This window comes from Sapajus apella, unplaced genomic scaffold (assembly GCF_009761245.1).
Source record: "Sapajus apella isolate SASKATOON/1434 unplaced genomic scaffold, GSC_monkey_1.0 scaffold36, whole genome shotgun sequence".
NCBI lineage: Eukaryota > Metazoa > Chordata > Mammalia > Primates > Cebidae > Sapajus > Sapajus apella.
Genome location: NW_022436976.1, coordinates 28987909 through 29208274, shown reverse-complemented (window position 1 = coordinate 29208274; position 220366 = coordinate 28987909). Strand labels below are relative to the sequence as shown.

The window sequence follows — 220366 nt, the reverse complement described above, 5'->3', positions numbered from 1 at the left end:
AGCATGAAGAACAGGTCTCACAGTCTAGACTGGATTGAGTTTTAATTAAACTTCTTCAGCCATAGCCTGATAAGAATCAGGCTGGGTCTAGAAGAGTTATCAGACTGTAGGCCTGTGTTAATTTTGCAAGCTAATGTTAATGTTTACTGCCAGTGTTGCATAGCAATGCCAGTTTCCAGTTGTGACTGTGTATGTGACTTTTGGTAAAAATGGTTTATATCTAAAGTAGTTTAGATTTTATGGAAGTAGCTCATGATTGTTTGGACAAGCAGGGTAGGTAAATTGCATTTACATTTAAAGTGTAATTAAATCCTAGAGTAGCGCACTCTCCGGAAAAATAAGAGAGTTTTGAATTTGGAGAATATCAGGCATGAAAACTTTTTTGAGTAATACATAGAATTTTGACAAGGTTCTTACAGTGCATACAGTGTAACCTTTTTTGAGGCAGGCGGGTGGGGGTGGTTGCTACTTAGTGTTGATTTAAAATTTCAAGGAGGAACAAAAATATTCTAGCCAAGGAGAATTGCATTGTTATTTTTTTTTCTAATTTAAACGTGCATTTTTCAGTTACACATTTTTTTAAATAAGTTTTGCTACCAAAAATGACCATTTTTCTAGACAGATAACATTTTCCTAAAGTGGAAAAGAAATAGATTCACTGTTCTAACAAAAACAAAACCAAACACTAAATTGTGCCTTCTCCCTTAAATTATAGGAAGAGTAAGAAAATCTTGTTCAAACTATATTTTATTTTTTTTAATCCCTCTCAGTTCTCCGTAGATCTGCTTCCTACAAATGATCATGTTTGTCTCTGTCTGATTGAGTTCCCTTGGCCAAACTTCACACTACCGCTATCGGAAGTTGTTCGCTAAATGTATTTTTCTACTTTTTTTATGTTGATTGACTTTATAAGTCACCTTGGACATTTGGCTGCCTTCTCATGCTTTAAAAATTAATGCAATGAATAGCAGTTTTTACATTTTAACCCTTTTAAAAGTTTGTCAAGGAAACAACTCAGAGCCGAGAACAAAATCTAACTTGGAACCTGTTTCTTCCTTTGGCTGTTGAAGCAGCAGCAAATCACATAACCTCATTTAGTTTTTCCATTTAAAAATATAGATAATAACCTACCTCACAGATGTGTGTGAGAAACTGAAAGCCCTTGTTTAAATACAGGGTTTATATCCCCACATTCAATGTAAATTCCTTTTTTAAAGAAAAAAGTATCTTTGATACTGATAGGATGAGTATCTTAATTTTTAGGTGAGATCACAGCTTCACAAATTGTGGTGTTCATAAGTTACATTTAATATTTCTTGAAACCTCAAATATTCAAATATCAAACTTGTCCTTTGTTGTAACAATTATTCAGAATCTCTTCAAGTGTTGGCTGAAGTTGCCTTAATGTACTAAAATATAGCTCTCAAGACTGTTCACAATTATCTGTGGTTATACAATGTTTTGAACATTTAATGTAAAGTTGTTATAGAACTGTGAACTCTAAGGATAGTATCTTTATTGTTTTAGGAAGAATGGTTGTATTCTTTGTCATATATGCTTAAATATACAGTGGATTTTGAGTGCAACAAATAAAACTGAAAGTTAACAGCCACTAGGTTGTGTCATTGACAATCATAATATAGGATGTAATATCTTCCTTTTTTCAAAAACATCCTGCATTAATTCATTCTTAGCCTACCTTTGAAAAAAAATCCATTGACCCATTGGAGTACTTCGTTACATATTTATTGAAAAAAAATTTTAATTGTTAAAATTGGGACCACTTTTTATAATTGGTTTCAGGGGAAAAAAATAGACTTTCAGTGCTAGTGTGTTCAAATAACTCAGATTCAAGTTTCAGTTTTGTTTGTTACATACTTTTTGTGAGTGTTATATGATGTGGGAAGGATTTGTCTTCTAGTAACCAAATGGAAAAGATGTCTTCCTGAATTACACAGCACTTCATAGTTACAGATTCTCCCTAATTAATGTTTGCACTGTATGAAACTCATAGGTAACACAGAAAAGCAGCCTGAGTGCTTATAAGCTTTTTTCACAAAATCGAATTAAAGTTTCTGGTTAATTTGAAAGCTACTTTTGTTTCTGCTCCGTCATTACACTGATATTCTGCACACCAACTAATAGTTACAAGAAAGTTGTTAGTGGAAAAGATTGCCTATGACTCATTGGTGATTACACACCACCTTTGTTCGTTTTTGTCATCTTAATTGTACATTATAGCTTTAATTGAGCTATTGCATAGGTTTTGTTGCTGTAACAAATTACTACAAAAACCAAAATACAAATTATCTTATTGTTCTATAAGTTAGAAATCCAGCGGGCTCAGCTGGTTTTTTTGCCTCAGGTCACGCAGGCTGAAAACCAAGGTATCAATAGGGCTGGGTTCGGGAGGAGAATCTGTTTCCAGGTGCACTGTTGCTGGCAGAATTTCATTCCATGCTGCTGTAGGATTAAGGTCCTTGTTGCCTTTTTGGTTGTTGGTTAGGAGTCATTTAAAGCCTCTAGAGGCCATCATTATTCCTTGGCCCATGCCTCCTTTCATCTTCAAAACCAGCAACAAGGGGCTTATGCTTTGGATCTCTCCTTACTTCTCTTCAACTACATGTTTCTGACATGTTGAGACTGACTTTACCGCCTTCCTTTTCAAATTTTAAGGGCTCATGTGATTAAACTGGGCCCACCTGGATTATGTGCTTTTTGAAAAACATACTCTACTCTCATGAAAAGGAAAAATGCAAGCATATTAAAATCAGGATACACAGGTAAAGATTTCAATTCGCTTTTTCTAAACTTTAAGGAAAAAAGAATGGATTTGTTTTTATTAGTGAAAATATTTTCTATTTCCTAAATTGCATAGGTAATAGATGCTTCCTATAAGAAATTTGAAAAGTGAAGGAAATGGGAAGAATATGAGAAAAATGTCACCCATAATAAGAGGTAGCCACTTCTTAGTTTCGTTATTATATGTTCATATTTTTCCTCTTCCATTTCTTCCCCCCTAGAATATACCTTTTAAAAGTTTTGAAGATTTGCAGGAGAGGGCCTGGTCAAGAAGGTTGCTATGCTATTTTGGAAGAAGAGTCAGTATATCACAGAGGAACTCAGAAGTGGGAAGGGAAGTCTTGGGACATCTTAAGGTTACTAGAGGGCCTGGCCAATATATAAATGAGTTTATGGGTAGACCAGTGTTAGCCTCTGTTACAGTATTTTATTATGCTGTCTTTTTTCTGATGATCCCATTATGTTTACTATGTTTTTATACAAAATTGAAAATAAAATATAAACTTAGTCTTTCCATTGAATCTTTACACTCAGCTAGGGTTTCTAGGAGACAGATGACATCTGCTTAGAATATCACTGAAGTCTTAGTTATGGTGTTTACATTCTTGCAAATTAATAATGTGAGAAGTATCGTTTTGATGCTTTGATTCAAAGAATGGAGGAAATGTGGCTGATATTGGTGAAATAGAAACATAATTGCAGTAAGTATGAATGAAAAGGATAGAAAAACAATCATTTTTTTCTAAAAACCTATACCATATCAAATAATAAGTACTAGTTTATATTACACCAAATAGTTTATACTTAAAAATAGTGTATACTATTTAATAGGCTTTTAACACTGAACATTTTTCTGTCTACACACACAAAAATTACATACCAGTCATTCTTTTAAGACTTATGATTTGAAGTTTAAAAATGCATTTTTGTTTTCAGCATCTTTCAACTTCAGTAAAAGCCAGGTACACAAATGACACCACTTACACGGTAGTGTGTATTAAGGATTTTAGACTACTTTTATATTATTATAGCATAACAACTACCCTGTGAAGTAGACAAGATGAGAGTTATTAGTCCTGTTTTATTTTTTATTTATTTATTTATTTTTAGGTGGAGTCTCACTCTGTCCCATAGTCTGGAGTGCAGTAGCATGATCTCAGCTCACTGCAACTTCCATTTCCCAGGTTCAAGTGATTCTCCTCTCTCAGCCTCCTGAGGAGCTGGAATTACAGGCATGCATCAGCACTCCTGGCTAATTTTTGTGTTTTTAATAGACACAGGGTTTCACCATATCAGCCAAGCTGGTCTTGAACTCCTGACCTCAAGTCATCCGCCTGCCGCAGCCTTCCAAAGTGCTGGGATTACAGGCATGAGTGTGACTGTGCCCAGCCTAGCCCTATTCTAATAATGAGGAAATTGAGATGCAAAGAGCTGAATCAAATTAGAATAAGGGGCCATGTAATGAGGTGGAAAGTGCAGGGGACAAACCTATCTGAGTTCAAATTTAGTCTCATTGTTACACCAAGATTTAAAATGCATCATGGCTTGGTGAAGTGGCAAGAGCGATATGTGGTATGTGATTCTCTATTGGACAGGATTATTGCATGGAAGATATCTGCTCAACATAGTCCTTTACTCTTCTTGCCTTGTCTTTTACAATGCCTACTCTTAACAGTTATTGTCCTGGAGAGCAGGAGAGGGCTGCAATGGTCTCTTACTGGGTGGTAAATTTAGCTCAGGGATCCAAACATCGAGTTTGGTCTCTGGTCCAAGCAGAAATATATTTCCAAAATTTGGTACCAGGCTTAATTTCGTCTCTCAGAAAAGAAGTCTCAAAGCCATTCCCTAATTCTCCTCTCTAACCGCTACATCTAATTAGTCACTAAGACATTCTGTTTTACCTATGTAATACCTCTAATGGGGGGCATCTGTACCATATATTTCTGTTGCTGCTGTCTTAAGGTGTAATGCCATTTTGCCTAAAATATGGCAAAAACAATCTCTCCTCTATTATCCATATGGCCGATTGCTTTGCATCTCCCAAATATCTGGCATTTTCTTCCCATCCTCCAAATATCTGCCATTTTCTTACTGCGTAACCCTTAAATGGCTCCTTACTCTCTACAGGAAAAAGTACAAGTGAAGTCTGTCACATTCTAGCCCCACCTTACCTTATTCCAAACAGCTCTTGCCATTTTCCACCAGCCATCTTACAATCCATTTACTTTGAATTTTTTCATAATCACCCGACAGAGCATGGGCCTTTCATCTCTGTGCCTTGTCTAATAAATAAACATGTTTGAAGACCAAGCTTCAGTTTACCTTCTCCGTAAAATATTTTTTAATCCTTTAGCTGTTCCATTCATATCTTAATTATGTTATTTGTAATAATCTCTATGTGTTTCCTTCTCTAAACTCTGAACTTTTTGAATACCTTTTATTCTTGTCTTTTAGAATAAGCCTGGCCTTTACTGGCAAATGTCATTTGGAACATGAACAAAAGAAAAAAGAACGTAGAAGCTTTAAAAAATGGCCTCGATATAAAGAACAAGGCCATGGAAACATTCCATCATGCTTGTGAAGGCCAGAATCATTCTGCTTAAAGAACTGAGTGAAATTCTTCAGTTTTTCAGTGCCGAAAAAGCCACTTAAACATTTGAAATGATTAAATGTGTATGTAGAATTTATTTCTTATTGACATGCAGTTTAGCTCTTTAAAAAAAACAAACAAACATTACAGTTCAGCTTTTAAATTTTTATTTAATTCCATATAAATGAAAGTACATAAGAATGCTATTATTTGAACAGGTATTTGGGCATAGACAAAATAATGCCAATTGTTCTTATTTTGGACACAAAGATGTTTTAAAGTAATATAGCATATATATTATTTTGTTAAGTACGTTTGGGCCCTTCTTAAAATGATGGGTAAGTTTAGGAATAAATTATTCTTCAGCAGACTATTCCCAAAAGAAACCAATGTGGAACCGTATTCATGTAAGTTAATTTTTGTGATAAAGTAAAAGGACAGGTATACCTTGATTTTTTTTTTAAAGACTGAGCCATAATTACTTTAAGATTATACCTTAAACTTGACTATTTAAAAGCACTTGGTTACGCTATTTACTGTTCAGAATTAAATTATTCCAAATTTGAATGCACAACATCTAGAAATTGCAAACGCTCATGTACTAATATTAGAAGCAAACTAACCATCTGCACAACTGACTAGGTGCCATAAGGCATGATTTCTAACTTTGGCTGTGGCTCATTAAATAAGTGCTCAAATGCTAACACATACTGTTTCACATTCTCTTGAACTGGCAGTGAAGTAGATACTGAAATAGACATTGAAAGATAACCTTTTAGGAGTGAAACCAACATCTAAATGTTGAGGATTTGTTTTTATTTTTCTCTTTTGAGTTCTGAACGAAAGTTTCCACAGATTCCACCATCTCAAAATTTAGACATGTAAACTGAAACTGATGTAAGGCAGGACTAAGATCTTAGGACTAGTTCTCCCTTGTGCAGACCATAGCATTTGATCTTGATCTTTCTAAGGTGACCAACTTTGATGCCTGAGAAAAAAGAAAAATATGCAAACATTTTAAAATATGAAACAGTGAGTGAGAGATATCTAGGGAATTTCTGATCTAGTTTAACATGTTTGTGTTCCTTTAAAATGTTTATAAAGCTGTGCAGAGAAGTTAGATAGCATACTCAGGAGACACAATAATAAAATCTCTCCCAACGTAATCCTTATAGAATAGGGTACTGCATGTCTAATTTTTTAAACTTCCTGAATTTCAACAGATTCGGTAGTCTCTTCAAACAAATGTATACAACAGTGTGTTAAGAACTCATGATGTAAAGCATAAAATCAAACCACTTACTTGAAATCTAGATGTTCAATGAGCACATATCCATCTATAGAAACAAAAATCACTGTTAATTTGAAAGTTATAGGGAAAATGCTTTAAGGTTTTTTTAAAAACAGTGATTGAAATGTTATGAAAGATAAGCAAATAAACTTACATTTGCCTTTAGAATTACGACATATCACTAGATTTTGCTCAGTGGTATCAATGACTTCCAGTTCTTCTCCAGGGGTTATTGGCAAATCGAATATTCCATTTCTTGAATTACTTGAACAGGCCACTGCTGTGTTGATGACAATAATCTCTTTGTCATACTGGAATGAGAAATTACTGATCAGACCATTCTTGCATAGTTATGTTTTATAACAAAATTAATGGAGGATATAATATAGTAACCTCAAAATAAACTCAAGATACTATTGACTAGTTAAATAACACATACAGGAATAGAAAATAGGAAGGTGTGCAGTTAAAGGAAAGTCTTTTAAGAAAATAATAGTATAATGCTGCAATCCCACATTTGTTTAGTATGATTATATTTTCAAACTGTTTTCACAACCATTATTTTTTCTCTCAAATCTTCTGTTCAAATTATTTTTAGTTCTGGAGTACATGTGCAGGATGTGCAGGTTTGTTACATGGGTAAACGTGTGCCATATTGTTTACTGCATCTATCAACCCATCACCTAGGTATTAAGCCCAACATGCATTCGCCATCCTTTCTGATATTTCCCTCTGCCCACCTTATCCCCGGACAGGCCCCAGTGTGTATAGCCATTATTTCATTGGAATGAGCCCTGGTGGATGAGGTTGTAACATAAGTATGAATTAAGCACCATGGATGGTAGCTAACTGTTCCATTTACCTACAAACTCAGAAAAGAAGTTAAAAAATTTTACCTACAAACTCAAAAAAGAAGTTAAAAAAAAACAACAAAAATAATAAAACCTCTGTGTAGTGCCTTAGAGTTTATAATATTCTTATATACTTATCATTTCTAGAGGACATTCTTTCCATCCTTTTTCTCTGTGTGAGCTTATGTAAATATAGCTACAATACATGTTATTTTAAAGTAGTGGGAATTGGCTGTATCTAACTGGGGGCAATTCCCATTCTCCTTTTGTATTCATAGGCAGGCAGGCATTTTGATAAAAACTCTCAAGAAATTCAATTCCTGACCATGGGAATCTTTTCCTGAAAAATTAGCTGGCATCTACAGTACATCACCTTCTAATGAACTGAAATCTGTTGACCACAAATAAATAGTTCCAGAATATGCAGCTTAGATTATAGATACCAACTTCTCCAAATTAGGGTGACCAAATATCTCCCTTTGCCAAGGACATTGTCTTTTTATAACTAAGGTATCTATCTATAACTTTATGATTAAGAGTGCCTCCTTCCACTCTTAGAAGTATCCTGTGTTTGGATGATAAACTACAAGATCAACTTATACCAAATGAGATCAGATCTACAAGACGGATTTTTCTTTCACCTAACAAAGTAATCGCTTCCTTACTGGCTTTCTTACCCTTTCCAGGTCATTGCTCACTGTGAATTCACAGTGATTTCTTAAAATACAAATCTGATTAGGTCACCCTTCTATTTATAAGCTCTAAAAACTCCTTATTGCTTTCAGGATGATATCCACACTGCTTAGCTTGAGATTCAGGGTCCTTTGCATACTGTCATTCCCCATCTCTCTATCTTTGTCCCCTTTATTGAAGCTACATCAAGCTACATGACAATCCTTGAATACATGCTATTTACTTGAAATACTCCTTTCTTTTTTTTTTTTAATTGTACTTTAGGTTCTGGGGTACATGTGCAGATCATGCAGCATGCATAGGTACACACATGGCAATGTGGTTTGCTGCCTCCATCCCCCCATCACCTACATCTGGCGTTTCCATGTTATCCCTTCCCGACCTCCCCGCCCCTCGCCGCTGTCCCTCCCTTGACCCCTCCCAAACAGACCCCAATGTGTGATGCTTCCCTCCCTGTGTCCATGTGTTCTTTGTTAAACACCCACCTATGAGTGAGAACATGCAGTGTGTGATTTTCTGTTCTTGTGTCAGTTTGCTGAGAATTATAGTTTCCAGATTCATACATGTCCCAACAAAGGACACAAACTCATCATTTTTTAAGGCTGCATAGTATTCCATGGTGTATATGTGCCACATTCTCCTTGTCCAGTCTAATGTCGATGGGCATTTGGGTTGGTTCCAGGTCTTTGCTATTGTAAACAGTGCCGCTATGAACATACATGTGCATGTATCTTTATAATAGAATGATTTATAATACTTTGGGTATATACCCAGTAGTGGGATTGCTGGGTCGAATGGAATTTCTATTTCTAGGTCCTTGAGGAATCGCCACATTGTCTTCCACAACGGTTGAATTAGTTTACACTCCACCAACAATGTAAAAATGTTCCTATTTCTCCACATCCTCTCCAGCATCTGTTTTCTCCAGATTTTTTAATGATTGCCATTCTAACTGGCATGAGGTGGTATCTCAATGTGGTTTTGATTTGCATTTCTCTAACAATGACTGATGGTGAGCATTTTTTTGAATGTTTGTTAGCCTCATATATCCTTTTGAAAAGTGTTTGTTTGTATACTTCCCCCACTTTTGGATGGGTTTGTTCGTTTTTTCTTGTAAATCTGTTTTAGTTCTTTGTAGATTCTGGATATTAGCCCTTTGTCAGATGGGTAGATTGCAAAAAATTTTTGCCATTCTGTTGGTTGCCGGTTCACTCTAATGATTATTCCTTTTGCTGTACAGAAGCTCTGGAGTTTAATTAGGTCCCATTTGTCTATGTTGGCTTTTGTTGCCAGTGCTTTTGGTGTTTTAGTCATGAAGTCCTTGCCTACGCCTGTGTCCTGAATGGTTTTGCCTAGGTTTTATTCTAGGGTTTTTATGGCATTAGGTCTTATGTTTAAGTCTTTAATACATCTGGAGTTAATTTTAGTGTAAGGTGTCAGGAAGGGGTCCAGTTTCTGCTTTCTGCACAATGGCTAGCCAGTTTTCCCAACACCATTTATTAAAAAGGGAATCCTTTCCCCAGTTGCTTGTTTTTGTCAGGTTTGTCAAAGATCAGATGGTTGTAGCTGTGTGGTGTTGCCTCCAGGGCCTCTCTTCTGTTCCATTGATATATATCTCTATTTTGGTACCAATACCATGCTGTTTTGATTACTGTAGCCTTGTAATATAGTTTGAAATCAGGTACTGTGATGCCTCCAGCTTTGTTCTTTTTGCTTAGGATTGTCTTGGCTATCCAGGCTCTCTTTTGGTTCCATATGAAGTTTAAGGTGGTTTTCTCCAGTTCTGTGAAGGTCATTGGTAGCTTGATGGGGATAGCATTGAATCTGTAAATTACTTTGGACAATATGGCCATTTTCACGATATTGATTCTTCCTAACCATGACCATGGAATGTTTCTCCATCTGTTTGTGTCCTCTCTTATTTGAGTAATGGTTTGTAGTCCTCCTTGAAGAGGTCCTTTACATCCTTTGTTAGTTGTATTCCTAGGTATTTTATTCTCTTTGTAGCAATTGTGAGTGGAAGTTTGCTCATGATTTTGCTCTCTGTTAATCTGCTATTGGTGTATGGGAATGCCTGTGATTTCTGCACATTGATTTTGTATCCTGAGACTGCTGAAATTGTTTACCAGTTTAAGGAGATTTTGGGCTGAGATGATGATAGGGCCTTCTAAATATACAACCATATCATCTGCAGATAGAGACAATTGACTTCCTCTTTTCCTAATTGAATACCTTTTTTTTTCTTGCCTAATTGCTCTGACTAGAACTTCCAATACTATATTGAATAGCAGTGGTGAGAGAGGGCATCCTTGTCTAGTGCCAGATTTCAAAGGGAATGCTTCCAGGTTTTGCCCATTCAGTATGATATTGGCTGTTGGTTTGTCGTAAATAGCTTTTATTGTTTTGAGTTATGTTCCTTCAATACCTAGTTTATTGGGAGTTTTTAGCATAAAGCACTGTTGAATTTTGTCAAAGGTCTTCTCTGCATGTATTGAGATAATCATGTGGTTTTTGCCTTTGGTTCTATTTATGTGGTGGATATGTTTATAGACTTATGTATGTTATACCAGGCTTGCATCCCTGGAATGAAGTCTACTTGATCGTGATGGATAAGCTTTTTGATGTGCTGTGGCAATCGGTTTACCAATATTTTATTGAAGATTTTTGCATCTATGTTCATCATGGATATTGGCCTAAAGTTTTCTTTTTTGTTGTTGTTGAGTCTCTGCTGGGTTTTGGTATCAGGATGATGTTGGTCTCATAAAATGATTTGGGAAGGATTACTTCTTTTTGTATTATTTGGAATAGTTTCAGAAGGAATGGTACCAGCTCCTCTTTATACATCTGGTAGAATTCAGCTGTGAACCCGTCTGGACCTGGACTTTTTCTGGTTGGTAGGCTATTAATTGCTGCCTCAACTTCAGCCCTTGATATTGGTCTATTCAAGATTTCAACGTCTTCCTGGTTTAGGCTTGGGAGGGTGCAAGTGTCTAGGAATTTATCCATTTCTTCCAGGTTTACTGGTTTATGTGCATAGAGTTGTTTGTAGTAATCTCTGATTGTAGTCTATATTTCTGTGGAATCAATGGCGATATCCCCTTTATCGTTTTTTACTGCATCTATTTGATTCTTCTCCCTTTACTTTTTTATTAATCTGGCTAGCAGTCTATTTTGTTGATCTTTTCAAAAAACCAACTCCTGGATTTATTGGTTCTTTGAAGGGTTTTTTGTGTTTCTATCTCCTTCAGTTCTGCTCTGATCTTAGTTATTTCTTGTCTTCTACTACCTTTTGAGTTCTTCTGATATTGCTCCTCTAGCTCTTTCAATTTTGATGATATGGTGTTGTTTTTAGATCTTTCCTCGCTTCTTATGTGGGCATTTATTGCCATAAATCTCCCCCTAGACACTGCCTTAAATGTGTCCTGGAGATTCTGGTATGTTTTGTCTTTGTTCTCATTGGTTTCAAAGAACATCTTTATTTCTGCCTTCATTTCATTGCTTATCCTGTCGACATTCAGGAACCAGTTGTTCAGTTTCCATGAAGCTGTCTGGTTCTGAGTTAGTTTCTTAATTTTGAGTTCTAATTTCATTGCCCTGTGGTCTGAGAGACTGTTTGTTATGATTTCCATTCTTTTGCATTTGTTGAGGAGTGATTTACTTCCAATTATGTGGTCAATTTTAGAGTAGGTACGATGTGGTGCTGAGAAGAATGTATATTCTGTGGATTTGGGGTGAAGATTTCTGTACATGTCTATTAGGTCTGCTTGGTCCAGATCTGAGTTCAAGTCCTGGATATCCTTGTTAATTTTCTGTCTTATTGATCTGTCTAATATTGACAGTGGAGTGTTAAAGTCTCTCATTATTATTGTGTGGGAGTCTAAGTCTCTTTGTAGATCGTTAAGAACTTGCTTTATGTACCTGGGTGCTCCTGTATTGGGTGTGTATATATTTAGGATCGTTAGCTCTTCTTGTTGCATTGATCCTTTTACCATTATGTAATGCCCTTCTATGTCTCTTTTGATCTTTGTTCGTTTAAAGTCCGTTTTATTAGAGACTAGGCTTGCAACTCCTGCTTTTTTTTTTTTTTTTTTTTTTTTGCTCTCCATTTGCTTGATAAATCTTCCCCCATCCCTTTATTTTGAGCCTATGTGTGTCCTTGCATGTGAGATGGGTTTCCTGAATACAGCACACCGATAGGTCTTGACTTTTTATCCAATTTGCCAATCTGTGTCTTTTGATTGGGGCATTTAGCCCATTTACATTTAAGGTTAATATTGTTATGTGTGAATTTGATCCTGCCATTTTGATGCTAGCTGGATGTTTTGCCTGTTGGTTGATGCATTTTTTTTCACTGTGTCGATGGTCTTTACCATTTGGTACATTTTTGGAGTGGTTGGTACTGGTTGTTCCTTTCCTTCTTTAGTGCTTTTTCCAGGAGCTCTTGTAAGGCAGGCCTGGTGGTGATGAAATCTCTGAGTAATTGCTTGTTCGTAAAGGATTTTCTTTCTCCTATGCTTATGAAGCTTAGTTTGGCAGGATATGAAATTCTAGGTTGAAAGTTCTTTTCTTTAAGGATGTTGAATATTGGCCCCCACTCTCTTCTGGCTTGTATGGTTTCTGCAGAGAGATCCACTGTGAGTCTGATGGGCTTCCCTTTGGGGTAACCCGACCTTTCTCTCTGGCTGCCCTTTACATTTTTCCTTCATTTCAACCCTGCTGAATCTGACGATTATGTGCCTTGAGGTTGCTCTTCTTGAGGAATATCTTTGTGGTATTCTCTGTATTTCCTGGACTTGAATGGTAGCCTGGCTTGCTAGGTTGGGGAAGTTCTCCTGGATAATATCCTGAAGAGTGTTTTCCAGCTTGGATTCATTCTCTCCATCACAATCAAGCACACCTATCAAATGTAGATTAGGGCTTTTCACATAATCTTGTATTTCTTGGAGGCTTTGTTCATTTCTTTTCACTTTTTTCTCTGTTCTTGCCTTCTCATTTCATTGCATTGAATTGATCTTCAATCTCTGATATTCTGTCTTCTGCTTGGTCGATTCGGCTATTGAAACTTGTGTATGCTTTGTGAAGTTCTCATGCTGTGTTTTTCAGCTCCATCAAGTCGTCTATATTCTTCTCTAAGCTGTTTATTCTAGTTAGCATCTCATCTCACCTTTTTTCTAGGTTCTTAGTTTCTTTGCAGTGGGTTAGCACATGTTCTTTTAGCTCTGAGAAGTTTGTTATTACCCACCTTCTGAAGCCTGTTTCTGTCAATTCATCAGATTCATTCTCCATCCATCTTTGATCCCTAGCTGGTGAGGAGTTGTGATCCTTTGGAGGAGGAGAGGCGTTCTGGTTTTTGGTATTGTCATCCTTTTTGCATTGGTTTCTTCCCATCTGTGTGGCTTTATCTACCTGTGGTCTTTCTGGTTAGTGACTTTTGGATGGGGTTTCTGAGTGGACATCCTTTTTGTTGATGATGAAGTTATTTCTTTCTGCTTCTTAGTTTTCCTTCTAACAGGCCCCTCTGCTGTAGGACTGCTGAGGTCCACTCCAGGCCCTGCTTGCCTGGGGATCGGCTGCAGTAGGTGCAGAACAGTAAGGGCTGCTGCCGGTTTTCTTCTGTTATCTTCATCCCAGAAGGGTACCTGCCAGATGTCGGCCTGAGCTCTCCTTTATGAGATATCTCTTTGGGTATATGGGGGTCAGGGTGATGCTTGAGGAGACAGTCTGTCCCTTATAGGAGCTCAAGTGCTGAGCTGTGGGCTCTGTTGTTCAATTCAGAGCTGCTGGGCAGGTACTTTTAAGTCTGCTGCAGTGGAACTCATAACCGCCTCTTTTCCCAGGTGCTCTGTCCTAGGAAGGTCGGCTTTATTTATGAGTTCCTGTCATGCTGCTGCCTTTTTTCATAGATGCCTTGCCCCACACAGAGTAGTCTAGTCGCAGTCTGTCAGCAGAGGTGTTGCTGAGCTGCCGCAGGCTCTGCCCAGCTGCTGTGTGAACCGCCTCGGTAGTGGTGGTCGCCCTTCCTATTTTTGTATTTTTAGTAGAGATGGGGTTTCTACAAATAATTCCTATTTGAACCCAATCAACTTTGGTTCAAATAGGAATTATTCTATTTTAATGAACTAAATCAGGAATGTACCCAAATCTCTCATAATCACTATTAATGAACTAAAAAAGGAATGTACCCATATCTCTCATAATCACTGAAATCAGTGATTATGAGAGATATTAAAAAATATTTTATGCATGTTTACAAAACACTAGTCTTATAGTGCTCTACACATGGATATAAAGATGAATAAATAACCTTTGTTGTCTAGGAGCTCATAGTTTAATATGATGAACATGTAATTTCAATTATGTTAATGTGTGATAAGCTATAGGTAAACAGAAGAAGAGTAATTTATTTAATTAGAATGTTTAGTCACGCCTGTAATCTCAGCACTTTGGGAGGCCGAGGAGGGTGGATCATGAGGTCAAGAGATCAAGAACATCCTGGCCAACATGGTGAAACCCCATCTCTACTAAAAATACAAAAATTAGGTGGGTGTGGTGGCACGCGCCTGTAGTCCCAGCTGCTCAGGAGGTGGAGGCAGCAGAATTGCTTAAACCCGGGAGGTGGGGTTGCAGTGAGCTGAGGTGGTGCCACTGCACTCCAGCCTGGTGACACAGCAAGACTCCATCTCAAAAAAAAAAAAAGAAGGAGGTTTGGGCAAGTCTTCCTGGAGAAGAGAAGATGAGAAGATGCCTTGACTGGGGCTTGATAAATGAACAAGAGCTAGTCAGATGGAGAAAAGTGCAAAGGTGTACCAGATAGTTGGAATAGACCAAGGAAGCACTTAGAGGGATGAAATAGCAAGACAAAGATAGAGGAGGTTCATTCAAGGGACAGAACTCTGAGCAGTTTGTTGCTGAAGTAGAAGGTGCAAGACAAAGAGTGGCAAGAGATAAAACTAGGAAGATGGGCAAAGGTCAGGACATAAAGAGCTTTCTATGCCATGTTAAGAACTCTATCCTTCAACCATTTTGCAAGGCGGAATGTTTGAAAAATTTTAGGCAGCATAGTGATTTAGACAAATTTTATGAGCAGAATGCACATTTTGTCTATCTCAATCCAGTGTCTAGTACATGGAAGGTGCTCAAATATTTCGTAATTAATAATCCTCACTTTGACAATCTGTGAAATCAGGGAAGTTTGAGCTTTTAAAATAATGAAAAAATGTTCCATGGACTCTTAATAACAGAATAAGAAGGCAGAAGGCTTCAGATGCTGCATCATTCATTTGCTCATTTTATTTTTCATTTGCTTGTTTATTTAGGCATTCATTTACCAAACATTATTCGTATAGTTTTATGTCAGGCCCTGGGGAACAAATTTGAATGAGACAGGGTTTCTTCTTCAAAACAGACCCAAGAGATTAATTAGTTCAAGATTCACACATGCACACATACAAATGCTTTAATACAACTAATCAGTGTTATAAAAGATTTGTAAACTAGATATACAAAATATGCTGAAGGAGTAACTTAACCTGGACGAGGTAGGGAGGAGTGGGTGACATTTGAACAGAGCCTTCAAGAACAACTTAGGAGTTTTTTCAGGAAGAAGGAATAGCATGTATAGACATGACAATGTAGATATGCATCAGGAAAAAATAGAAATGAAATCCTGGCTTTTTTTTTTTTATCAAATATTATGTCTGTATCTCAGAGAGCCAAAGGCACAGCATACTTCCAGAATTTTTTTTTTAATGAAAGCTCCTAGCTATTAATATTGCTAATTTTTACCTTCAGAAGAGAACATACCTTAAATCTTTCTCTAAAGAGTTTTTCTTCTCTTTTCATTCTGTTCTTTTCTAAGTTTTGCCCCTTGGTTTTGAAGAAATTCCTAGGAGAGAAACTAGCAAGAAATGTGCAGGTAGGTAAAATGCACAATAATAAAACTCTAAGTTTCTGAGACTACAAAGTCACTTCATTTCAGGATAAATTTCAGGTATAATTTATGTATATAATTTTATATAAAATAATACATATACAAAATCATGCATCTGTATTTATATGTACACAGACAGGTATGTATGTTCATAATACAAACACACATATTTCCGTTAGACTAAATTGTCAAACTGATCAGCATAATACCAATTGCTTTTCTCTTTAATTAAAAAATATTTTTGATGGCAAGATAACTTGGAATAAAATCACATTGGTTAAACAAATGAAGGTAAACAAGAAACTTATCTGAATGAGACCTAGAGACATAACTTTTTTTTTTTAAAGGGAACATTTAACATTTATAAATGTTCCCATTCACCTTCAGATTATTTAATGGAAACCAGTAAGAATGAGTAAGCAGCTTGCTTTGTGTGGTTTTCTAAGTTGTTAAACCTAATTGGGGATCATAGGTCTACATGGCTCAATCAAAGCACTCTCCAGTTTGCTGAATGATTTGGATGATGAATACCATTAAGAAAATAAAGATGCCACAAAGCATGTGCAAAAATTTCAGCACATAAAAGTAAATAACCCTAGAGAAGTATCTGATTATTCTCTTACTCCTCTCTCTTGCTCTTCACGTGAGATTTGGTTTTTCTTTTTAGCAGTTTAATATATTAACAGAGGTAAAAAAGCCAACCAAGTCCTGTCAGTTTTATTCCAAAGTGTCTCCGACATTTATTTCCAAGATTATGGCCACTGCCATATTTCAGATTATCACTACTTACTGCCTGAGACACCATCTTCATCTTACCTCTCCTTCCTCAAATCCATTGGCATAACCGCCTGCAGAGTCATTTTTCTAAAAGTTATGCCCTCTATTGCTTAAAACCTTTTGATTTCTTTCTACTGCCAATAGGATAAAGTCCAAATTCATTAGCAATTTATTATCTGGGCTGATCTACCTTCCTAGCTTTATCAGCTGCTCTTTTCCCTGCACATATAATGTCTACTGGGATCATCTTAGAAAGTGAGCTATCCTTTTCATGCCGTTATACCTGGGATACTGCTATGGTTTGGAATTTAACTCCTCCAAACCTCACGTTGACATTTAATCCCCAGTGTTGGAGGAGGGGCCTAATGAGAGATATTTGGGTCATGGAGTTGTCTTCCTCCTGAACGGCTTGCTGCTGTCCTCAACTCTCATAGTTCCCTTGAGCCTGGCACCTCATTTGTTAAAATGAGCCTGGCACCTGTCTTGTCTCTCTTGCTTCCTTTCAAGCCATGTGATCCCTGCACATTCACCTTCACCTTTTGCCATGAATGGAAGCAGCCTGAGGCCTTTGCCAGAAGCAGATGCCAATGCCATGCTTCGTATACAGTCTCCAGAATCATGAGCTAAATAAGCCTCTTCTTTATAAATTATCCAGCCTCAGGTATTCCTTTATAGCAACATGAACAGACTAACACAGATACCCTTGGCCAAATTCTCTTTAAACTTGCCATCATCTTTGATTGATAAAAGACTAATAAAAGGGTTGAACTAATATAGAAAGCATTTCTTATTGGTAGAATACATTATGGTATAAATCACTTTAAAACGATCAAAGAGCATATAGAAATTGATACATCAATCTACAGAAATAACTAACCTTACTGTAATGTTTACAAATTTACTTGGTTCAGAATAAAAGTATACTGTTATATCACTGTGTTGTAAAAAAATAATAATAATAAAAAGGCACTGGAAAATCGTTTCCTAAGACAACTTATTTGTAGTTAATAATATACTAAAAAGCTTTTTTGGGGGAAGATAAAAAATATTACTAATAGTTGCCCTCTTGGAATTCTGCTTTGTTATGCTGTGCAAGTATGAAGTTTAAGACTGAAAGTTTAAGATGAACTATGAAGTTTAAGATAGAAAGTTGCTTTTCTAGTCTGTTAATACATCTTGCCAACCTGGAAAAAATAAATTACATCAAGTCTAAACCTAAAGAAAATAAACTTATGAGAAGGGCTACCCAATGCCATCCTCTGAGTCTCAGACGCTAATGTCTGGTTTCCTTTGCTGCACCCCAGTAGGATTTTTCTAACAGGTTTCCCAGAGCAGACAGACTACACAATGTTCACATCTCAGTGAATATTTAGACAAAGGTTTCCTCAAGTCATTTGTCAAAGAAAGTACCTCATATCCTGCCCCATGTCCTAGCAATTGAGAAGATGGGATCAGAGTGCAGTAAGTAACCACCTGCCTCAGTAAAAACATCCTCTCACAACCACTTGGGAACTTTAATCACATGAATGCAGGTTAGAAATGGACTCAGTAAGACATTTTCTTTTAAAATTCAAACACTAATTTTAGTCATAACTAGAATTGCATTTTACGGAAGTCAGTCTTACTATATAATACCTAGTTTCCTTTTTTCTCAAAGTTACATTTCAGTTCTAATTGGTGTTTTATTTACATTATGTCTTATGGGGGAAAGTTCTTATAACCTAAAATAAGACTGGGAATTTTTCATTGTTTGAAAATAGCTAACTTGAAATCTTTTCTTACTTCCTATCCACCAAAAATAGGGAGGAGGATGATGAAGATATATGTGTATGACAGTATTTGTATATCCTTAGTCCCTTCTAATCCTCTCAATTGCACTATGATGTAGGTGTTGTTATTCTCATTTTGTAGATGAAAAATCTGAGAATTATTTAATTACTTATCTAAGGCCACATAGCTAGTAATAGGTATAAATTGCAGCAGTTAAGCTATAACGTTAAGTGCCTCTGTGTTACCACCTTTCTGATTCTTCAGCACCGTTTTTCTCTTTTTCCTTTGGTATCAGAAACTTGGGCTTCCATGTTTTCAGTTTATCTTCATGTCTGAGGAGAAATATATATTTTGAGCAAGTAAATTAAGACTGAATTATGCATTTGTGGAACCATCAACACTTCATGGGCAATTATGTTTTACAAAAAATTAAGCCATCTAGAAATATATTTTGATAATCCTTGGAAAGGCCATATAGTAAATATTTTAGGCTTTGCAGGCCATATCATCTCTATGGCAACTCTTCAGCTCTTCTGTTGCAACTTCATACACAGAAACAAGTGGCAGGCCACATTTGGTCTTCAGGCCATAGTTTGCTGACCCCTGATGTCTGGTACTCCAAATTTGAAACAAGACGCAAGAGATTGGCCCGCTTATAATCACACTTCATCTCCTTTATGAGCCTCAGGTTTTTTGTTTTTGTTTTCGTTGTTTTTTTGCCTTTAAAATGTGAATAGTGCAACTGAACTCCACTGTGAAACAAGGCTAAGCCAACTAGCATGTAACAGTGATTCTGGGCAAACAGGATGCAGGGAAGGGAGAAGGTCTTTATTATAGAAATAATTAGTACTTTTTAGCATCTATGTGTCAGGTCTTATGCTAAGAGTCTTAACGTTTGTTAACTCATTTGGTTTTCAAAGTAAATATTGCAACAATCCTTTAAACTGATCACTAAGTTTTACAAGGAAAGAAATGATGGTCATAGTATGACCATTTTGGAAAACAAGTTGGCATTTTCTTATGAATCTGCATTCCCCATAATTTGCATTTTTCCCTTTTTAAGTATATCTTCTAGAAAAATTCTTGCACACATTAACAGAAACCATGAATAAGAATATTTGTGGCAGTATTATTTGCAAGGGCCCAAAAACTTAGGAACTACCACAATACTTACCAACAACTGAATGGATAAATGAATTGTGGTATATACATACAATGGAATATTATAGAACATTAAGATGAATGAAAGGAAAAATGAAATATTCTATTTGAATAAAATGCAAGGAAAAATGATTCTATTTGAATAAAAAAGTTACAGAACTCTATATACTATCTCATTTTCCTAATGTTCAAATCCCAAATGAAACAATATTTGTATCATACGTTTGTTAAAACCATCCTTGTTTTAAAGAAGGAAATGAAAACACCAAATTTATGAGAACAGTTACCTTGAGGAAAGGGATACATGATGTGTACAAGGGAAAGAGGCCAAGGTATTGTATTGCTTATACCTTGGCCTCTTTAACTGGTTATGTTCTAGTTCTTACGTTGAATGGTGGGTTCAGGGCAATTTGTTTTACCATGCTTTACTACTTTTATTGTGTCATTATTTACAACTTTTTGTTTTCTTTTGATTTTTACAAATGATTTTTTAAGAAAAAGAATTCATCCAGATTCAGTGGTTTGCACTTGCAGCTCCAGCTACTTGGGAGGCCGAGGTGAGAGGATTGCTTGAGGCCAGGAGGTCAAAGTGCAGTGTGCTGTGATCACACCTGTGAATAGCCACTGCATTTCAACCTGGACAACATAGCAAGACTCCCTCTCAAATGAAAGATAAAACGAATTTATTCTTTGCCTTAATTTGATATTTCAGGGTTCTCTTCCATCTTATGCCAAATTACATTTCCTGCTTGTAACATCACTTCCCTGATCATATATGCCTTTTGGTCCAACAAAACTTTCCAAACACATGTGTTTTCAATTTACAGTTGTCCACTCCTCCTCTTGCTTCTCCCTTTTCTCTCATCTTCTTTCGCTCTCGGTCTCCACCTGTCAAAATTTTACCTGTCTTTCCTGTTTCAGGTGGGCACAAAGATTTTTGATCACCTAAATAACAGTAATGTCTACCTATTCTGAGCTTCCAGATTACCTTGCACATTTTTAGAGCAGGTATTTGTTAATTAATTTATCAAATTATGTTTTGGTATTAAGCACATGGTACAAATATGAAAGCCACAGTCCGAGCCTCAAAGTGTTCCCAGTCTAGTAGATAAGAAAGTCAAGAAAACAGACCATTAACCATTCTGAGAAAAATGCCTTGATAAAAAAAGGAAGTACCAAACTTAAATTGATAAAGTCAGAGAGGGCTTCTTAGAAAAAAAGTAAAATCTGAATTCAGTTTTAAAAAAACGAGGGATAAAATAGCCAGGCCAAAAAATATGACTAAGTGTGTTACAAGTAGAACTATTCTTTTGTTCTTAAAGTATCACCTCCTTGAAGAGGCTTTCCCCAGCTATCAAAACTTTAATATACCTACCAGCACACACACTGTATTCACTCTCTTTCAAAAATATCCTGTTTCAAAGCAACCAAATTCCAATGTGTAATTATACAGTTATTTTTTATTTGTTTATTTATTGGTCTCTCTAGTCCCACGGGAATAGGAATTAAATCTCTTTTGTTCACTGCTTTATACCCAAAACCTAGCACAGTGCCGTGGCACAAAGGACCTGTTTAATAGATATTTGTTGAATGAATTGATGAAGTTGGAACAAATGTGAAGGCTTGGAAATGTTGGACAGTGTATCTGGTCTAAGGAACTCCAAGTATTACAGTATGGATGGAACACAGGAATAGTGGGTAAGCAGGAAGAACAGAGGAAGCTAAAGAGGTTGCCAGCGGCTGGATTATGAATAAATTTTATGTCTCCTAAGCAGTTTTGACTTCATTCTGAAAGTGATGGTTAACCACTACACAGCTTTAGCTGTTGGGTGGCAGGTGGTCACATTGTATTTAAGAAAGTTTAGAGAATAAACTGAAATGGAGGCAAGATGACCATTGAGTTGTAGTAAACTGGTTGAGAAACAGTAAGATTCTGAATTGTGGCTGTGCAGTGGGGATGGGAAAAGTAGGAACAGTTTGATTTATTGGAAGAGAGTGATGGGAAGGGAAGGGCACAAGAGGAGGAGGTGTTCCAGCCTGAGCAACTGTGTGTTTATTGAAAAAGTCACCAACATAGAGAGCAAAATAATGAAATTTGGGGCTCCATCTTCAGTGCACCCAACACTGAAGCTCCCAGATATATAAGGCAAATATTATTAGGTCAAAAGGGAGAGATACACCTCAATACAATAATAGTTGGGAGACTTCAGCATCCCACTCTAAGCACAGGACAGATTATCTAGAAAGAGAACCAACAAAGAAACATCCTATTTAAACTGCACCATAGACCAAATGGACCTAACAGACATCTACAGAACTTAATAGACATCTACAGAACATGTCACTCATGTTCTGTATAGTATACATTCTTTTCATTATTAATGGAATATTCTCCAGAACTGTCCATATGTTAGGGCACAAAACAAGTATCAACAAGTTTTTAAAAATCAAAATCATATTAAGTATTTTATCTGACCCCAGTGGATTAAAACTAAACATCAATAGCAAGGGAGACATTTAAAACGGTACAAATATATGAAATCGAACAACAAGCTTCTTAATAACCAATGGGTGAAGGAAGAAATTAAGGATGATACTTAAAAATTCTTTGAGACAAATGAAAATAGAAACACAACATGCCAAACTTATAGGACACAGCAAAAATAATATTAAGAGGCAAGTTATATAATAACTTGCAATAAATGCCTACATCAAAAACTACAAAGATTTCAAAAAACCTAATGATTTGTCCCAAAGAATTAGAAAAGGAAGAACAAACCAAATCCAAAGTTAGTAGAAGAAAAAAACTAATGAAAATCAGAGCAGTCATAAAATTTAGATAAAGTGCAAAAGATCAATGAAACAAAAAGTTGGTGTTTTGAAAAGAAACAAAATTGACAAACTAATACCTAGACTAGAGAGAGAGACAGGGTGAGGAGGAGAGGGGATGGGAGGGAGTAGGGGAGGGGGGGACAAGAGGGGAGGGGAAAAGGGAGGGGAGAGTGTAGAGGAAACTAGATGGGAGGTCAAGTTCAAGTAAATAAAGTTCGAAGTGAAAAAAGAGACATCACTTAGAGACTACTGTGAACAACTATATGCTAACAATTAAGAAAACCTAGAGGAAATAGCTAAATTCATGGAAATACACAATTTACTAAGATTGAACCAAGAAAAAATTAGAAAACTTGAAAAGGCCAATAACAAGTAATGAGGTTGAATCAGTAATAAAGAATCTCCCAAAAAAGAAAAGTCTGGGACTGGATGGCTTCCCTGATGAATTCTACTGAACCTTTAAATAAGAACAAACCAAATCCAAAGTTAGTAGAAGAAAAGAAGTAATGATCAGAGCAGTTTTCCTTTAAAAAAGAATTAATACCAAGTCTTCTCAAACTATTCCAAAACACTGAAGCAGAATGAACTCTTCCTAATTCTATGAGGCCAGCATAACCCTGATACCAAAAGCAGACAAGAATACAAAAAAGAAAAGAAAATTACAGGTCAATATCCCTGATGAACATAGACACAAAAATCCTCAACAAAATACTAGCAAACTCAATATGACAACACATCAAAAAGATAATACACTGTAATGTAGTATGATATATCCCAGAAATGCAAAAACATATTAGTGGGATAGATCCCCGAGTCCAGGAGGTTGAGGCTGCAGTGAATCATGATCATGCCACTGCTGCACTCCACCCTTAGTGACAGAGAAAGACCCTGTTACAAAAAAACAAAAGCACCTCACCCCCAGGGCATCCTTCCTACATACAACCAGGCTGTTCTCCCTCTGTAAGCTCACACACTGATCCCTGGGCTCACTTGGTGAGCGTATCCCCAGAGAGAGGGTAGGTGGCAGGAAAGAGCACCAGCCTGGGGGCAAGCCAGCCAGATCTCAGACTTACTTCTGTACTCAATAGCGTGGACAAGTTAGTAACTCTTAGCCTCAATGTTCTCATCTGAAACAATCTAAAATAATTTTTTAAATTAAAAAAATAGAGATGGAGCTCCACTATGTTGTCCAGGCTGGTCTCCAACTTCTGACCTCAAGTGATCTTTCCACTTCTGCCTCCCAAAGAGCTGGATTTACAGGCATGACCCACTGCACCTGGCCAATTGGGAACAATTCTAATCTATCATGGAGGGTTGCTGTGACAGAGAAGTATCAGGCTGGGAAGGTTTCAGCTCAGCTCATGAATCACTGGCTTCATCTTGTGAAGCCTGAAATTCTCTAGCCAGCACCCTTTCCATGGTCACATTGATGCCCATCAATCAGACCACCAGGAACATGCCTGCAGTCAACAAAGTTGGGTCATTCAACATAGGCAAATCAATACACATGAAACATCACTGCAATAGAATGCAGAACAAAAACCATATGATAATTTCAATAGATGCAGAAAAAGCATTTGTCAAAATTTAACATCCCTTCATAATAAAAGCTCTCAATAAATTAGTTATGGAAAGAAAATACCTCAACATAATAAAGGCCATATATAACAAACCCACAGCTAACATTTTACCTATCTGAGAAAATCTGGAAGGTTTTCCTCTAAAAACTGGAATAAGACATGGATGCCCACTCTCACCATTAGTATTCAACAAAGTACTGTAAGTTCCAGCCAGATCAATTAGGCAAGCAAAAGAAATAAAGGGCATTCAAGTGGGAAAGGAGGATGTAAAATTGTCCCTGTTTGCAGGCAAAGTGATCTTATATCTAGAAAAACCTAACAACTTTACCAAGAAACTATTAGAACTGATAAATTCAATAAAATTGTAGACTACAAAATCAACATATAAAAATTAGTAGCATTACTATACATGAACAATGAACTAGCTGAAAAAGAGATCAAGACGGAAATCTAGTTTATAATAGCTACAAAAAAAATAGGAATAATTTAGCCAAGGAGGTGAAAGACCTCTACAAAGAAAATGACAAAAAACTGATGAAATCAACTGTGGATGACATAAACAAATGGAAGGACATCTCATGTTCATAGATTGGAAGAATTAATATTGTTAAAATGACCATTCTACCCAAGACAGTCAACAGATTCAATGCAATCCCCAACAAAATGCCAACGCCACTCTTCACAGAAATAGAAAACACAATCTTAAAATTTGTTGGAATCACAAAAGACCCCAAATAGCTGAAGCAATTTTGAGCAAAAGAACAAATCTGTATACAGTACAGTACCAGACTTCAAAATATTTTACAAAGCTCTAGTAACCAAAACAGTATGGTATTGGCATAAAACAGACACATAAACCAATGGAACAGGATAGAGAACCCAGAAGTTAATCCATGTATCTACAGCCACCTGCTTTATGTCCAAGACACCAAGAAGACTCAGTTGGGGAAGAACAGTCTTTTCAATACATGGTGCTGGGAAAACTGGATATCTATATACAGAAGAATAAAACTGGATTTCCCCCCCATCTCTTACCCCATAGAAAAATCAAACAAAAATAGATCAAAGACTTTAAATGTAAGACCCAAAACTGCCCAAAGTAATTTACAGATTCAATGCTATCCCCATCAAGCTACCAATGACCTTCTTTGCAGAACTGGAAAAAAACACCTTAAACTTCATATGGAACCAAAAGAGAGCCCGCATAGCCAAGTCAATTCTAAGCAAAAAGAACAAAGCGGGGGGCATCACACTACCAGACTTCAAACTATACTACATGGCTACAGTAATCAAAACAGCATGGTACTGGTACCAAAACAGAGATATAGACCAATGGAACAGAACAGAGGTCTCGGAGGCAACACAACGTATCTACAACCACCTGATCTTTGACAAAGCAGACAAAAACAAGCAATGGGGAAAGGATTCCCTGTTCAGTAAATGGTGTTGGGAAAGTTGGCTAGCCATGTGCAGAAAGCAGAAACTGGACCCCTTCCTGACACCTTACACTAAAATTAACTCCAGATGGATTAAAGACTTAAACATAAGACCTAACACCATAAAAACCCTAGAAGAAAATCTAGGCAAAACCATTCAGGACGTAGGTGTAGACAAGGACTTCATGACCAAAACACCAAAAGCTTTGACAACAAAAGCCAAAATAGACAAATGGGACCTAATCAAACTCCACAGCTTCTGCACAGCAAAAGAAACAATCATTAGAGTGAATCGGCAACCAACAGATTGGGAAAAAAATTTTGCAGTTTACCCATCTGACAAAGGGCTGATATCTAAAATTTACAAAGAACTAAAACAGATTTACAAGAAAAAAACTAACAAGCCCATTCAAAAGTGGGCAAAGGATATGAACAGACACTTTACAAAAGAAGACATACGTGAGGCCAACAAACATATGAAAAAATGCTCATCATCACTGGTCATCAGAGAAATGCAAATCAAAACTACATTGAGATACCATCTCACGCCAGTTAGAATGGCGATCATTAAAAAATCTGGAGACAACAGATGCTGGAGAGGATGTGGAGAAATAGGAACACTTTTACACTGTTGGTGGGAGTGTAAATTAGTTCAACCATTGTGGAAGACAGTGTGACGATTCCTCAAGGACCTAGAAATAGAAATTCCATTTGACCCAGCAATCCCATTACTGGGTATATATCCAAAGGATTACAAATCATTCTACTATAAGGACACGTGCACACGAATGTTCATTGCAGCACTGTTTACAATAGCAAAGACCTGGAACCAACCCAAATGCCCATCGATGATAGACTGGATAGGGAAAATGTGGCACATATACACCATGGAATATTATGCAGCCATCAAAAACGATGAGTTTGGGTCCTTTGTAGGGACATGGATGAACCTGGAAACCATCATTCTCAGCAAACTGACACAAGAGCAGAAGATCAAACACCGCATGTTCTCACTCATAGGCGGGTGTTGAACAATGAGAACACATGGACACAAGGAGGGGAGCACTACACACTGGGGTCAGTTGGGGGGAAATAGGGGAGGGATGGTGGGGGGTGGGAAGCTGGGGAGAGATAGCAAGGGGAGAAATGCCAGATGTAGGTGATGGGGAGGAAGGCAGCAAATCACACTGCCACGTGTGTTCCTATGCAACAAATTTGCATGTTCCTCACATGTACCCCAAAACCTAAAATGCAATAAAATAAATAAATGGGAAAAAAAAAAGACCCAAACCTATACAACTATTAGAAGAAAACATAGGGGAAACACTTCAGGGCATTTGGTCTAGGAAAATATTTTTTGACTAAGATCCAATAGCACAGGTAACAAAAGCAAAAATGAACAAATGGGATTATAGCAATATAAGAAGCTTCTGCACAGTAAAAGAAACAACAGAGTGCAAAAACAACTTACAGAATGGAAGAAAATATTTACAAACTATTAATCTGACAGGTGATTAATGCCCAGAATATACAAGGAACTCAAACAGCTTAACAGAAAAAAAATGCAATTAAAAATGGGCAAATGAACAGACATGTCTCAAAAGGTGGCATTAAAATGACCAATAAACATATTTTAAAATGTTCAACATCACTAATCACCAGGGAAATGCAAATCAAAACCACAATGAGGTATCATTTCATCCCTGTTAGGATGGTGGTCATCAAAAAGACAAAAAATAACACATACTAGCACAGATGTGGAGAATAGGAAACTCTTCTTCATTCTTAGTGGGAATATGAAGTAGTACCACACCTATGGATAACAGTATGGAGGTTCCTAAGAAACTGCAATCTACCCTGTGATCCAGCAGTTCCATTGCTGGGTATTAATCCAAAGGAAATGAGATCATTTTATCAAAGTGACATCTATGCTCCCATGTTTATTGCAGTACTATATGCAATAGCCAACATATGGAATCAACTTAGGTATCCCACATCAAATGAATGGTAGAGAAAATGTGACATACATATGGCAGAGCACTACTCAGCCATAAAAAATAATGAAATAATGTCATTCGCAGCAACACGGATAGAACTAGAGGACATTATGTTAAGTGAAATAAGCCAGGAATAGAAAGTAAGCATGACATGTTCTCACTCATATATGGAAGCTAAAAGTTTGCTCTCCTAGAATTAAAGAGTAGAACAGAGGATGCTAAAGGCTGGGAAAGTAGGGAATAGGGAGAGATCTGTGGGATACAATATACAGTGAAATATGAGGAATATGTTCTAGTGTTCTATACCCCTGATATGGTTAGGCTTTGTGTCCCCACCTAAATCACACCTTAAATTGTAATCCCCACATATCTATGGAGGGAGGTGACTGGATCATGGGGGCTGTTTTCTCCATGGTATTCTCATGATGGTGAATGAGTTCTCATGAGCGCTTATGGCTTCATAAAGGGTTCTTCTCCCCGTCACTCTCTTTTCTCTCTCATCCACTGCCATATAAGATGCGCCTCTTCCCTTTCTGCCATGATTGTAAGTTTCCTGAGGCCTCCCCAGACATGCAGAACTGTGAATCAATTAAACCTCTTTCCTTTATTAATTATTAGGTATTTCTTTATAGCAGTGTATAAATGGACTAATCCAACTACCCTAAGATAACTACAGTTAACAATAACATATTGTTATTAGGTATTTCTTTATAGCAGTGTATTTCTTAGATATTTCTTTATAGCAGTATATAAATGGACTAATCCAACTACCGTAAGATAACTACAGTTAACAATAATATATTATGTGGTCTCAAATAGCTAGAAGGAGGATATTGAATATTCTCAACACAAAGAAATGATAAATGTTTGATGATGGATATGCTAATTACCCTGATCTGATCACTATACATTTTATGTATGAAAACATCACTATGTACCTGAAAAATATGTACAATTATTATATGTCAACTTAAAAATAACATCAAATAACAAAGAGATAACAAAAACATGGGAACCTACAGAAGTACTTTTTTTCCTTTGGAGGATGGCATAGTTCACAGTTTAAGATACAGAGAAGACAAATAATATAAGGACTTAACAGTATTCATTAGATTTAACAAAGGAGTTATTAGTGACCTTACCAAAAATAAGTTAAATGGTATAATAGGAAACCTAACTGCAGTGAGCACGGAAAGATGAACCATACCTGAGCAGAGGAGACTTTTATTTTTAACCAGTTGGTTAAGAGAAAAGGTATAAATAACAAGTGACTGGAGAAGGGGCTTAAGGATGGCTTTTTAAAGAAAAAACAAAACAAAAAAACAGGGCCTGGCTCCATTGCGCAGGTTCCATTGCCCCGGCTGGAGTCTAGTGGTGTGAGCTCAGCTCACTACAACTTTCACCTGGAAGGCTCAAGCTATCCTCCCCCCTCAGTCTCCTGAATAGCTGGGACTATAGGCATGCACCACTATGCCTGGCTAGTTTTTTGTATTTTTAGTAGAGATGGGATTTTACCAGGTTGCCCAGCCTGGTCTTGAACTTCTAGACTCAGGTAATCCACCTGCCTCAGCCTCTCCAGGTGCTGGGATTACAGGCATGAGCCACTGCATCTGGCCATCTTTTTTGATAAATTATAGTTGTTAGTCCTTGAATACAGAGGTTCTGTCAAATAGTGCTTGCTATCCTCCATGTTGTTGTGTACACTGGAGATAATTAAATAAATGTGTTGAACAGAATTTCAAGTCTAAATTCAAAGATAAAAAAACAGAAACAGACTCAAAATCTCCAATGCCTTTTGAATCCCCTACCACTGTTGGATCATCTATGTTTCCAATTTTTCCCCTCTTAGTGAGAAGACTATCTCAAGTTGACTTATCTCCAACGATCTGAAAAGATGGTTCTGTGATCATAATTAAGAAAGCATCAGGAAATGGGTCAAATATCAGCAGGGATGACCAATAAAGTAAATTGACTTACTTTGACTCTTTTTCACTCAGGTCCACATCATCATAGTTAATAACTTCCTGAGACCTAAGTTCTAGGGTCAAGACAGGATCAAAATAGTCTATTATTAAGCATGGTTTATGTAATCACTGACTTTCCAAATTATACTCAATTACTTAATTATCTGGGTGCATCTTCAGGTCTGTTTTAGCAAAATCTGATCACAGAATATAGATAGGCTAGAAGAATACAGAAAAATATTCTCTATTTGGGAAGAAATTCAACTGAAAGATTAAAAAAAATAGTGTAATGTCTCAGTATCTCAAAACATATATTTATATTAATTTGATTTCACATAGAGTTCCAAAAAAATATGAGTTGCTCAAAGACTCATTTTTAGACTAGGTTCCCATCTTTCTTTTCTCTTTCTTTCTTCTCTCTCTCTCTTTCTCTCTTTCTTTCTGACAAAGTCTTACTCTTGTCCCCCAGGCTGGAATGCAATGGTGGGATCTTGTCGGTTCACTGCAACCTCTGCCTCTCGGGTTCAAGCGATTCTCCTGCCTCAGCCTCCTAAGTAGCCGGGATTACAGGCACCTGCCGCCATAGCTGCCTAATTTTTGCATTTTTAGTAGAGACGGTTTCACCATGTTGGCCAGGCTGGTCTTCAACTCCTGACCTCAGGTGATCCGCCCGCCTCGGCCTCTCAAAGTTCTGGGATCACAAGTGTGAGCCACCGTGCCTGGCTTAGGTTCCCATCTTTCTGGAATTGGACAAATACGCTATGCTGCTAGAAAGGTGAGAGGTCTTTTCTTAACTCCAGTGGAGGGAGGGGAACAGCTTAACAAAATAGTAATGTTGATTTTTCTTCCATGGTTTTAATTTCAAATCATTGGCAATTGCTCCTTTACAATAATCTTGCATAATGTTGCATCTGACTTAGTGCATAATAATAATTAGACATTTTCAGTTTAGGATATTCACATTCCTTGGCACTCTACATAGAATTACATGATTTTCAGGTGATTTACCACTGAACAAATTTGATACCTTCTGGTATCATTATTCACTTCCTTATTTTATTAAGTACCTTTAAATGTGGGTGGGTATAAAATGCATGTCTATCCTAGGTCAGCTTTTTTTCTTTTAAACACAGACAAAGGATATGTTGAGACATGGGATTTTAACAGGTGTATATAATCATCATTTTTTTTTAGTTTAGCAAACTCATATTTATGAAATATATATTTGAATTGTCAAGTTCGAGTGACATCCAGGTAGCCACAGGCTAGAGCCCCTAAACAAAAATTAACAAACAACAAAACACATGACCCTCTTTTACTGACAAATTCAATACCCTGAATGTGTTTTGACAGCCTACTAAGTATCAAGAACTGTGCTAATTTATGCACTATTGTTTTAATGGAAAAGCAAACAATATTCCAATGACCGATTCTCGATTCAATTAGTTTGCTGGTGGCAATGTGATCATATTCAACGTATAGTGTCTTAATTAGGATGAAGGATGTCAATTCCTTCAAAAGGCAGTATGATAGAATGCAAAATGCATGAGTTTCATAGAGAGACTGGAATACAAATTCTGGATTACTTAAATATGGATGTAGGTCCTATAGCTTCTCTGAAAAGGGATTATAATATTTATTTTTCTAGGATTTTAAGAGCAACACATCTGTCCCAGGGCATGAAATATAGTAAAATATTTTTTCTCCAAAGTATAAGAAAAATACTGCTGTGTGAAACATCTTCCTTGGTTTTGGTAGATCAATTTTTCATCAAATGTGGAAATGCAGGAAGGGTTACCATTTCTTTTTCCCTGCCTCTGAATATACAAAAGCTGAGTACTTTTGGTCAACAATAAGCAAATGGCACTTACCTAAATCAGGCAGCAAAATGGAAAATGCACTGTTGATTGACAAAAGACAAAAAAGAGTTAAGGGAAAAAAGCCATGTTCAGAAAGATGAGCTGACATATCTCAAGTAACATATTGATGACACTGGATTTCCCTTCTTGCCCTGGGATTCTCTTACTCCAAGGAAAATGGTTTCTCTGATATTAACAGATGTCACAAGGTGTGCACAGGATGTTATGGGAACACAAAACACAAAGGAAACATAGGTAATCCAGGTTTGGGAAGAGAAGTTCAGGGAAGGCATTCAAGAAGGGATAATATTTGATCAAATTTTGAGGGAAAACTAGAACTTTGAGAATAAAAGGCTGGAGGAGGACAGGTACATTTAAGACCAAGGGAATGCCATGTTCAAAGCATGGAGGAATGAGACACCAGGGCAGAGTCTAAGCTCTATAGGCTATGTGGATGGGGCGGTAGTGAGTTAATTTTAGTGAGAGACAGAACTAGAGAAGTAGAATGGGGATAGCCATGAAGTATTTACTTGCCTTGGTAAGGAACTGGATATTTGTTCTAAATGTTTTATGGAGCCAATGAATAGTTTTGAGAAAAAGGTAATCAGATTTGCATCTTAAAAACATTAGCATTCTCATCTGGATCAAATATTATGGGACTGCAGGTTATCATGCCAATAATTTTCTCTCAGAAAACATCTAATCTGCTAAGGCCAGGGTCTGCCTTTGTGCATAGGGTCTCGTTGCCCACAGGAAGTAAACTCTCTCTTCTTTCATAGTCAGGACTACAATTTATAAGCCTCATGTTCTGTTGGATCTCTTGGTAGATCTAGATCCAACCTACAATTGGACTTAAAATCACAAAACTCGGCCGAGCGCAGTGGCTCACGCCTGTAATCCCAGCACTTTGGGAGGCTGAGGTGGGCAGATCACCTGAGGTCAGGAGTTCAAGACCAGCGTGACTAACATGGAGAAGCTGTGTCTCCACTAAAAAAATACAAAAATTAGCCGGGCGTGGTGGTGCATGCCTGTAGTCCCAGCTACTTGGAAGGCTGAGGCAGGAGAATTGCTTGAACCTGGGAGGCAGAGGTTGCGGTGAGCCGAGATCATACCATTTTACTCCAGCCTGGGCAATAAGAGTGAAACTCAGTATCAAAAAAAAAAAAAAAAAAAAAAAAAAAATCACAAAACTCTGAACTTTGTATTCAAAAAGAACTTCAGGGTAGAACAACATAATTCCATCTCACTATAGGTAATGACCTTGGGCAAATTATTTTACCATCTTCTGCCCTCACAAAATACATCTCTGTATCTGTACATCTACACTGATGTTCCCTGCCTTACAATGGTCTGACGCGATTTGCTACTTTACAATGGTGTGAACGTAACATGCATTCAGCAGAAACCTACTCTGAGTACTCTTAAGACCATTCTGTTTCCACTTTCAGTACAATATTCAATAAATTACAGAGACAGTCAACACTTTATTACAGGCAGGCTTTGTGTTGGATGATTTTGCCCAACTGTAGGCTGATGTAAGTATTCTGGGCATGTTTAAGATGGGTTAGGTTAAGCTATGATGTTTGGTAGATGTATTAAATGCACTTTTAACTTAACATATTTTGGAATTGCAATGAGTTTCTTGGGACATATCTGCATCATAAATTGAGGAGCACCTGAATATCTACATCTATATCTTGTCTATTGCCCGCAAAGTGTCTCCAGAGTCCCCCTTCCATTATATGCAGGAAACAACTGGAACACTGTGGGTGTAAAAAGGAAGTGATATGCCCATGGTTGCACATGGAATAAATGGCAGAACTGGTACTAGAATCTAGAATCCAGCTCCTCTCTCACATCTCTTTCTAGTGCTAGTGAATTTGGAACCTCTCCCAAAACTGGCAGTCAGCCTAGGTTATCTCAGAGGGTCTAAGACTTTGTAATACACGAACTGTTCAGCTGAGCAGTTCATCTCCCCCTTCCACATATTGCTGCTCTCAAGGGAGATTAATTAAATATGGAACAGTAGACAGATAAAAACTACTGGGACTTGTAGGGCCCAAAAAGCATAAAAGGACATGATAAGCAACATAATGCTTAGTGGTAACAACAGGAATAGGATGGTAAGGATGCTGAGAAAAGTTTCCTTTCTGGACTTTGCTTAAGATTTTCCCTCTACCCTCATTTTCAAGCTTTTCTCCTTCACGTTTTCAAACGGGTATGCCACTTTCTCATTAATTCATTTCTGTGGGTGTAGCTCAAACAAAAATTCACAAGAAAGGGGCAAGTGATGGCCAGGCCCTTGGTTTTAGTTTCTGATATACCCTTCACTATTTCTGAGATCGGTTGGAGAACATCAGCCTGTGTTTCTACAGGTTAATCTCCCCACAGGAAGAGATTTACAGGGACTTCTTACCTTAAGTTTTCTTTTGACTTGGTTTTCTTTATTTTAAATCTATCCTTTTCTTTCTTAAAGAATTGCTGCAGTCTTTTCAGTGCTTCTTTTCCATCTAAACTAAGAGGAATCAGAGGATATAAATAACATGGCGTTTAAGAGAGTACTAGAGATAGAAGGCTGTTGTATTATAAAATCAAATGCTGCATGTTCTCACTTGTAAGTGGGAGCTAAACAATAGGTATGCATGGACATAAAGACGGAAATAACAGACACTGGGGACTCCAAAAAGGGGGAGTGTGGAAGGAAGAATGAAGGTTGGAAGGTTACCTATTGAGTACAATGTTCACTATTTGGGTAATGGGTTCACTAGAAGCCCAAACATCAGCATTAGGCAATATATCAATGTGTCAAACCTGCACATGTACCCCCGAGTCTATAAAATAAGAACCAGAGGCTTTGGTTTCATGTCCCAAACACATCCATCCCACTCAAGAAAGAGCAAGAAAATGCCTTATTGAATTCTATGCTTTTCTTCTTTGTTTCGATGTGATATGAAATTGCACACACCAGTCAACTATGAAGGGAGTAATTATATTTCAAGACAAACTACCCCAAGTAGTCTTGTAGTCTCTATTTTGCAGATTTTATGAAGCCGTCTTCCCTTGAAAGAAAAAGATAACTCAGGGAAATGTAGTTTACAAACTGTAAAACTGTAGAAAATCCTGGCTCTTGAAATTCTTATTGATTTTTAACGTACTGAATAATACAGCAATGGTGATACATTGATTACTCAGCTGATGATTACAATCCTGTCAAATATCCTTTTAGGGCTTTTAGGGGGATAGGGTGAGGGAATGATATACCCACATCATGCCAACCCACATGCCCAGTTCAGTCTCCTTTATCCACTTGAACCCTTAAACTCCTAGCTTTTGACCATTGCTCTTTTCCTTTTCACAACATGTCCTTAATAACTAAACTTGTCAAATAATACCCGTTTGAACAAATTTTATTCTTGATAACACTGAATCACTACATGTTATATGAAGCCCAAATCCCACAGTTAGCCTTCCTCACTTACAAAGAGAGAGGTAAGTCATAACCGTTGATTTGTTCCTGGAAAAGCTGCTACAGAATTCAAGCAAGTTTTATTAATATTTACTTCTCTTTTGTTATTTATTTGCTAACCCAATATCAAAATCCTTTACTCTGGGAAATGGGTATTTCTCAAAAGAGAGAACAATGTGATTTAATAGGTATAGTATATGTTGAACACAATTACACGTATTCTCTTGATCACAATGGAGTATTACAATAGGTTATCATTACTTTCAGTGTAAATCTTTCCTAAAAGATGATGATGGGAGTCAGGGGTGGCAATGGGTTGGAGGGGTTCCTTGCTTACAACTAGCTTTACTAGACTAACAGGAAGTATCATTAGCCTACAAAGGCAAGAAAGAGAGAAACTCACTCTATCTTTGGGTAGTTGTTCTTTGTTTTGTAGACATCTTCATACATTTCCTCTCTATTTTCTTCTGAAATTAAAAGAAAACCCTACTTATATTCATTATCATAGCAGTAGTTCAGATTCATATTTAACAAAGATTATTAGATACTTACTAGATGCTATGTACTTTGATCTTTCTTTTGTTAAGTAGTTTTTACTGAAACCCACTGTTTTTAAAAGCGTATAGTACAAATACTTAAACCTCTATAAAAGTATATATAAATAAAAATTAAGACTCATCTCCACCTAATTCCAAGTTTGAAATGATTTAGTCAAAGAAAGTTAGTTCTTCAATAGATTCCTTCCTCCCTCTCTCCCAACCTCCTTCCTACATTTAATACATAACAATCAGAATTTACTAAGCATCAGGCATTGCGCCGAATGCTGGGTAAACCATGCAAAACAAGATACATCTTGAACAATCTCTCCCTTCACAGCATGGCTTTGGCCTAGCCAAATGCATAAGCTACACAGATATACTTTAATTAAATCCTAAAACAGAGTCTAAAGGAAAGAACATTGAATTAAGGGTCAGGATTTTCAGATTCAAAACTCGATTTTAACACACAATGAACTTAGAGGAGTCACTTCTCTGTGTCTCAATTTTCTTTTTAAAGTGAGGGTATTGGGTTTAATGATGTTTAAGGTTGTTTTCCCCTCTAAACTTCTGGGATTCTAAGAAGATAAATCAGAGTAACCTTTGATTCTCTCTCCTCCATTGCTTTTTCTTTTTCTAAATCTATTTTTACATTTACAAATAATAATTGTATACTTATGATGTATAGCATGTTTTGATAATTGTATACATAGTGGAATGACTCAGTTAAGCTAGTTAACATATTCATTACCCCACATACTTTTGTGGTGAGAATTTTAAAATCTACTCTCAGCAAATTTCAAGTATATAATAATGTTATTAACTATAATCACTGTGTTGTACTACAAATCTCCTGAAGGTGCTTCTCCTAATTGAAATTTTGTGTCCTTTGACCAACACCTCCCCATTACTTTTTCATTCATTAATTCATTCATTCAACAGATTTTTTTGAATATCTAACATGCATCTTGCCTTATGGTAGGGGCTGGAGAAAATAGTATGCCCAAAGAAGGTAATAATCTAAGAGGGGAGACATTAATCAAAAAGTCATATAAGTATAAAATTACAGCTGTGACAAGTACTATGAAAAAGAAGTCCATGGTACTATTAGATTGTACTAAAGAGAATATTCCCTTGGGGAATAATGATGGAGCTGAGATTAGAAGATTAAGAGTCAGTGATGCAAAGGGACCCAGGGGAGGAAACAGCGTTTCAGAAAGGGAGGAGAGAAGCATATGAAAATACCCTGCTGTGGGAGCTTGGCAAATTATAGAAGCTAAAAGAAGGTCAGCATAAACTGGGTCTCATGGATGAAAATTGAGTATAGTGTGAGATGAGGCTCCAGAGGTCTGTAGGGTTAGGTTAGACAAGGACTCTAGATCATGTTAGAAGCCAATTTTAAAAGTATTGGAAAGCCAAGACAGTGTTTTAAGTAAAAGCATTCCCATAATCAGACTTACATTGCGAAAAGTTCGGGAAGGAAGGAAGTTCACTTTTACCATACAAATCTCTTACCAGCATCTTCACGTTTCTGATTCTAAATGCATTTATTAGCACGTACCTCGGTATCGCTTCTCTTAGCTTCCCATCACCCTTTTCAATTGGTATTATTAAAATATGAATAAGTAAAAGGCATCTTATCACTAATCAACCATAGAAGCATTCTGCAATTCCTACTGGGAGCATCAGAAATGTCTTCCTATACTTACCACTATTTGAGGCAAATGAGCTAGAGAAGTTCAACCTCGATCTATGGGAAAAAATAACAAAGATCATTTTTGTACTTTTAAAGTCTCATCACATTCATCTTGCTGAAAGACTGCAATGTACTTACACCTCTTTCCTGGGGTACTCGACATCATCATATATCTCCTCCGAGACGGAACTTGGCTTAGAGACCCCTAGGTCTAAAGCTTCTTTAGTTGACTCCAAAACCTCCAGATACCCACCTGAAAGGAAATAAGAAACCCCCCTGAAGAACATCTCATCAGCTGCCATCATAAGGTCATTCACACATATCACTGGCAATGGAGGCAAGCATAAGAAAAGGCAGATTAAATATGCTAAAGCTGGATTACAATGTTGCTATGTATGATCCTTGGGCAAGCCACTTAACTTTGCAGAGCCTCAGTTATGATTATCTGAAGTAGAGGATAATGATGCTAACATTGAATCATGTAGTTTTGGCAAGGATTAAATACATATTTACGAAGGGTGCTGGTTACCCAGTAAATAGTAACTCTGTTTTTTTATGGTTCTTTCTTTAATCACTGACCTCAAACTTTGAAGTCCACCAGGGTGTATCCCTGGGGCTTATCTCTCTACATCTAGATGATCTTATCCAGTCTTAAGGCATTTCTTAAAGCAAAATTTCTCAGACAAGTTGATTGAGCACATATCAATATACATTATCCATTCATTCATTCTGGAGTTAGCCAGAAGATCATCGTATACCAGGTTAACAAATGTATAGGGATTAATTTGTTAACCTGGCATACTGTCTTCTGGCTAACTCCAGTTATAGTAGGTAGCTAAATGCAGATGCTGGTTTACTTCACAGAGTTGTAAACTTGTCATAACCATAAAACTACCACCTCTTTATCTGTTGGCATAGGTTAATATTTAGGGTATGGGTAATTCATAGCCATATTCAGACATGAACTATTAATCAGACATAGAAAGTAATATACTTGAGAAATAAATAATAAGCAAATTAACTTGTGTCTATTTATTAAATGAACCAAGCAATAAGAGTTTATTCTCTGACAAGGAATCAGTTAGCATGTAGGCCTCAAACCATCTCAATGAATGTCAGCTCTCGAGGCATAAGGTCCTGCTTTTTCTCAAGGAGTTATCAGTAAATTTCTCCAACACAAAACAAAGATGCTGAACACACGGTTGCTTAATTCCTATTCTGCAGCATTTTTTTTTCCTTCCTCGATGCTTCCTTTTGGCTGAAGCAAATGCAAAAGTTTATGGCTTCATTTTAAAAACACTGACAACTCTCAAATTTACATCTCCAATTTAGATGTCTCTCATGAATTCCAGATACTTTATCAGCCTTCACACTATTTCCTTTTGGTTGTCTAAACATATTACATTCCAAACCAAACTCATAATTTCCCTCTGCAAGTTTGCTCTTCCTGAAATTTATTCAATTTCATAAAAGGGGCAATTCCATCCTTTCTGTTGCTCAGGCCCAAAACCTTGGAGACAACCTTGATTCATTTCTCTCTCATTTCTCACTTCCAATCCAAAGCCATCTGTCCACTATAGTTTCAAATTATATTCCAATTTCAAACACATCTCAACAACTCTACCACAGTATCTTCCTCCAAGCTACCACCATTTCTCACCTAAATTATTGCAATAACCTCCTAACTGGTTTCTCTGATTTATCTTACATTTTATTTTCAAGACAGAAGCCACATGATTTTTTAAAAATACAAATCAGATCATGCCTTTCCTGGACTTTCGAAAGCTTTCAGTGGTTTAAAAAATCTCATTTGTGGTCAGTGCTAAGGTTCTTGCAATGTTCTACAGGAGCCCCTTGTTATTTCTGTGACCCCATCGCCTACTATACTATTTCTAAGTCACCCTGTTCTAGTCACGCTGCCCTCCTTCCTGCTCCTCACACATATCTGGCAGACTTCTGCCTCAGGGATTTGCAATTTTTTTTCTCTTCCAAGGTCATTCTTATCCCAAATACACATACGGCTCTCTTCCTCAACTACTTAAGGTCTTTGAAGTCATCTGTGAGAACTTAAAAATGGCAGCTTCTGTCGCCTCCACTTGCTTCCTTAATTCTCTTTCTTTGCTTTATTTTTTCATAATATTTACTATTAATACCATTCCACATAGATCTTTTATTACTTATTGTCTGTCTCCTCTGATCAGAAAGTAACCTCCATGAGAATAGGAATTTTTGTCTGTTTACTGCTATACACCCACATTTCCTAGAACAGTACTGGGCATATAAAAAGCACTTAATATTTTTGAATTTCAAATGATTTGAATGTGTGTGTTTTCTAACTAGTGAATGTAGTGTATTACCTTTTAGTGTTTACTGATATTTTAAAATTTATATCTACTATCTTAGTACATATTTTAATTTTTTTCTTATCTTCATCTGACTAAAGTTTCTTCTCTTTCTGCCATTCTGTTTTCTTTTCTATTTGTTTCTTTCACTTGTTATGTTTTAATAGTTACCCACAAGAGTGACCACTATCCTGACTTCTAATCCCAGCAGTACCTATTTTTGAATGTTATAATGGAATAATTTCGTATGTGCTCTATGGTGTCACCTATTTTCATTCAATATTATGTTTGTGAGATTTATCCATATTGTTGCAAATCATTTTAATTGGCTTATTCCGACGACATTATTCTATTGTGTGATTAAGTTACCATTTATTTATCCATTCTACTTTTGATGGGCATTTGGACAGATTCCAGCTTGGGGCTGTTATAAAGTTTGGCTATGAACATTTTGTATGTGTGTTTTGGTGCATTAAAGTATGCACTTATATTGGGATATATATGTAAGTATGGAATTGATAGGTGAGAGGATATGCATATGTTCAACTTTAGTACTGCCAAACAGTTTACAAAATGAATGTCCCAGCTTACAGTCTCCACAGAGAATGAGAGTTTTAGTTGCTTCATATCCTAACACTTGATTTTTTTTAGTATTTTTTTTTTTAATGTAGCCAATTTGGTGAGCAGAAGTTGAACTTTAATAGCGTATTTACCTTTAGGACAGTCTCTTTGGGGAAGGGTCTGTTCAGCATTTTTCTAATTTCACTATATTTCTTTTTTAAAAAAATTGACTTCTACTTTATATTTTCTGAATACCAAGCATTTGTAGAAGATGTATATTCAAAATATGAGTCCTTTATCAAATATGTACATATTTGATATGTAAATGATATATGTAAATAATGCAAATATCTTCTCCTACCCAGTGACTTGCCTTCTCACTCTTTTAAAAAAATGTTTTAAAAATTTACTTTATGTTCTGAGACACATGTGCAGAATGAGCAGGTTTGTTGTGCCATAGTGGTTTGCTGCACATATCAACTCGTCTAGGTTTCAAGCACTGCATGTACTATGTGTTTGTCCTAATGCTGTCTGTCCCCTTGCCTCCTACCCCCAACAGGCCCCAGTATGTGATGTTCACTTCCCTGTGTCCATGTGTTTCTCATTGTTCAACACCCACTTATGAGTGAGAAAGTGTGGGGTTTGGTTTTCTGTTCTTGTGTTAGTTTGCTGAGAATGATGGCTTCCAGCTTCGTCTCTGTCCCTGCAAAGGACGTGAACTCACCCTTTTTTATGGCTGCATAGTATTCCATGGTGTATATGTGCCACATTTTGTTTATGCGGTCTATCATTGATGGGCTGGTTCCAAGTCTTTGCTATTGTAAATAGTGCTGCAATAAATATACATGTGCATGTGTCTTTATAGTAGACCGATTTATAATCTTTTGGGTATATACCAGTAATGGGATTGCTGAGTCAAATGGTATTTCTGATTCTAGATCCTTGAGGAATCACCACACTGTCTTCCATAATGGCTGAACTAATTTACACTCTGACCAACAGTGTGAAAGCATTCCTATTTCTCCACAGCCTCACCAGCATCTGTTTCCTGACTTTTTAATAATCGCCATTCTAACTGGCATGAGATGGTATCTCATTGTGGTTTTGATTTGCATTTCTGTAATGATCAGTGATGATGAGCTTTTTTTCATATGTTTTTTGGCCACATAAATATCTTCTTTTGAGAAGTGTCTATTCATATGCTTGGTCCACTTTTTGACGGTTTGTTTTTTTCTTGTAAATTTGTTTTAGTTCCTTGCAGATTCTGGATATTAGACCTTTGTCAGATGAATAGATTGTAAAAACTTCCTCCCATTCTGAAGGTTGCCTGTTCACTCTCATGATAGTTTCTTTTGCTGTGCAGAAGCTCTTTAGCTTAATTAGATCCCATTTGTCAATTTTGGTCTTTGTTGCCATTGCTTTTGGTGTTTTAGTCATGAAGTCTTTGCCCATGCCTATGTCCTGAATGGTATTGCCTAGGTTTTCTTCTAGGGTTTTCACTGTTTAAGGTTTTACATTTAAGTCTTTAATTCATCTTGAGTTAATTTTTGTATAAGGCGTAAGGAAGGAGTCTGGTTTCTGTTTTATGCATATGGCTAGCTAGTTTTCCCAGCACCATTTATTAAATAGGGAGTACTTTCCCCATTGCTTGTTTTTTTCAGGTTTGTCAAAGATCAGATGGTTGTAGATGTGTGATGTTGCCTTCTCACTCTTTTAATGGTATATTTTAATGAATATATCCTAGCTTCTCTAACTCTTTCAAGGCTAAAGAAAATTAATACTGTTACTCTCTTCCCAAACAATTATCAACCTTAGGACACTAATTACCTCCTCAATATAAGTACTAAGAATGCTGAATATTTTATAATATTTTAGTCCTTCTTCAATTTGAGATTATTTTGTTTAGTTAATGCTTTGGCTTTTTTTTCTTGCCTCCAAAACTTTCTATCTGTGATTATTTTCCTTCTGCCTGAAGCACATGCTTTAGAATTTCCTTCAGTGCATTTTATCTGGTCAATACAATATCCAAGTTTTTATTTGTCTGATAATATCTTACTTTTCTTTCATGTTTGAAAGACATTTTCATGAGAAATAAAATTTCAGGTAGACATTTAATCTCTTTAAGCAAAATTGTGTTCTCGTTATACACTCTTGAGAACTTAACAGTCAGAACTCAGTTGTGTTTTTTTTCTTTTTGTAGGTGATTGATTTTTTTCCCCTTGTTTTTAAGGTCTTTAAAGATATTCTCGTATTCTTTAATGTTCTTCATTTTGAATGGCTAGGTTTAGATTTCTTTTCTTTATATTTCTTGAGAACTTTAGGGTTCCTGGATTTGCAAATTTATCTCAACAATTTTGGAAAATTCTCAGGTAGTATCTGTTTTACCTATTATTTCTTCTTTCTCATTTTCCCAGTATCCTTTTATGACATTCTGATTTTATTGCTATTTTAAGACTTCTCACTTTATCTTCCATGACTTTTATCCTTTCTTACACTCTTTTTTGAAATCATTTTCCCCTGTAGAATGAATTTTAAATAGTTTCTTTAAATTTGTCTTTCAGTTCACCAATATTTTCTTCAGCTGTAAGTAATGTGATATAAAATACAATCATTGCATTTTATCAAATTATCAATTATTTTTTAAAATATTTTAAAAATATGGTTATTTCCTATTCATATTATCCTCTATTTTTAAAACATATTAAATATTTTATGTGTTGTACCTGATAATTCTAATATCTGCAATATTTTGTAGGTTTGTTATGCTATCTGTTCTGCTGGTTTTCCCTCATTGTGAGTTGTTTCCTTGTGTTTGGTTATTTTTGGCTATCAATTGTTAATATTTTAAAGAATAGTTTAAGTGTATTATTTGAAATTTAGGATAAAAGTAACTAGGGATTTGGATTTCAGCAAAAACCATCAAGGCAAAAGTTAGCTTTGGCATGCACCTCCCTGTTTTCCTGACTACTACAGGCCTGTGGGTGCTTTCTTTATAAGTCAGTACTGTGAGACTTTTATGAATGTTTTAAAAAATTTATTCTTCACTTTTAGTTAAGAGAGTCATTCATATTTTCTAGGCCACCATATTTTTAGACACTGAAGTTTGATTTATCCTTTCATTCTACAAAATTAATTTGGGTTTCTCCTGTGTGCCCAATACTGTGCCAGGTTACAGAGATACAGAAAAAAATACCAAATGGTCTGTGATTTCAAGGTACCCACAGTGTGCCATGGGGGAATAACACATAAATCATGAATTATAAAGTAAGGCATGCTATAATTTTTCAAAATATAAAATAAATGAAAAGGACTAATAGTTATTTAACATATGAACCAGAAACTTTATATGCATTGACAAACATCCCTAGGAACTTGCACATGAAAGTAAGTGCATTTCCCAAGATTACAGGGTAAGTATAGAAATGCTTTACTCCAGATCCTATTACTGTGGTCATTTCGGTGCTGTTGAAGTATCAACTGAAAGGGTAGCAAAACCAGGAGTGGAAAAAGTGATACCAAGTCACTGGGATATTGTCTGTGTCCCTGGATCCAACCATGACTAGAGTTTCTGCTAGGTGAACCTCCTTTTCTTTTTGTGTTTAACATAGTACAGTTTGATTACTGTTGCTTGCAATCAAGGATCCTGACTAACATGAAGGTAAAATGCAACCCGAATAAAGTCAACAAATGATACCATAGTATATCACCAGTACATGTCAATGATGTGAGCCTAGACAACGGAAGCTAGTATATATAAAAAGAAAAGAATAAACATTTGCTGAGTACCTGTCATATGACATACTGTCAGGTTTGGTCCTCATAAAAGCCCTGTGAGGTCCATCTTATGATGATCCCTTTTTATAAATGAAGAAACTGAGCTGCAGGTATATGAAGTCACTTACTACACAGCTTACTAACCAGTTAGATTTGAACTCAAGACTTCTGCTTTTAAATTCAGTGTTTTTTCCACTACTGCATAGCTCCCTCACTAGGGCAAGTTGCTTGGCACATAATAGATGTTCAATAAGTATTGGTAAAATAAATTAAAATTTTGGTCATGTTCAGCTTTAAAAAAAAACTGGTAATGATGAAGAGGATCAGGAAGAAATGCAACTTACAGTGGCCTTGGGAGTTCCTGGCCAACCTCGGGCCCTCAGGGAAGGGATTTGTCTGGATGACGTCAATCATGGCCTCCTGCTTTCCAGCCAACATGTTTCTTCTACCCATGTGGACATTGGTCATCTGGAGTTTTTCAGGTGTCCCTTCATAGGCATCTGCCTAAACATATGCAAAAGGAAGAGTACTGTAGGGTTCTGACTTACCTAATCAGTTCTTTGCTTAATCGTACAGTTTTCCATTCATTCCTCAGGGATAACAATTATTTATCATTTATTCAACATTAAAATAATATCTTACTAGACTGTAAGTTTCCTGAAGGTGCATACTATATTCTTCATTAACTCTGCAGTCCAATGAATGCCTGGCACAGAGGCAGCTTGCAGGAAACAGTCAGGATATAGGGTGTACTGACTATAGGGCAGGGTTTTTATATTCCATATAACTTAATCATCATGATACCCTATGAGAAAGGTATCATCGGTCCTCTCGATAAAGAGTTTGGAAAGTTTAAATAACTGGTCACTGGTTCCACTGTTAGTAATCTACTTAGGCAGGTCTTGACCCCAGAACCTTGTTCTAAGGGATGCTATGTATTCCTTTTCATTTCCTTCTTTTTGCCTACATTTTGTCTTCCCACTCACCATTTTTCTGTTCCCTGTCACTTCTTTCTTCGCTCCCTTTCTCTAGCATTTTTCAAGCACTTACTGAAGGCAAGACAGCATGCTAAGCTCTAAAAGTAGAGGCAGACTTTCTTAATACATTGGTCTTGAAGATAATGCATGCAAATGATTAATTAGGGTATAATGTGATAAGTGTTATTTACAGCAGTATTGCTCACTGTCATGGAAACAGAGACGATGAAGAAGTTGGTTCTCTTGGCTGGGAGATGGGTTAGAGAAGACCTTGAAAAGCAGATTTTATTAAACTGTATTTTCCAAATATCAGTAGGAGATTGATAGAGCGGATAAAGGAGTATCTGGCAGACACACCAGCACAAGATATAGCACAGGGGATTTGGGGAAGTGTTCATGTCCTTATAAGGGTAGCGAGGAGGCTGATGATAAGGGAAGAGTTGAAGAAAAAAGAAGGAAAGGCAGCCTGGAGATGAGGTGGAGAAAATAAACGAGAATGGAGCTGAGTTATGAAGAGTTTTGTATGCAAGGCAAAGAGTTTGGCCTTTGGGAGTCAGGCAGGGGAAAACCCGATCAGATTTACATTTCAAAATGCTCTGAATAGACTGACAGGAAGAGATCCTGAAGAGAGAAAAAATTAGAGTATTTTTGGCAATCTAAGTATTTTATAATTGTCCAGTGAAAATGAGAGAAGGGTATTGTCCTTCTGACTACAACAGAGTAGACATGAGGATGGACTACGATAATACATTTGAAAATACTTGGGAAAAGGCAATGTAATTAATAGATACAAGGAGCGAATTATCCTGAGTTTTGGGTGGGATCTTGGGCAAACTGTCAGAAGAATAAGAGGACAGGCATTCTTTTAAGTCATATTACCAAGAATTAAATGTATAAATGGGGGAAGCGACAAGAAAGTAATGAAGTCAATATTTTGTACAAATACAGTGACCATCATCCTTCAGTGTAGTCCTGTAATGAAGGCAGTCCCCTCATTCGCCTAATGTATGCTAAATAACATTGAGCAATTTCCGAAACCCAAACTCACTCCATAAAAGAAGGAAGTGACACTTTGTTAGTAGTTTAACCCCGTATCTGGCTTATGCCACATAGCCAGCATTGAAAAAGAGCAGAGCTTATGATTTTTCATGCTAATATCCTTAGTCATGTATCTCTCCTGCCCTCTCATATGCTCCTGATCAAAGTACCTTGAAAGCATGGTTTGAATGTGGTTCCTTTTCTGTGTTTTTAGGGTCCAATTCACATGGCTCTTTTTCCTTCATTTTTTTATCTTCATGTTTAGCACTGAAATGTGAAGAGATACCAGGGGAAAAAAATAAAGCTTAGAGTGTTTAAATCATAGTGTACTGCTCAATCCCAAATAAAATGAATGGAAAAATAGATTTAAACAAATATGAGTCATTTTTCTTAGATGAAGGGACTAGGATCAAATTGATTATATACATAGCTTCCCTGAGTTTCTGTCTGTTCCAGTTACTGCAGACTGTCAATTACTACTTAAAATCTTGTAACTCCCCACTGCTTATAGGATAAAACTTAGGTTTCATTGTGATCTGGCCCCTGCCTTTCTTTCCAAATTCATCTCCTGCTGATTTTTAACTCCACTTTTGCTTGAGTCTAGACTCTCATAATTCCTCAAACTCACCACTCTATTTGGGCAACTCTTTCTTTTTGTTATTATTATTTTTAGATGTGCCTTCCACATCTTGTGTTGCTGGCAAATGCAATGCCCTTCATGATGTGTCTAAATCATCTTACCTCTGAGAATGCATCCCTGATTCTCTCAAGCAGTCATACCTTCTCTACTCTCCTAACAGTTCTTCTACGATGTCTTACAATACATCTGTCTATGACTATCTCCAATTTCTCCACATTGCCTTGTCAACTACTAAAAATCACTGCTGTGTAATCCATGGTAGGAATAGTTGGTTTTCGTGCCTCACTCCTGTGTTGTGAAACTTCCATAGCAGTGATCGTATTTTGTTGTGATTTCCTATTTATTTGGTCATTTTACCCTCCAGGTACCCCTCGCCCCCAACTACTCTAGCTTCCCCTCGCATCTTGGATCGAGGGTAGAAAATATGTCCTATTTATTTTTATACCTCAGACTCTAGCAGTGTCTGAAGAGTAAAAGCTCAAAAACTGTTGAACTAAATAATTAATCATGTGACCTATGCCTACCATGTGCCCAGCACTGTGCTAGTGCTACAAGATATTTATGAGAGTCATAAATTTAGGGACAAGCAGGAACTCAGGGAGAGAGAGTAAAATAGCCCACCCAGCTAAAGCAGATTTTCTCCATGATTCAGCACTTATGTTTTTAGACTCAGCCAGGAAATTTTGATATTTGCTTCTCCAGAGCTTACCAACCATGCTTTTTCTAATGTATTAGAATAACTCCAGGGAGGAGGACTAGAAACAGACTCTGAAGAGGCAGGTAAGAGCACTGCTATGTGCCAGGACACTGCTCTGGACCCAGGAAGTGTGAGAGGTACCAGAAACACCAAGAAAAATAAAACATTGGCCCTACATACAAGGAGCTCCCAGATGAGAAGGGGTAAATTGGCATGTTAGCAAACTACATACAACGCCATTTATGCAAACATATGTGTACCTTACAGTGGCACCACAGGCAAGGGACTGGTTACTTCTGAGGGAGTAGAATGAAGGAAGGGTTCTTACATGAGTGGAGGTTGATGGATTAGTAAAAGCTTGCCAGATGTTAAACTGGGGTGAATGAATGACTTAAAAGAGCAAAGACAAAGAGACTTTAAAGAGTAGGGTGCATTTTGGGAATTGTCAGTCCTTGGGAATTCATGTTATTGTTATTTGCCTGTTTGATTATGTGACTCTCCTACTAATTTGAGCTCCTGAAAGCAGTAGCGAGGTCTCCATCACTACTAGAGACCGAGTGGTTAGCACATATCTGGCACACGTTGGGTACTCAGTAAATGTCTGCTGAGTGCAGCAGGGGCTAGAACGAAGTCAGAGGTGGAGACAAGGCAGGATCACGGATCACTTCCTCTGTACTAGGTACCTTGCTAGGTGCCAGGAAAACTGAACCAGGCTAGTTCAGTTTGGAAACATAACTGGCCCATAGAAGAAAACTAGTTCGGTCATCAGAAGGTCAGTGGTTGGACAGATGCTTTTCTTTTTGAAGATAAAACTCACCTAGGTTCTTGATAGGGGAAATTTTTGCAAGGCTGAAAGTAAAGAGGAAAATGGTTATTTTCATAAATTGACCTAAATTAGGCTCTGTTATTTGGTTACAGATCATTAGAGACTACACCAAAAGGTGAAGGGGATGAAGACTCAATATAGAGCAAAGGCAGACACTGACCACAGAAAGTTCTGGGAACTGTTGCGGTGGGGCTGAAGATCAATCAGAAATGAAAACAAGCATTTCTGAAGTTATAAGTCATGCCCAAAGGAATGTATGTTGTGACTCAGAAAAAGTAATTGCTGTATGCACACCTTCCCAGGAATGCACCTGTAGCATAAAGAATTTCTAACTCCTATGAGAAAATATGAATTTGTGGTATTTAAGCAATATTTCAGTGGGCAAATTGGTATTCAAAAGTGCACAAGTAATGCTGGAATGTCTCCCTTATTCACTAATCATGTGCTCTGTGATCACTGCTCAAATCTTGCATGATCTATATTTGGCTCCATTAAAATTATGTCCCAATGATCACAATGTAGCCCCTCATTTATTCGGTGATCATATATCTGTTGCCATTCGTTATTTGAAATCTGTCTAAGAATCCTGAAGAGAACAGAAAATATCTAAGCTTTTGAAGTGCCATCATGAAATCCAGGCTGTTGCTCATTAGACTCTCCTTTGAGGGTAGCCCTGCAGACAATTTATTCAGGGACTACTGGTTCTCATTTTACACATAATTCTAGCAAATTAGATGCAGCACTGGTCAAATGACAAGTCAAAGAGACCTTGTTTTATATCTTTATTACATGATTTACAGGTTACCAAACCTCTCTGAGCCTTAATGTTGTCATCTGTAATATGGGAGCAGTGATACCAGCTCACAGGGTAACTACGAGGATTAAGTGCTACTCTATGAACAAGTGCTGTCACATCAGAGGGATTTGGTACGTGCTTGACCACATGAAAAACTCATTGCTAGACACAAAGATACTGACAGTAGAAAAAAAAAAAAGGAGAAAAGAATACAGAAAACTGACTTGTGATCTGCAAAGGCTCAAGAGCATCTCATAAGAAGAGCATCAAAGATGGCCGATTAGGAGCAGCTCAGGATTGCAGCTCCCAGTGAAAGCGCAGAGGGTGAGTGGATGCTGCATTTCCAGACAGATTTTTATTGCCCACAGACGAGAAGATTCCCAGGTGGCGGAGCCCCACGAATCGCCAGCATAGCTGGTTTGGCCAGCACGGCGGTTCTCTGTACAAAATACATGGGTCCGGGAGCCGTTTTAGCTGGCAATTGGATCTCTGGGAAGGCAGAGTCACCCTTTCATCTGATTAAAAAGGGGACGGAAACAGGGAGCCAGGCCAGGAGATTCCCAGGCAAAAAAGTGCCATGAATCTCAGTGCTGCTGTTTCAGCCGGAGCATTGGGTCACCACAAGGAAATCACACAGATCCCGGTGCCTTTTTGACAGGCGACTGGAACACCTGGGAGACAGAGTCAGCCGTTCAACTTAAAAAAAGGCTCTGAGGCAGGGATCCAGCTGATCAGGTTCAGCTGGACCCACCCCCACAAAAAAACAGCAATTGGAAACACTCTGGATTGAGAGTTTCACAGCAAGCACAGCTGAACCCAGGAAGGTCCAGCTCTGTGGGGGAGGGGCGTCGGCCATTACCACGGCACTCCACCACTACGTAGGTAGTCCGCCATTGTTGAGGCAGCCCACTGTTGCCGAGGCAACCCGCCATTACATAGAGAGTCAGCCATTACAGAGCTGGGCCACCATTCCCAAGGCAGTTCTAACTACACCTGTATAAACAAGACTGCAGGGAAGTTCACATGGCATCTGGGCAGAGCCCACAGCAGCTCAGCAAAGCCTCTGCAGGCAGACAGTGACTAGTCTGCTCCTCACTGGGCAGGGCAGCCCTGAAAAAAAAGGCAGCAGTACAATGGAAGCTCATAAATAAAGCTCTAACTCACCAGGACAGAACAACTGGGGAAAAAAAGGGTTTATGAATTCTGCTGCAGCAGACTTAAACGTACCCGCCCAGCAGCTCTGAATGAACAATGGAGCTCACAGCTCACTCAGCACTTTAGCTCCAATAAAGGACAGACTGTCTCCTCAAGCAGTTCCCTGACCCCCATATATACAAAGAGTCACCTCATAAAGGAGAGCTCAGACTGATATTTGGCAGGTATCCTTAAGGGACAAAGATAGCAGAAGAAGCAACTGGCAGCAACCCTTACTGTTCTGCAGCTGCTGCAGGTGATCCCCAGGCAAGCAGGGCCTGGAGTGGACATCAGCAGTCCTATAGCAGAGGGACCAGACTGTTAGAAGGAAAACTAAGAAACAGAAAGAAATAGCTTCATCATCAACAAACTGGACATCCACTCAGAGACCCAATCTGAAAGTCAACAACTACAAAGATGGCAGGTGGATAAATCCACAAAGGTGGGAAGAAACCAGTGTAAAAAGGATGAAAGCACCCAAAACCAGAATGTCTCTCCTTCTCCAAGGGATCACAACTCCTCATCAGCAAGGGAACAAGGCTGGATGGAGAATGAGTCTGATGAATTGACAGAATCAGGCTTCAGAAGGTAAGTAATAAGAAACTTCTCTGAGCTAAAAGAACATATTCTAACCCAATGCAAAGAAACTAAGAACTTTGAAAAAAGATTTGAAGAAATGCTAACGAGAATAGACAACTTAGAGAGGAATATAAGTGAATTGATGGAGCTGAAAAACACAACACGAGAACTTTGCGAAGCATACACAAGTTCCAACAGCCAAATTGACCAAGCAGAAGAAAAGATATCAGAGGTTGAAGATCAACTCAATGTAATAAAATGAGAAGGCAAGATTAAAGAAAAAAGGGTAAAAAGGAATGAACATCGTCTCCAAGAAATATGGGACTATGCGCAAAGACCTAATCTACTTTTTATAGGTGTACCTGAATGTGACGGAGAGAATGAATCCAAGCTGGAAAACACTCTTCAGGATATTATCCAGGAGAACTTCACCAACCTAGCAAGGCAGGCCAATATTCAAGTCCAGAAATTACAGAGAACTCCACAAAGATATTCCTCAAGAAGAGCAACCCCAAGGCACATAATCATCAGATTCACCAGGTTTGAAATGAAGGAGAAAATGCTAAAGGCAGCCAGAGAGAAAGGTTGGGTTACCCAAGAAGGGAAGCCCATCAGACTCACAGCCGATCTCTCAGCAGAAACCCTACAAGCCAGAAGAGAGTGGGGGCCAATATTCAACATCCTTAAAGAAAAGAACTTTCAAACCAGAATTTAATATCCAGCCAAACTAAGCTTCATAAGTGAAGGAAAAATAAAATCCTTTACGACCAAGCAAGTACTCAGAGATTTCATCACCACCAGGCCTACTTTACAAGAGCTCCTGAGAGGCACTAAATATAGAAAGGAAAAACCACTCCAATAACATACCCAATGGTAAAGAGCATCAACACAATGAAGAAACTGCATCAACTAACAGGCAAAACAGCCAGCCAGCATCAAAATGGCAGGATCAAATTCACACATAACATTATTAACCCTAAATGTAAATGGGCTAAATGCCCCAATCAAAAGACACAGACTGGCAAATGGGATAAAAAGCCAAAATCCATCAGTGTGCTGTATCCAGGAAACCCATCTCACATGCAAGGTTACACAAAGGCTCAAAATAAAGGGATGGAGGAAGATTCACCAAACAAATGGAGAGCAAAAAAAAGCAAGAGTTGCAATTCTCATCTCTGATATAATAGACTTTAAACCAACAAAGATCAAAAGAGACAAAGAAGGATATTACATAATGGTAAAAGGAGCTAACGATCCTAAATATATACGCACCCAATACAGGAGCACCCAGATACATAAGGCAAGTTCTTAATGACTTAAAAAGAGACTTAGACTTCCACACAATAATAGTGGGAGACTTTTACACCCCATTGTCAATATTAGATCAACAAGACAGAAAAGTAACAAGGATATCCAGGACTTGAACTCAGACCTGGACCAAGCAAACCTAATGGACATTTACAGAACTGTCCACCCGAAATCCACAGAATATACATTCTTCTCAGCACCACATCACACCTACTCTAAAACTGACCACATAATTAGAAGTAAATTACTCCTCAGCAAATGCAAAAGAACGGAAGTCATAACAAACAGTCTCTCAGACCACAGGTCAATCAAGTTAGAACTCAGAATTCAGAAACTAACTCAGAACTGCACAGCTTCATGGAAACTGAACAACTGGCTCTTGAATGTTGACTAGATAAACAATGAAATGAAGACAGAAATAAAGATATTCTTCGAAACCAACGAGAACAAATACACAACATACCAAAATCTCTGGGACACATTTAAAGCAGCCTCTAGAGGAAAATATATAGCAATAAATGTCCACAGGAGAAGCCAGGAGAGATCGAAAATTGACACCCCATCATCAAAATTGAAAGAGCTAGAGAAGCAAGATTAAAAAAACTCAAAATCTAGTAGAAGACAAGAAATAATTAAGATCAGAGGAGAACTGAAGGAGATAAAGACACAAAAAACCCTTCAAAAAATCAATAAATCCAGGAGCTGGTTTTACAAAAAGATCAACAAAATAGACCACCAGCCAGATTAATAAAAAAGAAAAGAGAGAATAATCAAATAGATGCAATAAAAAAGTGATAAATGGGATATCACCACGGATTCCACAGAAATTCAAACCATCTTCAGAGATTATTACAAACAACTCTATGCACATAAACTAGTAAACCTGGAAGAAATGGATATATTCCTGGACACTTGCATCCTCCCAAGCCTAAACCAGGAAGAAGTCAAAAACCTGAATAAACCAATAACAAGGTCTGAAGTTGAGGCAGCTGTTAAGAGCCTACCACCCAAGAAAAGCCCAGGTCCAGATGGGTTCACAGCCAAATTCTATCAGACATACAAAGAAGAGCTGGTACCATTCCTTCTGAAACTATTTGAAATAATCCAAAAAGAGGGAATCCTTCCCAAATCATTTTATGAGACCAACATCATCCTGATACCAAAACCCGGCAGAGACTCAGCAAGAAAAGAAAACTACAGGCCAATATCCATGAGAACATAGACGCAAAAATCTTCAGTAAAATACTGGCAAGCCGATTGCAACAGCACATCAAAAAGCGTATCCACCATGATCAAGTAGGATTCATCCTGGGGATGCAAGGCTGGTTCAACATACAGAAGTCTATAAACGTAATTCACCACATAAACAGAACCAAAGACGAAAACCACATGATTGTCTCAATTGATGCAGAGAAGGCCTTTGACAAAATTCAACAGTGCTTTATGCTAAAAACACTCAATAAACTAGGTATTGACAGAACGTATCTCAAAATAATAAAAGCTATTTACGACAAACCAACAGCCAATATCATACTGAATGGGCAAAAACTGGAAGCATTCCCTTTGAAATCTGGCACTAGACAAGGATGCCCTCTCTCACCACTCCTATTCAATATAGTATTGGAAGTTCCAGCCGGAGAAATCAGGCAAGAAAAAGAAATGAAGTGTATTCAAATAGGAAGGGAGGAAGTCAAATTGTCTCTATTTGCAGACAACATGATTGTATATTTAGAAGACTCCATCATCTCAGCCCAAAATCTCCTGATACTGATAAGCAGCTTCAGCAAAGTCTCAGAATACAAAATCAATATGCAAAAATCACAAGCATTCCTATACACCAATAGCAGACTTAAAGAGAGCCAAATCAAGAATGAACTGCCATTCACAATTGCTACAAAGAGAATAAAATACCTAGGAATACGACTAACAAGGAACGTAAAGGACCTCTTCAAGGAGAACTACAAACCACTGCTCAATGAAATAAGAGAGGACACAAACAGATGGAGAAACATTCCATGTTCATGATTAGGAAGAATCAATATTGTGAAAATGGCCATACTGCCCAAAGTAATTTACAGATTCAATGCTATCCCCATCAAGCTACCAATGACCTTCTTCACAGGACTGGAAAATACCACCTTAAACTTCATATGGAACCAAAAGAGAACCCGCATAGCCAAGTTAACTCTAAGCAAAAAGAACAAAGCGGGTGGCATCACACCACCTGACTTCAGACTGTACTACAAGGCTACAGTAATCATAACAGCATGGTACTGGTACCAAAACAGAAATATAGGCCAGTGGAACAGAACAGAAGCCTCGGAGGCAACACAACATATCTACAACAATCCGATCTTTGACAAACCTGACAAAAAAAGCAATGAGGAAAGTATTCCCTGTTTAATAAATGGTGTTGGGAAAACTGGCTAGCCATGTGCAGAAAGCAGAAACTGGACCCCTTCCTGACACCTTACACTAAAATTAACTCCAGATGGATTAAAGACTTAAACATAAGACCTAACACCATAAAAACCCTAGAAGAAAATCTAGGCAAAACCATTTAGGACATAGGTGTAGGCAAGGACTTCATGACCAAAACACCAAAAGCATTGTCAACAAAAGCCAAAATAGACAAATGGTACCTAATCAAACTCCCCAGCTTCTGCAAGGCAAAAGAAACAGTCATTAGAGTGAATCGGAAACCAACAGAATGGAAAAAAATTTTTGCAGTCTATCCATCTGACAAAGGGCTGATATTCAGAATTTACAAAGAACTAAAACAGATTTACAAGAAAAAAACAAACAAGCCCATTCAAAAGTGGGTGAAGGGTATGAACAGACACTTTATAAAAGAAGACATATATGAGGCCAAGAAACATATGAAAAAATGCTCATCATCACTGGTCATTAGAGAAATGCAAATCAAAACTACATTGAGATACCATCTCATGCCAGTTAGAACGGCGATCGTTAAAAAATCTGATAGATGCTGGAGAGGATGTGGAGAAATAGGAACACTTTTACACTGTTGGTAGGAGGGTAAATTAGTTGAACCATTGTGGAAGACAGTGTGATGATTCCTCAAGGACCTAGAAATAGAAATTCCATTTGACCCAGCAATCCCATTATTGGGTATATATCCAAAGGATTATAAATCATTCTACCATAAGGACACATGCACACGAATATTCATTGCAGCACTATTTACAATAGCAAAGACCTGGAACCAACCCAAATGCCCATTGATGATAGACTGGACAGGGAAAATGTGGCACATATACACCATGGAATATTATGCAGTCATCAAAAACAATGGGTTCATGTCCTTTGTAGGGGCATGGATGAACCTGGAAACCATCATTCTCAGCAAACTGACACAAGAACAGAAAATCAAACACTGCATGTTCTCACTCATAGGTGGGTGTTGAACAACGAGAACACATAGACACAGGGAGGGAAGCATCACACACTGGGGTCTGTGTGGGGGAAATAGGGGTAGGACAGCGAGGAGTGGGGAGCTGAGGAGAGATAGCATGGGGAGAAATGCCAGATATAGGTGAATGGGAGGAAGGCAGCAAATCACACTGCCATGTGTGTACCTATGCAACAATCTTGCATGTTCTTCATGCGTATCCCAAAGCCTAAAATGCAATTAAAAAAATAAAAAAAGAAGAGCATCAAGTATGTCCACTCAGTCCCTTATATTCAAGAACATGCCAAGTTATTAAGAAAGGAAGGCATCAGATTCCACTCACTGAGCTTAAAATACAGAGATGAACACAAAACATATCTGAGAGTTAAGAGATTTAAAAATTAAAAATAATCTTATATTTTACTTAAAACATAAAATTGGGATAAAATGGGATAAAATTCAGTTACTTGGAGAGTTCAGTTTTGCAGAACAGTTTATTATTTGTTGATGTTGTCAGGTAGCTGAAGCATTTTAATAGGCGATTTCTACTCCCATTAATAGAAATAATAATCATTCATATTTTTCTAGTGACAAAGTGTATCCACAAATGAATAATTCTTACCAGCATGCATAAGAAAACTAAAACAGAGAGATGAAGGATTTAGGTTAAATGTATCTATTGAGAAAAGAGTAGAACCTTTACTGATCCCATTAAAACACTAGGTAAAGGCCTTTTCTGAGCCAGGCACGGTACTAGGTACTTAAATACTTTGTTTGCCTTACTTCTCCCAGATATTCAGTGAAACAAGTATTGGTCACTTTATTTATTGAGCATCTACTACTGCAGATGCAGTAACCACAAGACATATGCTTCCTGTTTTCATGGAAAATACATCTTTTCTTTTCTTTTCTTTTTTCCTTTTCTTTTCTATACAGGGTCTCAGTCTGTCTGCTGCCCAGGCTAACGTGCAGTGGTATGATCTCAGCTCACTGTAACCTCCACCTCCTGGGCTCAAATGGTTCTCCTGCCTCAGCCTCCCAAACAGCTGGGACTATAGGTGTGCACCACCATGGCTGGATAATTTTTGCATTTTTTTTTTTTTTTTTGTACAGAGAGTGTTTCACCATGTTGCCCAGGCTGGTCTTGAACTCCTGGGCTCAAGTGATCTGTCTGCCTTGGTCTCCCAAAGCACTGGGCTTGTTGGTATGGGCCACGGTGCCTGGTCAAGAATATACCACTTTACAGAGGACATATCTGAGTCTCAGAGAGGTAAAATGCTCTGTTTCAAGCACTTACTAATAAGCTGTTTACCTTCATTTATCTTATTTTCATTCTCACAAGGACCTCAGATGTGAGTGCTAAATGGACACTGAAGATCACATAGGCAGGAGCTGAGATTGAGGCCAGCAGTGATTCTACCTGGGCTGTAATGAGGTTGCTATGCTGCCTCCAGGTGGCACCCGGCACCACATCCAGCAGGAGCCCAGAAAGCATGCCTTAAGGGGTCTGAAAGCCAGGATATACAAATCTGGATTGTGCCACAGAATTCTTCTCTCTGAAAGTCACAGTTAATAAAAGCTAGTTGTCACTAGCCACCACAGAAAAGGGCTATGGATAAATTGGGACCATTTCCTCCCATCTATCACAGATTTTTGTCTCTGACACTAACAAGGCTCAAAGTTCAGATTCTTAGAAGCTGGAGTCTAGAAAAGCCTCAGAAATAGGAGGAAACATGAAAACAAAGACATTTCTTCTCTCATAAAACATAGTACTTTAGAATCAACCTTGCATGCTTATTTTACTTTTAGTTATAATGTTGATAATGAGAAACAATACCTTTTGGAGTTCTTCAATTCCAACTTCGTAAGTTGCTAAAATAAACATAAAAAATTATTTCAAGGCAGTTTATCCACCCATTTCTTTTTTTTTTTTGAGACGGAGTTTCACTCATGTTACCCAGGCTGGAGTGCAATGGCGCGATCTCGGCTCACCGCAACCTCCGCCTCCTGGGTTCAGGCAATTCTCCTGCCTCAGCCTCCTGAGTAGCTGGGATTACAGGCACGCACCACCATGCCCAGCTAATTTTTTGTATTTTTAGTAGAGACAGGGTTTCACCATGTTGACCAGGATGGTCTCGATCTCTTGACCTCGTGATCCACCCGCCTCGGCCTCCCAAAGTGCTGGGATTACAGGCTTGAGCCACCGCGCCTGGCCCACCCATTCTTATAGTACCCAGGATTAAAGCAGTTATAAAGATTGCAGAGTTCAGTTTTCTTACCTATTAGAACATCAGATTATGTAAGGCTCTATCTACAAAGTTTGGAAATTATGGGGTCAGTGATCATAGTTTTAATTTCTGTGGGGATTTCCAGAATGGAATTTACAGTCAATGAAGCATGTGAAACGATTTCAGTTTCCTGTTTTGACAAACAGATACATACTCCATGCTTAAAAGAAAGCACTAAAATGTAGTGGCAGCTCAGAAGGCAAACGTGAAAGAGAATGGAAAAAGCTTAAATCCCACTTCAACAAAATGAATTCTCTATCATGCCCCAAAATGCTCTGTTCCACAGCCATTTTTATTTCCTTAAATACAGCTTGAAAAGACAAGCCCACCAACTAAGGCTGACCCACCTTTCAATTTTTTCAATACTTCCGGGGATTTTATTTAATGACATCATGCCAATCTTAATTACAGTGATACATCACTTAACAATGGGGATATGTTATGAGAAATGCATCATTAGGTAATTTCATCATCATGTGAATAACACAGAACATATTTACACAAACCTAGATGGTATAGCCTACTACCTACCTAGGCTATAGGGTATGGCCTATTGTTCCTAGGCAACAAACCTGCATAGCACGTTACTGTAGTGAATACTGGAGGCAATTGTAACACAATTATAAATAGTTGTGCATCTAAACATAGAAAAGGTACAGTAAAAATACAGTGTTATCATCTTATGGAACAACTGCTGGATATGCAATTCACTGTTAGCCAAAACACTGTATAGCACATGACTATATTAACAAATACAAGTAGTGACAAGAATTTGAGTTCAGACACAGTCCTGCCACTTCCTACGTAGGGTATTTCAGACAAATTACTTCATTTCTTTGAGCCTCAGCTTGCTCATCTGTAAAAATGAACCAATTGGTACCTGCCTTACAGAGTTATTGGGGAGATTCAAGGAAACGATGTAAGAAATTTAATATACTTAGCAGAACACTGGACGTTGTATAGAAAATGGCAATTTTTTTTGATAAAGCTGCTTGTTTGGTTTTCCTTTGCTTAAAGGTTATTTATAAAACTTTTCTCCCTACTGTTAATGAACATATGTGCATAAAAGAAGGACTCCTCCCTCTGTTTTTCTCTTTCTTGCTGCTAAAGTTCTGAAGCTTTAGAAAACTGACCAAATGACATGTTGCATTTCCAAGCTTTTATTATTCGAAACATATAATATGCTGATAAAATAAATGAAATGCTAGGTTTTCTTTAGGGACTATCAACATATAACTGTTAGCACAGATCTAAAATTCTACATGGATAATTCATAATATGTTTTTCAACTTGGGTAATTGTACACTTATTAATACTTTAAAAAGAACTGTTTGTGATACAGTTTGCCCAATATTGATCCCTGACATGAATTTGCTTCCCCTTTTAAAAAATGGTAATCTCCTTCTTTCTACCCCAATTTATTTACTTGTCTATGCCTCTCAAAGAACTAGCAAATCATGATCTCATTTGCTTCTCCTAACCTCCTGGGGATGGATATTATTACTTATTCTATCTTAGAAATGATGAAACCAAGGCTTGGAGAAGTCTTACTTGCCATGGTTAGTAAACAAAGATAATACACATTCAATTAATAATGTATTCATAATGTTGTTACTGCCATTTTTTTTTTTGAGACAGAGTTTTGCTCTTGATACCCAGGCTGGAGTGCAATGGCGTGATCTCGGCTCACTGCAACCTCCGCCTCCTGGGTTCAAGCAATTCTCCTGCCTCAGCCTCCTGAGTAGCTGGGATTACAGGCACGCACCACCATGCCCAGCTAATTTTTTTTATTTTTGTATTTTTAGTAGAGACGAGGTTTCATCATGTTGACCAGGATGGTCTCGATCTCTTGACCTCGTGATCCACCCACCTCGGCCTCCCAAAGTGCTGGGATTACAGGCGTGAGCCACTGCGCCCGGCCGTTACTGCTTTTTAACAAAGTGGAGTTTCTTTCATGGTAAGCTAACCTATCAAAACTTAGGTAGGAATTCCAACATATATTTCAAGGTAGGAATATAGAGGATAAAGGGCCACCTCCCAAAGGGTCAGGAATGGACTAGGAATAATGACATGAGCGTGAGAGTCCTTGCTACTTTCTACGCAGTTATATAGCCCTCTATCCACTGACTAGTTTTATCAGGGGGGCAGAGAAAGGACAAAATCTGAAGATGGTCCTCAGCAACCTCCAACTGCTAGTGTCATAACATGGTCATGTCTTTACAGCCTTTTGTGCCCTCTCCTCATCCTGTCTGTGTAACCTTGGAAAAGTCCCGTCTCCTCTTTTACACCCTGGAGGTGAAATGATTATTGCTAATAAAAATAATAATTTAAAAGAAACTAACATTTTTTATACTTATAAATAGCAGGCACTATGCCAAGCATTTAAATGCATTATTTCATTTAATTCTCATGATGATCACTACTATTATTCCAATTTTACTGACAATTGGAATACTGACAATTGGAATACTGACAATTGGAATACTGACAATTGGAATACTGACAATTGGTGGGAAACAGCAAGTGGGATAAGTGAAGTAAACTGCCCAAGATCACTCAGGTAAGAAATGCTTTCAAATTTTCTTCCATCCGTGGCTTTATTAAATGGAATATTATGCAGAAGCATAACAGAACTCTGTTTGAAGGTATCTCTAAGAGTCTCCAAGAGTCTTCAAAAACCCTGGACCTAGAAGTACAGTCTGCAAAGCACTTGTCTATATACCTCTGAGGACAATTCTGCAGAGCTTTTAGAGCAGCCTGAATCATGTATACCCAATGCCAAGTTCTACATAAATGAAACCTCACCAAAGGCACTAGTGCTGAGCTAAGCACTAAACAGGGATGGTCTTCCCTGTTTTCTTGTCATTGTTCAAGGGACAGAGTCACCCAATGGCAACAGCAAAAGCCAACTACCTTGACCTCTTTCTCCTTCCTTCCCTCTCTCTCCCTTCCACCTCTCTCTCCCCACCCCTTTGAAAGGTATCATTTAGATGTCTCACCTTTGGTGTACAAAAAATAAAGAGGAAAGAGCCATTTTAATTAACTTTTGTATAAGGTGTGAGGCTTGGGTCAAGGTTTGTTTATTTTCATTTGCCTATGGCAATTGCTTCAACACCATTCTTTAAAAGGCGGTCTTTCCTCTGTTGAACTGCTTTTGCATCTTTGTTAAAAAAAAATAACAATAACAGTTGGGCATATCTGTGTAGGTCTATTTCCGAATTCTCAATTCTGTTTCATTGTTCTATGTGTCTCTCTTTGCCAATACCATGTAGTCTTGATTACTACACTGACAATTCTTAAAACTGGTAGACTAGTACCTCCTTTTTATTTTTCAAAACTGTTTTTAGCTATTCTAAATCCTTCGAATTTCTATATGCATTTTAGGATAATCTTGTCTGTATCTGCAAAAAATCTTACTGGGATTTTTATAGGGATTTTATTAAACCTGTATATCATTTTGAGAGAATTGACATTTTTGCTGTCAATTTTACTGTGTTGAGTCTTCCAATCCATAAACATGGTATGTCTCTCCACTTATTTAGATGTTCTTTGATTTAATCAGAATTTTATAGCTTTAAGCTTTTAGGCCTTATCATACTTTGTAGGATTTAAATATAAATACTTATCTATTTTTAAGCAATTGTAAATGATATATTTTTCAATTTCAGTATTTGTATGTTCATTCCTAATATACAGAAATATAACTAATCTTTTGTATGTTTATTTTGTATTCTACAATCTTTCTGAAATCATTTATTAGTTCTAGGAGGATTTTTGTGTGCTTTTTTGGTAAATTCCTTGGGAATTTCTATCTAGATAATCACGTCACTGTGAATAAGATAGTTTTATTTATTTCTTTTCTATCTGTATGCATTTTGTTTCTTTTGCTTGCTTTATTGTGCTAGCTAGAACATCTTGCACTATGTTGAATAGGAATGGTAAGGGCAGGCATTCTTGCCTCTCTACCTTTCAGAGTCCTCATGTCTTCTTATATTTGTTTTATATATATGATGCCCGGGGCTTTTAATTGTACTTAGCAAGATCAATAGGAAAAAAGTACATCTGTTCCATCTTCCCAGAAACAGTGGTCCACTTCACCTGAAATGCGCTACTTGCAGGGGGGTGGATTCTAAGGGTGTCACGTGGTACAAAGAGAGAAGGAGCTGGCTCTGATTGGAGCATCCCTTTGGCTCTGTGAATTCTTAGCCTTGTAGAAGGACACATAGTTGGAATTTGGCCCAAATGGTGCCCACAACCTTTCTTTTCAAAGTGTGATCTGTAGACCAGCAGCACTGGTTTCACTGAAAACTTGTTAGAAATGCAGAATTTCAGACCCCACATTGGAACTGCTGAACCAGAATCTATATTTTAACAAGATCCCTGGGTAACTTGTGTGAACACTAGAATTTGAGAAGCCCTGCTCTAAAGCAGGGGCCCACATACTCTGAATACAGGGCAGCATTACCTTTTCGGGTGCTGGGCAGGGTCAAGAGTTACTCTTCCTATGGCTAGAATTTTAAAAACCATTTAGGGTAATTTAGATTGCCCAATCTAAAAGAGAGGCAGTTTTTCTAACAGTTCTCCAACCCCTTATTTATTGAGGAAGAAGAGGGAAATTTCAATAGGTCCTGATCCTTACCTCACGAACTTCCTAAGTATGTATTCCCAGGAAAATGACTTTCTTTCCCAGAACCTTGGGGTTCTTGTTTATACAAAGAAGAAGGTGCACCAGATGATCTCTTTTTAACCCTCTTTCCAGAGAAGCCAGACTTCCTTGAATAAGACGTAGCATAAACTTGTAGAAAGAGCATGGAATTTAGAGGTAGCCTGAGCCTGTTTCTCATTATAACTCTATTCCATGGTATTTTTATGGCCTCATGAAACTCAATCTTTCTGATCTTCAGTTTCCTGTCCCAAACATTAGGGGTGATCAAACCACTCTATCAGCAGGGCTGTACACAGGGAACCTAACACAGAGCTACAGTATCCTATGTACAAGCTCACTAAATACTAGTGTTTATTCCAGCACTAAAATGTATGCCTTTAATAGAGAACTGGCTGATACTATAGGCAGAGCAAGGACATTGCAACTTGTAGAAATGCTACAAATCTCTGTTGCCTCATCTTTTTACCCAAGAGGATCTCTTTACTCACAAAACAGTCCTGAGGATTGTCAGCAATGTCAGAGACAGGAAGGCTTAGCTCTGAGCCAGTGGTCAGATCCATTAAATAAATCCCCTGCTGCTGTTCTGACTGAACACAAGGGCCTATTTCTCATGCTCTGTTATCTTACTCTCCACACACCAAGTAACCAGGGGACTTCAAGAAAGACACCAGGAGAAGAGAGATGAAGTTTCTATAGGAAGAGAAGGAAGAAAAACGAATCATCATTATCTTGATTTTCCCTCCCACATATCTATAAAGGCAAAGCAGCTGAGTCGATTGGTAAAGGGGGACAAAGAAGAGGCTGGGAAGGCAGCAATAGGAGTCATGAGACAGCATTGATGCCCAGCCGGGTTTATATTTATTTTTAAGAGACCAGTTTTCTTCTTTAAGAAAAGAAGAAAAAGAAATAAGATGGTAGTGCAGGATGGCTGTGCATTCTTAAACTTACAGTTAGCTAAAGGGAAAATACCATTTTTGACACATTTTCATTTCACACAGGGTTACAATATTAATTGGCTTAGCAGACTTACGATCAGCAATTTCTTTTGCAGTGCACAGGTTAATGGAGTTGCCAGAGTATCTCAGACATGGAATTGTTGCCTCATAATTATGTGGTTCTTCAAATTCTGCACTGAAAAGCCTGGAGAAAAAAGGTTACTTAAAATGAAACGTTTTTAAAAACACATTTTAAAAGCTTTTTGTATTTTTTCCTCATTAGAGAAATGATATAAGTATGTCTGGTCAATATGGTGACCTAAGCATATTTGGGAGGCACACACCCCTACTCTAAATGCATAGGAAATCTAGATGAAATATAGCAATGCAAATACTTTTATAAAGATGATACAATCCACATAGAAATCAATAAAGTAAAATCCCCAGGTGCCAGACACACACAGGAAACTCACAATTAAAGATGCAAGTGAGAACTGCAGTCAAGGGACACAAAGGGAAATTGAGACCAGATAAAGAGAAATCTTAATGACTGGGCAGCTGGGGATGGAATGTCTGAGTCAGAACCATAAGCCTCATCTGAAATGGGAAACTGAATAGAGCTATCAGCATAAAGTCCAGAGTTACAATATGCTGTTCCATCTGTAAAACAGGTACTAAAACATATCCGTCCACTCTCCCGGGGAACGAGCTTGGAAGTTAGCTATTAACTATGGGTATAGGAACTGAAAGAGTCACCAGTGAGAAATCAGAAACTTGAAAACCCAGCACCAAATACACAAGTAGGGTTTAACAAACAATCTGTCCATTTCAGAGACACAAAGCCAGAATTGATGCTTGAAATCCGAATCCCCTTGTAAAGACAAATCTGAAATTATTCTGTAAAGATGCTTCTGTAATCCATGGCACCTGTAGTTTCCAAAGAAAACAAATTCTCACTCAAAGCAAGCTGACAGTGAAAACTGAAAACCATACAAGGAAATGATCTGCAATAAGAGAGTCAGAAGGTATAACTAATGGGGGACCTAAATAATAGAATAACAAAAGTTAATTTAAAATATGTGTGTTGTAAGTATTCAAAGAAATAAAGTGAAGAATAAAAACCAAGGGATTGAGGATAAAGAATACCCTATAGATTTGGAGAAAGGAGAAAGGAGTTATAGAAATCATAAAATATAGTTCTTTTCTTTAAAACTTTTTTTTTTTAAATAAAGACGGGGTTTCACCATTGTTGGTCATGCTGGTCTCGAACTCCCAGCCTCAGGTGATCCCGCCTTGGCCTCCAAAGTGCTTGGATTACAGGCGTGAGCCGCTATGCCCAGCCTAAATATAGTTCTTAAGATAAAAATTTAATGTGGAGGTTGAACAGTAGACTAGATGCAGCAGCAGAAGGAATTGATGAACTATTATCATTATTTATTATTATTACTATATATTTTTTTGAGACAGGGTCTCACTCTGTCACCCAGGCTGGAGTGCAGTGGCACAATCTCAGTTCATTGCAGCCTCAACGTCCCAGGCTCAAGCAATCTGCACATCTCAGCCTCCTGAGTAGCTGGGACTACAGGAGCGTGTCACCACACCTGGCTAATTTTTTTGTGGAAGGGAAGTCTCGCCATGTTGCCCAGGCTGGTCTCGAGCTCAAGTGATCCACCTGTTTTGGCTTCCCAAAAGTACAAAGATTACAGTCATGAGCCACAGGCCTAGAATTGGTGAATTATTTAGACATGAGAACATTGCCCAGAATGTAGCATAGACAGATTAAGAGATAGAAAATATTTAAAAGAAGAGATAGGGAGCATAGAATGAGAAAGTCCAACATGCATATATTAAGGATTCTAAAAGGAAAGGAGAAAGAGAATGATGAAAAGGGATCAATATTCAAATTATAATAGCTAACCTGTTATTTTCTTTAATAATAATATGGAAGGTAGTGGAAGAGGGCTATGAAAATTATTCTCAAGTCTTTGCATTATTTAGGAGCAGGACAAAGATTTTGATTAACATTAAGACCTTGTTATAGATGTCAAAATTTAATTGTAGCTATTAAAAAGACTAGAAATAGAGTATTCAACTTCTAAACTACTAGAAGGGAAATATGCAGTGAGAAGGCTTAAATATTTTTTAAATGAAGGAAGAAAAAATACAATTATAAAAATTGCATAGTAAATTTTAATTGGGAAAAGTCCAAATAGGTCAAAGATTGCAACAAATGCAGATAGATTAAGCTATTCCAACAAAATAAAGAGTATCTGAATTGATATATTTTTTAAAAGCAGCAGACAAGCCAAAGATCCAAGATAAATGGATGGAAAAGAGATAAAAACCAAACAGTACCAAAGAACACTGAAGTAGGTATATTTATATTAGACCAACTTTAGTGTGACTGATGAAGAAAATGAGAAAGGGTACACAGGAATGCATTCACATGTAAACAAATTAGAGATAAGAAAGGAGACAAAACTAGAGATAGTTTTAGGCTTTTTGAAATCTAAGAAAATGTTATTATCTGCTCTCTACCAGTAACTTTAAAAATTTAGAGAAAATTGACAAATTCATAGGAAATAGAAAATTACTATACCGACTAAGAAACTTAAAAACTAATAGCCCAATAAATCATTAAATAACTTTTATCAGTAGTACACACCTCCACCCTAACTCGCCTCTCTTCTTGTTCTCTACCAAATAGTTTTATAGGTAAGTTTTAATGAACTATTTTAGAGGATAGAAAAAGAGGAAAAGCTACGCTACTAATTTTAAAAGGATAATACAATTTTTATATGAAGACCACTAAATGATCAAAGAATAAGAGAAAATATAGCCTAATCTCACTTAAGAGATTATAACCTCAATTTACTAAATACTGAAAAATAAATTGATCCATATTAAAAATAACTCAAGAATAACTAAAATTTATTCCAAGACTTAAAGGATGGCTTACCATCAGAAAATATATCATTATAATTAATCATATTGTTTCAATAAAAGTGAAAACATTATTTTAATATGCAAAAAAGCATTCCAGGGAGATAAACTTTCTTTACTAAATTACCCTCCAACACATATCATACTTAATGGTAAAATGTAACAGACAAAGAGTATTTAGAGTCTATCAGGAACTTTGGCAATAAGGAAAAGACAAACTCATAGAAAATTGGACAAAAGTATATGCCAGTCATCAGAGTAGAGTCCAATCGAATAGCTTACAAAGGTAAACTCCTAACTTCATAGTGAACAGAGAAACGGAAATCAAGATAATGAAAATTTAGTTCACACTCATCAGATCAGCTAGAATCCCAGTTTGAAAATAATACCTTATTTGGCAAGAAAATGGAGAAACAGGAAATCTTTATACTGCTTTGCGGTATGAATTGTCACAACCATTTTGGAGAATAATTTTTCAATATCCAGTAATACTGAAGTTATTTATTCAGTATTGTTTAGCAATTCTACTTCTAAGTAAATAGCTTTGAGAAACTTGCTTATATTTACCTACAAACATAGGAGAATGATTACTGCAGCATTATTTGAATTGGTGAAAATTTACAACAATCTGCATGTTCCTCAGTGAGAAAAATGTGTAAACAAATTGGGATGTGTTCATATGATGAAATACAATACAGTAGTTATGAACAAATGACATATACATCAACATAGATGGAGTATGAAAACACAGCTTTGTAAAAAAAAAAAAGTTGCAGAAGGATAACATTAGGTGTCATTTATACAAAAATTTAAAATACTATATCCTTAACAGACATATGAATTTATAGCTCAAGTGTAAGAATATACTAAATGAATACACTCGCGAATTCATGACTGGAGTTGCCTCTGGAGAAGGAGAAAGGGAAATGGAATTATGGAGTGAATTCATAATTTTCTCCGCTGTACTATCCATATTTAGAATGAGGTAGTTTCCATTTGCTATAGATGCAGTTGAAGAGGACTAGAGTTAGGGTTAGGGTTGGCTTGAAGTTAGGTTAGAGTTGAAGGTGACTTCAGCTGCATCTGTAGCAAATGGAAAATAACAACTACATCACAGCAAATGTGGATAGTATGGAGGAGAAAAAAATTACGCATAACCTTCACTTCTTAATACAAATGAGGTCTTAGCATTTGATAGTCTTCCTGATTTTTCATTTATATGTATATTCTGACAGTTGTTATCATAGATGGTGAAAAAATTGTAGTTCTCTCTTTTTCCCTTCATTTATTATAATCATAAGCACATTCTACCCAATTGCTTTCTCTTCTTTGTTTGGCTATTTTGCTTATTTTCTATTTTTCTTTTGTGCATATTCTCTGTAATAATTCTAAAGATGTAATAGTTCATTTTGCTGAAAAAATATTATGACCTCCAATGCAACAGTAACTTCTTTAATATTTTTGTTCCCCTCACCCTTCATCAAGTAATCAAGAGAAACTTTGTTAAATTATAGTCTATGCCATATATCTCATGCTTCAATGGCCTAACAATCTCATTTGGTCTATGGTAACTTAATTTTATTAATAAGAAACAGTTTGGGGAAAAATTGAAAGAAGTTGTCTAATCAGTTTCTCAGACTACTTCAGTCAAAAATAAATAAGTATCTCACTTCAGATAATTGCAATGAAAATTTTACCAAATGTTTACAAAAAGGCACCTTCAGGATCAATTTCCTTTACAGAGAATCCGTGCTGGGATTATTGTTAAGAGGAAATAAGAAGGTTGAAGACGCATTTTAACCTCCTTTTTTGCTACCTGAGAATGTATTTTACCTTTATTCCCGGGTCCATTAAAACTAGATCTGAGATCCACCTTAATTTTATACAATGTGGATCAATATAAAGAACTTGAATAGGAGGAAAGATATAACTCTATGATTTAAATCTATCTATGCTTCAACTTCTTTATTTCCACATTTATGAAAAATGTCTACAGGACTATAGACTGTATACTGGAGGCAGCACAGAATCTGAGGCAGACCTGGAGCATGGGGTCAGACAGATCTGAATTTGAATCCTAGCTCTCTTCTACATCCTAGTTATAAAGTACTTGGTAAATACCTTAAGCCTCCATTTCCTGCTCTATAAAACAGTTGCAATAAAATCTACTTTAAAGGTGTATTATGGATATTGAATGAAATATTTGCCCTCTGCACATAGGCATTCCACAAAAGGGTGCTAGTAATATTAGTGTATCAGAGGATAGAAATATTGTATTATAAAATGATAAGTTTTGAGCTTTACATCTTGTAAAATTGTTTATTAGTGGCATAACATCGTTTCTATCTTTTCTTACTTCCTTATGGAAAACCTCTTGTTATTTATATACTAAATTATAAAACTTTAATGTTTCTTAGTGATATCTTCAACATTATTGATGTTCAAGAGCAAAAACAGCTCCTTCAATACAAGTGTCAAAGATTATTTACAAAACCAGAAGTTTTCTAATTTTCTAAGTTTGGACTCTGGGAATCTTATCTTCAAAATAAATGTTTAAAAAAATGGGATCTCTCTAGCTAAAGCATGGACAAGTGACCTCTCATGGTTGTTTCCACTTGCCAGTCTACCTCTGGTCCACAGTCCTAAGAGGCCTCTGCAGAACCTGTTATTGTCCTTTGGAAAATAATTAATTAACTTCTGTATGAAGCTGTATGCTCCAGAGAAGTGGCTCATGCATCTCATTCAAACATCTGTACACTTGGTCAAACAGTGAGATTATTAATCACATTAATAGCTACTATTTCTTGAGGGTTTACCATGTATTAGACACTGTACACAGATTCATTATGTGCACCTCTCATTGAATGTGTGGTCTCAAGCGGTCGCCTAGGTTCTCAGAGCCTTCATTTCCTTGTAGGGTCACTGTGAGGGTTTAATGTGAGAATAACATGTGGGAAAGGCCTGACAGGTGAATTTCCTTTCTTGGCTTCTCCTATGTCACACTTATGATATGACTCAAAAAGTTTCATTGCAAGAAAGTTCTAGAAGATCTAAAGAGCTTGCATTCAGTAGAAGGATTGGGACTTGAACAGCAAAACCTCTTAGCTATACTTCTGTATTTATTTTGTTGGGTTGAAAATGTAGTTTCTTCCACTTATTATTTCAATGAGCCCTGCATTTTGGTGATAGGATGAGCAGGCGTAGCTTAGTCAGCATTTGTTCTGTGTAACATTCTACAGCTTCCTGGTGACAAGGGAGTGTGACACCATCTGATTTCTCAAGTATCCAAATCCCAAACTGAGCAAATTTCTATTTCCAATAAACACTTAAAGTAAGAACACTCTACTCATATCCCTTCACCCTAAGAAATCCTTCCCTTGAATGAAATGATTGGTGATTAGACTTTTAAAAGTGACATCCATGCTAAATACAATGGATCTCAAAATGCATTTGTGCCAGGTTCACAAAAATATATGATGGATTTCAAGGGATTTTTTTCATAAGCCACTAAAACTTGTGTCGTATACATATTAGATAATGGTTAGAGATGAACAATCAATGAATCAGTAGAGCAGAATGGTTCAGAGGCACATAGGCTTCAGAAAGACAGACATGGCAGTGAATCTCAGCTCTACCTGGGTGGGTGGTTTGACCTAAGTCTCTTCACCTTTTAATCCTATTTATATGAGAATGAAATTATATGATTTATACCATGATTAGTGTAGCGCTTGGCATAAAGTGTTTGCTACTTCTGCTTCCATTACGACTGCTTCCATTTGTGACTCAACTTCTACCACCACCTCCACCACTACTGCTCCTGCTTCTACCATTTGTATAGAACACACACATATGTGTGCGTATATATACATCTTTATATGTAATATATATTTTTATTTGTGTATATATGTGTTTACACACAACCCTACCATATGTACCATAACCTTACTGTGATGGTTAATACTGTTAACTTGATTGGATTGAAGGATGCAAAGTATTGATCCTGGGTGTGTCTGTGAGGGCGTTGCCAAAGGAGATCAATATTTAAGTCAGTGGACTGGGAGAGGCAGACCCACCCTCAATCTGGGTGGATACAACCTAATCAGCTACCAGTGCAGCTAGAATAAAAGCAGGCAGAAAAACATCAAAGGACTAGATTGCCAGAGTCTTCCAGCCTCTATCTTTCTCCCGTGCTAGATGCTTCCTGTCCTTGAACATCGAACTCCAAGTTCTTCAACTTTTGGACTCTTGGACTTAGACCAGTGGTTCAGCCACAGACTGAAAGCTGCACTGTCAGTTTCCCTGCTTTTGAGGTTTTGGAATTCATACTGGTTTCCTTGCTCCTCAGCTTGTAGGTGGCCTATTGTGGGACTTCACCCTGTGATCACGTGAGTCAATACTCCTTAATAAACTCTCTTTTATATATACATCTACCCTATTAGTCCTGTCCCTCTAGAGAACCCTGACTAATACACTTACCAGTTCTACTATGACTTCTAATATAACAACATGCAACAAATAGAACTTCTCTCAGCCCTAGGCGGTGGTATATCTTTTTTTATTTGTGTGTGTGTGTGTGTGTGTGTGTGTGTGTGTGTGTGTGTGTGTGTATCTCCTAGTAATTTCTACAAAGGATCACAAAACCATGATCACCAAGTATATGTTATTAAAGTGCTGCATAACTTTACAAAATATACCATCTGCTCTGGCCAGATATTTGAAGAAGCCAGATATTTGAATCCAGAATCTGAAGTCTTAACCATCATGCTGTATACCATCTTACACAGGGGATGTACCAGTTGAAGTCAAACATGGCACGAACAGATCACACTGTAATGGAAATCATCAAGAAAGAGGTCATCAGAGTATACAGTGAGGAGGACTCCAAAGGACTGCCCAGACTATTAGCTAGAGACATAATGGGAGAAAAGCATGTCTGCTGATTATACAAAAGTAGAGACGCTCTCGAATTTCCCATTGAGTTACATGCTATTATTCACTCTTTGAACAAACTATATTCATGTTAATGTTATATACATTATCTCATATAGTCCTCTCAGTAGCAGTATGAGGCATTTTACAGATGAGGAAACTGAGGCTTGGAGATACACAGTAACTTGCCCAAGATAGCACTGCTGTTAAGCAGCAGACGTGGGTCTGGAAACTAGAACTTCCGATTCCTAGTCCATTGGTTCTCTCAGCTCTGCAAGTCATTCTAAAAACAAGGGAAAACTGAAAAATGAAAATAATAAAGCACTGGGCGATAGTGAAGGTCAGGGAGCTTGTGAGTGGGCTCTAGATGATATTTTTCAAAACCTTGCTAGGCTGACCCAACAGTTCACAGATCAATTCTTCTGCATATTAGTTATTTATATGGAGAAAATGTTATGGGGAAGTCCTTTTCTTGTCTCTTCCTGACATTATCACCTATAAAATGAAAAATATTACCATTTATTCTGCACTTGGAGGTTACGGTGGAACCAGTGGATCAGGGTGAATTTGGGAATGACTTTCTAGAAGCACTTTGTCCACTAAATGTTTTTAGAAACTCACACAACAACTAAGGCAGATTCTCTTTTTTCCCCTTCATCCAGGAACAAGATCTGATAAAGTAGATTCTTAATAAACCAGTGGCAACTTCAGCAGCATGAAACAAAATGAACATAAGCCCTCATGTTGCTCACTGAAGTCAAATTTTAAAATATCTTTGTTTCAAATTTCAGAGTGTCTTCTATGAGGTGCACTATAATATCTAACCCCACTTGTTTTACAGAGAGGGAAGCGAGGTCACCCTCTGAACTAGTGGTGGGCTGGTCTCCCAACTGCCTGGTCTCTTCTGCCGCCTATAGCGTTCAACCTTGATACGAACAAACTCTGCTATTACAAACAAATTACAAATCTCTGCCATTTATTAAGAGCTTACAACATTGGAATTCTGCTTTGCTGAACTAGAGATATTTATCTGAATTCTTACAACATCCCTGGGGGAAGGATTTGATTTCACTGTTTCCCATATGAGAAAATAGAAGGCCTAGAGACATCAAATATCTTTCCCAGGATCACACAGTTAGTGTGTGGAGTTCAAAATATGAATCCAAATTTATCTGCTCCCCCAAATCAATGCCCTTAACTTCATGTAACATGCTCCCTGGATCTTCTAATTAATTCATTCAATTTAAACACACTTTAGTTATACAGTTGGTAAAAAAGAAATATTAGACCATCTCTCCGCTTTTGAAGAATTTGTAATTTAGACAGGGAAATGAGATAGACTCAGGGAAACAGAAAATCACAAAAATAGACTGGATATGATTGAGTCTTAAGCTGAGTTCCATCTAAGTCCATTCTATTCTTCAGCCAACATTTATTGAACAACTATTAAATGCTGTACGCCCCCTTCCCCATATATATCTTACCGCTACACACTCTAATCATGTCAAATTACTCATAGTTCTTGAACACATCAGGCTGTTTCCTGACCCTTCACTTTTGTCTATGTGATTCATCTGCTTAATTATTAGCAACCTTATCACCAACATCCTCTGTGCAAACCCATATTTTTTTCTCCTAAAATCCTGATTGTCATTCTCCGTGGCCCTTCTGCATTCTATTCTCCACTCAGTAGTCTGCATGAACTTCTCAAAATGTAATTTAGATCTTGTCACAATCCTGCTTAAGACTTTCCAGAGGCAACCTATGGTTTTTAATATTTTTTAAAAAATAACCGCTAAGCTCCCCACCTTTATGATCTCATCCCTCTGCACGTCTCCAGGTGCTGCTCTGGTATTCTCTTCCTCACTCATCACACTCCCAGCACGCCAGCCTCCTGTCTGTTTTGCAAGGATGCAGTGCTCTCTCCTACCTCGAAGACTCGGCAAAGGCTGCTCCTGCTGTATGGAATGCTTTCCGTGTGACCCACTGTTTCTCAGCCGCCAGGTCTCACCTCTGTCCCCTTTAGCAAGGCCTTTCTTCAGCCAGCTTTCACAAACAGCCCTCCTCCCCCCCTGTTTCTGTATACCACTGTACTTGTTGTATACCCTTGTCAATCATTCTCATAGTCTTGAAATTATTTTATTACTTTTTGAAGCTAGTTTAATTTTCTCTCTCTTGCTCTGGGATCTTGAATATCACTTGCTGCTCAGTAACCATTGCTTCATCCAGTGTCTGGCACATTATTGGCTCCTGGTTAGCAACCGTTTTTTTTTTTTTTTTAGATCCTTCTGCATGATAAGAAGTAGCCATGAGGTGATGATCTGGGAGAAGATGACACACACAGGAAAATACAAGTACTTCTGGTTGATTGGGGAAGCTTGTTGTGTTTGAGGAGCAGCCAAAGGCCAGTCCATGGGTGGAAGACAGCGAATAAGGGTGAGAGGGCTTAGGAGAGGAGTTTGGAGAACAAATTGTGACCACAACCTATAAGAATATATGTAGGTATAAGGAAGTATAAGGAAGGATATTCTTGGCCCTGGGAAAAGTGTGTCATTTTTGAATTTTATTCCAAATATAAGATGCATGTTAAGAGCTCAATGATTAACTTAATTAAAGAAATATTTAATTAAAAAACTAATGAGTCCAAAGGAGAAGAGAGTGCCTCTCATGTGGGCTAACGCAACCAGAACAAGCTTCTTAGTAGGATGTCACTTGGAGCTACACGCTAGGCCAAGGAGCAGAGGAAAGAGGATCTCACCTGAGTGCCTGCTCTCACATGGCAGTAGCCCTTACCTAATACGCAAGGGCAAAGGAAGTGCTCAGATTGTCCTATTTAGCTTTAATATTAGAAGGATAGAATATTGGACATGCAAACCAATGCAAAATATAAAGAGAACAGAATCTTGAAATGTTTTCTTTATTAGTATAAAGCTAATGGAAGGTGATATCATTCTGTCCATCCATCCTTCTCCCCACCATTTTGTTTACCTGTTATTCCACTGGCCTATCACTTAGTCATTCGATAATCATTGCCTGCATGTCCACTGTGTGCTAGGTCCTGTAAAAATAGAGGTGAAAAATATAGAAGCCCCTTCCCTCATGGAACTTGCAGTCTAATATCTCCAAAAACACTTTGTGGTGGAAAAATTCTAGCTGAGATAGGATAACAGCTGAAAATCCTTAATTTGGTCCTGAGTTCATATCCTGAGTAAACTCTGAAACAGGGCAAGCCATGGTTTCTCACGTATCCTATGGGAATATTAGTGTAGCCCTCCTAAGACATCATGGGTCTAGAATGAGCCCAATACATATAAAAGGGCTAAGCAATGCCCAGCACGTGGCCATACTCAAGCAGTAGTCTCTGTTCAACCTTACGGAATATACCTAGGTACAAAACTAGGCCCCAAGTCTGCGAATTGTGATTTTCTGGTTTCTTCCTCAATCATGACTTTTCTGGCTTATCATCTGAATGCCACTGGAGAGAAAAAGCAAGACTTGGTTCCAAAACCTTTCATATTTTAGCTCCACCCTGGGCCAGCCTCCCTCACACAGCTCCCTCTGCACAGCAAATGAAACCCTAAGGCAGGCATTCAAGAAGTCCTGCCCAAAGCATACCCAGGCTCAATGTGTAGAGCAGGCCATGAGTCTATCAAGCCTTGCCCTCTTTTGTTATAGGTAAAGTATTCTTTGAATCCTCAGTAAGGCAGCCTGGAGTGGTAGCTGAGAGACTGTTCTCTGGAACCAGGCTGATCAGGTCAGGCTCTGGTGCTGCTGATTCATTGGCATCATCCTGGATGAATTCACCTGACTCTCTGTGGTCAGAGACTGCACGAATCACTTACTATACCTCATGGGTGATTGTGGCTGGCAGTTTTAAAATAAGAGAGTGGACATAAGGTACAAGTCTTTATCTGTGGAAAGTCCTCAATTAAGAAGTTATAGGTGAGTTTTTTTTTAAGGAGGAATATTTGAAACAAGAAAGAAGAGAAAAACTCAGTAAATTCACTGCTGCATGTGAAAGGCAGGCCAATCAGTGGCCCTGTTGTGTCCTCTGAAGTCCAATTAAAAAGGGATAAGAAATTATTAAAGTGTCTTAAGCTGAAACTACCTGAGTGTTCTGGGTCTAAAACTCCACAGGGCACAGGCTTCAAATAATTTCTTCTCTTCATTCTTTCTTCTTCATTTCCGATCCAACTTATCCCAGCACACTGGGATTTCCTGGCCTGCTTTCACCTCTCGAATATCACTACAAGGAGGCTGTTTTGTTGTTGGTCAGTCAGGTCAGGTCTGTACCAGTCTTAATTACCTAAAGTGCAGCCATTCAGGAAAGAGCACTGTAGTTGCAAACAAATTTAAAACTAGCTGTAAGTGATTCTGCTGTACAGGTATAAAGTCACAATGACATGCTTTTTGTTGTTGCTGTTATTAAGTGGAAAAAAGGTTCAAAGACCTTTCAGGAAGGATCCTTCTTGTCTCACACTGATTGTGTGCCAAGCACTTCACCTGTGTTAATATCAACAGTGATGGGATCAGCAAATAACCTCTAAGTTGTCCCTGGATTCCTCTCTTTCCCTCACATCTCACTCCCCACGGCTGATCCAGCAATTGCTGGTTTCCTCCGAAACAGATCTTGAATCCATTAACTTATTTTATTTCACTTTGACCACCCTGTCCATTCAAGCTACTTAACTTCTCTGTGACTCAGAGTCCTCATCTATAAAATGGGATAGTACCAGCTGCTTCTTAAAATAGTCATAAATGAAATCATGTGTAAAGTACTTAGAATAAACACTGAGGGTGGGTTGCTAGTTTTACTGTGGTTGCTGTAATGGCTTCGTAGGATGTCTTTCTGTTTTCACCTATTTTCCCATGAAATTTATTATTAATACAGCATTCAGAATGATCTTTACAAAATAAGTGTCAGCTTTTGTCACTTCCTGGCTTAAAACTCTCCAATGGCTTCCCAATGCATTTAGAGCAAAATCCAAATAATTTCCATGACTCACAAGATATTCCACCTCCATTTCCTGAGCTCACTGTGCTTTAGCCAAGATTCCAACCCCTTTCTTCTTCCTTAAATGTGCTAAGGGCGGTTCTCCCTTTAAAAGCTTTAGCCTTTGTGCCAGTTATTTCTCTCCGGGGATGTTCATCTCCTAGATCTTCCTTTAACTGGACTGAGTACTTAATCAGTTCTCAACCCAATCCTACTACCTCAGAGAGGTTTTTCTTGATCGATCCATAGTAGATGTACATATTTTCCAGGTAATGTGATATTTTAATACATTCATATGATGCGTAAAATTCAAATCAGGGTGATTGGAATATTGATCACAATTTTCTTTATGCTGAGAACATTAGAATTATTCTCTTCTAGCTATTTTGAAATGTACAACAGATGACTATTGTTGTCACCCTACCGATCTATCAAACACTAGTTCTTATTTCTTCTATTTAACTGTATAATTGTACCCATTAATCAATCAGAGAGGCCTTTCTTGACCATCCTAAGCTTTATTTCACTCTCAATCCCCAGTTCTTATGCTAATACTCTTAAAATTTTTGTTTATAGTACTTATTACTATGCAAATAAGGACTGCAGATGCATTTTGTTTGGTCACAGCATTGTTGTAATTATCATTATTTTAGAGGAAGGCCTTCAGTAAGGCATCTATTCCTCACTTGCACAGGATCGGCCACTCCCTACTGCCTGACACAGGTCCTAGAGACAGTCACATGATCTGCCCAGCCCTAGAAGACATTGTGTTTCCCACTCTGCTTGGGGTAGAAAGTGCAAAAACACACATACAAATATGTTTCCAAGTACTAGGCATGAAAGAAGTCATTGGGAAGATTCAAAATAAGCTTATCGGCTTAAACATTTTAAAAGCTTATGAGTATTTAAAGATGATCTTCAAAGTGAAAATACAAAATTAAAAACTTCAAGAGAGAAAATGGTAAACTCTTGAGAATTCACCCACAGAGCCTCCCCTGAGAAGCTCTGCTGTCGTCTTCTTTCTCCCAACATCAACAGCGCCTCCTTTATGTGTCTGAGTCAGATTCCCTGAGTCAGGACTATCTGACACTTTTTAATGGGAGGAGAGCCATATTTATAGCTAATGAATAAAATATTAGCCAACTCTGCTAAGTACTGACAGAGACCAGTGCTGATTGCTGCCCTGGGACTAACCTGCTTTGCTCACACAAATAGGGGCTGCTTATTCAAGAGGGATGCCAGCCAGCTTGGTTTGCATAAAAGAGTGATGACAAAGAATAATCTCCAAAGAGCCATCTTGCTGTTGGGAACTAACGAGACATTAATATTTCAGAGGTAGCAACGGATGGAGAGGCCAAGGTTTACAGAAACTGAGACTCATTGAGTTTCTTTTGTGTGTTCCATGATTGGTACAATTTATCTCACGTGGCCTTGATGAGAATAAATCAAATAATATTACTGTGCCCACTTTACAGATGTTTCTATCAAAGATCTGAGCTGTTAAATGACTTGTCTAAGGCCTGGAAGCGGGGATTAAATCTATGCCAATATGACTTCAGAATCTGTACTTATTCCTTTACACAATGCCACCTCTCATATTTTATACACAATATAAAGAGGTCCGGAAATGAAAGATGGCTATTGTAGGTGTGCTGGGTTAAGATGATTAAAATATGTATACATAGAAATACAGCTAGAACACAAAGAAAGACTCCTGTTTTATATATTATGGTTGAAAATAATGAGAGTTTTTATTTAGAGAAGCATGTAGTCCCTAGATGTTTTAAGAATTCTCACATAAAGAAGGGGTAAAGGTGATGTCTGCTGTACCAAAAAGTAGATCTTAGACAGTTGGTTGAGAGTTTGGGTAGGGAGGCCAATGTTTTTTCCAGATCAACTTGAAGGACTTTGAAATAAATAAATAAATAAATAAATAAATGTGTGTGCGTGTACGTGTGTGTGTGCATGTTATTTTATTTTGTATACTGCTATATTTGCAATGTATGTAGGTGTTTGGCCCATAGTGGATGCTCAATAAATACATGTTGAATGAATAGAATTGGCTCTGACAAAGAAAAATATAAGGCTCTCCAGGTGTGGAGCTCCTTATCAATGAATTTTTGAAGAGACTAAAGTTCTGAGCAAAGACTCTTGCCTTGCTGGGAGGTTATATAATAGCTAAGCAAGGCTTATTGAACACTCTCTAGATGCTAGGCACAGCCCTAAACACTTTAAGGTCATTATTTTATTTACTGTCAATGCAGTGGTATGAATTAGGTAACAACATCATCATCATTTCAGAAAAGTAGAAACTGAGTAGATCTTAGGATGTAGATCTTTAAGATGATGAAACTATGTATCCGAAGAAACACAGCTAGAACACAAAGACTCCTGTTTTATATATCGTGATTGAAAATAATGAGAGTTTTAACTTAGAGAATAATGTAGTACTTAGATGTTGTAAAAATTTTGCAAAAGTTTTTTTGTTTTAAGCTTTGCAGAAGTTAAGGCATGTTCCCGAGTTTACATAGGTGTTAAGTTCTAGGGCTTGGATCAAAACCCAGGCTTTCATTAGCTTTGTGCTATGTGGCTTGGCTGCATCAGATAATCAGCACATACCCTAGTAATGAGAGCCTACATATACTATTTCTAATCTAATATCTGAATGGAAGATTAATACCATGAACATGGAAGACATTTTTCTCAAACAAGTGCCAGGTTCCATGGAAGTTATAGCTAAAGCTACTGCACATTATGGCATTTACTTGTTCAAACTAACTTACCGTTGGCAAGATAAGCTCCAAACTTTTTACCGTGGCACTTAATGCATTGTAGGATCCAACCTCATCTCTTGTTTGTATATATTAGAATATTTTTGTCTGTTTATTTCCTTCTCTTTAGAGTCTCCTTTTGTCTGTTTATTTAATTCTCAACCTCCTTGCTTTCAAACATGTTCTATTTATTTGTTATAGAATAAAAATCCATTGGTCTGTCTGTTTGTCCATCTGCCCATTCAACCATCCACCCATCAACTACATCGCAAATCAACTACATGTCAGAACAGTGGTTCTATCAGGGAACAATACCCCGCCTCACCACTTTATAGTCTCACAAAAGGGAATACATAAGTAAACCCACCTAATCCTACCTATTATGCAGGATACAGCTCCAGTTCTTTCATCTTTCACAGTTTTTCTAAGTTTTCTGGCCCTTCTTTATCTCTTTTGTCTTTCACTTTTTCAGCACTATGGCCCACATCATAATCACTGTTTAGTGAAACCTCATTTCAGAGCGAGGTTAGGTTCCAAAATCAGTGGGAAAGGACAGAACAGTCAAAATGGACCCTGTAAATCCCTTAGGAAGATGGTAGGTACCACGTGGAGACTGACCAATGGGCCATCACAGCAAGTTTGTCCTGCATGTTGAAACAGATTACTGTTTCTTTGATTTAAATGCCAGAGAAGGGGTCGGCTTAGATTAGAACCAATCCATAGGAAAAACAAGTATCTAGTTAAACACAACAGTCACCTTACACTCATAATCCTACTGAGATGCTCACAGCATGAAAGAACCAAGAGCGACTGAGAGCACAGCAGAGGTACATTTTCCCTTTAAACTATCATACCGGGACTACGTTCATTGAGTAAATGGCGCAAACCATTGCCTGAGCTATTTAGATTATTTCCTGTCTTTCACATAAATGCAGAGAGAACACTTCTCCACTGACCTTTCTTGTGATGTCATTTATTTCTTTCAAAGGAACGACTAACCCAGGACTTCCCAGAGTACATAAATTGTGTCTAACACCACACCATCAGTTCCTTGTTGAACAAGATTGTCTTATCAATTTCCTGTTGTACGAGATCCTCTGAGATATGGTTCCTGTTTACCTCTACATTCCCATGTCTATACCGTTTCTATACACACAAATTAGACGTGCTGCCTCTACCTACAGTGTCTCTTTCCATGCTCTGCTGCAAATGTGCATCTTCAATACTCATTTCAGATGTTTCCTCTTCAGGGATAGGTTGATTGGATCAATACCTCATTCTTCACTCCTTCCTGCATCCCTGCCCTTTGCCAGGAAACTTTCAGCACCCTCCCACTCTGGTTCTGGGCTTGGCCACATTACTTGCTTAGACCAATAAGATGTTAGCAACTGTGACACAGCAAGGGCTTGCAAAGTGCTTTGTGATTCGGCTTGTCTTGCTTTTAGCAGCAACTGTAAGAAGAGTGTCCCTGCACTAGCTTGCTTGATGAGGAGAGACAGATGGTGCCAAGTCAAGGTGCCCAGCCATCCCAGTCAATGCAATCCTAGATCAGCCAACTGTAAGCTTCCCCGCAATGTGTGAGCCACCTCAGCCAATATCAGCAAACTTGCCTACATAGCCTGCAGTCGACTGCAAACATATGAGCAACCCCAGCTGACCCCAGCCCAGATCAGCTGCACCCCACAGACTCATGTATGCAATGAAAGTTTTATTGTTAGCATGTAGCATTACTCTAGCAATGGAGAACTGATGCTTCTGTAAAGACTTCCCTGACCCAAGGAAACGTAACAACTTCCTCCCTTGTGCAATCTCTGAATCTTATCCTTTCCTTATTACAAAACTTACCACACTTTTCCGTCATAAACATTTGATAAAGGAATAAATCATATGATTATTTGTTGTTAAGTCTGGCTTTCCTTCTAAAATGAACCTTTTTAAGAATAGGAACATCTTTGTGAGGGAGGTGAGGTATATAATCAATGAAGCTATGGCACATCTGGGTTGGAATCATGGCTCAGCAAGTGGCAAACTTTCTGAGCCCAAGTGTCTGGAGCTATAAAATGTATGGCAGCAGCAACTGTGCACCCCTCTTGAGGCAACAAAATGAGAAATCTGTATAAAATAGCCAGCTGAGTGCCTGACACATCAAAGGTCTCAATAGATATTATTTGGTTAAGTGAGTTAATGAACTGATATTTCTATGGCAAAATTCTTAGAAGAAGTGCACCAAAAATAGAACATTCTTTATCCCATTGCTGATTCCTAACATCACTCCAGCTGCCCAGAGCATTCTTTAGCCTCTAATTCGATTTATGACCATGAAGGCTGATGTTTCCATTTACTAAACCCAACTGTATAATAAAAAAAAAGTACCTCTGAGGACTATCTTTGCAACTTAATGTCAGCACATAGTTAAATGCAATTTATTTAATCTTTCATTTACAACAAAAGTTGCAGTTTATTGCTTATAAATTCACTCTTTCTGAAACCCTTCTGAGAAATACAGATTCTTGGCTTGTGCTAATTGCCTGCTGTGGGGCAGGATAAGTACCCTCTGTGATGGGCTATGTTCCTATACAACTAACGAACATGTACTCACCTCTCTGAAGGCAGGGAGTCCTCTTCCACAGTCACTGCAAGAGAAAGAGGCAGAGTGAAAAACAGGAGTGTGCAGCAGCCTGGTTACAGTGAATGATGCTTGTGCGATGACTTGACCCTATAGATAATGTGAAGAGTGGAAGCTTGCCTGTGCCCCAAACACCCTTTCCCTCCACCCCAGCACTAGGGGATGCCTGTCCTTCCATTGCAGCACTCACCCACATTTTATGGTATAATTTCTTACTTATGGGTACAATCTCTTGCGTTAGACTTTGACCTCCTTAAAGACCAGAACCCCAGTGGGGTTTATCTCTTAATCTCTCATTTCTGTCACAGGACCTGGTACAGAGATGATAGCTGCTCAATGTTTCCTTGAAATAACACTGAACATTTACAGAGCACTTCCTGGTATGCCAAGCACTGTTTAAGCTCTTTCCAGGCATCATGTCTCATTATCCACACAATAATCCTAGCAAATCAGTGGTATCCCCATTTTACAGATAAAGAAAATTATTCCCATTTTATAGATAAGGAAAATGAGTCTCAGTGATTAGCACACCCAAACTTAAATAGCTAGTGAGTGCAGGAGCTGGGATCTACAAAGTCCATTTTATCACAAAAGACTTAGCACTTTGTTCTATGTTATCTGATTAATCTTCTCCTCATTCAGAGAGATTATTGGAGGCCTGAATTAGTTAATGTATATAGAAATCACAATTATCCTTCTTTGATTTGGACATGGCCATATCAGTAAAATATACTAAGAGCCTATCTCCCCATATAGAATTTTCTTCTCAAAAATGTGGTCCCTGGACCAGCAGCATTAGCACCCCATGGGAACTTGTTAAAAGGCAAATTATCAGGCTCCAACTCAGACCAACTGAACCAGAAACTCTGAGACTGGGGCCCAGCAATCTGTGTTTTAATAAGTCCTCTAGGTGATTTTGATATACGCTCAAGTTTGAGGATCATGAAGTTAGAGTAATTTAACCATAAAGTTGCCTGAAGCAGTTAAAATGAACAAAGACTGCATTAGCTCTCTCAGTGTACCTACCATCTGCTGGTGCTGATGGCCGCAGTAAAGCAAATGTTAGCTCAGCAGTACGTTTTGTCCCAAAGTGTATGTTCACCTTGTGTTTCATTAGAGCAAACGTAAGCTAAGGCATTGAAAATGTCAACAAGATCAGATTGTGGTAGGAGTGGTGAGGGATGAGAGGTGTTCCTTTAAATAGTAGAAGAAGACACAAAATAGCACAGAAAAATGGCTTCCAAGGATGTTTCAGTTTCTGGAAGGGATCAGAGGGTTTGGGGTTGCAGGCTTTCAATTAATTACAGATCACAGAGGCCTAAGGGGGGCCCACCTAAGGATCTCAGGTCAAGTTCACACTGACTTTCTCCCTTTTCACTCCCTCCCCACTTCTCCTGCACCAATTGTATTGACAACACAGGTTTGTGGGAAACACAAAGGTTTAATGCCTCCCTGCTCAGCAACTTTTTGTTTTCTTCCTGTTGGACAGATTCCCGGTGATCAAATGCTTTGCTCTCAGGGGAAGTGGGCTGGTCCAGGAGCAATAAGCAGCCAATTCCCACAGAGATTTCCTTTCATGGGCAAGCTGCCACAGCCTCTGCATGAGAGTAAGCAGTGATGGATGTCCAGCCTCATGGAAAAGCAGCAGCGTCATTGTCACCTGGGAGAAGATGTGGAGACAGAAGTGACTCCTGATAGGCCCTATGGAGGGCCCTGTGCGGTTCCTTACCTTCCCTTGGAGTCTTGGGAACAGCAACTGGCTGCCTCTGAAAGGCCTGGAGGTTCACGATGGGAGGCCTTGAAGGCTTTTGGGGAGGAGGACCCACAGAGTCGATGGACGGCAGTGGCTTCATTTTGGGAAGGTGGTGATGCCTGACATCTGGCTGTTTTCCTGAACACAGACAGTAAAAAAATTTAGTTCTGATTATTTCCACTTCATACCTTGTTGGGTAAAACTGGTTTCCTTGCCTCCATCTCAGTCCCCTTCAATCTATTCTCCACCAACAGCCAGGGTGCCCTGATCAATAACTAAACCTGATCAGTTGCCATGCTGCTGTTTTAAGGATTTTCTCAGCATGACATTGGTCACTCCATCTCTGCCATTTCTACATCACACGGCCCCCATCTGTGTTTCTAAATTCTTTGCTTGGCATATTATATGCCTTACTTCCCCTCACTTACAACACAAAGATTTTTCACATGCATCACTGGATTCTCCACCAGATTTAGTTTAGATAGCCTTCAAAACTCTTATATATCCAAAATTTTGTTCATGTTTTTCTTGGTTCTGGAACACCACTATTCCTTTTCTTGGCAAATTTCAATTCATTATTTTAAGGCTCTGCTCCAATGACACCCCTTCTCTAGAAAGTTTTTCTTGATTTCTCACAGGCATCAAGGCCAAAATCAACATCTGATTTGTATCTCTGTAACACATTGTTAATACCCGTACATCAATATGGCGCATTGGAGGCACTGGTCTCTGTTCCCATTAAGCTTGGGTTCCTATGGGTGGGGATGATGTCCTACAGATCCCCCAGCACCAAACATGGCCTACCTCACAGGAGAGAAACTGTGACTATTAACTGAAAGGATTCTTCAAGAATTTATGACATGCAAGTAATACCAATTCTACAAAGAGGAATAAGAACTGATCTGGGATTTCTAGGGCTCACAGCCTAGGACTGGCTTCAAGGCTGATTTTGTGATGTCTGGGCACCTCTGTCCTGGAGTTTTCCAGGAAAGTTCGAATTTTATATATATTTATTCTCTGCACTCTTAAATCCAACTCCAACAGAAAGTCCAATATTATATATGACAATCAGATTTGCCCTTTACACTGAAAATAGCACAAAATCTTACATAATTCAACTGTCTTGATTTTTGATTTACATAAGACCGTAGTTGACGACATGGGCCATTCTTGCTAAAATTTAAGAAGTGGCCTAGCATTTTGCATATACCCCTGGGAGACTTCCCGTGCTCTCCTCCATAAGCTGGAAGGGAGGGAAAGCTTCCTTATTGCTACATCCACAGGGGGTTACAGCTTCAGAAACCCAGGCCCAAAGTTCCTCTCTTCTTAGGCTTTAATTACAAGTCATGTTGTCAAAAACCAGTTGTTATCAAATTAGGAAAAAGACATAGTGAATATTATCGCTTACTAATTGGGCTCCTAGTTTTTACTAGACACTGTGCTAAGCAGTTAACATAACTTATCTCATTTAACTCTCTCAATAGCTCATTTCAGAAGGTTGGTAGATAATCCATCCTTCTTTCCTTTCTCGTATTCACCCTTCTTCCCATACGTCTTTCTTCCCATGTGTCTTTTCTTCTTCATCCCTTCATCCATAACTATTTATTTACTATATTCCAGGCATTGTTCTAGGAGGTGGAGATAGAGTTGAGAACAAGAACAGATACAGTCTTACCTTCAGAAATTTTTATTCTAATAACAAGAGACTGATGGTAAACAAGTAGAAAAACAAACAAGATCATTACAGAGATCTATTTGTTCTATGAAGGAAATAAGGTACTATGCAAGTGTGAACTCTTGCTGCTGAGGCAGTACCCTTTATATAGAGAGGATAGAGAAAGCTGAACTTGGAAACTTTTATTTGAACTTAGATCCCAATGCAGCTACGAAAGCTTAAAGTAACAAGTTTTTGAGGAAGAGGGGGTGGCAAGCGCAAAGGCCCTTTACAAAATCTGTTTAAGGAACAGCAAGAAACCTAGTGTGTTGACTATGGGCAGAGAGCTAGGGGAAGACAGGTAGGAGATAAGTCGGACACGTCACAGGGACCAGCACACAGGGCCATGAAGACCACCAGGCAAGTAGCTTGGATTCTATTCTAAGTACAAAAAGAAACCATACAAGGTTGTAAGGAGGCGATCCATCCATCCACCCTTCCATCCACTTAATCAATTGTTCAACAAATTTTTTTTGAGGACTCACTCAATCTGGTCTTCTTATTCTAGGTGCTAGGGATATGGTAGCAAAACATTAGTCCTTATCTTTTTTTTTTCTTTTCTTTTTTTTTTTTTTTTTTTAGACAGGGTCTCGCTCTGTTGCCCAGGCTGAAGTGAAGTGGTGTAATTTCAACTCACTACAACCTCTGCCACCCAGGCTCATGCAATTCTCCTGTCTCAGCCTCCCAAGTAGCTAGGATTATAGGCACAGGCCACCATGCCCCGCTAATTTTGTATTTTTAATAGAAATGGGGTTTCGCCATGTTGGCCAGGCTGGTCTTGAATTCCTGGCCTGAAGTGATCTTCCTACCTTGACCTCCCAAAATGTTGGGATTACAGGCATGAGCCACCGTGCCCAGCCAGTCCTTATCCTTTTTATAACTTACATAATACTGAGGTGAACCAAGAGCTTGGTGGCAAAACCAACAGCTTGCTGATAGATTCAATGTGAAGAATGAGGGAGGAGAAGGGAAACAGAGCATGGCTCCTAAGTTTTGGCCTGAGAAACCATGAGGATAATTGTGTTGTTTACCAAGATAGACAACTGGTGACAGATTTGAGTTATAAAGAGAACACTCAGGCTCTAATGAGTTACATTACATAGATTGCCTGAATTCATGCAGCTTGTAAGAAGCAGAGGTAGGATTCAAATCCAGGTTTTCCAAAAACTATCTCACAATGTAATTCCAGAAGATTAAGCACTTTACCCAAACCCAAGATTTCAATTTAGCAGATGGGCCTAGAATATAGGATATCACACTGAGAGTTTGGAGCAATGTTGCTCATGTCACATACATAACCACTCTGAGTCAACAGGTTTTAAAGTAGGAAAACATGACGACCCCTCCCTAGCCCCTGTCCCATGGGGATCACGTTTGTTACCTGGGGCCTGGCTGGCAAGCTCACACTCATAGATAGGCTGGCAGGTGCTGCTTGCTGGGCTCCTCTCAGGATGTGGGTTTTCCCAGCTCTTCCTGATATGTTGAGAAATTAGAAAACAGGGATCTTCAGAGATGGTAAGTAATCTTTGGGGGGTCACCAAGTGCTTCTGGTAAGGAAGAGTCTGGGCTCCTTTTGTTTCCAGCTTTTTCCTGGGTTCCTCTGGAGAAAGCTTCATGCCTTTTTGTCCTTCCAGATGGAAGGACTTATTTCCACAGTTGGCAAGGAGAAGGGCTGATGACATTTCACTTTTCTGAGCTGAAACCTTCTCCCAGTTCCAGAGTTTGTTTCTGAAGCTACTGGCCACCATTACTTTTTCCTTAGTGGTTATCTCAACATTTGATTGAGTCACATCGAACAGCAGAGAAGCTTTCTGTGAACTTACTGCAGAAGATACAATGGACTTTCCTAGAGGCCCTAGGGAGTTAGAACATTTTGAAATTTCACTCTTCTGAGCCAACTTTATTTTCTGACGTTGAAGAGGCTGGGACTCACTACTGGAACAATATGGTGGAAGCTGCTTGTGGTTGGATGAGAGGGGTTTTCCATTGGTCAAAATTTGAGATGACTGTGTGCCTCCAATGTCACCCTTTGGAGAAACACCTGCTGGGAATTTAATAGGTCCTGGAAGAGGTGGAGCATCAAGATTTTGAAATTTGGCTCGAAGTTCCTTGAAGTTTATTACCCCTTCCTAAAGCAAAACAAAAAACAAAAAACGAAACAAAAACAAAACAAAACAAAAAACAAAAACAAAAAGCAAACAAACAAAAAACAAGTGTCTTATTATTCCAAGAAAAAAAACAATGTGATTAGCTGATCTTACTGTACCTGAGATCTCACTGATCTCACTGTGTTAAAGTGCTCTAGCTGTTGATATAAAATGCAACTGCTTACCTCATGGGCAATGTTAGCCAGCAATGCTGTTGTCTATATGAGATAGAATGAAAACACTGTTTCTTTCTTAAACACTTCAGGGATGTTTAATTTTCTCATAGCATATAAAGAACACCTATAGATAGTACTAAAAACAGCAAACTTTGATACAAACTTTTGAGGGCTCTCCACTGTCTATAAAAATAAATTCCAAACTGCTTTATACGGAATTCAAGGTTCTTCACAATGTTGTCCCAACAAGCTCAAAAGTTGGTGGAATTATGATCTCCAACCACAGCTAAACACGACTAACCTTAAACCAAACAGCACTACTTGTAATTTTCTTAGACCCTCCTACTCTCTATCACCTGGAGTTTGCTTTGTGTTCTTCCTTCACCAAACGCATCCCCATCAGCTTGTCATCACCTTTCTTGCAATTCACTGCCTACTTTGCCATCAATATTTCACCTAGGGAATGTAATTCAATATGCAAAAAAATAATAATTCCATTAAAAGTTGGGCAAAGGACACGAACAGAAAACCTAATACTGCATGTTCTCACAAGTATGAGCTAACCATTGAGTACACATGGACATAAAGATGGAAAGAAAAGGCACTGGAGACTACGAGGGGGTGAAGGAACATGGTGGGGGTAAAGGTTGAAAAATTACCTATCAGGTCCTATGCTCACTACCTAGGTGATAGAATCATTCATACACCAAACCTCAGTGACACACAGTTTACCCGTGTACAAGCATGTGCATGTACTTTCTGAACCTAAAATGAAAGCCAAAAAAAAAAAAAAAAAAAGCTTTCACCTGTGGATGACAGACATATCTAACTTCTTTCCTGTCTCCTTGGTACTTCCATAGCTTTTTCTATCTTGGCTGTTGAACTTAACATTATGGAGGGGAGAAAAGAACAAACTTTGGAGCTAGACAGACTTATGTTCATATTAAGACTCCACTCTTTCTCCTCTAGGAAAATATGTTGATCTTCCCTCCAAGTGCCTCATAAAAAATGAGTCATCAAACAGTAGAAGGATTAGAGCCATTATATGTGAAATGTCCATTACGGTGCCTGACACACAGTAGGTCCATGCTAAATAAAAAGTTCTTTATCAGAGGCCAGATAACTCTCTTGCATTTTTAACTCTCCTTGGGAAATGATCATGCTCTTCCCTCTAAATTCAGCTTCTATTCACTATATGAAAATTGTGGTTGTAATGGGAGCCCAGTCTTTGGGGCAGAGGAAGGAGCATGATGGGTTTATACAGGGAGCTGACTGGTGGTTGGGACAGGTAGGTGCAGGCTTAGCTCCTGCTCCATGTTCTTCCTGTTGCTCTTTTTTCCTCCCACCTAGACTGCATTAGATTTTTTTTTTTTTTTTTTTTTTTTTTTTGAGACGGAATCTTGCTCTGTCGCCAGGCTGGACACAGTGGTGTAGTCTCAGCTCACTGCAGCCTCTGCCTCCCGGGTTCAATCGATTCTTCTGCCTCAGCCTCCCTAGTAGCTGGGACCACAGGTGCATGCCAAACGCCTGGCTAATTTTTGTATTTTTAGTAGAGAAGGGGTTTCACCATGTTGGCCAGGATGGTCTCGATCTCTTGACCTCGTGATCTACCTGCCTCGGCCCCCCAAAGTGCTGGGATTACAGGCGTGAGCCACTTCGCCCAACCCGCATTAGATTTTATAAGTGTGTTTTGTCATCTTTTGCTTTTGCAAGAGGTAGGATAATGTCTAGTGGAGCCATTGCAAAAAATAAGAGCCATGTTCCTCTCCTGATCATCTTAAAGGTTTTTAATTTCATGTACACAGACCATCTCCATGGCAGTGACTTTTGATTTCGCCAGCTTAGGAAATGTTGGGCAACCTTTTCTCACTATATTTACAGTTGACTCACACCTGCCTTCTGAAGTTTTCGGAAGGGAGGGAAATTGAACAAGAAGCATGAAGCAAGTGTCTGGGAGCTTAAGTGCATGCATTCTCTCTCCTTTTTTATCTCTTTGTTCTGTCTCTCTCTCTCTCTCTCTCTCTCTCTCACACACACACACACACACACCCAGCAGACAAGTTAATTCAACTACACTTTCTCTCCCCTGACATAGCAGAAGCCAGCACTGGGCATGAAATCAGGGGATCTGAGTGTGAGACTCTGTTCGCCATTTTCCATTTATGTGCCTTGGGCAATTCACTTCACTTCCTTGAGCCTTATTTTCCTTGCTATAAAATGAAACATATTTCTGACAGCAGTTCAAGGTTATTGTAAGAATCAAATGAGATAACTGAATATACACACCTCCATGATAAATATTTTTAAAATTGTGGTAAAATACACATAAAACATGCCATCTTAACTGTTTCTAAGTGTAGAATTTGGTGGTGTTATGTAGATTCACATTGTTGTGCAGCCAATCTCCTGAACTCTTTTCATCTTGCAAAATAAACTCCATATCCATTAAACAATTCCATATTCTGCCCTCTCATTCTACACTCTGTCTCTGAATTTGACTATTCTAGGTATTGTATAGGAGGAATCATAAGGTATTTGTCTTTTTATAACTGTCTTATTTCCTTCCTTTTTAAGGCTAAATAATATATCATAGTGTATATATAACACATTCTGTTTATTCATTCATCCATCAATGGGTAGTTGGGTTGCTTCCATCTCTTAGCGATTATGAATGATGCTTCTATAAGCATAAGTGTACAGATATTTCATTGGGACCCTATGTTCAATTCTTTTGAGTGTGTTCCCAGAAGTGGAATTGCTGGATTATATGTTAATTCTATTTTTAATTTTTGAGGAATCTCCCTTCTGTTTTCCATAGCAACTGCACTATTTTACATTCTCACCAACAGTGTACAGGTATTCCAGTTTCTCCACATCTTCACCAACACTTGTTTTTACAATAGCCATCCTAATGGGTATGATTTTGTCAGTGGTTAATATTTTTAAATTAATACAATGATTATTTTCAGTTCTTCACTATCTGAAGTCACATGGACTACTACCATACAATGTTATTGCTTAGTAGATTTTAGTCTCTGTAGGATTAATTAAGCAAAGCCCTATGAGATAGAATTATGGATTTGATAACCTCCAAACCAAGATCCTGTGCAAAGATCACTGGTTTGGGGGGAGCAAACCTGATTATACCTGGCTCTTTACTCTTTCAACACATGTTCATTAAGTATCTACATCCAGACCAAACATTGTTTTATACAGTCAAGGGCTCTGTTGTAATGTCAAGGAGAGGCAGGAAATAAGCAATTACACAAGAAAATATTAGACACAAAGTGCTATGTGGAGAATTAAATGGATTATGCAATAGTGACTCAGTGCCTACCACCAATTTTCAGAGCTACAGTAGAAAAGTAATTTCTTCTCTCTAGCTCAGTCTTACCTCAAATTAGAGGTTGATCTGGGTGGTCTCCGAAACCCCTTCTGGCTCTAATATTTAGATTTTATTTTCCTTACAACCAAAGGGAAATAGATGTGATGTATTTTGTTTTTTATTATTCATCAGCCATAGGTGGAAGTTCAGGTGTGAGGACATGAGGAAAACTACATGAAGATGGTTTGGAAGGTGGCCATGGGGTCCTTCTGGTTAAAACCGTGTTTCACTTTTCAGCTGCCACCCCTAGTCAGTCCCCAGATCCCATTGATCTGGACTCTTAAGCAGCCCATGAACCCCTCTTATTCTTCCTCACTTACTGCTTGGAATGAGTTCTTCATGGTCTCTGCTTCCACTCTTAGCCCCTCTAATCCCCCATTTACTCAGCTGTTAGACAAACTTCTTTAAAAACAAATCTGATCATACAAGTCCCTTACGTGCTTTAAAACCTTCAATTTGGCATCCCCAAAGCTTTCAAATAAGCTCAAACTCTTGATTCGCATATAAGACTCCCCCTAATCCCAACCCTCTTAATGCTCCAACATCACACTGGGGCTTCCCCCAGCACGCTTTCTTCCATATAGCCTCACCAAATTGCTGACATTCTTCCAAACCTGTTTTGCCCTTTCATGTAGCTGTAATTTTGAATGTGCTGTCTCCAATGCTCATCTTTCTAATTTCTTCAACTAGCAAATTCCTGCTTGTTCAAACTTAAACTTGTGTCATCTCAAAATATTTATTGATTTCCTACTATGTGCTAGATACTAGGGTTATGAAGATGAATGAGGAATCCGACCTTTCAGAACTCAAAAAATGAAGGAGACAGACACAAACTGGTTGTTTTAACATAATACAGGGACTTATTAAATATATAGCACAAAGTCTGTGGAGGGAACATAGAAAAGGGGCTTATGATGCAAATCTGGTTGCCAAGCAGGTTTGCTGGAGGGGATTTCCCAGCTTAAACAGTCAGCCAAGCAAAGAACAGAGGAAGGCAGTCCAGAGCGTGAACACAGAAGGCACAGCCTTGGGAACAGCATGACATATAGGGGAAGCAGCGGCAATTCCACGTAACTGAAGACCCAGTGTGCAGTTATGTGAGCCTGGGGAAGCAAGGAGAGGCCAAGTCTTAATGTCATTGGGCTTAATCTTCAGAGTCAGTGAGGCGCTACTGATGAGTTTCCTGGTGAGCAGCTAAAGGCAATTTCTAACTGATTCCTCTTTCATGATCACTCTATGTAAAGCAGCATCTCTCCTTCACTCTCTAACTACCTTACCCTAGGTATAGACTGGCTCATCCAACCCTTTCTAGTGAGCCTTCCCCTAGCACAGAGCCTGGAAAGCTTGGAACTACCACTCCCTGCCACTCTTTCAGCTGGAATTCTGCCCGACAGAGGTGTCCATGGCTTGAGAAATGAGCCCCTGAGGGTATGGCCACTCAGGGGAGAGCATATGCTTTGGGGAACAGCTGTTGGCAGACATTCCCATGCTGTGCGATGGGTAGCAGCATCGGTGGTTCACACAGGAACTGCCCCGTTCCCTTAGCCATAGCATCTAAGCTTCTTCCCAGTTCTGGGAATTCCTAAAATTCCTAAAAGGATTTGCTTTTTGTAAATCCTTTTCCATTCATATTTACAATAACAGATTTGGTTATCTGCAACAACAACAACAAAAACACTGGCCAATACAGCCTGGTTTGTTTTTCTTTATAGCACTATCGAAACCCAGCATAGGGTCTGTCTCCCTCCATCGGAATGTAAGTTCTTGAAGGTAGGGACTTTGTTTGTAGTTCAGCATTTGCCCACTGCTATAGTGCCAGTGCTTCAATAAAAATGTGGTGAAGGAATGAATCCTCGATTCACAAGTCTTTCAGAACATCCTTAACATGGGGCCAGTATCCTATTTATCTTGGTATCCCCAGCAGTGACAGAAGTGACCCACAAAATCTTGGGTGAATGAGTTAATCAGGGAATAGATATTTAGAAAAGTTAGCTGGTTCACGTAGTACGTGAGCCGTAACTCAGCAGAATCTTAATTTTTTTCCTGCGTCATCTTTGTGAAAGTAATTTAGAATGCCCAAGGAAACAAATGATCTAACTGCTATCATGTCAAAAGACAGCCCTAAAAATAGCCCTGGAAAATAGCTTGGTACTTCTGATTTGTACTGGGCAAGCCTCAAATACCTCATCTGGAAAGTACAGGCCAAAACAATCCCAGAGATATTGTGGGAACAACCTAAGATAAAAGACAGTGGTGTCCTCTAAGCAGAGAGGGTATATCTCTTTGATATGGAAATTAACCAAGAAGGTAGCGTTCAAGAAAAACAAAGATATTACTGTTTCAGAAGAATGGAGAGACCAGGGTAAAATAGTTGGAAATCTGAATCTCAGCCCTTTAAGTGTGGCAGTTATATTTAGATGAATGTATTTAGCCACTAGGGAAAGAGACTCCATCAAACAGATACCTTTTATTCAATGTTTATGTTACAGAAATCGAAGGAATAATCATACAATAACAAAAATGGGCAGACGCATGATATTACCATATACCAGACACTGTTCTAAGCACTTCATATACATTAACTCATTTAAACCCATGTATTCTCAGGATACAGACAAGGATTGTGAGGCATCCAGGGCCTATGTGACCCGTCCAAGGTCATGCAGCAAGGAAGGGTCAAAGCTAGGAATCAAACTCATACAAGCTGGCTTTGGGGCCCATATGCTCTATTCTGAACTTCTCCAACCCAAGAATTTGCTTGGTGGGCCTAGAAAATTTTTTGGCTACAATTTTCTAGACACAAGCTAATACCTGATCATGTGAGCATAAATGCTGTAATCTTTTCGTGGGAAGATTATTTTCCACTTTGCTAGTTTCATAGAATTGATAACTATATTTTTTTCCATTCTCATCATCCTTATTAACAACTCTTATGTATGATATCTTAATTGATTTCCGCAATAACCGCACCAATTAGGCATTGTTACTGGCTCTTTTTTATAGGTAGGGCAGCAAAGGTTAAGTAACTTTCCCCAGGTTATGTAGTTAGAGAATGATACAGGAATTTGAATCCAAGTCTGTATAACACCAGGACTGTTTTTATTTATTCTGCTAATATCCCTTTCTTATAAATTGAGCTCTACTTTAAAATTCCTCCTTTAATTCATGAAAATATCATAATCAATTTTGTATATGTCACATTTACTTTAGAGATTATTTAAAAATGTGTAGGTCTAATCACACCATTGAAACAAACCAAAATCCCAAGAAGCCAATTTGCGTTGGCTTTTAAGACACTTTTTCAGACGTTTTGTTATTTACACTGATGTGAACAAAACATTTAGTTAATATAATTGGCAGAGCTTTTAAAATTTTAACAAATAACATGGCCATTGTGACCATGTATCTTGGACTTTTCAAGGTAGCTTTTAGTTAATATAATTTAAAAGATGATGGAAAAATGCAGAACCAAATAACAAAACTCAGTGTTATACTCTTTCAAAGTAAATTTGCAGGTGATAATAAATTGCGTCAAATCACATCTAGATCTCTGCTTTATAAAGCATGACAGAGACAGCTGTTCCGTCCTTTCCTGAGTTTACCCTGCTGCAGCAGGCTGCTAGGTAACCCTCTCTATGTCACAGCTCTCTGCCTTATATCTTCAATGGCATTCACTGTAGATGTAAGCTGCCTTGGACAAGGACTGCAGGTGCTCAATAAGTTAGTAGTGACTTGGTAAGTGAATGTGGTCATAAAAATATACCTAAGTTCCAAAAGGAGAAGATACTATTTTATGCACATTTTTAAACTGGAAAATAAAGGTTAACTCATTTCTGAATGTCTGCATATTGCTAACTATTGCCTTCCACAGGGAGAAACAGTCGCAACGTCAATGGCAATGGTTAATCACAAGTCTGAACCTTCCTCTGTGGTAAGCAAATCCAAGAGCCTTAAGGAATATGCAAACTCAAAATCCAAGGCAAAGAGAAGGTAGCAAAAGCCAAGAAATTACGAGCGCAGGAAGAGAGGCAGTAGTAGCTGTCAAATCCTATCTAAGATGGAAAGAAGTAGAAGTTGATTAAGTATAGCATCTGAGTCACCCTTCATGAATAAAAGGGCTTCAATTCAACCTTCACTACTATAAAAGCTATAATGATGGTGAAACCGTCTGGATTCTTGGTACCAATGATTAATTCCTGTGAAGGGGTAGGAACAACAGAGCACAGAAGTGCTTGAAATCTTCCCATCTGCCCTCTGAACTCACACTGTAGTTGTTAGTTGAGGTTAAATCTTAAGGTTAGAAAGGTTAAAACCGTCCTATGTAAAGACGAAAGAACCAATCATTGCACCCCCATTATCTGTCAAGTCAAATAATTACTTTTAATCTCTAGGTTGGGTATGAGCAAAAATCCCAGCTCCATTAAATATTTGGCCTTGAACAAGCTACTACTGAATCTCTCTGCATATGTAAAACTGGGCCAATACTACTCACCACATGGGGTATAAGGTTTCAGTTAAGTGTTACAAAGTTCCTAAGTGCCCAGCCTCTGGCCAGTGCTCTTGGTGAGGCTGCTCCTCCTCTAGTTGCAACCACATATACCATCTGCTCTCCCTCAGCCATGACGCTGCCCACTGCAGACTGCAAAGGCAGCCCAGAGTCTTGATGGTCCTCATACATCATATGCTTTCCTCACCTCAATAACTCGTGAATTACCACTATGCTGCCTAGGCCCCCAGCCCAAGTGGGAGGCAATAGTTAGCCAATGACTTGTCTTCCCCTAAAACATCAGGCCAGTGAGCCTTACATCCCCATTTACCTTGGTCACCATGAGAAAGCCAAGCTGGTCTGAAACACAGGGCCTTATTCCCCACAGACCTCTGCAGTATCACCAATTGCATCCCACTTCCCGCCCTTCCCCAACCTCCCTAACCTTCAGTCTGAAAACTTCCTCATGTCCTCAGCCTCTTCTATGAACTTGTCCTCTACCTTTTTGCTCTAACTCAGACTCATCTCTCTCCTGAAGACATGGCTTCTCTGCCAAGCATGGCTTTCCCCTTCCACACTCCTCTCTTCCTGGGCCAGAAAGTAGAGTAAAGCGCTTTCTTAGCTTGTCACTGTTGCTTTCAAATTATTTTTTCTTCCTCGATAACACCAATGCCTGCAAAGGCCATGTCAAACTAAACCTACTGCTTCCCATTGATGTCTTCCACAATATTTCTGATCACTCCCTTTTATTTATTAAAGATGTTAGTACCTGGCTCACTGCTCTTTATTACTACTCTCATTGCAATAAGCAAATTCTAAATTCATGCAGATAACCCTTCCAACACTCTGGCCTCATATGTGATGCTCATCTTTCACCCTACTTCAGCCACTAATTTCCATAGATACACCTTAGACCCTGCTATGAGTAATAAATGAACCATCTCCAACATATCAATTTCAAGTACCCTACTCCTGGACACCCAACCCATCTTACCCACTTGCCTTTTCTGGTGCCCCAACTCCAGCAATGCTTTAGCCTCATGGACCTTAACACTGCTTCTTTACTATCCTCTCCCATCTTCCTTTCCCTCTGTATCCAGATTGGATTCCATACACCATCTTGAGAATCACTCTCTGGAATACATTTTAACTCTTGCCTCTCTCCCATGCCATAGTTACTTGAACGTGGATAAGGTATGAAATATACCTAGAACTCTATCTTTGGTTAATCACTCTTCCTACCCTTTATCTATACCTGAAGCAGAATGAACCCAGGGTAGCTCCTATCTACTTTGCCATTTGTAGGGGCTGGAATTGTCTAACAGAGTGGGAGCATGCAGAAACTTGAAGTCCAAGTTAAGGAGTTAGGATTTTATTCCATAGGCAGTGGGGAGCCTCTAAGTTTTGAGCAGGAGAATGACACAGTGAGCAACTTCATTCAGGTTTCATGCAAGGCACTGATTTCCCAATCCTTCTGGCTTCTTTCCCATCTGGGGCAAGTGTCTCCCTCTGCTTACTTCTGTCTTGGTGCTTATTATATTCTATCTTATCATAACTATTTACTGGCCTGCCTCTCCCACTAAACCTCATCTTTTTCAATGCAAGGACTATGTCTTTCCATCATTGTATCTTCAGCTGATAGCTGGGCTAAAGCGGTTCATAACACTTCATCCCCATTTAGTGAAGGTAGTTGTGCAAGCAATTGTCTAACTATCAGTACTGTGCATGGAATCAATGAAAATATAGTGAAGAATTAGTTTGATTTGGCCCATTCAGGAAATCCTTCCCAAAGGAAGTAAGATTGAAGGATGAGTGAGTTTCCATTGCAGAGAAAAGGGCTATGAAGACATTTTAGGCTAAAGGAACAGCATAGGCAAAAGCATGGAGGTGCGCAGGTCTGTCATATTTTCAGATCAGAGCAGCTAGAGTATCAAATGAGTGGAGCAGGAAGAAGAAAGCCATTATTCTTCCCAGAAGCCTTCAAAAGTTTAGGGCATTCAAAGCCTTCATTCAATGAAGTAATGAAGAATCAGTTTCCTTTTCAGGTCAATAAGAGGAGGAAATATTTTGGTGCAGGGAACCCTTTGGTGGATGCAAGATCATATCACTTTGCCACTTTCTTGCCTGCATCTGCCTACACTCCTTGTCATGAGGGCCTTTCTGTCCATCCATCACCAATTACAGAGCCATTGGAACTTTCTTCCAAGAATTCCAATAGAACATTGACATCAACACAAACAATCATCTTCCTAGGATCAACATGAAAATGTGTGTGTTGGCAGCCTCTCTGTAAAACCTTTTCCATCCATTTCTTTCTCTGCACAAGAGCTCAGTCTTCATGTCTTCCTCTTTCTTTGCAATATTGCTTGAATTCTCTCAAATTTAGTTACAGTGCTAATTTAGATCTACAATCCTTATACAAAAATCCTCTGACCAGATTTACTGTGGAATTCAAATTTATCCAATTTTAGAAAGGTAATATATTACAAATTCTGTATATGTAAACCCTAGTATAGTCTGAGACAGCATCCTGTGATCAAACATGTTACAATTTCTGCAGTAAAACATATTAATATTCACCTAATGCAAGATAAATAAAGACCATATATTGTCTCATGTTGGTTCAGGCAAGCTTTTGAAACCAAAAAGGTTATGAAAAATTAGTGGGTTTCAGAGCTTATTGGCTTTTGGAATTGTGAGTAATGAGATCATGAACCTTTCGCTACCCACTTCCTCAGGATTTTTGAAGAAGGAATAACAAAAAGCAAGACAATTATTCAGCTCCAGGCATAATCAATGGCAGCTGTACCGATAGTTATTCCTTGGTTCATCTGGTTGTCTTCTTCTACTTAGACTTTTGCAATCATTTTCTAACTGGCAACCCGGCCTCACACAAAAATGATGCAGGGGGCCAAGGCAACCCGCCAGTACAGAGACAGTCTGCCATCACAGAGGTGGGCCAGCTTTCCTGAGGCAGTTCTAACTACACCTGAATAAACAGGACTGCAGGGAAGTTCACATGGCAGCTAGGCAGAGCCCACAGCAGCTCAGCAAAGCCTCCGCAGGCAGACAGTGACTAGGCTGCCTCCTTGCTGGGCAGGGCAGCCCTGATAAAAAGGGAGCAGCACAACAGAAACTCATAAATAAAGCCCAAACTACCTGGGACAGAGCACCTGGGGAAAAAAAGGGGGTTTATGAGTTCTGCTGCAGCAGACTTAAACATACCTGCCCAGCAGCTCTGAATGAACAATGGAGATCACAGCTCAGCACTTGAGCTCCAATAAAGGACAGACTGTCTCTTCAAGCAGCTCCCTGACCCCTGTATATCCAAAGAGCCACCTCATAAAGTAGAGCTCAGACTGACATTTGGCGGGTATCCTCCAGGGACAAAGATAGCAGAATAAGAAACTGGCAGCAACACTTACTGTTATGCAGCTGCTGCAGGTGATCCCCAGGCAAGCAGGGCCTGGAGTGGATCTCAGCTGTCCTACAGCAGAGGGGCCAGACTATTAGAAGAAAAACTAAGAAACAGAAAGAAATAATTTCATCATCAACAAACTGGATGTCCACTCAGAGGCCCAATATGAAAGTCAACAACTTCAAAGATGACAGGTGGATAAATCCACAAAGATGGGAAGAAACCAGAGTAAAAGGATGAAAACACACGAACCAGAAAGCCTCTCCTCCTACAAGGGATCACAACTCCTCACCAGCAAGGGACAAGGCTGGATGGAAAATGAGTGTGATGAATTGACAGAATCAGGCTCCAGAAGGTGGGTAATAAGAAACTTCTGTGAGCTAAAAGAACATGTTATAACCCAATGCAAAGAAACTAAGAACATTGAAAAAAGATTTGATGAAATGCTAACGAGAATGGTCCATGTAGAAAGGAATATAAGTGAATTGATGGAGCTGAAAAACACAACACGAGAACTTTGCAAAGCATGCACAAGTTCCAACAGCTGAATTGACCAAGCAGAAGAAAGGATATCAGAGGTCGAAGATCAGCTAAATGAAATAAAATGAGAAGGCAAGATTAGAGAAAAAAGGGCAAAAAGAATGAACAAAGTCTCCACGAAATATGAGACTATGTGAAAAGACCTAATCTATGTTTGATAGGTGTACCTGAATGTGATGGAGAGAATGAATCCAAGCTGGAAAATACTCTTCAGGATGTTATCCAGGAAAATATCCCCAACCTGTCAAGGCAAGCCAATATTCAAGTCCAGAAATTACAGAGAACTCCACAAAGATATTCCTCAAGAAGAGCAACCCCAAGGCACATAATCGTCAGATTCACCAGGGTTGAAACGAAGGAGAAAATGCTAAGGACACCCAGAGAGAAAGGTCGGGTTACCCACAAAGGGAAGCCCATCTGACTCACAGCAGATCTCTCAGCAGAAACCCTACAAGCCAGAAGAGAGTGGGGGCCAATATTCAACATCCTTAAAGAAAAGAACTTTCAACCCAGAATTTCATATCCAGCCAAACTAAGCTTCATAAGTGAAGGAAAAATATGAAATCCTTTGCGAACAAGAAAGTACTCAGAGATTTAATCACCACCAGGCCTGCTTTACAAGAGGTCCTGAAAGAGGCACTGAATGTAGAAAGGAACAACCAGTACCAGCCACTCCAAAATCATACCAAATGGTAAAGAGCATCAACACAATGAAGAAACTGCATCAACTAACAGGCAAAACAGTCAGATAACATCAAAATGGCAGGATCACATTCACACATAACAATATTAACCCTAAATATAAATGGGCTAAATGCCCCAATCAAAAGACACAGACTGGCAAATTGGATAAAAAGCCAGAACCCATTGGTGTTCTTTATACAGCAAACCTATCTCACATGCAAGGATACACAAAGGCTCAAAATAAAGGGATGGAGGAAGATTTACCAAGCATGGAGAGCAAAAAAAAAGCAGGAGTTCAATTCTCGTCTCTGATAAAATAGATTTTAAACCAACAAAGATCAAAAGAGACAAAGAAGGACATTACATAATGGTAAAAAGATCAATGCAACAAGAAGAGCTAACAATCCTAAATATATATGCACCCAAAACAGGAGCACCCAGATACATAAGGCAAGTTCTTAATGACTTACAAAGAGACTTAGACTCCCACACAATTATAGTGGGAGACTTTAACACCCCATTGTCAATATTAGATCAACAAGACAGAAAATTAACAAGGATATCCTGGACTTGAACTCAGACCCGGATCAAGCAAACCTAATAGACATTTACAGAACTGTCCACCCCAAGTCCACAAAATATACATTCTTCTCAGCACCACATTGCACCTACTCTAAAATTGACCACATAATTGGAAGTAAATTACTCCTCAACAAATGCAAAAGAATGGAAATCATAACAAACAGTCTCTCAGACCACATGCAATCAAGTTAGAACTTAGAATTCAGAAACTAACTCAGAACTGCACAGCTTCATGGAAACTGAACAGCTGGCTCTTGCATGTTGACTGGATAAACAATGAAATGAAGGCAGAAATAAAGATGTTCTTCAAAACCAATGAGAACAAAGACACAACATACCAGAATCTCTGGGACACATTAAAAGCAGTCTCTAGAGGAAAATATATGGCAATAAATGCCCACATGAGAAGCCAGGAGAGATCTAAAATTGACACCCTATCATCAAAATTGAAAGAGGTAAAGGAGCAAGATTAAAAAAACTCAAAACCTAGCGAAGACAAGAAATAACGAAGATCAGACCACAAATGAAGGGGATAGAGACACAAAAAACCCTTCAAAAAATCAATAAATCCAGGAGCTGGTTTTTGAAAAATATCAACAAAAAAGACAGATCACTAGACAGATTAATAAAAAAGAAAAGAGAGAATAATCAAATAGATGCAATAAAAAACAATAAAGGGGATATCACCACAGATTCCACAGAAATTCAAAGCATCATCAGAGATTATTATGAACAACTCTATGCACATAAACTAGTAAACCTGGAAGAAATGGATAAATTCCTGGACACTTGCATCCTCTCAAGCCTAAACCAGGAAGAAGTTGAAAACCTGAATAAACCAATAACAAGGTCTGAAGTTCAGGCAGCAATTAAGAGCCTATCACCCAAAAAAAGCCCAAGTCCAGATGGGTTCACAGCTGAATTCTACCAGACATACAAAGAGGAGCTGGTACCATTCCTTCTGAAACTATTCGAAATAATCCAAAAAGAGGGAATCCTTCCCAAATCATTTAATGAGGCCAACATCATTCTGATACCAAAACCCGGCAGAGACTCAGCAAGAAAAGAAAACTTCAGGCCAATATCCATGATGAACATAGATGCAAAAATCTTCAATAAAATACTGGCAAGCCGATTGCAACAGCACATCAAAAAGCGTATCCACCATGATCAAGTAGGATTCATCCTGGGGATGCAAGTCTGGTTCAACATACGCGTCTATAAACGTAATTCACCACATAAACAGAACCAAAGACAAAAACCATATGATTATCTCAATTGATGCAGAGAAGGCCTTTGACAAAATTCAACAGTGCTTTATGCTAAAAACACCCAATAAACTAGGTATTGACAGAATGTATCTCAAAATAATAAAAGTTATTTAGGACAAACCAACAGCCAATATCATACTGAATGGGCAAAAACTGGAAGCATTCCCCTTGAAATCTGGCACTAGACAAGGATGCCCTCTCTCACCACTCCTATTCAGTATAGTACTGGAAGTTCTAGCCAGAGCAATCAGGCAAGAAAAAGAAATAAAGGGTATTGAAACAGGAAGTCAAACTGTCTCTATTTGCAGATGACATGATTGTATATCTAGAAGACTCCATTGTCTCAGCCCAAAATCTCCTGAAACTGATAAGCAACTTCAGCAAAGTCTCAGGATACAAAATCACTGTGCAAAAATCACAAGCATTCCTATACACCAATAACAGACTTAAAGAGAGCCAAATCAAGAACCAACTGCCATTCACAATTGCTACAAAGAGAATAAAATACCTAGGAAACAATTAACAAGGAATGTAAAGGGCCTCTTCAAGGAGAACTACAAGCCACTGCTCAACAAAATAAGAGAGGACACAAACAGATGGAAAAACATTCCATGTTCATGGTTAGGAAGAATCAATATCGTGAAAATGGCCATACTGCCCAAAGTAATTTACAGATTCAATGCTATCCCCATCAAGCTACCAATGACCTTCTTCACAGAACTGGAAAAAATCACCTTAAACTTCATATGGAACCAAAAGAGAGCCCACATAGCCAAGTCAAGTCTACGCAAAAAGTACAAAGCAGGAGGCATCACACTACCGGACTTCAAACTATACTAAAAGGCCACAGTAATCAAAACAGCATGGTGCTGGTACCAAAACAGAGATATACACCAATGGAACAGAACAGAGGCCTTGGAGGCAATACAACATATCTACAACCATCCGATCTTTGACAAACCTGACAAAAACAAGCAATGGGGAAAAGATTCCCTGTTTAATAAATGGTGCTGGGAAAACTGGCTAGCCATGTGCAGAAAGCAGAAACCAGACCCCTTCCTGACACCTTACACTAAAATTAACTCCAGATGGATTAAAGACTTAAACATAAGACCTAACACCATAAAAACCCTAGAAGAAAATCTAGGCAAAACCATTCAGGACATAGGCGTAAGCAAGAATTTCATGACCAAACCACCAAAAGCATTGGCAACAAAAGCCAAAATAGACAAATGGGACCTAATCAAACTCCACAGCTTCTGCACAGCAAAAGAAACAGTCGTTAGAGTGAATCAGCAACAAACAGAATGGGAAAAAATTTTTGCAGTCTACTCATCTGACAAAGGGCTAATATCCAGAATCTACAAAGAACTAAAACAGATTTACAAGAAAAAACAAACAAGCACATTCAAATTGGGCAAAGGATATGAACAGATACTTTACAAAAGAAGAGATATATGAGGCCAACAAACATATGAAAAAATGCTCATCATCACCGGTCATCAGAGAAATGCAAATCAAAACTACATTGAGATACCATCTCACGCCAGTTAGAATGGTGATCATTAAAAAATCTGGAGATAACAGATGCTGGAGAGAATGTGGAGAAATAGAAACACTTTTACACTGTTGGTGAGAGTGTAAATTAGTTGAACCATTGTGGAAGACAGTGTGGTGATTCCTCAAGGACCCATAAATAGAAATTCCATTTGACCCAGCAATCCCATTACTGGGTATATATCCAAAGGGTTATAAATCGTTTTACTATAAGGTCACATGCACATGAATGTTCACTGCAGCACTGTTTACAATAGCAAAGACCTGGAACCAACCCAAATGCCCATTGATGATAGACTGGACAGGGAAAATGTGGCACATATACACCATGGAATATTATGCAGCCATCAAAAACGATGAGTTCATGTCCTTTGTAGGGACATGGATGAACCTGGAAACCATCATTCTCAGCAAACTGACACAAGAACAGAAAATCAAACGCCGCATGTTCTCATTTATAGGCGGGTGTTGAACAATGAGAACACATGGACACAGGGAGGGGAGCATCACACACTGGGGTCTGTGTGGGGGAAATAGGGGAGGGACAGCAGGGGGTGGGGAGTTGGGGAGAGATAGCATGGGGAGAAATGCCAGATATAGGTGAATGGGAGGAAGGCAGCAAATCACACTGCCATGTGTGTACCTATGCAACAATCTTGCATGTTCTTCACATGTACCCCCAAACCTAAAATGCAATTTAAAAAAAAAAGGAAAAGAAAAAAAGAGAAAAAAAACTGTTGCAGGGATCTGATGGCTCTAAAATACAATTCCATTCTAAAATGTCCCTCCATTTTTAAAAAAATAGTAGTGTTTCACAAGTATCTATCAGTTAAGATGCTAAGTCCTTCTCCTCCTTGATCTGGTCCCAAACCACCACTACATGGCTTTATGTTGCAGTCACGTAGAACTCCTGGGCGCCCTCTTATGTGGGTCTTCCTTTCCTGCACCCCATCACAGCTCATGGTGTCATGGTCAGAATGCCATTGCACATCTACTGTCCAAATTTTACTCATCCTTCTAGGCACAGCTTACATGCTTCCGCCATCAGTGGCCCCTTCAAAACTTAACCTCTCTCTCCACAGACCTCTTCTGGCAACAGTTCTTAATCCTGGCTGTGCATGGGAATATCCCGGGGACTCTTGAGCCTGCCCCACTGAAACAGAAGCTCTGGGGAGTGCATATTTTAGGAATCACCTTCAGTGCTTACTGTGTGGCCAGCTCAGCATCTGGTCCAAAGAACACATTTGAAAACATGTCTTATAGCATTTCATCTGCAAATCTCTGTTCATCTTATGCCCCTTACCATTTTTCATATCCTACTACAATTATTCAAGTAGATGCTTCATCTGCCCTATATTCCATGAACTCCTTGAGGTCAGGCAGAAACACGTACTAGCCTTTGTAGAGCCCACAGGTTCAAACATGAAAATTTACTCTGAGTAATACTCTATAAATATTTACCAAACTAACAGGGATTGACATGAATGAATATATTTTGGGAATAATAACCTCCAGAGAGGATGATCTTTTAAAACGCTTTCTTTGAGAACCACAAATTAATTTTATGCCAATGATGCATCTAAAGTGCAGGTTCAGGCCAGGTGTAGTGGCTCAAGCCTGTAATCCCAGCACATTGGGAAGCTGAAGTGGGCAGATCATTGGAAGTCAGGAGTTCAAGACCAGCCTGGCCAACCTGGTGAAACTCCATCTCTACTAAAAATACAAAAAAATTAGCTGGGCATGGTGGTGCAGGCATGTAGTCTCAGCTACTTGGGAAGCTGAGGTGAAGGAATGGCTTGAATCCAGCAGGCAGAGTTTGCAGCGAGCCAAGATGGTGGCCCTACACTCCAACATGGGTGACAGAGTAAGACTCTGTCTCAAAAAATAAAGTACAAGTTCGATCATGCCACTTCTCTGTTTAAAACCTTTCAATGGCTCCCCGTTACCTTGTTGATAAATTATACATTTCTTAGCCGAACGCATAAGGTCCTCTCTGGTCTTTTCTTGTCTATGTCTTCAACTTCATTTCCCACCACTTCCTGCCGCTAACTCACCCCTCCAGTAAAACTGAACTTGCCTCTGTGCCCCCCACCCCTCCGAAATGCTCTTCCCACCTTTATTTGCCTGGCTAAATGTATTCATCTTTTGAGATTTAGCTGAGTGACCAATTCCTCCCAGCAGTCTTTTCTAGTTCTTAGGTCGGGCCAAGCATGTGTGCTTGCTCCATTTTAGTACCTTCTGCTTCCCCTGTCTTTCCACTCATCTAGTTTTATTGATTAAAGTGATCTGCATATGTGCCCTCTTTATCACACCCCCTCGAACATGTGGATCAGATTGTATTATTGTGTTCTTTTTACCTGTGCTTCTGTTACTGTGCCTAGGCACACAGAGAGTAGATGGACAATATGTGTTATTTTGAATTAAACTGAGCAGATTAGAAATCATTTGTTGTATATTTGTGGGTGGGGTAACTGGGGGAAAATCAGGAGTAATTCTAGATAAAAGAAAATGAAAGGTGTGTTGGCTTCTTATTATGTTAATGCATTTCCAGGCACTGCATATAGTAGCATGTGTATGTTGTCTCAATTGTCATAATCCTTACAATTGGCTTCTGAGCTGTGCCCCCTGAAGATGAGGACAAAAGTCAGGATCAATGCTTTCTGAAGCTTGCCAGGTCACATGGCAAATGAGTGCTGAGCCACAAGATGAACCCAGCCCTGACATCAAAGCCTGTTGATATGGTTTGGCTGTGTCCCCACAAAAATCTCCCCTTGAATTCCCACATGTTGTGGGAGGAGCCCAGTGGGAGGAAATCGAATCATGGGGGCAGGTCTTTCCTGTGCTGTTCTCATGATAGTAAGTCTTATGAGATCTGATGGTTTTATAAAGAGGAGCTCCCCTGCATGTGTTCTCTCTCTTTGCCTGCTGCCATCCATGTAAGTCGTGACTTGCTTTTCCTTGCCTTCCACCATGATTGTGAGGCCTCCCCACCCACGTGGAACTGTAGCCCCTGACATCCCAAAGCTATTGTGAAGCCCCCCAGGCTTCCTCCACCCATGCCCACTAGCCTGTTCTGTCCACAGTTCCTTGTGCTGCCAAGGAGCTAATGCAGTGATCCTGACCTCTCTTGTCAAGAGCACACTTCTTTGCTGGTTGCTCCTTTGAAGCATATGCGCGTGATTATTTGGAACAGTTAGACTTGCCACGTTGGGTCGGTTTTAGGAATTGTTTCTAGCTAGAAGGACTGGTATCCTTCCAAGTCTAGCATTTGGGGTATAGAAAATTGCTGTGTTGTGTGGTAGGGTTTTTGTTTTCTTTTGTTTTGAGTTTTATTTCCCCCTTTGGTCTCCTGGCTTTTTCCTTTCCCTTTCCTTTTCCATTGGCCAGCTTGGGCCTTCTCATGTCATCCTTCTAGGAAGGTCCTGCCTGCTCTGTCTGCTGGCAGCATGCATTCAACACCGGAGCTCAGGCCTGCAGAGTGGGCTGGTGCCTCCTCCGCCTCAGGACGTGGGAGTTGGTGAAGGGCTTTCAAAAAATGATAATCAGAGAAAAGGTAAAGTCTTTGGTAGCTGCTACCCACTCAGATCTTGGAAGGCAGCAAGGTTTTGTGGATCTAGATTCATTAGGCATGTCTTCTCATCAGCCAGGCCAGGACCCGGGCTTGCCAAGAGCAGAGGCCCTCCCAGCAGCCAGGCTGCCACCACTTTGGGGGCTTTGTGTACAGAGGTCTGGGCCTGAGACCTCATAGGCTGCAGAACTCTGGAGCAGCCACCATCAAGAAGTCCCTCTGAGGGGCCAGAACTCCTTTGCCACCGTGGATTTCTCAAGTCGGGACTGCATAATTAAAGCAGTTCCAGTTTTATTTTTTTTTACAGCTTTTTTCCCAAAAAATGATTTGTAGTTGTGTGTGTAGCACTTTGCCCTGATACGTGTGCTCTACAATAAAAACCAAATCTCATTTACTTTGAAAAAAAAAACCCAAAAACCTTTAACACCTTTAAAGGTATTTGAAGTCCATTAAACACCTTTTCCTGTATAAATTACTCAGTCTTGGATATATCTTTATCAGCAGCATGAAAACGGACTAATACACTTGTGATGTTTTAAAATCAACTCTATGCTATTCAGCATGCCTTTTCTTTAATAACGGTGTTTTCCCTCATCTTTTCCAGGCTTATCCAACAATCATTTGTTGTATGCCTACTACAGGTAACATACATGCATGAGGCAGACACAGGCCTTGCCGTCCTGGGGTTCACAGTCTCATGGAAAGGGTGGACACACAGACAATGACAGCACTCTGAGGTCCCTGCTGTGATGGGGCAGCACCAGATGCAGGACAGGGAACGCCTAACCAGGCTGGGGACAGAGGGACCTTCCCAGAGAAAGTGAGACAGACATAAAGAACAAATAGGAACTGGGTTGTCAAAAGGGGGAATGAAGTTATAACAAGCTGGTGCAAAAGTAATTGTGGTTTTTGTCATTGAAAGGAAGGGTAGAGGAGACGGCACTTCGAAGACCTGAACCTGAGAGAGTCTGGCATGTGTGGGTCTCTGGAGTGAGGAGTGTGGCTGAAATGGGAGATGAGAAGGAGAAATAGCGCTGGGGTCGGGGGCTAGAAAAGTCTCACAGGCCACTAGAAACAAACTTAACAACACAAATTTACATGTTTATGTTCCGAAATTCCTTTACAGAATATACTGGGAGATCATGAATATCAAAATGATATTTTGCAACCTTCAAATCCCCTCACTCAAGGCAGAGGCCTATAGAGAACCCCCAAAGCAAAGTGAAAAACAAAGGGAGATAACTATTCATTGCAAACAAATGGGGTTTATGATGCCTTTTAGGAAATCAGCCCCCAAAAAAGTGCTATAGGCTTGATATAGCTTCAAGATACTAAAACTTCAGCAACAGGTAACTGCCTTTTGTAGTGGAGTAAGGGTTTCAGAGGAAAAATTGGGCCACATACACCCTCAGGTTCAAAATGTAGCTTTCAACAAAAGGCTCAAGTTTAACTTAGTTGGCAGTCTGGGGATCAGGGCCTGAAGTCAGAATTTATGATCTCTGCAAACACACCAAGTCCTCCAACAACCCAATTACAGCCCATCCTGATTACATGCCCACACTCACTCAGCGTTGCAACTTGGGGCAAGAACAGGAGGCTTCACTAGAAACTGCCTGCCAGGGAGCGGGAAAAGCGACCACAGAGCGTCCTTATTTGAAAGACTCCCTGCTGCCCTCTCCTGCTGCCCTCTCCTGCTGCGGAGAGAACAGTCACTCAGTGTCTTCTAGGTTTATGACAGTTTTAGTTAAAGTGTAATTTCATGAACACTGAAAAAAGAAGGGTTGAATAACCTCTTTGAGCCAGTTTATTGCTTTTACTCCACAGCTATGATGTAAACTCCTCAGCCGATGTGGCCATTTTAATTTCTTAGATTTGTTTTCTATATTAGAGTCCCAGCTTCATGAAGAAGCAGTAAAAGAAATCAAAGACATCATTCTAAATGCATTAGGGGCAGGCTTTACAGGTGTTAGATGTTTTTGCTTTTCAAAGAAGATAAAGCAGCTCCTGTCTTTTTTTCTGTCTATTCAGGACCCTATTTCCCCAATAATAGCAAAGGAAATCCTTTTTTTTTTTTTTTTTTTTTTTTGAGACGGAGTTTCGCTGTTGTTACCCAGGCTGGAGTGCAATGGCGTGATCTCGGCTCACCGCAACCTCCGCCTCCTGGGTTCAAGCAATTCTCCTGCCTCAGCCTCCTGAGTAGCTGGGATTACAGGCACACACCACCATGCCCAGCTAATTTTTTGTAGCTTTAGTAGAGACGGGGTTCCACCATGTTGACCAGGATGGTCTCGATCTCTTGACCTCGTGATCCACCCGCCTCGGCCTCCCAAAGTGCTGGGATTACAGACTTGAGCCACCGCGCCCGGCTAGGAAATCCTTTTTAAGATACGGAGTACTAATCATTGTCATCATGCTCATCAGTATCACCTCCGCTACTTCCATGTCACCCATTACCACACCCCACTAATTACTGAGTGTGCACCACGGCAGTCGACGCAGTGAATCTCCAATTCTGAGACAGAACCTCAGATTCTTCTAACAACTCAGCAAGGCAAGTGTTGGTCTTCCCATTTTATAGATAAAAAAAAAACTGAGGCTTGCAGAGAAAGCAAGTTTAGCTTAGGGATTGGAAACCATACTCTGGACTTTGGAATCAGATACTCTCTGTTTGGATCACTGCCCCTTCACTTTTAGCTAGATGATTTTGAGTTTAACTTTCATTCTCATCAGTAATATGGCAACAATAATAGTGTTTACTGTATTGCCAATTAAGTCAGACAACCCATGTTAAGTATACCAGTGCCTGGTACACAGTATATTTTCTAGAAATGTTAGCTACTTATGATTATTATTGTCATTATTATTATTGGTGTTGTTAAAATTTGCATTGTTTTCAAGGGGTAAGTATGAATTTAACAATGAGGTCAGATTCTGACAGTCAAGATTGTTTTACTATATCACACCAGGTTAGGCCCTTTTTATATGTTATTATGTTTACTCTGCCACTATACAGCATTAGAGAAATAATGAACTCCATTTTACAGATGAAGAAATTAAAGCTGGAGCAGTCAAGTCAAGTTACTTGCCTAAGATTAAAGAGCTAGGGCCGGGTGCGGTGGCTCACGCCTATAATCCCAGTACTTTGGGAGGCCGAGGCGGGTGGATCACGAGGTCAAGAGATCGAGATCATCCTGGTCAACAAGGTGAAACCCCGTCTCTACTAAAAATACAAAAATTAGCTGGGCACGATGGTGCGCGCCTGTAGTCCCAGCTACTCGGGAGGCTGAGGCAGGAGAATTGCTTGAACCCAGGGGGCGGAGGTTGCGGTGAGCCGAGATCGTGCCATTGCACTCCAGTCTGGGCAACAACAGCGAAACTCCGTCTCAAAAAAAAAAAAAAAGATTAAAGAGCTAGTAAATAGCAGAACTAGACCGTCTGACCTCGATCTCCTAGCTCTTTCTAGCATACTTTCACAACCTCAATTCTTGGCTGCAAGCAGTCAAGAAATGCAACTGAAGGGTGTTTGAAAGACTGTTTATTTGGGACAAAATTTTTTCAGCCAAAATTGATGCCTAACAGTCTTTCTGCTTTCTAAATATGTATTCTGCTAATCCACTCAGTAAACCTCAGGATCTTCTTTATTCCAAGAACTTGCAAAGCCAGACCTTCTTGTGAGAGAGGTTTACAGCAGCAATTAGTTACACACCAATACCTGACAAAGACTCCAGGCACCAGCTCCCAATTTCCTTCACCTTGGGAGTTTGCCAGCTCTGAGGGGCCAGCAACACATTCTGCAGCCCAGCTGGTTTCTTAGGAAAGAAGCATCCTTGGCCCTTTGGAGGAAACCATGCACTGATGGCTTTAAAGAAAAACTGTGTGCTGTAATAGAAAAGCAGTAACTAGGAGAGCCCTGAGTAGATCTGTATTCTAAGGCAGTCACGTTATATTTCATCTCCATCTGTGAAATGGATATGACAGTTTACAGCAGAGATTTCACTAATGATCCTTGCATGGAGAAGAAGCTGAATGATGGTAATCTCTGTCTAGATTTCCTGCCTGCCTTCTTCATCATTAGCTTATCTAATCAATAAATGTTCATCCTCTATATTAGATGTGAACCCAAGCTACCAAGTTGTACATCTATTCTGTTGTTACACACACACACGTATATAGATATAGATCTAACATGTAATAGTTCTACCTCGCCATTCACATTGGCTACCATATGAACAGCACCCACTGGAGTTGTGCAACTCAGTGGCCCCACTGCAGACTGCACACTTCAGTGGTGATAGTGATGAAAAAATGTTCTCTGCTCTCACAGAACTTCTAGGCAAATGGGTAGCTTTAAAGATCTCCAGAGATCATTCATTCAATTTCTAGTTCAGTGCTGACTATGTACAAGGTAGTGTTCTAGACATGTGAAAATGCACTGTGAATTGTAAAACATAATACAAGTATATTATTAACAGCGATTTTCCTCTTATCTCTCCCTCTGAATCCTTTTTTTTCCCCCTCTACCTCCAGTCTTACCTCTTCTAGTTCATCTGCTTCACTAGATTCACTCTTCTTTCTTTTACTCTCCCGTGGGTTTCCTAACATAGTGACCAGAGCAGAGAAGACACTGTGAATATTTGCTGAAGGAATGAATGCCTCTATGCTTTTGCACACATTTCCCTCTCTTCGCAGAATGCTCTCACTCATGTTTATTGTCCGAAAAATATTTGTTTTACATGACTCAACTCAGCTGCAAGTCCCCGAGGAAACCTTCCATCAGGGTATAGTGAGAGGTGGTCACTCTCCTGTCTCCTACGGCTCCCTTCCCTCCTCTGCTGCAGTGTTTATTACACTCTTATTGTTTTTTACATTTTTCCCCCTTCCTCCCTAGACTAGGAGCACCTTCAAGTGCAGCAACAGGGTTAAAAACATGGGCTTTGGATTTTAAGTTGAAATCCTACCTCTGCGAATTCTGGCTCTGTCATCTTTACAAAGCGATTTCAGTTCTGTTTTCCTACTTCCTAGTGAGTGAAATGGGGATACAGGTTTTCACATCCCAGGACTGCCTTAGACATTAACCTTGGCTTGTTGCCTGACACAAAGCAAACCCACAATAATCATATTTTCATGAAGATAGTTGCAATGTGGGTAAAGAGAAAGGAAAGAAAGGAGGAGGGGGAAAGGGAGAAGGAATAGAAAGAGGAGGAGGAAGAAGGAAAGAAGGAGAAAGAGGAAGACAATGATAATCTTGATGGTCATGGTGATTTTTAGTGAAGAAATGACTGTGGCAAAGTATATGTTCAGTAAATACGTTCAGAATTAATTGACCCGATGGTCTCAGATGGAAAAATTGTATCAGTTCTGTTAGGTGGCATTTTAGTTTCCAGTAATAGAAATGCTCCAATTTTGCCTCCTTCTTCTGCACTCATGGACATAAACTCATTCCATGAAGTTTTCTTAGAGTTTTCCCTCCAACCTGTACCCTTTGGCTCTAGTCATTCTGTGAAATTATCCTAGGAAGTTACCCTCTCCCCTACTCTCCCCTGTTTTCCACCCAGGCTAGCTAACAATGCTTATTCAGAACAAGGGGCATGGGACCCCTCTATAAACATTTAGTTCTGCTCTGTTTAGACTTAGACTCAATTCACACACCCATTTTCCACTCCCTCCCAGAGGCTACCTTTTTCTCTCAGCAAATCTGAAAAATATCAAAGAGGACTTTAGCAAGACTCTTTTAAAAAAAGGCCTGAGGAAACTAGATGGAGATGGCCTTGAGTTGGTCATATGGACACTGGGTCACACTGTGTTACTTAGCTGAGAGATGCCAGTTTGATGTAAACAGCCAGAATAATTAAAGGGCAAAAATATATCAGGCACTGCTGCCTGGAATGCACAGCTTAATGGAACATTAACAGAGATTTTTCTTTGGATTGATTAACAAGAGGAAATAGTAAGACTTTAATGTCAGGTGATGCTTTATTTTTCCCATTTTTTGGAAGGGAGTCCTATTTGGATGTTTCCACGATCCTTAATATTCTATGTGTTTCTCTATCACTGTATTTACCATGTTTTATTATAAGTATCTATTTACTTTTCTGTTTCTCAGTAGATGGTGAACTCCTTCGGTGGATATCATCATCATCAACAGCTAACACTCACTGAGCACATGTATGCACCGGGCATGATTCTAAGTGTTCTCTATGTATTAACTCATAGCAGCTCTAGGGGAGGAACAGTGTCATCAAGCAGGTAGCCACTCCCACGGAGAATCAGAGAGATCAAATAATTTGCCAAAATTGACACAGCCAAAAAAGTGGTAGCACTGGGATTCAATCCCAGAAGATGAAGGTTAATAGCACACATTCTATAAGAGTTCCTCTCTTTCAGAAACTCTAGAATCATGATATTGTCATCAAGTAGTTTAGCCTCAAAATGCATTTAAAACTTTTTTTCCCCATTCTTTAAAACTTTCTTTCCCTTCCTTCCCACCTGACACTCCCTTGCACTGGCTTGCCAGCTTATCTAATTATGGGCTTACTTAGAAATTCCAGGGGCTAATCTTGAAACAAACCAGCCATGGCAACCCAGCTGTGAAATTCCAGAAATTACCTCCAGGCAGTTTGTCAACAACCCAGCCTTTGTTGAGATGATGCCAGCCCCAGGATGGACCATGGCTCAAGACAGCCACGGGAACAAGACAGAAGGACCTTGCACCAGCACCGACCTCTCATGGCTCCCATTCCAAGTTCCTCTTTTTAAACTTCTTTCCTAGCCTAAAGTTTCCAATGGTCTTTTTGTTTGTTTGTTTGTTTTTTAGATGGAAACTGAGATGCATCAAGGCAAAATAATTTGCCTAAGGGCACAGAGGCATGCGTGGCAAAGACCAAAGTCACACAGAGGTCTTGAGACTCCTAATCCAGTGCTCTTTTGTCCATACTACAACTTGGAGAAAAGGTTCTTGTAATGGGTCAAAAAAAAAAAAGCACTGTTGTTAAAACAAACAAACAAACAAACAAACAACAACAACAAAAACCCAGCAGCAACAAATACTTCTGGATGATTATTTTAAAGGGTGTGGAAAGTGGCTCTTCCCTGTTGATCTTTTAAAAATTTAAGTGATAATGCTGCTTTGTTTTTCTGTACCGACTTTTTAGTTGTTAAAAATCTTTCCTAACCATTTTCTTTTTCTTTTTCTTGACTAAGATCACACTCTTGTCTTTGAGGTAAGCCATTGGCTAGTTCATCAAAAGTGGATGACAGAGGGCTCAGAAAGTGGTTTGTATTCAAATGTCAGCTCTGCTACAAATTTTCAATTGGAGAACTTTGATTATATGAACAAATACAAATATTGGTCTAGGATTTTATTCTTTTCATAGTACTTTCAAATACATTATTCTATATATTTTATAAACAAAATTATCAAATCGTTATTATTAGACACACTTAGAGACAAGACATCTGAAACTCAGAAGATAAGTGATTTGCTCAAGGTCACATTCCAAGTAGGCTCAAATTCAGGTTTCTGGTTTAAAGATTTTTTTTTTTTTTTAAACTTCTGTCGTATATGCCATTCACTGTTAGCATGGTAAAAAAGAACCAAACTAGTGGTTAGGAATGGGGACTCTGGAGTTAGGCACATTTGAGTTTGAATACTGATTCTACTCTGTCTGTAAATTGGGGAAGATGATTAACAGTAATAATATAGTGAAGAGTAATAAGTAAAGCCTCCACTTTTTTCCAGTATTATGATACAAAATTACTTATTATTTCTGAAGCACATTATTTGTAACTTCTCTGTATTTAATATGTCCTAACAAAATGTTTCATTATTTTGATTAATCTTTAAAACTTTCCCCAGGGGTTTATTATTTCGGGTTTTAGAGATGTGAAAAGCTAAAACCCAGAAGTCAGTGATCAGGGAAAAATACTGGCCGTGGTTACGGGATCATTTCTGTCCATTTTCCATGCCGAGAGGTAATAAACGCTTCTCAGATTTCTTCTCTGAGGAGCTAAACACAGCTGTCGTTTTGGGAAAGGTCAAAATAGCAACATGATATAAAACACCTCCCAGGCTGATGGGGGAAGAATAGTGCACACCGTTATTTACATAAATTCTCTTACTTTATTTGCTGATACGGTTCATGTATTAGTTGCTAGGGTTGTCACGGTAAGTCCCACAGACTATGTGGCTTAAACAAAAGAAGTGTATTGCCTTACAGTTCTCGACGCAAAAGTCCAAGATCAAGATGCTAGCAGTGTCGGTTCTTTCCTGAGGGCTGTGGGGAAGGATCTGAACCAGACCTCTGTCCTCGGCTTGTCGATAGCTGTGTTCATGTTCACATGGTGTCTTCCTTTTATCTTCACATTGTCTCACCCCTGTGCATCTCTCCAGCTTCAAATTTCCCCATTTTATAAGGACACCAGTCATACTGGATTAGAGCCTACTCATGACCTCACTATAACTTGATGTATTAGTCTGTTCTTACACTGCTAATAAAGACATACCTGAGACTGGGTAATTCATAAAGAAAAAGAGGTTTAATGGACCCCCAGTTCCACATGGCTGGGCAGGCGTCACAATCATGGTAGAAGGAAAAGGAGGAGGAGCAAAGGCACGTCTTACATGGCAGCAGGCAAGAGTGTGTGCAGGGGAACTGCCTTTTATAAAACCATCAGATCTCATGAGACTTATTCACTATCATGAGAACAGCACCAGGAAAAAACCCACCCTCATGATGCAATTACCTCCTGTCGGGTCCCTCCCAGGACACATGGGGATTATGGGAGCTACAATTCAAGATGATATTTGGGTGGGGACCCAGCCAAAACATATCACTTGATCACCTCTATAAAGACTTTGTCTTCAAATAAGGTCACATTCTGAGGTGCTGGGGGTTAGGACTTCAACATGAGTTTGGGAGGGGTGGGGTACACAATTTGACCCATAACAGTCCACGTGTTATTACTCTAAGTTTTGTTTATAGAATTAACTGCCTTTGAGTTCATCGAGCTGTTCTAAGCTCTTTAAATGAATTAATTTATTCAAACCTTGGTTGAATGTAAAGATGTAGGTACCATTTTTCCTTTATAAATGAGATAATTGGGACACAGAGAAATTAAGTAACTTGCTCAACACTGAACAGCTAGTAAACAATAGAGCCAGATATTTAAACCAGTCACACTGGCTCAGAGTCTGTGCTTTTAAGCACCAGGCTTTGCTGCTTCTGTTAGCAAGACAAAATCCTTGCTCCCTGGGATCTCATAGTCTAGACCTGGGTCTGATCAAAGGGCCTGGGGTCTTGCAAGACCAGGAAAGACCAGTTGTGGCCAGGGGGTAGGGGAAGCTTCTCACAAAGGGGATGTCAGAGCTGAGTCATAAAAGAGGTGATGTCCAGCATGCTGGAGCGGAGAATGCGCATGCCGAAGCAGCAGGCTATGAAGCTGGAGCACGAGGGATGTGGTGTGGGTGAGGAGGCTAGAGTTGGAGGACACAGGGCAGGCACAGAGCTTGGACTCTACTCCATGGGCAATGGGGAACAACTGGAGGGAATTTGGCAGCAGACGGACATGATCAGATTTTCCTTTTAGGACCATTTCTACCCAGGGGAAATGTGGATGTGCAGTTTAGAGAAGGGAATATTTGACTCAATGGGAAGGTAATGACAGGCTAAATGCTGAGGACAGCACTGCGGCATAAGGCTGGCTGGCAAGGACATCAACCCTCCAGTAGTACAGGTCACTTAATGTGTCACTGTCGAGGACTAAACACCACCATTCAAGAGGACTGTAGAGTGCAGCATCTCAGGAAAGATGGATAGGGTACGCCCAGTCTTTTGGGCTTGTGACTAATTGTGTGATTTTCTTTTTCTTCTTCTCAGAAATTCTCCCAGAACTCACCAAAATCCTCACCCTAAGTGATCTGAGCTTAACCCAGACCCAGTCTACTCTCCCAAGAACAAGCCTGTTAACAACAGAACATCCTTATGGTACAGATCCTCTTGGTAGGTCCACTCGTGGAGACGTTACCCTATCTTGTGACTTATTCCTTGAAAATTGACTTGTTTATAAATAACCCTCTAAAATTGCTCTTGAAGCCTAAGTGGGGTTTCACAGACATTTAGACCTGCGTTCCATCAAATATAAACCATGCATGACCTTGGGATCATGCTGCCATCCCAGAATGTCAGAACATGACAAGACCTCAGTGATATTTAGTTGGACCTCCCATTTTAGAGGTGAAGCCCCTTGGTGGCACTTTTGGCTTACAGGATAAAGTATAGAAGGCTGTTCCACATCTAGCTCCTATTTACTTATTAGGATTCCCCTCTGGATACTCTGTTTTTAAACCTTCTGCTCTAGTAGCACCTTGCTGCTGAGTATCCCCAGCTATCACCCTGCCATATTACCCACCTCTACTGTCCACCTCTGCGGCCCCCTCTGCCTTCTCCCCTTCCTTCCCTTGAGTATTCCCTGATGAAATGCCACTTCCTCTTCCTCTTGACATTTAGCTAAGACACCAGCTTCTCTAAGGAGCCCAGGATGAACCCCACCCCTGGTCAAGCATCCATTCCCAGTGCTTCCATCAAAGCTTGTGCCTTTCTCCATCAATATACTTTTCATGAAATATGAAGATTGTCTGTTTTCTTGACAGTCTTACCTGCAAAGCTGAACAACTAGATGGGATCTAAAATAGGGCGCTTCTCAGAAATTCTAAGATAGGCCTGAGTATAGAGTCTACTGAGGAGATCTGACTTAGAGTTTACCCTTAAATTGAACGAGAACATTCATGGAGCAGCCACTATACACGAGGCACACTGGATAAGTTGTCATGAAGCATGTTGGCACTTTCTGCCTATAGAACTCAAGTTTCCCTGTAAAATGGGAGTTTGTAGTCTGGTTGGCATTTGAGAGCTTTCTCACCTCCAGTATTTTATAATTCCATGACTTGTGCAAATCACTTATAAGAGGCAAAAGTAAACTGAAGTACACTTCAACTATAACTCCAACACTCATTCATCAAAAATTCAAGCACCGTTTTTGTAAGCTCCCTGGCTGGCCAGCTCTCCTAGCTCAAAATGCTACAATTCTCTCTTGCAAGGAATGTGTAACTAAGTGAAAATCTACTTGGCTGAGGTCATGCACTAGACTATACCTCTAACTTAGAAAAGAAAAACTCATCAACCTGTTTGGGTGTCTAAACTACAGAATAAAAGAAAATTCTGTAGGGTTCATTTGAGCCTTATGTCTATGAGGAGAGAAAGGCTTTTTAAGTAACTACACAGAATGAAGGATATATCTAATTGTCCTGATATCTGTTAATGAAAACAAACCACCCCAAAACTGAGTGGCCTAAAACAAAAAAACAATTTTATGGGATAGGAATTTGGACAAGGCTCAGCTGAGTTCTTCCTCTGTTCCACAGGGCATTGATAAGAGTCATCTGGCTGCATCTCACCAGTGGCTGGTCTGGTCTGGAAGGTACTGATTTTAGCCCTGCAGGAACGGCTAGAAGGCTAGGCTTAGCTGGAACTGTCAACCAGAGTGTCTACATAACGTGTCTGCAGCAAGAAAGTGTTGGGGTGTAGACTAATCACATGAGGGCTCAGTGCTGCAAGAGTAAGTGTTCCCATAAATGAGATAGATAGATCATGATCTTTTACGACACAACCTCTGAAAGCAGAGTGTCACATGTGCCACACTGTATTGGTCAAAGTAGTCATAATTTTGACCAAGGGATGGAAACATGGGCACCCCCTCTTTATGGGAAGATGTCAGAGAATGTGAGGCCAAGTTGTAAAATCTCCCATGCAACATACACTAAACCTCAACTACACACCCAATGCTATTCTAAATAATGTAGATATGTTATTAAGATGATATTTCCTGCCTGGTCCACTTCCTTGAACTCTAAACATGCCTGCGCAGCCCCCTAAACATATTGCATCTAAAACCAGCTCCTAATCTCCTTTCAAACCTGCTCTGTGTTAAGTCATCTCAGTAAACCTTGATTCCGCTCCTCCAGATGTTCCAAGTTTACAATTTGGAGTCATCAACAATTTTCTTTTTTTTTTTTTTTGGTCAAATCCATCAGTAAATCCTGCTGACCCTGCGTTTAATCTATTTGCAGAGTCTGACCATTTCTAGCCACTTCATTGCTAAAACTGTTCTGAGCCACCATCCTCTCTTACTTGAATTACTGCAATAGTGTCCTACCTGGTCAGCCAGCTTCTGCTCTTTCTGTCCCTAGTATCTATTTTCAAAACAATAGTTAGACAATCCTTTCAAAACATAAGTTGGATTGCGTCACTGCCCCGTCCACGATGCCCAGGTGGCTCTCCAACTTGCTCAGACGAAATACTCAAGTTTCAATAATGGCCTCCAGGGCCCTGTATCATCTGACCCACTGTCTCACCACTCTCTCCTTCACTTCCTCCAGCTCCAGTCATTCCTTGAACACACCAGTGAGCTTCTGCCTTGGGGCCTTTACATCTGCTATTCCTTCTCTGTAGAATGTTCTTCCCTAAGATACGCGCACAGCCCACTAATTCCCATACCTTTTCAAGCTTCTGCTCAAACGCTGCCTTCCATGACACCTTTCTTGAAACGATCCCGTTGAAAGTAGCAGTCCCTTTTCCTACCTGGCCATCCTTCTACCCTTCCCTGCTTTGTGCATGTACATTGCACTGCCTGCCATTTGACCCATATGTTTGTCTTCTGTCACTAGAATATGAGTTTTAGGAAGGCAGGTATTTTCGACTGCTTCACTGCTGCATCTGCAGCACCTAACACAGGACCTGATCACACAAACATGTGCTCAATAAATATATATTGGATAAGTGATTATTTTGTTAATTAAAAATAAAAACAAAATCCTTCTTTCAAGATGAGAAACCACTCATCTCTCTTTTGATTTTTTTCTGTCTCTGAGCAGTGAACGTTATATAGTCGTATTAGCTTATCCCATAAAAATGTGATTAACTAACAAACAGGCTGTTTTGTACATTTTTATCTAATTTACTAACATTCTTCCTGCTGTCCTATTGTAATCCTTGCTAGCGATGCTTGGCTTATGCTTGGCACTCAACAGTTGTTACCAACACACGTAAGCTCTTGTGCCAGCTCTGCTGCCAGCTGCGTGATACTGAGCAAGTGATAACATTGTCAGTTACCTCACCTTAATAAATGGGGCAGTGGCATAGACCTCACTGCCTTGTCATCAGATAAACTGAAATAATGGATGCCAGTGCAGATCCTTGCCCATCAGAGATGGCAAAAATGTTAGTTTCCTTTTTTTACAAGCATGCTAGATCTATACAGCCTGCACTTTCCGGTCGAGGAGGAGTTTCTCAAAAGTTGCTAAATAGAGGCGGGGGTGGTGGGGAGAACTCAAAGGAGGGAGATGAAGTTGTACCAACATGCCCCTGCTCACCCCTTCCAAAACTCAGCTATTTGGACTGATCTGCCCCAGAGAGAAAGATGCCCTGTGCCCTGAGACAAAGGCGAGCATTTCCTGACCAGCAAAAGCTGAAATGGATCCTCTGTCTTGATTTAAAACCAAAGGCGGGTGAAAAGCCACATGATTCACAGGAGAAAATGACTTGACTCCAAATGGATAATACGGAACTATAGAAGCAACGAACACACACACACACACACATCAAAAGGAACTGACTTACTGAAGTCGGGAATAGAGGACAGTGGAGAACTGGACATGGAAAAAGGAAGATGTGATCAGTCAGGTGTGACGTCTCCAACTATGCCAACAGCACTCCGCCATCTGAGGGGCAGGGAATGCTGGCATGGGGCAGGGGATTTCCCCATAGGTCATCTCTATTTATACAAGCACCTCTGACAGTCTCACAAACTAGTTGTTGCACTAGTAATTCTCTTTCACGAGTGAGGGACCGGGGGCTCAGGATAAACAACACACTTGCCCCAGACTACACAGTTAATAAGGAGCAGAGTCCAGTCTAGAACCACAAGCCACAAAAAGGCACTGCACAGCCAGCTTCCCAGCACCAAGCATTGCTCTCTGACCAGAAGGCTCTCTAATCACTGGAGAGTCTGGGTACAGTCCGCAAGGGCAAGTAAACACAGAGAGAAGCCAGTGAGGGCTTCCACGGTGGATCTGGAAATAGGTCAGGAGTCCTGCTGGCTGGTTAGAGCTAGGTCACATGCTGTCCTTCCTCAGTACCTCCTGTCTCCTCACACTCCAGGTGGCACAGGACATGGCACACCCCTCTTCCCTCCCACCAGCCCTGAGCAAAGCCAGTGTGAGCAGAACTGCACTGACTGACACCTGACATGTTTACTCCTGCCCAGGAGACAGGACACACAGGCAGTTTTTCCCCAGGGCTCTCAAATGGGAGAAACTTGACCTGCAAGAAAAGACACATAGAAAGCCAGCAACAAAACCGAGACGGCCTTACCTCTTCCATTGCTTTCCTCCAAGGCAGATTTGGGGAGACGAGCCCAGCCTCCCAGAGCTGGGTCCTCAGGACAATAATCTGCTTTCCTCTGCCTCTGCCAGCCAAGTAGCAATCACTTCCTACAGGACACACCTGAGCCCAGGCCCTCCACCTGCACCATCTGGGTGGAGGCTCCTCCCTTGCCTGGGGCTGGGCCAGGGCCGGCCTCCGTCCTCCCAGCTTGTCCCTGGCCAGCCTGCAGGGGGGTGGGGAGAGTCCTCTGCCTGCAGTCCTGCCAAGCCTACCTCTTCGCAGCAAGCAGCTTTTCCCATTGCTCCCCTCAGGCTGGTCTGACAGTCACTCACCCTTTAGGGCATTTCCTTTTGTGCCCGGGAGGAGGGGGGTGCAGGAATGGGAATGGCAGGCTTCTGTTAGTACAGACTGAGCGGACTGGACAGTGTAATCTCTGTTAGTAACAGCCTCCGCCAGATCCGCCCCTGCAGACGGCTACTTAATTTCACAAACCCTTTCTCACGGTCAGGGAAACCAAAGCCCAATGGGAACACGTGCCTAAGCCCACAGGGGCATTTAGTGGAGGCCAGAAAGGGAGCTAATATAAAGGAGCACCTGTTTTGGCCTGATATTTATCCATTTTAAATCCATTTAAAATGGATTCCCATTTTAAAAGGTGAAGAATGGCTGGGTGTGGTGGCTTACACCTGTAATCCCAGCACTTTGGGAGGCTGAAGCAGGTGGATTACTTGAGGTCAGGAGTTTGAGACCAGCCTGGCCAACATGGTGAAATCCCATCCTTACCAAATATATAAAATATTAGCCAGGTGTGGTGGCATGTGCCCGAAATCCCAGCTACCTGTGAGGCTGAGGCAGGAGAATTGCTTGAACTCGGGAGGCAGAGTTTACAGTGAGTCAAGATGATTGTGCCACTGCATTCCAGCCTGGGTGACAGAGCGAGACTCCATCTCAGAAAAAAAAGAAGTGAGGAAACGGAGGCTCAGTGGGATGATAACACCTGCCCACGGTCACAGGTAGAAAGCAGAAGAACTAGGGTTGGAACCCAGATCTGGCTGATGCTAAAGTATTTTATTTTGCTGGGGTTAGTTTTGTTTGTTTTTGTGACAGAGTTGGAGATGGAAACCCAAGCCTCAGTTCCCAGTTTTGGGGTTTGCAGCTTTCCTGGGGTTGGGGATGGGCTGAGTGGGTGACCTGTGCCCTGCTTCATGTGTAACCGGTGTGACTTTCTTGCTTTGTCAAGTCCTTAAAAATCTTCTCCTGTCCCGACCAGGAAGAAGAGGTGGAGGACAGGTGAGGAGACCCCACCTGAGGCCCATCTCTTCTAACAGGTGATTCCTAAACCTGGCTGATCATCAGAGCAGCCCAGGAATCTATCAAAAATACAGGAATCAAGTCTCAAACAAGACACTGCATCAGTGCTTCTGGCCCAGGGACTGGTAGTTTGGATTTTATAAAAGCCTTTTTTAGGTCACAGACCTAAATGAATGAAAGGCAGTAAAAGGATGTGCCTTTTACATCCTTCCTCAACACACATACACATAGGCTAAAATAAAAACTTCTGAAAGCAGTACTCACTATGTGTAACCGTGCAGATATTTTCCATTCTGTTCTGAGCCATGATATACCATTGAACTAAATAAATGGTGGTATGACTCTCAGTTTGGCCAACACTGCTGTGTGGACTGCTCCCACTCAGTTGAGGGGCCCCTTCCTGAATCTAAAGGGGACTCAGGCCAAAGGTCATCTGTAACATTTCCTCAGCACGCTGGTTCAAGCTCCCATGTGTATACGTTTGTAAATAAAACAATGGAGAAAGCTCTCTGGAGAACTTGGAGCCCTCCCCACAGTCCCAGCTGATGATTGGGCTGTCAAATTCCCTTTGCTCCTAGTGCAAGGACTCCCCCTAGTGGCTTCAAGCCAGCCTACACTGGCAGAGGGGGTGGAGTCAGGCAGCAGGACTCTTCCCTCCCCATTCCTGGAAGGGCTGGGAGGTCTGTGCATTTTGCTTTGGTTCAGGGCCAGCTACAGTGCCAGGTCCTAGGCACTAATCACTGGTAGCTGTTAGAGGTGGGCACTGTTTTGCCAGCAGGCTTATGAGCTATGACTCTTGAAATGGCAGAGGATCCCTTGCTGTCTTATGATCCTCTAGGTGCTAAACTCAGTTTCCCCACTAGCTGTTGTTCCTGGGAAAGTCCACTCTCAGCTGTATGTTCCTCATCTTTAAAAGTAAATAAGAGCCTTGCAGCGTTGGCTAAAGGACTCATGGCCATGGGAAAATCTCCTGATAGGGTGCTTAGCAATGAGTAAACATGGATAATGCCAGTTCCTCTCTTTCTTTCCCCTCTCCTCCTCAATTATTGGTGGCTGTGTCATTACCAAAGTGCACAGGTAGCACTTGGATGTACAATGAGGCAGCATTGTTTTATTTTCCTGTGATCATCCCTGTTTTCTCATGGGCCCCCATTCTATGAACGGCAGGCCCTTGAGTTAAGTTGCTGTAAGGAGAACTCATCCACGCCCACATGGGAGGGTGTAGGCAGAAGAGGTGGGTACAGAGTGCAGACATTGCGGGAGAGTTCTGGATGGGAAATTTGAGGGTGGACCTAAGTTGCAACAGATATCACTATACCTTGTGAATAAGTATTTCCATTCAGTAAAAATGTATGAAATCCTACTATATGCAAGGTGCTTTGGTGACCTCCTGCTAGCTTGAAGCCAGGGTGAATCTTCCTGGCCTAAAGCCAGGAAGATTCACTTAATCATGGAAAAAGAAATGACTGACCAAGCACCTATTGCCTGGTGGGACTAGTGCCCCAGACCTTGCAAGCATCACTTTATTTAGTCCTTATTATGATCCTAATTTTCCAGCTGAGGAAACTGAAGCACATACAGGTTAAGTCACCTCTTCAGGTAACACAAACAGTCAAAGATCAGAGACTTCAATCCAGGAAGCCTGGCTTCAGAGCCCGTGCTCACAGGCACTCTGTTTGCTTCTATTTAAATCTTTGAGAAATACAGAATCGTAAACTCACAAAATCTGAGAGCTCGAAGGGTTCGTTGAAGCAGCTTTTTCCAAACTCAATTTTGAAAGTAGTCTGTGAGAAAGCTTAGCAGATACTTAGGCTGAAGTTTGGCTCAAAATCTTCTAGATATTTCTAGTCTTTCAAGCCCCTAGCTCCAGTTTGCTCTTCTGCGTTGCAGGGATGACGTGCCATACTCTCCAAAAAGTGCCCGTCCATTTTTCGGGGTACTGAGCAGCAGAAATCAGTATTTCTAGCACATTCTTAATGTTTCCAAACCTTACTTTCAGTCTCAGATTCTACTTGGAGCTTTGCAGTATTTCCTATCATATCTCAGTCTTTCATTTCTTAGCAAACATATTACTTACACTTTGTACCATAAGCAATGGTGTGAAACAGAATACCCTGATGTAAAAAAAAGGAGCATTTAAAACAGATCTGAAAATGGGAAATCATATTCACTCACCTCTTTCTAGGGTAAACTTTGAGCACTGTATGTTATATGATGACAAAGCCAGCTTGTACAATTGATTGTCAGAGTTAGGCTGGTGCTGCTAGAGTAACTTATTGTTAATATTAAAATTCTTATTGGTTCGATTAATCATTTCTGAGGATTTCCAGCACAACATGTAATTTATTTATGTATAATTTATATCCCAACTGCTTTCAAAAGGGAGAGAAGGAAAGATGAAAGAAGTTAAATTTATTGAGAGTCTGTTGTGTAGCAGGCTACACAGTTGCATATATTTTCTTCTATTTATCATGACAATATTGTGAGATAAGAGATGCTATCTCTGGTTGATGAATGAAGAAAATGAGGCTCAGAAATGTCAGGCAGATGTCCTGGCCATGCAGAGAGTCCAGGTCTGTTTCTCCATCTGAACTCTGCCCTGCCCTAATTCCACTGCTCTGTCCTCCATTCCATGCTGGCTCCAAATGAGTCGAGGAAATGGACCATGAAGAAAACAGGTAAAAAGGACGATTTAAAATGAAGATAATAGCCATGTAGAAGACAGGGCAGGTGGGAAGCTAGGAAGGGATGGGTGATCAGGACAGAAACACGGGACAATTAGTATAACATATACAATGATTTAAAGATAAAACATTTAAGGAGAAAATGCCTAGAATTATCTTGGAGGTGTGTATGGGTTCGAGAAAGGTGTTGCTTCCATTTTACCAGTTTGTGAAAAATGTTTAATCCAGCTGGTTTCCCTTTTGCCTTGAAGGAAGCTCACATCTCAATTTTGTGCTCATCTAAGTAAACATCTTAATAAGTATGTAGTAATTTAGTAAGAGCTTTTTTGAAGCATGCTAAGCAAACATGACCAAGACAAGTTGCTTTTCTTTTAATAGTCTTTTAGTAAGAATCTCAGCACCTGCTTTGAGCCAGGTGCTGCTTGGAGCTAGGATGTAGCCACCCTTTTGTTTCTTGTAAAGAAACTGTCTTCCTCCACTAATGCCAGTTACATTACATATGCATCGCTCAGATGAATTATTAAGATGTTTTCTGATATGCCTTGTCTTGTTGAGATCAAAGGAACACCATTCCTCTGTGGGAAGAAGATGGGGCTTGCTTGGAAATAAGAAATCTTTTCCAACGTCAACCACTCCCATGTTCCATCATCCAGAGAAGTGAGTTTTTATACAGAAGACGCAAGCTGGGAAGACCCATCTCTCTTTGGGTTTGTTTTTCTTGGGTCCAGACTTCAAGGCATAGTGATACCACATGAATGCAACATCCAGAGGCTCAGAGTACTAGGATGTAGGAGTGGTAGGTCTCTGCACAAAATCCACAGGTCAGTCGGTATCTTAGTCTGTTTGTGCTACTACAACCAAATACCTTAACTGGGTAATTTGCAAACAGCATAAATTTATTGCTCACAGTTGAGGAGGCAGGATCAAGATGACTGCAGTTTTTGTGTCTAGTGAGGGCTCCACGTCTGGTGAAGGCTTGGACTCTGCTTCCAAGAGGGCGCCTTGAACACTGCATCCTCCAGAGAACACAAACACTGCATCCCTACCTGGTGGAAGGCAGGGACTAAAAGTGCTAAAAAGGGCCTAGTTCTCTCTGGCTCTTTTATAAGGCATGACTCTCTTAAGCTTCACAATGAATTTTGGAGGAGGCACAAGCATTCAAACCATAGCAATTGGTATGTGACTCACAGCTGATAATTTAGGTAGCTGATTTCACATATGTTGGAAGACTCTATCAAAGTCTAAGAGTTTGAACTGTTTCTCCTTATGCAGAGCTGGGAGGTGTAGCTTCTCTCCCACACTCTTGCACACTCCCATGCACAGACTTAAGGCATGTGTGTGCACATCCCAGTGTTGGCAAAGGCACGGCCCCTGCTCTCAGGAGTTGCTGTTACTGACCCTTTATCATCCTGAAAGCAGCCCTAGGGATAGTACCTTCTTTTCTGCTTCAATGTCTATTTTTCCTCCTCATGTAGCTACATTGCAGAGTGGCCAGCAGCCCAGGCTTACTCTGCCAAGAGCTGGTGCAACAGCTTGTAGGGAGGTGGGATGTGGCAGGCCCCACCACCTTGGCCCCATGTGACAGATCTCAGTTGGCTAGTTCTGAATGAGGATGCTGGATGAGACAGGCCATTTGGCCCTTCTTCAGATTGCAAGGTAAGAGTCCTTTGTCATCAAAGTGAAGGGCTCCTGGGAAGGGAGGTGGTCTGTGTCAATGAGATCCTGTTTCCCACTGTCTCCTAGAGCAAATGATGCTGCCCAAGCCATAGGGGAACAATCTGCATGCACAGCAGCCAGGCAGAGCTGAGCATGGAGTTCTCATTCAAAGGCATCTATCTCTGTGGCAGTTAATCACCTATATAAACATTTGTAGAAGCAAATGACCTCATTTGATGCTCACAGCCAGCTAATGAGGAAGGCAGGGCACATCATGGGTCCCCATTTTACACATGAGAGAACAGCAGCTCAGAGAAAGGATTTGATCAGGGCAGGATTTGGGGAGTGTGGCATGTGGAGGAGGAGGAGGGAGCTGGGAGGTCCAGAGAAGGGTGTTGCAACAGAACCTGGTAGCTCCCTGCTCAATGTAGTCACCCTTCTCACCTGCTCCCTTCCTTTCTGTTGGCTCCCACCTGCATCCTGCCCATGCCCACATCCATGACTCTTCATTCATTTAGGAAATGCTTACCTAATTTCCACCGTGGGCTAGGTTAGACGAAGACACACAGTGGAGAACGTAATTCACACTCTTCTCACCCTACAGAACCTGTAGTCTAGTTAGAGTGTAAGGCACTAAACAAACAGCTGAATCGTATGAGTACTTATACTCTCAAGTGCTATGAAAAAAAGTAAGAAGTAAAATAACAAGGGCCCCCACTTTGTCAAAGACAGTCATGAAGTCCGGTCATTCCCGAATGCACTTATTCATTCATCCAACACATATTTATTCAACACCTACTCAGTGTGTTGAGGTAGGCTCTGTTCTATGGGTTGAGGACTCACCACGACCCATGTAACCAATTGCCTGCTGCATTTCTCCCTTGGGTGTTTCATAGATAACTCAAACTAAACAAGGCCATAATGTAACCAATGATCTGACCCCTGAACCTGCTCTGAGAAGCATCAAGCTCATCCCCTTTCCCGAGCAGAAAGCTTGTACTTTCCTGGCTCCCACTGATGCTTCAGTTCTCAAGTGCAGTGGACTATGTCCCACTCAGCAACAGTCAGCAAGCATGCCTGCTCGGCACGCATTCCCACAGTGGGTGCCCGATGGTCACTGGCACAAAGTAGGCACAATCTTTGCATCAAGGGAATTAGAGTCTGGCTTCACCTCGGGGGATGACTAGACCTCAGAAACATCTCTTCAGTCAATTTGGTTTTCTCTTTCCCCTCTATGGGGGATTGTAGGTTTAGTTCTGGGAGGGGTACCCCTGCCTCCAATCCCCTACTCCACACCAAATGAATCTTCTTAGTGTTACCTAACTGACCTTCACAGGACAAATCTGACCATGACATTCCACCATGGAAAACATCCTCTGAGTCTTTAATGCCTACAGGGGCAAGTCCAAACTCCTTCCCAGGACATACAAGGATCCTTAGAATCAGCCCGTTGGAGTTTCTCCAGCCCTGGCTCCCATCGCTGGGCTCCCTACACCTGCTAGACTGAATTTCTTCATTCCTGGGCTCTCCATGCTGCATCTGGCCTTGGGATATTGGCTTATCCCATTTCCTCTATCTGGAATGTTGTCCCTTGCGTACCTGTTACCTGCCTGTGCCGTGTTCCTTCACCTTCCAGAGCTAGTGCCAGTGATGCTCCTGCATCAAGCCTTTTCTGATGACAGCAGACAGGTGCTTGACTCAGTTCTGTATTTCCACAGTTCCTTCATTATTCATCCCATAACTGGTCTTGCCACTACAAAACTGGTTTGGTTTCTATCCATATGGTAGCTTCTGTGAGTCCTTCATAAACTCCCCACCTTCCCAGGTATTTCTGAGAATCTTCAAAGGCAACTTCCTAAGGGCCCCCAGGTCCAACTGTCAGCTGGACCCATCACGAGTGGCATTCACCATGGTCTTTCTTTCCAGCTCCAATCCAGAGCCCACAAAGCAGTTGGAGGAATTGCACTATTATCGCCAGAGCCTGTCCCTCATGACAACACCAGTGTTCTTTTTTTAAAAAATTATGCTTTAAGTTCTGGGGTATATGTGCAGAATGTGCAGGTCTGTTACATAGTTACATACGTGTCATGGTGGTTTGCTGCATCCATCACCCTGTCATCTACATTAGATGTTAATCCCAGTGCTATCCCTCCCTCAGTTCCTCACCCCTGACAGGCCCCAAACACTAGTGTTATTGTGTGGGCTTGGATCAGACTAGATGTGAAGAACTTCTCATGTATAAACTCATTTTATTTTCACAACAACTGTGAGTAGCACTCACCCCCCATTTCACGGATGACAGATCCTAGACCCAGGGAAATGAGGGTCACACAGGTCAGGTTACAAGGCTGGTCAGTGGGAGGGCTGGGATTTGCCTTTGGTCAGCCCCATCCAGAACATGTGTTCTTACCTGCTGTGTGTGGGCCATACGTGGAGCCTCTGGACTCCAGCTCAGCCCACTGCCCTCCCTTGTCCCTCTGCCCCGTGCCTGTCTCTGCCAAGTAGGCAGTGGGGACTTCAAGGACAGAAATTGGTTCTTACTCGTTCTCTGCCCAGCTCAATGCTAAGCCTACAATAAATGTTCTCTTAGTAAATATGTTATCTTTCTGGTGAGATTTCATTCGGTGGTATTATTTTCCTTTTCTCATTTTAGGTCTAAGCTTCTTTTCAATAGCAGGTCAGCCTCATTTACAGCCAAGCCTTTAGAAGGACCAAAGCAATTTGAGATGTGTGGGACAGAAAAAAGTAGAACCATCCTCCACTGTAGTGGGAGCGTTAACCTCTGGCCATTCCCAGATCCCCTTTAAATGCCTGGTTTCTGTCCATTTGTCCTCCAGACCAATATGGAAATGTAACAATGCTCTGGGCAGCATTGAGGAGACCATGCGGCCGTGAGCTGGCCTCACGCGTAGGCGAGCATTTCGCAGTCAGCCTGTTATCCGAATCTTCCACTTTGGCCATGAATGTGCATCTTCTCGTCATCTGCAAATTGCACTGGGCTCTAGGAATAACTGTGAATTGGCCTCACTCTGGCTAAAGTCACATATCAGAGCTGAAGAGCAGAAGGATAATGGCTCCTTTGCCACGGTCCTAAGGGCCCCTGCCAACACTCTCAGTTTTTCTGGATTCTCTAACTCTTCTGATTGTGATGATCTCACTCAATACCCACTATCTCACCATCTGTCAGTGATCTGCAGATGCCATGCAGGACGTGAGTGGGGGTTAACTTGAACAAGAGGATTGGGGTTGGGGAACCCAGTTAGGAAAATTGGATAAACTTTCCCAACCAGGAGAAAAGCTACCTGGGGCCACAGAAGGAAAGATCCATGAAAGTGTCTTGGAAAGTATAAATATAAACATGATTTATGATAAGTAAACATGTTTGTCCATTCACCCATTCACTGGTTATGTGATTAAACCAACCATTTTCAGGAACTGCTGGACGAGGAGATGAGCTGATATATCTGCCAGGGTCCAATTAGGAAAACAGAAACTGTTCTACATGTTGGAAGCAGGAAATGTAATATGGAAAATTGGTTACACCAGGAGAGCTGTGAGAATACCCAGAGATTAGCAACAGATGGAAGCCACGAAGCTACAGGGATGGTGTCATCAGGGTCTAGGAGCTCGAATCGCTCAGAGGAAGCGTGAGAATCAGTAAGTGAGAGTAACGGCCTCCTCTACCATCTGAGGCCTCTAGAGAGAAGTACCTGGCTTCTCTCTTCCTCTCATCCTTCAGTAGTCTCCTGTGAGTGCCTTCCATTGGCCAAGCCCAGGCAGAAGCCAGCTGATGCAGGAGCCTGAGACCTGCAGCCTGTAGGGGTCAGGGGTCCTGCCATATGGAGGAGAACAGGGCAGGGCTGAAGAATGCATCTGTGGGCAACCTCTCTCATGGCAGGCGCGAGGGATACACATACTACAAAAGAAAACAGTAAGGACCATAATTGACTTTTTTTTTTTTTTTAAGAAGAAAGAGAGAAAGAAAGAAAGAGGAAGAATAAAAAAGAAAAAAGAAAAAAAAATGAAGGAGAGGAAAAATGAGGAAGAGGGAGAGAGAACTGGGGTGTTGCTTTATTGCCCGGGCTAGAATGCAGTCTAAAAATAGGTATGCCTGTAATTGTGCTTAATAATAGAGACATGGAAAAAAAATGAGGGAAGAAAATAGCTAACAAGCAGCCAACCAATATTTCATTTAAACCTGTAAATAGGTGTGCTGTGGTACTGATAAGAGTGCATATTTTATATATTTAAAGTGGAGAGTTCTATAAATGTTAATTAAGTCTACTTGTTCCCAATCTGAGTTCAAGTCCTGGGTATCGATGTTAACTTTCTGTCTCATTGATCTGTATGATATTGATGTTGAAGTCTCCCACTATTATTGTGTGGGAGTCTAAGTCTCTTTATAAGTCTTATATATCTGGGTATTCCTGTATTGGGTGCGTATATATTTAGGATCTTTAGCTCTTCTTGTTACATTGATCCTTTTATCATTATGTAATATCCTTCTTTGCTTCTTTTGATCTTCGTTGCTTTAAAGTCTATTTTATCAGCAAAAATTGCAACTCCTGCCTTCTATTTATTTATTATTTTTGCTCTCCATTTGGTTGGTAAATTTTTCTCCATCCCGTTGTTTTGAGTCTTTGTGTATCCTTGCATGTGAGATGGATCTGGATGCAGCATACCAATGAGTCTTGGCGTTTTTTGCCTGTCTGTGACTTTGGATAGGGAGATTTAGTCTATTTAAATTTAGAATAATAATATATGTGAGTTTGATACTGCTATTTAATGTTAGCTGGCTGTTTTGCCCATTAATTGATGTAAGTTCTTAATTATGTTGATGTTCTTTATTTTTTGGCATTTTTTAGAAAGGCTGATACTGGTTATTCCTTTCTATTTGTAGTGGTTCTTTCAGAAACTCTTGTAAAGCAGGCCTGGTGGTGATGAAATCTCTGAGTGCTTGCTTGTTCACAAAAGATTTTATTTTTCCTTCGCTTATGAAACCTAGTTTGGCTGGATGTAAAATTCTGGGTTGAAAGTTCTTTTCTTTAAGGATGTTGAATATTGGCTCCCACTCTCTTCTGGCTTGTAGGGTTTCTGCTGAGAGATCTGCTGTGAGTCTGATGGGCTTCCCTTTATGGGTAACCTGACCTTTCTCTCTGGCTGCCCTCAGTATCTTCTCCTTCATCTCAACCCTGGTGAATCTGGCGATTATGTGCCTTGAGATTGGTCTTCTTGAGGAATATCTTTGTATTCAGTATTACGTGGAGTTGTGTTCTCTGTATTACGTGGAGTTGAATATTGTCCTGCCTTGCTAGGTTGGGAAAGTTTTCCTGAATAATATCCTGAAGCGTATTTTCCAGCTTGGATTGATTCTCTTCGTCACATTCAGGTACACCTATCAAACGTAGATTAGGTCTTTTCACATAGTCCCATATTTCTTGGAGACTTTGCTCGTTTCTTTTAATCCTTTTTTCTCTAATCTTGTCTTCATGTTTTATTTCATTGAGTTGGTTCTTCGACTTCTGATATCCTTTCTTCTGCTTGATCAATTCGGCTGTTAAAACTTGTGCATACTTCCCGAAGTTCTTGCGTTGTGTTTTTCAGCTCCATTAATTCACTTATATTCCTCTCTAAATTGTGTATTATTGTTAACATTTCGTCAAACCTTTCTTCGAAATTCTTAGTTTCTTTGCATTGGGTTAGAACAAGCTCTTTTAATTCCCAGAAGTTTCTTATCATCCACTTTTTAAATCCTGCTTCTGATAATGGAACACAGTCTTTCTCCATCAGGCCTTGTTCTGTTGCTGATGAGGAACTGTGATCCCCTGTAGAGGGAGAGGTGTTCTGATTTTGGGTATTCTCAGCCTTTTTAGGCTGGTTTCTTCCCTTCGTTATAAATTTATCCATCTGTGGTCTTTATAATTACCGTCTTTATAGTTGGGTTTCTGAGTGGACGTCCAACTTGTTGATTCCCGGCTCTAAAATCTGAGCAACCCACTGCGCCGGCCAAAACAGCGGCGTTAAGATTGATGGTGCTTTTCTGACTCTGCACCAAGAACCGCCGCACCAAGGCAGGGGCAAAACTGCCTCGCCGGCCACAAGAGTTGCGCTGGCGACCCGTGGGGCTCCTCCACTGGGAATCTCCTGGTGCATGAGCAACAAAAATTGATCTGAAAGTGTGGCATCCTCTCCTTCTCTGCGCTTTCACTGGGAGCTACAATCCCGAGCTGCTAGTGCTCAGCCATCTTGGATCTCTCTGTTCTCCATAATTGACTTTTTTAAAGCCCCTGGATCAAAAGAGAAAGAGCAATGAAGTCCTTTTTTGTGGAAGGAAAGGGTTCAGAAAGCTTTTTGGAGGAGATAGCATGAGCTGGATCTTGATGAGGCATGAGAGTTTGACATGAAAGCAGAGAGAAGCCGTTTCAGAAGGGGCAACAGCATACTCAGGGCACAGCTTCTGGAATGGGTCTGGCAGCCTCAGGGAGCAGAGAGAACTCTGGCAGAAGTGCAGGGTGTGTCAGGAAAGCCATTCCGGGGGGAAGGACAAGGATGTGTAGCAGCTGTGCTGGCTTTGAATTGTGTGCTAAGGACATCAGATTTGGCCTGTAGGCTGGGAGAATTATGTTGCAGGGTGGCTGAAAGAGGATGGTCCAGATCATCTTGGATGCAGAGGAAGAGGCTGACACCCTGCCACCTCCCTGTGTCCCCTTCTCCTCTCCACTCTTCCGCTTCTTCTTCTTCTGTTAAGCAAATGGAAAACTCATGCACCCTCCTGAGTATTTGCTCTTCAACATTTATTCTAATGCCGGGATCCAAAATATTTTTGTAATTCTCCATGGATGATTGCCTTCAGATCCTAAGATATGTTATTTAAAAAGACAAATCTTTGCTTTGGATTTGCAAACATATATTCAGTTGTGGTTTTGTTTTCTTCTTTTTTTCTTTTGAAACCTTACAGGGAATTGGGAATTAAATCAGATTCATAATGCGGTTGATAAAGCCACTATGATTTTTGTTAAAATTGAGATATAATTAATAGGAATTGAGCTATGGCTCAAATATTCATTGGAATATAAAGTTCACCTCTCTAGGTGACTGCTCAGAAGAGCAGCACTCATTCGAATATCTAAATAGTCTGTTTAAAAATCAGTCTCATTATTTTATGATTAAGTATCATATGATTTACCTTAGTCAAGAAGAGCAGAGGAGAAGAACAATACCTCTCATTTGTGCAGCACCTTACACTTTCTAAAACACTTGCACAAAATCAAAGGAAAGTACAAAGAAATAAGGGGGGGGAAGCAGAAGAGCAAGGAAGTGAATTATTCTTATGAGACTTTTTTTTTTTTAAAAACACTGCACTGTCAAGAGAGACAGAAAGTCAATATCTGAGCATATTTCAAGAAGTCAATATCTGAGGATATTTTAGGAGCTCTTTGTCAGAGGTGAGGAAGTTGAAACTGACAATGTCCAGTTAACTGACAGATTTCTGAAAGGTTAAGTGAACATTTTGAACTATCAAAATAACATTCACCATCTACCCCCACAGCTTCTTTCTTACTTCAAGGGAAAACGCATGCCAATTGTAGCACACATTTTGGTAGCCTCGCTAGCATCCACTTATCCCTGCTCCCCTTTCCCTCAGCTTTAAAACATTATTTTTTTAAAAAATGTGTGCTCTCATACTTTCCCCACTCTCACTTAAATCCCTCTGTGAGTTAAGGAAAAGCTGGTTCCTCCCCCTCCACCACCCCTGCCGTGCCTCTGCCAATCAGATTCCATCAGCTCTAGGTATTGGGCCTGATTGGCAGTTCATCAGCACGTGTTCTCCATCTCGACAAAGGGTTGGGTTCAGTTGTGAGCATGTGATCTAAGCCAGTCCAATCAGAGGATTTTTTTTTTTTTTAAATACTGGGATGGGCTTTTCTCTTGCCCTTAAAGCTCATTAGAAACATGTAGTAGCGGGAGTTGCTGACTGCCATCTTTGACCATCAGGGGAGTCAGGTTAAGAATGAAGCTTTACCAAGCAGAATAGAGTGGTGCTTGAGTTTGCTGGGTGGATTAAACCAGGTCTAAGGCTTAATCTAGGCTTGAAGTTTCCAGCTCTGGAAACCAATAAATCCCCTTGCAGTTTGCCCATTGGAGATGAGTCTTCTTTTTCTTACAAATACAAACCTGGGCGATAACCACAAAAGTATTCTTCTAGCATGAAAACATTGCTTATGTGAGAGACAGTAACTTTTAAACCAGCATTTATTCAGCCCTCATAGTTATCAAATGTTTCCACATACATTGTTTTGTTGATTATGTATCTACTCTATCTTTAGATGAGGAAATGGTGGCCCAGGGGGGTTAAGTGACTTGCTTTAATAGTGAGGATAATTGACCCTGGCTGCTATAACAGTCTTTCTGTCTCAGCACTTTACCATATATACATTTCCTGCTCACATCACAATCTGATGAGAACTAGGTGGCTTTCCTGAGTGGGTGTCCTTTAGGTGGTGACTCGTGTATTTAGTTCACCTCGCTCATGTGATCTTGATGTTTTGGAATATTTTGTGTCTGTTGGTGTGGATTTAGAGACAGAATATGTGAAAAATCTCCAGGGAAGCTACAGAGGTAAGGGCTGGAAGCGTGGCATCGCTTTTGCCCATGTCCTACTGTCCAGAACCCAGTTGCATGGCCAACTGAAAGGAAGTCTGGGAAATACAGTCTTCCTACATGTCCAGAGGAAGAGGGTGAGCACCTCTCTGTCACCCCTGTGGAGGGCCATCCCAGGATCCCGCCTGGTGAAGCTTGTAAGTGGGCCAGGATTCTAAGCTAAGTGTCTCAGTCCATGGACTCCTTCTGTCTGTTTCTCTCACTGCTCTTTCTTTTTCTCCTCCACCTCCACCCCCCATACACAGTTGTATTTGGTTAATCCCTTCCATACGTGGTTACCCTGCTTATGTAAAGGCCAGCTGATATTTCTTCCTTCAGTATCTTCTTAAGGGAAGAAGAAACCCCCAGCTTCCTTGACATTTAATAGAACCACAGAGGCTGTTGTTACTTTAGAAAAATGTTCACCACATAATAATGCATATGAGGAATTGATCATTTACTTACCCTCAAAGCAGATGGACTTTATAAGCAGAAGTGCTCTGTAATGCAGGCATGACTGGGAAGAATAAATCAAATTTCTCTGTGTACTTAGGGGAGAAAGAATTAATTCAAATGCAGAGGCTGCAGCTTCAGGTCCATTTACGGAAGCCGCAATCCTGCACCATGGCCACCAGGGGGAGCGCTAGGCCCATCCCTGCACAGATAGCTATTTTTAGCGCCTGCTTCTAGCCTCGAGGAAGAACCAAAGAAATAAGACTACAATACTTTTTTTAAAAAACCGGACCAGCTTATAAATTATTTGTAAGTCCAATAAAAGACAATTATCAACATTTCCTACTATTTCAAGAGTAATATATTCTATGTTAGAAAAAGATTCAATTTATTCCACGGCTATGATTCAGACAATGGGAAATCGGGAGACAACCACAACCAAAAAAAAAAAAAAAAAATTGTTATCCTGTATAAACCTCTGTCTTTCAATCCCGAGCCAGAGGATGTGAGTTCTGGCCCTAGTGGGAATGAGATATTTGCCCTGAAGGCAGTGGAATTTGATGGGCTGGGGAAGGCGACTAGAATGTTTGTGTGTGCAGTGACACTGTGTATAACTCTCATTCTTTCCACAGCACAAGGGAAGTGAATCAGAGCACTCTTGTCCAAACAACTGAATGGTGAGCAATAGCAAATTGTTTTAGGAAGTATAATTTCATTATTTCTAAGCCTATAGGCATACGATATAAAAATGAAGCTCAGAAGATATTCTCATATATGTAATATATATACACACAGATACGTGTGCATATGTATGTATATATATATATACAGACAGACCGAGAGAGAGAGAGAGAGAGAGAGAGAGAGAGTGTGTGTGTGTGTGTGTGTGTGTGTGTGTGTGTGTGTTTCACTATGTTGCCCAGGCTGGCCCCAAATTCCTGGGCTCAAGCAAATGTGTTCTCTTGCTTCAACCTCCCAAAGTGCTGGGATTACAGGTGTGAACCACTGCTTCCAGCCAGGAGGGATCCTCTTTTATTAAGCAAAATTGTTGTTTTCAAAGAGCCCTCCTGTTCTTCCCAAGCATTGTATGAGCATCGCTGTCTTGCCAAGCAGCAGTGCCATGTGATAGGACAAGCATGATTCCTTGACTCCAGAAAAACAGAGCCCGAACCTCACCTCTGTGAGTCAGGAAAACTGAGACTTTGGACAAATAACTTAACCTCTTCCGTCTTTGATTTCTATGATACAATACCTATCTTCCAGAATGAACATCAAGCTGGAATGAGACAGTATACATGAGTACCCAGCTCAATAAATATTAGCTTTCTACTTTGATAAGGTCTCTTGTTTCCCTAAAGATGGCAACAAATACATTTGAACGGAGTTGTTGGATTCTACATTGTCACATATCTGAGTCTGTGGGCCTGGATTAATGAGGTTTTGCTTTGAGGCCATGGCAGGGATGAGGGGTGGGTGACGGTGAACCCACTCGGGTGTGGAGGCGGGATTACTGAATCCCTAGCCCTAAAGAGAAAGTGTGTTGGCAGAGGTGTTGTTCTCTAGAGAACTGGGGCCCTTCACTGAGCTGAGAAGGGCTTTTTCTCAAGCACAGAGAACAAAGCCGCAGGCAGGGAGAATGTGAGCATCTAAACCAAGGCTCCCATCAGCTGCTGTAACTACCTGGAGACCTTTTCCTGACTGTGTGACAAGCAGAACAATAGGAGCTGATAAACCTGAGAGCCTCTGCTGGTGCAAATGACTGAATGTCTGTGTGCCCCCAAAATTCGTAAGTTGACTCCTAACCCCCAATGTGACAGAATTAGGAGGCGGGGCCTTTGGATGGTGCTTAGGCTATGAGAGTGAAGCCCTTACAAATGGGATTAGTGCTCATATAAAAGGGGCCCTGGGGATCTCCCTCACTGCATTCCACCATGTGAGATTACAATGAGAAGCCGGTGTCTGTGAATAAGGACGTGGGTTTTCACTAGACACTGAATTTGCCGGTCCCTTGATCTTGGACTTCCCATCTCTAGCATTGTGAGAAATAAAATGCTGTTGTTTAAGCTACCAAGTCTATGATATTCTGGGCTTATCATAGCCCAGATGGACTAAGATAGCTAGTATCTGGGGAACTTGGAGGTGCAAGGTATAGAGCTTGGAAGAAGGTGAGTTGCAGGGATCTGCAGATCACCAGGACTCTGGGGACCAACTCAGAGCTCCAGAAACAAGAGAAAGCTGATGCCCCTAGAGAAGCCCATGTACCACAAGGATTGCCATAAGGCAGTACAGTGAGCCCAGCCCCTGCTCCCCATACACAGAGCCGGTCTTGAACCACTCACTTCTACCAGCCCATCCATCCCGGGCCTGATCCCTGTCTGTGAGCATCAGCCTAAGGCCTCATACTCGTCTGGCCTCTGCTGTTTATTCTTAATACCCCCTCCACCCCAGTCCTCCACCTTTCTCAGCCTTTGTCTGTGCCCTGGGGGACGGCACCACCTGGACTTCTTTGCTGCCTGTTCAGGTTAGGAAGCTCCAGCAGGAGTTCCCTAAGTGAGATAAGAAGAAAGTCGAGGTATTTCTTCCCTGCCCCTCTTCCTACTTGGGCATGAAACTCTGCGAGCCCTGGTGCCCTTCCAGCAACTGCAGCTCCCGCCACCCTCCTCACGGCCCCATTCCCACGGGCCTCTAATGTTACTCTTTCCCCGCCCGGTTCCTGCTACCCTCTGTATGGTAATGGCTTCCTGCTCTTGCTCCGTGCTGGGTGCTCCACTCTCTCTCGTCAATTCCCTCGACCCTATTTACACCTCCCGGAGACGTCTTGTCATTAAAATCTCTGCTTTCAATCACCTTCATTCTGTTTTCCTCAAGGGCCCTGATTTATAGATACTGTCTCTTTGTAAGTATTTATTTACATATTATCTTATTTTAGAAAAGCGCTAAGAACTTACTTTAACTTTTGTGATAAAATGTAAAATCACAAAAGTTAAAGTAAAATTTTAAAACATGGGGACGAAGCCTAAATTGGAACCAAAGACAAAGCTAAGAAAACTGCACCGTAACGTCCCCAGTTGCTTATTGGCAGGCCACAAATGTAGCCCCTTGTTCTCTAGATGCCCACAGAAAAAGTACAGCCTCTATTGAGTGCAGAGTCTACGCAATGCCAAGAAACCGAGTACCCGGCACAAATGGAACTGTATGGGACTAGAGTTTTAGCAGCATCCTCTTGGTTGTAATGAAAAGAGTTTTATATGGAACAGTATCAGAAAGGGGAGGACTAGGTGAAGGTGTTGCCGTAAAGATGCCCTTGGCAGTGAAAGAGAAGGGCATGTCCCAGAAATCTGAGAACAGGAACCACAGTGTGGCCAGCCCTCCCAGTCAAGGCACCTCAACCAGGGCACCTGCAGAAATCTCAGCAGCGGGGCCTGCTGGCTCTGCAACCTGTGGTCTGCCATTAGCACCTCTGAGCTTTTTCTAATGGTTGGCTTCACTCTGCTTCCTTTCTGCCAATAATTTGCTCCCTCAAATGTCTGTGATCTTTCTCAGAGTTCTGGTAACTCAGGTTTCCACACCATTATACTTTTGTTTGCAGATAACATCAGTGTCTTCAGGGTCTCTGTTCTGTCTCACAGCCTCCCTCTGGGCCTTCAGCCAGCCTCACTTTCTGCTGCTGATTCTCCTTATATCTTTCAATTCAGGTGTTCCAGAGTGAAACTATGATTGGCCATATTCTCTTTGGGCAGAACTTAATGTATTTGGTCACATCGTAACTGGTGCTTGGTCAGGTGTCCACCCTAGTGCATTTCGGGGGCTGCCAGGGTGGGTAGGGTCACATGCTAAATGTGGCAGCTCAGGGGTGTGGTGTGGGCAGGGCAGTTTCCTTGGGAGGAGAAAGATCAACCCATATAGACTGCCTCATCTGGACTCTGCCCATTGACAAAGAAAACCTCGTCAGTCATGTTTCACTCTTCATGAAGAAACTATGGATGATTTGTGAACATCTGCTGATTCTGGTCTCCTGGACTGCCCTAGGAGCCTCTATCGTGGCTCAGTCCTCTGTAAAAAAAAAATTTCTCCCGATCCACTCCAGCCCTGAAAGTAGAATGCAAACAGCAGAGGGAATATGGCCGGGACAAAAACAGTAGATATTTGATTTTGATGAGATCATTGGTTCCTGGGGACACCAGCGTGAGCTGGGGGCTACAAGACAAATGCTGACCGTTCTTGCTAGTGAGGACAGAGAAGGTCTCTAGCTTGCAGTGAACTACTCAGGACATGAAAAAGATGAGCTGTGGATGATGTCTCTGCAGGCCTCCAGCTGAGTGTGGCTGGGAAAGGCAAGCAATGTCACATAGACGGTCTGGAGAGTGTGTCCTTCTGCAGTGTGGACAGCCATCAGAGGAGAACCTTCCCCAGGGAGCTTAGCATTGGTGAGTGCTGGCAGAGCTGGAGTTCTAACCCTGCCACATATCAGCTATGTGACCTTGGACAAATTACTTGATGCCTGAACCTGTGTCTGCATGTATAAAATGCAGACAGTAATATCTACTTTGAGGAGCTGAAGCGAGAAATACATGATAGAGTGGTTATGAAGCACTTGGAGACTAAGCTTTCAAAAACTGATAGTAATTTTTATGATGATGATTCTTGGTGGAGCTGCTGACCTGTTTTCTAATATTTGCAATAAGACTTGGGTTCCCAATGACTTGAGAATAAAGGAACCTTTCAAATCAAAATGAGAAATTGTGCCACTTACGACGAGGCAGCCATAGCATTTTGGGTAGACAGGGTGGTGGTTTTAAGCAGAGACTGGGGCTAGGTACTTCAGACGGCTCAGTTGGCTGTAGGTTGAATAATCTATTGCAAAACCCAGATTTGGAATTAAATTTTTTAAAAAGGCAGTGGTACAAGAAAAGACAACAGGTCTCCCCAGAGGCCTGTTAGAAAGCCTCTAACAGGTTAGAAAGCATTTTCTTGCATGGAGACACAAGAATGGCTCAGTCTGTTATAACGTGACCCCGTGCCTGAAATCCTGGAGGTGGTGCGGGAAAGCACAGGCAACCTTGACCTCATATTGGAGTTGCCATCTCTCACAACAGCCGTCTCTACCACTATCTGAGATCCTTAGTTCCAGTAAGGGTGTGAGCTCTAAGTCACTGAACTCTGTCTACCTACACCAGCTGGGGAGGGCTGCAGAAGGCCAGTGGCTTAGGACTTCATTTTTTCCTGCCTCCTCAGGGAAAAACTGTTTCCCTTCAGCGAACGGGCCATTTCTGCAGTCAGAAAGGAAAGAGCCCTGCTCAGTCTTGTTGCCAGGTGCAGGCTGAATTATCTTGCAAAAGCAACTGGAGTCTACCTTGGCTGAAGTTAGCGAGGTTGTAAAATCACTTCCTTGAGGCACTCCAGCACCCAATTTGAAGATGAGTGGGGATTTGCATGATTCAACGGAATGTTTCTTTCCAGTGTCAGGGCTCAGTCAGTCGTGAAGGAGGAATTTGTGAGCAAAGCTTACCGGTTGTGTTGGAGATTCATTCTTGTCCTCGTCCGGAGGGACTGGAGGAGCAGTGGCAAAAAAAAAGAGCAAAATCTTTTGGGACAAGTTAAAATAAATGATGCTCAGGAATGGGATGTATCTGCTCCATTGGGACTTCATGAGGCTCTCTTTTTTGGGGATGGGGGGATGAACCAAGAAAACTTAGATTCTAAGCCTAAACCCTCAATAAAAGGGACACTCAATTGCTGAATATTTACTATGGGTTAGGTGCTGTGTTAAGTCATTTACATAACATTTTCTCATTAGATTCTTACAAAAGTTCTATGACGTTCTCGTCTTACAAATGAGGTAACTAAGTCTGAGAGAAATTAAGTAATGAGCCCAAGGAGACGCAGCCATAAAGGTGCTCAGCTGACTAAGTAGCACCCTACCCATGGAGACACTCCCTGGAGTTGTGGCTGGAATTCACACTTGAACATATTTATTTCCAAATACGTATCATGCAGTCTAAGAACAAAATGAGCCAATATGCTTGCTTTGTACTTAGAGGCCGTATGTGATCTCCCTAAAAACAGGTTAACAGGTAGCTGGAAGCTGGGGAGAAGTAGAGTCTGTATCACTACCCTGTGGTTTAGTAGACAAAGCTGGAGATTGGAGTCCTCAGCCAGGCAGAATTCAGATTCATGCTGATCCACTTACTGGGTATGAAATTTCAAGAAATTCACTTATCCTGTCTGAGCCTCAGTTTCTTCATCTGTTTACATGGATTACTAATGGAACTCAGAGTGGTTGTCAATATAATGACCTTGCTATATGGTATAGGCTCCACAAATGTTAGATTTTCCTCTCTTGTGGTTATCTATTGTAGTATAACTAACCATTTCAAAACCTAGCGGCTTAAAATAAAACAATTTCTCATTTTGCTCACGAAGCTGCAATTAGGTTAAGTCTCAGTGGGGACACCTTGTTCCTTCTCTATGCAGCATTGGCTGGGTGGCTTTTCTGGGAACCCTTTTTCAAGATGGCTCATTTGCATGGCTAGCAAACTTCTTGTCAGTTCCTTTTGAGATGGCATATTTCCCTTGACCCCTCTGTGTGACTTGTGAAGGAGCGGCTCATTTACTCAGCCTGCAGCTCTGAACCCCTCATGGGAGGGGGAGCTCACAGGTGAGTGGGTGCAGGAGCCCAAGCAAATGAATGCTGGAACAGGTCAGTTGCTCCTCTCTGGTGGGATCAGGCTCTGTGCAGCCCCACATCAGGGTTCAAGTGCATTACAATGTTCTTTTAGCTCTGCTGCCCAGAAAGGGCTGTCTGGACCCCTGGAGTCCCAGAGGGTGTATGTTACAATCAGTACTCTTTTAACATTTGCTGTCCATGAATAGCTAAGTGTTTACCATCTCAGTGGAGAGTCAAGGTGACAGCCTTTTCTGTCCTGTCCTTTTGGTACCCCAGTTCTTGTCTGGTGTCCAGGAAGAATCAGGTCATGCAAACGAATTGAAGGGTGGTGAATGCAGAGGGTTTTATTGAGCGGTGGAAGTGGCTTTCAGTGGGAAAGGGAGCTGGAAGGGGGATGGAGCGGGAATATAATCTTTTCCTGGAGTTCAGCTGTCCCTGACTGAACTCTTTTGTAAAGTCCCCCAGTCAGGCTGTCCCTCTAAGTCAAGCTGCCTTTCTTCTACATCTGACTGCTTCTTCTCTTCTCTCTACTTTGCTCTTTCACCAGTGGAGCTTGGGATTTTTATGGGTTCAGGGTAGGGGGCTGGGGGGGTCAGTGTGGTTTTGGAAAAGGCAATGTTCAGGCAGGAAAATGAGGATGTGAAGTTCTCATTTAGGGTCATGGGTCCAGGCTTGAGGGAGGAACCCTTGCCAGGGACCCACCCTCTTCTACCCAGTATTTCTCTGCCTCCTTCCACCAGTGTGAAAAGTCCATATCACTTTCCACACTGGTCTGTTCCCAGAGCAGCTTATGCTTCCTCACTGTATGGTTGCTGGATTAGAAGAGCAAGTGTCATGAGAGACATAAATAGAAGCTGTCCATTTATTAAAGTCTGGACCTGGAAGCTGGCACAGTACTACTTCTGCCACATTTTATTGGCCAAGAAGTCCCAGAGCCTAAATTCAAGGGCAGGGGACATTAAGGAGAGGAATATCAATTAGTTTTAGGATCTTTTGTTTTGTTTTGTTTTTTTTGAGATGGAGTCTCAAATTCAAGCCTAAATTCAAGGGCAGGGGACATTAAGGAGAGGAATATCAATTAGTTTTAGGATCTTTTGTTTTGTTTTTGTTTTTGTTGTTGTTTTTTTGAGACGGAGCCATTCTATCACCAGACTTGAGTGCAGTGGCGTGTTCTTGGCTCACTGCAACCTCTGACTCCCTGGTTCAAGCGATTCTCCTGCCTCAGTCTCCCGAGTAGCTGGGATTACAGGTACACGCCACCATGCCCAGCTAATTTTTGTATTTTTAGTAGAGATGGGGGTCTCACCATGTTGGCCAGGATGACCTCAATCTTCTGACCTTGTGATCTGCCCACCTCAGCCTCCCAAAGTGCTGGGATTACAGGCATGAGCCACTGTGCCTGGCCAGGATTCTGTTTTAAAACTGCCATGCCACAGCGTGCCCTCTGGCTTCAAATTAATTACATTTATTCTACATGCCAACTATATCCACTGCGTCCCAATATCCCCTAAAAGCCTCACCCCATTATGGTGTTAGGTTCAGGCTCCAGGTCCAGAATCTTGCCATTTAGTCAGGTTGAGATGCCAGTGAGGCTCCTGGGGTGCAGTTCCTCAGATAAAGCTCTTCTGATCAGAAGTCCTGTCCACTAAAGAGACAAGTCCTCTGCTTCCACTTACAGTGGTGGGACAGACACACTTAAACCATCAGAGCAGTGGTGTTTAGTAGAAGCTGAGCTGCTAAGTCAGTCTGATGGGCAGGGGGGTGTCTTGTAGCAGCCTCCTGCCGTGGACTGAGCACAGGCTTTACCACTAGTTGTTCTGGCTTCCAATGTAGACTCTGCCACTGATTTTGTGGGTGGCAGTGAGTATGTCTTTACATTACTCAGAACCTTACTTCCCTTTTCCTTAAAATGGGAATAATAATCTGTGCTTCACAGGTCTTCGTGGGATTTAAATAATTTACCGTATTTGAAATTGTCTGGCAAAATGCCTGGCATATACTAGGTCATCAATATGAGAATACATTTGGCATATGATATTTATTTCACAGCATGAATGCCAGACTCGAAGTAAATGAAAGAGATTTGTAAACTGTACCAGTTTTGTGAAAGAATAATGTGTGTTTGTTTCTTTTGTTAACATCTGTTGGCTGCTTCCCAATCCAGGCCCCAGCATCAGCAGTGAGAGGTACCCTCTGCCCCAGGGCTAGTGACAGCTTGGTCTCTGAGGCAAAAGCTGGGAAAGGGAGCTGCTAGCTGCACATTAACCAAAAGTCATGAGACTTTCCCTTTCCTTTTGTGCTTACCTTTGCTCTGAAGCCACCATATTTCACCCACATGGGATTACACCAACATGTAGCAATCCAGCTTTTGGAGCTAGAGAAAATTTCTAGAGAGGATAATTAGATGAATCTACATTGTAGCCAAAAGAGCATCAGGGGTGGGTGGCCATGCAGTTTCAGTTTCTGAGAGTCAAAGATGAAATAGAAGTAATATGGGCTTAGAAGTAGGCAGACCAGGCCGGGTGCGGTGGCTGGTGCCTGTAATCCAGCACTTTGGGAGGCAAGGTGGGCAGATTGCCTGAGCTCAGGAGTTCGAGACCAGCCTGGGCAACACAGTGAAACCCCGTCTCTACCAAAATACAAAAAATTAGCCAGGTGTGGTGGCGTGCACCTGTGGTCCCAACTACTCAGGAGGCTGAGGCAGGAGAATTGCTTGAACCTGGGAGGTTGCAGTGAGCTGAGATCATGCCACTGCACTTCCAGCCTGGGCAACAGAGTGGGGCTCTATCTCAAAAAAAAAAAAAAAAAGTAGGCAGACGAGGGTTCAAATCCAGACATCGTCTCTTCTTGACTATGTGGTTTTGGGAATGTCCTGTCACCCACAGTATCCTCAGCTTTCTCACCCTGATAAGTAGGAAAATAATCATCCCAGCTGACGCAGTTGTTGTAGAAAGCACCAAGGCAATGCATGTACAGAGCTTGCTTCATTGCCTGATGCAGAGGCAGTGCCAGGCAGATGCTACTTTATTATTGTTGGGATAGCATGCGATAATAGTATCCACCTCATAGGCTGGTATAACGATTGGATAAATTATATTCAGGACATTTCCACAGAGACAGACATGTAGAAAGTGCTCAGGAAATGGTAGCTGCTGCCATTAATAATTTTAATTTTAGCAACAACAGTGTTAATCACACTCAACTAAGAATCTTTGGAAGTTTCTATAAGCTTGGAGATGAGAAGGTCTGAATTATGTATACAAATGCCCTGTGAAAGATTTCTTCTGCAAGAGCCTGGTGTATAAACAATTTATTTGCACAAAACAAGGAAATAAAAAATATAAACAGAAAAGGAGCCATATTGAGATGAGTGCCCACAATTTTGTGGATGGTTCACATGAAAGAGCGCACAATCAAATCTCCACTTTGAAGACGGCACTGAATTTTTTAGGCAAAGAGAAATAGTAAGTGGAACAGGCTTATTGAACTGTTCAAACTGGGGCCACAAACCAGATATGGTTTTATTTATTTTCCAGTCACTGCCTTCAGCTAAGCTCTGTCTAAATCCACTTTCCCATATCTTATTGGTAAGTCCACAGCTTTCTGGTCGCTTTCAGCAATGTGGCTAAACTCGCTCTAGTATTTTAAGCTCCTTGTCCTAACCATAGCACTCTATGGTCCCTTCTTAACCCTCCTCGTATGGGCTAGTCCATCAAGTGTCCTGCCTCAGAAACCAGAAGAGAAGTAGGCACCAGTTTCTATGTTTTTATAAGTTCCCAAACTCCAAGAGACCTCTTTTAAGAACTTTCTTACAACGCTCCCCTCCATGTCAAGGTGGTCCTGGGCTGAGACCTCACATTCTGCAGCTCAGTGGTCAGCAGACTGGGGAATATAATGCTGCATGGGTGAGCTATTGATACAGTAAGGCTGTCTAACACTTATTCCAGCACCTAGGGGTTTAGACCACACTCTTTCTCAGATCTGTGGCTGGTTGAGCAGCCTGTTTTCAGGCTATTGCCGGTGGAGGGTCAGCTGATTAAGTCTGGATTTGACCAAGCGATGCTAATTCAGGCTGAAGGTATGCAGGTTTGCTGGGCCCTTCTGTTCCATGTGTCTCTTTTCCTCTGGGATACAGGGATACCTGAAGCATATTATTTTTATGATGATAAGAGAGACGTAAAAGGGCACCTCCAAGTTTCATGATCTCACATGACTATGTTCAAAAACATGAAGGGAAATGAGGATTCTCCCTGTACATCTCTTCGTTTCCACCAGAGTGGTAGCTTTCCATAGAACTTACCCAAAAGATGTTCCTCTGCATCTTATCCACCAGGACTGAGTCCCATGTTCATTTTCAAATGGATCTCTGGAAAAGGGAAAGAGATGACCATGATGGGCTCAGAAAAATGCTTGTTCAGTGAATGGAGCAATCCTCCTTTAGGTTCCAGTGTCACTTCTGAGAACAAGCAAAACACATGCCCAGGTTAAGGTAACTAAAAAGGAAATGAGGAGGGAAGAGGAGGAGGAAGGCTCCAGCTTTATGTTTGTTGCCAACTCATCTACTGAAACACAACTGTAGTTTCGGTAACACAGAGTGATAACATGCCCAGAGTCTGAGGGCTACACCAGAGCTTCCCAAGCCTGGGGGGTCCTTATTTCATATTTGATAAAATAAAAGCAGTGGCAGTAAGGAAGTTAATAACTTTAATAACAATATACTATAATTGGCTATTAATAATAATTAGCTATTTCTAATACTTAGGTATTACCAATTAAGTGTAGGCACTTTCTTAAGAGCTTCATAAATATGAATTCATTATTATGTATTGCTCATGAAGACTGAAGTGGCCAATTGGCCTCAACAAACCACACTTCCTCATATTCACACCCTTGGATGGCCCCCTCCCACACTGATCCTGGGGTTGGCCTGCAAGTTGCTTTCACCAGTGGGACATTGACAAGTGTGACAGAAGCAGAATAATTCTCTTTTGGGAGTCAGCTGCTATGCTGTAAATAAGCTTCAGCTAGACTACTGAATGATGACAGGCCACGTGGCAAGAATCCCCGCCTGATGAGAGGCCGTCTTTCATGTCCCAGCCCCAGTTTAGCTCTCAGCTGAACGACCTTCACAGAAACCTGAGAAATAATAAGCCACTGTTGTTTCCAGCCACCGAGTTTTTAGACGGTTTGTTATACCACGGTAGAAATGGACACAATTGGTACAACAAATGTGTGCAAATTCCTTGGACAATTTATGTGAATGACTTTCTTGTCCTTTCTCACTATCTGTGATCAGCCAGAAAAAGCTAAGGGGATGATTACGAGCCTCACAGGGCTCATTTATTCATTCATTCAACACGTAATGATTGCGTGCCTGCTCTGTGCCAGGCAGTGTGCTTGCTGCTGGGGTACCACCGTGAGCAAACAGCCCCGGCCTTCATGATGCATATAATTTATGACATGAATCCTTCCTTCCTGAGGCCACTCTGAAAAGATGAGTAGTGCCCCCCAACAAATATATCATTTGTTTTCTTCATAACCTATTTTGCATCTGTCTGTCATCTAAATCTGGCATTGATCTCTTGTAATGTCAAAGACAGGGGACTAGGCAGACTTGGAGGTCAGGTTAACTTGGCCTCAAATCCTCTCTCCTTCCTGCCTCCTTTTGGCCTCAGTTTCCTCTTTTTTGGATTGGGCATAAGAATTCCCACCTAAAGCTACTGTAGGGAAGGCAGGAAAAGCACACGTGCTTAATAAATGTTAGTTCTCCTTTCTCTTCTTTTACGGATTGAATGACTACATTCAATTTCAGGGCAATTTTCAACAGAGGGCAGTTCATGGGCATCTGGTCTGGACCTCTCCTGTTTGCTACAATGGTGATGCTGACGAGAATTTTGCACCAAGCTCTCCTGATGCACTATACCTGCCCTGACTCCCTGATCCTATGCAGTGGACGGCTGAGCGTGTGAGCCTTGATGCGGGGCCACTTGTCAACAGAGTGTTACCAAAGACTCTCATGTACATTATTTCAATTACTCTTTCCAGCAGGCCTGCGAGGCAGGTGTGCTTAGCCTCATTTTACAGTCGTGATATCCAAGGCTCGGAGAGCTAAAGTGACTTTTGCAAGGTTACAAAGACAATTAGCGGCTGAGCTTGCCTTGAAACCCAGGTGCCCTACCTCCTGCCTTAAAGTCTTCCTAGTCTCTTTGCACGGCTTCCCTGCCATGAAACCCCCTACTGCCTAGTGCTACATTACAAAGACCTTTGAAAAGTGAGACCCAGAGCATTCTCAAGAAATAGAGGCAAAAATGCATGGTTAGTGTTTTTCTTGCAACTGTGTACATGGGGGGCATTAACATTCACTCTGGAGCTGCTGAAATCCACTCGACCAGAACGAGGCTGGTGAGGAGAGAACTGACCAAATTTGTTTACAGTGGGCTAATCCGGCTCTGCCTCTCACTCCACACAGCCTGGGAGGAAGTCTAATTACAGCCTGGCAGCCCAGAGTGTCTCATGGGAAGACGAATCTTGAATAAAAGTATGAAAACAGACTTGAATGGTGTGTGTGTGTGTGTGTGTGTGTGTGTGTTCATGTGTGTAAATTTGCTTCCTGGTCCTGCAGTTCTAAGAAGGATTTCTGAGATAAGGATTATATAAGCCTAAGCTTGCACACTGGAGGAGGCAGTGGAGATGAGCTAGCCCTCAGGTGTGGACACCGAAGTCCAGAGAAGTTAAATGACAGTTCCAAGTTCACGCAATGTGGTCTTGATATAGGTTGGCATAAGAATCCAGGTGACTGACTCTGGAGGTTCTGAGTTCCCTCTGGGGAACCCCCAAGGGCTTTCCCTTACATGGCAGGTGCATGGTGTTCCAGGTCCTAGGAGTTAGTCTCTAAGCTGATTTCTCTGCCTCTAATCCTAACTCCCAAATCCCCTCCCCTCAGTGCATCCTCCAAGATGACCCCAGAGTGCAAAGTATAAGTCTGATCAGGATGCTCCAGAGCTTCAATTCATTCAGTTGTGCCTCTGTGTCCTTAGGGATGAAATACATATCTGAGTCTTAACAAAAAAACAAAAACAAAAACAAAAAAACCCCACAAAACCCGAGGTTGCTAGATGTGGCTTTGCCTGTTCTTCTGCCAATCTTTCCCATGGTATACTTGGTTCTAGCCCTCCAGATAGCTGGTTGAGCCCCAAGATGGCCATGCTCTTCGATAACTTCCTGGATTTGCTCATTCTGTTCCCAGTGTCTGGGATGCATGCTCTTTCTTCCTCTCTCTGTTTAAAGCAACTTCTCCATCAACCAAGCTCCTATCCCCTTCCTCCTGCTTCCTTCCAAGGCTGAGCCCCACATCAGCAGCCATTGGTGGCTGCTCCCGACTTGGCCCTTTGCAGCTCTCCATGACACACTCACCCCTAGGCATGGCATGGTGTTGGGCAGGGGCTGTGTTCTCTTCATCTCTGAGTGTTCAATACCCATCACAGTGCCTAACCCTAAGCCTCAATGGAATGAATGCAATAACTGGTTGCCATGCGCATTATATCACTGACTATAACATAATAATGAAAAACTTGTCAGCTGTCCCACAGCTCATGTTCTGACTGATCACTCCATTGGGTCACTATTGGTCTGAGGCTTAAAGGCTACAGTTTCTTTAAGGGTCTCATTTAAATTGTAAATACTCATGGGCTGACAATATAAAGAGGCCTAAAATACATATAAAATTTCTTCTGCTAGATACCCGAAATCATCTCTCTCAAGTTTAAAGTTCCATATATCCCTAGGGCCAAATGCTTCCAGTCTCTTCACTAAAACATAACAAGAGTCACCTTTGCTCCAGTTCTCAACAAGTTTCTCACCTCCATCCAAGACCACCTTGCCTGGACCTTATTGTCCACATTGCTATCAGGCTTTTTGTGAAAGCCATTCAACAAGTCTCTAGAAAGTTCCAAACTTTCCCACATTTTCCTGTTTCTTTCTGGGCCCTCCAAACTGTTCCAACCTCTGCCTGTTACCCAGTTCCAAAGTCATTTCCACATTTTCAGGTATCTTTTCAACAACACCCCACTCTACTGGTACCCATTTACTGCATTAGTCTGTTTCCACACTGCCGATAAAGACATACCTGAGACTGGGAAGAAAAAGAGGTTTAATTGAACTTACAGTTCCACATGGCTAGGGAGGCCTCAGAATCGCGGTGGGAGGTGAAAGGCACTTTTTACATGGTGGCGGCAAGAGAAAAATGAAGAAGATGCAAAAGTGGAACCCCCTGATAAAACCATCAGATCTCATGAGAATTATTCATTATCATGAGAACAGTATGGGAAAGACTGCCTCTATGATTCAAATTATCTTCCACCACGTCCCTCCCACAACATGTGGGAATTATGGGAGTACAATTCAAGATGAGATTTGGGTGGGGACATGGAGCTAAACCATATCAGGTGGGAAGTGAGACGTTTACAAAGAAAATCAACATTCATTTTGATTTTATCTGGAAATGCTTGCTCATTCAGGTCAACTCACTAAACATCAGTTAGGTACTGTGTGTGCATATATGATATATATCCGTATGCATACACACACTTATATATATTTATAAACCCAATAATCATGAAACCCACCAGATGGGGGAGTGATGAAGGCATAGTGGTAAAACAACTTGCCCAAAGTTGCAAGACTGGTTTGTGGCTGTGTTGAGATTTCAATCCAGTTATGTTTGGACTTAAAAGCTGAAATCTTCCTATAACTGTGTAAAACATGCATCTACTATGTGTCAGCAGTGGAAATACAGAGATGATTTAAATCATGGTCTTTTCCTTCAAGAAGCTGACGGGTAACAGGAGAACAGAAAGTAACAGGCATCTCAGTGTGGTGCTGGGAAGGGATGGAAGGCTGGAAACTGTGGGAAAAGGTGACGTGACCAGGAACATTGTTTAGAATTGCCTGCTCATGGTGATCACACAAAGCCAGCCATCTTCTAGTGGGCTTTAGTATTGTGCTTAACATCCCTGCATGCAGCATTCTCCCTTATTGCTTACACCAGGGGCAGATGAAGGTGGCCTGGCTATGGAGAGCTAGCTTCACTCACTGACTCTCATGTATCTGGTTCACAAAGATTCTGGGCCAGGCACAGTCCTGCCTTCCGGAAGTTCACAGAAATCACAAGCAGGATGAAGGATGAACCATCAAGTCAGTGGTCTTTTAAAGTGAGTGGTATGGCCGGGCACTGTGGGAACAGAGAGTGCTATGCTGCACCAAGTTTTGAGTGAAGGCATCACAGAGAAAGAGACAATTGAAGGGTGGATGAGGCCTGGAGAATTTGCTCAGGTTCAAAATTAACTCTGTTTTTATTGCAGCCAAATTACAACACAGATTTTTCAAAGGACCACCCAGATTTGTCCAGAGCTGCTTACAATGCTGAATGCCTATTTGAGAAAAGGTCTTTAATTTCTACTCTAATGAGCCAGACACTGACTCCCTCTCATCCAACCCCCTTAAATGCAAATACAATGCTTCAGTACAAAGTGGGGAGCAGTAAGCATGCATTAGCCCATTCATTGTTAAGCCTCTGATTGAGACCAATTACTTAAACCAGCCCCACTTCATTTCTAACCGAAAACTCACTGCTAATGTCTGTTGGCTGCTACCAGGGACTGATGAGGCAATCAGGAGGAAAAACAGATATAATAGACATGTAATCTTACAAAAGGTGAAGAAGGGAGGATGGGGAAGGCAGTGGACAAGAGATGCTCGTTTGCTAATTGCAGACTTTTTACCAGGTACTGTGCTGAATATTTTGCAGGCTTCTCCAGTGAGGGAGCAGAATATCATCACCCAGTATTCCCACCCACCCACCCACACATATACACATACATACACAGCCCCCAGAGAGATATCTTAAGCAAACCCACAAAACTACATGTTCAGCCAGCCATGTTGAACTACCAATCAGTCGGCTGCAGAGAAACTTTATGCCTTCTATGACCATGGTGAGATTGGCCACATTCACATTGAAGTTGCTACTTTGAGTTGGTCTCAAAGTTTTCAACCCTTGAGGTACCATAATGGTACTGGAACTTGGGCAGAAGGGGCCTTTCTACCAGGTTGCCACCTGGGATCTACAGCTGGAGTCATTCCATTAGTTTCTGCTGGTTGCATCATCCTGCCAGAGGGGCTCACAATCAGTCCAAGGAAACAGGACACAGATTTCTCACATCCTCCCTCCAATGGTCTCTTTGCCAGATCCCTCCTTTCTTCCACTTTCTCCTTTCTTGGTACTTAAATGAAAGCTTTCATGCATATGAATGTAGAAAAATAGATTGTGAGAAGGGGGAGCATTGTTTGAATAAAGCAGCAACAGCTGCTCAAAATGCCCAGTTGTGAATAGATTTCTTCATGTAGTGTTTAAATAACTTCATTTTAGATACTTAAATATCTTTAGATGAAATATCCTCATTTAGTGCTTAATCTTATCCTGTTAGGTATTATTTTATCCATTTTGCAGACGATGAAACCAAGGCTAGGAGACAATAACGGGTTAGTGGCACTTTCTGATGTAAAGCTGTGTTTTTTCCATTCCACCACGCTGCCTCCATTGGCACTAGATTTGCAGAATTTAGCTCTCCTATTTGGATTGGGCAAACGCAGGGCCAGCACAGAGCGAATGTGGCGCAGAGCTTCTAAAAGCTTTGCAGAGAGCAGATCTGGACGTCACCCTGTGGGAGCAGTCTGAGCAAACACAGGACATGTTCCATTCTGAGGTCATAACTCACAGACTGACTTAGGTAGTGAAAAGTGTTTCCCTAAGAGAGGCAATGTGTTTTCAGAATGAATTGCCATCTCACTGTCTGTTCTGCATGGTATTTTATAACTATCTATCTTTGATAACAAAACGCTACAATTAAGGTGGAATCCACATGTGCAAACCTAACAATTTTGTGGCGTTTCCCCTTCATCTTGGAACATTTGGGCTGAAAGCAGATAGATGCCCCTCTCCCATCCAGTGCACACATGCACACATGCACACATGCACACATGCACACACGCACTCACACACCCTCATAAAGGCACTAAACACTCCCGTCTCTTATTAGCTTTTCTCCTTTGATTTCATCCCGTGATGATTTTGCTTCCTTTGTCCCCTAAAAGTTATGTTCATTCTATGCTGTGGCATAATAGATAGTTAGAGTTGGAGCTAGAAGACCCAGGTCTTCGTCCTGATATACCACTTAGCCGTTGCACCGGGCCAAAAAGATCTGAAGTTTTGCAGCTGGACAGATCATAAATCCATGACTCCAAGATTCACCTGCCGTGTGACTGCAGGCAAATTGCTTAACCACTCTGAATTTCAATATCCTCATTTTCAAAACTGCATTACTATTACTGACCTTGCACAATTGCTGTGAAGATTGAATAGACACGTAAGATGACAGGCACTGGGCCTGAGATTCCAAACATCTTAGTTTCATTTTCCCCTTTAATCACTATCTCTCTGACTCTCAAGATTCTCTTCAGGATAATGATTTATATATATGTAATATACATGTAATATACATATATATATATATATTTTTTTTTTTTGAGATAGGGTCTGGCTCTGTCACTCAGGCAGGAGTGCAGTGGTGTGATCTCAGCTCACTACAACCTCTGCCACCTCAGCCCCCCAAGTAGCGAGGATTACAAGTGCACAACACCATGCCTGGCTAATTTTTGTATTTTTATGGTGATGGGGTTTCACCATGTTGCCCAGGATAGGATACTGATTTTTATCACAAGATTATTTTGAGAATTAAATGAGAAAATATACCTGAAAGTATTCTGAAATAGTAATCTATTTTTTTTTCTTTTTGCAACAGAGTATTGCTCTGTTGCCAGGTTGGAGTGCAGTGGCTTGATCTTGGCTCATTGTAACCTCTACCTCCCAGGTTCAAGCGAGTCTCCTGCCTCAGCCTCCCAAGTAGCTGGGACTACAGGCATGCGCCACCACACCTGACTAATTTTTGTATTTTTAGTAGAGATGGGGTTTCACCATGTTGGCTAGGATGGTCTCCATCTCCTGACCTCGTAATCTGCCCCTTTCGACCTCCCAAAGTGCTGGAATTATAGGCGTGAGCCACCGTGCCTGGGCGTAATCTATTTTTAATTGCTTATTTGCTCATTCACTCAATCAACAACTGTTTCCTGTTAAAGATTTATTGTTAAGTGATACGGATGAGCATAAAGAAGAATTGGACACACAACTTACTTAAAGAAATGTTCATTCTCCAGTTACACCCTGCTCCCCTAGAAGAATATGAAGCAAAAATTAGAAGTGCTGCTAGCACATTTATGAGGTTTAACTTCCAAGGAGATACCTTTTAAATGGAACCACCAGCGAAAGATCCATGATGGATCTGACATTTGAGAGGATGCTGGGCAGAAAGGGAGGAGATGATGGATGAAGGTAGTTCAGGTGGAAGGCCCAGAATGAGCGGAGCCACAGCAGCAGCAAAGCATGAGGAAGGTGAGGGGAACCTAGACCACGCTGTCGGGGACCATTGCAGAGCTGTGGTTGATAATGCTGCAAAAATGGGCTGAGACCCATTTATGAAGGAATTTGGACTTTTATAGAAAATGGGGGAGCCATTGCAGTTTTCTGAGCAGGACAGTGATGCTGTCAGAGACTGTTTTCGTGATGATGAATCCAGCAGTGCTACAGAGGGAGGGTTGAAGTGAGAAGTGGAGGCCCACTAGGAGTGGGTTATGAGAGCTTCAGAGAGATGAGGCCCTGACATGGATCAAAGACAGTGAGGATGAAGGAGAGAAGCTTGGAGGGAAAATATGACAGCAGAATATGGTGGAATGTAAGGGACCGTGTTGGGGTTGGGGTGGGAGAGGTAATAAAGGTTAAGGAGGAGTCCCGAAGCCATTGAGGGCTGGGATAAGGAGACAAGGCATCAGAGACATTTCAAGAAGGAGCTGCTTTAGGAAGGAAGACCCAGTAGCTTATATTTCAGGGATCAGGAGAAGGCAGACCAGCTTTTCTATGGGGCAGTGTTTCCCAGCCTAGGTACTATTGATATTTTGGGCCGGACAGTTTCTTGTTGTAGGAGCTGTCCTGGGCATTGCTGGATGCGTGGCAGCATCCCTGGCCTTCGCCCACTAGATGCCAGTATCACAAACCCTTATGTTGTGATAACCATAAATACCTCTGAACATTGCCAAATATCCCCTGAGGGCAAAATCACCCCCATTGGAGAACACTGTTGTAGGGAGGCTGTCTCCTCACGAGAAAAGCAGGGGGTTCTGTGGACCTGTGTCAGGAACTTCGACTATAGATGGAAAGGACGGGAAGTTGGTAGAAAGAGGTGGCTTCCGATGTGCCATCCTGAGCTGCCCCTGGGGTGTCCAGATAGAACACCCCCCATTGGCCTCCGTATCTTCAGTGAAAGTGTTATGAAATGCCAGTCGTGCTGTACTATTGTGGAGCAAGAAGAAAGTGTGGTTTTCCCGGTAGGATAGAACTGAGGCCAAAAGGACCCAAGAGTCAAAATGGAAAGAGGTAGGAGAAAGAGAGACACAGAAATCACAGACTCCAGGGGCTTCCCAGGACCCAGAATCCACATTTACTTCTGTCAAGTTTACTAAAATCTCTGAGAAAAGGAAGATGATAACAATTTGGCGACTTTTAAAAAATCTGCGCATTTAAATCAGAAACATGTTTTCTTAAGCATGCAAGTCATTCATTAAAATTTCCCCTAATTTTGAGATCAGTAATATACTACTGGACAGTCCTGCTAATGAGAGAATTTAAATATTCCCAAGGATATTGAGACAGCTGTACAACCTTGGGCAACTTACTTACTTCTCTGGGCCTCCGTTTCTTCATCTGCAAAATGGAATTCATAATTTCCATCTCATATCCCTGCTATGAAAATTAAATAAGAAATATGAAATGCCTGCCACGTAGTAGGTATTCAATTATTGTCTGTGTATCTATCCATCATCTATATATTTACCTACCTATCTATTCATCCGTCTCTATTAATTTAATTTAATTTATGTCTGGTAGAGTAAGAGATTATATGCAGGTATGACAACATTAGTCCAGATGTGTGGCTTTATTGACATTATAATTCTAGAGAATGCTTCTGGAGATGTCTATTTAAGCCATCTGGTCCCCTCAAGAAACAGATATGTTGGATCTTAAAGATACCCAGTGTCTGTATGAAAAGTGGAAAGTCCATGGAATTACACATATTTTTCAGGCTCCAGCTGCTTGGCAATATATAGTAGAACCTTCATGTAACTGTTAACCATTTTCCTGACTGCTTTATGTCTGAGTTGACATACCTATATTAGCCCTGTTTCAGTGTTGCAAAATAGATTGATCTGACCTCAGAAGTTCCAAGAGACTGAAAAAGACTAGGAATTCTAGAACTGCATCTGGGTTTGGTTTTTGTCTCTTTTTGAAAACAAGACCTCTTTGCTAAGCTGGTATGGTTAAATATCTTCCTTTTTTTTAACCACATGGATATCGTTTTTGAAAAGGTCTAAAGGGCAGTGGCCTTTGGTGTCGGGAACATTTTTAGAGTATGTAGGTAATCAATACCCTGGTTACTATTTAACCACATTTGAAAGAGAATCGGGTGAGTTCTGTGCGAATCTGTGTGTAACTGGGTGAGTTTCTAACATCAGATAGATCTTACAGGTCTCAGCCTGTAGACATCTTTTACTCCAATTTCCTGAATAGATAGTTTTATTCCTTCAAGGTAATATAGCACGGTGGCTTCTGGCTGAGATGTTTGCTGTTGTTTTCTTCATCTTGTCTTTGATGACTTGTCAGCCTGGGGTAACTGCACAGGAGAAGGTGAACCAGTAAGTGGGCCATATGTCTCTGCAAAACTTGCACATAGGAATCACCTGCTGGGGAACTAAGACACTTTTATGTTTGCAGCAGACGCTGTGTTAGAATGGAAAATAACCTCTTTTCATGTTATTATTACTCCTGTGGAGGATGATGGGACAGTGAAAAGACCAGGAACTTGGAGTTAAGTTGGCCGATGTTTAAATCACAGCTTTAATGCTTAGAAGCTGAGTAATTCAGGGTAAATCATTTAATTGGTTTGATCCTCAGTTTCCCTAGTTGTAAAATGAGAATAATAATACCTCTTCTATAAGAGTTAATGTAGATAAAATAAGATCCTGAATGTAAAATGTATTCAGCTTATAGTAGGTACTTAATAAATGATAGTTCTCCTGAGTGGTGCTGAACAGTTAACTTAACCCCTACTTCCTTATCTGTAAAAGAGAATCATAAGAATATCTGTCTCATAGTTTTGGGGGAGGATAACATTAGATAATGTGTTCAAAATCACTTTGAGGAAGACAAAGAACTATAGAGATGCTGGGTCATTTGATTCTAAAAATGACTTTACCTTTTGCTATGGGATAATAGAGGAAGACGATATTTTCATATGTACATTGCATTTTACTCATTCTATTTTCTTGAAATTTCCAACCTAGCTTCATATTTTATTTTCATTTTTTGTATCTTAATATCTAGTATTTTGTGGTGCCTAAGCAGTCCTTTATTTCACCTCTAGGATAGCTCTAAAGCAATCCCTGACTCCCAAACATTAAAGATTTTAAATAGAATTATTTAATTCTAATTCTTAATAGATGATGCAATTTTGAATCATTAGTGCTTTTAAATGCTAGAGCAAGTGAGAGTTCCTTTAAGTAACAGTTCAGAAGGGAGGAAAGCATTTTTATAAGCAGTTAATTTGTAACTTGTATTTAAAGGAAATACAATTTTGAAATCAGAAAAGTCATCTCTAATAATTAGAAGATAAAGGCAAGAGAACTGTGGTAAAGGAAATCTCTGATGAGATATTCTTAATTATAAAAGCTTATCATTGTAATCCTTTTTGAAAATGAACAAAGAGTCTTGATGTTTGATGAACTTATCAAACAAGACAGACCAGTGAAGAGGCAAATTTCAAGTCAAGGCAAAATAGAACCAATTAAATACTTTACAAAGTGCTGAAGAAGGAAATCATGAGGTCTTTGTATCTAATGCCAGTGTGTCTTACATTGACTTTGAAAGTGAAAAACTGCATGGCGAAATGATTTTATTAGGTTCAGATTCTGGCACTGGCATTTACTAGCTGTCTGATCTCAAGCAAGTTATTTAATTTTTTCAAACTTCATTTTCCTTAACTGTAAAATGGGAGAAAAGTAAGAACAAAAATTAAATGCATGAAAGTACTTAGATCAATATCTATTACCTAACAAGTATTCAGTGAAAGCTGTCACTACTGCTGTTGTGTAATTTTTTTTTTTGAGATGGAATCTTGGTCTGTCACCCAGGCTGGAATGCAGTGGTGTGATCTCAGCTCACTGCAACCTCCATCTTCCAGGTTCAAGTGATACTCTTGCCTCAGCCTTCTGAGTAGCTGGGACCACAGGCATGTGCCACCACACCTGGCTAATTCTTTGTAGTTTTAATAGATACAGGGTTTCACTGTGTTAGGCAGGGTGGTCTTGATCTCCTGACCTCGTGATCTGCCCACCTCGACCTCCCAATGTTGTGTGATTCTTACTGTTATTTTTTGGTGTTTCCGTTCCCTTGATGGTTGACAATAATCAGAACAAATTTATAATATGCCAATTGGCATGGATCTCTCTGATCAGAGATTTTAAACTTTCTTTTTAAGCAATAACACTCTTTTCCCCCGAAAAATAAAATTTCACATGAACTCTAACATTGAAAACAGATTATATAAATTTACATTTTAATGGTATACATTTATTTTAGAAATTCATGTTTAATATTTGCTTATTATAAAATCTTAGTTAAAATGTGTTTTTTGAGAGAAACATTTTAAAACAATGGTGATGGAAGAAATTTATAATCTTTAGCCTCAAAATCAATGGATCTCTATTACATATTTTATACAAATAATACTTTTCAGTGTGTGTGTTGCTTAGCAGTTTTAATTTCAAGTTTCTAATTTGCTTAGAAGTTTTAATTGCAATTCTTTTAACGTATTATGATTTGTTTTTTTACTAAGAGTGTGGTCTACCTTAGTGAATATTCCATGTGAAGTGCATTCTTCTGTTGTTCAGTGTAGTTCCAAGTCAATTAAGTCAAGTTGGTTGTTAATGTCACTCAAATATTCATCTTATTCTATTGATTACTGAGGAAGGAATGTTGCAATCTCCAACTGTATTTGTGGATTTGCCTACTTTCAGTTCTATCAGTTTTTGCTCCATATATTTTAAAGCTCTGTTATTAAATACACACACACACACACACACATCTAGAATTATTCTGACTTCTTGATAATTTACCCCCTTATTATTATGAAAAGCTTCCATTATCCCTGGCAATGGTCCTTGTTCTGCAACCTATTTTGTCTATTATTAATACATGCAGTTACCCTTGCTTTCTTATGATCTGTGTGTGCGTGGCAAATCTTTTTCTATTATTTTATTTTAACTTATATGACTATATTTAAAAATATACTTCATGTGAACATACATAGATGAGGCTGGCTTTAGCTAGTCTAACAATCTCTGTCTTTTAATCATAGTAATTAGAACATTTACATCAAATATAATTACTGATATGCGTGAGTTTGAGTTCAGCATTTTACTGTTTGTTTTCTATTTGTCCTGTCTTCTTTGTTTCTATTTTCTTCTTTTTTGGGGGCCATCTTTTAGATTTATACTTTTCTAATTCCAAGGTGGTATGGTTCTGTGGGTTTATGGTTTTTATCAAATTTGAAAATTTTTGCCATAATTCATTCATATATGTTTTCTGCCCCATATACGCTCATCTCTCTTTCTGATAGTCCAATTACAGAGATGGTAGCCTGCTTGATAAGGTCCCCCAGTTCACGGAGGCTCTTTCTTTTCTCGTTGTGACAGTTTATTTTCTATTTCATTTTGGTTCCTATCATCACCATATGTTTATTAAGCTTTTGTTCTGCAATGTTTAGTCTGCTGTTAAGCCTATCCAGTGAATTTTAGATTTCAGTTAAATATAATTTTCAGCTTTAAATGTCTCATTCGATACCTGTTAATATCTTCTGCTACCCTTCTCATTATCTTCTTAATTGTCCTCAAATAATAGAGCATATTTACAATAACTTTTTTAAAGTTCTTGTATGCTAATTACATTATTTTTATTTCATAGGTCTTTAGAATTAGGAAGGATTTAGCGTCTAGCTTAATCCACTCATGTTGCAGAGCAAGAAACTGTACCCTAGAGAGAGAAGGGGAGTATTCAATAACAAGATAATTCTGACAGGTATTTATGAATGCTGGCCAATATAACCTTTATTACATTCTTCCAAAGGTGTTGTTTTTATTATTCATCAATTGAAGGCCAACATTTTCACTGATGAAAAGCAGAATTCCTCAGGGGAATTTAAGAAATGTTAATTAGGACCCCAAACATAGAGGTCAACTATCTAAGCAGCTAAAGCTCTCTTTTTTTCCTTCTTCTTCTTCTTTTTTTTTTTTTTTTGTAGGTCTATAGGCAGTTGACCCTAAAGAAGTTTCAAACATGGTGTCCCTTTTTATTTTATTGCTTTTATGAGTATGTTTACCAAACCATCTTGGGCCAAGTCCGTGTGAATATTTTTAATAGTAGTCCACAACTGAAAATTGATATGTATTCAGGAAACATGAAATTTCAATTAATAAAAGCAATGTGAGTAGTGGATGTGACTCAAAAGTGAATCATGTAATATGGAGACTTTAATTCAGGGCAATTCATCTTTAGCTGTACTTCAGGTGGCATTGGGGCTGGGCTATGAAGTATAATCAACCTGGGATTGAGTCCTGGCATCACCACTTAGTGGCCATAGAACTTGGGCCAGTTGCTTAAACTTCCTAAGCTACAATTTTTTTTTCATCTATGAAATGAAGATAATACATATTCCATAGAGTTCTTGTCAGGAGTTGAGTACATTTATATAAAGTACTTGTAACAGAATCTGGTACATGGTAAGCCTTTAGAAAATTATTTTTATTAGCCTATTTCTCTTTCATCAGAAATTCTTCAGAGTACATCTCAGAATGCTTAAAAATACATAGGCTTTGGAGTCTTTCTTGGTTTTTAATTCTGGAGCAAGTTACTCATCTTCTTATGAATCTGTTTTACTCATCTGTAAGATGGGTATAGTACTTCCTACTCCCACAGGGTTCTTGTGAAATTTTAATGAAATAACTTAAGATTATATGAGATAATATATTGCAGGTACTGTGCTCAGCACTAGGGTACAATAGTGAGCAATACAGTTGTGATCTCTGTCTTCCAAAGCTTGCAGTCTAGGAGTAGGAATAAAGTGTTAGAAGTGCTATGCATATGGCACTATGTTAGCATAGGATAGGCAGGCTAAGGAAAGCTATCTGGAGAAAATGAACTGAAGTGGAAACGTTTGACCAGATGAATGAGGTATAATTAGCATTCTGTGGTGGAAATAGCATTATGCAAATACTACAGGAGAACCCAGCACATGCTTGGAACTTAAAGTTCTGTATGGAATTCTATGTGTATCCAGCACACAGTGGACACTTTTTTTGAATTTATCTATTCATTCATTCAATAAATAAATATTACAGGTATGCTAGGTGTTAGGTAATGAACTGAACAGATAAGGTTTCCACACTCATGGAATTTACAGTATAGCGATGGAGTCAGTCAATAAATATGTAAACAAAAAAATTATCTTAAATATTATGGCCGCAGTGGCTCACACCTGTAATCCTAGCACTTTGGGAGATCAGACGGGCGATCACTTGAGCTCAGGAGGTCAAGACCAGCCTGGGTAACATAGCAAAGCCCCGTTTCTACTGAAAATAAAAAAATTCACTGGGCATGGTGGCGCTCACCTATAGTCCCAATTACTCAGGAGGCTGAGGCATGAGAATCACTTGAACCTGGGAGGCAGAGGTTGCAATGAGCTGAGATCATGCAGTGGCAACTGCATATCAAATGAGAGAGTGAGACTCTATCTCAAATAAATAAATTAATTAATAAAATAAAATTTAAATTTTGATGAATACTGTGAAGGAAATAAATGGGGCCCTTTGTTAGAGGGTATCAGAGCAATCTGAAGACAGGCTGATTGAGGGAATTTTCTGTGGAGGTGGCATTTAACCTGAGATGTGAAGGGCGGCAGGGAGAAGGCAGGTGAAGAGCAGGGTAAAGCGGAGTGATCACATGTGCTAAGACCCTGTGGAGGGAAGTGGCTTGTCATGTTTGGGAACTGAAGGATGGGAGCAGCATGAAAGCAGAGAAATGTGCCATGAGAATGTATCGAAAAACTGGACAGAAGCCAGATCCCAGAGGACCTTTGGCACCACAATGAAAAATTTGGATTTGAGTCCATGTGTAGTAAAACACACAAAAAACCAAAAATCGCTGAGGGTCTTATAAAAGAAGGATATTACCTAGTGTCTCATTTGAAAAAAAATTGTCCTGATTGCTGTGCAGAGAATGTATTGGAGAAAGGTAGAGTAGAAGAGGGTCTTGGCCCACGGGAAGACATAACAAGGAGCTGGTTGAAAGAGAAAATTAAGAGTTTAGATGTGAAACCATTAAGTTTGCCATGTCTACGAGGCGTTTAATAGACATATCAAATGGAGAAGCTGGATAAACAAAACAGGATTACAGAGGACCAGTCTAGGTTGAAGGTCTAAATATAGGAACATTTGCACAGATGATGTGTGAAGCCAAGGACCTGGATCTTATCTTTATAAGGGTGAGAAAAGCAGGAAGAGAAAAAGAAGAAAGATCGGATTGCACCTTGAGGAATTCCAGTTTTTGGAGGAGAACTGGCCAGAGGTAGGAAGAGAGTGAAAAGGAATTGTGCTGAGGAAGTCCAAGATATGAAAGTTCTCATGAAGAAAAAAAGTGGTTAACAGATTGTGTCTTAGTGAGTTTTGCGTTGTTATAAATACCTGCAGCTGTGTAGTTTATGAAGGAAAGAGGGCTGTATGGCTCATGATTGTGCAGGCTGTACAAGAAGCATGGTGCCAGCATCTGCTTGGCTTCTGATGAGAACTTTTTTTTTTTTTAAATTGACATATCCATGCTTACTGTGTTTTATTGAGCACATATTATATGCCAGGCACTGTTCTGGGGATATAAATGAGAAAGACAAAGTCCTTGCTCTCAGCTCTCACGAAGCTTCTGTTCTAGAAAAGTATATGCAAACATCTTATATACTTTAAGTTCTATAAAGAAAATAGGAACATCCTGGTGAGGACTTTTGTGCTGCATCAAAACATGGCAGAGAAGGTCAAAACAGAAATGGGCACATTCAAAGAGGTACCAAACAGAAGGAGGAACTTTGCTTTATACAACTCATTTCCATGGGAACCAGCAAGAATGAATCTGTCTAGCCAGGAGAACCTACTCACAACTGCAAGAGCAGCACCAAGCCTTTCCTGAGGGACCTGCCCCATGACCCAGACACCTCCCACCAGGCCCAACACTGCCATATTGGGAATCAAGTTTAAACATGAGTTTTGCTTTTTCCTCCTACTTATTACACTTATGCAATCAACATGAGTGGGGACAAATACATCATAGCAGAGGGCAAGTAAACAAAACTAGATGACTTTCCACTAGATTTAGCAACATGGAGTTTGCTGAAGACTGAGCACTTTCAAAGTCAAATTCAAAATACCTCTATTGTATAATGGAATCTTCATGTAACTAGATGGGACTGGCTCAAGATTATATAATTAGTGATAATCAGATTTTAATATAAGCTGAGCCAATTTATTAGGATAACTCCCTGGTAATCATCAGGGTTAGGCTTTCTGATCTTCTAGCCTAGGATTGGTAGCTAATTATTTTCTTTTCTAAATTGCTGAAGTGGCCGCATTCTGGGTCAATGATTTGACTTGCATGTTGCTTATTTAACTCTAGGTTTTAGGCCCTTTGCCCAATATGCTGCCCTATTTTAAAAGGCAGATGGGAAGCATCTCACTTGTCCCCAGCCCTATCTGAGGCCATTGAATATATTTTTGTTGAAGACAGAGAGGTTTGATGAGCATGTGTGAGATTGACAAGGTTAGAAAAAGTTAACATGTATGCCAGGCTTGTGCTCAAGATTTTACATACATGATCTCACCCCACATTCAAAATAGTCTTGCAAACTATCTTCCCTGTTTTATAGCTATAAGAAAATTGAAGTTCAGTGAGTAGCAGAAATCAGATTCAAATGCGTATTTGCTGGACTCTAAACCTCTTTCTCTTATATCAATGTTTCAACTGTGTTACATAGTCTTACAAATGATGCATAAAAAAAGAAATGGCCTATGTTTCCCTACAAAATTTGGGAAATTCCAGGTTAAGCAAATTAAAATGCAGAAACCCTCTGAGCCTTGTTATTGAGCATTTTAAATCTCCAAGAATGCTATGGTGTATGCAGTTCATCCAAATGTATTTGACCATGGACCTTTTCTCCTCTTCCTCCCCAATCCCAGTGCATATCTCAGGAACTGGTACTCTGCAGGGTACACCTTGAGAAACTCTGTAATAGCACCATATAGACTTGTGCTCATTCTACAGGTTAAAAAACTAAAAATCAGTTAAAGCAGCTTGCTCATAGTAGCCCAGCAAGTTCAAGGTAAACTAAAGATTAAAAGCAAAGACACCTGAGTTTCTGTGCTCTGTATTAAATGTCTTACTGATTGAGTAGATTTTTGCCAGCTGAGAGATGCCTTAAAAATATTTTCCAAGATTTATTAGACCACAGAATTATGAATGGCCCCTTCTACAGCTCTTTTGGAAAGCCATTTTGCAATATATGCCATAAGCTCTAAAATCCCTTCAGTGCAGTCATTCCACTCTGCAGCATATGTCTTCAATAAGTAACTTGGAATACAGAAAAACTTGAGACTCAATAATCTAATTGTTTCATATAAGGGGAGTGAAACAATGTGTATTACCATAAATAGTTTATGTTTCTGCTCTATTATTAAGTGGAAGAATCAGGATATAAAATGTAATAGTATGACCTCAATATGTTATGAAAATAAACAGTAGAAGAAAATATAACTAAATATTAATGATGGTAAAATTTGGGTCATTTTTTTCATTTATAATCTTTCTCATGTTCCCTGTAATGATAATGTATTACTTATATAATCATCAAAAAATGAACTACATTGAAAAATTTATTGGAATGATAAAATGTTGGTCACATTGATATTGGCTGAAAGGTTGGAGTCCTAAATGACTTTAATGAATGGTCCTGGTGTACTTTCTGTACTCTGGCCTCAGTGGTAGCATTAGTGTGTGTGCCTCTGTCTAGACATCATGTCACAAAGCTTTTAAAACTACAGCAATACAGCACTGCTCTGTCTAGGCTTTCACTTCCATCCATTAGTACTGTTTCCCTCCAGTCTGACACATAATGCAGCCTCTATGGGCTTGCAATGACATTATCTTGACAGTTCTGTAGTGAGATGCAGTAATAATGCTGGAGTCCTTTCCCATTCCCAAACCTTCTCTCTATACCTTCTCTCTCTCCTTCCAAATTCCATGTTCCCACACTTCCAACTTTTATTATTAGAGCAGTCTATTAGAAAAATGACATGTGGAACAAACCCTGAACCATTTGAATGTCAAGATACCAGGATCTAATTTAATTTAGATTGTAAGAATCAGGGTCAAATAAATATCTCAACAATGTCACTGTCTATATTCCAGTAATTGGTTTTCTTTCCCTTTTCTCCCTCTCTCCCTCCTTTTTCTCGCTCCCTCCCTTCCTTCCTTCTTTTCCTCCCTCTTTCCCTTTCTTATTTTTTTCTTTCATAAACATGTACTGAACACTTTCCATGGATCTGGCCCATAATAAGTGCTGGGAGCTCAATAGCAAATATAGACAGTATCTGCATTCATAGAGATAGAGTCTGGTGGAGAAGAAATAAATTATACCAATATTGCAAGTTTGATAATTAAGTATTGAGATGGCAGAGATTGACCAAATCATATGAAGGAGGCTTTCAACCAGTCTGGGTATCAGGAAATATTTCCCTAAGGAATTGATGTTTATGGTGAGAATGAAAGATATATAGGAATTAACCTAAGTTAAGAGGTAGATAGTTGGATTCATTCATTGGATAATTGAGATTTACAGTTAGGTGTGATTGTGGGGACAGTGGGGTCTAGATGTTTATAATATAGGTAAGACTGTAAAGTAATGAATCATGGAATCAATACTGGTTATAAAGGTAAATAAAGATAAGAAAGGGTCTTATTGAAGGGAGGAAGCTTAGATGTCGAGATATTGGAGATCCCAAAGAGGTTCAAGAAAAAGTGCACTGGCATCCCCTTAAGCATATAAAATAGAACAAAAAGAGGCTATGGAGCCCCCAAGTAATTATTCACAGATGACTCATAATTGATGACTTGGAGAAGTTGTTTTAGAGATTGAGAAGGTTTAGAATATGACATGAAGATAGTAGAGTGAAGAAAAGATTATTATACAGAAGGAAGAGAAGCAATTGAGAGACCAGAGAGTTGGATGGGTGACTCATTTATAGGGATGAGGAGCTCTCGGCATGACGACAGGAATTGAGGTGGGGGAAGACTGTGAGCTGGGCACTGAAGTTTTCTTTGAAGGAATGGAGGGCTGGTGCATGCTAGCACCATGTTACAGATAAGAGTTTACCAAAATGTGCTCTGCAGACCCCAGGAAGTCCCCAGTATCTTCTCAGGGGAGCTGTAAGTTCAAAACAGTTTTCATAATAACAATAAGACATTATTTTCCCCCTTTATTGTGTTTATAGTTGCACTGGTGGTACAGAAGCACCAGTGGATAAAACTGCTGGGGGCCCTGGTCAAAATCAAGGCAGTGGCACTAGAGTTGTAGGAAAAAAACACACACACACACCCCTAAGTTTTACTTAAGAAAGTTCCTCTAGCCAGGAGCAGTGGCTCACGCCTGTAATCCCAGCGCTTTGTGGGGGCTAAGGCGGGTGAATCATTTGAGGTCAGGAGTTCAAGACCAGCCTGACCAACATGGTGAAACCCTGTCTCTACTAAAAATACAAAAATTATCCAGGAGCTAGTGGCACATGTCTATAATCCCAGCTACTTGGGAGGCTGAGGCAGGAGAATCACTTAATCCTGGGAGGCAGAGGTTGCAGTAAGCCAAGAGCAAGCCATTGCACTCCAGTCTGGGTGACAGAGTGAGACCCTGTCTCAAAAAAAAAAAAAAAAAAAAAAAGAAAGAAAGAAAGCCCTTCTAGAAGTAGTAAGAATTGTTAATTTTATTAAACCTCAATCCTTGAATAGATGTGACTTAAATATTCTGTGTAACAAAATAGGAAGAATGAATAAAGAAATCACTGAGTATGCACTGGGTATGATGGTCGTCTTGAGGAAAAGCAGTTGTTAGAGCTGTAAGTTAAGGTAGCCACTTGTCTTAGTTTGGACTACTATAACAAATTATCATAGACTGGATGGTTTAAGCAGCAAGCATTTATTCTTCACAGTTCTGGAGAATGGGAAGTCCAAGATCAAGGCGCTGGTAGATTCAGTGTCTGGTGAGGGCCTACTTCCTCGGTTAGCAGGTTGTCATCTTCTAGCTGTGTCCTCATGCAGTGGAAAGGATGTGGGAAGTCCCTGTGATCTCTTTAATGAGGACACTAATTCCATTCATGAGGGCTTCACCCTCATGACCTAGTCACGTTCCAAAAGCCCCACCTCCTAATATCATCAGGTTGGGGGTTAGGACTTGATAAGTCGCTGGTGACATAAACAACATTGATGTTTAGATTTTATACAGTGAAATGCATTAATATTTGTAAGGCACATACTCAGTGAACCATTATTTTCCAAATTTCAAGTGCCTGATGTTATAAAATTTTTATATGAGCACAAGTTTCATTCAAAGTGTACAGAGACCAGTGGATTTTAATGTGACAGAGAACAAAAAATTCATTGATATGCTTTCAGGTTTCACGTGCAACTTACATGTAAGAAATTGCCACTTGTCAAGTTTTCATGTAATACCAAAGGAGAACATCCACAGTTATTGGAAAAGGCTGTTAAAACATTCCTCCCTTTTTCAACTACAGAGCCATGTAAGACTGAATTTTTTTCATAGATTTCAACCAAAATAATATATAGCAACAGATTGGTTGAAGAAGCATAAATGAGATTCTAGCTACTTTTTACTAAATCAGACATTAAAGGGATTTGCAAAAATGTGCATTTATGATAACATGTAGTAAGTTTGTTATTATAATTTTAAATAAGTTATTAAACAAATATTTTAAAAATTTCTCAGTTTTAATTTTGAATTTGGTGAATATTGGTAGATCTAGCCTACTTATCAGCTCTTTGGGGTCTTTAGTAATTTGCTGAAATGTAAAGGTGTCCTGAAACCAAAAGTTTGAGAACCAGAGTTAAAGATAGACAAAATTTTCTGGGCTCTTCCACGGCTCCTTGCGCAGAGTTTCAACTTAGGTGTCGTTATTCATCAAACTCATTACATAATTAGCATGAGATTTGAAACACTTTCTTTTCCTACACTAGGGAGATAATCGTGTCATTCATCACAGAAGAGTTTGCCTGGCTCTCAGAGGCTGTGGTAATTCCAGTATTAACAGACAATGTTCCCACTTTTCCCAGTGGGCCAACCTGGCTTTGAAGTTGTAGCAGTGGTGTTATGGGAGGAGGATAGCGTGGAAGCCAGGCAAGCCTATGTCTTGTCCCCCTTTCCCTGAGTAGGCTTTTTAATTTATGAGAGGGAAGCATGGGGAAAGAGAAGGATCATGGCCTCGGAGATACACTCTCTCATGTCTGTTGGCAGATTCATAAAATGAGGCAGTAGCCTAATGAGGAGCAGGAAATGGGCTTTACCATCAAACCAACTAGTTCCGATTTGCCTCCATCGTTCCTGGGCTATGACTTCAAGGCTATTTAGCTTTTAGAAATCCCGGCTTTCTTACACTGTACATAAAATAGATCTAATAATATTTATCTCCAAGGATTGTTATAGGGATTAAATGAGATAATCCACATAATATCCCAGCATGTAATAATGAAAGTCATCTTGTAGCAAACCTTTCATAAGCATTTCAATACTCTTTAAATAACCCTTTTAGGTAATGTTATTTTTAAGGTAGTTTTACAGATGGAAAAGCCGTAGTTCAGACATTAAGTAATTTACTCAAGTTTTCAAAGTCAGCAAGTGGTTAAGAATCAAACCCAATCCTCTTACCCTAGACTCCACATTCTTAACCACTGAGCGTTCTGCTATGTTAACTCTTCAAAAATTGTTAGGCCTCTTCCATATTCTTCTTTCTAAAATTATAATAATTTGATGCATGGGAGAATGATATAGTATTAAAGGATAATTTATATAACCCTGTAACACCATACACTCTCTCATTTCTGTTGGCATTTCTACATAAAGTAGGAGTACAATAAATGTTCATTCTTCATTTCATCCACACTATGTTTTACTGGAAGGAAAATGTACACAGCTTTCTGGTTTGCTTAAATTTTACATCTCAAAATTGATGCAGGGATCTTTCCTTTCTTTAGGAGAATAAGACGGGCAGCTACACCCTCAGCAGTTTCCTGCCAACTGAGCAGCTGGTCAGAGTGGACAGATTGTTTTCCATGCCAGGACAAAAAGGTAAGACACTTTCAGCCGGTTTTGGGGCATTTCATATTTGATATGTGTATTAGGCATTCAAATGGAGATTAAGCTGCTGGGGCTCTATGTCTAGGGTTCGGGGAGATATTGGGTCTAGAAATTGTTATTTGAAAGCCATTGTACATGGATGGTGAAACTTGTTTCTGTGGCTCCCGATTTTGTTTGTAAGGTAGTGTTGGGTGAGGCTGCAAAAGATGTGTGTTATGGCTCATAGGCAGAAAAGTCACATCTGTACATGGGCACATTTATCCCTCTCTGGGTCCTGGCCAATCTATTGCCCACTAATGAGGGTCATCTGGAGGGACTAATGGTTTAGAAACAAAATACCAAGCTGCCCATGAGAAGATGAGATAATTCAGGGGATGTCCCAGAGTGTTCCTGCTTTTCTCTCACCGGGGTTCTGGCAGGGTTTGCAAATGGTCATCCTGCCTCCAGACCCACCCCTCATTAGACAGAGAGGTGCTCAGTGAATGTTTCTGATGAGTTACTCAAAATTGCAGAGCTAGTGTTCTTGAGAATTCCACTTTCATTTATTGAAAAGACTAACACACCCAATGAACAGAGGTGTATCTACTCTGCCCATCTAAATGGTTTTGAGTAGTTCGAAATGATCCCTAATACCATTGACATATAAAGGGAAGAGGGATGTTGGAAGCCCTCCACTCAGGCAGAGGGGAGTATCAAAATTCTGACTTTGTTCGGAATCACTGGCTCATAGTGATAATTAAACACGGTCAGCCAGGTGTGATGGCTCACACCTGTAATCCCAGCATTTTGGGAGGCTGAGGCAGGAGGATTACTTGATTCCAGTAGTGCAAGGCCGGCCTGAGCAACATTAACAAGACTTGGTCTCTGCAAAAAATACACACACACACAAAATTAGCTGGACATGGCAATGCATACTCGTAGACCCAGCTACTCAGGAGGCTGAGGCAGGAGGATCACTTGAGCCCAGGGGTTTGAGGCTACAGTGAGCTTGGATTGTGCCGCTGCACTCTAGCTTAGGTGACAGAGTCAGACCTTGTCTCATAAATAAATATGTATATAATAAAGCACAGTGTAAATTCTAGTCTGTTTTATTATTGTTTTAAAATTCCTTTCAGACACACATGCCTATATTAGATACTCCCTTCCCCGCTCGGCATACCACCCACTGCCTGAACCTTGTCTATTAGCACATTACTGCCAAGTTTAAATGTTAAGATTCAGTTCTGCAGTTGAGATCCGGCTTTGCCTCTTATCTGCTTTATTACTTTGGGAACATTTTTAATCATCTCTGTGCCTCCGTTTCCTTATGTGTAAATTGGAGTAGTAAGGGTACCTACCTTCTAGAGTTATTGTGAGCAATACATGAGTAATGCACACAAAGGCCTTCTCATACATCTGGCTTAGAATATGTGTTTAAAGAACGTCAGCTGTTTTTCTTCTTTTATTTTTCATTTTTATTTCAATAGCTTTTGGGGAACATGCGGGTTTTGGTTACATGGTTAAGTTCTTTAGTTGTGATTTCTGAGATTTTGGTGCACCTGTCACCCGAACAGTGTACACTATACCCAATGTGTAGTCTTTTACTCCTTATCAGCCTCCCACCCTTCCCCCTGAGCCCCCAAAGTCCATTATGTTATTCCTATGCCTCTGCATCCTCATAGCTTAGCTCCCACTTATAAGTGAGAAGATATGATATTTGGTTTTCAATTCCTGAGTTATTTCACTTACAATAATGACCTCCAAGTCCATCCAAGTTGCTGCAAAGGCCATTAATTTCATTCCATTTTAATGTTGAGTAGTATTCCATGGTGTGTATATACCAAACTTTCTTTATCCACTCGTTGGCTTATGGGCATTTAGGTTGGTTCCATATATTTGCAATTGTGAATTGTGCTGCTATAAACATGCAGCACAGTCTCTTTTGCATATAATGACATTTTTTTCCATTAGATAGATATGCAGTAGTGAGATTGCTGGATCAAATGGTAGTTCTACTTTTAGTTCTTTCAGGAACTTCCACACTGTTTTCCATAATGGTTGTACTGGTTTGCATTGCCACCAGCAGTGAAAAAGTGTTCCCTTTAGACACACCCATGCCAACATCTATTACTTTTTGATTTTTAAATTATGACCATTCTATCAGGAGTAAGGTGATATCTCATTATAGTTTTAATTTGTGGAATGCCAGCTGTTTTTCTAGTAACTACCTGTGCCATCCTCTTCATCCCCCTGTCCCATTACCTTGAATCAAACCCTGCTTTTCTCTCATCGGGGTTCTTGCAGGGTTTGCAAATGGGCGTCCTGCCTTCAGACCCACCTCTCGTTAGACAGAGAGGTGCTCAGTGAATATTTCTGATGAGTTACTCAAAATTGCAGAGCTAGTAAGTGGTGGAAACACACACTATTTGGACCTAGCTCATTCAACATCAAAGCCTGAAATTTGTTATTCTGCCTCTCTAATCTCTGAGAAATGCTGAAGAATCTTAGACTGCTCCTGTTTAAAAGTCTCTGATCCCTACGTGCTCGTTTTGCTCTGACATCTTGTATTGGTTTCTAGAGTCAACTGGAACAAATTGCCACAAACTTGGTGGCTTAAAACAACAGAAAAGTATTCTCTTACAGTTCTGGAGGCCAGAAGTCTGAAATCAAGGTATCAGCAGACCCATGCTCCCTCTTAGAGGGGCTAGAAGGGACTCTGTTACTAGGCTGGTGCAAAAGTAACTACAGTTTTTGCGTTAAGTAACAGTAAAAACCACAATTACTTTTGTAGCAACCTAATATTTGCCTCTTCCAGCTTCTGGTGGTGTTGACAATCCTTACCTTGTGGCTTCATCACTGCAATCTCTGCCCTCCTGGTCACATTGCTGCCTTCTCTTCTGGTGTCTTCTCCTCTATGTGTCTGCCTGTAATCTCTCTCTGCCTTCTTCTTACAAAGACACTATGATGGTACTTAGTGCAATCCAGACAATCCAGGGTAATATCTTCATCTCAAAAACTTTAATGATGTCTGCAATGGCCAGTTTTCCAAATAAGGTAACTTTTACAGGGTCCGTGAGTTAGGACTTGAAATCTTTGGGTGGCCATTATTCAAACTGTTATACATCCTAAATTAAATTGTCCATATTTATTTTAGTTTAGACAGCAGGTAGCACAAGAGAATAACTTGCAGTTTAAATCAGAATAGAATTATTTCCTTAGTGACTCAAAAAGACATGTGTTTTTAAAGTAATTTTTAAAATAATTAATTATGTTATTAAGTGAAATACCACGCTAGCTTTTTTTTATTAATATGTTTCTTCTCAAAATCATACAAAGATGTACATTCCTGGAAAGAAACATTATCTACCAGTTAGAAAAGAAAATTACATCTTAATGATCCCAACCACGGGCAATGGCATGGAGAAGTCCCTAAGGGAATATTGGTACCAACCTTCTGGCAACACAAAAATCTTCATTATGTGATAGCAACTTAGTAAAGAGGGAATCAATGGGGATGAGCCTTATGGCTTGCACCATCATTCCCAGTATAGATACTATAGGAAGGATGACAATGGCAATAGACACCATTTATTAAGTAATATCTATGTACCAGACAGTTGTGTAAATGCCTTAAATAAATTGTCTTGTTTGACTTTCACAGCCAACTGTAAATGGCAGACATCATCATCCACTTTGTTTAGGTCATCCATTAAGAACATGACAGAGCTTTGATTTAAAACTTGGTCAGTCTGACTCCAAAAAGCTTCAGTGGCTGACCGCTCTACACTACTGCCTCCCACTGAACCATCCCTGACAGTAATGAGTGACGCAAGTGGTCACTTACTCCAGTTCCTCCTGAAGTAGCCCAACAGCTGGATACAAGAATGATGACGGCATTGATAACTACTACTGTTGAGTGTATGTCAGGAACCAGGCAAAGCAGTGATTTCTTTACATGTATTATTACAAATCTTTGCAATGCTCTCAGTTAAGTTTCATTTTACAAATGAGAAAACAGAATCAGAGATGTGAAGTAGTTTACCCAGTGATGCATGTACAGTAGGGGGCAGAACAGGAATTCTAACCCAGCTCAAAATGGGATTCCCATAGTATACTTAACTTCATAAACATGTGAAGACTAAATGAGGTAAGAAATGTAAAGTATTTGGTCAATAGTAGGCACTCCATAGTAGCCACCACTGCTGTTACCAAGTTGGTAGCTACAGGTTTTAAAAATCTCATGTAATTTTTAGAGTAAGAAAGAAAATCTGCTGCTAATTCAAAGGAGTCCTCAGAAACAAGTACATGCCAAGTCTGCTTTCAAATAACATTGTGTGTTATTTGTTTGGAGAAGTTTAAGCCCTTACTAAGCTATATTAAAACTGTCCCTGTAAGTCACCATGAAAGTGCTGCAGAACAGTGGCATGTACCAGATCCCTGCTGCTTATTTAACTGTGAACTCCTCACCCCACAGCATGTACAATAGATATGCTAAGGCATCCTGGCACCAATTCTCAGGCTTAAATTTGCCCTTTTGTGAAAGAAGCAAAAATGTAGTTTAGAATGACCTAGCTGGAATATTCCAAGTAGCAATATTTTCTTTCTTTGGACCTTGGATAAATATCTCTACAATTCACTCCCAACCTCACTCTCAATGAAGTGGAATTATAAGCACAATATATTTATAATAAAAAGCTGTAATAAAAATCGATGTCATGTAATGACAAACAGTCCTCTGAGTTGGAGGGCACTATTCTGAGCATAATGTCCTTGTTAGACATTCCAGTCTCATGACATAGACTGGATATCTACTTAGTGCTGGCCGTGTTAAAAAGTCTGAGACACGGCCGGGCATGGTGGCTCACTCCTGTAATCCCAGCACTTTGGGAGGCTGAGGCAGGCAGATCCCGAGGTCAAGAGATCGAGACCATCCTGGCCAACATGGTGAAACCCTGTCTCTACTAAAAAATACAAAAATTAGCTGGGCGTGATGGTGCGTGCCTGTAGTCCCAGCTACTTGGGAGGCTGAGGCAGAAGAATTGCTTGAACCCCGGAGGCGGAGGTTGCAGTGAGTCAAGATATCACACCACTGCACTCCAGCCTGGCTCTGGCAAAAAAAAAAAACAAACAAAAAAACAAAGTCTGAGACGCTTTTCCTCAAATAACATGTAACATTAGTTGTTGATAAAGAAAAAATACAGAAAAAAATTTAAGATAATATGTCTTAAGTTTCAAGTAGAAAATGGAGGCAATAAGATCTATAAGAGTTCACAAGAAAGTCAAACCTTTGGGGTATGAATTGTAAGAAAGAGGGCGAACAGTCCTAAAAGACCTCCTGGGGGAAAACAGCTATATTTTAAAGGAAGGAAAGATTTGAAAGTGACATGGGAGGTCATTCTAAGAATGACTTGAACGAGATTCTATAGCCAGGAATAAACATAGTATGTCCAGGAACAATGAACAAGATATATTTGGCTGAAGTCACAGCTTCATGTGAGGAAATTATAAGAAATGTATTTAATGTGGATAGCAGTTACACTTTAAAGAGTGGGAATGACTAAATATTTCTGAATGGAGGAAGTAGCAGATAAACCAGTGTTCTTGGAAGGCACACCTAGAAATAAACTGACATGAAGAAAGGATAAAAAAGAAAGAAAATTGACTCTACGTTTGTATGCTGATCACTCCTTTATTTGCTGTGCTGAGGGGCAAGAGTGTGGGTGGAAAATTAAAATATCCTGATATTCCCCAACTGGCCATTCATTTTAATCTCTTCCCACAGAGTTTACAAATCTCTTACTGCTGTTATAACTGAAGGGCAGGACAGGTCTATGGACAGGTTTGATCTTCACCTCTCCTTGCTACCTTTGCCACTTTGCTACGGAGCAGCTAAGGAGACAGAGGTGGACAAGAAGAGAGGTGAACTGCATTGCTCCACAGCTCACCCATGGAATCACCTGGAAAGACTGCACCGATAACAGTATCAATGTGAAAACCATCTCTGCTCATTGAGCGCCAATAATATACCAGAAACAAGGCTGGGGGCTTCTTCACACATTCTCTTATTCAGAGGTTACACAGTCCTTTCAAGGGAAAGGGCCATTACACCCATTTCACACACTAGAAGACGGACGTTCAGAGAAGGGAAGTGGCTGGCTCATGGTCAGTAGGTAAGCAAATCTGGGACCTGAACCCAAGTCTGTCTAATCCCCGTGTCCATGCTCTGTTAACTGCAGGACGCAGGTGAAAAGATATTAGTCATTATAATCAGGCAAGTCATTTAGCTCACCCACCTCATTTCACAGATTTAGAAACGAATCAAAAAAGCACCAGCCACTGATACCTCACACAGCAAGTAAGAAATTGATTCAGACCGGAAACTCACTTCTCTTGCTGCTCAAATCATGGCTTTCTTATCCACATACCAACGTCCTTAAAGGAAGGGCCCATGGGCTGAGCAAGGGAGAGAGGCACCAGGAAGTACAGGGCTGCACGTCCTCTTATCGGCCACTGCGTGGTTGCTATCCATACTGTGTGTTTTGTATTAATTCACATTTTATGTCCTCCACTAGACTTTAAACTTCTTGAAAGTAGGAATAGTTCTTCATGTTTCTCTGAATATTCTAGTGTTCAGTTTTCTCCTTCTACACTGTAAACTATATAGAAAGCATGATTATGAAACCCTAAAGTCCCAAGATTGGTGTGCATTGAAATTCCTTCCTTTACCTGCAGTCAAAGGTGGACCCAGGGACTCAGATGATGTCTTCAGAGCTCTGTTTGTCTCTCTATCTCTTGGATGGGTATTTTCTACATAATAGGCAAGGCATCTACAACTTGATGGCCACAGTTTCCAACAATTCCAGGAAAAAGAAGCTGATTTTTTTCTAAAATAAAACCCCCAGAGAGAACTATAATTGAATGGGGTTGAGCCATGCGCCAATCCCTGAAGCAATGATTACAACTGGGCAGATGTGATGCTTTGGTGAACCAGGCCTGGTTCATACCCAGACATCCCTGTGACTGAGGAGGTGAGGTCATTCTCACCTGAACCATAGGAGATATATTCCAAGGGCAAAGGGGAATTCCAGGACCAGAAGAAATGTGGCAAAGAAAAAGCCACAGATGTCTCCTAAACGTGCCTCTTGAGTACCTGACCTTAGATCAAGTGCCAATTATATGATGCCAAATAAGAAATGATCCTCTCTTCTCTACCCCCATATGCAAATTGCTCACAGACTGGTGGGAGAGATGGAGAACTACATGGATGCTCAATTGCAACCTCATATGGCAAGTGCTAGTAGAGAGGGAAGCAGGCAAGCTGCAGAATGTTACTGAACAATGAATAGGAATTTAACTTCTTCACGAAGAAGGAACAGAGGTTCTTCCTAGCAAGTAGGAAGACCCTAGAAATACCTTGTCCAAGCCTTTCATTTGATGCTTGGAGGCCCTATTTAGCATTCCAGTTGGTGATTGTGCCACTTCTGGTGACACATCACTGATTATACACACTCATCCCTCAAAAGACAGCTTTGCAGGCAGCTGTCAATCATTAGATAGTCATTTCTTGTTGAGCTGAGACCTGGCTGCACAAATCTTGGTTGATTGAATGATTAATTGACAAGAATGTGTCTTGTTCAAAATCTGATTTAGTACCGATACCGGAGCCTCTTGCAGCCAAACAAGTTTGGGGGAACCATCTGCAGTGGTGACGTCTGGGATCAAGCCAGCTGCTCCAGTCCTACAACTTGTGTAAGGCAAGAACAGTGTGGGCAGGATTTCCAATGCAAAGAGACAGGTGAGTAGCATTCCAGCAGGATTACAGCTGTGCCTGTCAAAAGTGACATGTGAAATGCTTCCCCAGGGAGATTATTAAAATGTATACCCCTGAGCCCTTCCTCTAGAGATCGCCATTCTCTAGGCTTGGGATGGGTCCTAGGAATCTGCATTTTAAGTCAAGCCAGCAGCCTAAGTAATTTTGATTCAACTTTATCGGAACATCTGTTGATTCATTTAGAAAAGGGACACCATTCATTCATTCATCCACTCATTGAACAAATATTATTTGCCACATATTATGTGCCAGAGAGTATGTTACCTGCTGTTAATATAGACATGAAAAAAATAATGCAACTTACCTTGATATACTCCTACACTAGAGACCTAGAAGGACTTAATTACAATACTGTGTGATAGCCATGGGCACACACATGTGCATTGCTTAGTGGGACTTTCCAGCAGGAGGTTCCCAAATCTGCTTTGGGCAGTCTGGGTGGGCTTCAAAATAGTACTTGAGTGGAGACTTGGGAAACAAAATGGAACTTTCTAAGAGAAAGAACATGCAAAACATGGGGATCAGAGACTCCCAATCAGCCCAGAATGTTTGCAGCATCAAGGCTTTGGGAAGAGAGAGGTGATGGGCAGGAAGGTAACCGGTGTCCAGACTGTGGCATTTGGAAGAAGAGGAACGGGGAGCCGCTGGAGGATACTGAGCAAGAGGATTTCATGGGTAGACTGGCCTTTTAGAAAGATCACTGGGGCTGCAATGTGGAGAATTACAGAGAGAGAGAAACTCAGGCAGTGCCTAAGTTGGGGAGCTGCAGGCGGGAGCTCATGAGGCTGGAAGGAAGGCCAAGGCAGTGAGAACAGAAAGAGCATGGGGCAGATGGGAGTTTTATTTCAGAGGCATAAGGACTTACTGATTTTGGGTGTGGGTCTGAAGGGAGGGGGAATCCAGGGAGCAGCCACAGTCTCTCCTCTCCAGGCCGCTGTCTGAAACGCCATCTCCTGTGCAATGGAGAACTGGACTGCCTTGATGGCTCTGATGAGGACAATTGTGAAGACGTCAGGGGCATGGATGAAGACTGCACCCAGTACGAACCAATTCCAGGATCACAGAAGGCAACCTTGGGGTGAGGCCCTGCCTGCTAGCTATTTGGGAGCAGGGATGATTTGTCTTTCATAGTAAGCATTAGTTTTGGAGACAGAAGGGGGCCATTTTGGAGGCTTCCTCTGGATTGCATGCTGTGAGCTGCTCTCATTTTCCACAGAAATGGCTTGCCCAGTCCTGCCTATGGCACTGCCCACACTATCCCCCCATGTCTCTGCCTGAGAGTCCTATCTCTTTTAGTCCCCCTATCCTACTGCTCATCTCCCCTCACCCCAATGCCATTTTTAAGGCCAATTTTACAAACTGCAGCTTCCATGAAGCCTCTCTGATGTCTCAAAAAGATAGCTCTTCTCTGATCCAAGCCCTTTCCTTTCCAATAGCTCTGTTCGCAATCTGCTTTGCACTGTAGTTGCTTGCAATAACCAGGGCTAACTGTGAGACACAGTGCAGAGAAAATGGGCAAGGGGTGAGACAAAGAGCGGCTTTAACCCCCACTTTCCCATTGCTTACTTAAACCTCCCAGAGTACAGCTTCTTTATCTGTTGAGATGAAATCAGCCTTGATTCTAACTTCTCTTCATTCAGCTTTATGTTCAGGTTCAGTTTCTTGAATGTGTCACACTCTTTCCTTCTGAGCCTTAATCAGTTTGGTTTCTTCTTTCTGGAATATTCTTTCCCAAATTCCTACCTGGGTAACTCCTTAACTAATGTTATGCTCTGAATTATGTCTCCCCCTACTCCCACATTTATGTGTTGAAGGCAGTGAGAACAGAGAGTATGGGGCAGACAGGAGGTTTATTTCAGAGTCAATTTCATCTGAGCCCAGAACTGAGATGTCTTCCCCGTATCCAGACTTCCAAGGCTCACTCTTCATCATTTGCAGCCCATGCTCTTTACCAAGTTTAAAGTCCCCAGCATGACATTCAAGGGGCTCATTTCCAGTTTGACTAGTTGCTGCCAGTTGACTTTCACTTTCATGTAGTAACTGAGCAATTTCATTAACACCTGACAAGAAAAGCCAGTCAAAACCCATGAGATTCCTAATGTGACTGAATTAGGAAATTGGGATTTTAGAGAGGTAGTTATGGTTAAATAAGGTCATAGGGTGGGACCCTAATTCAAGAGGATTGGTGGTTTTATAAGAAGAGAAAGATACACCAGTGATCTCTCTCTTTCCACACATGCATAGCGAATGAGCCATGCGAAGACACAGTGAAAAGGCGGCTGTCTTCGAGCCAGAAAGAGAGCCTGCAGCAGAAACCAACCCTGACAACACCTTGATCTTGGACTCCTAGCCTCCAGGACCATGACAAAATAAACGTCTGTTGTGTAGGGCGCCTAATCTGTGGTATTTTGTTGTGGCAGCCCATGCAGACTGGTACATTGAGGTACCATCTCCTCTAGGTAGTCTTTGTAACAGCCCCTTCCCCTGCTCTTGACCTTGACTAGGCTGACTTAGTCCCCTCCTGTTGCTCCCAGCACCTCCTGTGAGTCTTATTCTTATTCTTCCAGCTCTTACCCAACAGGGCTAGTGACATCTGTTGGGGTGTCCGTCTGCCCAGGCTAGAGGCTCCTTGTCATCTCTGCTTCTCCAGTACCAGAACAGGGCTTAGCTCATAGTTGCATCCTAGTATTGTTAGTCCTCTGCCACTCTGTCTTTGCTTAGGATCTTGTCTCTAACTTGGAAGTAAACTATTTGAGGGAAGAGGCTGCTTCTGACCCAGCTTTTTCATCTCCTTGGCACCTGTGTCCGAGCCTGTCCTGTAATAGCCTCTCACTGAGTATTGGTTGAATTAAAACAAATCAATATGATCAGCTGTATCTTTACAGATAAGGAAATGAGGAGATGTAGTAACTGTCACAGAGTGACCCAGCTCTGTTGTAGCCCACTCAAGGACAAGTAGGAGTTCCATGAAATGCAGCCTTCATTCATTATGGTTAATTGCTCTAAGATCACAGCCCACCTACTTGTTGGTATTGAACTCTGTAAGTGCATGTAGATACACACATATGAAAAAATGAGAAAATTCTGTTTTCTTTCATACCAGTTGTATTGGTTTGCTGGGACTGCCATAACAAAACACCACAACCTAAGTGGCTTAAACAGCAGAAATTTACTTTCTCACAATTCTGGAGACTAGAAGTCTGAGGTCAAGGTGTCAGCAGAGTGGTTTCTCCTGAGGCCTCTCTCTTTGGATTGCCAATGGCTGCCTTCTCCCGGCGTCTGCACCTGTTCTTCCCCTCTGTACATATCTGTGTGCTAATTTTCCCTTCTTATAAGAACACCACTCACATTGGATAAAAACCCACCCTAATGACCTCATTGTACATTAATTACCCCTTTAAGGACTCCATCTCTAAATATAGTCGCAATCTGAGGTTTTGGGAGTTAGAACTTCAACACATGAATGTTGGGGAGACATAATCTAGCCCATGACAACATCTGTAAAAGGAGTTTCTTGTTGATTTCAAAAGTGGTTGTAGAATAAACAGAAGTATGAAATATTGGCATGTTGAAATGAAAAATAATCCCCTCCTTATTGGCAGACCATGGATCTCTCCCACGTGATTCAACTAGAAACATGTCAAGTACACTTTCTGAATAGTGTGCTTTACCCACACTGAATACTGAAACCAGTAAAATGGTCCTGCTCCATTCCAACCACTGATGTTTTGATGGTTCTTCTATTTATCTCAGCTCTTAGAAGCCTTACCTGATCTGATTTTCTGATTTAAGCATTTCCCAGATTAAAAATTTTATTTATTGTTAGAGAAGTACTACACGTTTGAAATAAAAATTGAGAGTTTTCTTCCATCATCTCTTACCTGCACTCCATCCAATAGCCCTCTCTTTCTTCCATTCCTAGAGCTGACCCCTGTTAACAATTTTGTGAAGATGCTTCCAGATTATGTAAAAAAAATGCATTGACAATATGTATTATACAGAAAATATACCTATGTGTACTGGGTATTGTAGACACAGGTATATTTTACATAAATGTGATCATGCTATACATATTGTCTGTAACTTGCATGTTTTTACTTAGTAGTATAGTTTTAAGTTTTCCCCCAAATTTTTATCTCTTTTTAATAAGCAGCATAGTCTTCTATAACATAGTCAGCAAACTATGGCCTGAGGGCCAAATTCAGCCTGCTGTTCTTACAAATAAAGTTTTATTGGAACACAGCTTTCACCCTGCTATGATAGAGTCGGGTAGTTGCAACACAGTCCTGTGACCTGCAAAGCTTAAAGCATTTACTATCTGGCCCTTTATTAAAAAAAAAAGACAAAACTCCAACTCTTCAATAGTATAATTACATAATAATTTATTTGACTACTTCCTATTGAAAGATAATTAGATTCTTTCTCATATTTTCCTCTTACACACAATGCTGCAATGAGCATTATTGTACACATGGTTTTGTACACATGTGTGGATATTTCCACCTAGTAGGTTTCCAAAGGGTAGAACTTCTTTGACTACTCCTTTCCCTTTTCACTGGGGCTTTCATAACCATCTTTTCCAAATATATGTAGGCTTTATGCTTAGAGGTTATAGTACACTCTTATAGATTACTGTTTCTTTGAGTTTTGTTTGGTCTATTAAGAGGCTGTATTCCTAAGCTACAGGTAGAAATACGTTTAATGGTCAGGAAGACAGAAACTTCAGGGGAAGTAGAGTGAAGGAACCCAGATTTTACTATCAACAAAATATAGGAAAAAATGTAGCTATGACTAGAAGCAAGTTAATTTTTCTGAGCTTCAATTTCTGCATTTGCAAAATTGTCATGAGGTTGAAAGCTAATATAAGCTAAACATCTAGTAGAGTATGTATTCAATTTATTGTAGTTGTTACATCGCTTCCACTAATATGAAGAAAGAGATCGAGAAAGAAAGAGAAAAAGGAAGTTAACATACATTGAATTTCTACAATCTGCCAGGTGCTCTCTAATTATCCACTTATTCCTTTGAGGTGGGTTTTATTTGCAATTTATCTACTGCTCCTTTCCTGCCTGTGTCTTTTCACAGAGGGCACAGTCATGATGATTGCTGTGCCACAGGTTGTCACTGCATGCCTTGGGAACACAAGGGAGGAAACAGCAGTCTGTCCAGAGCATGCAAAGGCTGTCGATAGAAGGCGACATTTGAGTTGGCTCCTCAAGGTTAAATAGGAGTTTGAGAGACAAAAACAAGCAATAACGATATTATCTATAGCATAAGAGGCTTTGATTGTCAAGTCTTAGAGCTCTTAGCCAACTCTGTTAACGTTCCCTTTTTAGAAAATTAAAGCTGTATTTCACCTGCTTGACATTATTTTACCTGAATGCAGTAAAACTGTCCATATCCTAAAACATGGAGCCGGGGAGATGATTTTTAAATACTCTAGAAAGGGAAGTATGGAGGAATATTTCTGGAAGAGTATTGGGCAAGGGAAAAGTAAGTATAATTTGTTGAATGCCTAATATGTACTTTATTGCTGGTTTAGCTTCATATTCTCAGCCGTCAGAAAAGCCATGAGAGGTAGGTATTATTATGTCTATTCTTTAAATGAGGAAAATAAAATGCAGGGCAATTCTAGAGTTCAAAGTCACACAACCAGTAAGTAGCAGAGCTGGAAATTAAACAGGAGTCTCCCTGACTTTTAAACCGTGCACCCTCCAACATCCCATGCTGCCTCAAAGACAATGGCCTTACTGGGGATTAAATTCTCGACCTTAGCACTGTGAATTGAATCCAATATTTCAAAGTTACTTTTTTTTAGCAGCAGAGCCCTTATACTAACGATTATACTTAATACTAACAAGTACCACCACAATGACTTTTATTCAGTCCTTAATGTATGCTGAACACAGTTATGATTTCTTTACAAGTTTCAACTCATTTATCTCTATGAGGGCAGTAGTATTGAAGAACTGCTTTTACACATTACTAAACCGAGGCACAGAGAGGTTAAATGATATGGCTGAGGTCACACAGCTAGATGTGGCACAGATGAGCAATGGGCCCAGAATGGCTGCTGCCCTTGGATTCATGGTATTTGTGCATATTCTTCTCTAACTTATTCAACAAATATTTAGGGGTGCTTCCTATGTGGGAGTACAATTCTAGATGCTGAATGGGGCTGTCTAGATGATCTGGTTAAAGGAAAACTGAAGGCTCAGGCCAGCCCATTTAGTCTCTAAGTGTAATCTTAAGTGACCCATAGGCTACTTAACAGAACTCCAGGGCTCCACAGAACATAGATTGAGAAACTATTACTTGAACCAGCTACAACATCTTTCAGAAGACAAAATTTTATGCTACCTTTGCCTTTCCAATTCTCTCTCCTAAAAGCTGCTTTTTTCTTTTTCTTTTAAATTTCCAACTTTTATTTTAAATTCAGGGGTACATGTGCAGGATGTGCAGGCTTGTCACACAGGTAAACGTGTGCCATGGTGATTTGCTGCACAGATCATACCATCATCCAGGTATTAAGCCCAGCATCCACTAGCTATTTAGAAGCTGCTTTTTTCAATGTAGGTACAATATCCTGACCGGGGAAGATGCTCTGAGTGTGTATGATGCCAGGTATTTCGGGGGCCAGTGTGAGACAGTATACAACGGGGAATGGAGGGAGCTTCGATACGACCCCACCTGTGAACGTCTCTACTACGGAGATGATGAGAAGTACTTTCGGAAACCCTACAACTTCCTGACATACCACTTTGAAGTAAGTCTGAACAGGGAGGCTCTCAGGGCTTTGTGGTGTGGTTGGCAGAGGGGGAGAGGCCTATTGGTGGAGATGCATGGCTCTGGAAGCTTTTGTTTTCTATAAAGTTTGCTGGTGGCTGGCATCCCCTTCATACCCATTCCCACACGCACTTAGAGTTAAAGGGTGTGGAGAAGCAGATCATAAATGTGGCTACCCACCTGTTAAATCTTGGCTCCATTCCAAATCAATAAAATACATCTGAGGCCCTATTCTCTGGGCTGCCAATCAGAAGATGCATTTCCAAGTTGTGGCTCTGTTAGATCATATACAAGACTGTTAGCAGCTAACTCACTGCCCTCCTTGGGCCCAGTTCTCTCATCTGTAGGGGGGAGGGCAGGACAGGGCATAGATGAGCAGGATTCTGAGACCTATGTTTTTGTTTCACCAAAGGCAGCTCACACTGATCATTTTCATGTCTTGGCTCTTTGTATGTGATTTTGTGTGAAGCAAGGGTTCTTCTTTACAAAAGTGCTTGCCAATTGCCTTCCATCACTAAGACTCTCTCCATCCCTAAGATTCAGTGGTCTCTTGGTCACTTGGAGCTCATGATCAAGAGCCTACTCATGGCCATTAATTTCCTTTCACCCCTCATCCTTTGGGTGAAAATTCCATACAGCAGACATCATTGAATGCTTACCATGTGTCAGAGCTTCTACTTTCACACAAATTCTCCCATTTAATCCTTACAACACAATGGGGTAGATATTATCATTGCCCCATTTTAGACATTAAGAAAAAGAAACACAAGGAGATAAAGTGTCAGGATCCAACTCTACTGCAGTTGGTGGTGGGGACAAGATCCAAACCTAGATCTGTAGGAACTAGGTCCAAGCTACAGAACATTTAGAAGAGGGGATAAATTATACACTTTCCAGAGAGAGAGTAGGATCCTAGGATTCTGAACAATTATCTAGTCACATTCTCCCTTCCCCAAATTTCTCTAAAGAGACAGAAAATAAGGCCAAGCTTATAAGGTCTGTTTTTAAGAAGTTTGCTTCCCCAACCCCACTTCCACCTCCACCCTCTATCAGGCCAGTGGTAAACCAAAGTGGAAAACTTAAGACCATGTTCCTAATCTCAGGGAAGGTCTTGGGCCTATGTAACAGGCAAGATGAACTAAGTGCTGTAGGAACAAAGAATTCTCAAATCTCAGCAGCTGAAAGCAACAATGCCTTGCTTATGCTACTTGTCCATCCTAAGGTAGAAAGGAAACTGACCATCACAGACACTCAGGGCCTCAAGGTAATGGAGGCTTCATTTCAACACATGCTCTCATGATTAGAGAGCAAACTATTCGCAGGCTCCTAAGGCTTACTTCATTGGCTCAAGCAAGGCGCAAGACCAAGCCTCAGTTCAAGTCAGCAGAGAAATGCAATCCTATTATGTGCCTGGAATGAAATAACCAAACGTTTGTGGGCAGCACTAAAGTATACCACTGCCTAAGACAATCATAATCTGCAGGTTTCCTTTGCTTCTTTCGTCCCAGGCTCACGCCCAGATGTGGCTTTCTGTATCTCACTATTGCAAACACAAGCAGCCAGGCTTCCCTCCTGGAAGGATAAGCCAGCCAGAAAGAAATCCATGTTCCGAGCAATATAGCATTTGAGCAGAATCATCTGTGTGTGTGTGCACGTGTGCATGCGTGTGTGTGTGTGTGTGCAAGCACATGTGGCGTGTAAATAAATATTTTATCAGTACCACTAAACCCTAACAATGCTGTGTTTTCTATATTTTAATAAGTATCAGTCTAATGCCTAGATTAGCCTTATAAAAGGATTACTTACCATAATCTGAAATTTTAGATATTTTACAAAGCAAAGATTTAAGTATTAAATATGAGTTGGGAAATGGCTCTATGTGAACAAAGCTAACATCTATTCATTTCCTTTCAGGCCCTGGCAGATACTGGAATCGCCTCAGAGTTGTATGATAATGCAAATGACCTTTTTTCTAAAGTAAAAAAAGACAAGTTTGACTCACTTGGAGTGACCATTGGAGTAGGCCTAACTGGCATCCCTGTTACGGTGGATGTAGGTGTATCCGGGTCAAAAGATGCTTCATTCTTGAATGAGTTAAACAAGTATAATGATAAGGTATTAAAACGTAATGTCTGTCTCACAGCATTCCATAATATACACTGAACACGTATTACCTTAATTGCATTAAAAAGTACAGTAGTAATTGAACCTTAATTTGCTTGTGTAATTGGAAATGTCTGATCAGTGGTAATCGGGTTTGTTTTTCTTATTACACTTTTGCACACGGAATCATCACAAAGGTAATAAAATTGAATGATAAGACTAGGACTCTTATCACTTTGCCCCCCTCCCACCATCCTTTTTCATGGTTACCTGGAGCATATAGGGAAATGTATAGAATGCTAATGTGTTAAGAGAAACAGCCGGGCCCTCTAAATTTCACTTGGAAGAATCGTAAAGCAAGCCTTTCTTTACCAAAAAGATAGGACGGCTGGTATGCTACAAAAAATATTTTATTTTTCTAGCAAACATTCACTATTAAGTGCCTATTATCCTGAGGGGTCAAAAAATGCTTCCTTGAGGAAAGAACATTCATCTAAGCTTAGATCTAAAGATTAGTGCAAATTGTCCTGACAAAGGGAGACAGAAGTTGGCAGAAGTGTGCTCTAGGCATGGAAATCAGCATGCGCAAGGGCCTGGAGATGAGAAAGCCACACAAAAACTTGGGATTGAAAGTACCTCAGCCAGCTGAAGAACACGGTGGGAAAGAAAAAGAGAGTGATGAGGCCAGAGAGGTAATCAGATGGCCAGAGGAATATTTATTGAATTAATCAGAAGCTTACTAAAAATTCTCAATAGCATTAATACCAAGATAATGGATCCAGGTGGAGTTCAAAAATTATCTTGCATGATGAAAATACAGTTATAAAAACGAACTTACACAACAAACATAAATTAAGTTCTAGAGCTTTGCCAAAGAATTAGCCATTGAGCTGAAGGCAAAGTCCTCTATTGTTCTGAGGGTTGTCTGTAGCATGCTAATATGGACTTCTCTAAAAGCATCTGGGCTTCTCAAACTTTCATCATCACTTTGAATCAAGGCTTCTATTGCCTGCAAGTAAAGCCCATAGATGGCCATCTTTCCGTAAAACCAATCCAAAATTCTTCTAGTGCGATCTTATTTTTTTTATATGAGGATCCTGCTTTTCTTTATTACTTAGTTCAAGGTTACTACTGGAATGTAAACTCCATGGGGGCAGGAGCCTATCTAATTCAAGATTATGTCCTCTGCACCTAGTGTAATGCATGCTACTATAGGCATTGTAGATCTTTGCCCAATAACTTCAATTAATTGACATTTCAGCATTTCATTAAAGATATCTTAAACACAATTTTTAATGGATACGTAATATTAGCAAAGGAGGTTTCACAGTGCAGTACTTTGATTAGCACTGGGAGAAGTGTGGAGGTGGGAATGGATTGGGAACAGAAGGGTGAAGCACAATGAAGAAAACATTGTAGTAGCTCACCTAGGTGAGAGCTGATGAGAACTTGACCTGGGCAGAGGCAGTGGGAACAGATACGGAGGTGAGGGGGAAGTCTGGCACATATTGATGCCTAATATATGCTTGTGAAATATAGTAGTACTCCATTACGTGTATGTGCGTTTATATGTATATGTATTTATATATTTTTATATTTATAAATACATGTTTATCTATATATTTATATATCTGTATATTTATATATTATATATACATACTTATGTATATATATATTTCTCACAACTACTAAAAGCTGACATTTTGCATTATTTCTAATGATAAAATGTATGTTCCCTTTCTTCTTTTGCTTTATGCAATGGTGTTTGTTGGCAGAAATATATTTTCATGAGAATCTTCACAAAGGTGCAGACGGCCCATTTTAAGATGAGGAGGGACAACATTATGCTGGATGAAGGAATGCTGCAGTCATTAATGGAGCTTCCAGAACAGTACAATTATGGCATGTATGCCAAGTTCATCAATGACTATGGCACCCATTACGTCACATCTGGATCCATGGGTGGCACTTACGAATATATCCTGGTGATTGACAAAGAGAAAATGGAATCCCTCCGTAAGTAGAGCAGAAGCTGTATGCACACAGTAGTCAACACAGACACCAGGTCATGGTTTGAAGTTTTCTAAGCACTGACTATGAGCCGTGGGTGATCTCATTTAGTTTTTAGGACAACTCTATAGGATAGCATAAGTATTGTTATTCCCAGGGAACTGAGATGTATAGGAGTGAGACTTGCTAATAAATACCACAAACAGGATTTGAGCTCAGACCTGTCTAGCTCCCTAAAACTATGTGCTTCCCATTGCATCATAGTTTACTTTTTACAAACTAAATAATTGGGGGGTTATTTAAAATGTGAAAACTTGTTTTAAATGTAGTATTATTGGTTAATGGAATTGCCATGCAGTCAGTCAGTGAAGCTAGAAACTTAGATTCACCTCAGACTCCTCCTTTTCCTTCACTCCAGTAGAGCTCTAAGGTGCTTCAGTTCTTTCTCGTTCTTCCCCTGTCCTCCATCTCTACTCCTATGGAGGTAGGCTGGGTCTCATCTCTCACTTATTACTGCATCATCAGCTCCTAAATGGTCTCTGGAGGCGGGTTCATCCCTTCCAACCTAATCTCGACAGTTGCCACCAGATAGATCTTTCTACTTCACAGATCTGATTATATCACTTCCTTGCTTAATATTCTGAATGGCTAAAAATAAAGACTTTTAGCATCAATCACATTAATGATGTTACTCCAACCTAGGAGAACAGTAGTTCTCAAAGAGTGGGCCCCAACTGTCAGCATAGCATCACCTGGAACTAGTTAGAAATGTAAATTCTCAGTCTCCATCCCAAATCTAACTAAATCAAAAAATTGGAATGGGCCAGCTGTCTGTGTTTTAACAAGCTTGCCAGATGATTCTGATGCTACTACAGTTTGAGAACCACTGACCTGTTTAATGAGTGAGAGGAAGGATGAGAGATCTATCCATATTGCAAAGCCAAGTTCAAATTCCCAGCTTTAAGAAGTTTCCTCGACTGCACCAGCCCAGGCTGGCTGCTCTTCTTCTTCAGCACACACATAAAATTCCACACTAGTTATTCTTTAAAAAAACAATTTTCCAAATGCTAGTATTATCCTTATCCAGATAGCAAGGTATTTGAAAGCAACTATCATGCCTGCCACTTTTCTATCTCTTTAGCACTCAACACAGGGGTTAATACATAGTGAGTGTTCAAAACAAGACAGGAAGTTTGAGATGAAGCATTAATTCAGGTTCTTGGCTAGAGTCATTCATTAGTTCATCCATCTACATATTCATTTAAAAAATAATTCAAATGCTCTATTGAGTATATCCATCATATGTTTTTGCGAGGGATATGATGGTGAACAAATCTAAATATGGTTCCTGCCCTCTTGCATTACAGTATTTTTCAAACTACATGTTGCAGGTCTATTGTAGTTCTCAAAATCAATGTATGGATCACAAGAAAAGTTTTGAACCACAACAAAGGACAGAACAGAAAACATCATAGTGGATTATAGGCACTAAAGATAAATTATTACTTCAGGAAACCTTTTCCAGTTAAGCAAAACATGTGTATGTGTATTGTATCATAATGCAAAATAAGTGCCTTACAATGGATGTAAAAAATGTAAAATGTAAAAGAAGTATTTAAAAAACTTTACTCAAGTGGTTCTTTTTAGAATAATTCAAAAGCATGAGAAAGGGAAAAAAGAGTTAACCTTTGTTTAACACCTACTAGGTTTCAGGTGCTATTGCACATATTCTCATTTAATTTTCTTGACACCACTTAGAAATTGGTGTTATCCAAGTTTTAGCTACATAAATGCTGTGGCTCATCAGAGAGGCTAATTACTTATCCCGGGCCTGCCAGAATCTGGGGTCAGAGGCCTGGACCTCTAGTCTTCCACCATATTGTGGTATGGCCTTTCATTTGGGCTTCCATTTTTGGTGATGGATTACTAATTAATTGCCTGGGGTATCTGGTGGCCCCTCCTCTTTAAAATCTGTGAGACTGAAATGGGCTTCCAATGTGGTTAATATTCAAAAGGAACCCACCGACAAATTGTCCCAGGGATAATTACCTCAGCTCTGTTTATAGAAAACCATATGTCGATAACAGCACAATTTGCTATTTGTGAAGAGCTGATTTTCTATAAATCCGGAAAGTTAGTGTTGCTTTTCTATAAATATGGAAATGTGCTAATCATCACCTCATCTGCTGGAGACCGCTAATAAATCAGAATGTCATTTACATATTAACCTGCAAAGAACAAAATATCTACCTTCTATCCCTTTTGCAAACAGAATCACACACCCCCTTTCTCCATTTTGATGTTTGCTATATTGGGCTGGTGCAAAAGTAATAGAAGTTTTTGCCATTAAAAAGCACAACTTTTGCACCAACCTAATAGTTTTCTCTCTGTCTTATTCTCTTTCCCTCTGTCTCATTGCATTTCTTTCTAGGTACCTTTCTCTCTGTCTCTCTCTCCCCCTTTTCTATTTCCTCTTTGTCACTGTCTTTTTCTCTCTCTGTAGCTTTGATTTATAAGCTGTTAATTTATATTCTATTAAGTGCTTGTTTCTAAGAGACATCCTGTGTGGTGAACATTCATGTCTGCAAAGGGCTGAGCTTGACATGGAATGATTTAAGTGAACATACTCACTGGTTTGCTCTGGGGGAATCTTTTGTCCTTGCGTTTGCTCAGATCCTCTCTGGGTTCATCCCAGAGGATGCATGAGGCTGTTTTCTTCTAATGTGCCCTTTAGATCAAAAGCTTCTCCCCAAAAGACAGCATGAAACCATGCATCAAAAATCAAGGGAAGTGTTGGATGTTAGGGAGGTGATATTAGGCTTCAATGGGCTCCTAACATTTCCTCGAGGGCTGTGACTGACAGCTTTCTACCTTCTGCAGTTATCAGTATGGTTTGAGGCTTAAATTTCTGGATTTAGATATTTTTCCCTCCTTTATTCCTTCTTTGGAACTCTCATTATTTGTCTTTGTATTAAGATATACAAAAGAGAAATAGTGTATTCCCCATTCTGACTTCTCTGGCTACAGAGCTACCAATACATGTTGGACAGGTTGAGTACTTCAGTGCCCTTGTTCTGTTCAGTTGGATGTTTCCAGCCTCCTTTGCACATGCTGTTCTCTCATCCCCCAATGCTCTTCCCTGTCTTGTCAACCGACAAACTTCAACTCATCCTTATGAACCTTATAGGGTCATCCCCACCTCTGTGAAACCTGCTCTGATATTGCTCCACTCCTTCTCCCACAGTTTCTTTTGTTTATACATTCATTCATTCAACCAAGTCCATTGAGTTTGTAACACGTGTGAAAAGAAAATAATCAGTATGATACCTCTTCTTGCAAAGCTCTCAATCCAGTGGAGGAAACAAAATAAACAGCTGAAGTCCAGATGTCATCCTTGGTCCTCTTTTACTTCCTGCCCCCATCAGCGAGCTATGTTGACTTTACTTCTAAAGCATATGCGTCACCTGTTCTCCCTCTATTTCTGTGTCACTTGTCCAAGCCACGGTTCTCTCTCACCTGGCTACCTCAAGAGCAAGGTGGGCTCTTCTTTTCTTTTTCTTTGTTGTTGTTTCATGGTCGCCGTCATTGTTGTTCCCTTAACTCTCTAACATTCCAATCTTACTTGAGTCTAGAGTCTTCGTATTAGCTGTCTTCTTTGCCAGAACCACCCTTTCCTCTGATGTTTGTAGAGCAGTATTCTTATCATTCGGATCTCTACTTAAGTGTCACCTTTTCAGAGAGAACTTTCCTGATTATGTAGTCAAGTTTCTCTTTGTTATATCACCCTATTTTAATTCTCAGCAAATCAGTAGCCACCATGCTCATATACTTATTTGTTTATTGTCAGTCTCCTCCTTCTAGAATGTTCATTCCAATCATTTTAGTATTATTCATTCTGCATATTCATTTCCTAGAATAGAGTAGGGGCTTAGTAATGTGTGAATTAATTGATCAATGTGTAATTGCAAATTGAGATAAGAGCCATGCAGAAAATGAACAGGTTGTAGAAATAGAGACTAACTGCAGGGGATGAGGGAAGATAGTCACTTAGTTTGGGATGATCTGGGAAAGTCTCTTTGAGGAAGCAAAATCCAAACTGAGATGAGATCCAAAGGATAAGGAGATGCCAAAGACAAGGGTGAAGGTGTTCTGGGTGAGTGAACAGCTTATACTAAGGCCCTCTCTGAAGAAGGAGCATGGTGTTTTTGTGAAGGGAAAGAAGGCATGTGTGGCAGAAGCCTTGGGATAAGGGAATAATAGCAGAAACTGAGATTGGAAGAGGCCAAGAGGCCTCAGAGGGTCTTGCTGGTCATAGTAAAAAGTATGGACTGTATCTGCAGTGGCAGAGAAACCACTGCAGAGTCATCAACGGGCAGTGCTTGGTCTAATCAGTGGGTCAGCAGATCATTCTACTGCCTTGCAGAGCACAGATTAGAGGAGCAGGAGTGGACTCAGGAAGAACAGTTAGGAGCATTGCTGATGTCCAAGCAAGGAATAAAGAATGGACATGTAAGAATATGATAGATTTGGGATGTATTTTGAAAGTAGAATTTAAGGAATTTATAGATAGGCTGGGTGTGGATTGTGAGGTGTCAATTACTCCTTTCTCTAAATTGTATTTTTATCATAGACACACATGAGTGTGTATGCATGTACACATACACACATTGAGGTGAGAAGGACAGGATGTGCTTGCCTGACAGTGCCAGCTTTGTGGTAAGGACACCCCTCAGACATTTGGAAATATGGTAGGGACTCTGGGGGCAAAGAAAGGACTCTAAATATACATACCTGTTTAAATGCATATTGTAATAATTGCAATTATATAGTTGTTTCTTCTGCAGACTATGAACTTTAATGTACAAGTCCTAGGCCTATTGTCCCTGGGATACTTTTTGTGTCTAGCACAAGGCTGGGCCCACAGTAGGTGCACCATGAATGTGCATTGAGCTGCATTTCCCTTGCTTCTTCCACTTCTCCAACTTGTATCATCATGTGAGTGACCTCCACATTTCCATTTAGAGTCCTCTTTCTTCTCCAGAATCCCTGCCCATATTTTCATATGTCTGTGGAGCATCTCCACCGGGAATCTGGCACCTCCAAACAATAGCATTCATGCCCTTCTCACCCCAAACCCTTCAAGCATTTCTTCCTGAATTCTTCCTCTATAGAGACACCACCATCCTCCCAGTTTGCTTGACATAGAGAGGTGGAAAATAGTTGACTATTTGTTATGTGCTAAGCTCCATATCAAGTCTCCTCTCCTAACACTGACAATGATCCTGTGAGGTAGGCATAGTTTTCTCATTTTTACAGATGAAGGAAACGAAGCAAAAAAGTCATATCACTAGTAAGTGAAAAATGTGCAAAGTAAGTTAAAATCCAGGGTTCTTTCTTTTTCAGCTCAGTTGCCTTTATTATCACAACCTGGGAAAAATTCTGTCTCTTCCTTCTCTCCCCCTCATATCTCATTAGTCATCTCCTCAGTATCCACTATCCACCCCTTTCTCTCCATTCCTAATATTACTGATGACCATGCTATGCCATTTCTCTGCAGGTTCCCTCCAGCCAAGCAGACATACACAGTGACAAATGTATCAGAGCTTAGATGGATATTTCATAAATGCCTTTGGAACCATGCTGGTGGTGGTCTGCTCCAGACCCCTTCTGTGGCTCATGTGGATGGGACTTGACACATTTGTTTCAGCTTCTGAGCCCTGGGTCCCTCAAACTGCAACATGAGGTAGAATGCTTTCTATCAGTTAGAGAATCTCAAGGAGTCTGATCAGACCTCCTCTATCAGGGATGCTGTAATGGAAATCCTGCATAGAATAGTAAGTTAAACTGCTATGATTCTTGGCCTTATTGAAAGGACTTTGCAAAGACCTCATAGGAAATGACTTAAGTTGATGCTTTGCTCACAAAAAACAGCAGTAGCATTCTGCAGTCCTATCAAAGACAGCAGGCCACATCAAAGATGACAGACAGTGTGATAGTGGAAAAAATTCTTTTCCCTGAGATTTCTTTTCTAATCTAGGCTCTGCCATTCAGAAGCTGATGTGTCATATCTCTAAGTCTCAGTTTTTTCATGACTAAGGTAGAGACCGTCATAACTACTTTAAAAGACTATTGTGAGAATTAACCAAGATAGTCATGAAAAGCACTGTGATACCTTAAATACTGTCCAAGCAGCAGTTACGATTATCGATTATAATTTCAGGTGGGGTCAGTAGGTACTAAAGCCATTGTGGTCAAGCTCTGTGAAATTAAGAAACATGGCGGTGACATGGTAGCAAGGAGTCCATACCTTGAAGCCAGAAACATTTGGCTAAGGATCTTGGTTCTATCATTTAGTAACTGTTTGAATTTGATTGAGGAACAACACTTAATTTCTCTGAGTCTCAGCTTCCTCAAGATCCAAATAAGAATGATAACAAGGGTTTGTTTGGTTGAGAATAATTCTAAGTACATGTTACATGGTAAGAGTTTAATAGGTATTTCTTCCCTTTAATGAAGGATATGAATATAGCGTAGTGGTTGGAAACGTGGACTCTGCCAATTACTAACTATGTAATCATGGGCAGATAATCTAATCATCTTGACTTTCAGTTTCCTCACCTGCAAATTGGAAATACTGTCATCTACCACATAGAGTGGTTGGTTGTGAGGAATCAGTGAATTTATTTAGGACCCACACGCTATTAAGCACTCAATAAATTTCAATTGCTGAAGTAGGTTCTGAGTCAGATTGCCTGACTCAAGTCCTGTTTCCACCCTTTATCAGCCATGTGACTCACAGGCAAATTAGTTAACCTTGCTGCGCTGTGCCTCGGTTTCCTCTACTAAATGAGGCAATGACAGTACATACTTCATAGGGTTGCCGTAAACATGAGGTGAAACAATCTATGTGAGCATGTGGCTTAGTGCCTGACACAGAGTAAGAGTTCAAAAATGTTACCTATTTTTGCTGTACTATGTACAATGTAAACATATTGTCATATGTTTATTATTCCCAAATTTACAGTTATCAACTCTGGAACGTTAACTGTTCTCTCATCTGTAAAGTGGGGCTAAGAAGGTCTGTCTCCCAGGGTTCTGCAATCACTCAGCTGTGAAACATTGCTCAACTGGGAGGGAAATTATTATCATGATGTCCAGCCTGCAGTGGCTGGTACATTTGCTATGAACTTGGAGCCTCAGCAATCATGCCTCCTCCTCCACCTGCCCATTTCTTTGATCAGGTTCATTCATTTCTGTCTCCAGAGCTTCATCCAGTTTTGGAGGGACCACTCTTCCCATTTGTCAAGGTCACTTTGAATTCTCATCACTATCTTTCAAAGTGTTAACAACTCTGCTCAAATCAGTGCCTGCTTTCCATCATCCCTGACCCTGATGGATGCCAGATAACAGTGACCCTGGGAAAGACCCTTCCAGCAAGAGTGCAATACATCCAACCCATTATTGATCATCTCTTTCCAGTCAGGGCCTGTGGACCAGCCAGTCTACCAACTAACAGACAATGTCTAAAAAGCTACAGGGACAGAATTTAAAACCTCACTAAAGTTAATGCCAATTATAGCTCTACATCCTCTTCCTCCTTCCTCCCTTCCTTCCTGTATTTCATTCATTCCTTTAGCCTTTCCTTTGACAAACATTTATAAAGTACACATAACATGGGAAACACTGTCTAGATACCAAGATGATTAATACATGGTCCCCCTCATGAGGGGGCTCATAGAAAGTAATGGGGTTTCTCTTTGTCAAAATCATCTGATTATGGTCAGGGATAATTTACTCTGTGGACAGCCAAATTAGTTACCACCCAAAGTGAACTAGCAATTTATTTTCTTATTCACTATTTGGTTTTAGCAAAATGTATTTACATATAATAACATCTACTATTTGTAGAGCATAACACATTCACATCTGGCATTCAAACTGATCCTCATAATAACATTATGAGGAATTATATTATTATTTCCCCTAGTTTTATAGAAAGAAAGTTGAAATCCAAAGAGCTTAAGCAAATGCCTCAGCATGACTCAGTATTGAACCTAGGTCTTCTGATTTAGATTTGTGAATCTTCCAAGTACTCATCCTTTTTTCCGTACATCCTGTCATTCATTTTATACTATATATGAAAGGCTTAGACTCTAGCAGTGGTGGTAAGAAAGCCAAGATTTACTGAGTATTTACTGTGTGGTAGATACTGGGGTAAGCAATTTAAGTGCACTATCTCATTTAATTCTCTGGAGAGACTGTGAAAAGGTTACTATTATTATAATCTCCAATTCGCAAAAGAAGGACTGAGGCTCAGTTATTCTCTGTTAAATAACTTGCCCAAGGTCACATAGCTATTAACTGCTGAAGTCAAACTCAAGAATCTGTAATGTTAAGCAACCTGCAATAATGTCTCAAGGATGTCTTAACCTAGGGTTTTTCAAACTGCAGACCATAACCCATTAGTAGATTGTAAAAGAAATTTAGTGGGTCGTGATCAGCATTTAAAAAATGAAATATAATAGAATGCAAGGTACCAGAGTATATCACACAAAGTGTAGTTAAGTATTGAAACTTCTTTTAAACCAAGCACAGTGGCTCCCTCCTGCAATCCTAGCATTTTTGGAGGCCAAGATGGTTGAACCCAGCAGTTTGAGACCAGCCTGGGCAACATAGAAAGACCACATTTTTATAAAAATTAAACAAACAAAAACTAGCCAGGCATGGTGCATGCGCCTGTAGTCCTTGCTACTTGAGAGGCTGAGATGGGAGGATCACTTGAGCCTGGGAGGTCGAGGTTGCAGTCAGCCAAGATGACACCACTGCACTCCAGCCTGGATGACAGAGTGAAACCCCGTCTCAAAAAAGAAAAAAATCTTTTTTAAAATGAATGTGTGTAAACTGGATCAGGATGTAAGAGGTATTTCTTACTTTGAGAGTGGTCAAGAAAGTATTAAAAACACAATCTTAACTCAGTGTGCTCCACTAACTATAAAAAATGTATTTAATTACTTCAAATAAAGGAAAAATCATCAATAGCCCTAAGGGAGGCATTGGGAAGTATATTAGTCAGGTTCTCCAGATAAACAGAACTAATAGAATACCTGTATCTCTATTATTTATCTCTATATAAAATGTATATATGGTATAAAGAGATTTATTGCAATGAATTGGTTCATGTGATTATGGAGTCTGACAAGTCCCAATATCTATAGTCAGCAAGCTGGACACCCAGGAGGGTTGATGGTTTCATTTCAGACCAAGTCTGATGGCCTGAGAACCTAGAGAGCCAGTGATGTATTTCCAGTCTTAAGGCCAGCAGGCTTGAGACCCTGGAAGAGCTGACATTTCCATTCAAGTCCAAGGGCAGGAAAAAAAAAAAAAAGGCAAGGTTCCAGGTTGAACAAACAAAGAATCTTCTCTTACTTAGAGGAGGGTCAGTCTTTTTGTTCTAGTCAGGCCTTCAAATGATCACATAAGGCCCATGTGCATTAGAAAGGGCGGTTTACTTTATTAAGTCTTTAATGTTATTAAAGACTTTAAATGTTATTTAAATGTTATTCTTTAAATGTTATTCTCACTCAGAAACACCCAGAATTATGTTTGATGAATTATCTTAGCACTCCATGGCCCAGTCAAGTTGACACATGAAATTAACCATCACAGGAAGATAGATAGGTGGAAAGCTGGAAGCAGATGTCAGTAACAACTGTGGAGCTAGGTCTGGAAAGTCTCATGTAATCCAATGGTTCCAAAAGCATATCTCAGTGGAAATAGAGGAATAAGTATCATTGGGTTCTAACTCTGTAGCAGGTTGCATGCGGAACCCTTACATGCACATTATCTCCTCCAAGCCTAGTGGCAACCCTTCCAGCTCTGTTTTGTGGCTGTCCTCATCTGTAAGATGAGGACAACCAGGCACTGAAAGGCAAGATAACATGTCCAAGGTGACACAGCTGGTCAGAGGCAGGGTGAGGTTTGAAACCAGGTTTCTAATTCCAAGTGCAATGTTTCTTGCAGTATACCTAGATGTTTTATTTTATTTCATTTATTTTCCTTTCTAAGACATCAAACTGTTGTGATAGCTTTAAAAGTGAGTAAATTGGGTTTTAAAAATAATTAAGGGAATATTATTTTTTATATCCATTACTAAATGTAATGTTGGGTCAATCTGACCCATTGATTGGGGATTGTAACTGGGAGAATTGTTAATGTTTAAACTGACAAGCACGTGATTGTTCTGAAACTTAAGTACAGCCACAGAGCCAGGAACTAGCATAGTGTGCTGGCTGGTGACACTCAAAGAGGTGAACCTCAGAGAGTTGCAGGCTGGAAGAAGTGTCTAACCCAGGGATGACAAGTGGTCTTGAGAGCAAATGCTACCTAGACTGCTGAGTTGAAGACTGGAACACCAGATATGGACTCAGTCTGAAAGTGCTGAGATCGATTAGTGATGTCTGTCAGAGGCAAGGGACTAAGGGCAACAGGGCTCTTAGGCTGTGTATTTACTATACCATTACTAAAATAAGGCTAAGGCAGCCCAGTTGATCAAGCCATATAATTTAAGTCCCTTAAATTACTATCATATTTATGCATTGTGGCTGTTGTTTGATTATAAATCCCTTTCAGGATGATTCTGAGTAGAACCTTTACCCTTGTTACACAAAGTTGGAAACAGGAAACAATCTCAGTGGGAAACCGTACTCATTATCTAATCTCCACCCATCCACTCATCTACTCATTCAGTAAATGCTCACTGAGGACCCATGATTTCTGGGAACACAGGGGTGAATCACACAGAGCCCTTCTCTGGAGAAATGTGCAGTCAGCTGGGGGCCAAGAATAACATAATGTGATAAATCTTTAAATAGAAACAAATACAGTGGAAGCAAAAAGGAGGGAGAAACAATCTTTTCTTCTCCTCCCACTTGCTAAACCCTAAAGAGAATCAAGCCTCATTTTCTACTAGGAGTAGAAGTTTGCCTTGAAGAGAAGGGAGTTGCATGGAAATGGCTGGGGCAGCAAGTATATAAGGGTGAGTAAAAGGAGATGAATGTTCAGATCCACCCAAAGGCTGGACTTGGTTATGGAAGAGCTTGCTGCTGAGGCCAGGGCCTAAATGAGAACAATCTTGACTGGATTATGCCGGGAGTCATGATGATGATAATGGCCAGAGTCAGTGTTGACCTCTCAGAAACCACAGAGAGGATGGCAAGCTACAGTGATCATGCAAGGTGAACACTGAAAGCAAGAGAGTCTCTGCAACGGAAAAGGAGGCCAGCATTTCAGTGAGCATGCACAGACCTCCAGCTCACTGTTCACCATTGCGCTGCACCATACTGAGCAATGTACTGGTCCCTGGACTTACCATACACTTTCTCCTTGATTTGCATATGCTGTTTCTTCTACCTGGAATTTTGCACCTCTCCCTTCTACCTGGAATTTTTGCACCTCACCTGGTTTATGCTTATTCATCCTCAGTTCTCTGCTTGGCTCAAATAGGACTCTTCCAGGCAGGTTTTCTGTCTCCCCAGGTTTGAATTGGGAGCCTGTTTTAGGTGCTTTAGTGTACTCAAGACTTAGCTCTGAGTGTCACACTATTGTAGCTGCCTGTGTCCAGCGTGCATCCTGTTCATGTTGTGTCTCAGAGTCTTGCCCATCGACTAAGACTGGCCCACTGCAGAGACTCAGCGTTTTCTAGCTTGGGTGGTTTCAAATCCAAGCCCACGTATGCTGAGCAGCCTCCAGAGCTTTCCTAACACTCTGCAGAGTCAGGGGTGGTATCTTAAATGTTCTAAGCTGAAATTGGACAATGAGGAGGGTGAGGTGGGCAGGAACCTTGTTGTGAAAGGCCCTATGTTTGTGGCTAGGGACTCCGGGATGGCCCAGCAGGTCTTTGTGTGTGTGTGTGTGCCTGCTAACCAACCAGTCACCCAAACAGACAGTCACTGGATTCTAACAAGCTCCAGGCTTTATCCCCAGTTACCATGACAACCAGGCTTCACGGTGATGGATGGTATTGATTGACTGACAGACTCCTAGTTTCTTGGCTCTGTCCCTACTCCCCTTAAGTCATCTACATACACATGGAACTGAGACTCTCAGCACCATCCTTCTGATTTTGTCTTGATTTTGAATTTCCAGCTCTAATATCACTGAAAACAGCTTCAGACTTAAAGGAGAAAAGCTGAGATGGTGTCAACATTCTTCCCAGGGCCATCCTTAACCTCTGTCACATAGGCAGTATAATATGGCATACAGAACGTGGGCTTTGGACACAGGCCTTGGTTCAATCCCAATTCTGTTATTTTCTTGGTGTATAACTTTGGGCAAGTGACAAGCTATCTAAGTTAAGTTTAAGCTATCCCAACCTACTCCTTTCTAAAATGGGACTGATTATTCCTATTGTGGCATTATGTGTGAACACTGAGTAAGCTAATACATGGAATATCTCTACCCAGTACATAATAGTGTTTATGAAGTCACCACGTGCCCTTGTCATCACCAACCATTCTAGTGCTAACCACTTATACTGCAGTAGTGTCCATTAAGAAATCCTGATTTTTGCAAACTCCTCAGCCTCCCTTTTTTTCCAGGCACTGTCTTGAGCACATTACATGGCATGGATCACTCATTGAACATTTACAACAATGCTAGGAGGTACACAGTATTAAACTCCCCATCTTACAGATGGGAATACTGAGGCAAGCGAGGTCAAACGATTTGCCTACATAGTCTTTGGGCAAGGGTGGAATCCCAGCTCAGGCAGTCTCTGTTACAGAGTTTGGCCTTCAGCTAGGCTGCCTCTTGTCGTGGTTGAAATCATCTAGAAGAACCAGAGCCTCTGAAGAGCCCTTTTCAAGTAGGAGGAGGACATGGGACTGCAGTCCCAGCATTGCCTCCTTCTTCTGCCTGTCTTCCTTTCTCTGAGCTTCTTTGCAGAATGAGGTATCAGGGAATGACGGGCTTGGAAGGCTCCTTTCAAGACTACCATTGCCACTCACCATGTATGATGAATGTTCCTCTGCAGAATAGCAGTAGCCTGATGAAATGGACCATCCACTCACTGTGTTTGAGTAGGGCATATCTTGCTTCAATACCTGATTCTTGGGCCTGTTAGTCTTGGGTGACTGTGGCAAGTTACCTAACAAGAACAGCTAATCTTTATTGAACACCTAGTTGTGCCAGACAAGTTTTAGGGATTCACTTATAGAAACTATTATCATTTCCATGTTAAAGATTGGGAATATGAGGCACAAAGCCATTCAGTGAGTTACTCAGGTCACTACCACAGAAGGTGAATGGTAAGCCTCTGAACTTGGAGGTTATACTCTTAACCACCACAATTCCTGCTTTCTCTAGTCCTAGTGAGTCTGTAAGATGGGTAAATCCTCCTTGCCCCAGAATATTGTTGAGAGTCTCCAATGAGATAATGCAGCTGAAAGTACTTTATAAAATATAGTATGAGATATTAATCTAGCATGAGATATTACAAAGCTGTGATTTGCATCTTCAATTAAAGGAAGACCTGTGACTCCTAAAACATTTTAGAGGCATTGTCTAGATAAACTGGAGTCAGCCTGTCCCCAAGCCCTCCTGGGGGGCTTGGCCCATGCCAGGCTCTGTGTAGAGATTTGCACACCCAAGAGATGACTTAGAAGCCTGTAGTCTTATAAGAAGAACAGACCAAGAAATTGACAGTTACTAGAGTGAGCTAAAGGGATAGAAGCACAGGGATACACTGGGGCATAGATATAGGGCCCTTGGGGAATGAGGAAAGGTTGTCTGGAACTGAGTGGGAGAAGCTCAGTTAAAGAGATAAAGGGACTTTCTAGCACCTGCAAAGGCATCTAGGCATTTATTTTATTCTCAGATGGTTGGGAAGAAATGTGAGTTTTAATAGATAAAAAGAAACGCAAAGAGGACAGATGAGTTAGTTAACACCTCCCAACTAGCCCAGCCACAGACTCCAATCATCTTTTCCAATGTGACGGCAGAAAATAGACTATTAGATTCTCTTTCCACTTCTGAGACTGTCTTTGGGGGCAACAAATACAGCAAAGCAATGTAGCAGATAAATCGTAGCAACATGAATGGCATTTGTTTGTTGCAAAGAGATAAATAATGCACTACACCTGCTGTTTTTCACCTAATGCTTTTAATCTGAGGAATGACAGACTTGTGGTGTTCCGGCACCTTGGAAAGCAAGCTGCCTGGTTCTTCCTGAGAGCCATAGAGATGCAAAAGCTCCATAGAGGTGTGAGGTCACTACCAGAGAAGGTGAATGGTAGGCCGCGGAACCGTTCTCCCACCTGTGCCACCACCAAGACCAAGTGGGAAACAAGTAGAAGACATGGTGGCCAGACACATATCCTTTGGGCTCCTGGCCTGTCAGGGAGCCACAAAAACAGCTCACCTTTAGACCAGACTAGAATGAGAAGCAATTCAGCCTCCTAGAGAGGTTAACCTATTTGCTCACATAGTCACTGGGCAAGGGTGGAATTCTAGCTCAGGAAGTCTCTGTTGCAGAGTTTGGCCGTCGACTATGCTCTCTCTTGTCATGGCTGAAATCATCTAGAACCAGATCCTCTGAAGAGGGTCAAGTAGGAGGAAGACATGGGACTGCAGGCTCAACATTGTCTCTTTCTTCTGCCTAGCTTCCTTTCTCTGAGCCCCTTTGCAGAATGTCAGGGAATGAGGGGTTTGGAAGGCTGCTTTCAGGACCACCGTTGCCACTCACCATGCATAATGAATGTTCCTCTGCAGAAAAACTGTACTTCCTTAGGGATCTCAACTGATTTGCATCTCCCTCTTTTCCACTCTGGAGTTTAAGTCACATTGACTTTTCTGAGTAGCATCTTGCTGCTGAGGGCACAAGTCCTCTGCATGGTCAGTCTCATCTCCATAATACTCCTGGCTTTGTCTGGCTAGTCCCTATTTGTTCTACCTGTCTCTGACTCCTTCTCCTGACCCCCAAGGATGCCTTCCCTGACCTCGCTGCCCTGTGTCAGAGTGCTCCTCACACATGGCAGTAATTGTCTGTTTCCTTGTCCATTTCCCCACACTTGAATCTCAGCTCATTGAGGTCAAGCACTCTCCTTAGTCCTCCTTATTTCTCAGCTACCTCTAACACAGTAAAACATCATTAGGTACTTATCGACGTTGTCTCAAATGTTCTTAAAGTATTCTGATGTGTTCTTAAAGATTCAGGATCATGGCATTAGCAGTCACCTTAAAAGATCACTGCTCTTTTCAACCCTTCAAACCCTCCTGTACCCTCACAGGCAAACAGACAGCCCCAGCTTGGTCCCCTGCAATGGTGAGAACTCACTGTCTGCTGAAACACTTCATCTCTGCTTGGCTTCTGACTGTGATGATGCTCTGCCTTATGCTAAGCCTAAACTTGCCTTCCTTTGGGTCCTAGTTCTTGCCCTTGCACCTACACAAATAAGCCTAATTCTTCTTCCTCAAAACAACTCTCTGGAGAGTTATAATCCAGTTCTACTGGTCTCTCTTAAAGAGAAATCTTTTTTCCTTTCTTCAAGTAAACTTCCTTAGTCCCCTCTAATATTTTCAAAAGGATGTGGCTTTGAAGGTCTTCACCCTCATGCTTATTCTTCTCTGATTATTCTCTATTTTTAAATTTTATTATGGTAAGAATATTAACATGAATTCTACCCTCTTGGCCAATTTTAATAGTACAATACAGTTATTAACTATAGGGACATGTTGCTCTCAGACCTTATCTTGCATAATTGAGACTTTATGCTCATTGACTAGCAATTCCACCTCTCCTCTTGCCCCCAGCCCCTGGCAACCACCATGCTAACCTTTGATTCTATATCTCTGACAATTCACATATCTAATATAAGTGGAATCAGGCAGTCTTTATCCTTCTGTGACTGACTTATTTCACACAGCATTACGTCCTCAAGGTTCAGCCGTATTGTCACATATGTCAGGATTTCCTTTGTAAAGCCTGGATAATGTTCGTTGAAGAAAATCGTATTTTCTTATTTCTGTTTTAAAGTGTTTTTGCACACAGCTCTGAGTTTCTTTCACCCATGGAGAGGAGAGTGAGATTATTTCCTCCTTCATTTTACTAATTATAATTTGCACCTGCTTTCATAACCCTACTGAGCGGGGAGTAATCTAAAACTCCAAGGCCTTTTCTTTTGTTCTCCTGCTAAGTTGTGTCTATTTCTCACTGTGCTTGTGCATTTGGTATTTTGTCTGTAGGGTAGGATGTTAAGGTTTTCCCAGTTCAGTCTCATTTTGCTATGCTTGGTGATATGACTTGGCTGTGTCCCCACCCAAATCTCATCTTGAATTGCAGTTCCCATAATCCCCACATGTGATGGGAGGGACCTGTGGGAGGTAATTTAATTATGGGGGTGGTTACCCTCATGTTGTTCTCATGGTAGTGGATTTGCTCTCATGAGATCTGATGGTTTTATAAGGGGCTTTCACCCCTTTGCCTGGCACTTCTTCTTGCTGCCATGTGAAGGAGGACGTGTTTGCTTTCCCCTCTGCCATGACTGCGAGTTTCCTGAGGCCTCCCTAGCCATTCTGCACTCTCAGTCAATTAAACTTCTTTCCTTTATAAAATTACCCAGGCTCCGGTATGTCTTTATTAGCAGTGTGAGAACAGACTAATATACTTGAATACTGATATACATGAATCCTTTTGAGGCCATTTGGATCCTGATTCTTTAAGTGAATTATCCTTGGCTTTTTCTAGTTCTTATTCTGAGTGGATGTGATGGAACTGGCTACTAGGTCCATATCTGAGGCATTGACAAAAGCACCAACTGAGACAGGATGCCAGAGCCCTGTGGTAAGCCACCAGATACGCTCTGCAGGACCACCATACTCAGCATCTGATCTAAGATCCAATGAAGAGGGATCATCTGGGATATTTGTCTGAAAAACAGATTTCTGATTTCATAGAAATATACAATCAGAATTGATAGAGGTTGGGCCTCATTACCTGTACTTTTCAAACACACTCCAGATGACCTCAATGTATAGCCTGGGTTGTGACCGATCAACTCCAGAGCTTACTGAGTTCAAAAGCCCAAAACAAACTACAGTTGAATCTGGTCCAAAGTTAAACCTAAGGAGTCCAGCCTGATGGGATAGTGGTAGAGCAATGGCAGAGGATCACCTGGTTCCATGAATATAGTCAGTCTATCCACCCTATATGCCCATCTGGGCAAGTTCTGTACAACAGCTCCACCCCTTTCTCTGTTCCTCTCACCCCCAACTCTTTGTGTTTATGTCTCTGAGTCCTGGCTTCCAATGCCATTTTCAACTCCTGGATTTTGGTACAAGGTTTTACTTCCCCTGCCCTGACCCCAGGTTATTTGTCTCATTTTCCCACAGGCTCACTGTAGACAGCTCTAAATTTGGCATCTCTTACAGCCTCTGATGAGAGACTCCTTTCCAGCCCTGGTGTATTGAAACAAGCAACTGTCAGGATACAGATTGGTCTTCATTTAAGACATTGCTTCTAGCCTGCTAACTTCTCAAGGGCAGGATCTTACCTTTGCAGATTTGCATCATATTCACATTAGTTATATTATATTCTCAAGGTGTCTACATTGTCCAATATGTGATATGCTGCGGATGGTACACAGTAGGTGCTTACTAAATTTTTCTATCAGATGGCAGAATTTAGTCTGAGGTAATAACTGAGATTATAAAAATACTGCAGGCTTCTAAACATGACAGACTTCAGCTTGAATCTGTTTCACCAGTTTTTAACTGCATGGCCTTAGGCAATATAATTAACCTTCATGAACCTCAGGCATCTCAGCTTTAAACAAAAAGTATGAGCTAGGTGTCTAAGTGTGCTTCGGCTCTCAGGTTCTATAATTCTTTGTAAGTCACAGTCTCCCCTTGCCGGCTGGTACCCACTTTGGGGTCCTCAGGTGGCAATTCTCTGCAGTCAAGTCATGCTGCTTAAGTCAGGCTGGAATTCTCTTTTCCCAGCAGCACGTGGCAGGCTGTCGGCAGATCCTTCATGAGCATAATCACACCACAGGCATCTTCCAACCCCCATTAATCAGCCTGTCCTGTCGCTTTAATTCAGCAGCACTCCACCACTCACCTAAGTAATCACTCTGGCTTCTGCCTGTAAGTTCTTTTCATCCACTTTTGTTTATCACTGTTGAAGCATTTTTTAATCAAAACAATTAAATATGCTAAATATTCCCCCAATTAGTAATGCATTAAAAATTAAAAGTGTTTGAATGGAAATGGCAGAAGAAGCCCTTTGCTCGGTGCTGAGTGCCAGTGCTCAGAGCATCACTTCCCCCAGGCACTTTCAGCTCAAGAGTGACTCAGAAACTGATATCCAAAAAGTCACAGAGGGCTGCAGCTGAAAGGGGTCTTAGAGATAACAACCTCTTCTTTCCACAAATGGGAAACTGAGGTCCCGTGGGATCATGGACCTTTTTTAGGATCACACAAGGTGTTAGTGACTGGAATTTGAATTTAGGACTTATGACTTCTAAGTTTCCTTCTATCAGAAACCCTTACCAAAGGACTCAGGGCGTTCATTTATTTACATGTTTTTTTCATTCATCAATCATTTATTCTGAAAATACTTACTGGACATGGCACACACTGCATTGCTATGCTGACAAGACAATGGTGAATTAGATAGAAATCCTTGACCTCGTAGAGTTTGCAGTTTAATGGGGGCACAGGCAAATAAAGTTTGATGCTCAATACTCCCTTGAAAATAGTGAATCTAATCTTTAGCTCAATTGAATAACAGGTCTACATTATTTTTCCTTTATGGTTGACAGAATAACACTATGACTGGAAATAATTATTTTGTATAGTTGTAGATTAAAGAAATGATGTCTCAAAATACAAATTTCAGTTTAAAACTTTCAGAAGACCCCTTTAGCTACCAAAAAGGTTGAACTCTGTAGCATGGTCAATATTCCTCCGGTCTATTTATCTAGTTTTATTTTGTCAGTCAGACCTAGGGTTGGAAATCCAGGTCTGTTTATTTATGTAGCAATATGGCTTTATCGCTTTGAGAATCATTTTCTTCATCTGTAAAATTCAGGTTCTTCAGTGGGTCTTCAGATGTAGACAGATACAGAGATGGCTAATGTGGGCCTGACAGTCTTTATGGGATCTGAAGGGCCGGTAAACTTTCCATGGTGATCCATCCATCTTCTAGCAAGACTCTGGCCTCTCTGGGGTGCAGTGAGGACCTGAACAAAAAGAATTGTGATGAAGATGATCATTCAGACACAGAGAAATTTAGTAGCTCTGAAGAAAGAGGGAATTATTCAGCTCCAAAAGTACTTCATGGAGTAAATGACATTTGAATGGAAGCCTTTGGAATGATGATGGAAAGGGAGGAGGAGAGGCATTCATAGTAGGGGTAAATAAGTGCAAAAGTTCAGAGTAATGGTACCCATCATGGGCCAGGCACTGAAGTAGGCATGGGGGCAAATGCAGATGGATGAGACAGAATTATTGCCTCAAAATCACTCAATAAAAAATGGCCAAAGGAAAGAGTGCTGGTGTCTTTTACCAACTAGTATGTACACTCCATATCTCTTTTCAAGAATTATTTTGATTGGAACCATGCAGAAGAGAAAACTGAAATTGGATTAAAGAACCAGCCTTTCAATCCACACATTTTGGACTCCAAAGCTGAAGCTAGCTTTTACTACTGTGACGTAGTTGTACCATATCAAGTGTCTTTTATTAACTCAGCATTTTGTGTTTCTCTGTCTCCCTGTTGCAGGTGTTACAAGCACAGATGTCAGGAAATGTTTTGGAGGCTCCGTGGGTATTGACTTTGCATTCTATGAAGGCAGCCTAAATGTTGGTGGAAGTTTATCAGGAGAATCTTGTAAAAGATTTGGAGATGGCAAAACTGGTAAGTATTTAGCAATAGATGCCCTAAAAGAGAAGCCAGGCTTTCCTCTGGACATACACTGAGACATGGAAGCTATTTTTTTTCCCCAATTGATTTCATTTTAGTCAATGATCAGACTGCGTAGATGCTAAATATCCCCAAACAAATGACCTGTAGTGATTCTATTTTGAATCTATCATGGGTTGAAAATCACCTTAGAAATATTTACCTTTGTACAGGGAACCTTCCTAGATTTCAAGTGTTAGACAAAGCTCCAAGTAAGAACTAGAATAGAAGGAATCTGGAAAATGGGGTGTTTGAATGAAGGCCCGTCATGTTACAGTTCAGAGGGAGGAAATAAGGCTGTTGAGAGAGGAGAATATGGTTACCAAGTCCAAGCTCAAAGAATAATTATTAGAGAGGGATTGCATAGGAATATTTTATGGCATTTCCTGAACAAATCAATTGGGGTGTTCATGTGTTCATTTACTCATTCATTCATCAAACAGGTATTGAGGTTTTTTATTTTCAAGTGGGAGACACAGAGGATACAGGGATAATGAAGAAGTTTATAGTGCAGTGGGTGAAATAAGTATTAAACAGGTTCAAGCTATTCCCATTGCAGTGGGTTACCTATATCTCAGGGCCTTAAGTCAAATTGTTTCCTCTCTCTTTTTATCCTCTCTTTATTCACCTGGCAAATGCTCACTTACCTTTGTAGACAACTTACCTTTCTTCCTGACTGTCTTCACACCTCCTACTGTATATCTGACTAGTTTCTTTCACTGTGCCCACTGAGTCCTACAGTAACATCTTTAGCACCTATAATATTTGATTGAATATATTTGGCATATAGTAGACACTGAGAAGACATTTGACATATGAACAAATGAGTGAGTGTATGAATGAATGACCACCCATTTCCTGTCCTCCCCATCCTTTTTGTGGGCTGGGCTGTCCTCCCAGTAGACTCCAGAGGATGGGTCTATTTCTGAGTCTAAGTCTTTCCCTTTTGCCTTTTCTTGCTAGCTAACCCAGAATAGTAGTCAAATGGCAAATATCTAAGTAAAACGTGTCCATTTTCTTCTGAATCTCATTAGTAGGGTTTGTCAACCAGTCCTTGGGCTTTTGGGGAAGTGAGCTAATGCAGTTTATCCTCTTAATGGCAGAAAAGGACAGGAAGGCCATGGCTGTGGACAACGTCATTTCTCTGGTGCGAGGTGGCAATTCTGGCTCGATCGGTGCCTTGACACACAACAGTAGCACCATTACATACCGTTCCTGGGGGAGGTCATTAAAGTATTATCCTGTTGTTATCGATTTTGAGGTAAGTCTTTTCACAGTTGAAGAAACTCTACGTCCATGAGGAATGAAAGTGAAGCAGACCAGATCATTTCATATTTCTTATTATGAGCCCATCAAAGAACAAGATTAAATGTAATGGCACACTGAACTGGTGGCCTTTCTTGTGCCTGGCTTCAGACCGAGGCCACTAGGGAGCTGGGGTCAGAAACTGATAATCTGGTCAGTGCCCAGTTTAACACTGGCTGTCTCAGAATTTCCACAGCATTAGGCCACATTCGGCAAATCATGCTTTTCATTTATACATAAAAGGCTTTAAAGATCACATGGGCTAAATTAGGGGGTGGCAAACTTTTTCTGTAAAAGGTCAAACAGTAAATATTTTAGGCTTTGTTGGCCACATACAAGCTATGATACACAAAGCAGTACTGCAAGTAGTAGTAGTTATTCTTCTTCTTTCTTTTCTTCATCAAAACTCTTTAAAAATATAAAGGTCATTCTTAGCTCAAAGGTCATATAAGAACAAGCTGTGGGTTGGACTTGGACCCAGGCTGCAATTGGCTGCTGCACTCCAAAATTATCTCATCTCCCCATTACAGGAACCTCTGGCGTAAATACAATTCCCTCCCATTAAAAAGATTAGGAAACAGGCTCTGAAAAATCATGTGAAAATGTTTGAGGTCACAGAGCTCAGAGGTGGCAATGCTCGGGTTTCAGACCTTTGGACTTCGTATCCAGTTCTTACTTCTCTCTATTCTAGCACCTTCTTAAAGCAGTGGCTCTCAACTACTAGGGGCAATTTTGCTCCGCAGAGGAAATTTAGCAATATCTGGAAATATTTTTTATATTTTTTTCACGACCCACAGTGGGGCAAAGGAGGTGTTACTGGCATCCAGGAGTCAGAGGCCAGGGATGCCGCTAAACATTCTTCTATGCACAGAGCAGCCCCTACAGCAAAGAAATATCTGGTCTCAAGTGTCAATAATGCTGAAGTTGAGAGACCCTGCCTTAAATGCTTAACTTCTCAAAGTATGGAAAACTGTATTCTAACCACAAAGGAAATAATTGTTCTATCAGTTGCCAAACTACTCCTGTCAATATGCGGTGTAGTCCATTTAAAAAAAGACTGCATTTCAGACTTTGAAGCAAAACATCATCATTTTCTCGTCCATTTTCTCTCCACTCTTGCCTAATTTTCTACATATATTTAAAATCCAGGTATGGATACAGTCCTCCTCTTAAAACATATGCTTACAGTTAAACCAAGAAGCCTATTCTAACACCCTGCTTTCTATGAAGAAAGAGGTCAGATGGATTAACCTTGATTTCATTTCTTCTTCAATAAGTAAGAGACCATTTTCACACAACCGTAATTCACATGGGGTTTGAAAATTGCTATCATCAAGCTATTAGTGATTTGAGCAAAAACTGTAAAATTGATATCAGGAGTAATATATAAACTTTCACAGGCAATAGATGACTTGGTATTTGCCTTGAGAAAAGCTCTGGGAAGACTGAGGGTCATCATTTGGAGAAGACCAATTCAGTCTTTTGGAAAAAAAGAACCAAGACTTTGGCAGGATTGGGTGGGAGGGAGGGGAAAGACATAATCTAGGTCACAGCTCAGCTGCCTTTTCAATGTGTGACCTTTGACAAGTTACTTCCCTCACTGAGCCTCAGTTTCCTGCTCTGTCACATAGAGATATTTCACAAGACTTGGGAAATCAGAGGTTGCTTAGTAAATGCCAGTTGAAGAAACAGGTTCAGCATAAGACCTCAAAGCTAGCAAATGATAGAGTCCAACTCAAGTCATGTTTGACTGACACTAACATCCTCAATCTCTTCACAATTCATGTTGCCCCCTGAGAAGTCGTACCCGATGCATTAAGCCACAGGCAGGCTTTAGAGCAGGGAGGTAACACAGCTAGCACTGTGCTTTATAAAGAGAATGCTCACAGGGCAATAAAGGGTGATTTGAAGGAGAGACAGATTACAGACAAGTGGAACAGGTAGGGGTTATTTGGAGCCCGATGTTCAGAGTGGAAACAGAATCTTATTCACTTGCGTATCCCCCAGAGTTCAGCAGTGCTTATTTATAACCAGTACTTAGAGTTAGTGGATGTAGAAGTCCTGTTATGCTATGTTTGTGTTATGTTATTTTGCTGTGTTGTGTTGTGTGATGTGTCATTATTCTTTATCTTCTGTGACTACATTGTATCATTTGACCTCTGAGTCTTTTTTCTCATCTGCAAAATGGGAACAAGATCATTGCCAATATCTTTTCAAGATCTAACATCCTAAGATCCCTTTTCTCCCCTCTCTTTCCTCCTTCAACTCCACCAGCCGACCCTATGGAGCGCTTCCTCTCTTCCTGTGGTTCCTGGGAGAGAGAGATCTGAGGTGGGGAACTGGGTGCTGAGCCCCACTGGAAGGTCAAAGAGAAATTGCCCAATGGTCCTGGGCTTCCCTGGAACTAACAGTCATCTTTGACCAGGCCAACAGGGCAGCCTATTGTACACTGACTTCCTAACAATGGGACTGAATTCTCTGAACTTCCAGTAAGTGGTTTTCTCCCCTCGGCTGGGGGCCCTACCATTCCTGATATTACCTGCCTGCTGACCTCAGCTGCAGCCCCTGACCACAGGCTAAAGTCTGTTTGCCACAGGTCTTTCTGCACACATTTCCAGGAACCCAGTCAAAGCTATTGCCAGTGCCCTCAGTTGACTTCTGTTTCCAGGAAAGTGAGACTGCCTTAATGTGGCTCAGTCCCACTGCTGCCCAGCTCTGTGACCTTGGCAAATCACTTCCCCTCTGGGGGCCTCAGATTCCTCTCCTTTAAAATTAAAGATCTAGAGAAGATCCTTCCTTTTATGAATGTATTAAAATGTGTAACATTATAAGCATGCTGAAGATAAGCACCATATGTGCATGCAGTTTGAAAAACACAGGATTTTAGTTTTTTTTTTTCTATCATCACATGCATCTAACACAAATGGTGCTTTATTTTATGTCATTCTTCCCTTGTACAGTAATATCTCACATTCAGTACTTCTTTAGATCCTCATAAGAAATCTGGGAATTAAGTATTATTCCCATTTTCTGGATAATGAGGATCAGGCTTAGACAGGGGAGTTGAGTCCCAGGTCATATAGTTAGAAAGTGAGCCACATTTACTTGGCTTTTACCATGTGACAGGTCTTTCCGCTGTATCATCTCCCTTAATCCTCACAATAATCCCGGAGGGTGCGATGACTATTCTCCCTATACAGATGAGGAAGGAGGCTCTGTGTGTCATGTACCAAAGATCACACAGCTGGAAGCAGGGTAGTTGGGGTTTAAAGCCAGGTTTTCTGGCTCCAGATTCAATGCTGCTTGTGCTTCACTACTGCTTCTCAGTCGAGGCAATTCTTCCCCCTGAGAAATATTTGGCAATGTCAGGAGAGTTTTAGTTTTCACAATGGGAAAGGGGCTGCTGGCACCTAGTGGGTAGAAGCCAGGGACTCTGCTAAACAGCCTATAATGCATAGGACAGCACACTCCTGCCAATAAAGAATTAGCCAACTTGATAGGCAATAGTGCCGAGGTTGAGAAACCCTGAACTATGGTCATGTCTGGAATGGGTTGCATCAATGTAAATAAACCCCCACCCAGCCACATCTAGCTGTCACGGTTACACCAATAGGAGAATCGCTCAGCAATGACAACAACTCTACCTATCAAGGATGCTATTAATTCCTGCATTGAAGATTGACAATCAAAACACACACTTTTCCTGCTTCTTAAACGTGGTGGAGGGGGCATATGAGTTGGCACAGATAACTTCTAAGCTCACCTGTTACTCTGGGATTAGGAGTGCACAGGTTTCAAGTTAAGAAGGTGATTCTAGTGAGGATTGCACACATTGCTCAGGATTATTGTGTGATCAAGAGAAATGATACAGGGGAAAGGCCTGTCACATGGCAAAAGCTAGGTAAATGTGGTTCACGTCCCAGCTGTGTGGCCTGGGACTCTTAACAACCTCTCTCTAAACCTGATCCTCATTATTATTTATTAATAAGTGTGTGATTCTGAGCCAGTCACTGAAACACTTTACGCCTGAGTGTCTTCTGCCGGGAGGAGTTTAATACCTATGTCACAGGGTGGCTGTGAGGATCCAAGGTAGCGGGAGAGGTTGGGTGTCTGTGTCTGTGCCTAACATGTAGCAGGCCTTCTAGAAGCTTGGTAGCCAGTTCTTGGGCTCTGGGAAGGTACACAGAGCCCAGAGAGGAGCCCTGTGGTCTTTCTGTACCCATAGATGCAGCCTATCCATGAGCTGCTAAGGCACACAAGCCTGGGGCCTCTAGAGGTCAAACGCCAGAACCTGCGCCGCGCCTTGGACCAGTATCTGATGGAATTCAACAGCTGCCGCTGTGGGCCCTGCTTCCACAAAGGGGTGCCCGTCCTCCAGGGCACCAGCTGCAGGTGCCAGTGCCACGTGGGTCACCAGGGACCTGCCTGTGAGCAAACACAGATAGAAGGTAAGGCCTACGCATCCCCACCCAGTTTCAGCCTGGCCCAGCTCAAAGGGGCCAGTGCAGAAAGGACTTTTCGGGTTCCCAGTCCCTCTTTTCTGAGCCCTCCTAGCCACTAACCAGGAGCCACCCTTGAGAGTTCTATTACTCACCCATCACACTCAGTGGTTCTTGTGCTTTTTCCCTGCCATCAAGACCTTTTCTCAGAGGAGAATTGTTTTTCACCAAGTTGTATATGGACAACAGGATTCATTCCTGGAGGAATGAACTGGTTTCCTGGGACTACCATAACAAATCATTACAAACTGGGTGGCTTGCACCAACAGAAGTATATTGTTTCAGATTTCTGGAAGCTAGAAGTCCAAAGTCAAGTGTGTTGGTTGGGTTGGTTTCTGCCAGAGACCAAGAGAGTATGTGGTCCATGCCGCCTCCTATCTTTTGGTGGTTGTCAGCAATCCTTGGCATTTCTTCGCTTATAGATGCATGACTCCGATCTCTGCCTCTGCCTTCATATGGCATTCTTCCTTCTATAACTCTCTTTCTCTTCTTATAAGAACCACCAGTCACTGGGTTAGGGCCTACCCTAATCCAACATGACCTCATTTTAATGTGATTTCATCTGCGAAAATTCTATTTCCAAATAAGCTCGTGTTCACAGGTAACGAGGGTTTGCCTTGAACATATCTTTTGGAGAAACACAATTCAACTCACTAAAAGAGATAGGTAGGTATCATTATAGTGTAAGGAGTTATGACTAAAAACAAGGTTTGGGCAAGGAAGGTTTAAATGCAGATAGCTGCACCACAAACCAACTGGTACCAGGGAAGAAAGTTATCAAATAAGCATTAAAGAGTCCATCCCTTAAAAGCAAAGAATTCTGGGGACATGGATGTGCATCCCAGCTACTTTGGTAAGTCACTGTGGGACACTGATTATTTACATCTTTCTGGGGTTTAGCTTTCTCATCTAACTTTCCTTTTTGCCCCAAGAATCTCTATGCATGTTCCAATTCCTAAGCTCCCAATTTTTCAAGCATATGAAATTGCTTGAATGGTACATACATTGATGACAAAACATATGGGCTACCTAATCATTGTATGTATTAACCTAAATTGGCTACTTCAATGAAGAAAACACAAAGGGCAAAACAAAGAAACCTAGATAGGCAAATCCAAGGTATTACAATTGACCCCCGAAAACAAAATGTTGAGCACAGGGTGAATGGTGCTGAAGCCATGTGGCCCAATGGCCATGTGAAAGAAACAGTCCAAGCACTCATCCCAGTTCACTCAATGGGGGCCTGATTCAGATGCCCCCAGAATGAAAGATGGGATAACAGAAGTCAAGAGCCTGGGATAAGATTTTTCTCTGGCGCACCAGGATCTTTGTTCTTGGTGCCACACTTCACCAGATACTGATAAAGGAAAGCAGGCAATGCAGTGATGTGGGAAGGCTCAAACCTATGTACTAAGAAGAAGATCTGGAAAGACTGGGAACTTTTGACATGGAGAAGAAAGACTTAGGAAGGACGAATCCCACATAAACTACCATTTGAGAGAGCATGAAACTTGCATTCTATGGCCACTGAGATTAAGTTGTGGGACTAAAGGAGAGAAGCTACAGCAAAGGGATGAGGGCTTAATGAGGGAGAAGTTTCTGCTGCGTGTACTGTGGCGGGAGTGAGGGAGGGGGATAGATGAGCACTTTTCAGGGAGTTGTAATGGAAGAGATTTATTCTTCTAAGGGATAGTTGGGCAAGACAGCCTCAAGATCCTTCCTACCCCCAGAATTTCTGAGTCTCTGACCTAAACAAAGGATAGCAGCATGGTGAGCAGTTGGTAGTTTGAAGCTTAATATCTTTAAATGCAAAATTGAATTTAAGTGTTCTAAACTTCAAACTACAAATATCAATTTTTTTAGGATTCAAGGGGATCCTCATGTAGTAGACCTGGTTTAAAAATGAGATGATGGTGAGTTGTTATTTCCTCATTGAAGAGTTGTTCCAAATAGGAGGCAGGATAGCATAGCTCAGGTATCAAACAGATCTTTAAGTTTTTATTTACTTATTTTTTTGAGATGAAGTCTGGCTCTCTCACCCAGGCTGGAGTGCAATGGCGCGATCTTGGCTCACTGCAACCTCTGCCTCCTGGGTTCAAGCGATTCTCCCACCTCAGTCCCCCAAGTAGCTGGGACTACAGTCATGAGCCACTACACCTGGCTAATTTTTATATTTTTAGTAGTGATGAGGTTTCACCATCTTGGCCAGGCTGATCTCAAATTCCTGGCTTCAAGTGATCCACCCGCCTTGGCCTCCCAAAATGCTGGGATTACAGGCCTAAGCCACCGCATCTGGCCCAGATCTTTAATTTCTAATGCTGCCAATTCCCATCTGGGCATACCCTGTAAAATGAGATTATATTGGCAACTTCCTCAGAGGTAGTGTGGAGGATTAAACTAGTTAACACCCGTGGTAGGCTCTATTATAATAAGCAAAAGAAGAGACAGCTTCCTGTGGGATGTTTCATTGGTAGAGGATTGTTCTGGGTTGTTACCTGTTCAGATACCTCCTTTGTGAGCAAAAAGGGGTAGAATCTGGGTCTCAGTGAACTGCCTGTGTCCTGTGGGAGGGATGCTGAAAGAGGTAAGCCAAGAGGGTGAGTGAAAGTCAAAGACTTCATGAAGGAACATGCAGAGAATACAAACCAAGGAGACCAACTCTCAGGGCCAAGCCTGGCACACAGTTGCCTTATGCGAATTGGAAAAAGGCACTGCCTGGTAGGTGGGTGAATTGGGAGAGAAAAAGAAAACCACTCTGGACTGATACAGCCCAGCTCCAGGGCCCAGGGCTTTCCTGACTTCTAAAGCAGGATATGGACTGTTCCAGGATTAATGAACAAAAAAAAATAACTAAGCCTTATTAGTAACAGCCATTATAGTAGCATGTATATGAACTCATTTATTTCCCCAAGAACCTTATGACATAAATGCTATTATTAGTCCCAATTTACAGATGAAGAAACCAGAGCAGAAGGAAGGTTGAATAATTTGTTCAAGGTCACCTAGCTAGGGAATGAAAGAGCCAGGATTTGTACCCAAGACCCAATCTCTGAATCAGTACACCCTACTGAGTCACATCCTAAGAGTGAGGAAATTTGGGAATTGAGAGTAAAGGGTCTCAGACAACTTTAGTAACTATCCTTTTAGGGATTGGAAAGTAGGATATGTACCAGTTCATGGTTATCAACCTGGCCTGGCTTAAAGGAACAGATGTGAGCTTTGCCAGAGTAATTTAATTATAGCACTCAAAGGTCCCTTAGAACCAGTGACTTTCTTGGATTCCTGTCCACACAGCATAGAGGCAGAGAGGAGAGGGAGTATGGGCTACCCAGACTTGCCTCTCCATAGTCCAGGGCCAGGCTCAGTGGCAGGCATGCTGAGACACCTGCACACATGGTGGGCATCAGAGAAGGAATGGGCATTACATAATGATCTGCAGAAAGGGAGGAGACAGAGGGCTGTTCCTGAGGTCCCATTCCTCCTGCATTCAGTTGCAGGCAGTGGACTCAGTTCATTGCAGGCAGCTCATGGTGTTCCATCAACCTGGCTCCAAGCAAGGTATGGACAACAGGTGGCCTTGGGGCTATCATACTGAACTTTCAGCCTGATAGATACTGTGCTGGCAAGGAAGTCTGAGGTAGGGCAGTCAAATTCCTTGGAGGCCCATTACAGTCCCTGGGAATTTTCCCCGCAAGCCTTTGCCTATGGGGACCGAGCCATGGAGGTGGGAGAAAGAGACAGAGAGCCCTGCTGTGGCTGCCCCATCAGGAGTATAATTACAGAGCTGGAGGGAACTTGGAGATAATCCAATCCAATGATCTTCACACTGTGATCTGAGGAGCCTTGGAGTCTCAGAACCGCCCTAGCAAGGAGGGTGAGCCTGACAGGCATCCAGCTTCAAACAGAGCAGCTCCACTTTCATCTGACTTAGAGGTTGGGGTCCATGTAAGATTTCGTTTAGGAAAAATGAAATTGTGATTAAAAAAATAATGATAGAAAAAAAACCCATGGATTAGTCTATCCTTCTCATATGACAGTGTCCAAAACTCAGGCTGAGCCCCAGGCTAGGGTGATTCTCTGAGCTAGATTTCCAGATATTCCATGGTCAGTGCATGTGTTCGGATGCTCCGTGCAGAGTCTGTTACCCTCCGCAGCTCCGTTGCCAGAGTCTGAGGGATTTTGATTTGCAGATCCTTAAAAGTTTAGCAATCTTCTCCAGAGAGGTGTCTGGCTAAACCTTTTCCCTGACTCCTTAGTGGGCCAGCGCTCCCCACTCTTCACAGCCTCCAGTGACTCTGTGTCATTCTTCCAAAAAAGCACACCTCCTGCCTCCCTCCGCTATCCGTCTTCTATGGAACTGCAGATTCCACTTTCATGAGATGAGCTCCCAGAGACCTCTTCCCACTCCATCCAGAGTTTCAAATTAAGTGCAAGGCAGTGAGCACAGAGGTCTTGGTTGGCTACCAGAAGGCATTTCCCCAAGGAGGGATTGCAGACCACTCTCAGGCAACAGATGGCCCTCCCTCCTCAATAGCAGCTCTGCAGCTCCCTGGACAGAGACCCCAGGGGCAATTAAAAGCCTCTCTGCCATTATCTCTGCAGGGGAACTGCCCTTGCTACCGCTAGACTAACAAAGGAGCAAAGACCCTACATGACTTATTCACACCTCCAACAAGCTGCGGTCGGTCCACCTAAGAAGAGGAGGCCAGTCCACCTCCCAAGGGTCCAACCCACCCCTCCCTGTTCGTCACTAGACAGGCCCTCCCTTCTTAGCTATATACTAACCTCTTTCTCCCTGGGAAATTTCCTCTGCAGAAGCCAAAACAGATGGGAGCTGGAGTTGCTGGAGCTCCTGGTCTGTGTGCAGAGCAGGCACCCAGGAAAGGAGGAGAGAGTGTGACAATCCTGCACCTGAGAATGGAGGGGCCTCGTGTCTAGGTTGGAAAGTACAGACGCAAGCTTGCTGAGGGCCTCTGGGCACAGGCTGGGCCAGATGCTGTGGATGTTGCCTCTTGCACTGACTATTGGATACAGACTTCTTTCAGCTGAGACAAGATGCAAATCAGCACACTTTTTTCTTTGTTCTGCCCTCTTCCAGGCCTTAGACTAGATCTTGCCATCTACAGCCAACTATTCTATTACCTACAAAGTTCAATCACTTATTCAGCAACTGTGTGTTGCCCGTTAATTAGAAGCTCTGTCCTGCTCACAGCACTTTGGATCATCAAAAAATAAAATAAAATAAAATAGAAAACTGAGAATGACTCAATCCATGACCAGGGATTACTTATAGGATATGAGAGACAAGGCAAGTAGACACCTGAGACAATCAATGCCCAATAAAACAGGTAGGATCAGAATTCTCTTAGTTCTTTAATAACAATATTTGTTCATTCATAGAAACATTATCAATTGTTAGGATAAGTAGACACTCTGAAATAATGAGAAAAACATTAAAAATTGACGAGTTATTTCAATTTTCCTTCATTTGAACTCATTTATTAACTCAATTGATCTCTCTAGTTCACTTAAATTCTTTCCACAAAATGTCACATTTCTCCTAATT

The 220366-nt window shown here is 40.4% G+C and overlaps 2 protein-coding genes across 7 annotated transcripts; one reads left to right on the top strand and one right to left on the bottom strand.

Moving 5' to 3' along the window:
- Positions 1–5542: 5542 nt before the first annotated feature.
- Positions 5543–121679, bottom strand: FYB2 (FYN binding protein 2). 5 transcript variants are annotated; one of them, XR_004274665.1, is made up of 21 exons: positions 121234–121679; positions 86375–87122; positions 83256–83417; positions 81500–81533; positions 63360–63469; positions 57213–57247; positions 48078–48109; positions 46094–46190; positions 44253–44412; positions 37370–37556; positions 37245–37285; positions 35403–35466; positions 33950–34048; positions 31546–31574; positions 29688–29748; positions 18953–19036; positions 16031–16124; positions 8481–8485; positions 6838–6990; positions 6696–6729; positions 5543–6380 (listed from the first exon to the last, which is right to left on the bottom strand). XR_004274665.1 is itself a non-coding variant. In XM_032296858.1 (20 exons), the coding sequence occupies exons 1-20, from the start codon at positions 121240–121242 to the stop codon at positions 6359–6361; spliced, it is 2259 nt and encodes a 752-aa protein (XP_032152749.1). In that variant the 5' UTR covers positions 121243–121678; the 3' UTR covers positions 5543–6358. The 5 variants fall into 5 exon arrangements, 3 of the variants coding, with proteins under 3 accessions (XP_032152749.1, XP_032152750.1, XP_032152751.1); XM_032296858.1 differs by lacking the exon at positions 8481–8485 and having other exon boundaries at positions 6838–6994; positions 121234–121678; XM_032296859.1 differs by lacking the exon at positions 8481–8485 and having other exon boundaries at positions 6838–6994; positions 37370–37484; positions 121234–121678.
- A 35623-nt stretch (positions 121680–157302) lies between these two features.
- C8A (complement C8 alpha chain) lies at positions 157303–220069 on the top strand. 2 transcript variants are annotated; one of them, XM_032296856.1, is made up of 11 exons: positions 157303–157515; positions 170228–170321; positions 177960–178104; positions 179071–179218; positions 184717–184906; positions 186841–187041; positions 188805–189045; positions 208817–208951; positions 210100–210257; positions 214527–214749; positions 219616–220069. In XM_032296856.1, the coding sequence occupies exons 1-11, from the start codon at positions 157439–157441 to the stop codon at positions 219765–219767; spliced, it is 1764 nt and encodes a 587-aa protein (XP_032152747.1). In that variant the 5' UTR covers positions 157303–157438; the 3' UTR covers positions 219768–220069. The 2 variants fall into 2 exon arrangements, with proteins under 2 accessions (XP_032152747.1, XP_032152748.1); XM_032296857.1 differs by having other exon boundaries at positions 210100–210260; positions 214530–214749.
- Positions 220070–220366: the final 297 nt, after the last annotated feature.

Coding starts and splice junctions, on each gene's coding strand:
- FYB2 (XM_032296858.1), bottom strand. Junction 19,037..29,687: donor CTGAGTGAAAAAGAGTCAAA/GTAAGTCAATTT, acceptor ATTTCTCCTCAG/ACATGAAGATAAACTGAAAA. Junction 6,995..16,030: donor TCTTTAGAGAAAGATTTAAG/GTATGTTCTCTT, acceptor TTCTCATTCCAG/TATGACAAAGAGATTATTGT.
- C8A (XM_032296856.1), top strand. CDS start 157,439: ATGTTTGCTGTTGTTTTCTTCATCTTGTCTTTGATGACTTGTCAGCCT. Junction 187,042..188,804: donor TAAACAAGTATAATGATAAG/GTATTAAAACGT, acceptor GTTTGTTGGCAG/AAATATATTTTCATGAGAAT. Junction 210,258..214,526: donor CTGTTGTTATCGATTTTGAG/GTAAGTCTTTTC, acceptor CTGTACCCATAG/ATGCAGCCTATCCATGAGCT.